The sequence below is a fragment of the Orcinus orca genome, chromosome 6 (genome assembly GCF_937001465.1).
Source record: "Orcinus orca chromosome 6, mOrcOrc1.1, whole genome shotgun sequence".
Lineage (NCBI taxonomy): Eukaryota > Metazoa > Chordata > Mammalia > Artiodactyla > Delphinidae > Orcinus > Orcinus orca.
In genome coordinates this window covers 96734978-97022614 of record NC_064564.1, presented here as the reverse complement: position 1 = coordinate 97022614, position 287637 = coordinate 96734978, and the positions used below count along the sequence as shown (strand labels likewise).

General features: G+C 45.5%; 4 protein-coding genes across 20 annotated transcripts in view; all 4 read left to right on the top strand.

Annotated features, from left to right (window-relative positions):
• The window catches only part of PTPN3 (protein tyrosine phosphatase non-receptor type 3), a 143957-nt gene extending 82892 nt beyond the window's left edge, over positions 1 to 61065 (top strand). For 11 of the 14 annotated variants that reach the window (XM_033427511.2, XM_033427509.2, XM_033427519.2 and 8 more), the window contains 22 exons: positions 107 to 151; positions 3222 to 3274; positions 8633 to 8753; positions 9899 to 9986; positions 12842 to 12930; positions 14085 to 14148; positions 15509 to 15681; positions 18715 to 18849; positions 21475 to 21651; positions 27305 to 27400; positions 29951 to 30134; positions 30301 to 30375; positions 31636 to 31692; positions 32965 to 33121; positions 35747 to 35907; positions 47166 to 47256; positions 47538 to 47599; positions 49684 to 49830; positions 55983 to 56111; positions 57010 to 57155; positions 57858 to 57993; positions 59646 to 61065. In XM_033427511.2, coding sequence (XP_033283402.1) covers positions 107 to 151; positions 3222 to 3274; positions 8633 to 8753; positions 9899 to 9986; positions 12842 to 12930; positions 14085 to 14148; positions 15509 to 15681; positions 18715 to 18849; positions 21475 to 21651; positions 27305 to 27400; positions 29951 to 30134; positions 30301 to 30375; positions 31636 to 31692; positions 32965 to 33121; positions 35747 to 35907; positions 47166 to 47256; positions 47538 to 47599; positions 49684 to 49830; positions 55983 to 56111; positions 57010 to 57155; positions 57858 to 57993; positions 59646 to 59723 — 2464 coding nt within the window. In that variant the 3' untranslated portion in view covers positions 59724 to 61065. The remainder of the gene's footprint in view (positions 1 to 106; positions 152 to 3221; positions 3275 to 8632; positions 8754 to 9898; positions 9987 to 12841; positions 12931 to 14084; positions 14149 to 15508; positions 15682 to 18714; positions 18850 to 21474; positions 21652 to 27304; positions 27401 to 29950; positions 30135 to 30300; positions 30376 to 31635; positions 31693 to 32964; positions 33122 to 35746; positions 35908 to 47165; positions 47257 to 47537; positions 47600 to 49683; positions 49831 to 55982; positions 56112 to 57009; positions 57156 to 57857; positions 57994 to 59645) is intronic. The other 3 variants (XM_033427510.2, XM_004269357.4, XM_033427512.2) reach the window with 2 other exon arrangements.
• A 48148-nt stretch (positions 61066 to 109213) lies between these two features.
• EPB41L4B (erythrocyte membrane protein band 4.1 like 4B) lies at positions 109214 to 254308 on the top strand. 3 transcript variants are annotated; one of them, XM_004269360.4, is made up of 26 exons: positions 109214 to 110085; positions 148253 to 148357; positions 162185 to 162227; positions 163293 to 163371; positions 165360 to 165404; positions 167237 to 167289; positions 172472 to 172592; positions 173700 to 173787; positions 173946 to 174034; positions 174331 to 174400; positions 174497 to 174666; positions 176668 to 176777; positions 178803 to 178833; positions 181897 to 181930; positions 187943 to 188007; positions 212212 to 212426; positions 214753 to 214865; positions 220132 to 220257; positions 221082 to 221149; positions 223645 to 223743; positions 232866 to 233046; positions 234910 to 234987; positions 240858 to 240974; positions 243227 to 243295; positions 249507 to 249652; positions 250901 to 254308. In XM_004269360.4, the coding sequence occupies exons 1-26, from the start codon at positions 109783 to 109785 to the stop codon at positions 250968 to 250970; spliced, it is 2688 nt and encodes an 895-aa protein (XP_004269408.1). In that variant the 5' UTR covers positions 109214 to 109782; the 3' UTR covers positions 250971 to 254308. The 3 variants fall into 3 exon arrangements, with proteins under 3 accessions (XP_004269408.1, XP_033283361.1, XP_004269409.1); XM_033427470.2 differs by lacking the exon at positions 240858 to 240974 and having other exon boundaries at positions 232857 to 233046; XM_004269361.3 differs by lacking the exons at positions 212212 to 212426; positions 214753 to 214865; positions 220132 to 220257; ... (6 more) ...; positions 249507 to 249652; positions 250901 to 254308 and adding an exon at positions 189869 to 191916.
• Positions 227764 to 232844, top strand: LOC125964649 (DNA endonuclease RBBP8-like). The gene is given in 5 exon segments (XM_049711010.1): positions 227764 to 229408; positions 229410 to 229709; positions 229711 to 230319; positions 230321 to 231147; positions 231348 to 232844. Coding segments are annotated over 5 exon segments (2679 nt in total). The 5' UTR covers positions 227764 to 229034; the 3' UTR covers positions 231917 to 232844.
• Positions 254309 to 257369: 3061 nt separating the features above from the next.
• On the top strand, positions 257370 to 282672 carry FRRS1L (ferric chelate reductase 1 like). 2 transcript variants are annotated; one of them, XM_004286885.4, is made up of 5 exons: positions 257370 to 257770; positions 268809 to 268893; positions 270972 to 271110; positions 274105 to 274351; positions 276298 to 282672. In XM_004286885.4, exons 1-5 carry the CDS (start codon positions 257533 to 257535, stop codon positions 276468 to 276470), a joined length of 882 nt encoding a protein of 293 aa, XP_004286933.2. In that variant the 5' UTR covers positions 257370 to 257532; the 3' UTR covers positions 276471 to 282672. The 2 variants fall into 2 exon arrangements, with proteins under 2 accessions (XP_004286933.2, XP_033283362.1); XM_033427471.2 differs by having other exon boundaries at positions 257474 to 257770; positions 276916 to 282672.
• Positions 282673 to 287637: the final 4965 nt, after the last annotated feature.

Here is a 287637-nt window from a genome sequence, read left to right as displayed (position 1 = left end):
GTGTGTTTTGTTTTTCACATGTGCAGGTCTTGTCCTTGACTCATCAGTTTTTTTTTTTTTGGCTTATTTTGAGTATTGTGAATTAATGAAAACAATTATTTCATAGGCATTTGTATTTCTTACAACTGAAGATGGATATTTGTGAAGGAAGGTAATGAGACTTTCGCATTCTTCTTTTCCTGTCAGTCGCCCCAGACTACTGAAATTCCTGGGTTTAATCTAATGAGCGTACATTTCTGGTAACAAATTAAATGTAAACAAAGAATGGATGTTGAAAGCAGCATCCTGCTTGGGAGATCTGTTTCTAGCTTGGTCTGGATCGGGAGAAGTTGAGGATTGACAAACCTCATTTCATGTTGTTTCAATTTTAATACAGAAGGTACAGTTATCTTTCTGGTAAAGACCTGAGAAACTTTAAAGGGAGGGAAGGAGAGATCCCGAATGTAAAATGGGCGTCATGCAGGAAAGCAGATCAAGCCCAATTTAGGTCCCTTCTGAGCCCCTTAGTACCCGGAGGTGACTCGTTTTCTCTCTGGGGAACTTGGCTGGAAGACAGGAGCACCGTCCGTGCTTCAGCACTTCTTGTGCATCAGGACCGTCTCTGTGGCTGCAGAGTATCTGAGAGGCTCAGGAAGGGAGGAGAAATTCCAAGTCAGTGGTCCCTGAGCCACCTTCTCCAAATCCAGAGTCTTTTCTTGACTTACAGGAGACACTGCAGCAGGTAAACGGGTGGCAACAGCCACGTCTTACTCTCATCCCCCCCACCCCCTCTTTCCTTTTACTGAGGAGGGTCTTCAGAAGCCTCCACTGTGCTTCCATGAGGGACCTGGCAGCCTGGTTGGGGAAATGAGACAGAAGCTCGTGAAGCAATTGGGACCAATATGGGCGGTGGAGACCACAGCCGTCATAGGTTTTAGGAGAAGGAGATGCCGGTGTGAGCTTTGTGAAGAGTGTGGATTGCTGTGATGAGTTGGGGTTGGTGGAGAAGTGAGGAGTTAAATCTCACTGGGCAGAGAGGACATCGCCTCCCCCCGCACAGTCCCAGTTGGAGACCACATGCTGGGGGCCTACAGCAGAACAGAGAGAGAGAGGGCTCTTCCTGTCAAACAGAGACCTGCGTCTTGGATCCACCAGGCAGAGGAGCGCTGTTGAGGGTTTTAAGCAGGAGGGATTTGGCAGGAACAGAATCTATAAAAAAGGCTAGAAGAGGATGAGGGGCTTTCCTGAGGCAGCCTTCTTATATTTCAGGGTAACTCTAGGTTGAAATTACCCACCCCTGTCCTGGGTCCAGGCTGCCTTCTGTGGTGATAGAACTAGTTGTGTCTTTCTTTTCTACACACTGACTTGTTTTCCCCACACGTATTTTGCAAATAGCACGTGTTACGAGATGGGCACTGACTGTGCTGGTCCAGTGAGGCTGGGCCCACTACCCCTACCTCGGGAGCTTCCAGTCTAGCTCTCCAAGTATTAGAAATTGGTCGTCTTCATTTTTTCTTATGCCCCTTGTTTTGTGTGAATCAGTAGAAACCTGTTGAAGGCCACGTCCTGGCTTAGATCCCTGACATCCTTGTCAGGCCTGCAGGTGGCCCTCATCTCTCTGGGGGTGGTGGGCTGTCAGGGTGGCATCCAGCCCTTAGTAGCCGTGGATCTCTTGACAGATTCAGTGGATCTAGTTAGCGTTTCTCCCGGGTTTGAAAGGTCTTGTTCATCCCCTCCTCCCTGAAGAGATAGGTGATCTTGTCTGACAGATGGAGACCCTAAAGCCTGGAGAGTAAGGAAGAAATCTGTCAAAGAACATGGTGTTCTTTAGTTTTTTATTTACACGATTCTTTGGAAATGTTGTTCTTCCTGACTTACTCATAGGATTGTTTCTTCCGTCTAGACTGAACCCCCTTAGCCACTCTCCTAAGCTTTTCCCTGAATCCCATTCACCTGCTCTTCCTGTAGCAAGGACACCAGCTTAGATTTCATTGAAGCCCATCTTGGTAGGAAAGTGAATGCTGATGTTTGCTCTTCCTTTGGGCTCTCTGGGTCTCCAGATGATCGAATATATAGCAAGCATCCCTAGACATATCTGCATTTAGAAGTTCTAGCAAGAACACATGGTTACTTGAAAGATGGGGCCCCTCAGATAGGGAAGGCTACCTTCATATTTATATGCAGCTTCAGGACCAGCACACAGCACAGCTGACCAGAAGGGAAACGCTGGTGAGCCAACCAGATTAGTCAGAGAGCTGGGGGTGACTCATATCTTGGGAACTTCATGGGCTGCCATGGAAACTGCATGTTTTCTCCACTTTCCACAAGGTTGCTGGGAAGAATGCTTTTAAAATCTGGGTCCCCCCCCAACCCTGCAAGCCCTCACTCCTGCTTCTGTTCATGTGTTCCTCCACCTGGCAGTGATTCCTGCCCCAGATCTGCTGGCTGAGCTCCTAGGCAGACCGTGAAATCTGTAGCTGAATGGAGAGAAGGGAGCAACCAGGATGATTTGGACTATGACAGAGATGGCGTCATTGGCTGAAACAGGGTGTTTGGGAGGGCAGTGAGCTTAAGAGGAAAGAAGGAAAACAAGTCCAACCTTGGGTTCATGGATTTCTAGTGGATGGCAGGAAAACTGAGGGGTAGCAGACCATTCCCTCTAGATGGGAAGTTTCAGGAGGGTGAATAGATTTAGGAATCTTAAGTCACTGTAACTAATTAAGTAATTCAAAGCTCACAGGAGTTTTAAAATTCAGAATACTTTTCTGTTTTTCCCTTCTAAGAGGATGTCATCCTTCTAGAAAGCAGGTAATCAGGAATCAGAGTCAGCAGAACTCAGGAATTCAGTTAGCCCTATGAGAAGTCTCACGTCTTTACCAGAAAGAGACAAAGGCTGGCTGCCCATTGATCTAAGAGTACACTTTTCTCACTTTTTCTCTTAGTGATATGAGCCTGACCTTTCTTGACCAGCCAAACCCTGGCCAACATTAAACCTTTAGCCTCCTGGTATTTGTATTAATATATATTATTTTAAACATGGAAAAATTCTCTTTTAATTTCAAAGACTCTTTAGTGTGTTGCTTTTATCTTTTTGAGATTGAGTATCCTAAAATTCTTTGTTATTATTCATGATTTTTTTTAATGGTTAATCCAAGAAAAAGACATGTATTACCCATAATCCATAAGTGTTTTGGGCTGTTGTGGGTTCTGGTGACTTTCCTAATATGTTTTTCTTCTGACAGGTTAACCTGCCCTCTTAACTCAGCGGTGGTTCTAGCATCCTATGCAGTACAGTGTAAGTCACAAAGGAGCATTTCGCAGATGGACAGCTTGTTCTGACTGGTATATTAAGAAACTCACTGGCCTATCCTGTTTGACCGAGTCCCTTCCCCAGGAATCCTGTTGGGCAGCATATCTCTGGCTGTCCAGATATTTCCACTTTCAACCTGACTTAGGCTCTCCTCCAGCTCAGGGATGTTGGATTAGGGAGAGTGGGGTTTCCTCCCAGAGGAGCCCAGAAAACAGAAGATACCTATCGCACGTTACATTTTCCAGAGCCTTCACTCACAATTGGATTTAACTCTATAACAAAATCCCGGTGGGGCAGATACTTCTACCAGTCACTTCTTATAGGTGTGGAAACTAAGACCCGGACAGGTTCAGGAATTTGCTGGAGGTCACTCCTGCTACTGGCTTGGTGCTCCTCTGAAACACTGCTGGGATCCTAGAAGTTTATTTTTAGTTTCAGTAGAGCGACGGCTTATATATTGGCCTGGAGCAGCAGTGCCCAATAGAAATACAATGGGAGCTTCATGTGTAACTTTAAGCTTTCTGGTAGCCATGTTAAAGTAAAATGAAATACGTTGTATTAATATATCTAAAATATTATTTTAATATGTAAAAATTTTGATATTTTACATTTTTTTCATACTGAGTCTTTGAAAACCAGTCCAGATTTTACACTTCAGCACATCTCAACTTGGACTAGCCACATTTCAAGTGCTCAGTAGCTCTGTGTGGCTAGTGGCTGCCATGTGGGATGGAAAGTCCAGATGGAATTTTCCATCAAGGCCTGTTTATGCTGAAGTAAGAATCCACTTCTTCAGTCACCAAAATATTATTAGAATATGTTCCACGTGAGGCCCCGTGGTAGGTGCCGGATGTGTCCGAGGACAGGGTGCATAGCCAGATGGAAGGTAAAATATCAATTTATAGTTAACTAGCTGCGTGAGGCCAGTGCAGTAACCACCTAGAACTCGTGCAGAGCTGCTCGAGACTTCCTGTGAGCCCCACGCCACCTGGGCTCGTTCCCCTCTTGGCCGACTGCATGGTGGGGAGTTAAGAGAGCTCGGTGGACTGGTCTTGGCAGGCACTGGCTGAACTCCTCCCTCTGCTTTGGTCTCAGAAGAGGCAAAATAGCAAGAGAATGCTGACAGGGATTCCTGATGTGGCCTTAAGCCTGCCTGTTCCCCAGGAGCAAAGAACAGACATGGGAGGGGTGAAGGGCAAGGTGGCTGCATGATACCAGGAAGTAGAAGAGAGACCTTTAGCAGTGGCCCTGCTCACTAGTAAGACAAGACCCAGTGTTCATCTCCCTGTATAACCTACATCTCCTTCTCCCCAATGGGAGACTCAGGAGAGATGGCACAGTGACGAGCTTGGGTGGATCTGAAAGTTCCCCTCTCCCTATAATACATCTGGAACAGGCCTGGCCATGTCACATCCACATAGGAAATGGCACGGTCACCAGTCAGCTGTATTCTTAGTAGTCACTAGACCCAGTGGACTCCATCGCTGCCGGGCTGATCAGCGGAGGAGAGTGAGTTTTCCTACATCTCAGAGCAAGTTTGGTGCTCACATCTAAAGCTTCAGGTTTGAAGGCCAGGAACACTAGAAAGGACATAGCTTTGGATGCAAACTCCATTTAAATCTGGCTCTCCTTCTGCTTCTAACATGGTGTTACCTCTCTGAATCTCAGTTTTTTCACATGTAAGATGGAGGTGATGCTGGCGATTATGACAACTCGGAATATGACTGCTTGGTTCAAGTATCACCTCTGAAGGTGATAAGTAGAAACCCTCTAGTGGACCATCGCTGTTGACTGAGTCAGTGAGAGCACAGGCTGAAGCCACAGTACCTGGGTCTTGTCTCTTCCACTTACACCTACCTGACCTTGAGCCTCTTCAGGCCTCAGCTTCATCGGTCAAGTGGAGGTGATAATAATATCTAATCATAGGTTTGAGTGAAGATGAAATATACTTAAAGCTCTTAGAATATGCCTGGCTCGTGGCAAGTGTTGTTTAACTCGTGCTATAATTTGTGCCCAGAAGAAAGCTGTCTAAAGAACGGCCTGTTGTAAACAAACTATTCAGAGTACCAAATAAAATTCCTAAGCTTCAATAGTCAGGTTTCCCTCTGCAAAGGACTGATAGAATGGGGGCTAAAGGAAGTTATGAGCACCTAAAAAGTCCAGGCTAGCTGCAGTAGAAACATTAGTGTGACTATCATGCTAATAATATCGTAGGTTGTCAGGCGAGCAGTTTTAAGTAGAAATTTCTTATTCCTCCACCCTCAAACATATACCTACACACACTTTTCCATACTTCTGTGCATATATTTCTATAAGATTAATTCTTGGATATGAAATAGCTGGATCAAAGATTAAGCCTAGGGACTTACCTGGCGGTCCAGTGGTTAAGACGCCGTGCTTCCAATGCAGGGGGCGGTGGTTTGATCCATGGTTAGGGAACTAAGAGCCCACATGCCACAGGGCGTGGCCAAAAAGTAAAAAACAAGAAAAATAAGAGTAAGCCTAAATTTTATCTGATACGGTTTGCCACATTGTCCCAGAGGGACATCTGATATGAAGACAAGCCTACCAGTAGCCAGTGAAGCCAAAACAAAGCACATTTTCTTACCAGATAAAAAGTAAAGTGATCTGTGAGTAAAGAACCTGAAAGCACTTGATGGTGGAAGATTGCTGGTGACCTGTCAAGGTCTATGAGGGTCAAAGAATGAAGGGTTTTTTTTAAAATAAATTTATTTATTTATTAGTTATTTTTGGCTGTGTTGAGTCTTCATTGCTGCGTGTGGGCTTTCTCTAGTTGCGGCGAGCGGGCGCTACTCTTCGTTGCGGTGTGCAGGCTTCTCATTGCGGTGGCTTCTCTTTGTTGCGGAGCACGGGCTCTAGGCACGTGGGCTTCAGTAGTTGTAGCGCGCAGGCTTAGTTGCTCCGCGGCATGTAGGATCTTCCCAGACCAGGAATCGAACCCGTGTCCCCTGCATTGGCAGGCGGATTCTTAACCACTGCGCCATCAGGGAAGTCCCGAGAGTGAAGTTGTTTTTATTTTTTTTTGGCTGCACTGGGTCTTTTGTTGCTGCACGTGGGCTTTCTCCAGTTGTGGCGAGTGGGCGCTACTCTTCGTTGAGGTGCGCGGGCTTTTTATCGAGGTGGCTTCTCTTTGTCGCGGAGCACGGGCTCTAGGCGTGTGGGCTTCAGTAGTTGTGGTGCAGGCTCAGTAGTTGTGGCGCACGGACTTAGTTGCTCCGCAGCATGTGGGATCTTCCCAGACGAGGGATCAAACCCGTGTCCCCTGCATTTGCAGGCAGATTCTTAACCACTGCGCCACCAGGGAAGTCCCCAGGAATGAAGTTTTTGAAAATACATATTTGTTCTATAATGGCCTCTGAGCGTCTGCCACGTGTGGATTCTGCAGTAGCCTCAGGTGGCACAGATAGAGCACAGCTGCTCTCTGCAAAGGTCCTGCAGCCTGGTGGGCAGGCAGATATGGACCAACTGATGCTGGCAGTGAGGATGAGCACAGAGGATGCACTTTGTTCTCCTTGGAGGGGGAAGGAGGGTGCAGGGGGAGGTAGTGTAGAAAAGCTTCCTAGTGATGACCCCTTAAGAAGAGCCTCCAAGATCAAGATGGAGTTAGATGAATAGCAAATAAGGGCTTTCCCAACAGAACAGCTTGATGTGCCATACATTTGAGTACCTGAGACATACACTCTGTCCTGCAAAATATAAAATATTAGCCAGAAGAATGTATGGGACTTAAAAGACAAGGTATTTCCCACATAAGTGTTTATTTCCTTTTCTTTCTGCTATAATTAGCTTTCTCATGCGTTGCTTCCCCACAAACAGAAAAGTGTGTTACTCTGGAGTTCAGGGCATGTTGTATGGTAAGTAGATAAAGAAGATGAACTGTGATCAGGGTCTAGGCTCCACGTTACCAGCCTGAGCAGCAGTGGGCAGGTTCCTTCCTTGAGTCTCCATTTCCTTATCTGTTTAATGGGGATAAAAGTAAGGCCTGTCGCTAGGTTATCAAGAGCATCTAGTGGGATAATGTCATTGTTCATTGAATACAAGGTGGAAACCACCCTGTGCTTTGCAGATGGTTTCCAAAGACTATTTAACTTTGTTTCCCCCTAGTGGTTAACACAGCTCATTGCAGAGTAGCCGACTTAAAGATTTCCAGGGACAACCACACTACAGGGAGGTTCACTTGGTGGTCTTGTGTTAAGTTCAGACATTTGTCAGTGACTTGACTAAAAAGAGAACCTTGCTGTTCATGTTTGCAGAAAGGCACAGGGGTTAGGACTGTTTGTTAATATGATGGATGACCAAGTCAAGATCCAAGAAGATCTCCATGAGCTGATGCAACCAACAGTGTAAAATTTAACAGGACTCTGCCTTGAGGCTCAAGAAGGTCATTTGCAGCATTTGGTTGTCGTCTGGGGACATGACCACTGTCATCCGCAAATGGCCAGCAGTAGCCCACAGGCGTGGCAGGCAGGCTGGTAGAATGGTGGGAGCGCTAGCCAGGTTCTGGTCTTGACTGCTGAAAAATAGCTGTGTGATAGGGGTAGGTCCCTTCTCATCTCTGGACCTCACGTTCTCCTTCAACATGCAGAGTTTGGATGAGGTGATTCTAAGGCTTTCTTGGGCTTTCTTCATCGGGGACCCAGCGTCGGGGCATCTAAATTACTTCCTGTAAATGCATTGTCGTACACTTCACCATGCACAAACTCACCTGTACGCCACACTTGTGCTTACCTCATACGGCCTCGACACTCCTGTTCGCAGCTTAGCCACATTTGGCTGGCCTTCATGGCCTGTGGTCCACCGATGACCAAGTCTGTATGTGTAGGTCACTTGGCTTTCTGCCCTTTTCCCCTTCCAAAACTGAACTTTGCAGTAGCCTCTCTGCAGGTGAGTTCCAAACACCCGAGCAGCTACTATGTGCCGTGCCTGGGCACAAGGCCCGAAAGATGAGTCTGACCCACTCCCAGCCCTCAAGGAACAGTGTAAGGAGGACACAGATCCCTTCATTACAGCGCAGATCTCAAAGAGCAGCCCTTGTGTGTGGTGGCAGTTGAGGAGGGTGAGCCCCAGGCTGAGTAGATGTAAAGAAAGATACCCTTGCATCTGACTTTTCAACTTTGGGATGAAATTCACCTAAGCAACTACCTCACTCCTCTCCTTCCCTCCTGAGACTGACTATGAAGCATGACCAAAGATTTCCCCAACCCCTGCCCTTGAGACAGAGAAGGAGTCATTTGATTGAGAAATCTTCTCTGTTGATGCTACAGGTGCTTGTAAATACAGACCACGTTGAAAAGGTGCTTTCCCCTCGTTCTGTCTTGATAGCTCATTTTGGAGACCATGATTCTTCCATTCATCCTCCGGGCTATCTTTCTGATAGTCAGTTCATACCGGATCAGAATGAGGACTTTTTAGCGAAGGTGGAGGCGCTCCATGAGCAGCACAGGTGAGAGGAGGGGCGGGTGACCTACTTTGGGAGCTCAGGTCGGGCACTGTCAGACCTCGTGTCCCCTTTTGGGTTTGATGTTGTCTTCTCTTGCTTTTGCTTATGAATCCTTTCAAGATGTCGGGGGTTTGTGAACCTTTGAGCTCTTACGATGGCAAATATATCTGGCATTACTAGCATTTCTGTAAAGTGTGAAATCCTATGAGAGTTCAGGATAATTTGCTGCGTTCTTTTTCAGGATGTCATTGAAATCCGTTAGTTCCTGGAGGAAATGCCCATTTTGAATCTGACTGCCCCACAGATTGACCCTACCAGGCAAACCTTTTAACAGGTTCCCATATTTAATGACATGAGCCGTTCCTTCAGGTGGTTTTGAATAGACAGGCAGACAGACATAGGCGCTGACAGGCTGGGTGAATCCCCGTCCTCTCTGGGTTCAGTTGGGAAAACCACCTTCCTTCCAGAAGGGAGCACCACCCTTCCGCAGCTGCCTTGGGCCAAGCCTCCGCTCCAGCAGATTCGCCCGATTCTGGCCTCCTCTTCCCTTGCCTCCTTTCACTTAAAGCTGCAGTGGCTCCATTCAGTCCAGGTCAAATAAGGGCCACCCTGACCGAGAAGGCCAGGTCTCAAGGGACCTTACATTCTCAGGAAGGCCATAGAAACAAAGGCCTAAGCAACCAGTGTCCCTTCAAAAAGGCACTGCCAATCCTCTCCCAGAATTGCTGTCCAGGCAGGAGCCAGCATCCTAAAATAGTACAGTGACGTTTGGAAGTTTGAGGCTGCTGCTAAAAGGATAGATAAAGGCAGAAAGACCTAAAGAGCACGTACTACTTTAGGGACCTGGAAAAGGTAGGGTGGGAATTCCAGAAGGTGACAGTCTTTATCTCTGAATATTGAGAACCTACTAAAAGTGAGGTAGTTTTTAATAGAGGAACGAGAGGGCTAGATGAAGTCATATTCAGTGGACAAGAAGAAAAACGTGGTTTGCTAGCATTTGGGGTTTGATTGTTTAAGATGAATAACATAAGGCATTTAATAACCTTATAGCAATGGTATCAATATTTTTAGATTTTTACTAATTTTAAAAATCGGGGTTAAGATTCTGTGTACTGGGGGAACTCTGCATCTTCTGTCTGCCTTTGCAGTGGGCTGAAGCAGTCAGAAGCGGAATCTTGCTTTATCAACATAGCCCGGACCCTCGACTTCTATGGAGTGGAGCTGCACAGTGGTAGGGTAGGTACCCTCAGCATGGCGCAGTTCCAAAGTGATTTTTACTTTAATTTCTGAACATCTGAAAGCTTCTTTGAAACTATCTCTTTTCCAGTATAATAAAAAGACCTTTTTTTTTTTTTTTTTTAATGATACCTGAAAGGTTTATAAAGTAATACTGAGTTTTGCTGGTTCTTTATCCACTTGGATTTTTTCGTGTTTGCTGTCCTACCTGAAGACTTTTTACTTTTGCGGGGGTCACGGGGGTTAGAAACAAGTAATTTTTGTAAGACCATCTCATGGTTAAAGAGGTGAAAAATGTATAGAGTTCTGTTTTCCAAGTGGCTCTTTAATGAGCCAGGGTTTCTACTAGTTAATCTCAGTGCTGCTCAAATTAGAGCTAATTATGTGCTCAGATATGATAGTTTTCTGTTATGATGGCATGTTTATGAAAATCAAGTATTTTGAATTGGTTGTGACTTTTTAAGTAAAACTGATGAATATCTATCATCTGCTGAGCCGTTTCTAACTGCCAGACACAGTCCCTATTTATTTCCCACTGTAATGCCATGAGGTAAGTGTTGTCATTTCCTCCATTTTACAGATGGAGAAACTGATACTCAGGGACTTATCAAAGGTCAGGTAGCACATAAGTAATGGCTTCAGTGTGTGACCCCAGCACTGTCTAATTGGCATCTGACCTTTACATTTTCTACCTGTAATTGGGCCACATCATATCCAGAGGAAGCAAATATTGGTTGAACACGTAGTCCATACTAGCCATTGTTCCAGATGCTTTCATATGTGACCATAAGGTCTCATTTAAAGATTATAGCAGCCTTGGGAAATGTGTTCTAATCACCCCATTTTACAGGTGAGAAAACTGAGGCTCAGGGAAGTTGAGTAAATTACCAAAGTTTACATTTAAATAATATTTTTGCAATTCATAGAAACACTTTCATTTCTTTTCTCTTACTTCAATCCCCTAACTGTGCAGTGTACAGGATATAACATAGGTAATAAAGTAGGAAAAAGACACGGATCTTACAAAACATCAACTTTGGGACTTGACTTCATTTTTATTCCACTTGCAAATACTGTTTTGTCTGGTAGAACGTTGTGGAGCCCTTTCTTCAATGGTGAAGTGGGTTTTACATCTGCCTGAGTTGATCTGTGCGCCCCCCACCCCAGGGTCTCATGAAGGTCCTGACGCCAGTTGATTACCTGTCTGCCTGACACCCCCGTGGTATCAGAGGGAGTTGGGTTACCCTTGGCTGTGCTGCATCAACCAAAGCCCCCTGAAAATCAGTAACTTGATATCACAGAGCTTATTTCTCAGTAGTTCAAAGGCTGTATGGGTCCCGGTGGCTCTCCAGGGCAGCACTCCTCCGTGCAGTGATTCAGCAGCCTAGGCTGCTTCCGTCTGGTGGCTTCACCATCTTCACATGTGGCCTCATGCTTGTCCCAAGGGAGGGGAAGTTGGAGGGCTGCACACCAGCTCTTAAATGATTCGGCCCGGAGGGGACTCATCACTTCTGCTCGTTGTTCATCAGCCAATGAACTGTTGAGCAAAGCTGTTCATCAGCTAATCATACAGTCCTGCTCCGCAAGCTGGGAGGTTTGGAGATGGGCACGGGAACTGAGCGAACAGTGACTATCCATGCTACCGTGGTGACCACAGAACCAGGAGATTTGAGACCCACGTCACTGGCCCACACAAAGCATTCACTTATTTCCTCATTCTGCACTTGATTTTTATTTTGTTTGCTAATTTTCTGTCCCACCTGCTTAATATTTCCCTATATTCTGATCCCAAGTATCACGTTTAATGCAACCCTGGTTTTCAACTTGCCAGTTTGGTTTTGCTTTAAGCGTGTGATTTCAGTTGGGTGCCCAACAGTGATGACTCTCTGGACTTTCCACAACGGGTAAGCAGTGTTTGCTTTGGCCAGTTTCTCCAACCCCCCGTGTTCACATCACTGTTCATAAATGATTTGTCCCACTATCTCTTGAGAGGTGAAGGGGATGAACGTTTTTTATACCTACTGCATACCAATACGTTCTTATATTCTCTAAGTTCAGCTTGATAAAACTCTTTGAGGTGGGTTCGACAATCCTTATTGTACAAAAGGAAAAACTGAGGCCAGTAGCCCAGACCAACACAGCTAGTAGGTGGCAAACCTAAGGTTCACATCCAATGGTAACTCTGCCCCTTCTTTAAAATTACGAGTATCTGATTGGGTAAGTAGGGATATAGATGACTCAAGGGAAGGCACTGTTTATTTTAAAATTTTCATTCTCAAATGGATTTAATGGACTACGTCTTGTAGTCGCTGTATCTTCCTTTTATTACCTTCATTATCTATGGCAATGCCTAGCACATGGGCTCTTAATAAATGTTGACTGTATTGGACTTATAAGCCATATTTTATTTTTCATTGGGTTTAGAATCAGCAGTTCTACACTTCATATTAATAGCTAAAGCCTTCTCAGTGATGGGAGTTGAGATTTGTTTAAAGCTGTGCGGGGGACGAGGCTTTTCTGATTTCAATATGGTGTCTGATACTAATCGTTGAAGATGTAAAGGCAAATGTTCATTTCTGTGATTCTGTGGAATGAGTGAGGTTGCCTGGTGGTAACTTTGTAAACTGGCAGAACCCAGGTGTTGCTGTCAGGCAATGTATTTTCACCTTAGAAGAATTTGGTGCTAAGTACTTGGATCTTAAGTATCTGTTAAGAGGAGATTTTTGCCTGTTTTCTGTAGTTTTCCTTTTGGAGCTTACATGTAGTGCTATTTATAAAAGCGTGGGTGCTTAAGTTACCGGAGGGCATAAGCATGACAGTAACACGCTGTGAATCTGAGATCTTCCTTTTTACAGGATCTGCACAGTTTAGATCTAATGATTGGAATTGCTTCTGTGGGCATCGCTGTGTACCGAAAATATATTTGCACAAGTTTCTATCCTTGGTAAGTGCAAACCGGTTCTAATTATTTTCTGAATCGTGCTTTAAAAATGTGCTGAACAAAAGTAATGGTACCTCTAATTTTAAACTTTTCTTTCTAAAGAAGGGACAGAGACTTTCTCCCAAGCTTTTACCTCTGACCTGTACAATTAATCCAGATTCAGTACTTGGGAAAATTAGTTTGGTTTTTATCAGCATCCCCTTCTTCCCCAGTCACCCTATGGTTTGGGATACCGTGTGAAACCTGGATAAAACAACACAAGGCAGGTTTTGGAGTTAAGGAATCCTTCCTGGGCGGCACATTAGCCAGGATTCAGAGGACTTCCTCTGGGCAGGAGCTGTATTTTCAGGGCAGTTCCTTAGTTACTAATTGAAGTTTTATCAAGTGCCCAGTTCTGGTCTAAAAACTCAGGGGGTCCAGCAGACTTGAATCCTGACAAATCTGAGCAAGGCAGTGCTGTCCCCACTGTTCAGAAGGGCTCCGTGGTGGAGGACTTACGAGCACAAGCTCAGATCCTGGCTCCAAGCATTCCTGGCTTGAATGATCTTGAGCACTTAAGCGCTGTCTCCCAGCCTCAGTTTCCTCATCTGAAAGCTGGGTATAATGATACGTACTTTTCAGGAGTATTGCAGGTCTTAGTAGAGGTGCTGCTTGTAAAGCTTTAAGTATAAAGAAGGCTGTTAATGGTGACTATCATTGTGTTACTGTGCAAACAATAGAGAGGCTACTTGACACACGGCTATTAAGCGGCTGTTAAGTTTGCGAAGCAGCTGGGATGCGGACGCAGGTCTGTCTGTCCTCCTCCTGCTGCTCCACACTGCCCTCAGCTGTCTTCCCCAGGTACACACCAGCCCTAGCAGAGCTGCAGTATCACAAGAGCAGCTGACAGCAGAGAGCGCATTGCCCATGGTCCTTGGTATTTAAGAGCTACATCATAAACCAGGGGCCCCGATGTGCCGCTCAGCTTCGGTCAGCTACTTAGTGTTTGGCCGAGGTGATGGGGCCGCCATCCTTCCTGCGCTGAAGCAAAGTCTAGGGAGCCGAGAGCCCCCAGCCATCACGATCGTGGACTAGAGAACACACGCCGAGAGGCTCCAGCTGCAACCTGGCTGCTCCCTGATGTGCTTCTTTTGTGTTGTGTTTTACTTTTTTTGCAGGGTGAACATTCTAAAAATTTCTTTCAAAAGGAAGAAATTCTTTATACATCAGCGACAAAAACAGGTGAGTTGTACCTATGCTTGCTTTGGTTCTTGTGCTTCTAGCCAGTTCAGCCCTTAGTCCTTCAGCAGGTGAAGGAATTTGTCGTACAAACAGGGAAGAAAGAGCATTGCAAACGGTGGAAAGAAAGTGGGCATCAGGGTCCGGTGGGCCCCGCAGTCTTCTGTGTAATTCACTCTGCTTATCTGGCTGAGGAAGTCACTTGCTTTGCAGTCAGAGACATTGGGTTCAGGTCCTAGCTCTTCCACTCACCAGTTGGGCGGATTACTTAACCTCCTGTAGTCTGAGTTACAGGAATGCAACAATGCCCAGTTCTCAGGGAATCATCAGATTTAGATAGAAGTGCCATTGGTCACAGCACCTGGCCGAGCCCACTGCAGAGTAGCAACAAAAGTCAGCAAGGTCAGTTCCTTCCCTTGATGTGTTTAAAATGCACGGCGGCCTTGCGTATATGTTTCATAGGAGGAGTCTGCAGCTCTCCAGATAACTCAGTTTGGTTTTCCACACGGAGAAGAGCAACTTAGAGGTGAGAGAACCCACAGCTAGTGAAGTGGAGGAGCTGGAATTTGAACCGGTCGTTATGCATCTGAGATGCCCGCTCTTCCCACGACACCGCACTCTGTCTTGTCAGGCTGCATATTTTTCACTTACTGTCACTACGTCATTTCCCAATTTTCCAAAGATAACATGTACCTAAAATGGCTCCACATCACAATAAACTCTTAGGACTGAGAGCACGAAAGCTCAGAGAAAACTAGGACTAGAATCTGGGTCTCCCGAGCCCCAGATGCAAAATTCAAGGTGCCGTAAAAATGCACAGGATGGTAATTTAACATAAGAACAGAAAACCTGAACTCAGGTAGAATGGAGGTAGAGCAAATGATCAAAATGATTATTATAAGCGAGCACTAGATCTGACTCTCTTTGTGGAAAGCAAATAGAGAGACCCAAAGCATTATAAGATTCCTGTCGTTTGATAGGTGAAAGATGATTTCTTCAGGGGAGAGATTTTTCCCAGAGCTAAATTTTGAAAGGAATGTATCAGACAGCCCTTATCTGGTTGCTCCAAATATATCCGACCTAGAAATGTAGGCAGGTGTGAAATGAAAGCGTTCATGAAAGACCACAGATGATGATGAAGAGTAGACTCTGGTCGTCTTTATTACCACGTTCATAAAGATGGTTAACAAATCCTGCTGCTGAATATTCTTAGAACCCTGTTTTTGTGGCCTAAGGAATTTTGAAACCAGTTTTCTGCTGTCCATTGTCTCTTACTTGATAACCACCGATGTGGGCATAAAATGCTTGAGACCCTGCTCCTACATCTGTGTAGATGAAATCTCTACTGTGTTTTTCCTCCCAGACTGAATCCAGGGAACACATAGTGGCCTTCAACATGTTAAATTACCGATCTTGCAAAAACTTATGGAAATCCTGTGTCGAGCACCATACATTCTTTCAGGCAAAGAAGCTACTACCTCAGGAAAAGAATGTTCTGTCTCAGTACTGGACTCTGGGCTCTAGGAACCCCAAAAAGTGAGTATATGCTTTAGGGACAGTCTCCACGCTAGGCTGAGAAATAAACATGTCCTGGTCACCCCTGGGGAGTAAACATCCTCAGGGGGAGGGACGTCTTTGCCCAGGGGCCCCGGCCCTGAGGCCAGAGCTGCTGGTGGGTCTAGAACCATGGGTGAAAGTCTGCTGGGGCCGCAGTGTGTCTTTCCACACACGCAGGCGCTTCTCCTGTTCCTGTCACTTGCTTCTGCCTGCTCAACTCTGTAACACTCAGAGCCCCCAAGCAGCCAGCATTGGAACAGCTCCGTCATGTCACGCCAAGGGAAGCACAAGGCTGTGACTAAGGGTCATCTTGGTGCCATTAAGACAGCCTCTCCCACTGAACAGTAATTCCATAAGGCGCTCTATAATAACGAATGAGCAGAAATAAAGATTTCCAGAGTCAGGTGACTTTTTGGCATATACTACATCCAGCAATCACAAGATAGTAACAGTAATAATTACAGTTGACGACTACTGAGTGCTTACCTTGTTCCGTGCACATACTTCATTATGCTTCATTCTTTTTTTTTATATGTTTAATCCTTACAGCAATTCCATGTGTGCTATTATCCGTAGGAATGATATTTAAAATACTTAATGACTAGTAAATAAATCTATACATTTTAAACTTTTAGACTACAGTGTGTTCTCATGCAGTTTATATTTTTGTATATGTTTTCATTCTAAGATGTAGGATACAAGATGTATTATAAATACTTGCCTTCTAAATATAAGATGTAGCAGAAATTCCATATCAAATTATTTTCTAAATTGGTTGGGAAAGTTATTTTTGTGATTTTTATTTTAATTGATGTGGCTGTTACTAAAAATGGTGCCCCTGTCTGAGCCATTATCTGATACGTGGGACTGTACCAGACTATTCCAGTGGCTTTCCTATTACATGGTAATCAGTTGATAGCTTTCTCAATTGAATAAGTAGTAAATGTCTGTTAGTATCAGTGATAGTATTGATATTTATGGTGCTAAATGCTCTGAGCTTCTGATGAACCAAGAGCAAATATATTTTCCAAGATGTTGTGTTCTAATACCGTCCAGTATTTTTACACATTCGGTAGCTCTATTTCTGAACGTGCCGTAAACATAACTTGCTGGAATGTAGCATTTACTTTAGTTGGACTTAATCCTCTCGGTGAGCTGAGAAGTGGCATTGAGAGCAACTAAAAGCTTGGACTGTCTTACAGAAGGCTGGGTTAAAATCTGACCTACATCAGTTTTAATTTAATTTGCTTCTTCAATTTCTTCATCTGTAAAATGCAACCAACACGGAGGATTTTTTTTTTGGTTCTCCATTGTGGCAGGAAAAACTACCCCTGTTTTTGTGGCTTAAAGCAGTAACCATTATATTGTATCTCAAGATCTTGTGGGTCAGGCGTTCGGGAAGGATGTGGCCAGATGATCCTTCCTCTCCGTGCAGTATGTAGACTAGGGTTTCTCAGTGAGATGCAGCTGGTGGCCGGGCCGGGCTGAGGGTCCGGGACCACTTCTCTCCCACACCGGGTGCCTTTGATGGAATGATCAGAAGGCTGGACCCGTCTGGACCCCCACCCTCTCTGTGTGTTCTCAGGGCCTCTCACAGGGTAGTTGGATTTCTTACACAGAGGCTCGGGACTGCAAGAGCCGAAGGCAGAGGTGGCCGGTCGTCTTAAAGGCTAGGCCCATACCTGGCACAGCTACTCGTGGTCAAAGCAGTCCCAGGCCAGCCTGGGTTCAAGAGTCAGAGAACTTGCAGCCGTTTTTAATCTGCCACTAGCGGTCACTTGGGACACGGTGGGTGGCTCAGTGGCCACAGGTCAGCAGTTCTTGACCACCAATACCAGCTTCAGCATACTGGCAAATCTCATCCCTCATTCTCTCCATTTCATAGATGGAGAAACTGAGGCTTAGGTTACGTGATTTGCCCAACCCCTAGAGATACCGCTATACATTTGCATATTGGGCCCTCTGAAACTTATTCGGTATTTTCCAAGCTTATGGGGCAGTGGAACACTTCTTTTTCCAAAGAGTACCTATTAATAACCTGTGACGCATACTTTGGGGAGCTGCTACGTTAAACCTTTGAGTCAACCAGCTTGCTCCCCTCATTCCGATGATGTGCTCTCAATCAACGGTAATTTGGTTTCTGATGTAGATTCTCATGGTGATGCTTCTGTGAGCATTTTGATCAGGGTGACAACCGTACTTCCCATTGAAAATTAGTACATTGATATTCTAGAGGGTGTGCTTCGTGTTACCTATGTTCTTGTGGTTTTTCTGTCCTGTTTTTTGTTGGGTTGATGGTTTAGGCTGCAAGGAATTGCGTGGAATGTTTTATGAGACATTAAAACATTGTTTAAAATTTAGAAATGCCAGAACTGAGTTTCCCCGAAACTGGCTTCAAACTCCATCCTCTCAAATAATTCATTCTCTGAAGGGTCTAGAGAGCTGAGATTTAAATTCTCTAGGTATAAATAAAATTTGAAAGTAACCTTCAGGGTGGCACATTCAGAGAACATGGCCTGAAACTCTGCTGTCTAAGCATATTTTCGCAGGTCTGCTCTTAAAGAGTTCTGAGTGATTTACAGTGACGGTCTCTGCCAGCTAGGATGACAAAGAACACTGGGAAGCATGGTTAATGTTTGTACTCACGCCAGTGTGAGTAAAGTGAGCATTCCTTGAAGTTACTTGAACTGTATTTCAGTGTTAATCCTGAAATTCCTTCTATCTGGTAAGGCTTGGTTATATTCTGAAAGCAGTTTTGTTGCTTGAAATAGTAAGGGCAAGAAAATATTTTTTCACCCGAAGAGAAGACATCACATAAGGAAAAGCTAGGACAGAAAGGAATCCCTTCTGACCCGTGTACCTCCACTCCTGGTAACCTCTGCTGGGGTCATCAAGGTGTTAATCAGTCATCCGTCAGGGAGGGAGCGTGTGTAGACATGTTTCGCTTACGCTGTCACTTCTTTCTCGTCGAATATGTCAGTGTAGAAAGTGAACCTACATCTGGTTTTTCAGGTCTGTAAATAACCAGTATTGCAAAAAAGTGATCGGAGGGATGGTCTGGAACCCGGCCATGCAGAGATCTTTATCCGTGGAACATTTAGAAACCAAGAGTCTACCGTCTCGGTCTCCTCCTATTACTCCCAACTGGTATGTCTTCCTTTTTTGGTATTACCTACCGGTAAACACTTTACTTCTTTTAAAAACTCAATACAAATAAAAACATAACTACAGGTGGCCTATGGTCAGAGTTTACATTTGCATGTTTGTTGCAGAAGTAACTATTTTTGTGAAATGCACAAGTCTAGCTAAACATTTTCTTTAGTGTATGACGCTGGGATGTTCTTTTTTAAAATGTTATTTGGTCTAAATAAATTTGAGCACTGCAGCTTACTGAAATGCTGCTCTTGAAATTAGCATATTCAGGTTTTGAGAAGTCCTGTGATAAAGAAGCATGTTTAACTTTATTTAATCTCACATTTCCCATTAATGTCAAACAAAATAAACTTTGAGAAAACATAGTAAAGGCATGTAATACAACTGATGTAAGGACGTGTGACCCTCAGCAATAGTAGCAAATGCACATAGGAAAGTAGCCTGCCAACTTTTAAGATGATGGACTCAGCTTAAAAAGAAGGAAGTGGCAGGGCTTCCCCGGTGGTGCAGTGGTTGAGAGTCCGCCTGCCGATGCAGGAGACACGGGTTCATGCCCCGGTCCGGGAAGATCCCACAAGCTGCGGAGCGGCTGGACCCGTGAGCCATGGCCACTGAGCCTGCGCATCCAGAGCCTGTGCTCCTCAACGGGAGAGGCCACAACAGTGAGAGGCCCGCGTACCGCAAAAAAAAAAAAAAAAAAGAAGAAGGAAGTGGCAGTTTGGCAAAGTGGGAAGGGCACTGGGTTTGTAACTGGAAGACCCGGACTCAGATTTTGACTCTCCTGTTCGTTAACAAGTTTGTTTACCTCTCTGGTCTCAGTCTTTCCATCTGTAAAGGGATTGAATGACATAATGTACAAGTGCTTTGTAAGCTATACAAAAAGGATCAGGTAGAATTATTATTGTTGTTTTTGTTATTGTTGTTATTGTTATTTTATTATAATGTTCCTCAAAGACATCAGGCCATTTTGTGAATGCCTTCAAAAGAGCCAGGCATCATCAGAAGGCGAATCCAAGCCAGGAACATTGCCCCAGCCCCACCCTGAAATAAGGGTATGGCTTTCTGTTCATTGCATGATAGGGTGCACCTGTAAATTCTCAAAGAGTGAGCTACCAGGACTAAGGGGCATTCTAACATGCAGGCCAAAAAAGGAGCTGTTGTGCCGGGCCGCTGGGTAAGGGCCCTTCACTGGGGCCTAATGCTCTGGGCAGGGATGGTGATGGTGTTTAGTGTCGGAAATCATAACATGACTGAATAGATTGGTTCTTGGTTTCCTAGATTTAGGCACTCATCCTACAGTAGTAAACTTATGCTATAACGTGGCAGCTTAATTTGTCTGAAAGTCTCTTAGGCAGCAGTGCCAGGGCCCCAGAACAGAGGCCAGGACAGCGTCCAGGAGAGCAGCTGGAGTGGACGTTGCCACGCCAGTGGACTGTAGCTCTTACTGCTATTTATAGGTCCTCTTCTGAGGAATCACAGACCTTTCCACTCTGCTTTGGACACAGTGTTATTGATTATCGGGGCCCAAGGGGATTGCAAATAGTGGAGGCTCTGACAGTCCCCAGGAGAAATGGCTAACAAAGGAGCGGAAGATGCAAAAACAGGGAAAATGAAATTTAGAAAGCTCAGCAGCCTGGGATCACCCACTGCAGGAGCCGATGCCCAGGTGCTGCCCCAGGTGTCACCCCAGGCATCCTGGGGACATTGCTTCATTTGATTCATTTTCAGGAGCCAGGTAGGTACAACTGAGGCTCAGAGAGGTGGTGTGACTTGCCTCATGTCACACAGCTACTGCTGCTATTGGAGGGACAGGGCGGTGCTGGGGCTATGCCCATCTAATACCACATAAGATATAGATGTATATATATACATATATATATACACATATATATATGTATATATATATATATTTTTATTTTATTTTTTTTTTTTTGCGGTACACGGGCCCCTCACTGTTGTGGCCTCTCCCGTTCCGGAGCACAGGCTCTGGACGCGCAGGCTCAGCAGCCGTGGCTCACGGGCCCAGCCGCTCCGCGGCACGTGGGATCTTCCCAGACCGGGGCACGAACCCGTGTCCCCTGCATCGGCAGGCGGACTCTCAACCACTGCGCCACCAGGGAAGCCCCATAAGAGATACATTTTAAAAAGCAAACATTTCTTCTTGGATCAAGTGAGATTCGCAGGAAGGGATGTAGTTGAAATAAGTCTGCCGAAAAACTTACTTTAGCTTCTAAACCCTTACTTATACCATACAAATGAATCAGAAAAATTGTCTGATGAGCAGTCAATAAAGCCTGTTTACACATGGCGAGCTTGAGTCCTCCTGGAAGAATAACTCCCCCTAAATCAACACTCAATAACTTCCCAGAGAGCAAAAACCAGTCTCATCTGCCCTGTTTATAAAGCTGAGGAGCTGAACCGCTGGGCTAAGAATATCTGGGACCACGTGGCCCTTGGTAGATTCTAGTGTAGTAATGGGTTAACTGGCTCTTAAGTTCCAACAGCATCAGCAAAGGCATCCTTCGAAAGGTCAGAGCACAAAGTTAGGTCACTGGTGTCTGATAAAATTCCTAAGTAGAATCTGCTTTCAGCGCTTCACACTGAACCTTTCCCCACCAGGCGAAGTCCTCGACTCCGGCACGAAATCCGAAAGCCACGACACTCTTCCGCAGACAACCTTGTGAACGAAATGACGTACATCACTGAAACGGAAGACGTGTTTTACACCTACAAGGGCTCCATGTCCCCTAAAGACAGCGATTCTGAGATTTCTCAGAACCGAAGCCCACACCGAGAGTAAGAAACTTGTGTTCCTCTCTTTCTTTGTGTCTGCTTGTTTGAGCTGTTGAGGAATTTGCTCAGGCCCAATGGCCGTTTAAGAGGAGGCAAGGGCTGGAGCCTGCAGCCAGCTCCCCGGGGTGCTGTCTGCCAGGCCAAGAACATCATCACGCTCTCCCTTCCCCGGCAGGAAGACAGGCTGTGTGCCTGGGGTCAAGAGCTTGCCCTGCTTTTTGTCAACAACAGTGACATACTGTCCACACGCTTGTTAGCTCTCCTGAATAGTGTTCTCGCCAGTTCACGAGCAAAGCCCAGTTTAAGCCATTTCATGCTCCAGAGGTTGTAGACATGTTAACTATAGTAGTATTTCTCTCGATTGTCAGAGTTTGACCACTGCAGGATTCCCTGTCGCTGGAGATGTGCTTATTTTCTAGCTGTCCACAGAAAGCCTTCTCAGAACCACATTATGTCCTCGGGTTTTTGTTCTTTTTGTTTTTAATGGTCAGTATAAAGAAAAAACATTCGGAGAACATCTCTGATTTTCTTTGTTAAATTTTTGTCAAGGACAGTGTGCATCAAATTCTTTTATGTCCCCACTTTCCTTTTTTAACGCCCTTCACATTTCAAGGTCAGGAGAAAATATGTCTCTCCTAAAATACTGGCTTGAGTCCTTTTATTATTCAGTAAGATAATATCTAATTCAGTAGTTCCCTGTTTGACTTGATTACCAGGGAGCTCAGAGCTGCATGTCAGGCTCAATTGCATTAGCTTCCCATAGCTCAGGTTCCTGATCTAGTCCCTACTCTTCCTTCCTTGCTTTATTAATGGGTCTGATTTTTTCTCTTGTTTTAATGAATTCACTGTTCTACCATATCTGCACATTTTAGAGTAAGCGATCTCAAATCATTTTTTTGAAGTGGACAAGACATAGATCGTAAATGAAATGACATAAAGTATTATAGGAATGGATCATCTATTAGGAAGTCAACCATGATCCTTGAGTATCCATTCAGTTAAGTCCCATGCTGTGCCCAAAATATAGAAACATATAATGCTTCCCCTAATAGCAAAGGATTAGCAAGAAGGCACTTCAGTTAATCTGTAAATTTTTACCACTCTAGCTACTAGGATTAAAGCATTAAACGCATCCCGATTGTACTGTAGGCATCACAGGTGAATAACAGATCTCACTTCGCACTTAAGTGCGAAGTTGCTACTTCTCTGCTGTCCCTGACCACAGCAAACATAGTTTCCAGCTTTTGTGTTCTTAACACCTCTGATTAAATAATCCTCTGGTCATTATTTCCTTGTGACCTGAGCTTGGATGATGCTTTTGTTGAAACGATCACTATCTCTTGCTCCAACTTGCAGCCTCGCTGAGGTTAGAGTGGAAGGGTGTAAGTTCCTTTGCGTGACACTGGTTTTGCAGTTCTAGGTCTACAAGGGCAGGAGTGCAGGCACGCATGACTTGAGCCAGTTTGAGTCTGTCAGGGGCTGTGTTGCTTTGGTAAAAGGAGAAGGAGGGTTTAGGGAACTGACCGAGGGCTCTGGGATGCCCAGTCACACCCTTCCTGTCAGATCCTCCTGCTGTGGTTTGCAAATCCATCATGGAATTGTGGAGCTTCTGGACCTTCCCTGTCCAGTACAGTAGCCACTAGTCATGTGTGGCTATTCAGATTGAAATTATTTAAAATAAAATAAAATTTAAGTTCAGTTCCTCAGTCACACAAGCCTCATCTCAAGTGCTAAAGAACCACATGAGCAGTGGCTACCATATGGGACAGCACAGATGCAGTACATGTCCAGGTGCTGGCTGGAGGAGAGATGAATTCTGTCCAGTGGTATATGGACATCTTAGAGGGCTACGCTCATGGCCGAGTCCTGCAGCACACTTTGTACACCCTTTGCTGCTCATTGACGGAATGTGAAGGTGAATTAGACAAGCCTTTGCTTTCAGGGACCTCCAGGCCAGCTGGGCAAATAGCACATTATCAGCCTTCATCGTCACACTGTGGGGCTCTGTCGCTTTGGTGAAAGGAGAACAGAGTTTGGGCAAATGCGGGTTCTGAGAAGCCCGATTACAGGTCCCAGGTCCGATCTTCCTTCTGTGGTCTGTAATTCCATCTTCCTTCCCCACCATGGAATTAGAGCATCTAGAGCTTCACAGGCCAATACAGCCACACACAGATGGCTATTTAAGTTTATTAAAACTCAGCTGAGAATTCACTTCCTCAGGCCCGGTTCGATTTAAGTAATTTCTAGCCCTACTCACCCCTAGGCATTGCACATCGGTTCTTCCTGAAACTCCTCCGTGAGACATAAAAAGATGTATCACCCTGGGGCACTTTTTATTTTGCAGTGAAATGTTAAAAGTAGCAAATAATGGTGATGCAAACGCAGCCTTCCTTGCCATGTCTTTGCCAGGTGAGCCAACAGTAGATGGCTCACAGAATCGAGTTAGCGGCTGTGCTTTGCAAGTGGGGCGAACAGTTGAAAAAGTTCAGCCCCTAGCACCTCGCTTAAGTAGGGGACCCCTTCCTGCTGGCAGGAAGCCACCTTCTGCTGGGTTTTCAGAGGCAGCTGGCCTCCCTGAGAGTCTGGTGGCCCTCCATTGCCCAAGGCAAGAAGGGAAGGTTAGTCTGTACTTGGAGAAAAAACTGCGGTGGTGTCTTCAGTGAGTACAGTCATCCCTCGGTACCCAAGGGGGATTGGTTCTAGGACCCTCACAGATACCAGAATCCATGTAAAATGGCTAAGTATGGTTGGCCCTTCGTATCCCCGGATTTAATTCGATCTGTGCTTGGTTGTATCCACAGATACCCAGGGTGGGCTACAGTATTTTCAAAATGTTTAAGAAACATTGCACATGCTTTATACAACACATTAGTGTGTTAAGAGGCAAAAGGAAGTATCCTGTCAGAAATCAGATGAATAACATCACAGACAGCAAGGAGAGTTCCTTTTAGAAAGAAGAATGAAGTGTAATGTTCTGTACCCATGTAAACAAGAGGAAGAAAGAGAGAAAGGAAGAAACAGAGCGGTTCGACTTTGGCTCTAAACCTGAGTGGTGCAGTTCAGACTCTGGACATCATCCTAGTGGATAAGTCACCTTGGTTTGTTCCGTATTTATAGCAGCGCAGCAAAGTTTATGGTTAGTTACGAGTCCTTGGCAGTTTGCTTTATGCCCGAGTAGGCTGTCCTCTTGTTACTCTCGCAGAGATTCTGTGTTCCTTTCCTTGTTTCAGAGCCAAGGCCAAGATCTGCAGAGAAGGAAGTTTCCAAAAACAAAAACAACCCACCACCCAGGAAAATGGGAGGGGGTGTTTCCCAAGGGAAAAAAATGACTTTGCAGAGCAGAAGCTGGAGGAAAACAAATTTGAGGGCGGATGAGGGTTGTGTTTGAAGAACTTCTCCTCAGTGAATGGGGCTTGGTGCCTTTGCTATTTGCCTACTTCCTTCTTTAGAGCCTGCCTTGTTCCAAGGACAGGGGACAGCTGTCGGCTTTTATTTCCAAACTTCTGTACACACAACAATGTGAATATACTTAAATGCTACTGAACTGTAAACTTGAAAATGGTTAAGATGGTAAATTTTATATTATGTGTATTTCACCACTATTTTAAGAAATGTTTTTAAATGGCTTCTCTGCATTGGAAGGAACTTTGGGAATCCCCTTCTTCAGCTGCATCACCAGTGTAGGAATTCCCTCTGCCCTGTCACCTGGTCACCCTGCCGGTGATGGGCAGCTCTCCTGCCGTGTGGCAGCCTGTTCTCTAGTTGGACAACCCAGTTGTCCAAGCTGTGTCTCCCCACAGGAGACCAGCCAGCGACAGGGTTTCATTAGGAGTTTTGTGTCCACTTGCCCTGCACCTTGCCTGCACTTCACTTGGTCTTGGGCCACTTACATGTGGACAGCTGACGAATACCTTAAACCCAGCCTGGCCTGATCTCAGCTCATCATCTTCTGTCCAGCCTATGGCTCCTCCTGTCTTGGTGAGTGGGGCCACATTTCAGAACCACCCAGTGGGCCCCGATGGGAACTTCAGGCATCCTCGACAACTCCTTCTCTTCCGCCTGCATCATCTAGTTTCTCACCTGTTGGTTCTCCCTCGTGAACATCCCTTGACCTGGACCCCTCCGCCGTCCACCCCGCACTGCCCCTGTGTAGCCGCCATTGTCTCTCGAAGGGACAGTTGCAATAGTGCCCTAAGTGTCCTCCTGTCTCTAGTCTCTCCTCCTTCCAGACCATCCTTAAAAAGGGTAACAGGCTCATTTCCCTGAAATTTATGCCCAAGCATGTCACTCCCCCGCTTAAATGCCTTTTCTGTGCTTTTTCAAAATTTCATGCCTCTGCAAATACCACTGAAGTTTTTTTATTACGAGAGTTTTGCCTAAAATGTAGGGCTGGCCAAAAAGTTTGTTCGGGCTCTTCCATAAGATCTTATGGAAAATCCCAAAGGAACTTTTTGGCCCACCCAACACTTTCTTCTTCCCTCTTGACTACCTGTTTAAACTTCTACTGGTTTATCTTTCAGACTCAAGCGCCCCCTCCTCTGTGAAGCCTCTCCTGGCCTCCCACTGTATGCTAGACATCTGAGCATCTCCATTACAGCATGATGATAATATTTGATTCCTTTTCTATCTTAAACTAGACAGCGAGCTCTTTGAGGGCAGGGATAGAGCCCTGTTCACCTCTCCTTCCCCCAGACCTGGCGTGGTGCCTGACACTTCATGATATTCCGTGACTACTCTGATGGATGGACAGGTGAATGGGGAGACGGTCACATGAAGCAGGATGTGGCCCTTGGCTAAAGTACAAACAAGCTCCCAAGTTTTTACAGTGGGTACCCCCTCTGCCACTTCCACGGCAGGCCCCCATATCACACAGCGTCTAATCTGCACGCCAAGGACTCAGATTTCCTGTAACGGGTCTGGGTTACCTGTCTTCTGTGAGCAGGTCCCCATGGTAGGTGCTGCTGCAGGCTCTGTGTCAATGAGAAATTCTCATCAAAGAGTTCAAGCATGAATTGACGGAAATTCAACAAGTGCTTTCTTGCCCTTAAGTTATCGCAACGTCTGAGTGGGCAGCCTGGGGACAGGTGCATGACCCTTGATTCCATGAGTGATGAGACGTAGAGCTCAGACAGCGGCATCTCTGACCCACATTCCCTCAGCCACCTCCGCAGCTTCTTGAGTGAAGTTTCGATCTCAGGCCCTTGGCATGTATCGCAGAGATAAAAGAGTATCACCTGAAGAACGTCTCCATGTCGTAACACCCCTACCACGAGGACATGCTTTCTATTACTCGGTGATCCTTATGTCGGGATCCATGTGAGATATCTGGCTTTGTGTTAAGTACACCAGGAGAGGACTAGGCAGAGGACTAGGGTCTCTCCTGACCTCGAGAAGCTCATAGACTCGAGAGAGAAATGCCACGTGGAATGGCCCCTATTCTATCACCACCATAGCCAGTGCCTCCTTGCGGGCGCCCAGTGAGAGCTGTGAAACCCTCAGTGGGAGCACAGCTTTGCTTGGCTAACAGGTGTGTGCGGGGGTGGGGGGGGAACGCAGGGGCCTTTGTCATTTTCTAGGGTGTAGAAAAGAATGGTATGAAAAGCCTCACCCAGGAAATCCTGCCATTTTAACTGTCTCTAACCTTGCTTCCCTTCAGAGAAATGAACTCTGTCCTGGCTTTTGTTTCCGATGACTACCGCATTTACAGTTCTGAAGCGTCGGCTTCTGAGGGCGAGCACCCGTTTGTCTGCCGGTCAGTCTGTCTGTCTGTCTGTCTCTGCCCCTTTCACCCCAGGGAGCTGGGGTGGCCAGTCCCTCCCTGGCCACTCTGGCTCCCCCACGGCAGTGACGGTCTCCCTTCCGGCCTCAGGAGCAAATCAGTTGCTTCAGCTCCCTCCTGCTACCCCTTTCTTTGCCCCTTTCACAGCTACCCACTGAAACCCCAGGGGTTCCCCTCTTCTCTCCGTCCTCACCCACTGGGCTCTCCCCTGGGTTGCACCTCACGTCCTGCCCTGGTAGGGAGGAAGGCCACTTGGTGTGGCGTCTTCACTCCTGGCATCCCTGTGCTGCGTCCAGCTGCCACCTTCTTGTTGCTTCCTGTCATCACATGTCCTCCTCGCCATCTGTCTGTCCATCCTCCACACTGAGCGGAGCATTACTGCAGCCTACAGGGAACGTCTGTACGTGGTTGATCAGCCAGAAAAATATTGTCATGTTTAATAAATTACCATCTGAGAGTAAGCTCTCCACCCCTACTTAGAAAATGGGATTGGACACATAATGACATTGAATACGTTATTTTTAGTACTATGGGCTGTTTGGGATCGACCATTACATTTTCTACTGAAAAAGAAAAATACTTTAAAACCTTATAAGATGTCATCTAAATTCTATATAATGTAATTCGAAATTCAGAATTTAGAAATTAAATAAATATAAGGAATACAGAAATACAGTTTACTGAAAAGTCTGTTGTCTTCTGCTTTGTCACCTTGCTCTTCTGTTTAAATGTCATCACCCTTTCCATCGCTCTCATCTCCAGATTCTTCCAAATGTTTGAAGTATGAATGCTATTTGCGGCTTCACAGTAAAGGTTCAGGTCCACCCCTAGAGCTGGAAATGGCTTTTCCTAAACCTCTTTGGCTTTATCTTAGCAACTTCCAAGTTTCCCTTTCTGCCACTAGGAGGTGCTCTTATAAACATCAAAACTTAGAAAAGTTGCCCAACTTCGGGAGAATTTTTTTTTTTAGCTTCCTTTTAAGTAAATTAAAGTCTCATTTATTTTCAGTCTGAAAACATACCACTAGTACATAACAAAATATCCTCTCTCTGAAATGCCTTCCCATCCAACTTGAAAACCTTAAGGCCAAACTCTTCTCTTGCAAATAGCTCTACTTCTGTACTACTCTGTCACTGAATTTTTTTATTCAAATGAATTGAGATTGTGAATCATTTTGTGTGACTATGATACAGATTTTATATTTAAAGTAAGCTAATTTGAACTTGCTAGGAAACAGAAGCACTACATTAATGAAAACTTCACGGATAAGGACCTGAAATAAAGAGGCAGCAGCAGCTGTCTTTTGTCTGTTTGTTTCACTGAATGTCTGTCTTTGCTCACCTTTCCCATCACTAACCTGGAATGAGATTAGAATATGGACGAGTCTGTGGAACATGAGGACAACCCCATATTCTGTTGGCTTTTAAAGGCATCTTTTGCTAGGACTGTGGCTCTGGAAGGGGTCTAGTGTGGGTGTGCATGATGCAGAGAAGTTGCGTGTCCTACACCGTGTTCATCCCTGTGGCCCTGAGAGGTTAGAGAGGAGGGTCTTAGGAGCAGACCTGGTGTGAGGAGAGGAGAGGGGAGAGGTGCTGGGGGAGTCATGTTCATGAGACTTCTGTCTGTCAGTTGAGGGGAAAGCTGTGTGACCTTGGGCAAGTCACTTAGCGCCTCTTGACCTGTTTCTTCATCTGTGAAATGGGCGTTGAACCAGATGACCACAGAGGTCTGTTCAGTTGTAATAGTCTGTAATTCTCGAAGATAACGCCATCCAGTAGAATTTCCTGTGATGATGGAAATGTCCTGTAACTGCGCTGTCCAGTGCAGGAGCCTCTAGCCACGTGTGGCTGTTGAGCATTTTTGAAATGTGACTGGTACAACTGAGGAACTTTCTAATCTTAATTTACTTAAATTTAAATAGCCACAAGTGACTAGTGACTGCCATATTGGGCCGCGCAGCTCCAAGATACAAAAGGACTTATATTAGAGAAAAATAAAATGTATAATCTCAGTGGAGGCATTAATGGATGTCACAGGTGAATAATGTAAACTAGGATTCATATAAATTGTCCTGAATATGCCACGTTAGTCCCATTTCCTTTGGGTAGCGAACTGTCCTGTGAAGCAGAGCTATGAGTGGGAGTGAGACGGAAGGGAAAAGCTTTCAAAAGGGATGGAGACGCATGCATCTGGGTGAGCTTCAGTAATTAAGCACCAGAGTAGCTGGGCATATTTCCCTATCACCCTTCCAAAGCAGCTGAGTTTTCAGCAGTTCCTGGTACTACCCTGCCCTCCTTCCCCTTTTCCCCAAAACTAAAGGCGATGACCTTTAGGCCAGTTGGGGACATGGGCAGCCAGTGGACTCTGGATGTGCCTGAGCCCTGGGCTTGACCTTTGGAGCTCTTCTAAGGTTCCAAGGATTGGTGACAGCCACGAGATGCCAGGCCCCAACAGTCAGTAATGTTTGCTCTGATAAAATATTAATCCAGTTATTAAAATATCTCCTCCTTCCCCACGATGAAGGAGTATATCCGAGAACAACCCAGCACAAAGCTGCCTGACCCAGAAGTCATCCAGTTCTGTGTCTCCATCTTCAAATGCTCCAGGCTCCTGTTCCCCAGATGGCGTCGATCAGCAGTTCTTAGAGGACTTCCACAGGGTGACCAAAGGGGGCTCCGAGGACTCCAGCCAGTACTACTGTGACAAGGTGCGTGACCCCAGGTGCTGCGGCTGAAGTGGCAGCCGACCCAGCCAGGCCTCCCGTGCAGGGCTGCCTTACGGGCGATTAGGTGGTTATGACTCAAAGAAAATAGCATATCACCGACCACTGGAGAAAGAAGTGAGATAACTGATGATTTTCTGACGTTCTCCAGAATGATGGTGACGGCTACTTAGTCTTGATCCGCATCACACCAGATGAAGATGGAAAATTTGGATTTAATCTAAAGGTATGTTGTGTGTAATTTATAAGGACATCTGATGCTCTGAAGCAGTCTTTAGATGACTTTTTAACTTCCATTAGAAATGTGCCACGTACCCAAGGCTGCATAAGAAAATTGGCTCGGCCTTCAGAATTGGGAGCTTTTTTTTGTGGCCATAGTAGCTGCCTCACACCGAGTGCCTGCTCTGTGTACTTATTTATATCACCTTATTGAGTTCTTCTATTAAGTGGTGAAATTGGAATTTTAACCCCCTTTTTTTTTTTTTTCTTGCGGTACACGGGCCTCTCACTGTTGTGGCCTCTCCCGTTGCGGAGCACAGGCTCCGGACGCACAGGCTCAGCGGCCATGGCTCACGGGCCCAGCCGCTCCGTGGCATGTGGGATCCTCCTGGACCGGGGCACCAACCTATGTCCCCTGCATCGGCAGGCAGACTCTCAACTACTGCGCCACCAGGGAAGCCCTTAAAACCCATTTTATAGATGCACACTAAGGCTCAGAGAGATGGGAACCCCTCAGCATTGCTAAGAGAGAACAGTGGTTCAAGTGCAGGGCCATCACCCTCCTCTGCCTCCCTCTAGGCAGGCTCTGCAAGCTATGACCTGCAGGCCAAATCCCATCTGTTTTTATAAATAAAGTTTTATTGGAACGCAGACACCTCATTCATTTACAAATGGTTTGTGGCTCCTTTGGCACTACGGTGGCAGAGTGGAGAAGTTGCAACAGAGCCCTCTGTCCCACAAAGCCAAGATAGGTGATATCTGGCCCTGTACAGAAAAGGTTTACTCTAGAGCAAAGTGAGGGCAGGTGGTCTTTGCTGCCCACCCCGCAGCTGCCATCACGCACTCCTTTCCAATACCCGCAGCCCTGCTGACAGCCTGTTCTCAGAGGTCAAAAGCCCTCACGACATGGGACCTTTCTACAGCTCCTCTCCTCCACTGAAAACCCCCTGTCCATCAGCAGTTAGGGGCTGTGCTTCTTGAGTCCTTCTCCAGGGGATGTTTGCGTTTTTTGAAAGGAGGCTGCTTCCTCTAAGTGCATCTTTGGTCTGTGGAAGGTGGGGATGGCAGTGGGAGGCTTCTGAGCAGCCTTCTTTCTGGTTGGCCCACTAGACCCAGGGACCCAGGAACCTTGTCATTCCGAAAGGTGCCAACGCCTGCAATTAGAATAAGTTCAAGGGAAGTTTGAGCCCTCCCTTGTGTCAGAGATATCTGCATGTCTTTGTTGCTGTGAACGACTCAAGTGGTTTTTTAATCTACATGTTTACAGGGAGGAGTGGATCAAAAGATGCCTCTTGTGGTATCAAGGATAAACCCAGAGTCACCTGTAAGTAAACATATTCTGTTATTTCCCAAGTTTGCTTTCCCCTACATGTAACAGATTTCTGTTTCTGTGTCCTGTTTCTTTGTTACTGGCAGCAGAGAGTGTGTGTACATGCATATGCACATAGATAGAAGGAAAGAATGGAGGCCGTTTTCCAGAGCCTAGTTGCTCGTTGTGGTCCCCGAAGCTGCAGCACCAGCATCACCTGGGAGCTCACTGGAAATGCAGACTCTTGGGCCCCACCCAGACCTCCTGAACCAGAATCTGCATTTTAACCAGATCCCCGGATGACTGGTGTGCGCGTTGAAATGTAGAAGCCCTGCCCGAAAGAAGGAAACTGGGGCTTAGAGTTTGCTGTTCTGCTCGCTCCGAGTGGGCTCACGGCCCCTGTGTCCCTCCCCCTCCCCACCCTCAGCCCTCTGTCTGGGGCTCTAGGCATCTAGGAGGTGATTTGCTTTTGTATAACAGTGAGCACCAAAGGGTCCCTGTGCCTCCTAAGAAGGTGCCTGTTTGGGAGTTTTACTCTTAAGCTTGTGGTTTACCTTTTCTTACTGCTTGTGGCCTCTGTGAGTTAAGAAGCCTTTCATTCCCACACTGTTCAATGCATGGCTTCTCTCCATAATGGCTTCTGCCTTTGGGGTTATGTTTGCAAAGGCTTTCTCCATCACAAGATAGATAAATACTCGCTTTTAGCTGACGAATCATTTTCTTTTTTTTTTTTTTTTTTTACTGGTATACGAGCCTCTCACCGTTGTGGTCTCTCCCGTTGCGGAGCACAGGCTCCGGACGCGCAGGCTCAGCGGCCATGGCTCACGGGCCCAGCCGCTCCGCGGCATGTGGGATCTTCCCGGACCAGGGCACGAACCTGTGTCCCCTGCATCGGCAGACGGACTCTCAACCACTGCGCCACCAGGGAAGCCCTGACGAATCATTTTCTAACCACACATCTAGACAACAAAAGATAGAGGCATTGAAGTCATTATGACATTACAGTAATAAGTGAAGCCTGGCTACCATAGAGAAATAGCCTCAGTAGTTTTCTTAGCTTTACTCCAAAATGTTTCATAACGTAGGTTCTGAGCAGGACTCCTTTAAAATCCCACTGCCAGCTACCATGTCAACATTGCAGTGGAGGCAAAAATAAAGACAGTAATGCCTGAGGGAGAAGAAGAGAACTTGGTCATGGTCTCAAGTGTCGGGGCTCAGAAAACATCAGGTTCTTCCCTTGAGGATTGTGTTATGATAACAGAAGAAACTCGCTCTTCCCCCATGCAGGCGGACACCTGCATTCCTAAGCTGAACGAAGGGGATCAAATCGTGCTAATCAACGGCCGGGACATCTCAGAACACACCCATGACCAAGTGGTGATGTTCATCAAAGCCAGCCGGGAGTCGCACACACGGGAGCTGGCCCTGGTGATCAGGAGGAAAGGTAACAGCCACCTGCGAGGGAGGAGCCTTAGCAAAGAGGGCCTTCCACAGCCTGTTCCATGGTTTTGCGATGTTGCACTTGTAGCCAACATGGGAAAATCAAGGGCTTTCCCGTGACCACCTGATGGCCGACTTCTCCCTTGAAAAATATGGAGATCTGCCTCCACAGGGCCCCACCCCTCATGGCCAGTCCTCTGCAGGTAGGCAGCACCCTCCACCCCTTTTTATACTAGGTGTGGCCCTCCCCTCCCCCATTCCTCCCAGGCCCAGCTCAGCCTACTTCACACACCCCTCTTAGCTGCCTGGCCCTGCCTGCATTTGCATATTCAACCCTTCCTCAAAGGACCAGGTTATATTTTATTCATGTGCATTTGGTTTTTGTTGCAGAGGCGGTAAGCAGAGTGGGGCAGGAGCCTGGCTGCCTTGGGGCTCTTCGAACTCTGCCTCCTACTGGGTTCAGGGACCTTGAGCAAGTTTCTCACCCAATCTGTGTTTCCGTTTCCTCTAATGTAAAATGAGGATGACGTAGTCGCTACCTGCAAGGGTCCCTCGGAAGAGTAAATGATACTCATACTGGAAGGCATCAAAGATGCTGCCCAGTACTTGGTGGGCATTTGAAAGGCAGCCTCTGTTGAATACAGCTACTATTATCGTTGTTGTCGTTGTTGTCATAAAGCAACAAGCCGAGTCCTCGCGTCCTTCTTCCCAGCTCTCAAATACTGCAGGTGGATGAAGTACGCGACTCAAGCCCCGGCCCCGCGTCTCCGTTCCGGCCTCACAGTGGTCGGCACAGCCCACGCCCCCTCATGCCTGCCTTCTCTGTTCCCACCGAAACTCCCAGTGCCAGCTCTCATCCCACCTCCTCCGTGAGGCCCTGCCAGATCTCTCCAGACCCCTACCCACCTCCTCCCACCACCCATCCCCACCAAACCCAGCTCCGTGCTCGGCACACAGTAGGGGTCACTAGTGACAGTAGCTGATGTCTCTGCAGCACCAGCGAAGTGCCTGCACTGTGTTAATTGCTTTGCGTAATTATCCTCTTCAACTCTTACAATGTTCTCGTGAGGTTGGTATTCCTACCCCCAAATGAGGAAGCACAGAGAGGTTAAGTAAGTTGCCGTGTGTCTCGTAAGGCCACGTGATAATAGAGAAGGAAGGAATCCAGCGATCGGGAGCAGGCCTCTCCACATGAAGTGCCGTGTGACGTGCTGGCCAGTACGAGGGGCTGGAACGAGAGCATTCCGGCCGGGCCGGGGGGGAGGGGGTCCTCCACCAACCCATGGCAAGGGGCTGGCGCCTGTGTGAGGTGAGGGAAACAGATGTTTGTAGACGATTAGAGCTTAAAGAGTAGTGCCACTGATTTTCTATCACTGTAATGGTAAGTTCATTTTTCAAAGAAACATTCAAGTAAGAAATGAGTTGATTAAAAGAAAAATAGTAACATAGGGAATAGCAGATAGGACAGAAATCATGAAAATAAGCAGAAGATCTGAGCTTCTGTGGTCAGTGGGAAGAATGTGGTCTTTAGCGTCAGACATGTGGACTGAATTCCCGTGTCCCACCCTGACAGGCTGGGTCACTTTGGACAGCTCTTTTGCCCTGTGAATCAGTGTCCTCATCTGTAAAATGGGAATAAAGACCGCTGGTTCAGAGTTGTGAGGATTCAGTTCAACTATGTGGAAAACACAAGAGTGGTCCCTTTCTTTCTCCTTTCCTGTCATCTTGAAGGCAGTGGGGAGTCATTGAAGGCTCTTGGGTAAGGGAAGTGACTTCTCTTCCTGGGTAGAAAGGGAACATTCAGAGATGATCCCAAAGTTTGAAGTGACTAGACAGAAAGAGGCACGTGAGGCTGGGAAGTATTGTGCATGGTTGGGGAGAGGGGGTCCTCTGTTTGTTTTTACCTGTATTGAGTCTGATGTGAAGGGAGATTTCCAAAGAGGAAGCACAGAGGAGACTAGAGATGTTTACTTGGGAGCCTCCCACCTAACAATGGCCTCGAGTTAGAGACTAACTGACTGAGCTCTGCGGGGCGGTGGTGGTGTGGAGAGAGGGTCAGACCCCGCACCAGTTCCCTGCGAAAATGCCTGTTTTAAGGGAGCAAATGAAAGGGACCGGAGAAGGAAGAGCAGGGGTAGAAGAATAACCAGGTCACAGAGAGCAAAGGGAGAAAATCTGTTTTCTTTAAAAACGTCCTTTCCCTTTCTCTTATCTTTGGCAAAAGCCTCTTGCGTACTAAACACAGTCATTTAAAACTAACCAGCGGGCTTCCCTGGTGGCCCAGTGGTTGAGAGCCCGCCTGCCAATGCAGGGGACACAGGTTCGTGCCCCGATCTGGGAAGATCCCACGTGCCACGGAGCGGCTGGGCCCGTGAGCCATGGCCGCTGAGCCTGCGCGTCTGGAGTCTGTGCTCCGCAACGGGAGAGGCATTTTGTATAATTAGTACATATTGAATCATTCAACGAGAAGTTGTATCTTTGGTGAAAATGATTACTGTGTGCTTAATCATTTAATAAGATGTTTTAAACCATCTGCATTCAGGTGTCGTAAGTCTAATTTGGGGGGAGGAATCCCATCACCCAGCACGTGGCTGCACAAGCCAGACAAGCTCTTTCTTGTCCGCTACAGCTGTCCACTCGTTTGCTGATATCAAATCTGAAGATGAACTGAACCAGCTTTTCCCAGAGGCCATTTTTCCCGTGTGTCCGGAGGGTGGAGGCACGCTGGAGGGATCCATGGAACAGCTAAAGAAGGGCCTCGAAAGCGGGACGGTGCTGATCCAGTTTGAGGTAAGAGACCCCCAGTGCCTCGGTGGGCTGCTCAGCTGCTGCCAGGTCATCTAAGTCACCAGGCAGCTGTGCTCATGGAGGGACCACAGAGGGACTCATGACCTCAGGGAGAAAGCGGGCTGGGGACCATGGCCCATCGCTTGCCCCCCGTTCTAGTAACGATCAGGAGTCATGGAGAAACGTCAGAAATCAAGGAGGTGGGACTCTGAGCACATTTAGCTGCCAACACAAAAGCTCAGAACACTCGGCAGTCGAAGGTAGTGGAGAGGCGGCGTGGATGGGTGCAGAGGGATGATGGGGGAGCTGGGCCCCGTGAGGGCACAGGGGCTGGGCTTCCCAAGGCCCCCAGAACCGTGTGGACACGAAACCAAAGTCAGACCACGTCTTCCCTCCCCAGGAGCGACCTCTGCTCATGGGATTGAGACCGTTGACAAAGGCACATGCAGAGACTTCACAAAACAAAGTAGGACCCAAGGAGACTTGTGTTCAAGTCAGCTTTACTGATCACTAACAGAATGAAAACACAGTATGTTTGTCTTCCACATTTTTAAAAAGTTGTAGAAAACCGAGTAGTACGTGCAGTAAAAAGGTAACAGAAGAGCACAGAGAAGCATAAAGTAGGCCAGTGAAAGAAAACTGATCATGATTAATGACAACATACACAGTCTGCATCCCTAAATTAGAAGAGAGTCTCAGGTCAGATTCAAAAGCGGAAATCTGCACTGCAGAGTTTATTGGAAAGTTGTATAAAGGAAAAAGTCACAGAAGCAAAACTAGGAACTTTATCAAATATATGTGACTGCATATTGATTCAGGAAGGCATGAGTAATGTGAGTATCAAACAGGAAGGAAGCAAAGCAGAGAGTCTTGAGTGAGAGAAAAGTTTATTCTATAATGGTGTAAGGAATAGAATGTAAATAAAATACATTATTAAAGCAATGTGTATTGAACAATAGTAAAAAGTAAAACCCACAAGGGAAAGGTGAATTGGCCCCACCAAAAACAATCAATAGGGAATTTTGAACTTGACAACCTTGACAGATAATATAGACAAAAAATAAGCTGGAATCAGGATGAGAGGGTAGGAATAATATAGTTACTTGGATAGAATTGCTAGACATATACTGAACATCTACAAAGAGAGAGAGCTCTTCTTTCCAGTTGCCTGCAGGAGGCTAGGTAGGCTTAAGATTTTAAAAGAAGATTTTAAAAGAAGGCTTAAGATTTTAGAAGTTGTATTCTCTGGCTTTTCATTGCAAAAAAGCTCAAAATTGAGACATACTTTTTTAAATATTTTATTTTATTTTATTTATTTTTGGCTGCATTGGGTCTTCATTGCTGCGCGCGGGTTTTCTCTAGTTGCAGTGAGTGGGGACTACTCTTCGTTGCGGTGCGTGGGCCTCTCATTGCGGTGGCTTCTCTTGCTGCGGAGCATGGGCTCTAGGTGCAAGGGCTTCAGTAGTTGTGGCTCACGGGCTCTAGAGCGCAGGCTTAGTAGGTGTGGCACACAGGCTTAGTTGCTTCGCAGCATGTGGGATCTTCCTGGACCAAGGCTCGAACCCGTGTTCCTTGCATTGGCAAGCGGATTCTTAACCACTGCGCCACCAGGGAAGCCCCGAGACAAACATTTTAAACACTAAAACTCAATTATATTTAAACACTCTCCAAAATAATTGAAACAAGGAGCACTTAAAAGCCAGAATATATCAGTTTTATTCTTTTTGGAGGGAGTTGGAAAGGAAAGTCAGAGGGGAACGGCACTGTGGAGTCATTTGTTCTTTCATTCAACGAGTATTAGGTATTCACCATGTGCCAAATGCTACATCAGGAGCACAGTGAGGGAAGGAGAAGGGGGATTTCTGACCCCAAGGAGCTTACGGTCTAATTTTGGTATATTTGTGGGAATGTATCACGAGTCCCAGAAACAGCTAAAGACCAAGATAGGGTGAGATTTCATTCCACAGACTGTATGTTCTGTAGGGACTGGAGGTGAGAGGATTCCAGGAGGTCCTCTGGGGTGAGATGTAATGTAATAGAGGGTGGATGGGATTAAGTGTGGGGGGGAGGGTATTCCAGGAGGGTCACAGCCTCCTGGACCCTAATGCAGACTAAGCTCAGAGGGTGTCAGGTAGGGAAACAGGCCTCCCGGGGGTGAGCAGCGCTCAAGGAGTCCTGGGAGATGTCGCCAGGTGATGGAAGCCCTTCACCCAAGACGAACCGGGTCTCTTTGATAAGATTGTCCACAAGGAGGCGCTGTGGGCTCTTGGTGAGGAAAAAGACGGTGCCTGGTCTTAACCGATGCTGCAGAAAATCCCCTGCACTTTCATGTTTTACATATAGGAATCCCCTATCAGGTTTTCCTTGAACAATGTTCATTGAGATTCATTAGGAAGATAAAAAATGCTTTAGAAAGAAGTACCCACTTGTCCCCCTGTGTTTTTAAGTAGTATTTCTCAAAGGGTGACACCCTGACCATCTGTACGGATATCACCTGAGGAGCTTGTTTAAACGGGCCCAGCCCTTAACTACTGAATCAGCCACACTGGGAGGGGGCCTGGATATTGCTTCTTAACAAGATCACCAGGAGGTTTTAATGCATGAGCTGATCCTGTGGATGGGAGAGTAAAGATTGTACCAGAACCATTGTCCCGCTGCTGCCCACCCTAAGTCCTGCCTTTAGAGCTTATGGTTGGACTAGAGAAGAAATAAGATATGGAGAACATAGATTTTTTAGGGTTAAATTTTAGTACGTACACATTTCCTTCATTTAGTTTAAACATTTCCGAGAAATTAAGTCGAAAAACCTTCTTTTTAAATAAGTAAATTTGAATTCCAAAATACAGAACAGATAACAGCAGATCTGCTCTGTGATGGAGCTGGTGGGATCCGTGGAGCCCTGCCTGTCCGTCTACACACTGCCCCCCAAGGACCCCTAGACTGTGGAACACAATTTAACAACCACTGCTAGAGGCGGGAGAAGTTGTCTCACATAGCTGCTAGAGGAGGGGAATCCTAAAGGAAGACAAAGGGAAACCTTTAATGCGCACTTACTGTGTGCCAAGGGCTTTACAGGCGTGTCTCACAGCATTCTCACAGCAGCCTGCTGTAGGGCTGGATCAGAGCCTTGGAGAGGTTATCTCACAGTAAACGGCACAGCCTGACTGGAAACCAGGCAGGCTTAACTCATGGAGCGTGTTCTCTTAACAGCTGTAGACCCTTTGTGTAATTGTATAGGTAACAACAACGTGCTGTTTCTATGTGAGAGTTGTTAGAAGAGCATGACATCAGAGCTAGAAAAGATCTGAGATGCTGTCTAGCCACGTGGAGCCAAGCAGCCTTCAAATCCTGACTCTACCACTCATTTCCTGTGTGACCTCAGGCACATCCCTTAACCTCTGTAGCCTCTACTTCCCCATCTGTAAATTGGGTATTTTGTGAGCTGGTTGTAAGAGTTAGATGAGATAAATACTTCATGTGTTGTCTGACGCACAGTCAGGGTACAAAAAGCAACAACTGTTATCATTCATAAATAGAGGAGCCTAAAGAACCTGCCAGTCCACACAAGAGGTGGAACCCAGCGCCGCCTGACTCCCAGAGTCTCGGCTATTCTGGTTCCCCACCTGCTTCTCCTCCAGTGCCGTCAGCAGGTGGGCGGCTTGGCTGTCGGAGGCTGTGCTCTGAACGGGAGCAGGAAGTGGGCGCTGGTTCCTAGCAGGTGCCCATGCCACCCACTCCGCAGCACAAAGGGCCTGTCCTGGGGTAGCTGGGCAGTGGATGGAATCCCTTTTGCAATGACAAGCTGGTTTTCAGCAAAGCTTGCTTTGAAGCATTTTCTTCATTAATGGAATTCCCCTGTCCCTCCCATGGTTTTCAGAAACAATTACAAATGTGTTCCAGAAAGCGTTGGGTCCCAGCTATAATAAAATCATGCTTAATAATTAGCATTTCTATAGCACTTCGGAGTCTACCAAGTGTGTCTCACATATGTTGTCTCAGTTGACTCTCACAGCAATTCCGTGAGACAGATATGGCCAGAATTATTTGGATCACTCCTTTATAAGTGGAGAGAACAAGGCTCAGAGGCTATGGAACTTGCCCAGTGTCACCCAGCTGGTCAGAGACAGAGCTGGGATTAGAATCTATGTTGAAAAGTCCATTGTCAGAACTCACCCGGTATGACCCAGTTCTTCACTCAACCTCTGATATGAGCCCTTCCCTCCAGGAGCTACACAGTGTGAGCTACTCAATGTGGGCAGTTTGCCAGCATTTGTGACCAGCCTCGAACTGCCTAAATACTGTGTTCAGGCAAGGTAGGGCGTCCCTCTGTCTCTCGTGTAAAGGCGCCCAGACTTGGGGTTCACAGGGCTCCAAGTCCATTGCCACCTCCAGGATGCTCTCCTCCTCTAAAGAACTCATTGCCTCAGCCCCAGGGTCATTCCTTCCTGAGAGTAATTTGTGGCTCATTTCATGCTTTTTCCGAGTTGAGCTTTCTGTTTAGGCAAGGGAAAGGGTGTGCATTTGGTATAGACAGTGCTGGATAAAAGCTAAGTGATGATGTTAACTGTCCTTTGAGAACTGGTTTCCCAGCAAGCAAAGGCCCCTTGTGCTCAGCCTCATCCAATGGCCTTGCAAGCTCTTTGGAGACTTGTGGAATGCAGTTGATAGAAAATGAGAAACATTTATCCTCCCGCCTCTCAGGACTGACGAGTTAGAGCAGTGGCTACAAGGCTCCACCAGAGGTCGAGTCAAACTCGGATACCCCCGCCCCTCCCACCTCAGCATCTTCCCTCTTTGCCAAAACCAGAAGCCGTCTTTTTCTCTCTTCTGACCACTGTTTCTCCCGAACCCACTCCTACATCATCCACTGTAAGAAACATCCATTCCTGTCAAAACAGGTGACTTACTGGTCGCTGTGATCATTATAAAAGTTGATTTGGAAGGACAAAGGCAGCTGAAGACTTACACATGTAGGTGTACCTTCAAGATCAGAGCTCATACTAAAAGTTTTTTTTTAATTTTTCAAATTTTTTTTTTCTTTTAAGAAAGGCAGACATTATCAAGTATAACACTTGGAATACAGGGAGCGAACTGCGGGCTTTGGAATGACCACGCGAGTGGCCTTTACATTTCAAGTGCCGGGGACCAATATAAAGGAATTGCCACCCCACCTCACTGTCAAGTATTTATCTGTGAAAGGGACGCTGCAAGAATACTTGAGTACGCCAGCACTGGGATCTGCATTTGGTACTGTGATTTAAAGTAGCACTGTTAAAAATAATAATAAAGTAGCACTATTTGAAAGTCCCCAGATTGCCAGCAACAATGTCAGTTCATTTCAGCAAACCTTTACAGGAAGGTAGAGAGAAACTCTGAGTACCCCGTCAGCAGTGTCCTTGCTCCCTGACTGGGTCTGTCAGGTACAAGGGAAAGTGGAAGTCCCCAGTGTGGACGAGCTGTCCGTGAGCAGTAAGTTGTTCTTATGTCTGCAAAGTGGAGGACAGCCTCTCGAGGCCTTCATGAAAAACGGGCTACCCTTAGCTTAGTTACATGCCTCCATGCCACCTCTCGTCCTGCTTTACTCAAGTGCTTTGTCCCCTTTGTCCAAAGCAGCAGATCCCGTTATTCCTCGACTCTAAACATTTTATTTAGCACCTACTATGTACCAGGCACAATGCTGGCCTAGGGTTTGTGGTGGTGAACAGAACAAACAAGACACCTGCCTTCATGGAGACCACAGTTTGGTGCTTGATACAGAAAGCACAGTAAATAGCTGTTTTGAAAGTCGTTGCCCTGTGCTAGACTCTGGGTTATTGCCAAGGGCATGAGAGGGAGTCCGTTTCTACTATTTGCTCTCCTTACTCATTGTCCCTTCCAGTCCCTCCATTTTCTTTTTTCTTTTTTTTGTCTTTTCCTTTTTTCTTCCCCCTTCTTGGGTTCTCAGTCTTCAAGAACTCCAGTGAGAATTCCCCCTTCATCTGGTTGTGCAGTTGATGGGGTGCTTGCTTCCACTGTGCCAGCCCTTGCCAGCATCCACTGGGTGGAGCCAATTGGGTGTCCAGAGCCTTTATCTGAGCGATGTGAGCAGGGTTCCCATCTTTGGTTGGGCCAAAAGTCTGAGGAGATCAGAGTCATCTCCTGATGCCCTCTCTCTACTTTTAGATGATTTTTTCAAAGGAGGAATGTTTAAACTGGAAAACTGTATGTCTTATCCATCCCCGAACTGTGCTGGTCAACTCCAGCTCCCACTGTTCAGTTTTCGTCTTTGGAGGCCAGAGCCGGTGATATTGATGCTGCAATTTAAATATGGTTGTTCCATAGCAAACCCTCTCAGCTGATCTTCTTATAATTCACCCTTACGCTCACAGCTGCTTAGAACTACACTCTGATATGATGAGAACAAAGTATATGAGGACATAAGAATTAAGATTTTAATAAAACTAAGTGATCTTATAACCCTCTGTCCCTGTGACCTTCTCCAGCCTCCGGATTGCTCTCATTCTAGGGCAGAATTTAAGGGACCTTAAAGACTAGGAGCTCTTGCCTGCTTCACATACCTTTAGCCCAAGAATGAACAAAGCAAACTGTGTCATTCCAATGAGCAGTTCTTGAAAGAGCCTTTTCTCAATTTCTGGCTAATATAATAGTCTTCATAATAGCTCATTACCTCCCATCCCTGATCCTTCCAGAAAGATATACCTGTGTTTCCAGCACATCACCGTCTACTCCGGACCACCCTTCTCTGGGCAGTGATTTCACACCCAGCCTGCCATGCGGCTCACAAGGTCTGGAGAAGAGTCCATAAATTGAAAGAACTTGAAAACCAACTGCTAACACCTTCAGAAACTAAGTGTGTGAATAGCACTGAAGCAGTTCAGTGGGAATAGGGTTCAGTGTTAGCCTTGGCAAGGCAAGGATAAAAATGAGTGTGTTGTCAACCCTTCTAAAGGCAAAAAAAAAAAAAAAAATCTTAGCTTTATTCACCCAACTTTTTGTAAAAAATTTTTAATTATATATATATATATTTCTTTTGTTGTAGTTCTTTTTTTTTATTATTTTTGCGGTACGCGGGCCTCTCACCGTTGCGGCCTCTCCCATTGCGGAGCGCAGGCTCAGCAGTCATGGCTCACGGGCCTAGCCGCTCCGCGGCATGTGGGATCTTCCCGGACCGGGGCACAAACCCATGTCCCCTGCATCGGCAGGCGGACTCTGTAGTTCTTTTTCTCACTTCAGTCATTTGAATTTTTTATATAAATTTATTTATTTGTTTATTTATTTTTGGCTGCGTTCAGTCTTCATTGCTGTTGTTGTGGTGCATGGGCTTCACATTGCGGTGGCTTCTCTTGTTGCAGAGCACAGGCTCTAGGCACACGGGCTTCAGTAGTTGCAGCATGCAGGCTCGGTAGTTGTGGCACACGGGCTTAGTTGCTCTGCGGCATGTGGGATCTTCCCAGACCAGGGCTGGAACCCGTGTCCCCTGCATTGGCAGGTGGATTCTTAACCACTGTGCCACCAGGGAAGTCCCCAGTCATTTGAATTTTTAAAAATTCATGTTGTAATAATTCAAGTAATTCAGTAATAGCCAAAGTAAAATTAATTGTTTTCTGACCCCCGTCTCCTTTAGCTTCTCTCTCTGTTGTAGTTTACAGATAATAATTTGGTGTGTATCCTGGCATACTTGTTCCAGTGATCTTGCAAATATATTTTATACACACATACATAAGTGCACACACATATGTTATATACACATTGTGCGTATGCTGTTATGTGTAGAAATGGGATCACCACTGTATTATTCTGTGACTTGCATTTTTCACTTAAATAGATGAGTGGAATCTGTACTTTTAGTCTATCTTATTCTATTACTTGCACATAATTTTGTGGTATAACTATATCAGAATTTAAGTCAACACTTTTCCCTGTTGGGAAATATTCAGGCTGTTTCCAGTTTTCTGCCAAAGAAAATATTTTGCCACCAATAAATTTCTTTGATATGTATCTTTGTGCATTTCTGTCAGATAAAGCCCAGGGTGTGCATATTTAAAATTTTGAAGACAGTGCTATAGTACTTTATTTTGTATTTTATTTTTAATACTTTACAATCCTATCAACAGATCATTACTGCTGAGATACATTCATATCCTTGTTGTGATTAAAGCCTTTTGCTAGATCTATGCTCTTCCGCTAGACCATCTCAAGTTGATTACATTTACACTTTTGGTGTTTTTTTTTTTTTTTGGTGCGTTGGGTCTTTGTTGCGGTGTGCAGGCTCTCATTGCGGTGGCTTCTCTTGTTGCGGAGCTCAGGCTCTAGGCGTTCGGGCTTCAATAGTTGCAGCACATGGGCTCAGTAGTTGTGGCTCCTGGGCTCTAGAGTGCAGGCTCAGTTGTTGTGGCTCGAGGGCCTAGTTGCTCTGCGGCATGTGGGGTCTTCTGAGACAAGGGCTCGAACTTGTGGCCCCTACATTGGCAGGCAGATTCTCAACCACTGCAGCACCAGGGAGGCCCCTACGCTTTTGTTATTTGGAAAAGAAAAACTTTTTACCTCCAGGTTAGCTTTACTGGTTATATTCACTCAATTGGATTTCACTTCTATGCAGTTAGTCAGTTAGAACCAAATTTTCATTTAGGGGAATTTGACTCAGATATTCTCCTCCTCCCAGAATCAAACCAAAACTTCTAATAAATCTTGAATTTATTTTAAGAAGGAGCCCAGAGAGTTCATTAAAGCTCCCAGACCTTTAAGAAGTTGCTTAGTGGCTACTTGATTGTTATGAACTGGAATTGTAAAGATGATTAATAGTTGAGCCTAGGGAAAGATTGGAAATTCTGAACATTTGGAAAATGCATGAGACATAACGTAATTATCATTACCAAAAATGTCTATGCTAATTCTCTCCTGGTGATTTCTGTGCAATTTGTTTAATAAAAGAACTAATAAGAGAAAAAACAGACCAACAGAGGCTGGTTTATAAAGCCAGAAATACAATTTGCAAAAGCATACAGGGAAAGACATTGTTCCACCTCCCTATTCAAATTGTAAACACATTTTAGTTGATGATACTGGCTGCAAGTCGGTGGACTAACCATTCTCATACACCCCTGGAGGGCAACTCCATTTTGTGTGTGTGTGTGTGTGTGTGTGTGTGTGTGTGTGTGTGTGTGTGTGTATCAAAGTCCTCAAAAATATGCTTTAATGCAGTAATTCTGTTCCTGGGAGTTTATAGTAGCAAAAAATTGAAAACAGTCTAATCAAGAAGTAGAATAAAAGTTAAACTATGAAAACCTTATAGATTATTGAGCCAGTAAAAATCATGTGTATAGAGAATACTTCCAAGTATTTAAATGACACAGAGAACTAGACACTATATAATAAGTGGGGAAAACAGCCTTCAAAATTATAGTGGTATTTCCCAGGACATGTCTTGTGAGACGTGAGATCCTCCATGGCCAAATTAGCTTGAGAAATGCTTAGCTAATCAGAATTTAATAAGGTTATGCACTACAGGACTTGTCGTCTTAGAGATTCATAGAACATAAGGTGACTTGTAGTATTTCCCAAATTTCCTTGACCTTGAAACTTTTTCTAAGCAATACCTAGTAGCTTCTTTCAGAATACTTGGGTTCTATAGAACATAATATGGAAAGTGCTAATAAATGTTCAGTCTCATTTTTTGTTTTTAAAAACATAGTGATATCTGTATATTTTATGTGTTTACATATATAATTACATATGTTTGTATACATGTGTGTGTGAAAAAAAAAGCTGGAGAAGATAGCTGAAGAAGGTCATCTCAGGACTTCCCTGGTGGCGCAGTGGTTAAGGATCCGCCTGCCAATGCAGGGGACACGGCTTTTAGCCCTGGTCTTGAAAGATCTGACATGCCGTGGAACAACTAAGCCCATGCACCACAACTGCTGAGCCCACGTGCCGCAACTACTGAAGCCCGTGCGCCTAGGGCCCATGCTCCGCAACAAGAGAAGCCACAGCAATAAGAAGCCCGCTCACTGCAACAAAGAGTAGCCCCCGCTCGCCGCAACTAGAGAAAGCCCGCCCGCAGCAACGAAGACCCAATGCAGTCAAAATAAATAAATAAAATTTTTTAAAAAACAGGTCATCTCAGGGTTGTGAAATTACCGGTAACTTTTTTCTTTATATTAGTCTGAATTTCTTAAATTTTCTGCAAAAAAAAAAAATCACTTCCAACACTGAAAAAAAAGTTGTTTTTAAATTCCCATAAAGTTAACTAAAATCCACTGGTGAATAGTGTTTCACACTCTAGTTTGAAGTGGAGGGACACAGTTGTATAGAAAAGAAAACTCAAAAGGGCAAGGGGAAACCTTGAGAGGGGATGGATGTATCTTACGCCTTTATAGTGGTGATGGTTTTATGGGCGTATACTTATCCCCAAACTCATCGAGTTGTACGTTAACTATATACCACTTTTTACATGTCAGTCATACCTCAATAAAATGTCACTTCAAAGAAAAAAACTCAAGCATTGGTGTCAGATCTGGGTTCAGCCTCTGGTTTTAATCTTGAGCAAAGCATTTAATCTCTGCCTCTCACTTAAAAAATAAGAATACTATTAATACCTCTCACAGAGCTGTTGTCAGCAGCACATCAGGTACAGTACGAATGTGTCTAACACATGCTTGTAAATATGCAAAGATGGTTTTAACTGAATTATTCACTAATGATTGCATGTATAGGGAAATACCTCTTTAAATGAATGTTTAAATGAAGTTTACTATGTATTGGAATAAATGTTTTTACTGTGGGAGTATACTTCTGAAATGAATGAAATGAAATGCTCTTGTTCTTAGCAAAGAGTATGGTTCACTCTATTAAATTGGAGGGAAGTGTTTTTAGACTAATGTAAATGATTTCCATTTAATTTTTAGTCAGAATTCTTTCTTTTTCTCTACTTGCTTTTAGCTCTTGTCAAATAATTGTCATAAAGATGAGGTTTTACTTACTGTGATCCATTATCTGTGACTCACACCCCTTCTTATGACTTTTCCTCAAAGATCATCATGTTAAAAAAAACATTATTGAAGAATTTAGTCAGTTTCTCAGGGGATTGTAGAATTTCTTATTGGGAAGATTTTTCTCTTAATATATAAAATCACTGTTAAATGTTAAGATTTTGGTGCTGTGACTGGTAAACTTTACTGATGAAGTATATTTTCACACTCTCTCCATAGCTGTTTTTTGCAATGTTTTTTTTCTTTTTTTTTACTTCTCTATTTGTCATTTAGCAACTCTACAGAAAGAAGCCCGGTTTGGCCATCACATTTGCAAAGCTGCCTCAAAATTTGGACAAAAACCGATATAAAGATGTATTGCCTTGTGAGTATCCGGCGTGAATACCTCCTCCCCGCTACCACACACACACTGAGATGATGTTTCCCTTTTTAAAACAGATTGTCTGGTATTCTGGAACGATTTTCAGTGTGTCTGTAAACACCACCGTCTTTACTGCAGCCATTTCAAACTCTGAACAGTTGGGGAATAGTGTTTATGCTAATGAGGCGAGAGCTGCAGATGGGGCTGGGAACTGAACTCTTGTTTACTCGGTGCGATAAAAATAACACTAGGAATAATCAGTAAGTGTCTTGCTCTCCCCACAGATGACACCACCCGGGTATTATTGCAGAGAAACGAAGATTATATTAATGCGAGTTACGTGAACGTAAGTTAAAAATCTGGATCGTGAGAAAAAGCACATTAATCACTGCAACAAGCGTGACAGTGGTGTGTGAGGTGCTTTGCAGTTGGCGAAGTGCTTTCCCGTTCACTCCCTCATTTCATCACCACAGCAGCCGTTGAGGGAAGGCAAAATAGTCTCATTTTACAGAGGATGAAACTAAGGTTCAGAGACATTTAATAATTTGAAAAGTCACAAAGCTAACGGAAGGTGAGACCAAAACTCAGATTCTGTGTCTCTGACTCCATCATCCACATGCCTTCTGTCCTCAACTGCAGACATTTAGGTGTTCTGTTGTTTTGGCCATTGGTATGTTTGTAACTTTCTGTGTTTTTCCCCCATGTCGTTACATCCTGCCTAAAAATAAGAAAAATAAGACCACCTCTGGGCATATAACCCAAAAACAAAAGGTAAAAGATTTCACATGTTGTGGGGAAAACATTCATTTCACTCTGAAAATGCATGTTGGGCAACTTAGCCTCTCTGAACCTCAGTTTCTTTATCTAAACCAGGGGTCAGCACACTTCTTCTGTAGAGGGCCAGATAATAAATACTTTGGTCTCTGCAAGCCAAGAGACAAAATTGAGGATATTAATTAGGTACTTATATAGCCGTTTAAAATGCAACCATGTGAAGGCTTCCCTGGTGACGCAGTGGTTAGGAGTCAGCCTGCTGATGCGGGGGACACGGGTTCGTGCCCCGGTCCGGGAGAGGCCACAACAGTGAGAGGCCCGCGTACCGCAAAAAAAAAAAAAGAAAAAAATGCAACCATGTGAAAACACAAAAAAACACCTTAGGCTTGCAAAGTGGCAGTTAAATTTGGCCTTCAGCCCATAGCTTACCAACCTCTGATCTAAATGAACAGATGACTTTTCAAGTTCTCAGGTTATAGCATGATATCAAGAACAACCAGCAAGAATGGATCTGATCAGTGATTCTACTTATTCAAAAGCATCTGTGGGATTCATTGACCCTCACTTCAATATTCCTGGTGTCCTGCAAGCAGAGCATCAGAAATGGTGGGGCTGCTAAGACCATGCAGTCCTGGGGTGGGGACTGGCTGAGACCAGGGCTGAGGAAGCCCTTAACCCAAGCACCAACCAAACCATGAGTTGGGCACCTCCATTTACCTTTCCCATCTAAGAATGAGTGAATCACAGTGCCGCTCCAAAGCTCAGCCAGTTCTGAGTGTTCTTTCATAGAAAAGACTTAGTTTAGAAGCAAAAGGAGAGCAGAGTGGGAGAGGGACACTGAGGACAGTTGAAAACATTTTGACATCTAGCATTAATCAACTCAGATGGTAACCTTGTGAGGTGATGTGTTCATGAACTCGACTCTAGGAATCATTTCACAGTGTATACATATATCAGACCATCATGTTGTACACCTTAAATATATACAGTTTTTATTTGTCAGTTATACCTCAGTAAAGCTGGGGCTGGGAGGGAGACTGATCGACTCAGTGGCACAAACATTGGCAGCCGTGCAGAAAGCAAAGTGGAACAGCAGTTGGTGGGATAAGCCTGTATGGCTTATGCTTCAAAGAAAATAAATATTTTGATAGAAAACCCTGCATAGGGAAAGATGTAAGCATGAGGATTGGCATGTGTTGCTGAAAATGCAGTTACCCAATATTGACTATATTTAGGATACAGCGGTGAAGGTCATTTAAACTCTTTTCCATCTCGTAGGTCCACTTCTGATTATCGCCTATTGACTATCATATAGTTTTATCTTAAATATCTAATGCTAGTATTACTGTTAAATACTAGCATTTGAAGCTTTTTTTTTTTTGGCCGCATGGCTTGTGGGATCTTAGTTCCCAGACCAGGGATTGCACCTGCGCCCCCTGCAGTGGTAGCCTGAAGTCTTAACCACTGGACCGCCAGGGAAGTCCCTTTGAAGCATTTCTGAGAGTAGCTTTTTCTTTGATTATTCTTATTGGCCAAAAATTGATAGAGATGTTATTCTGGTGTGATGACAGTCACTAAGTGAAAGAATGTAAGATCCAGTTCCCTGTCCACCTTGTGGCAGTAACGGATTCTAATGCCTTAACAATCTCTTGCCAGATGGAAATTCCTGCTGCTAACCTTGTGAACAAGTACATTGCTGCTCAGGGACCCCTGCCACATACCTGTGCACAATTTTGGCAGGTAGTCTGGGATCAGAAGTTGTCACTCATCGTCATGTTGACCACTCTCACAGAGCGAGGGCGGGTAAGTGGCTTGATCTCCAATTCAGAAGTGTGCATGTCACACTGTGCTCTGCAGAACGTGAATTTCAGAGCTGGAAAAGGTCTTAATGAAATGTCACCCGGTCCAGCCCCTATGTGACCCATAAATCTCCTGTACAGAGCTACTGATGGATACCTCCAGTGACTGGAAGCTCAGCACTTTTCCTGCCCACTCCCTGGCCTTTCCAAGCTAAGGAGTGATCAGACAGCCCCTTCCATTCCTGCCTCCGATCCATTATAACAAGCAGGAAGGCTCTTCACCTTGCCTTACCTGTCCAAGAACCCCTGTTTTAGCCGTGGCCTTACCCACCCAGGACAAGTGCTGGTCCTGAGAAGAGCAGTGTGAGTGCCAGGTTCACAATGGCCATAAAAAGTAGAAGAAATGACCTCTGTCAACCTCTGCTTGTGTTGCAGCAAAACCTGATACAAAAAAGAGGTGAGAAGGGCTTAATTAGGAGAGTGATGGGCACCCTGCTGTGCTCAGCCTGATGTGCATTTTCCATAGGAACAGATCGCTGATGATATAACAGAAGTCAGTGTGCAAGGGATACTGTGCAGCATGAGTTCTCTAACTTCTGCCTGCATCTGGGTATCTTCATTATGAAATGTTTATCCAGAAACACATTCCAAAATCAAATATAAAGCAATTTTGAACCACCTATTTTGAATGATCTTTGTGCCACTTCCTCCCAGGCCTCTCTTTGGTAAGTAGCTCAGAATTGAGCTGTGCTGAAAGTCAGAATACAGGATTGGAATGGATAGTATGTTTGAGGAGATCAGGCTACCCTCTCACCCAAAACAGCAAAATAAGTATTCCTACTAGTTCTAGAGAGACCCGTGGATTGCAGAGGGCTTTCACACAGGTTGTCCCAGGCAGATGGCTCCCCGCCTTGGCTAAAACACTTCCAGGGTCCATCCATGAGTACTCGGCTCTGATTTTTTTAAAAATCCCTCTTTACGACACGCTGAAATCCACGTCACTTTGAACCACCACCCCACCTGCTTCTCTTACCTGGAAGACTCAGTAATAAGTTACCCTTCTCTTCTATGCAATGCCCTTTCAGATATGTGAAAATAACCCTCGACTTCCATTAAGGTGGCGGTCAGCAAAAATTGTCTGGTCTTTGTCTCAGTGGTGCTGTTAGCCAGTTTCCCCATTTTGTACTCAAGCATTTGACTCTGGAAACCTACATGCAGCACGCTGGTGGGGCTCTGGAGCCAGACGATCTGGGTTCAGAATACGTTCTTCTCGAGCAAGTTATTTAACCTCTCTGACCCTCAGCTTCCCTGAATATAAACTGCAGATACTAGTGCCGCCTTGGAGGGTTTGTGAAGACTAAGACGATATATGTGAAAAGCCTAGAGAGCTGCCTGTCGCAGGTGTCCAGCAGACATTAGCTACTGTGTGTCTGTGTGGCCATGATTATCATCCCTGGGAGGATGAGCCGTCGGATCTGGCCTTCCGCGTGCGCTTGGGCTCCTCGGGCTTTCCATCTGTCATTCTCTGTGTTGGCTCTCACCCTTAGCTTCTTGTCACTCACGGTCTCGATCAGAATCTCTTCTCTTCACATAAGTCACCATTTAAAAAATGTAAAGGCCCTCAAGAAGCAGTAGAAATGTCCTTCTAGAATACTGTGAGTCAGAGGCGTTGAGGGCACTCTTCGGGGAGCAGGTGCTCGTTCTCTTAGCTCTGCTTCCAGCCCTGGCCGTCTCTCCATCTTGTCTACCTGGTTACCGTGAGAACTCTCAGAAGCTTTGCTGAAACCACCAGGCAGCAGGTCTATGGCATCACCTCATCTCCTTGTCTGGAAATCTTGTTTTTGCCTATTTTTAATTTTTGTTTATATTCCGGTTTTGTATGCATGTGTGATTTTCTAATCTTGTTTTGGAAAGGCAGTGAAACTACTGGGACCTGTTTTGAACTTAGGGAACTCCAGCTGGCTCACAGTCCTATCCTGTCCTCTCTCTTTTTCTGGAGCGCCTGCACCCATCTTGTTCCGTGGTGTCCTGGGTAAGAGGGCAGATGCTAGGGCCGTGCTTCCTGAATTCGAATCCCTGCTCGGTCCCTTCCTACCTGTGTGGCTTAGGAAACCTGCAGAACCTCTACGTAAAATGGAATAATAATGACACCGATCGTCGATTAGTGGAGTAACTGAATGAGTTAATACAGGCAGCTTTCTTGGAACAGTGCTTGGCACACAGTAAATATTATACAGATGCTAGCTAGCAGTAATAGTAGTTTGAGTACACCTTAGTTGTTGCCAGGGCTGTACTATTACTGTAGTATTATTTATTATGATTCTTCAAATTGGCTCACCTTTTTTTGCTTTAAAAAATTTCCTTTGGGGCTTCCCTGGTGGCGCAGTGGTTGAGAGTCCGCCTGCCGATGCAGGGGACATGGGTTTGTGCCCTGGTCTGGGAAGATCCCACGTGCCGCGGAGCGGCTGGGCCTGTGAGCCATGGCCGCTGGGCCTGCGCGTCCGGAGCCTGTGCTCCGCAACGGGAGAGGCCACAACAGTGAGAGGCCCACGTATCACAAAAAAAAAAAAATTTCCTTTGAAATATATATCTGAAATGGAAGCTCAGTATCACTTGCCATAAAAAGAAGGTATGTGTAAAAATGCAAAAACCACAAGACAATGTTTTTAAAGTCTAAATAAATATTCTTGCCTTCCAGGCTGTGAACCCAAGGCGTGCTTGCCCACACACTCATGTGCTGTCTCCTAAAAAGAGAGTTAAAGTACTAGGAAGATAATGTTAAAGCTATCCTGGACCCCAACTGAGAAACTCTCTATGGCATACGTGGAAAAACCCACTTTCCCACCGTGTGGTTCTATGCCGTTTAGTACAGAGCCCCATCTCCTCCTAGCCTCCTACCAAATCCCACACTTTGCAGGCCTTGATCTGGGCCATTGTGGTATGTTATAGATGACAAGACATCGGCCTTGTTGTCTGCAGAATCTCCCCATATGAAACTGTGCCACGTTTGCCTGCCTGTTCTGTGACTCTGGGGAACGTGGATACTCCAGGTTTTCTCAGAAACTGCCCATGGAGGTGCTACTCTCAGAGCTCATGAGGTCTTTCAGTGGTGCTGCAACTCCTGCGAGCCAACACCTGAACCCATGGGGCAGCCAGGAGCTCTCCTCACCTGTGTTGGGCTGCTCCTTCCCCTTCAAAGTTGGCTCGGCCCTTCCCAGCTGCAAGATCATTGCTCTCCTTGGAGAAAAGAGAGCGCCAGCAGGCGTGGTTAGTGACAGACACCTGCCCCTATGGCAGTCCCTTCTTCCCCTCATTCTGCCTGTTCCAGCTCAGGAGAAAAGACCCTTTCTTCCATCCAGGAGGCCTCACTTCCACCGGCTGCCCTTGTAGGTCCTGCCCCTCCTGTTTTGTCCTGATTGGAGTCCGCTCTGAACCTGAGCTCCTCCAAGGTCTCCATGTAACCTGGTGGGTTGGTTGGTTTCCCAGCCCTTTCTTCCTAATGGAACCCCTTCCGGCTGGTTCCATCGGGTTAGAGATTCCCATCTCCCACGAGTCAGAGCATTCCCTTCGTAAGCTCTGGCCCTGGGAACTTACCTCTGTTGTTTTATCAATGGTTGGAAACCTGTTCTCAAATCCAGGCTACCCGTTTCCTCCCTTTCCTGTTACAAACGCTCAGGTGACCTGAGCCCTTTATCCTGAGGTCCCTTATCTGGTCCTCACCACCCCCCTGAGTTCCTCCTGATTAGGAGTCAGTCACTCCAGGCCAGCAGCTCTGTCCCCTACTTCTTCCGAGAGATGAAGCTCTTGGCATGTCCCGGTTGCTTTCTCCCATATTCTGCATTTTGCGGGGTGAGCCTCCCCACAGGCGAATTGCTGGCGGGGTCCCCGTCGCCGCTCTGTGCTGCGCTCACGTCTGTAGATGCTGGAAGCCTTGCCCAGAGGCCAGTGGTCAGTGAGGCGCTCCTGCCACAGAATAGCTTTCATTTCTCCCTCTTTTCATTCCGACCTAAAATGTTTTCCATTGTGTTCTCCCTTCAGGTCCATGGGTTTCCTCCAAGAGGAAACAGAGGTATAGAGGTATATAGTCTTTCCATTGAAAGGGTCTTCTCCTTCCCCTCCCATCAAGGATGTTTCTTCTGGGGGAAAAATTATTTTTTGCATCTATATATTATAGATATATAATGTATAATATATATAATATATAATATGGATATATATATTATATCCATTTCCTATATGTAGGATCTGACACAAGTGGATTCACTCTCTGAGCCTCAGTTTACTCTTATGCAAAACAGAGACAATGACGGTATCTACCTCATAAGATTGTTTGGAGACCCAGATAAAATAATGTCCATAAAAAGCACCATTTAGTGCTTAGCATATACTGATCAAGATAGTAGGCATTAGGGAATCCCCTGGCAGTCCAGTGGTTAGGACTCCGAGCTTCCACTGCAGGGGTCCTGGGTTCGATCCCTGGTCAGGGAACTAAGATCCTGCCAGCCGCACAGTACGGCCAAAACTGAGGTTCAGAGAAGCGAAGTACCTTGCCCAGGATTGCAAGTTAGTGGAACTTATCAACCAGGAGGGAAACTCAGGATGTGCACAAACTTCTTGTTCTTTCTGCTACACCCCCAGTGCTTAGAGATCCAAATAGACCTAAAATCTAAATTTGATCAAGGAGTAAAGAGAGTCCAGTTCTGATCAGATTCACTGGGAGTCTCTGGAAATAGAGGTATTTGTGGCTCAGCCCTGCACGGGCTCGTCGCTTCAGAGCGAAGCTTGCCATCAGCTGTCCTGTGGGTAGGACCCTTGGGAGCCTGCAGCAGACAGCTACACTCCCACAGATAAGGAAGCAGATGCAGGCCTGCTGGGTGTTGGCTCTGCCTCGGGTTCTGTGGACAGCAGTCCTTCGTGTCTTGGAGAAGCTGGGAAGTGGCCACTAACCAAAATACCCAGGTGTAAGGTTTACAAGTAAACTCTTAACGCCACCTTTTCAGCAGCATGCTTTAATTTCACATATTCACTGTGACGTTTGAAAATAAGAATAGAAAAGCTCTTTTAAATTACGTGCATCTGTTGGTTTATACCCCCTCTCAGCTGTAAGTAAATGTAATTTTTACCCAAGTTGATGCAGCTGTAGGCTTGGAGAGAACATTTGTTTTGAATGCGTCAGAATTTGACTTGATGGATCTATGATGGGATAGGCAGCTTGGCCCTGAGCTTTGCTTCGAGGCCAGAGGCAGGAGTGAGACTGCTGGGAACACGTTTCAGGATTTGGAAGGGGGAAGAGAAAACGGGAGAGGCCGTGGGGAGCCACAGCAGCCCTGGACCTGGGGCAGCCCACTTAATCCTGCTGAGCCCGGGTTTCCCCCTCTGCTGTCTGGCACGCGTCAGCTCCGTAGGAGTCGTATACGAAAGCACTGGTGGGGCCTGCGGCAGCAGGGATGATAATGGCCACCGTCACCGCTGACCTGCCCCCACCCCGCAGTGAGCCTGGCACTGCACACCATTCTCTCCAGCCTCTGTCACCATCTGGGAAGCAGGTGCTGGCCTGTCTTTCAGGTGAAGAATGTGAAAGTCAGAGAGCTTAAGCAGTAGCAGGTTCAAGGTCACAGGGCTCACCGTGGAGGAGAAAGTGATCGTAGCAGACGTCGGTCTGGCTCCCAGAGGTGTGCTCTTAGCGGCTGTGCCGTGAGGAGTGGACGCCGAAGGAGGGATGAGGTGGAAAGGGGTGTTGAGAGCAGAGAAGGGGCCGAGGGATGGGGGTGTCGGGTAGAGATCGCTCCTAAGTCGAGGCCCCACGTCAGAGGCTCTCCTGTTTCTCCAGCAGTTGGACCCTGGTGATGAAGGAGGAAAGTCTGTGTGCTCAAATTCCAGCTCCAGCTGGAGTGAGAGCTGTGGCCTGGCCCCTGGCGGGTTGACCTCCCCCCCACTCCCCAGCTGCCCAGGGGAGGAAGGGAGATTCCCCGCCCACCCTCAGAAAACAGACGCAGCACAAAAGTGGCCTCGCCTGCGTCTCTCTTCTCCCAGCAGCTCTGAGTACCTGGTGCGAGTGAGAGGGCTCTGGCCAAACATCCAACCCGTCTGCCCAGTAACCGCCACGAGGACCGCCGCACAGCCGAGCCTAACCCCTACCCGCTGGTTCCCTTGCAGACCAAATGCCACCAGTACTGGCCCTATCCTCCCGAGGTCATGGAACACGGCAGCTTTCACATCCGCTGTCAGTCGGAGGACTGCACCATCGCTTATGTGTTCCGCGAAATGCTGGTCACGAACACCGAGGTGAGCACTGCATGGGCGGCGAGTGGTCCAGGGGAGGGCACGGGTTAGAGGCAGGCGCTGAATCAGCATCCACCGTGGGCCCGGGTAGCGCTCTACTTCTAGGTCAGTCTGTGTTTTCACCTGGTGGGCATTTCAGTAGATGTACAGACGGCCTGGAAAAGAGCCAGCACCCGTGTCCACAGCAGCATATTTCACAATAGCCGACAGGTGGAAACAGCCCAAGTGTCCACTGACAAATAAATGGATAAACAGAATGTGGTGTATTCATATAATGGAATCCTAGTCCCCCTTTACAGAGAAGGAAGTTCTGACACATGCTACTGCATGGTTGAACCTCGAAGACATTATGCTGAGTGGAAGGAGCCAGACCCCAAAGGTCAAATACTGTGAGGTACCTGGAGTAGTCAGTTCACAGAGACGGAAAGGAGGACGGTGGTCGCCAGGGCTGCGTGGCTGGGGAATGAAGTTAGTGTTTAACGGGCACGGTGTTTCAGTTTGGGAAGATGAAAAGGCTCTGGAAGGAATTGTACATAATGTTTAACATGGTAAACTTCTTGTTATGTGTCTTTTGACCATAAAAAAAAAAAAGAGCCAACGTGGGTGGCCCTAATCGTAAGTACCACAGGAGCAAACGGGAAGAGTCCACTGTGGGCAGAAGTGGTGGAGGAGACATCGGGCAGGAGGTGGTCCCATCGGAACCCTCGAGAGTGGGTGTTTGGGAGTGTATGGAAGGCGGGTGGGCAGGAGTTGGCAGTGGCAGTGGCAGGGTGGTACCCAGTGGCAGAAGAGTGTCCGGAGACAGGAGCTCCCTGGCTGGAGGCCGGAGCGGGGCCAGGGTCCTCCTGTCCACCTGCCCACCGTCCAGGTAACTCAGCGAGGCCACTCTGTCTCTTCGCAGACCGGAGAGGAGCACACCGTGACGCATCTCCAGTACGTGGCATGGCCAGACCACGGCGTTCCCGATGACTCCTCAGACTTTCTGGAATTTGTGAACTATGTGAGGTCCCTGAGAGTGGAAGGGGAACCCGTCCTAGTTCACTGCAGGTACTGTGGCTTGTTGGCTCTATTTTTTTAATACTCATACTCCTTGGGAAAGGCCTGGAGAAAGTTGGCAGGCATCAAGCCCACCTAAATCCCACAAGACTAGATATGCTTTTTACAACGCTCTCTTTGCTTTCTTTCTTCACAATGTCAAAAGATCCGGACAGACTTGTGATTGCTGCACAGAACTGGAGAACAAACTCCCTCCCTCATCTTTCCCTCCGTTCCCAGCTGACTGACCTCACAGCAGATGCGCATAAGATGGGGGGTGGAGTTTGCACGGAAGGGTGGGTTTCTTCCCGTTGATTTTTTTTTTTTTTTTTTTTTTTGTGGTACGCGGGCCTCTCACTGCTGTGGCCTCTCCCGTTGTGGAGCACAGGCTCCGGACACGCAGGCTCAGCGGCCATGGCTCACGGGCCCAGCCGCTCCACGGCATGTGGGATCCTCCCGGACCGGGGCACGAACCCGTGTCCCCTGCACCAGCAGGCGGACTCCCAACCACTGCACCACCAGGGAAGCCCTCTTCCCGTTGATTTTTAAGCCCCCGGTCTGTTCAAGAGCACACCTTGAGCGCGTGTTTTGTGTTCTTTGAAGGTCAGAGGAGGAAAGCTCCCTCTGAGTAAGCGTGGGAACTGGCGAGGAGCTGAGCTGGGCTGTGCAGAAATGCTGTCTGAGCAAATCCCGTCTCTGCTCCTTTCCCCCCAGTGCTGGGATAGGTCGAACCGGTGTGTTGGTCACCATGGAAACATCCATGTGCCTGATCGAGAGGAACCTGCCCGTTTACCCACTGGATATTGTTCGGAAAATGCGAGACCAGCGCGCCATGATGGTGCAGACATCAGTGAGTAGAAATCCAGTAATAAAAATACTAACGATGGCCAGGCCTGCACGAAGGGCTTTTGCAGGTCGAGAGACCAAGGCCCCAAGGGACTGAGTCACTTGCCCACGGTCACAGAGCTTGTCAGGGGCTGAGCAGATCCAACACCCACCCCGTCCAAGTTCTGCCTCTCGCTACCCACCACTTCTGCTGCCTCACAGTTTGTTTCCTGCCAGCCGCTTGGCCAGGGAGCAGCCCCGGTTGCCCTCTGCATTGTCAAGCCACTGACCCGTCGTGTGTCTGTCCATCGGAAGTAAGCAAGGTCACCTGAGGGTTTCACCCCACCCGCCTGCTCCTGGGTGAGCCTTTTGACTCAGCAGATGTCTCACACGGCCCTACTCTCTCCTCTTCTGGGCTCTCTCCCACGTACGTCACGCCTGGGTACCTGGCACTGCAAGTGTCCACAAGAGGAAATATTGTGGCTTCCCCCCAGAGCTACAACAGGGGCAGTGGGGTGGCACGGAAAGTTCATGATTCACCCTCCCCCACATACTGGGCAACCTCTGAAGAGTGCCTTAACCTCTCTCTAAGCCTCAGTTTCCCCATCTGCAAAATAAGGACTATCCCGTATTCATTCATTCATCCGTTCGACAGATAATTGCACAAGCAGGAGAGACCTGAGCTTGTATCTAGTAGAACTGGATCAGTTGACTGTAGATCTCAGCAGCAGTGGGAGAGGTCCAAAGGGAGTCTAAGAGCTCGAGAAGAGTATCGAAAGCTGACTTCGGAAAGTCAGGGCTTTCTGGAGGAACGGCCTCCGAGGCCATACCCCCCGATGGATGAGGAGAAGTTAGCAAAGAAGGGACTGGGACTTGCCCTGAGCTCTGTGTCCTCACGGACTCATGGACCAAGCTCATAAGATTTCTCTAACGATGGTGAGCTCATGTTTTAAATTCACGTGCACCCAGGAAACCTGGTTAAGAAAAAAAAAAAATCAGGTTCTCTGCCCTGTTTTGTGGTATGGAAGACCTCCTTGCTAGTTAAAGAATGTCTAAAGTGCATCTTCTGGGCACATTTTCCTAGCTGGTGCAGCTCAGTCTGAATGCTTTCTTGTCACCCAGGACACATCCGTCAAACAAGTCTCTTAGGTGTTTGTTAATATAAAGAACCTTACCCTGTAGAGCGGCTTTCAGTGGCTTTCCTTTGGAAGACAAAATCCAGACTCTTTATCTCAGTGCAAGGCCTTCTGCAGGCAGGTCCCAGTCCACCCGTGCCACCCTCCTACCAGCCCCGCTACCGACAGCTGTCCTGGGCCAGGACCGTGAGCCCTGGCTGTGTTCCTCTGAACGGGCCGCCCTTTCATTTCCACGTACACTGGTGTGTACATTGGAACGGCCACCCTGCAGCAACCTGTGTCCCTCCCTGACTCCCTGAGGCTGCCGGTGCCTCCCTCTGCCGTGTTTCCATGCCACGGTTGCCCAACCCTCATCACATAGTGAGCTCACAGGTAGGTGTGTCTTCTCCACACCGGGTCCCTGATGTAGCCCAGGGCCTGGCTCGGCCGGAGCTGGAGCTCAGGGTGTTGATGAGTGAGGTGAAAGAATACCTGTGTCTGTGGTCTGATGCAGCATTTGTGGAACTGCTGGCCAGCTTGACGGCTTTCTGTTCCTTTCCAGAGCCAGTACAAGTTTGTGTGTGAAGCGATCCTTCGTGTTTATGAAGAAGGCTTAGTCCAAATGCTGGATCCCAGTTAAGATGACTGTGAAGACGTTCATTCCTCTTTCCCAAGGGCGTCCTCCTTCTCTCTGGAAACAGCAAGAGGAAGTTGTAGGCTGTGGGAAAGGAATGAGCATATTTGAACCCAAGCACTTTAAATTTCTATTAAAAGAAAAAGGTATCGTGTACATAGGAACTGTGTAGATAACGCATGCGGTTATAGCATCATTTAGGCCCGCACCTCCTCCGGAGAGATAAGCAGAAGGGGATCTCAGTTTGGGGCCTGTCCTAATGCCTCCCTCCTTCTCCGTCTCCATATTCCTGTAAACCATCCTTGGGCAATTGAGAGGGGACGCCAGCAACCCTGTTGACCTCCCAGAAACGAGATGGTGTGGCTGTTCAGAGTTGCTTGGATGAGTTGTGTGTATATGTGTATAGGACTAAGGGCTGAGCTTTCCGTGCGTCTGGGCGGAGCTGGAACAGTCAGCGTTCACCTGCCCTGATGCTAACGAGAAACCCCATGAATGTACTGAACGGCAGGGGGTGGGGTGTCAGGCCTAGGGGCAAGCGGTGCCTTTTCTGCCCTCCCTTCCTTGGTCCCATCTCCCTGCCACTTCCAATATTCACGTTTCTGAGACTCGTGTCCAAATGCCCTGCCTTCTCCCTGCATCAGTGACCCTCCTCAGGTTCACACCAGCGCCTGAACCGGGCAGTGCAGGTTTCGGGTGAGTTTTCAGTTGAGACTCTGAGAACAAGGACTCCCAGTGTTGTCCCACGTGTTCGTTTTTGGAGCAGGTGCCTGTTGCCTCTGCTTTCCTCTTGCTGTACCCTCAGCACCCAGGACTGGAACCATCCACTACTGAATCTAAGACATGGATTGCTGCTACTTCGAGCTATTACACTTGAAACGTTACAATTTTCCTGAGGGGAGATGGGATGTCACCTAAATATTCAGAATCTTTGGCCCTTCTGAGAAAAGATCTAGTCGTTGAGCCATGGGAAACCCAACTTCTAGAGGGTTGCCTGTGGAGGTGTGTGTGTGTCTGTGTGTTGTGTGTGCTCCCACGGGTGAGTGTTTCTTGGGATTCCTAACTTGATTCAAATTACAGTTGAGTTTATATAAAGAATGAGTCTCTGTATAGAAGAACAAATGTGTGCATTCACTCTTAGTTACAATGGTCTTCGTTTCATTTCAAAGGAGAGGATCAGACTATCTGAATATAAACACAATTTGATGTTAATTTATTCTAAGTACACCATGATTTTGATTGTCCTAAAGAATTCTGCCTTTGTTAATACTATGTTAATTTTTTTTTAAATTTGTGACAGGATTGTAGCAAATTATTATTTAAGGAAAATAAATTACGTAAACATTCTAAAGTGGTATTTTGAAATAGTGGTTTTATGTATCCAGAAGAAACAGCTAAGTATCCAATTTCTTAACGGGATTTATAGAAAAAGGATGGTTTCATGTTATAGTGCACTGAAATGAGGCCGTTTTGATGTTTAGCAAACTGGGCTAGTTGAGTAGTTTCCTGGTCACAAACTGGGTAAAAGACCTTTACTGTAGGGGCCAGGTTTCTAAAGGTTGTCTCCAGACCGAGCATATTTACCGCATTCTTTACATCTTTTCCCCACCGATGTTTTACTGTTAAATGGCCAGGGTGGAGCAAGGTGTTGTGCCGTGTCATGAGCCATACTGTGCGACAGGAGACACCGAAGCCCCATCCTTGTCAGCGTAATGCCAGGCTAGCAGAGTGTAGCAGTAGAGTCTGGGGCTAAGGGGTACGGGATTTGGTTTCTGATTCCACTCAACAGCTAGCCCTAGGCCTAGCCACTTATGCGCTTTACCTCCATCTTCTCATCTGTAAAATAGGAGAAATAAATAATACTGAGGACTTTGGGTCGGCTATGAGGATTGAATAAGATGATGCTATAAAAATTTTCATCAGCTGGAATCTGACACTGCTCTGGATGAATTACTTTGAAAAGTTAACTTATCAGTGACTAGCCCCCAAATCCATGAAACAGAAGTAGAAGCAGCTGGGTTTTTGTAAGAGAAAATCGCTTTTCTTCTCAAGAGCACCAAGGGCACAAAGGAGTATCATACAAGTACTTCTGGACTCAGAAAATTTGATCAGCCAGGCACCAAAAAAGAGGGAAAGCTGAAGTGAATTTAAATGCCGTCAGGATACTGAGCAAATCGTGGCCATTTGATAAAAAGGCATCCTCACCCTGTGTGTAAAAAGCTTGTGAAGTCTAAATGAGTTTGGAGATTTATGTTTTATTCTTTTTTTAAGAAACAAATTTTTTCGTATGGTTGAGGAAGTGCTGCCGTTCTTTTACATCAATTTCCAAAAAGTTTACCGAAGGTTGCAACCAGCCTTTTTCTGCCACTGTGCGGGCCAGTAGTTCAGACTCAGCAGATGTTACCAGGAACAAAATCCATGAAATCCTGGGGAAGAACAAGACAAGAGAGTTATCGAAAGGAGTAAAATATGCAAGTGGATACTACGGATGCTACCAATTAATTTATGGAGTTCAAGATTCCTGCTTCATCACCTTACACACTTAAGCAGTTATACCTGAGAAGCCCGTTTTAGCCCAAAGTGAAGAATGTCATCAAAATCAGGAAAAACATTTTGCCTGGGAAATTGGGGTATGAACGGAGAAGACATTTACATCCTGTGTTCTGGCACTCTCGGAAGATCTAATTAGACTCGTCGATGTGCAGACATAAAATGGGAAATCCCTCCTGGTGTCACTCCATAGAACCTGCACTAGGTGTTTTGATTTTCCAGAACGAGAGATCCAACTCAGTTTGGTTGGGGGAGAAGCGGGGAGGGTTGGATCACAAACTTGGGCTGGTCTTTAGTTCCTACCACAGTAACTTATACTTCAGTTTGCTTTGAGATTAGCATAGATGCTGTCGCTGCCAAGTTGCTGGTTGATGTTTCTTGTTCCTCGTAGAAGTTATCGTAGAACCGGAGGAAACGAAGAGGCAGCATCAATGGGAAAGGGTGGGCAGAGGCAGGATGTGGGTCTAGGTTAGACTTAGACAAGATGTGTCGCCCTCAGCCCTCACTTTCCTTCTAAGTAAAAGGGGGAGTTTGGGCTCGAGGGGATGAGCTCTGGTCTTTTTCGACATCTGCCGTTCTGGTAGTCTATTCCAGAGAGTCAAGGTTAATCCTAAACCAAAACCTCCAGTAAGCTACTGGAGAGAGATGTATCACGTTTCTGGAACTTGTCTCCAAGAGCTGGTCCCTCAGACCTTGGCAAAGACTCTGACCTCAGCCTGGGAAGCCAAGCAGGGAGGGAGTCCAATGGCCGGGCTGTCCGGCATCTCTATAACTCACGTTCCCTCTAGAGCAACCAAGGGATTTGTGTTGTCATGTAGTTTTGAAAAGTATCTTAATTGATGAGCAATATTTTGTCTGTAAAGTTGGAGTGTTTTTCATTCTGACCTGTTCTTTCAGTGACTCTACTGAAAAACAATTTGATCAATATAAAAACATTCAAGCTATGCAACACTGTTACTGTGTGTTGACATTTTTATTCTGATGTCTTGATTTCTGGAAATGTTTTCTCATTTTGTTTGCTTTTTTTTTTTTTTTAAGTAAGTGTTAACTCTCTTGGAGGAGAGTCCTCTCTGCCATCTCCACCTTCCCTTGGTGAAGGATGACCATGGACAGCCTTGACCTTGTGTGGCAAGTTCTAGATCAGAAATAGATTCAGCTGTCATGACAACAGTAGCTTACACAAAGTAGAAGTTTCTTTACCCTCTCCCATGCAGGGCTGCCAGGTGGCTGCATGATCCCTAGGGTCTCGGGTTCCTTCTGACTTGTTACTTGGCCATTCCCAGTATGCAGCTTGTACATTGAGGTCCGCGATGGCAGCTCCAGTCGTGTTCACATTCTAGCAGGCAGAATGGAGGAGGGAGGAGGAGAAAAGCAAGACCCTTCCCTCAGGGCGTGTCATGTGAATGTGTGCGTCTCATCAATCCGAACTTACAGGGCCATACCTACCACAAGGGAACCTGGGAAAGATAGTTTTTATTCCAAGAAGCCATGTGCCTAACTAAAAGTCAGGAGTTCTGGGAATCCCCTGGTGGTCCAGTGCTTAGAACTCAACGCTTTCATTGCCGAGGGCCTGGATTTGATCCCTGGTTGGGGAACTAAGATCCCACAAGCTGCATGGTGTGGTCAAAAAAAAAAAAAAGAGCTCTAAAAAAATAAAATAAAAATTCAGGAGTTCTGTTTCTGAGAAACAAGGAAAGAATGGGTTTGAGGGACAATTAGTGGTCGCTGCCATGGCTCAACCCTTTGGTGTCACCTTTCTTGTCTCACGTTGTCCCTGAGGTAGACAGCTCAAACCCCAGCCAGGTATGGCATGGATCTAAAGCCAGAATCACATTTGAGTGACCTGTGGTCCTCTCTGTCAGCTCTGGGTGGCTTCTTGTGGTCTAATGACCTATAAACTCACTCAAGTTATTTTCTCCCAACATAGCCCATAAACAGTCGTGAAGTAGAAACAGGAAAACGGCCACTGAAAACTCATTCATAAGAGGAGAGAACAGGAAACACTGCTGCAAGGGGTTGCCCAAGCCCACTGCAGGAATAATGAAGACGCCTCTGGCCGGCCATCGAGTCCCTTGGATGGTCACCTGACAGCCCAGTCCCACTCTGGGAGGGACTCCTTGTCCACTGACCTCCCTGGCCACATCCAAGGTGGGGCTACAGAGCTTTTGTAGCCCTGCTTACTCCTGGGGCAGTTTGGGAGGTGCCCAGGGTTGTGATTTCTCTGCCAATAGAATTCCACCAAGTACCCACAGCCGGAGATCTGGTCTAGACCGGTGTTCTGTGCTCTGCCTGTGTTTCTTCTCAACTTGAAGGTAGCGACTTTGGGGCCACCTGACCAAGAAGTTTGGGTGGGAAGGCAACACCCACAGTCTGATTTTTGGAGCTACTGGTTTGCATTTTCCGGCAGAGAAGTCTTGAAAATGGCTTGCTGCCCCAGCCTGTCTCCTGCTAAGGCTGCCACTTCAAGGCCACTGCTCTTAATAGCTGCAGTTTGGAGAACAGAGGCTGTTGGCATTTTCTATGCTTCAAGATTTTAATCAATTTTGATTACAGGCTAGAGACCGTGCGTCCCTTGGTAAAGCAGGATTGCCTTCCATCTCTGCTGCAGGCTGTCTGGCTCTAGCCCCAGTTCATCTCACTTTTATATGACTTTGTGAAAAGCAACAAGGAGCAGCATTCACACTTTAATCACTCTCCCACCATTTCCTCTATTGCCGTGACCTCTGTCAGCATGTGGTCCATCCAGTTTCATCAAATGTTTAGCCATTATATAAAAGACAATATTCTTGACATCCACTGCCTACCAATTCCACTAAGCCAGTGCTACGTTTTAGATGTTACTTGCAGCATCCCATTATCAGTTATCAAATTCTGAATCCAAAAGCCAAAATAAAGGTGGTTGGAGCAAAGTACAAGTTTTATTTCTCACATAAACACAGGAGTCCAGAGCTGGTACAGTGGCTCCATGATCATTGGGACCTACACCCCTCCAATCTTCAACGTACACCTTCACCTCATAGTCCAGAATGGCTGATCCAGCTCCAGCCATCACATCCATGTTTCAGCCAGAAGAAAAGAGGAAAAGGGACAAAAAAAAGAATGCCCCTTCCCTTTAAAGATAATTCCTGAAAGATCCATAGACTACTTGATTAACACATAGTTAACGAGAACTTGATCATAGGGGTGCATCTAGCTGCAAAGGGGTGAAGAAATGCAGTCTTTACTCTGGATGGCACTCTACCCAACCAAAATTCAGGAGTTTTGTTATTGAAGGAAGGGAAATGATTATTAGGGCACAATTAGCAGCCTCCCCTACAGATCCCTTGACTTCAGATCTACTGAAGGGCTGACATATGAGGAGTTAACACTGCTCAAGACCCAGCACACAAGAACAAGTGCAATTATGTCACTTAAGCAAAACTGACCCACCATCCTGAAGAACAGCACTGACAGCTCCTAACATCATCAGCGCTCATCCATTACATACACGAATCATTTGAATAAGAATAGACTGATGGGCTTCCCTGGTGGCGCAGTGGTTGAGAGTCCGCCTGCCGATGCAGGGGACGTGGGTTCGTGCCCCAGTCCGGGAGGATCCCACATGCCGCGGAGCGGCTCGGCCCGTGAGCCATGGCTGCTGAGCCTGCGCGTCCGGAGCCTGTGATCCACAACGGGAGAGGCCACAGCAGTGAGAGGCCCGCGTACAGCAAAAAAAAAAAAAGAATACAGGTCATTCTTCTTCTATGGCCACCCTTGTATCCTTTGCTAGTTAATCCCTATGCCTCTAGATTCCTCTCGTGGTTGAGGAAGCCACCAGAATTTCTCCTTAGGCTACCCCAGGGCTTCCAACATCATTGTCCGAAACAGAGGAAGAGCCAGAAAAGAAGACTTGTTGGGACGCAGTGGCAGAGGTCCGGGGAGGAATGGTGGCAGTGAAAACAAGGTAGGTGGTCGTAGTCCAGACATATTTAAGAGAAAGGGGTATGGCTTGATAACTGGTGGGTGTACCAAGGGAGGAGCCAAGGATGGGGCCAGTTTCAAGGTTGGGCAACTGGGTGGGTGTGGGAGCTGCAAACAAGGAGAACTAGGTGTGGGGAAGATGAAGAGGTTGTTCTCTGAGTCTGAGGTCTGACATTAGGGACACATGTAAACCAGTCAGAGGAGTCTCACACAGCTATATCTGAACGTGAAAGTTTACTCTTAAAAATGGTGTAGGCATTTCTGGGTCCTGAGCACTGCAAACAGCCACAGTAGATGTCTTCTGTGCCACTCTTGTTTGAATGTTAGTCCATTCAATTGACTTCTGTAATCAAATCCAGTTATTAAAATAGCCCATCTGGGGTGAATATGCAATTGTCATAGTCTCCTCAGGCTGCAGTAACAAAATACCATCAACTGGGTGGCTTAAACAGCAGACATTTATTTCTCACAATTCTGGATCCCAGGAAGTCCAAGATCAAGGTGCCCGCAGATTCGGTTCCTGGTGAGAGTTCTCTTCTTCCTGGCTTGCAAACAGCCGCCTTCTTGCGGTGTCCTCACGTGATAGAGCGAGCCCTGATGTCTCTTCTTTTTATAAGGGCACTAATCCCATCATGGGGGCCCCTCATGACCTCATCTAAACCTAAATATCTTCCAAAGATCCCATCTCCTGATACCATCACACTGGGGGTTAGAGCTTCAACATAGGAATTTGGGGGAGGACACAATCCAGTCCATAGCAGCGAATTCATATATTTGATCATAATTGTAACCAGAGGTCCAAGTTCTGAACTTCCCCACCCCTCCTCTGCCTGCCTGAACTCTCAGAGACCTCACTCTCCCCTAGAGCCCCACAAGCAAGACAGACCAAGAGGGCAGCACACTGGGGCTAAGGAGAGATCCCCAACCTCGGTCTGGACGTCAGCCTCTGCTGGTCGGTGGTCTCAGCACAGGTGTTATGCATAATTTTCTTTAGTAGTGTTCAGCGTTACCCTGGCCCCCTCCAGCCTGAGGGAACAACACTTCTCCTTCCTGAGAGGGTGGGGTAGTGGGATGGGGCAGGAGCAAGGGAATACCCTCTTTCAGCCCCCATCAGCAGTACCCACCCCAATGCATTTCCAGAGTTATGCATCCCACCCCTCAGCCAGGTGGCTCCTGGGCAACCTCACATTTTTGGCATCTCTGTTCCTCCATTGATGACGATATGAATCAAATTGTGCCCAGCAGCAGCTGCAACCATGCTTCCTCACACTGACCAAGGGAACCATTCGGTCATCTGTCCTGCCCTGGAGCCCCAAAGAAAACCCCTCAGAGCTTGATGGGTTTCTGGCCTAGGCTGAAACACTCTACCCCACCTGGAACTCCATCCACGTCTCACTTGCACTTTGAGAAATGGGTCCATCGTTCCTGTTGTCTTTCAGAACTGCTCATTTACCACCCAGTGCCAAGCCTGAGGTTCCAATTGAACATTTTCTGAAAATAAGCCTCATGCCTCAGAGGCTTTAACTTCCATCCCATCATTTAATGCCAAGCAGACAATTGTGAATAAAGGGAGGAAAGGTCTCTCCCCTGCCCTCTTCCTGCTACGCGCGCGCGCGCGCACACACACGGAATACCCCAGGCAGGAAGGGGAAGGGTGGTAAGTGGTGCTCTAAAGTCGTATGGCCAGTATCAATGTCAAGATCAGATCTCGGAACTGGTCCCTGTGGACTCCACTGCGTGAACTGCTGACACCACAACACCACTGAACCCCATCCTGCTTTGGACACTGGATGAGCTGCCCCTGCAGCTGCCACCCTCAGAGAATGAACCCACACAGTCCCTGCCGCCTGTCGTCTCTGAGTCCTGGGACAGATGCTTCTCACTGGCAGAACCTAGCTTATGAGCCCAGACCTAGCTGCAAGGGAGGCTGGAATGCAAACATGTGGCCTTTTCAGGGTCTGTAATGGGAGATGCAGAAGGGGATCTCTGCCTTATGTGGTAGAAGTGTTTCCAAATTTAGAAGTTGGATGACCAAAACCAAATGTCCACTATAATCCACTCCTACTGCCTTCTAATACCCTTCCCATACTTCTAAAACGTAACAGTGTGCCTGCCTGACATGGAACGACCATCCCTTATACAACTGAAAATCTGCTCACCCTTCCCCAAGAGGGGTCAACCAGGACGCTTATCAATTACAGCAGCAGCAATTCCTTTTCTCCTAGGTCATGATCTATCTCAATTTCCTATACTATATGGACTAAATTGTATATGACAGCTATCAGCATACCCTATAAAAAGTACAGGAAAAAGAAAAGGGGAGAAGAAAAATTAGATTAAATATTTTAAAATATACACGACACAGCCAGGAAAAAATACAACAGAACTACATTATGTGTAAAGGCATTGCCCACAGAGGAGACCTGTCTGGACTCTGTCCAGAGTGTGAGGTCAGAGTGACCTTCAGGGCCCTGGCCAGGAACTTAGCTCTTAGATTTCACCTTAGACACCAGGTGCATGGTTTTGGTTGCAGTGAGAGACCTACCTGGCAAAGGCAGAGGTGTGTAAATGAGAACAGGCTTGATAGTAATCAAGGCCAGTAAGCCAAGTTTCTAAACAAAAGGTATGCATGCTATTTATAAACTAACCATAAAAACTCAGAAACCTGAAACAAAAACAACTGAGAGATGCCTAGAAAAATACATTCTAAAATAAAAAATGTTAGAGTCCTTCAGCAGTTCCTTGTTTCTCGTATTAAATCTGGGTCGTCCTCAATAACAAAGAGCTTGTAGGAATTCTAATTTTGGCTTATGTAGGCATTGTCCAAAAGCACAGGGAGAGCTGATCCCTTCCCCACAGATGCCTCCACCTCCAAACGCCTTTATTTCTCTATTTTACTACTTAAATAAATTGGTGAGCCCTCCCCCACAAATTCTTCTATCATCTTCTTTCTGCCTCATCTCAGGAAAAGCTCTCCTCTCTCTTTTCTTCATAACATCGAGAACTAAATAAAGAAATTCATAACGGGATTCTTCATAAAGGATTAAAGGTGGAAACCACCCAAATGTCCATCAGCTGTTAGATGGATACACAAAATGTGGTCTAGCCATACAGTGGAACATTATTTGGCCATAAAAAGGAAAAAAGTTCTGATACATGCTACAACATGGATGAACCTTGAGAACACACTAAGTGAACAAAACCAGACCCAAAAGGTCACATATTGTATGGTTGCATTAATTTGTGTTGTTCAGAAAAGGCAAATTCATAGAGACAGAAAGTAGATCAGAAGTTGCCGGGGGCTGGGAAGAAGGGGGATGAGGAATAACCGCTAATGAGTATCGAGTTTCTTTGGGGGGATGATGAAAATGTTCTGAAATCAGAGAATGGTGTTGGTTGTACAATGTGAATAAATTAAAAACCATTAAATTGCCCACTTTGAAATGGTGACTTTTATGTTAAGTGAATTTCATCTCAATTTTTTAATTGTTAAAAAAAACAAGCTAAACTAAAAAACAGTGTCATCAGTCCCCTAAGTTGTTCTGAGAAGTAGGTGGTTGCAGATGTCAAAACGATAAAACCATTTGCAAACCCACCAACCCAGTAACTCCACTTCTGGGAACCTGACCTAAGGGAATAATTTAAAGGTTTTGCTTATGACGTCAAGACAGTTTTTAAATGTGTCCTTGCAGTGAGATGTTTTTATAATAGTGAAAACTTGGAAACAATCTCAATGCTCATCAGCCTGAGTCTGGTTCAATAAAGTTTGGTGCATTTTTGTTATGGGATACTGGGTAGCTCTGAAAGTCGATATAGATATCCACACACAGAAAGAATCTTGTGATATCTTGATAACTAAGTAACTCGGGATGCAGAATAGTATTACTGTGTGATTCTAACTATAGATAAAGTCGGTATATTGTGGTGGCCAAAAATATAGATTGGGGAGCAAAACAACCTAGATTCAAATCCCAGGTCCTCACCATTTGCCAGTTTTAAGTCCTGGGGTTAGATAGCTAAGCCTGTGTTTTCTAACCTTTCTGTGTTTCACCTGTGTTTTCTAACCTCTGTGAGCCTGTGTTTTCTAACCTTTCTGTGCTTTTCTAAGCTTCAGTTTTCTCATCTATAAACTGGGGGTAATAATACCTATGTCATAGGGTTGTTGTGAAGAGTGAGTTATTATGTGGAAAATTAGACCATTCGTGGTGCATAATACAGATCAAAGATAAATAGATACATACATAGATAAATAGATACACAGATGGTAGCAAAAAGTCAGAGAGGGGGTGGGGAATCCCAATATGTTAAGAGTGGCTGTCTCTAGGGATAGGGTAGTGGCTGGATTTCCTTTTCTTTTTGCTTATCGGTATAGTCTAAGTCTCTGCAATGGACATGCATTACTCTAAAAGTTACTATATAATTTTTAAAAAGCTGGAATATTGCTACTGATGCACATATACTAAAAAATGAAAAACGTTGAACTTTGCAGTGAAATTAAATGTAAGAATCAGACTTTAACTCTTCCTTGTGTCAGACAGGATTCTTCTGATTGAAAGTGACAGGAAGCCAACTCAAATTAGCTTAAACCAAAAAGGAGGACTCCTAGGCAGGACACTAGGGCAGTGTCAGAAGGGAAGGAAGACTTCAGGAAGTAGGACAGCTCAGTGGAGGGATTGGATTCTTAAATCCTTTTGTTTCTGCTTCTCTCAGTCTTCATTATCTTGATGCCTTCAAACGGCCTGGCTGATGGCTGATCCCCATAGCTCCAAAACCAGAAAGGAACGAGCGTTCTCTCCACGCCCATTCAGGGCTTCTCAGGGGAGCATTCTGATTCAGGTTAAGGGCTCACCCCTTGGACCAATCACTGCGACCCTGGGGTTGGTCATTGAGTCACAGCCCCATCCCCACACAACTCGACTGGACTCAAGAGAGGGAACAGCTCCCCAGAAAAAGAAAGAGTTATTCTGAGTAAAGGCGAAAGGGCCCTGACAATTAGGTCAGGCCCTGTAATGAACCTGTCACTGGCCAAAGCATTTGATATGCTGGCCTCATTGCATAAATGCCTGGAGAGTGTCCAGAGGCCTCCTCCAGAGTCCCAAAAGTTACAAATTCCTGCCTCATCTTATTCCAGTTTAAACTGTATTACGTCAAGGACACGTCTTCAAGAAAGATCTTTCAATCTGTTTCTACTTTGATTGACATCACTCTCGAACAGTATTCTACTGGTTAATGTTGCAAATATGATGTTGATTAAATGGATAGGTCAATTTGGAATTCCAAACCTTCATCAGAAGATGACCTGTTCTTTTTTTCTTTTTTAAGATGTTTTTTGATGTGGACCATTTTTTAAAGTCTTTTTTGAATCTGCTACAATATTGCTGCTCTTTATGTGTTTTGGTTATTTGGCCATGAGGTGTGTGGGATCTTAGCTCCCCGACTGGGGATCGAACCTGCACCTCCTGCATTGGAAGGCAAAGCCTTAACCACTGCACCACCAGGGAAGTCCCAGGTGATGACCTGTTTTAACACACCTCTTCCTTGGCGAGCTCGAGACGGCCTGTATTTGTCCACTACTCTAAGGAGGAGGGTCTGTTTGCCTAGGACTCCCAACACTGTCTTCTTGCCCCCACCCCTCACCAACCCGGCAGGAATGTGACAACTTCTACCCTTAGCAATTCCCGCAGTTAGTTCTATCTTTTCTTTTCCTCATATCCACATGCCACACGCCTTCCCAGTCGTCCAGGTCCACCTCAAATGCCCTCTCCTCCAGGAAGCCTTCCTTGCCTGCCCCTTCCTGAACTAGAGCCATGTTTCCTCCTCTGTGATGGCTTGGAATATGATGCCTCTCGAGTCACTGGTCATGCTCATCTTATCTCCCTACTGGAGAGAGAATCATGCTTGGTTCATCTCTGTGCCCCTAAGGACACACACATAGTGATAAGCAGTTACCAGTAATGCCTGTTGAATGGATGCAGGCCAATACTCTTTACATGGCTGACCTCAACTAGGATCCTGTGCTCCCTAACACTGTTCCTCTTCTATGTTACTTTATACCCTGTCACCCTTATCCCCATGGCAACAAGTTTTTAGAGGGGATAGGGGAGATGGAAGAAAAAGATTTCTAGATCTGATCACATAAAAATTCAGAATATCATAAACACAATAAAAAGGCAGTCAAGAAACTGCAAGGGCTTCTCTGGTGGCACAGTGGTTAAGAACCCACCTGCCATGCAGGGGACATGGGTTGGAGCTCTGGTCTGGAAAGATCCCACATGCTGTGGAGCAACTAAGCCAGTGAGCCACAACTACTGAGCCCACATGCCACAACTACTGAAGCCCGCACGCCTAGAGCCCATGCTCCGCAACAAGAGAAGTCACCGCAATGAGAAGCCCCTGCACCACAACGAAGAGTATCCCCTGCTTGCCGCAACTAGTGAAAGCCTGCGCGCATCAACGAAGGCCCAACGCAGTCAAAAATAAAATAAATTAAAAAAAAAAGAAACTGAGAAAAATATTTGCAACAAATTCAAATAAGAGATGCCATTTTTAGCTTAAACTTGGCAAAAATAAAAGTTGTGGTTTTGAAGCATATTTAATGACAATTTTATCGAAAATATTTGAACAGAGAAAAACCTAGAACGTCAACACCATTTTAATAGTGATTAGATCAAATTTTTGTGATTATGGGTTGTTCTAAGTTTTTCTCTTTTCCAATTGTTTATAATAATTAATAAGCATTACATATATAATCATAAGAACAAAGAAACAGATGCCACCTTTTGCTGAATTCCCTATAAGATAAAACTCCATGGTGCCAAGGAAGTGGTGAGATGAGGATGTTGGAGTATAAATGGGTACAACCAGGAGGACAGGATATATTAAGTACATACTAACAGTATATGTTAAGAACTTTAAAAATGTTGATATTCTTTAGCTTAACTTCTATATCTAACTACTGACTTAATGACTGGAATAAAACATGACTAGGAAAAACTACTTTTAGTCATTGATTCTAATGATTAGAATAGCAAGTGACCAGGAAATCAGACAGATGGAAACAATGATTTACATACAGCAATATTCATTGCAGAGCTTCCTAAAATATGAAAAAATTGGAAACAACTAAATGTCCAATATCAAGGATATGGGTTAAGTAAATTATGGTCCTATAATGGAATAGTATGCAATCATGAAATGCCAGTTGTAAAGAATATTTAAATAAGATAAAAAATAGTTATGATATAATGTTCAGTGTAAAAACTCAAAAAAAACTAGATAAATAGTGCGATCTCCAAGGTATGTACATGTGTATGTGCATACACATGAAAAGGGACTCAGAAGATTGTACCAACGTGTTAACAGTGAATATCTCTGGATTTATGAATTATGGGTGATTTAAGTTTTTTTCATAATTACCATGTATTTTTTATAATCAGAAAAAAATAATTTTTATAAGGTCCCCATGATTTTTAACTAGTCACAGGTTTAACGAGTCACAACCTAGCTTCACAAATGCACATTACTTTGACCTAGCAACTCAAACTTTAGGAACAGATTCCTCATGTATATTCAGTTATTCACAACAGCACGGTAATGGCCAAAGATTGGAGACAACTTGAATGCCCAGCATAGAGGTCTAGTGAAGTTAATTATAATACAGAGTTATAATGGAGTCTTCTGCAGTCATAAACAAGAATGAGGAAGACTTCCCTGGTGGCGCACTGGTTAAGAATCTGCCTGCCAATGCAGGGGACACAGGTACGAGCTCTGATCCAGGAAGACCCCACCTGCCGCGGAGCAACTAAGCCCGTGTGCCACAACTACTGAGCCTGTGCTCTAGAGCCCACAAGCTGCAACTACTGAAGCCCGTGCGCTTGGAGCCCATGCTCCGCCGCAAAGACAAGCCACCGCAGTGTGAAGCTTGCGCACCACAACCAGAGGAAGCCCGCGTGCAGCAACGAAGGCCCAACACAGCCAAAATTAAATAAATAAATTTATTTTAAAAAAAGAATGAGGACGCCCCTTATTGCTTTGTCATTATTATTATTCTATACTTGTATATTGTTCTATAATATTAATCATGGTAAATATTCTATACTATTATTGTATTGTTATTATTATATACTAATACAGAATGCACTCCAAAATAAAGTGTTAAATGAAAACAGCAAGACAACAACAAGGTATAGAGGAAACTTCCAATTGTGTAGAAAGGGAGAAACGAATATGCATGTATACAGATAGATAGGCTTGTCTATAACTATATCTATAGACAGTTGCTCCTAAAGGCACAAAGTAAGTCTGGAAGGTACACAAGAAACTGGGAACACTGGATGCCTCTGAGGGGGGCACAGAGGTAGGAGAGAGATGTTTTACTATAGACCCTTTGGTACATTTTGAATCAGGAACTGTATTGCCTAGTCAACATTAAGTAATGCATAAAACTAGAATCGAAATGAACAACCACTGTTTCCTTAGCATCATTGTTAAGAGCTTGGATGGTGGATTCAAATTGCCTCAATTTAAATCCCAACTGCATTGCTTGATAACTGTGTAAACATTAGGGAAATTTCTTAATGGCTGTAAGCTCGTCTCCTAAACCACATAATAGAGGGTGATAATAACTCCTGCCTAGAGGGATTGCTGTGAGGATTAATGAGATTATTAAATGAGGGCTAAATGAGATAATCCATGTAAAGTGATTTATTTTATACATAACATTTTATTTTTATTCCTTGACTGACTTGGGGATGGCCCATCCACAGGTCAATCAGAATATTCCCTGCCTCCCCAGAATGGGACCTACTGCATGAGCTTGTGCAGATCGAATGAGTTAATATAGTTGAAACCCCTGAAACAGTGCCTAGTTCATAGGGAAGTTTAACAACTGTTTTTCACAGAAACATCCTTTAAAAGGACAGTCCCATTTCCCCCTGACATCTCTGAATTCACGGGCTCCCTTTACTTCAATAATTTATTATATCTTTCCTAGAATTTCTATGTAGACACTTTTTAAGCCCATGTATTCTTTTCTCATGCTATTCTGTTCTGGCTTTAGGCTTAAAGTATCTGTTCCTTCCTTTCTTTATCTCTTCAAACATTTTAAACCTGCTTGTTTTAAAGTTTCTTTCAGGTTGTTTTATTATCTTTAATTCTTGGGGTGCAAAATCTTGTGTGAGTTGCAGCTGCTGACTGCTTGGGGCTCTCACGTGGGTTATACGTGGATCACAAGCCCATCTTCATGGGGTTTCTGTGAGCACCCCGGACTCCTAACTGTGGAAGTGTCCCTATCCTGGAACTTCATGGAACCTGAGATCCCCCAAGTTTTACCAGTTCTGGACAAGTTTTAACTTGTTCACTTGGAATCCACTTGGAAACCTCATACCATACAAGTGATGGGAACTCAGACTCCACGTCGGCACGTTGCCCGGAGGCAGGAGGTAAGGTTTTCTCGTTCTGCTCCCACGGTGAGGCAGCCTTGGTGACTTCTCGCTTCTTTAAGTCAGGTAACTCATTTTCATCTCCCTGAGAGCACAGAGCCAGTGGCTGGACTCCCCTCACAGGCAGGTATGAACTCTCCAGCCCCGAGCCCTCAGCTTTAATATACTATTAGCGCCTGACTTGAGCTCTGCCTGATCAAGGTTGTGGCATGCTTGCTTCGTGGAGGGGAATATATCTATGAATCCATGATTATGCCGATATCCAAAGAGAGAAGTGGGGCCTAGAAGCTTCAAGATGAGGCTGGGAGAAAGAAGCAGAAAGCTTCTGGCCTAAGTACCTTCCTGGAAAATCAATTTTCAAAAACAAAAGACACAACCCTGTGGAAAACCTCAAACACCTCTGTATTGAAAAGGGATTGGGAGGAAACATCCCCAAATGTTACCTGACCTGGTTTTAGTGTTAGAAAAATGAATAAATTTTCTTTCTACTCTTCTATATTTTATCCCTTTTCTATTCCCCCTTACCTTGGAGAACAGAAATCATAAGCCATTTTTTTAAATAGTTGATTTATTTTTGCCTGCATTGGGTCTTCGTTGCTGTGCGCGGGCTTTCTCTAGTTGTGGCAAGCGGGGGCTACTCTTCGTTGTGGTGCACGGGCTTCTCATTGCGGTGGCCTCTCTTGTTGCGGAGCGTGGGCTCTAGGTGCACGGGCTTCAGTAGTTGTGGTACATGGGCTACGGAAGCCCATAAGCCATTTTTTTAAAGTGTTTTTTCGTAGTGATCACGTTGTAATGTATAGAAATTTTGAATCACTATGGTGTCCATCTAGAACTAACATAGAATTGTAGGTTAGTTATACTTCAATTTAAAAATAAGAACACGTAATCACAGTTTTCTAATAGGTTCTGCAGTGAACAATGCTTATGTTGTTCAAACTAGTGATGCAAACACTAATTATTGATATAATTAAAAGTAGGATCAGGGCTTCCCTGGTGGTGCAATGGTTAAGAATCTGCCTGGCAATGCAGGGGACACAGGTTCGAGCCCTGGTCCGGGAAGATCCCACATGTCACGGAGCAACAAAGCCCGTGAGCCACAACTACTGAGCCTGCGCTCTAGAGCCTGCGAGCTACAACTACTGAGCCCACGTGCCACAACTACTGAAGCCCACGCGCCTAGAGCCCGTGCTCCGCAACAAGAGAAGCCACCGTGATGAGAAGCCCGTGTACCACGACGAAGAGTAGCCCTTGCTTACCGCAACTAGAGAAAGCCCGCGCACAGCAGTGAAGACCCAACGCAGGCAAAAAATAAATAAAATAAAATAAAATAATTTTTAAAAAGTCTTTAAAAAAAAGTAGGATAAAATTTGGGGGAGGGGATGAGGAAAGAGAGGTGGAGTTATTAAATCTTCATCCCTTGTAACATTTACCGTTTAAAAATTGCTTTTTCTCTTTTCTTATTATTGTATCTATATGAAATGATAGGTGTTAACAAAACCTATTGTGGTAATCATTGTACAACATATGTAAATCAAACCATCATGCTGTACCCCTTAAACTTACACAGTGATGAATACCAATTATTTCTCAATAAAACTGGAAAAAAATAAGGTGATTTTCCAATCAGCTACAGCAGGTTGCTAAGGTGACAGCATCGAACCACTTCCTCCTGTCAGAGGTTGGTGAAAATCAGGGAGGGGCTGAACAAGGCCTGTGCTTGGAAGTGGAAGGACTACGTTGGAGTCCCAGCTCTGTCACGTATTCTCTGGACCAACCATGAAAGTAACACCTCTTGGAGTCTTCTTCTCTCCTATGCAAGTGGAGGTCTGTTCATCAATTCATTCATTCCACAGCTGCTTATTGAGCATGTGATTTGTGCTCAGCGCTGATGCAGGAACCAGGATGACCGTAAAGAACCAGACGGATGCACACTGGAAGCTCATGTTCTAAGGCAGCACGGTCCCACAGAACTTTCTAGCATGATGGAACTGTTCTCTGTCTCCACTGTCCAGTATGGTAGCCACTAGACACACAGGGTTACTGAGCACAGAAATGTGAGCAGTGTGACCGAGGGACAGAATTTTGATATCTTATTTAAGTGTAATTAAATTTAAGAAGACACAGGCCTGCTGTATTTAAAATAGATAACCAACAAAGACCTACTGTATCACACAGGGAATTCTGCTCAATATTCTGTAATAACCTAAGTGGGAAAAGAACTTGAAAAAAGAATAGATACATTTATATGGATAACTGAATCACTGTCCTGTACACCTGAAACTAACAAAACATTGTTAATCAACTATACTCCAATATAAACTAAAAATTAAAAAAAAAGCCACAGGAGGCTAGGGGCTACCGAACTGGACAGCATCATAAAAGGCAAACAATGCCTCTTGTCCTATCTCCTACAGTTTGTGAAAGGGTCAAAGCAATGTAAAAATGTAGCTGTGGGCATCCTCAGACGTGAAGTTGTACCGTGCCTCCCTCAGATGGAGCCGGAGGAAGCTGAGGTGTGGGGACTTTTGAGACCCAGAGGCTGTTATGAAGGGCACAGGAGATGGAAGAAAACACTCAAAGTGCTGGGCACGTGGTCTGGGAGCACCTGCCCCACGGGCAAGCTGAGGTGTCCCCATGGAGCACAGCATGTACTGAGGGAACAAAAGGTAACTAAACCGGTCCCAGGGACACCTGACTGCTTGCCGTCTCCCTTCTCTCTCCTGCTCTTGGCCCCAGGTCCCTGCTTTCTACCTGTGGTCCGATGTCTGGGGTTCAACTTCCCTTGAAAACGGGATGAGCCAACCCATGTGGCTTCATTCCACACATACCCACTCTTCCCTCTGCTTCCTTTAACCCTTCTTTCCAAATCAAGCTGGTTTTCTCCTTAGCCAAGAACACGGGGGCAGCAGCCCTGCCTCCTTGCTTGACACAGTGTTCTGATTCTTGCCTTTTCCTTTCACCTGGGTTTTCAGGGCTTCCTTTGCACTGAGACCACCCTTTATAAATATACTGGAGTCCTTACTCACAAAGCCGACCCATCCCCCCACTAGCCCTGCTGAAGGGGAGGCCCTAAAGCCACGAGCCTTCCCCACCCCCTATGCCAACAACCACAGCTGACTGAACTGGAGGTGGGTCCCTGACCCAAAGTCAGCCAATCTCAAGGTTTGTTGGCAGCCTATGAGGTGGCTTGTCTTGAAAAGGTGAGCTGGGCCAATCAAACGCTCTCTTGTAGGAACTGGTACAGAAATACTCAGAGAATGAGCAAGTTAGCGGTGGAAGATGAAGTTGGAAAGATGTTTTGAGATGGCATCAGGACCACCAGAGGTCATGGAAAGCCTGGCTTGTCAGGAAGCAGTCATGCAGAGAAGATGCAGGGGAGTGAGGAAAGAGACGAGAACAGCTGTCCTGATGACTCTAGTTCCAGCCTTTGTGACCGAAGACACCTGAGAAATCTCCTGTGCGGTAACTTTTCGTGTATCATAGATTGGCTTTCCTGGAAGTGGGCTCTGAGAAGGAGGGTTGCATGCAGAGGAGTGACTGAGGGATGTTTTCAAGAGATACTCCCATAAGAAAGTGAGGAGAGGGGCTTCCCTGGTGGCACAGTGGTTGAGGATCCGCCTGCCGATGCGGGGGACACGGGTTGCTGCCCCGATCCGGGAAGATCCCACGTGCTGCGGAGCGGCTGGGCCCGTGAGCCATGGCCGCTGGGCCTGCGCGTCCGGAGCCTGTGCTCTGCAGCGGGAGAGGCCGCGGCAGTGAGAGGCCCGCGTACCGCAAAAAAAAAAAAAAAAAAAAAAAAGAAAGTGAGGAGAGAAGGACTGGATTGGGGAAGAAAGGTGAAATGCAGGTGTAACTGAGCCTCAGGTGATCCTCTGGGGACTTCTGGAGCCCTTCAGATTTGCCCCAAAATTGAAGCAAAGGGGCTTGGCTTTTTACCATGCATTAGCCAATCATTGGCCATGGACCACCCCTAGGAGGGAGCGGAACCTGGAGGCAGGCAATTCTCTACAGCTGAAGGCAATTCCCACTGAGGTGTGTGGCTGATAGCCATCAGTAGCCCCTCTTTCTAGCACCTGGGGTACAGGTTCGAGGGTACCAAAAAGGGGATCTGGGTGGAGCAGCACAGTACCTGTGTGACACATCTCAACCCCACACACACACACACACACTCACACACTCATGGTTCCTTGAGGGCAGAGATTATGTCCTGTTTTGTTTCTCACTTCTAGCCTGGCACCTGGTATAGGGTACTGTTAGATTTAGATTCAACAGGTATACATTGAGCATCTATACCTTGCCAGGCACTATGCTAGGCATACTATATGGATTATCTCACAGAATTCTCAAAATGGTTTGTAAAATGCAAATCTTTATAAAGTACAAATTTTTAGCAAAAGTAAAATTTGAATCCAGGATTTGACCCAGGGCTCTTGTCAAGACACCATGTATGGCCAAGAGAGCTAATTGCCTACCCAATACCCATTCTCTTCTTTTTCCTTACTGATGGAATCCTGATTTTTATTGGGGGATGACTTGCCCCCAGCTAAAAGACTACATTTCCCCACTCTCCTTGTGCTTAAAGGGTGGCCAGTGAGACATAAATAGACATCATTAGATGAGCCTTCCAGGAAATTCTTGGAGAGGAGGCATTGACTCAACTTGAAGACTCACCCTTTTCCCTTCCCACTTTTTTCCCCCTCCCTGAAAGTGGACATGATGTCTGAAGTTGCAGCAACCATCTTGGTGTGAAGATGGAAGCCACACTCTCGAGATGGCAGAGCAGAAAGATAAAGGGAGCCTGAGGCATCACAGTTTCCCCATCAGTCTTAGAAGGTCCATTTCCATCTGTTTAAGATCCTTGTTAGTTTAGAATCTATAGTTCCTTATGGATATATTAGATTAGAGTTTATTATTCTGTTATTTTGTAGATATAACCCAACATAGCATTTGGATACCATGGTCCATGGAATGAAAATACACTGTTGCCACAGTTGGAAATTCTAATAGACAAATAAGTAGGTTTTTAAAAAGTATTGGCATGCTTAGTTCCCATGCTAACATATGACATATTTCAGATTGAAGTAATAATAGTAACATCCTACTTTTATTTAGCTCCTGTGGAATGTGCACCATCTAATTTGGTCTTCATAATTTGGTCCCTGTGTGAAATAGGGAAAGGCTACTTTTGCAATTTATTAATTAAAGAAACAAATTCAGAGAATCTTCAAATCTTGGGCCAATAAAGGATCTTAAACAGTGTGATCATGTCAATCTCATACTCAGTGTCTTTCAGTTTCCTTCTTCCATACAGAATAGAATCCGACCTTCTTAGATGGTATTTAAGGACTTTAAAAACAGGATCCCAGCCTATTTCTTCTAGTTTATCTTCTCCCAACATGAATCTGCATCAGATAGTATTGCTCCCAGCTAAAGGAGAAGAAGGTGGGATTGACAATTGAAACTTAGCCTGAGTTCCCTCCAAAAATGGAGACTGAGACAAGGACTTGAGTGCAGATAGTTTATTTGGGAGTTGACCCCAGAAGAGTGAGGTACAAGAGAAAGTGAAACAGGGAAAGAGGAAAAGCCAGTTTAAAGAGTATGTTATTATGTTGGTCACCACTGGGGCCATTGGGCCTCAAGCCTGCCAGGGCCGCCTGAGGAGCACACAGAACTCTTCTTGGAATTGCGTGCTCTACAGTCAACAAGAAGTATTTCTCCATTGACTCCCATCCCCCACTCTTTGATGGTTGCCCCAGAAGGCCTTAACTCTCCCATCTTTCTGGTCCTCACATGTGTGAATGCCAACCATCCCATGTGGTAGAAAAATGAAAGGCATGTATGTGGCTTGTCCCTGAGGTGAGATGCTGTCAGGCCAAAGTGAATTAAAAACCCACACAGAAGTCTTTTTCCAGTTCTAACTAAATAAGATTCTACTGGACAAATTAACCCTCAGACAACAGCTGTGAAATCTGGGCATGATAAAAGTAGCAGCTCCAGGGCTTCCCTGGTGGCGCAGTGGTTGAGGGTCCGCCTGCCTATGCAGGGGACACGGGTTCGTGCCCCGGTCCGGGAAGATCCCACATGCCGTGGAGTGGCTGGGCCCGTGAGCCATGGCCACTGAGCCTGCGCGTCCGGAGCCTGTGCTCCGCAACGGGAGAGGCCACAACAGTGAGAGGCCCGCGTACCGCAAAAAAAAAAAAAAAAAAAAAAAAGCAGCTCCCTGGAAACACTAGAAGGGGAACAGAAACAGGTAGGTTCTGGTTCAGGGTACACTTGCAAAGGTGGGAAGTTGTACACAGTGCTTTCCTATTTTCACAACGTCCACTTTACAATGTAAAATAACCCAATGTGTGAAGGACCAGGAAAATGCAACACATTCTCAAGAGAAAAGAAAATCAACTGAAAACAGCTCCAAGATAATCAAGAAGTTAGATGAGAAGGATTTTTTAAATGGCTATTATAGAGCTATTCTCAAAGAAATAAAACAAAATATACTTTCAGGGAATGAACAGATAGAAAATCTCAACAGAGAATGAAAAATCAAAATGATTTTTTAGGTGAAATGGATATTCTAGAAATGAAAAACACAGTATTTAAATTTTAAGTGTAATGGATGGATTTAAGAGCCAAATGGAAATAACAGGAAAGAGAAGTGAACTTGACCATAGAGCAATAGAAATTATGTAATATGAAGAACACAGAGAAAAAAATGTTCTTTTAAAAAAAGAACAGAAAGTCAGTCTAACATATCAAATGGCCTACCATATACATCATTGGAGTTCCAGAAGAAGAGGAGAGAAAGAGAATGGAGTAGAAAAACATGTGAGGAACGGCTGAAATTTTCCCAAATTTGATTAAAAACATACACTTACAGATTCAAGATGCTCAGCGAACATGAAGCAGAATAAACATGAAGGCGGCCACGCTGAGCCACATTATAGTCAGCTGTTTAAAGCCAAAGATAAGGAATAAATCCTGACAGCGGTAAAGGGATAACAACAGATTGCATATAGGAAAAACGGACTTTCTTTGTAGACATCATGACTGTGTACACAGAAAATCCTAAGGAATATACAAAAAAAGAAAAAAGCTATAGAATTGTACGTGAATCCAGAAAGACTGAAGGATTTAAGGTCAATATACAAAAATCAATTGCATTTCTATGCACTGAAATGAACAATTAGAAAGTGAAATTTAAAAATCAACTCCAGGGACTTATCTGGTGGTGCAGTGGTTAAGAATCTGCCTGCCAATGCAGGGGACATGGGTTCAAGCCCTGGTCCGGGAAGATCCCACATGCCGCAGAGCAACTAAGCCCATGCACCACAACTACTGAGCCTGTGCTCTAGAGCCCGCCAGCCACAACTACTGATGCCCGCATGCCTGGAGCCCATGCTCCGCAATAAGAGAGGCCACCACAGTGAGAGTCCTGTGTGCCGCAATGAGGAGTAGTCCCTGCTCTCCGCAACTGGAGAGAACCTGAATGCAGCGGCAAGGACCCAACACAACCAAAAATAAATAAATTAATTAATTTTAAGAAAATAAAAATAAAAATCAACTCCACTTACAATACACGATAATGCTACTATAATCAAGTCAGTGATGTACTCACGTAAAGGTTAATGGACACAAAAATCAATGGAACAAAAACAATCAATGGAACAAAATAGAGATTTCAGAAATAGATCCATTCTAATGTGGTCAATTGATTTTGGCAAAGACGCCAAGATATTCAAAATGGGGGAGGGATGGGCTTGTCAACAATGGTACTGGAACAACTGGATATCGATAAGGATATCTCATCTATCAAACCATACAAAAAAAGTAACTCAAAAGAATTCCTAGGCCTGGGAATTCCCTGGTGGTCCAGTGGTTAGGACTCAGCGCTTTCACTGCCATGGCCTGGGTTCAACCCCTGGCTGGGGAACTAAGATCCCGCAAGCCTTACGGTGCAGCCAAAAAAATTGAGGATCTGTTAACAAGGGAGAAGAAGATGGGAGACTGTATATTGGGTAGTCAACTTACAGTGTCTGTCACTTCACCCTAAACTCTATCCATAAAGAATACTTTTATTTCCAAACACATTCCAAGCTCTGCTATACATCCAGTTCTTAGCTCTAAACATCTGCTGCCTGGAATGATCTTGTACTTTGTCTTCACCTAAGAAACTCCTTCTTCACATTCAAAACTCAGGACAATTTTACCACAATTAAATACACACACACACACACACACACACATATTTAAAAACTCAGGGCAGACATCATCTCCTTTGGAATGCCCATCCTCCTTCCCTCCCTCTCTCCTTAATGTGGATTAAATATTCCTCATCGTGAATACCTGAACTGCCCGAAAAGCCCACCTAATGGATTGTCTATGAAACTTAAAAGCCAGCTACTTCCTTTTTTTCTCACAGTGGTACCAAGTCAAGAGACATGTCTCAGTGCCTTTGCATTTCCTGATTCTAATCCCTGCTGGACGCTTAGTTTTATTTCTGCCGTTTGATTGTTGAAGACACCCCAAAATCCTTTAAATTCTTACGATAAATTTTCTTTTTTGTTTATGCTAACTCAAGCTGGTTTGTTACCTGAACCCAAAGAGTCATAATTAATACATGATCCCTTGTTCGCTGGTATCATAGAATTCCTATGGGGGCAGAGAAATGTTAGTACTCACCAAGTATCTATGAGCTCCCCAGCATTACTCAGCTTCCATGGAAGTTAGCTTAGGGGTGGCCATGTGGCCAGTTCTGGCCAATGGCCTATGAGTGGAAGTGATGTGTTACTCATGGGCCAAGGCAGTTAAGAGCCAATGTACCTCCTCCATCTTCTTTACCCCACTGTGACAATAATGTGTCCCATATGGTGTGACTATAAGAAGGAAGAGGGCATCCTAACCTACACTGGACTTTGCATGAACAAAAAAACAAATTTTTTTCATGATAAGCTACTGAGATATGGCTGGCAGGGGAAGGGGGGTGTTAGTTGCAGGAGCTACCATGAATTACACCATTATATCCATTCAATTATAGCTCTGTGCTACTGGAGAGTATGATCTCTTTGAGGTCAGTAGCAGGTTTTCATCTTATAACTCCAGCACCAGCCCCTACAGGGCCTGGGACCTAACATGTGCTCATTAAATGTGTGTTGAATGAATTACAAGTGAATGAATCATTCCACCTGATGTTTCAAAGCCTCAAATGAACACTTACTAGTAACCCGAGGAGTCTAGAAACTTCTAGAGCTGGAACTTGAGCCTAGAAACTTCTAACTCCAAGCTGAGAGCTTTTTGTGGATCACCGTCATCGTTGTGGATGGATGATGGGGACTGTGAATTAACTCCCAAAGTGTGGCAGCTCAGCACACAGGCTGTCTGTGTGCAGCTTTCTAGGACAATCATTCTGGTAAGTCATTTCTGGGAAAGGGCCCAAGAATGTACACACAGCAGAGGAGAAAGACGTCTTTAAACACTGCTTCTGTTGCTCTGGTCGTGACACTCTGAAAACAACACAAGTCAGAAGCCTCCTAGGGGACAGAGGAGCATCTGTCCTTGCCAGAATGTCAACATTCCTGTTAAACAATTTCTCTGGAATTAACAAACGGGAAAGTGAGCAGGGAAATTCTTAAAATCCCACAATTAGAGTCAGTGCAAGTTCAGGGTGGGGAAACAAATTTTGTGACAGTTTGTGTCTAAGTGTCTGAACTAACCACAAACTCAGTAATAATGAAGATAAAATTTGCTTTGCTACTGCCAATGGGATGAGTCTACTGTGTGTCAAGTACTGAACTGGATTTTAGATACACGATTCTTTCTTAGTCCTTACAGTAAAGTGGCGAGGTACCTAATGCCCTTCCCATGTTAAAGGTGAAGAAAATGGGTTCAGAGTAGTTATGAGACTTGCTGAATGTCACAAAGCTAGTAAATGGTTAATATAGGATTCAAATCCAGGCTTTCTGAACTCCAAAGTACATGCTCTAGATTCTCAGATGTGGTCACTCTGATACTTTTATTTGAAAGTCTCAGAAACCTGTTGTGAATTAGTTTAGACAAGGGACTTCATCGGTTCACAGAATCCAAGAGGATTAAATGACACTCCACTGGAAGGACAGGGCTAGCCCTGAGCTTCCACATGCCTGAATGCAGCTAGCACCCCTCACCCTCCACCTCTCTGCTCCTCTTGGGTTCCCTTCATTTTCTCTCTTACACAACCTCTTTCTGCCACACGTGGCCCATACCTCCCATCCCTCAGCTCCTACCAGCAGAGAGGATCTGACTTGCCTCAGTTCCAGTTTGAAAAATCCCAGGGCAGGAATCTAACTGGCCACCTTAGGTCAAGGACCTCCTCTGCACCAGTCTGTTCTGGCCATGGAGGTGGGTCATCTAAAGAACAGGGCAGCTCCTTGTTTGGAGGAGGATAAAGTGTCTGAAAAACCAAAATGGTCAAAGGAAATAGAAGAGCTTAGCTTGAAGCACTTCGGGAGGTGGGGAGATTCCTGTTACCTTCAAACATCTGAAGGATGGTCATGAGGAAGATGGAGGAAGTGATCTGGTTACTATGAGACCAATGGATACAAGTTTACAGGAGACAGATTTCAGGTGCAGATTCATCATCCACTGAGTGCTTCCCATGTGCCAGCTAGTATGTGAAGTTCCTTCCTATATATTAGGTCTTAATCTTCACAACAACTCTGTCAGATAAATTTCATTTCTTGTATTTTACATGTGAGAAAACAGACCAAGCTAAATAAAGTAAATCGTCCAAGTGGCAGGGATTTGAATCCAGGTGTTCTGTCTCTGCCGTTTCCACTGCACCATTCTGCTTTTTCACAGAGTTGTCCTCTGTGCTCTGCGTTATATATGTTTTGTTTCTTTTTAATTAATTAATTAATTAATTTATTTTTGGCTGTGTTGGGTCTTCATTTCTGTGCGAGGGCGTTCTCTAGTTGCGGTGAGCGGGGGCCACTCTTCATCGCGGTGTGCAGGCCTCTCACTGTCGCGGCCTCTCTTGTTGCGGAGCACGGGCTGCAGACGCGCAGGCTCAGTAGTTGTGGCTCACAGGCCTAGTTGCTCCGTGGCATCTTCCCAGACCAGGGCTCGAACCCGTGTCCCCTGCATTGGCAGGCAGACTCCCAACCACTGCGCCACCAGGGAAGCCCTATGTATGTTTTTTACACTGTTTATATCTCAATGTACGATATATATAATTTTATTAACATGACTGTATCATGAGCATTTCCTCGTGTCATTAAAAAGTCTTTCACAAACATCATAATTCTAAGTTATTATACCACAACGTAGCATGATGATTTTTTCCACTTCCCTAATTAGGTTATTTATATTTGTTGATATCATAAATGTCACTGTTATAATTATCATAGTTCTTAAGTCTTAGTCCAAATTTCTCATTATTTCCTTAGGTCCTTCAAAATTTTTGACACTCAAGTGATGCCCAATAAGCCGTACACACTAGAGGGAGCTTGAGAGTTCTCGGAAACAATCGTTTTCTGTGCCCCGGTGAAGAATGAAAATAACCTGCCAAGACTGGCAGAAATATTAAAAGCATTTGAGGGCTTCCCTTCCCCACTGGGAAAGCTATGCCTGATCTCATGATGAAACAATGTGGGCATTTTCTTCCCAGGCTTCGTCCCATCTTGGGTCAGGAGCAGAGCTCGGTATTTTGACCGATGACAAGTGTGGTCATGAGTCTTCAGGACTGTGGGTGACCCGCGGGTGACCGCAAAGGCCACACTCAGTCTGTGAAGCAAGGCGATGCCCGTGGGCTCTGCAAGGAGGCCCACCCCCACCAACCCGGCCCCGGGGAGCCACAGTGCCCGGAGAGCTCCCAGAGCCACAGGCCAGACCTGGCATGGAGCCCACTGTACAGCTTCTCTGCTGCTGTCGTGGCTGCACTTGAGACACTGTAGTGGGTAACTGTCCTTAACCAGGGACCAGGGTGACCAGTAAATGTGTGGGTGACAAGCCGTGTGACCAGGGCTCCTGGACTGACCGGGAGGAGGTGGGGGCGGGGGCCTAGCTCTCCAACCTTTGAGCCTCTTCTGTGGCCCCTCCCACCTTTCTAGATGGTTCTTATAGCAGAAGATTCTGACACAGGGCGAGCCCTCCAGAGGCCCTGCAGTTAACAGCGGCTGGGCAAATGCAGCTGAGAAGAGAAGGAAGAGTGGCCTGAGACTGTGGGGAACTTCTGTGTCAACCCTACATCCCCCAGGGGTTAAGATGGTGACATCTGTTGCCCTGGGACCCTGGGACCTAGGACTTTGCCTATTCTTCGCCCCCAGCTCCATCTTCCCAGGGGTTGGCCCCTCCTGCCTCACCGTACTTGCTCATTTGTGCAGGAGATAAGCTTTCTTTCCTTGAAACTATAAACATAGGAAGAATTTTGACTGTATGCCAGGGTGCTCACGGGACCTGGGAAGGCAGGATTTTCATAGCTGTCAGACGTGGTAAGCTTTGGGAAAGGTGGCTCTAGCCAGGTTCAGGGACCTGTACTTTCAAATGCTAAAGGCAACACAGGTAGAGTTAAGATAGGACTTTCCCTTAAAAACCACAGTTCTCAATCTTAACTGCATAAAATCGCCTAGAGAGTTTTACGAAATCCCCACTCCCAGAGCAAGCACATCAAAATCTCTGGGGTTGGGACCCATTCATCAGTGGTTCTTAAGCTTCCAGGTGAGTCCGGTGTGTAGCCAAGGTTGAGAACCAATGGCCTTGAAAGGGTAATGAAAGAAGGCCAAGGCTTTAATGAATTGATGGACATATAAATTTAATGGCCATGTTTCCAGTCTATACTTAGGTGTTTTGTTTCTTTAAGTCTTGCCTTATAATGCATCCTAACCTTCATGGGCAAAGCAAATTAGAGGATCTGTAAACAACCTATCATTTTAATAGTTAAATTTAATGAGGAAAAAACACCTTGTGTCACTGTGCTCGGTGAGTTACCCCTGTCTGAAGAAAGCTTCATTAGCTGGCGCCTGCAAGGTCACCTTCTTCCACTGAGCAGGCAGATGGCTTGGAAAAATGGAGGAAAGGTCATCAAAGTGAAAACTTAAAGATAGCAGGTTGCAGGTTGAGAAGCTGGGGGAACCTCAGATAAGCACCCAAGGGAAGGATTCTGCATTTTCAGGGCATTAGTAGAGCCTTTTGGGGCCAGAGGGTGGCACAGGGTTGGGAGCTTACTGGGGTGGCATACCGGCATTCAGGAACCCTTGGGACTGGATTCTGGTTGGCATGACAGGCAGGAAAGCCAAGATTCATCCAATCCTAGAGCCTCAAAATTCAGCCCTCTGTTTTCTGCACCCTCTTTCCTCTTCAACCCCACCACCCTCCTCTTTGGTCTTTCAAGTAGTAGCGTGGGGTCCAGAAAGAGCAGGGATCTTGGGGTCAGACCGACATGAGTTCACAGCCTAAGTCCATCACTTACTAGCCCATGGATTAAGGTAGGATCTTCTGCTGCCCTTGGATTAAGGACTTTGCCTCTTCCACCCGGGTTCATCTTCCCAGGGATTAGCCCCTCCGGCCAGCCGTATTTGACTTGTTTATTTCTGCAGGAGATAAAGTCAGTAAAATCTTTAGGCTCAGGCAAGAGGGGCCCCTACCCTGGTCCCCCCCTATCTATAGCGTCCTGTTCTGGTGTTCCTTTGCCTGTACTTCTCCCTGTTGGGTGAGGGATTCATGGGGCCAAAGCCCCTTGGAACCCTGCTCCCCATCTAGGCCATATTACAAGGGCTGGGACCCTGAAATTCCCTGTCCAAATGGGCCTGAACCCACTTCAGGTTCTATGGGGGCTGGTCCCCAGATCCATTCTCTGGATGTACTACACTGCCTGCCTGAGGCCTGATGGAGGCCAAGGGCAGCTGCTAGGGAGGGGGTGATAGGGATGGAGGTGGACAGAGCAGGGACATCTGGTTTCCTCACAGGCGTGTCCTCCTCGTGGCTTAGGACAGAGTCAGTCCTGAGAAGAGAAGAGGCAGTTCTCCTGGCCTCGCCACCCTTCAGCTCAGAACTCTGATGAGCCTCAGAATTCTAAATTCGAACTTGGCCTCCTGGTCCGTTACAAAGATATATGTCAGTTTATGAGGTTAGCACATACTTCATTTAACAGCTTCTTCGCTTAATTTTTAACTCTAAACCATTGACGCATATGGCATGTGGTATGTGGACCTCCATTTGTGCTCTTTTCCTGCAAATGTTACAGGCAGGCCCTGGGGGGAAACAGTACTATTATCATTTAGGTTGTGAGGATTAAATGTGAAAAATTATATGAGGGCATAGTAGGTACTCAGTAAGGATGATTCTCTTTTACCTTCCAGCTCATCAATGTTACTAAAAAAATGCAGTTGTAGAAGAGAATCCTTCCCTAGGTAGGGCCACCACCTTCCTTCTTTTCAGTTCCAGGCTGCAGCTTCGTGCTGTGTTGACTTACTGGAGCTTTCATGCCCTCAGGCCTTTTCACCGAGAGGCGGATCCACGTTTGAGAGCTGAGCTCCAATCCCTCAGTTAACTCTGGCCCCAAAATGACTCTTATGCCAACCAGGAAGCCTGCGGCCCTTTCTGCAGTGGCTCTGGGGTGAGGCAGCCTCAGGGCCGGTGGGGCCTCTGGAACCCGGGCCTTCACAGGTGTCTGGTGATCTGTAGAGACCTGTGGAGGGAGATTACTGGGTTGGGAAGCAGGGAGGGAACACCAAGGGCTCTCTGCAGAGGTTTTCTAGGTACATTGGCCTGAGCTCAGGAATGGTACCTAGAAAACCAGCAGTGCTTCCTGAAAGGCCAGGGAAGTGGGGAGGGGGGAACAGGAGCTGACAGACCTGGGCCTCAGCAGTTCAGGACTCAGGGAAACCAGGCTGCACTGGAACCAGCAGAACTGGTGCACTCTGCTATGTTCCTCAACTCGCTGTGGTGTATCTACCTTATACTTCAAGTACCTATTTATTGTCCACATTTTAAACAGCAAGTAGGAGTATGCTCAGTCATCAGAAAATGGCACTGCAGACTTCCCTGGCGGTCCAGTGGTTAAGACTCCGCCTTCCAATGCAGGGGACGTGGGTTCGATCCCTTGTCGGGGAACTAAGATCCCACATACCACGCAGTGCGGCCAAAAAGAGAAGAAAATGGTGCTGGGCGAAGGAGGACGTGCAGGCAGAGGGAACAGAATGTGCAAAGAGCTGGAAGCATAGAGGATGTGCTATGTCAAAGGGCAGTTAAAGATGAAACTGACATTGGAAGGGGGTTGGAAGCAGAGGAGTTTGCAAAGATAATCTGGTCGTATTGAAATGGCCTTGAAGCATTCTGATCCTGCCTCACGAATCACAGAGAAAAATGCCGTTAAGACTCTATAATATGATTTCCTCCTCATTAGAAAACTCTCATTTCCTATAAACTTTAGGAAACTTTTCCATATTGGTTACTGCATGTCAAGGAATGTTTAATCCATATATCGGTTGGACCTCATGCTGGTTGAATTTTGAATCTGTCTATCATTATCTATCTGTATATATTTTTAATCACCAGAAATAGAAATGTATTTAGAAACAAAGAAAATTTATTTTTTAATCACAGGGAAGTTCATCTGATAAGTTTGGTGTCACATTAAGTTCTAGGAAACAGATCCTTGAAAACCACTATTAAAAAAAAAAAAGAATTCCTGTAGCCTCAAGATGTCAAAAACAAATTTTACAAATATTTTCAACATATTCAAATGCTAAAGAGGGCTGTAACTCTCAGAAACGGGATCTATTTGGTCATCCAGGATAGTGTTCCGCTCCCTTAAGATGAAGACATGTGGGCCCACATGGAGGCAAAGTATAAAAGCCTTTAGACTGGTACTCTGCCAGATTGTATCTGAAGGGCCTGGGGGTTAGGGATGCAGCAAGTTCACCTCCATACCTATCCTGCACCCACCTCCCATGCCTGCTTGCTTTTAACTCTCTATCACCCCTCATGTTAAACCCAGGTTGGGTACTTTTGATGATAAACACTGGTTCTTTATACCTATTGTTGGTATAAATGCAACATTGTTTATTTGCCAGATCCCTGAGAGGCAAAGATCTAATTAATCTATTACAGCTTCTCTTGGCAAAAAGTCAAACCTTTCAAATGGGAAACGTGGGTCGATATCATCCGTGTGTTTTGCAGCAGAGTTGGCGGGATTGCTCCAGACAAATCAGCCAGACTCCGCTCAGCATGTTCTGAGGTTCAGGCAAGCTGGGAAGTAGCAGGCTGGGGAGGCAGGAGAGGGAGCAGTCCTGTTTGGGTATGTTAAGCAGGAGAGGCCAGAAGCATCCACCAGGCCAGTGTCCAGTGCCCTCCGCAGTGGAACAGCTGTGCCTGTGTGTCCCAGACTGGAAGAGGGAAGATGTGGCTGCGAGTGGGGCCTCAGACACCCCCCAGCATGTCCCTGTAATCTTCCAAACAGCGTACGTGAGGGTAGGGGCTCAGCTCTGCTGAGCGAAACTCTCTCCTGAGGCTTGTTCTTAGGGGCATGGCCACTCATGGTAAGGGGGTTAACCAGATCCCCCAATAAGGCCTCCCAGGGATGCCTGGTACTGGCGTCGGCCTGGTGGGAGTGGGAAGTTTGGTTTAGTTTATTTTTAAGCTGTAATCTTTCACGTTTTCCCCAAACCTTAATGGCATTTGAACCCTGAACTGGTTGCCCTTTTCAAGGCTTCTCTCTCTTATAGGGACACAAAACAAATCACCAGTTCATTGAAATGACAACTATGGCTGCATTGCTGGAAAAGAAGGAGAAAGATGAACCCATGAACTCTCGCTCTCCGCAAAGTGAGAGAAAACCTCAAAGTTCTCCATCCAAGAAACCTGCGAGTGGTGACTTAGAGTGATGCAACCGTCCTCAGAAGACCTTTATTACATGATTTTGGCTCTTTAGATCTCCAGGCACAAACGCTAAACCAGCAAGAGATTTCCAAACTGGCTCTATGACATCTGTCCCCACAGGGTGGGCACAGTGTGGCCAACGTTTGGCAGGAGGGTAGAGGGAAAGGGACATGGCTTTCTCTACAGCCCTATCCAAGCAAACTTGCTGCAGTAATGGAAATGGTCTACAGCTGCTCTAGTACCATATCCGCTAGACACCTGTGACTACTGAGTGCTTGAATGTGGCTAGTGCCACTAGGCAACTGAATTTTTCATTGTGTTTCATTGAAATTAATATAAGGGAATTCCCTGGCGGTCCAGTGGTTAGGACTCCACACTTTCACTTTCCAAGGGCACAGGTTCAATCCCTGGTCGGGGAGCTGAGATCCCACAAGCCCTGAGGTGTGGCCAAAAAAAAAAAAAAAAAATTAAACTTAAATGGCCACACATGGCCAGTGGCTCTCGTATTAGCACAGTTAGAAGTTGTCTGATCTTGAGCTGCTAAGAGAGGGCAGGCAGCTTCAGTTCCTCCGGGTCTCCTCTTTTGTCTTACTTCCCTGGATATTCAGCTTCTCCTTTTTCATCCATCTCTGGCAGCTTCGTCACCAAGGCTTCTCCTCAGTTAACCCTACCGCATTGGCCAAACTTCAGCAAGAAGCAACATTACATTATCTGCTTTGAAAAGACCAAGTATGGCTTTCTCCGAGCAGGATGAGGTTGGCAAGGATTGCTGAAGCTGAGTGTGATATACCAAACTGCTAATTTGCTAAAATAATTGGGGAAAGTGCTACTTTCAAACCCCGACATGACTGAAAGCCGCATTTCTGAAATTGATGGGAGGCCAGAGTCCATGCTACTGGAGGTTATGTTTGCTAATCGTCTCGGTGGTCATTTATTAAATGGCTATGGAATATTGATTCCTCTCTGTCAGAGCACTTGGCCCAGAAAGGCAGGCTAGTTCACTGAGATTTTCTACTGTGCCCCAATCCAAAGATTCAGCCTGATTTCTTGTCAACTGGAAATTTGGACTCACATAATCTGCCTTTTCCTCCAAGGATCCACAGGATGTTTTCATGATTGCCTTTGCAACCCAGGTGACCTGTCCCCTGCAAAAGTACTGATGAGAAGAGGGAGGCGGGTGGGCCTAGGGGACTGTGTTTTGTACTATTCTGCTCAACCATCTACAGCCAGTTGGATCAGGGCTGGGCATTAACCTCAGAGCTGCCAATTTCACAGGCTGGCCAGTGACCTATGACTTGGCACAAAAGAATGTCCTCCAACCAGAGTTCCTCTATCTCGACTGGAAGCAGAGAGACTCTGACGCTAGAAATTGCAGGTGGGGGATGAGAAGGCAGGAGCCTAGCGGCTTAGGCGGAGACTGGTTTTTGCACAAATGGGGTAGAGCCTTGGAATCTGCTTTTAAAATCCCTCAGGTGATTGAAACACACCGATAACCATTTTGTTTTAATTCCATATGTACTTAGTCACCTCCAAGAGGACGCTTCTACCTCACCTTACACCTTCCATTTGCAACTTTAACATAGGATACAGCCAGTATTCTGCTCTTGTTGGTAGTACTTCAGTGTAAGGCTTTCTATTTAATATTTCTTGAGAAGAGATTGCTAGTAGTGGGATTCCTAGTCTAAGAGATACTTATCTTTATGGTTCTTGCTACATAGTGCCCTCTGATGGGTTGTGTGAATTTACAGCATCATTGGATAACTGGGTATGTCAGTTTCACCACAGCCTTTGCCAGCATTGGGAATAACACCATGTTGCATTTCCCTCCTGATTCTCCATATTTTTTCAGTAAATGTCAGAAAGTGCCTCAAGTCTGCTTTCATTTGCATTATCTTTGACTATAATTAAGATAATCGTTAAGATAAGGTTTCCCATAGGTGTGTTTCCTCGTCACCATTTCCAGAAGTAATACCGCCTTCTCCTGCTACTAAACCTTTCCCCCAATATTTTCAAAAACACGACATAGCATTCAACATTTCCAGTGGCAGCATCGTAAAACCCCACCGGTCAGAAGAGCAGCCTTTTGCCATGTTAGTTAAACCTCTACGGGAGTGTTGTACTGGAGGGTTGTCCAGCAGTGTTCTGCACACAATGACTGACACACGCGCTTATCAAGGAGCTGTAACCCTCTGGTTATGTGGCCACGCTGTACAGTGGTCCTATAAAGATAAGACAACTGGATTAAACAAAATTAAACCAATTCCGTAGCTGCAGGACTGCTTAGAACCTGCAACACTCCTTTAACGAATGCTTGGTGAACATATAAAGAGGAACATGCATGAGGTCCATTTCCCAAATCTATTTTGCCTGCCGTAGAATCCTTATACGCTGAAGCATACTGACCAATGGTGTCCCGAAGAGGGTACTTTGAGAAACCCTCTCTGGCCAAGAGGTCACGTCCACAGTGTGTGGACAGAAGCTGGAAAAATTCTGGCATCTCTCAGTGACTCCATGTCAGACACTGATACACAGTGACAAAATACACACCTATCTCAAGAAATACTTTAAATAATATATTTGAAAAGTCAACAAGGATGTCAGGAAGATATTTTGTGGTGTGAAAAGGAAAGCTACAACATGGCATGTGGAAAAGGATCCCATTTTTGCTTAGAAAAAAAGGTATGTCTTATTGATTACTTCTTGTCCCCTCCAATCCCCCCATCACTAGAATATGTTTCCAACAACAAAAATGTCCAATCACACAGACCATTCTGAGTTTGTTTAAAATTTTAGGGTGTGGTTATATTGATAGACTATTGTGTTTGCTGATTGCACTGTCCTGTTTTATGCTTTATATTTTATGCTTTATATTTTATTTTAAGATGTGTTTATATTATATCAATATTTTCTTGTTTTACCAGCAGAATGCTGTTTACTTAATAATAAAGTTATTATAACAAATGCTGGAGAGGGTGTGGAGAAAAGGGAACCCTCCTACACTGTTGGTGGGAATATAAGTTGGTGCAGCCACTATGGAAAACAGTATGGAGGTTCCTCAAAAAACTAAAAATAGAGTTGCCAACTGACCCTGCAATCCCACTCCTGGGCACATATCCAGACAAAACTATAATTCAGAAAGATACATGCACCCCTATGTTCATAGCAGCACTATTTACAATAGCCGGGGCATGGAAACAACTTAAATGTCCATCAACAGATGAATGGATAAAGAAAGATGTGGTACATATATACAATGGAATACTACTCAGCCATAAAAAGGAATGGAATAATGCCATTTGCAGCAACATGGATGGACCTAGAGATTATCATACTAAGTGAAATAAGCCATAAAAGAAAGACAAATACCATATGATATCACTTATATGTGGAATCTAAAATATGACAGAAATGAACTTATCTATGAAACAGAAACAGACTTACAGACATAGAGAACAGACATTTGGTTGCCAAGGGGGAATGGAAGTGGGGGAGGGATGGATTGGGAGTTCAGGATTAGCAGATACAAACTAGTATTTATAGAATGGATAAATAACAAGGTCCTACTGTAAAGCACAGGAAACTATATTCAATATCCTGTGATAAACCGTAATGGAAAGACTATTAAAAAATATATATATATATATATATGTAAAATGGAATCACTTTTCTGTACAGCAGAAACTAACATTAGTTGAAATTAAATCAACTATATTTCAATAAAAAATAAAGTTATTAAATAAACTTTATTAAACTTTTAAAAAGTTATTACTAAATTAAATTTATTATGAAACTTGTTTCTCTCTATTACATATTGTCTGAGAAGAATGTTTTCCCAAAGAGTGTGTGTTCGTTTTATAACCAAAGGGAAAAATAAAGCTATTTTTATTTGGGGGTAAAAAGAGGCAATAGCAAAAGTAACATTGGAACATCTACTGTGCCCAGGCACAGCAATTATCTGATATCATTTAATCCTTCCAATTATTATGCCCATTTACAGATAAGGGAACTGAGGCACAAAGCAGTTAACTGACTTGCCCAAGATCATACTGTATATGGTGGAGCAGGAGTTTTTTAAAATTGTGATAAAATATATAAAACATAAAATTGATCATTTTCACCATTTTTAAGTGAAAACATTATGTTTTCAAAGTTTACTCATGTTATAGTGTGTATCAGTACTTCATTCCTTTTTATAGCCGAATAATATTCTATTGTATTGGTATACTACATTTTGTTTATCCATTCATCTGTTGATGAACATTTGTCTTGTTTCCTTTTAGCGAATGTGAATAATGCTACTATAAACATTAGTATACAAGCATCTGTTTGAATCCCTGCTTTCAATTAGTTTGGGTATGTAGACCTATGAGTGGAGTTGCTGGAACATAAAGTAATTCTATGCTTAAATTTTGAGGAATCATCAAGCTATATTTCATATCTGCACCATTTCCCATTACCTACCAGCAATGCACAAAGTTTCCATATCCTCATCAACATATATTTTCTGTTTTGTCTTGTTTTATAATAGCAATCCTATAAGTGTGAAGTGGTGTCTCATTGTGGTTCTGATTTGCATTTCCCTAATGATTAGTGACGTTAAACATCTTGCCACGTGTTTACTGGCCATCTGTATATCTTCTTGGTAGAAATGGCTTTTCAAAGCCTTTGCCTATTTTTGAATTGGGTTGTTTTGTTGAATTTCAGGTGGCCTTTATATATTCTGGTTACTACTCCCTTATCAGACACATGATTTGTAAATATTTTCTCCCAATCTGTGGGTTGTCTTTTCACTCTCTTAATAGTGTCCTTCGATGCACAAAAGTTTTCATTTTGATGAAGTCCAGTTTATCTATTTGTTTTCTTTTTTGGCTTGTGCTCTTGGTGTCATAGCCAAGAAATCACTGCTAAATCCAGTATCATGAAGACTTTGTCCTATGTTTTCTTCTAGGAGATGTCAAATGACAAAAATAATACAATTTTGTAGTGAATTTGATGTCCTTTAGTAAAAGGAAAACAATCAATGGACGCGAGTACAGTGCCTTCAGGCAGTGGGACACACTTCCTGAGAAATTTTGGGCAAGAGCGAGTTTTTTTTTTTTTTCTTTATTTTTTATTTTTGGCTGTGTTGGGTCTTCATTGCTGCACACGGGCTTTCCCTAGTTGCTGTGAGCGGGGGCTACTCTTCATTGCGGTGCGCGGGCTTCTCCTTGTGGTGGCTTCTCTTGTTGCAGAGCATGGGCTCTAGGCACACAGGCTTCAGTAGTTGTGGCTTGTGGGCTCCAGAGTTGTGGCTCGCGGGCTCTAGAGGGCAGGCTAAGTAGTTGTGGCACACGGGCTTCATTGCTCCGTGGCATGTAGGATCTTCCTGGACCAGGGCTCGAACCTGTGTCCCCTGCATTGGGAGGTGGATTCTTTTTTTTTTTTTTTTTTGCGGTACGCAGGCCTCTCACTGTTGTGGCCCCTCCCGTTGTGGAGCACAGGCTCCGGACGCGCAGGCTCAGCAGCCATGGCTCACGGGCCCAGCCGCTCCGCGGCATGTGGGCTCTTCCCGCACTGGGGCACGAACCCGTGTCCCCTGCATCGGCAGGCAGACTCTCAACCACTGTGCCACCAGGGAAGTCCCAAGAGCGAGTTTTATAGAGTATCAACAGAGGCAACTCGGAAACAGGACGTGATTGGCTGGGAGGTCGGGAAGTTTCTTATGAGGCCTGCAGGTCCTATTTTCTAGGTAACATAGCTAAACAAAGCTGAGTTGGAAGATGGTGATTGGTATATGTGAGGTTTCCTTGACGGAGAGGCAGTTCCCATAAGTGTAGGCTGGCTTGGGTTTAGATTTGTGATGCAGGCCAGGCCCCTGAGGAGGCCACCATTTTGTGGGTCCTGATATACCAACTACCTTTATCAGAGTTTCATAGTTTGGTTTTTACGTTTAGGTCTTTTGTCCATTTGGAGTTAATGTTCGTATATGGTGTGACGTTAAGGGTCCGGGTCCAAGTTCACTCTCTTGCATGAGGATATCCAGTTTTCCCAGCACCATTTATTGAAAACACTGTCCTTTCCTACTTGAATGGTCTTGGCACCCTTGTTGAAGCAGAGTTTGGAATCCCACTCTGTTGGACTTCATGTGTTACACTTTTTTGTAGTGGAGTGTGTGCCCCAGTTTTCTCTAAAGCAGTCTCTGTTTCTCAGACCCAGAAGGACTGTCACAGGCCAGGCCTAGAGAGCTCCTGACACGCCTCCCAGGTAGGGTGAGAAGACCTCAGACATCGCCCAAGGCTGCTCCCTGAGGCTGCCGCGCCAGCTGACCCAGCCTGGCTCAGGGACTGCCCAGACCAGTTTGCAGGGTTTCTATTCGCTGGGAGCTGGTTCCCTGGCCACAATGGTGGCGTTTTTTTCTTTCTCTCTTTCTGGCTGTATTTCTTCTCAAATTCCCTCTCTCTCCCTCTCCCTCTTCCTCTCCCTCTCTTTCTCTCTCTTCTCTCTTCCCTCTCAGTCCCTGCATGGTCCCTGCCAACCCCCAGGCCAAAGGCCCTGGGCCCCCGACTTCACTTCCACACCCATGCCCGAGGCTGGGGGCCCCTTTCCTGCCCTGGGCCCCCTGCCAAACCAGCCAGGCTCTGACCCAGAAGTTTCTATTTTTTTAATGGACATAAAATTATCAATAATTACATGCCCAGAAATGCTAACAATAACAGTTCACATTTATTGGGTACTTCCCAGACATAGTTGACATACTGTGTCATTTATTCCTCACAACAGACCTGTGAGGCCAATACTATTATTACGTCCCATTAACAGATGAGAACTAAGGTGTGAGGGCTCAAATTCTGTGCCCAAGGTCACTCAGCAAGTAAGTGGCACAGCCAGGATTCAAACACCACCTCCCAAAAATGCTTCTGAGCTGGACTGTCTGATGCCCACTCTTGGTTGGTGACCATGGCCATTTAATGAACATCTATGTGTGCCAGCCATTGTGGGGGGGGTGTGTGTGTGTGTGTGTGTTTGTGTGTGTGTGTGTAAGAGAGAGCAGTGGTGAGGGAGAGAGAGAGAAAGAAAAAGAGACTATTCTCAGGACATGAAGCCCCAGAGAAGAAATGACCTTCCTAAGGCCAAGGGATAGTAGGCAGGGGTAGAATTAGGTCTCAAAGTTAGTTTTCAAACTCCAGACTTTCTTGTAACCAATGGCCATTGGCCCTCTTACCGAGGTAGGGGAGCAGATTAGGGACAGAAAGCCAACAACTGAGGTAACTTATGAAAGTTCTTGAACACTTACCAGGACCCCTCACTGGGACCCCTCCCCCTTCCTCAGGCCTGGCTCTGTTCTCTGGCTCTGTCTTCCCAGCACCTCCTGGCTGGACTCACTGATACTGCTTTTCTAGCAGGCTCAGGCCTGCCCCCATTCTGAAGAAGTTCCACCAGCCAGGCCTGCACAGGGCAGGGGATGAAGAGGTAAACAAGACATGTTTCCACCTTCAAGGAATTATCAGTCTGGGAGGGAAGGGGACTCATCAGCCAGAGACCTAGGAGTCAATCCCCCAACACCTGCTTCTTTTGCCCTACAGCATACCCATCGCCACATCGTACTGGGTTTACCTCCTTCTTGCCTCTCAGTTCTGTCCACTTTCTCCTCTCTAATCCAAGCGGTCATGATCTGCAAATGCTAGCTCTTAGCAGAGGGAGATGTGTGTGCACATGGCATTGTAAGATGACAGGAAAGGGAACCCACCAGATCTATCTAAAGAGGATCAGAAAGGGCTTTACTGAGGGGGCGATCTGGGTTCTGAAGGGTGAATAAGAGTTTGCAGGTGGGAAGGTGGGAAAACCTATTTGAGGGGCATCAGATTCCAGTATAAAATCTTTTTTTCAAAAATTTTTATTAGAGTATAGTTAATTTACAATGTTGTGTTAGTTTCTGCTGTATAGCAAAGTGTATCAGTTATACATATACCTATATCCACTCTTTTTTAGATTATTTTCCCCCGTATGGATCATTACAGAGTATTGAGAAGAGTTCCCTGTGCTACACAGTAGGTTCTTTGCGCATCAAGTCTTGAAGGGCCCCTTAGGGTGTCTGAAGAATGGCAATAATTTAGAATTCATGATGGGGTGGTGAAGTGACAGTGGGGCTGCATCAGCAGGCAGGGCAGATTAAGCCTTTTCCCTGTAGACCATGAGGAACCACGGAAAGACAAAGTCTCCAAGGGGGAGGTGGGGGAGGGAGCTCTGGTTGAAACTATGTTGTCTCCCCAGCAAATAAACATAGGCTGGCTAAAGATTTCTACATGGAGTTTGTCCAGATATGAAATATAGATAGCCCTGGGCCCATGTCCAGGCTCCTGGAACTCTGTCATTTTCACCACTGTCCCTTGTCTTCAGCCCTGCTGAAAGATTATAAATAGGGGAATGACTCAGCCCATTTCCTTTTCAGAATGGTCGCTCTGGGGGCTGAGTAAGGGGTGGATTGGAGAGGGAGAGACTGCAGGGGACGCTGCGCAATGGCCTGGGGGATCAGGTAGTGGTGGTGGAAATTTGGGGATGGGGGTATAGATGTTGAGGAATAAGGGAGAATGAGGTAAGTTTCTAGCTTAGATGGATTGGCAGAGAAAGGCCTTACCCAGCTCCCCACACAAGGAAAGTCTCCTTGCCACTTCTTCTCTGCTCTCCACCTTAAGAAGATAGAACACTGATCTGATTGGTCAAATTCCACGGTGATGGTGAGGTCAGGTTTACTTGTGCGTGGTGGGGTCACTGAGCATCAAAAAAAGACACACAGGAGGGTGACTCTCTTCCCTTCATCCATACCTGAGTTCACTGCCTTTGCTTCTCTAGGCAGCAAAGGAGGAAACGCGCCCAAAACAAACAAGGGCTGGGGGGGAGGGAAAGGTCCTCTTTCAGCCTGGGCCCTGGGCTCCACCCCAGCTTTATCAGAGAGCCCTGGGCACTGGGCAGGTGCAGAAAAACAAAGCACACCTTGTATCTCCCGCCGTTGCCCTTGGTGCCTGTTTCCCTTGGGGAATCTCTGGGCCAGAGAGGGGAGTGGCTGGCAGTCTTCACGTCCTCAAAACCCCTGCCTTTATTCTAACAGCTCAGTCCAGAGGGAGGGAAGGGCTAGGGGAGGGGGAGATGAAGGGATGAAAGAGAGGGTGGAGTCTTGAAGGTCAGAAACTGGCTCTAGGGAGTAAAGAGGAACCGTGGGGGTGGGGGTGGGGGGGCCTCCCAGTGAGTCAGTGAGGGTGGGAACTGTGGGCAAGGGCCAGGTTTCAGTCTGGAGAGCACGCCGAGGGAGGGACAGAGGCCCAGCCAAGCAGCCCTGGGATCAGGGCTCCAATCCCAGTGCGGCGGCTGCGTACCAGCTACTCACCGCAGGCGAGTCCCACACTTCTCCAGGCCCCAGGTTCCTCGGCTACGAACTGGGGGCAAAAAAAAAAATGTCATGAAGAACCTAGGGGTAAGACAGGAATAAAGACACAGACCTACTAGAGAATGGACTTGAGGATATGGGAAGGGGGAAGGGTAGGCTGTGACAAAACGAGAGAGTGGCATGGATATATATACACTACGAAACGTAAAGTAGATAGCTAATGGGAAGCAGCCGCATAGCACAGGGAGATCAGCTCCGTGCTTTGTGACCACCTAGAGGGGTGGGATAGGGAGGGTGGGAGGGAGGGAGACGCAAGAGGGAGGAGATATGGGGACATATGTATATGTATAACTGATTCACTGTGTTATACAGCAGAAACTAACACACCACTGTAAAGCAATTATACTCCAATAAAGATGTAAAATAAAATAAAATAAAATGAGCAAAGAACACCTCACGGCCAGGGTTGTCTGGCAGAGTCATCAAATGCGGTCACATCTGTGATAGCGCTTAATAAACCATAAACCTCTGCACGGCATAAAGACGTGTCATTCTTCTCACTCTTCCCTTGGGAATAAAAAGCAGGTGCCTCTGATAAACATCTGGCGATTCTCAGCTCCACCCAGCTTCTCTCCAATCAGCCTTCCCTCCAGCTTCAAAACAATGCCATTTATTCCTTCCCCCCAAACACTCTCTATATGTTTGTTCTCTGATCCTTAGCCCTTTGGTCTTTCCCTCCCCACGGGCTTCTTCCTTTTTTCCTACTAATATGTATTGGTCTCCCCGGTATTAAAATAAGAACTATACCCCCCACACACTTCTGCTTAGTCCTCTTGCCCCTTCTAGCGACTACCCTATCCCCTCCTTCTCCCAGACTTATACTTTTACAGGCTTTTGCAGTTTATAAAGTTTTTTTTCCTTTTTTTGCACCCATTATCTGTTTTGTCATATCATTAAGGTCAGAATAAAACTTTGAGGTCAATAGTGCTCGCCCAGTTTTGCAGATGAGAAAGTGAGTATCAGACTAGGGTCCAGCAGAATCCTAGCTCTCTCTTTGATACCTCACTGCCTCCCTTTGATGCTAAGCTTTTTAAATGAGAGGCCTGGATCTGCCATCTCCATTTCCCTGCCTCCAACTTCTCGTAACCCCATATAATCCATTCACTGCTTCAACCGCTGGACCGCTGGACTCTCTTCAAGGTCACCAGGGCCAATAGCTCCTCGCCAGCTGGCCCACTTCAGAGGCTGCTCGCAGACCTTACTCCTCTTAAACCTTCACTGGCATGCATCTGAGCCTACCCACTGCCTTCTCTTTCTTCAAATTCTCTCTTTCCTTGGCTTGAACTAGAGCTTGACATCCACCACAGAGAAGGAGGTGATGGAGAGAGTTCCTTTTGTGTCTGTGGTTCCTGTAACTTGGTTGTGTGATGTTAACCCAGGTGCATCATGGAACCCTCACTTTGGAAATCTGCCTCCACAGGGTGCTCTGAGCGGTGGCAGGATTTCAAAAGTCCATCCCACCAGCAGCAGCAGCCCAGTTGCCAAGGGCTTTCCCCGAAAGAACAAGTTACCTTGGTTTTGACCAACTTGGCAGAAGATGGGTTTTTGATTTGATGGCAAATAGGCTCAGAGCTGTCATATCTTATGACTTGGCTGGGCCTGGGAAGGTTAATGTCAGAAGTCTGGGACAGAGAAAAAGGGTCACTACTTGGACGTAGACTCTCCCAATAGGAGTGGAACAGGGACCGGGGAGACAAACCCAGCTGTAGGTGATGGGGTAGGGGTGATATCTAGTTCTGCATTGTCCAATATGGTAACCACTAATCAGATTGATATTTAAATTAAAATGAGGACTTTCCTGGTGGCACAGTGGTTAAGAATCCATTTGCTAATGCAGGGGACACGGGTTCGATCCTTGGTCTGGGAAGATCCCACATGCCGCAGAGCAACTAAGCCCATGCGCCACAACTACTGAGCTTATGCTCTAGAGCCCGCAAGCCACAACTCCTGAGCCCGCGATCCACAAATACTAAAGCCCACGTGCCTAGAGCCTGTGCTCTGCAACAAGAGAAGCCACCGCAATGAGAAGCCCGCACACTGCAACAAAGTGTAGCCCCCGCTCACCATAACTAGAGAAAGCCCGCATGCAGCAACGAAGACCCAACGCAGCCAAAAATAAAAAATTAAATAAATAATAAATTAAAATGAAATAAAATTAAATATTTAATACCTTAATCTTACTAGCCTCCTTGCAAGTGTTCAATAGTCACATGTGGCTAGTGGTTGCCATATTAGACAGCACAGATGTAGAATGTTTCCATCATTGCAGAAAGTTCTGTTGGACAGCACTGATTTTAGACCATTGGAAACAGAACCAAAGGTAAGCAGTTGGCTATGAGAGAGTAAGAGATAGGTGAGCACATCAAGCATGTCAGGTAAGAGGGGGCTACACCTTGGGCTTCCCTGGTGGTGCAGTGGTTGGGAGTCCGCCTGCCGATGCAGGGGACACGGGTTCGTGCCCCGGTCCGGGAGGATCCCACATGCCGCGGAGCGGCTGGGCCCGTGGGCCGTGGCCGCTGGGCTTGCACGTCCGGAGCCTGTGCTCCGCGACGGGAGAGGCCCGCATACTGCAAAAAAAAAAAAAAAGAGGGGGCTACACCTAAGATGAAGGCAGGGAGGCAGCAAGGTGGGCAGGCACTATAGAAATGCCCCCCTTCCCTTCTCTGTGGTCATCGGCAGCATGAATGTTAGGGCTATCGCATCAGAGCCACGTGTGTTTCCCCAAAGCGGGATGCACATCCTTCAGGGAAGAAATGGGTCCTCAGATAGGATACACATGCTAGGGTGGGCATCAGCAAAGTGGGGCACACTCCTCTTTCTCTCCGGATGTTGATCTCTGTGTCTAGACACAGGGCTGGGTTAGTAGATGTTTGGATTGGAGACCTAGGGATTAGATGTTGAGGGAGTCAGAAATTTGGGACTCAGTTGCAGTTGCCAAAAAGTCACTTTTGTCACTGCCACTTCTGAATCTAAAAGTTTAGATGACTTATGAACTCTTCATTTATTTCTGTAAATTCAGTGATGAGAATTGCTTTGCTAATGATTTGCTTAGAGATGAGTCCTTTAAAGAATGAACAAAGTGAGTCCCTATTCGAAATAATTCTTATGTTCTGTGTTCAGGAAGGAGAACAAGTGAAGCCAGCGAAAGATCTGGGACCTGGAAAATCTTTATTCTAATCTGATTCACTCCTTAAACTGTAAATCCCAAGGGGTAGCTTCAGGCATGGCTGAAGCAGCAGGCTTAACACTGCTGGTTCCCAATAATTTCAACAAGAGTTCCAGGGCTGACCTTCATTCGCCTGACATGGGTTACTGCCCAGTTTTGAACCAATAACGGGTCACTGAGAAATGTAATGCTCTGATTAGCCAGCTCTGATCATGTGCCATACCTGAGGCAGGAGGTGGGGTCAGCTTCACCTAGACCACTAGGCCTCTGAGTGGAGGTGAAGTAATTCTGCAAAGCAACCCAAACTCTGTAACCCAGAGAAGGAAAACGGGTGCTAGGCTGGCCATAGCTGCCCACCACACAGTCTTTAATCCATGATAGCTTTTATTATTGTAAAACCATAGCAGAAAGTTTAAGCCGACATTTACTAAACACTTGGAAGGGTAGGGAGGGCTTTGTGGGACATCGTAAGGTCTTCATAAGTGTTTATGGAAGGAAAAATGTGTGAAAAAACAGAAGCATACATTCAAAGGTAATCTTGTTCTATGGGAAAAGAAAAGGCATCGGAGGGAACAAGGGCGCAATTTGACTGAGTCTAGGAAACAAGCCAGGAGACAAAGGATAGGGATAAATGGTACATTTCTGAGGGAGCTCCTTAGAGACAGGGCTAAGGGCTGTTTAATTAACATGTAAAACTGCTCTGGAGGAAGGGCATATATAAGGAACTCTCAGGGTTTACTGATGACAGAACTCTGGGAGTAGGGATGGGGAGGAAGACGGGAAGTTCTCATGAACCTGAGGAGGTGGGTAAGGAAGTGGCGGCTGAGCTTTAACGAGGGGAAGGCAAGAAGTGACTCTAGGGGTCAGCTTCTAACTACTGCTCATGAAGTTGAGGAACTCAAGCTACTGCTCATGGCCAAGGAAAGGACCTGGAATTTAGTGTAGACGGTTTCTTGAGAACTTCAGCTCAAGACAGTTCCTGCTTCTAGACAGGAACACAGGTGAAACACTAAATAATCGTTTGAGGACCAAGAGGCCCATTAAAGAATGTTGTGTTGGCACACAGGATACATGCACAGTTCTGGCCCATTTTCATTGAACATAGAGGAGGTCTGAGAAACGGCAATTAAAATTTCTGAAGGGCTGGTACAGAGCTTGGATAACAGGGACAGGAAACTTTTAGGGTCCAAAAGGCAAAGATTAAGACAGAGCAATCACTGAAATATGTAACACTGAGCAGACGAAATGCAAACTTACTCATCAAATGTGGAAATTCTGGGGAGGAAACTTGGGTGACAGGAAATTTAATCAAAGGAAGGCCTGAGCCTCTGTTTTTCCTCTGTGTGGTGGAGAAAATAGTGCTTAAATCACTATTGTGATGAGGACTGAATGAGATCAGTTAGGTGACGGTGCCTGGCACAGAGGAGGTGCAGGTAAAATTAAAGCAATCTGGAGTCCCCATGGGATTCTCAGTGACATGGTATTGTCGGCAGCACATGGGAGCTTGAGTCAGGAGACGTGAGTGTGAGTCTGGGCTCCAATCCAGTCTTCATTTTCTCCATCTCTAAAAGGCAAAAGCAATACCTACCCCACGGGGCTATTACGACAATGAAATGTGATCCTGCATTCATTCAATGAGTGTTTATTGAACGCAGACTACTTGCCAGATGGCAGGCTAGGTGCTGGGTGGGGATACAATGATGAATAAGGAAAAGTCTTGTCTTCATGGAGCTCAGCATTTAGTAGGAGGGAAGGACAGAGGATAATTGCAAATTGAATGACACTTACTTTGAGGGGGATGGCACTATGACAGTGCCAAGAGGCTTTGAAAACGGTAGTGCACCAAACTAATATGATTCACCACTGCACTTGTATGCATTTCCTATCACTGCTGGAATAAATCACCACAAACTTAGTGGTTTAAAACAACACAAGGGGACTTCCCTGGTGGCGCAGTGGTTGAGAGTCTGCCTGCCGATGCAGGGGACGCGGGTTCGTGCCCCGGTCCGGGAAGATCCCACATGCCGCGGAGCGGCTGGGCCCGTGAGCCATGGCCGCTGAGCCTGTGCGTCCGGAGCCTGTGCTCTGCAACGGGAGAGGCCACAACAGTGAGAGGCCCGCGTACCGCAGAAAAAAAAAAAAAAACCACAAATGTATTATCTTATAATTCTGGAGCTCAGAAGTCAGAGATGGATTTTACAGTCTGCGTTAAAAACAAAGGCTACGTTCCTTCTGGAATATCTAGGGAATAACCTGTTCTTTGCCTTTTCCAGCTTCTAGCAGCTGCCTGCATTCCTTGGCTCCTGAATGCTTCACTCTGACTTCTGCTGCCATTGTCACATCACCTTCTCTGTCTCTGACCCTCCTGCCTCCTTCTTATAAGGACCCTTGTGATTATATTGGTCCCACCTAGATGATAACCCAGGATAATCTCCCCACCTCAAACTCCTTAATTCAGTCACATCTGCAAGGTCCCTTATGCCATGTTCGGGAACATATTCACAGGTTCTGGGGATTGAGATGTGGACATCTTTGGGGGGCCATTATTCAGTCTACCACAGCACTCCTGGGCTATAAAGTGTGAAATGGGCTACCCTTAGAAACCAGTAAGCACACTGGCTACCTTTGAACACCAGCTTGCTGGGTATTCTATTAAGTCAAGTCTTGAGGGAGGGGAGCAGAGTGGGTATTGGAAGGCTGATTGCAGGTGCCCCCTCAGAATACACTGTCACCCGGTAGATCCCTGTAGAGTCATAAAGGAAACACTAGGCAACAAGTGAAGGTCCTGGCTACTGCCATTCAGGAGCTCTGAGACCTCGGGCAAGGATATTACTTCTCTAAGAAGTCCCAAACTCCACCTAAGTCAATGGGGACAAATAGAACTACCTGGAAGGGTTGGAGTGAGGATAATGAAAATATCATCCATGAATTCACCTAAGACAGTGCCTGATCCTCAGTAAATGGCAATTTTGGAATGCCTCCTGAATTCACCCCTCCCTTTCTCTTGCCCCTTTGCTGTGGCCACTGCCTCCGTCCAGGACTCTCAGAAACCATCATCGCTTGCCAATCATGTCACATGCCTCAGCTTGGCCGTAGTTAGGAGCAACAGTTTTAAACCCCAGCAAACGAGCCCCTATTAACCATGAAATCTGGAGCAAGTCTCTTAAGCTCTCTAAGCTTCAATTTCCTCCTCCGTACAATGGGGACAAAACCGACTATGGAACCAGGCTGTGCCGAGGATTTAGTGAGATGATGAATGGGAAGGGCTTAGCATAGTGTCAGGCACACACACACACACACACACACACACACACACACACACACACAAATCAGTGTTATTCTTCTCAAGAGGCCTGGCCTCCTTTCAGCCACACTGAAACTCATTTCTCCCTGAACCAGGCCTTGAACATGTATACCTGAGGGGCACCGTTTATAAACCCTTCCCTCCGCCTCCGATATTCTGTGTGTCCTATACTATCCTCCTCATGCCTCAGTTCTACTCTGCTTCTCAGTAACTTGTGCAAGCTTTACTAGCCTTCTCAGTTATGGCTATTTATGCAGGCCTCTGCCTCGATACTGGACACGAATTCCCTGAGGAAAGGTGTTCTTCAGTGTAGTAGGTTGGAAAAGTACACCCCTCCTTGCCTGGCCTCAATTTCCTTATTTGGAATGAGCGCATTGGACTGTGACGGCAGAAAGGGCCCTTCCAGCTCTGAGATCTTAAACTGACAGAACTTTAAGTAGCAGGGACCTGGTAGATTACCTACTTCACCCCTATCCTTTTCCAGAAGGGGAAAGTGAGGGCCTGGTAGGGCCTTCGCTTAATGCGCTTCTCTCTCGGGCCTCCCAGGCAAGGCTCCCCCGAGGGCATGCAGCGCGTTTTCCTAACTAGGCAAGGGGAGACTCTCCGGCGTCTTCAGGGCTCGCGGCGCCGGAAACACGTGTGTGCTCACCTACGTGTACACACGTGAGCACACCTACAGCAGCAGGGGGCGCTCTGGCCGGCAGGGGGCAGCACAGACCCGGTTTGCAAATACCCGGCGCAGCCCCGAGGGAGGAGGGCGTGCTGCAGTCCCGGCGGTGGTAGCGGCGGTGGCGGCGGTGGTGGCGGAGGCGGCGGCTATAGGTGCAGCCTCCCAGGTGGGAGGCGGGGGCTGCGGGCGCAGGAACAGGCGCCTGGGGAGCGGGCGTTCGGCTGGGCCTCCTCGGGCCTGGGCGCGGCGAGTGGGAGCGAGCGCGCCAGGAGCACGCAGGCGCCCTGCTCCGGCTGGCCCTCGGCCGGCGCGCGGCGCGGGAGCAGCCCGCAGCCCGCCCCCGCGCCCCCCGCGCCCCCCCAGTCCTCGGGCCGCCCGCGGCCGGCAGTCGGGAGCGGCCCCTTGGCGGCGAGCGCAGGCCGCCGGCCCGCCAGGGCGCGTGGCGGCGGAGGCGGCGGCGGGACGGCTCCTGGGCCGCCCCGAGCGCGCCCTCCCGCCCGCGGCCACTCGCAGCCGGCGCTGGCTGGGCCGGCGCGCCCCGCGGGCAGCCGAAGCGCGGCCTCGTCCTCGGCGGGAGCGAGCCCCGGTCCGCAGCCGGCGGGAGGCGGCGCGGGCGGCCGCCTGCACTGACGGCGTCGCGGGGCGCTCCTGGGCGGCGGCGCAGCGGCGGCGGCGCAGGGGGCGGAGGCAGGGGACGCCCCCAGCCAGGATGCTGCGGTTCCTGCGCCGGACCTTTGGCCGCCGCTCCATGCAGCGCTACGCGCGGGGCGCGGCAGGGCGCGGGACCGCCGGCCTGGGGGACGAGCGCGACGGGGGTCCGCGGGGGGGCCCGGCCGCCGCAGCCGTGTCCACGCTGCCCGCCGCGCCCGGGGGCAGTGTGTTCCCGGCCGGCGGCGGGCCCCTGCTCATGGGCTGCGCGGCCGTGCACATCTCCGCCGCCGGGGCCTCCAAGACCACCCTCTACTGCCGCGTCTTCCTGCTCGACGGGACCGAAGTGAGCGTGGACCTGCCGGTGAGTGACGGGGCCGGTCCGGGACACTGGCACCCCGCGGCCCTTGGGGCAGCTCCCTTCCCCCGATGCTTCCCTCTGGGGCGCTCCCCTTGTACCTCTCCGGGATCCCCTCCCCCTTCTGCAAGCACTCCTAGTCTGGTTCCCTCTCGGGCCACCCCGTCCTGCTCTCTTCCGGGGCCCCATCCCTGGCCCGCGCCCCCGAGTCCCAAGTCCCCGCCCCCTGGCGCGGGTGACTGGTGTTCCCCTTCTATCCCCCAGGTTCCTGCATCGGCCTTCTCGGTGCTGGATTATTGGTTAGAAAATCTCCAAGCAATGCGGGGCTGCCATGGGGTGGCCCGCTTGCCCCGACAAACTCGCCACCAGGCCTTGGTGGGACGTCAAGGCGGAGAATCCCTCTCGCCTGCTGGCCGGCAGGTGCCCCAAGTTTGGGAGCGAGTCGGGGGACCACTTCTCTCTTCTGTTCCCATCTTGGTGTACCACTCCGCCCCACCCCCCAACCCGGTCCCATCCTAAAGAGCCCCTCTGGCTCGCTGCCTCACAGGCGGCCGGGCGACTTGGGAGCTAACTCTAGAATGGATCCTCGCGGACCAGGCCAACTTTGCACCGGCAGAGCCCCTGCTGGGGCGCTGGGAGTCGGCCCTGGGGTGCTCCCGGGCCTGGGGCGCCGGACTTTCCCCGGGGTCTGTGCGTGGAGCCGCGGAGGCACTCCAGGGCAGCTGCGCCGCGGCCTGAGCCCCGGTCACCCGCCCACAGGTGGTTGCACCCCGCCGCCTCCGGCAGAGAGCTAGGCTGGCGCTGCTGTCCCCGCCTGGGCGTCTGGCTACCAATGTGTCTTTCTAGCCGAAGGGGCCAGATCTGATCAAATCAAATCCGCACATTAGTGGGGCGCCTGCTGTGCACCCGGCGCTGCGGCAGACGGTGCCTTTGGGAATCTTTGGGTGTGACCGAGGACACAGCCACGATTGAGCTTTAGATGAATGTTACAGAGCATCTCGAGGGTTTCAAGGGAAAAAAAATAACATACCGGGACTTCGAAAGAAAGCATTTAGGCCTCCTCGGGTGGGGGAAATTGGACGTCATGAGAGAACTGGGAATATTGTAAGGGTTTTAGATGGGAAAATGAGAGCCTGCCTGGCTTGGGGTTTAACGTTTCTTTGTGTAGGTTTAATTTTGAGACAGTGTCAGTTTATGGCGATTTTATTTTTGTAGTTCCTGGTGCTCTCCATAGGATATCATTTTGTTATGATAATACCCTTTGGGGGCCTTTTTATTCATGGAAAAGGAGCCAACATTCCAGTGCTTAGAGCAGTTGTCTTTACAGTAGTATTAAAATGTTACTGCTTCCCCAAGACGGGTCTCTCCAGCTTTTATTCAGCTGGGAGAGGAGGCCTGAAGGGGCCGGGAGGGGCGGTCGGGGGGGCAGCCAGTGGTGAGGTGAGTGTGTTGCTTCTGGAGCAGGCAGCTGGTGTGTGGAGAGGATGTGGCGTATTCTGCATCTCGGATCTGGGAAAGGAATGCTCTGGTTTGGAACTTTGACAACGCTCATTGCTGATGGTTTTCTTGTCTGTTCCCCGGGGATGATTGGTTTATAAAATGTAATGCTTCTGTCAGGTTTGTGCGACAGGCTTAAGCTGTGTTTCTGGGATGAAAAATGCAAACCCAGTAAGATGCATGCGTAGTGAATAGACCCAAACAGGTACCCAAATGAACAGGTTGGGACGGGAATGCTGACTTAACCACAGCTGGTGGAACCCTGGCCCAGTGTGAGGGGAGGGGGATTTTGCATCCTAAGAGGTTTCTTCACTTTATTAAAGGCTACTTGACAAAAGAATTCACCAGGTTTTCTTATAATGGCAGATTTTTTGATGCTTTAAGATGTTATTTAGTGAACTCCCAATTTTATTTATACAGACACGCATATGTATATATACCCCGTCCAAAGGCAAATCCAGAGCAAATGCTGGCTTTTGTCATGTGAGCCCTTGCCTGGGGAGGAAGGATGGAGAAGAATAAACAGTGAGCACGGCTCATCGATTTAAAGATTTATTAGGCATTAGAACTGCATCGCACAGCCTCCTGTGCTCATCTTCCCAGATCCGAGTCTTAGTTCCTGTATTTAATTCTCAGAGTTACAAGGTGAGCTCCAGGCGGCCAGCTCCCCATGAATCTGTAGCATGCGTGTGCCTTCTCAGCCCGTTTCACCAAGCTCACTTTTTATGCTGTCCTTTTTGGCATTTAGTCCCACTGGTCATTATTCTCCTCTCCTGCGTTCCTGGATTTTTAGCGCTTCCTGGGCCCCGGGGTTGCTTTGCTGCATGGCGCACAGGATCTACCTTTGACTGCCATCTCCCTAAGCTGGATTGTCTGTCTCCAGTCACTCGCACGGGCACAAAGCACACTTGCCAGGCTAACGATAACTCTTTTGTAATTAAAACCCTCTGGTAGTGGTAGCGTCCAGAATTCGTCGCTCAGTATACTAACAGTGGTTATACATTGTCATAAGCCGCTTCATTCGCTCTAGTCAGGATGCCTGTGTTCCAGAATTGCCTCGAACACAACACCCTCACTGTGATCATGCTGGGGCACCTCGGTTTTCAGTTGTCACCATTTATTGGGCGTCTCTGTGTACCAGATGCTGGGCTGTGGACCCAAAGGTGAATGAGAGGTGGCCTTGAGGCTCTTGGGAAACACGTGTAGCAGAGCGTCTTTTTATTGTTAAGTGATGCTGAGTGATAACGACAGGTTCACCGGACAGGGTGCTGGTGGATGAATTGGGAGGACTTCCCAGAGACTTTGACACTTGAGGCTCTAGGATGTCAAATCCAGTGTCCCTTGTGCATTCAAAAAAAATTTTTTTTTTTTAATTTAGTTTTTGGCCACACTGAGTGGCTTGTAGGATCTTAGTTCCCCGACCAGGGATCGAACCCGGGTTCGAACCCGGGTCCACGGCAGTGAAAGCCCGAGTCCTAACCGTTGGACCACCAGGGAATTCCCCATTTTTAGATTACCTGTTGTGTCAGGGCCACTTCTCGGTCAAGCCACGACCCAGCTGTTATATATAACAAAGGAGGAAGCAAATGACAGGGCCTGGGGCCCCTCCCCCAGGTGGTGGCCTTGTCCCCTGACATGCCTGAGTGTTCTTAACCTTTGCTGTGGATAGACAGGATCTTTTTTAAAAAAAAAATCCATCGGTAATGTGCAGTCTGGAGTGGGCTTGCTGTCCAAACCCAGCTTCCACCCTACAGACCAGAGTGCCACCCTGAGCCACGCCTCTTCAGAAACCCTGGCGCTGCCTTGGAAGGTGCCTCTGTGTCCGTAGCCCAGCCCTGCCCTGCCCTCAGGTGTGGTCAGGTCAGAGCAGGCAGGACTCCCTCGGCCTGCCTGAGACTCTCCCCTTCTATTAATGCAGCTGAAGATCCCATCAGTGTGCTTGGCAGCGGTACCCGCTGTTGACTCATATTAGTTCTCTGTTGACTAAAGCCCTGGCATCGCTTTTGCTCGCGCGGCTGTTGCTCAGCCCCGTCGCCCCCCTCCCCTGCATGCACAGTCTTCCAGCAGCTCTGTGTGGAAAGCCGGGAGGGCGTGTGGCTGGCTGGTCAGCACGCCCCGCCCCCATGCCTTGGAGGGCACGGTCCATTGGCCGGTATTGCATTTGCTGCAGTTGCTTTCACTGTCCCTGGAGCTCCGCAGTGACTTGTATGGTACAGGGCAAGCACCGAGAGTTTCAGGGCAGGAAGATGCATGTTTCAGTCTTGGCAGCTGGGCTGTGCAGCCCTGGGCTACTTGAATCTCGATTTTCTGGTCTTTAAAATGGGATGATTACATTGACAAAAAGGGTATGAAAAGCCTCAGGAAACAGCAGGGTGCTGAAGGGTTGCTAGTAGATTGTAATTTTACACACATCTCAGTGCCTCCTCTTTGGCCTGTGAAAAGTGATTGGGAAGTTTTCTAGAAATGAACATTAAAGGAAAAAAAACCAAAGGCTGGGAATTCCCTGGTGGTCCAGTGGTTAGGACTCCGTGTTTTTACTGCCAAGGGCCCGGGTTCGATCTCTGGTCGGGGAGCTGAGATCCCACAGCATGTGCGGTGTGCCACGCCCCCCCGCAAAAGGAAAGCGGTGCCAGGAAGCCTAAACAGAGCCCAGTGCCGTGTGGCGGGGCTGGGGGTGGGGCTTGATTGAATGTGGGGGGACTGAGTAGTGGACTCTACCTTGGAGGGCAGGGTATCTTCACTCTCAATGGTGGGAAGAAATGGGGAACTACATAAGGCCCTAGGAAATAGGAGAAGGCAGCTTCTCATTTCCATCCTCTCCCAGGGTTCTGGCTGCCATGGACACCCTGCCTTATCCCAGACCTCTGGGTGGCTTGCTTTTTCCTGCTCCTGAGGGAAGGTATGGGCTCAAGGTGGCTCTCCAGGGCTTACCCTGCCCCCCCGCCCCCCCCCCCGCCCCAGACCGTGAATGAGACCATGGGGAGCTTTGGGTAACTGTGTGCATCATGGGGTTGTGTATTTCTTTAAAAAATACCTTTGTTTTAAAAGGAGGGCTGCTGGCGAAGGAGGGGAGTGGGCAAGAGAGGTGGGTGGTGAACATCCTTCCCAAGTGGGATAGAGATGCGATCTCTAACTCTGGTTCCCCACTTGCTGGGTTGTTGGTGTTAATATGCAGGGAGGGGGAGTCTGCCAGCCTCTCCAGTGCCAGTAACATGACCCTGCGCTGGGCCAGGACTGAACAAATATTAACTTGCTAAGCACTTTCACGTGCATAATCTCATTGAATTCTGTTGCTAGTGCACTGTTGTGGATGAAGGTACAGGGCTGTTTAATTCTGAAATAGCAAAAGGTTGGGGGCGCGGGCATGGGGAGGTAGAACTTTCCCTTACATTCTTGCATAGGAACTTAGAAAAAAATCCACTCCTTCACCACAGAAATCCTCCGCCCACAGTTTGTCCTCAAAACACGTGTCCCGTCCTTCTCCGCTGCCTGACTCCTGTTGCCAGCCTCCTCCACGGTGCCTGGAGCGTTTCTCCTGCAGGAATCTGGTTCTTTGCACTTGGGTTTCCCCCTCGGGCCCGTGGCAGCTGCCTGCGGGCAGGGTCAGCTGCTGATTCATTTTGGTGTTTCTCTGCAGGTTGGCATGTGCTTTCCTCCCCCACTTGCATTTCACAGGAGAACATGTTGGCAGCAGAAAGATCAGAAAATATAGAGAAGCAAGGGAAGTTAAAAGATCTAAAATCTCATCAGAGATAATAACCACTTTTAAAATGGTGGTGTGTGTGTCCATCTGTACTTTTCTCTTTGTTTTTAGATATGAATGTTATTTTAAGTGACAACTTTATGTGGGTTGGTGAAAGTAAAGTCTCTTTCCCCACCCCTTCAGCACAAATGAATCGGGACCCAGACCCCAAGTTTGTGTCTCTTGAGGGTGGGACCCTTTTCCCCCCCTTTACAGTCCCTGGGACCTTAGCTGGGGCGGGGAGCCCCCTGTGGCCGTCTGAGCTGTGTGCCACCTACTGCCTGCCTAAGAAGAGGGCTCCCCATCCTTGGAGCCCTTCCCCACCAATCACATCTGCTCTCTGGCAGGTTAATGTCCTGTTGATGGGGCCACAAAGTCCCCTTGCATCTGAGGGCTTGTGTTCTGAACACCTGCTTTGGGGTGGTGACCACTCTCGCCTGCCCAGGGATGCCCAGGCTCTCTTACCAGCTGGGGCTCATCTGGCAGCATCCCAGGTGTGCCCCCTCTGCCCTAGGGCCCCTTCATCTCCTTCTGCAGCCTCTTTGGCTTCTCTCGGCAGCTGGATGTATCTCACTAGTCCCACTTGATTTTAATTTCTGGTTTATTTTTGTTTTCGAAAATGTTTTTGTTTGCCCTCTTGTTTTCTTCAGTCAGCATAGACTTGTTGAGCACTTACCCTGCAGGAAGCGTTCGGGAGGGATACAGGAGGGATGAGAGAGTCCCAGTCTAGAAGGGGAGACAGTGTAAATATACTAAATAACTCGGAACCCCACATGAGGTAGTACGGGCATGAGCGATTGAGCTGTGGAGTGGATTTGGGGAAGATTTGATGCCCAAAGTGACATCGAGTTGTCCCGAAGGTTGCCTGGGAGTTCAGCTGTTAGATTTGGTCAGAGGCGTTGGGGCAGGTGCAGACGCATGGAGGATGGGAGCCAGAAAACCCCACTTGCTGGACTTGGGGCTCCTTGGGGTCGGGGAGGATTATGAGCTCCAGCTATGTCCCTGAGTCTTGAAGGAGTAAGTGAGGAACCTGTGAAGCACAGAGGAGGGTCTCAGGCTAGTAAGAGCCAGGGGCCACTGTGTGTCAGTCCTGTGCTAATTGCCTAAGTGACTGATTTGTTGGACCCTCACAGAACCTCTTTTGGTGGTTACTGTTGTTAGCCCTGATTTGTGAGGGGGAGAATCAGGGCTTAGCAGGCTGGATAAGAAACTTGCCCGTGTCACACAGCAAAGGCAGACTCTAGTTTCGAGCTCAGATAGTCTGCCGGGAGAAGGTTTGTGTCCTCTGACCCAGGACTGGGCATGTGAGGGGTGGGAGCGGCGGGGTTCTGAGCCTGCCCCAGAGGCCCCGAGGTGGGTGGGGACCCTGAGCCTCAGAAGGGTGTCCTCCTTTCCAGGCCACTTGGGGTTTCCAGACATCGGATTCACATCTGTACTCATATTCAGTGAGTGTAGTTTCGCCCAGAGTGCATTCTGGTTTGAGGCCCATAGTTCTTCAACACTGAGGTTGGAAGTAGGCTACATTTTTTAAAAGTGTTTAATAGAACAACACTAAAATTATCACAAAGAAAAGCATTTTACATATTCCCATCCTGCTGCATAGCAACTGGTTGGTTTCGCTGCTCCCTTCAATCTTTGTGCTTTTGCATACGTGTTTATAAACATGGTGTGCATCCTTGTGTATCCTTTTTTAATTGTTTAAAATTGTCTTCCTCCTATCCGAGCCTTCCAGTGTGTGTGTGTGTGTGTGTGTGTGTGTGTGTGTAGTAATACCTGTCTCTACCTGTCTCTTGGGGTTGAAGGTTGATATGCAAAGCACCTGATATCTTACCTGTTAGGCATGCCTACTCCCTCAGGCTCGCAGAGTCTGTGTTACTTCTCTTAATTGCCACCATCCGGGAAGATGTTACTATCCCCTTTACTCACGGTCTCAGGGAGCAGTTGGTCCTGGGCCAGCTATAAGTGTGGTGAATTGAATCTAGGTTTCCTGACTCGTCCTCCAGTGCTCTTCCCCCAGCCCATGCGGTGCACACCTGGCCTTTCTGTTTGAAAGGTATGCCCCTTGGAACTCCTGGGGAAGGTCAGAATCCTTTGTAATTTGATGGGTCAGAATTTCATGCCATCAACCGCCCTGTCTTTCCTGAAACTTTCTGCTTTTCAGCATCTCTGGCATTTGGGTTCTGTCTGCCACTTCTCAGCAATTTTTGCAGGTTCTTTCCCCCAAAGTCATCGTTGGCTGAGTGCCCAGAACTTCCTTCTTGAAGTTGAGACCTGGAGGGTTACCTCCCCGGGGCCCTGTGCCACCGGTGGCATCATCCGGAGCATCTTTGGTTCCCAGCACTGAGCCTGGTCCCAGGGCTGGAACTGCCCAGGCAGCTGGCCCGGCTGGGAGGATGTGGACTGGCAGGCTCCCCGGGCGCCTGCGGGGTCGGCATCCCTCGGCCCTGTGGTGTCTCTTCCATGCCCGTTTCCCGTCCAGATGCTGTTGCTATCCGTGTCCTGCCTCACGTGCGCTCAGGGGCGTTGAGGTGGGCCCAGTGGCACCTCTCCTTTATCCTACCGGTTTGCTTGCTCAGCTGCACCTTCCCTGAGTTACGGATTTTTAAAAATTGTGGTAACACCTAAGTAGCATAAAATTTACCATTGTAACCATTTTTCGGTGTACAGTTCAGTGGCATTGAGTACATGGACACTGTTGTGCGACCATCACCACTCTCCATCTCCAGAATGTTTTCATCATCCCAAATTAAAACTCAGTGCCCACTAAACACGAAGTCCCCATTCCTCTTTCCCCGTAGCCCCTGGTGACCTCTAGTCTGCTTTCTGTCCCTATGAATTTGACTACTCTTAGTACCTCCTATGAGTGGAATCATACAGTACTTGTTTCTTTGTGTCTGGCTTTCACTTAGCATAATGTCTTCAAGGTCCATCCATGTCGTCACATGTATCAGAATTTCCTTCCTCTATAAGGCTGAATAGTATTCCGATGTATGGATAGGCCACATTTTGTTGACCCGTTCATCCAAGTTTCAGACTTCGCTGCACATCCGGGCCTTGCCCGTTCACCAGTGGCACTGCCGTCAGAGACTTGGATGTCCCCAGCCCTCTCCTTGGGGATTTTGTTCTTGGCATTCTGGCATCCGCTCACCTGGGACTCATTTTATTTTATTTATTTTGGCTGTGCCAGGCCTTAGTTGCAGCGCTCGGGATCTTCGTTGCAGCGTGCGACTCTTAGTTGCGGCATGCGTGCAGGATCTAGTTTCCCAACCAGGGATCGAACCTGGGCCCCTTGCATTGGGAACGCAGAGTCTTAGCCGCTGGACCACCAGGGAAGTCCCTGGACTCATCCTCCCAGTTGTCTGGTCTTTTGTCTGAGGTGCTCAGTGTTGGCAAGTCCTCTGTCCAGTCATTCTTTACATCTTTTAATGATGAAATACAAATACAAAAGAGTGTCTGTAACATGACTAGTTTTAAAGAAAAATAATACGGTGAACATCCGGGTACCCACCACCCAGCTTAAGAACAAAGAGCATCACCAGTGCTGTTAATGGCCCCCCCCCATGCTCCTCCCCAATGACCTTTCCCTCCCTCCTGCTCTCCTGAAGTTTGTCTCTCATCCCTTTTTTGATGAGTTTGCCTCATATGTGTGTTTCCCTAAATGATTATTGTTAGTCCTGCATGTTAGCGAACTTTATAGTAAATGGATTTTTCACTCAATACTGTGTCTGTGAGAGATTCATCCATATTGATGAGGTAACTGTAGTTCTTGCTGCGCTGCATGAATATACCGGAATATAGTTATCCTTTGTCGGTGGACATTTGGGATGTTTTCAGTTTGGAGCTGTTAGGAAAAAAATGCTGCTTTGAAGAACCTTCTGGAATTGGTCTTCCTGGTGCACATATGCTAGCAAGCGTCTCTCCTGGGTATGTACCAGTGGCTGGGAGGGTGGTGGGCAGGGCCTTTTAAGATCATGCGAAATTGTTTTCTCCAGAGTCCCAGCAACACATAAAAGCGTCTGCTAACCCGTTCTTCAGCCCTTGGCGTTGGACAGCTTTTCTGTTTTTGTCTCGTGGGAGTTAGTGGGAACTCACTGTGGTCTTCACTTTTCCCCAGTTGTTCATGGGGTGGAGTATCTTTGCCTGTGTTATGAAACATGAACGTATCTCCTCCTGGTATGCCTTGTTCTATGATGTTTGCCTGTTTTTTAGTTGCGTTGTATTTTTCTCGTCGCATTCAGCTCACTGCCTGCTGGCTTTGATGAGATTGTCTCCTATACCCACTTCCTCTTCTCAGTGGAACAAAGAACACCTCTCTGTAAGTCCCCCTTGCGGGCCTTTCCTCACTAAGCAGGAATTAACGTTTTGTTTTCCATTTCGCTGTGAATGAGCTGAAGTCTGTTGCTGCTGGTGGCTTTTGGTGAGCAGTTGCAGGATCTATGGTATTCATTCAATTCTGCCTACTTTTTTCCCCCAGTTTTTATTAATTGAAATTTTAAATGCAGTCAAAAGCACAGAGAACCCCAAGTACCCATCATATAATGAACATAATCCGAGTACCCATTGTTAAGCTTCATCTTTTATTTAATGTGGCCCCTCTCTTTTCATCTATATCTTCACCTCTGTTACTTCCCAATTCTTTTAAAACAAATTCCAAAACAAAGTCCCAATTATCTAAAAGATAAGGGCTGTGTTTTTTTAAATAGTCACAATATTATTAAAACACCTAGAGAGGGCAGACAGCAGAAGCAAGAAGAAGTACAGTCCTGCAGCCTGTGGAACAAAAACCACATTCACAGAAAGATAGACAAGATGAAAAGGCAGAGAGCTCTGTACCAGATGAAGGAACAAGATTAAACCCCAGAAAAACAACTGAATGAAGTAGAGATAGGCAACCTTCCAGAAAAAGAATTCAGAATAATGAGAGTGAAGATGATCCAGGACCTCGGAAAAAGAATGGAGGCAAAGATCGAGAAGATGCAAGAAATGTTTAACAAAGACCTAGAAGAGTGAAAGAACAAACACCTAGAAGAATTAAAGAGCAAACAGATGAACAATACAATAACTGAAATTAAAAATACACTAGAAGGAATCAATAGCAGAATAACTGAGGCAGAAGAACGGATAAGTGACCTGGAAGACAGAAGGGTGGAATTCACTGCTGCGGAACAGAATAAAGATAAAAGAATGAAAAGAAATGAAGACAGCCTAAGAGACCTCTGGGACAACATTAAATGCAGCAACATTCACATTATAGGGGTCCCAGAAGGAGAAGAGAGAGAGAAAGGACCAGAGAAAGTATTTGAAGAGATAATAGTCGAAAACTTCCCTAACATGGGAAAGGAAATAGCCACCCAAGTCCAGGAAGCACAGCAAGTCCCATACGGGATAAATCCAAGGAGAAACACGCTAAGACACATAGTAATCAAATTGGCAAAAATTAAAGACAAAGAAAAATTATTGAAAGCAGCAAGGGAAAAACGACAAATAACATACAAGGGAACTCCCATAAGGTTAACAGCTGATTTCTCAGCAGAAACTCTACAAGCCAGAAGGGAGTGGCATGATATACTTAAAGTGATGAAAGGGAAGAACCTACAACCAAGATTACTCTACCTGGCAAGGATCTCATTCAGATTCAATGGAGAAATCAAACACTTTACAGACAAGCAAAAGCTTAGAGAATTCAGCACCACCAAACCAGCTCTACAACAAGTGCTAAAGGAACTTCTCTAAGTGGGAAACACAAGAGAAGAAAAAGACCTACAGAAACAAACCCAAGGTGGGGCTTCCCTGGTGGCGCAGTGGTTGAGAGTCGGCCTGCCAATGCAGGGGACACGGGTTCGTGCCCTGGTCCGGGAAGATCCCACATGCCACGGAGTGGCTAGGCCCGTGAGCCATGGCCGCTGGGCCTGCGCATCCGGAGCCTGTGCTCCGCAATGGGAGAGGCCACAACAGTGAGAGGCCTGCGTACTGCAAAAAAAAAAAACCCAAAACAATTAAGAAAATGCTAATAGGAACATACATATCGATAATTACCTTAAATATGAATGGATTAAATGCTCCAACCAAAAAACACAGGCTTGCTGAATGGATACAAAAACAAGACCCATATATATGCTGTCTACAGGAGGCCCACTTCAGACCTAGGGACACATACAGACTGAAAGTGAGGGGATGGAAAAAGATATTCCATGCAAATGGAAATCAAAAGAAAGCTGGAGTAGCAATACTCTTATCAGATAAAATAGACTTTAAAATAAAGAATGTTACAAGAGACAAGGAAGGACACTACATAATGATCAAGGGATCAATCCAAGAAGAAGATATAACAATTATATATGCACCCAACATGGGAGCACCTCAATACATAAGGCAACTACTAACAGCTATAAAAGAGGAAATCGACAGTAACACAATAATATGGGGGACTTTAACACCTCACTTACACCAATGGACAGATCATCCAAAATGAAAATAGGGCTTCCCTGGTGGCGCAGTGGTTGAGAGTCCGCCTGCGGATGCAGTGGACGCGGGTTCGTGTCCCGGTCCGGGAAGATCCCACATGCCGCGGAGCAGCTGAGCTTGCGCGTCCAGAGCCTATGCTCCACAGCGGGAGAGGCCGCAACAGTGAGAGGCCCGCGTACCGCAAAAAAAAAAGAAAGAAAATAAATAAGGAAACAGAAGTTTTAAATGACACAATAGACCAGATAGATTTAATTGATATTTATAGGACATTCCATCCAAAAACAGCAGATTACACTTTCTTCTCAAGTGCGCATGGAACATTCTCCAGGATAGATCACATCTTGGGTCACAAATCAAGCCTCAGTAAATTTAAGAAAATTGAAATCATATCAAGCATCTTTTCTGACCACACTGCTATGAGATTAGAAATGAATTACAGGGAAGAAAACGTAAAAAACACAAACACATGGAGGCTAAACAATACGTTACTAGATAACCAAGAGATCACTGAAGAAATCAAAGAGGAAATAAAAAATACCTAGAGACAAATGATAATGAAAACATGGCGATCCAAAACCTATGGGATGCAGCATAATCAGTTCTAACAGGGAAGTTTATAGCTATACAAGCCTACCTCAAGAAACAAGAAAAATCTCAAATAAACAATCTAACTGTACACCTAAAGGAACTAGAGAAAGAATAAACAAAATCCAAAGTTAACAGAAGGAAAGAAATTATAAAGATCAGAGCAGAAATAAATGAAATAGAAACAAAGAAAACAATAGCAAAGATCAAGAAAACTAAAAGCTGGTTCTTTGAGAAGATAAACAAAATTGATAAACCATTAGCCAGACTCATCAAGAAAAAGAGGGAGAGGACTTAAATCAATAAAATTAGAAATGAAAAAGGAGAAGTTACAACACACACCACAGAAATACAAAGCATCCTAAGAGACTACTACAAGCAACTCTATGCCAATAAAATGGACAAGCTGGAAGAAATGCACACATTCTTAGGAAGGTATAACCTTCCAAGACTGAACCAGGAAGAAATAGAAAATATGAACAGACCAATCACAAGGAATGAAATTGAAACTGTGATTAAAAATCTTCCAACAAACAAAAGTCCAGGACAAGATGGCTTCACAGGTGAATTCTATCAAACATTTAGAGTACAGCTAACACCCATCCTTCTCAAACTCTTCCAAAAAATTGCAGAGGAAGGAACACTCCCAAACTCATTCTATGAGGCCACCATCACCCTGATACCAAACCCAGACAAAGATACTACAAAAAAAGAAAATTACAGACCAATATCACTGATGAATATAGATGTAAAAATCCTCAACAAAATACTAGCAAACAGAATCCAACAACACATTAAAAGGATCATACACCATGATCAAGTGGGATTTATCCCAGGGATGCAAGGATTCTTCAATGTATGCAAATCAATCAATGTGATACACCATATTATCAAATTGATGAATAAAAACCATAAAAGAAACACCTAAAAATAATTAACAATTGTTTTTTAGTCTCAGATATATAGTCAGTGTTCAGATTTTCTTATTTGGTTGTCACAAGGTCCTTTCATTGTATTTGGTTGATATTCTATCTAAAGCTCTTTAAGAACTTTTTTAAATGTTATTTTTCCTTGCTCTTTTGAGGCATAATTGACAAATAAAAATGGTATATATTGGAGGCGTAAAGCATGGTGATTTGATATACGTTTGCATTGCGAAATGGTTACTGTGCATCGAGCTAATTAACATATCTGTCACCTCGCCAGTCACCATTTCTTCATATGTGTATCTTAGCAGATTTCAAGGATACTCCACATTATAATGAACTGTCGTCATCATGCTGTTATTTAGATTCCCCAGAACTTATCTTAAAACTGAAAGTTTGTGTCCTTTGACCAACGTTATCTCGTTTTTCCCTGTCCCACAATTTCTCTAAAGCTCTTAGTCTAGAGTTTTCCCTTCTCCCCTCCTTTTTCCCCATTTATTTGTTGAAGAAGCTGGACCTTCTGTCCTAGAGTTTCCCCCTTTCTGGATTTCCTTGATGGCATCCTCAACATTTGGTTACCTTGGGGTGCAGTTGGTACAGGCATTATTTAAAGCATCTGACTCAGGGCACACAGAGAACAATAAGATAGGTTCCTTGCCCTCGAGAAGCTTGAGAGGAGACAGGTCATTACACCTGGTGTGAAAAGTGTCCTAGGGAGTTTTAAATAAGCTTAAAGGAAAGGCTAAGGTGGGAGGACTGGGAGGGGAAAATGGTTAACCAGAATATTTCAGAGAGAAAGCTTTGAGTTCTGAGGACAAGTGGAGAACAGCTTTCCTGGTGGCCAGGTCAGCACATGCAAAGGCACTGAGGCTGGAAATAATACTTCCAAGAGTCCCGCTCCTTGTTCAGCCTCTGCCTGTGAGCCTTGTTATCCTCCTATCTTTCATTGGATGTTGCTTATTTGAAAAGGTCCAGATTCCTCATCGTTGGAATGTTTTCAGTAGATTTGATTAAAAGAGTGTCTTTTCTTTTTCTTCTGTTTCTTCATCAGCTCCATAACTGTAGTTTTGAATGTCTCCCTTGACCTTGAGATTCTCTTTTTCGGTAGCTTACTCCCGTTTGGGTTCCTTTACATTCTCCCGTAGGCCCCTGGTGAGCCCTTTCCATCCATCTCCTGGCCAGAGGTGCCAGCAGACATTTTAAGGAGCAGAGTCAATGAACACTGCAGAGAGAAGGGAGACGGGGCAGACGGCAGGGCAGCGGGAACCACTGAGTTTTACCCCTAAAGGAGCGCTTGAAAGCCTCATGGTCCAGAGCCTCATTCTGGGATGGCAGGTCTTTCCTACCTGCCTGGGAACATGCAGCCAGCTGCTGCTCATCTGAGGCAAATGAGCAGTAATTAGCATGTAATAAGCGCAGTTTCCTGCACACAGCCCTCCTGGCCCCTGCGCTCAGTGGCCCAGTGACAGCAGCAGGCCTGTTCGCCTCTCCGAGGCCCCCCTCCCTCCTCCGAAAGCAAGCCGTGGTTCTCCCCTGGCCCAGAAGCTGCATTGCCTGCCGGTGAAATGGCCATGGGCTTCACCCAGGGAAGCCCAATACACTGTAAAGGCTCCTGCGGGTTAGTTATTAACCCGCGGTGCACTCTGAGAGCCCCTTCCACAGCATTTCTCTGGCTGTAGTCCTTTGATTGCTCCTGTTTGCTGGGGCCGAAGTCACCTGCCCAGTGAGTTGCAGTCTGTATTAGGTGGCAGTGACAGTGGCCGGTCAGAGTCCAGGGAGGGGCCCAGGCTGGCTTGGGACTGGCCCCAGTTCTCGCACACAGGCTGGCAGTGGCAGATCCCGTGGGTATTCGAGGGAGAGAGTGAGAAGAGGGGATCTGGATGTGGGATGTTCCAGTGGGAGAGCGGGGAATCCAAGGTCGAAAGTGTTTGTTCAGGATGCTTCAGTATTCTACATAGGATGTCTTTTGCTTTGAAGTCCAGAAGCTTTTAGCTTTGTTCTAAAAGCTGTGACAGATAGTTCCTCTTCATTAAAGACTCTCCTGAAGAAAAATGCAAAAATTACGTGCTGTCTTCTGAAAGGAAAAGAAGAATTACCTGTACTTGGGTTACTGTAACATGTCATTTATCTTATTAACTCACTTCAGGGGATGAGCACTTCCACATAGATGAGTTTTCCAGAGAGCAGCAGTTCTTTCTGTTTACTGACAAGACCTGTTTTATAACAGCTATTTCATTTATTCATTAAAAACAACAAAAAATGATGCAAATGAACTTATTTACAAAACAGAAACAGACTCAGACTTAGAAAACAAACTTATGGTTACCAGAGGGGGAAGGGGGGGAGGGATAAATTAGGAGGTTGGGATTAACATATTCGCACTACTATATATAAAATAGATCATCAACAAGGACCTACTGTGTAGCACAAGGAACTCTACTCAATACTCTGTAATAACCTACGTGGGAAGTAGAATCTGAAAAAGAACAGATCTATGTATAACTAAATCACTTTGCTGTACACCTGAAACTAACACAACATTGTAAATCAACTGTACTCCAATATAAAGTAAACATTTTAAAACAACACAAAACGAAAACACAGCAGAATGCAAGATCAAACTACAGAAACAGAGAGATCATCTAGTGCGTGTAAGGCACCATGCGAGGAATATGAAATGATCAAAAATGTGGGCCCTGCGTCTAAGGAGCTCATTTGCTGTGGGGTGTGGGATTGTCCTTGAATCGTCCTGCACGTCTCCTGGCCCCCAGCTTTGCCTTGGTAGCCCAGGGTCAGCGTGCTGAGGATGTCAAGGTTAAAAGACCCCCCCACCCCCACCCCGCCATGGTTCCAGGCCTCCCCATCGTCCGGATACTCAGGTGGGCTGTGTATCCCGTTCCAGCCTTCACCTTGTCGTTGCTTTACTTCCTGGCTCTGCCGGCACATACCTGCGACTCTACACCAGGATCACTGGGCGTGGGGGGAGGGTCCCCGTCATCAGAATGTGGTGCCACGTGCAGCTGAGTTGGAGAACCAGGGCTCTGCAGGGTCACGTGCTTTACGTGTGTGTAGTGTTTTAGGTTGAGACGGAGCTTTCGCCTTTCGTGGCTTAATGTAATCCCACTCGTAGCACCTCTTTGAGAGAATTGTGGGCGTTCCAGTTTTATCGCAAGTTCAGCAGCAGGGTTTCTGCCCAGCTAGTAAATGTGGGTTTCTTCCCACAGCTGGTAAATGACAGGACCACACCTTAAGCCCTTTTCGGGCTCTAAGTTCACTTCTCCCCAGTTCTTCCCCAGGGCTGTCACCCTAGTGGTGCTCGAGCTGCCGCACCCTCACTCCTCACACTTCACTTCTTGCCTGGGTACCTTTGCTGTGTATTCCCTTTCTTCTTTATCTCATAAGAGTCCAGTCGTCTTTGAGGACCCATGTCAGATGTGACCATGTTTGTGAAGCTTGTCCTGAGCCCCCGCCCCTCCCACCCACCCTGCTCCTCCTGTGTCGTATTCCCTCTCCTGCCTGGGAAGCTGCAGGGCGTTGTGCCTTGCCTGGGACCTAGTACATTTCGTGTCATAGTAGTTATTCATGTAGTAATTTGAGTAATAACTAACATTGCTGACTTCTTGTTTTGCAAATGTTTTTCTTTTTATTTTGGTGAAATACAAATAACAACAAAGTTTAACCATTTCGTACGTTCACAGTGTTAGGCAACCGTCATTACTATCTAGCTCCAGAGCGTTTTCGTGACCCCTGGATGCATTAAGCAGTCATTCTCCATTCTCCCCTCTTCCCAGCCTCTGGCAACCACTAATCTGTTTTCTGTCTCTGGATTTGCCAACTCGAGATATTTCAGGTAAGTGGAATCATATAGAATGTGTGGCCTTTTGTGCCTGGTTTTCACGCAGCATAATGTTTTCAAAATATATTGACCATTTACATTATGATTTAAGCACTTTACTGGCTTAACTCATTGACTCCTCACAACCCTATGCGTTAGATAGTTCCTATTAACATCCTCATCATACAGATAAAGAGATTGGGGCACAGAGAGGGTAAGCAACATGCTAGAGCACACACAGCACTTAAATGCTCTTGGTCCCTCCGCTGTCCTGCTGGTGTCTGCTCTTCCTGCTCTTGACCTTGATCTTTAGAGATTAGAGGTATAAGCTCAACCTATGAAGTTGAATTTGAAGGACAAAAAACAAAATTCAAGACAGAATTAATCTACAGCAAAAGAACAAACTATGATGCAGCTTCAGGAGCAGAAACCTCCAGAGGTGCCCCACAAGGACTGCAGAACAGAATTAGTGGGGGAGGGGGTGGATTCTACAGTGAAAGTTCTTGGCTTAGTTGGAGTGGTCAGTTTTGTTACAGATTTCTCACGAGTGTCAGAGGTCCAGTAGGGATTATATGTCTAGTATCGGAAGCCTGCTAATGTTCCAGGATCATAGACATGTTGAGGAATGAGTCTTAAGAACTCCTGAAAGGTAGAGGGGATCCCAACTAGAAGATTTCTTACAAAAGTGGAGCTTACTATGTGCCAGACATAGTTCTGAGCGCTTCTCGTATACTTAAACTCAGTTAATTCTCACAAAAAGTTTACAAGGTAGCCACTGCCCTGTTGCACAGATGAGGAAACAGGTGCAGGACAGTTTAATGTCCCCTCCATGGCCTTGCCACTAGAATGTGGTGGACCCGGGAAGTGTGGTTCCAGCATCCATGGTCTTCATCTTTGTTTTTTTACTCTTCATTTTCTGGTTTTGATTATAACATACCTTTCCTGGAGCAGTGAGAACAGAGCAGCCTAGTTGCTTGAATAGGAAGGAAAAAAGGGGAAAACAATGAGAAAAATATTGGTTTTATAAAAAAGAAATGTTACGCTGTCATTAGTAGTTCTGTACTTTTTAAAATTTTTATTTATTGTTTTGAATTTATTTATCTTTGGCTGCATTGGATCTTTGTTGCTGTGCGTGGGCTTTCTCCAGTTGCAGCGAACAGGGGCTACTCTTGGTTGCTGTGTGTGGGCTTCTCATTGCGGTGGCTTCTCTTGTTGCGGAGCACGGACTCTGGGCGCACAGGCTTCAGTAGTCGTGGCTCGCGGGCTTTAGAGAGCAGGCTCAGTAGTTGTGGCGCACAGGCTTAGTTGCTCAGTGGCCTGTGGGATCTTCCCAGACCAGGGCTCGAACCCGTGTCCCCTGCATTGACAGGCAGATTCTTAACCACTGTGCCACCAGGGAAGCCCTGTACTTTTTAAAAAAATTAAAGCATACCTCTTTATTTTAGAATTTTTAGGAATTGTCGATTAAAACGTACAAAATAAAAATCATATAATACCTCCAGTAAGACATCACCACCTCATAACACTTTGGTGGTGTCCCTACCACCTTTTTGCTGAGGATGGCTAAAGAAGTTTCTTTCAACAAAAATTCGATCGTGCTCTGTATGCTTTTTTTTTTTTTAATTGTGGTAAAACGTGTTCTTAATCTTTACACTCTACTACCTCTTATATTTGAAGAAAAGCTTGGGGCAATCTGGACCTTGCCGGGGGAAGGAGAAATCTTATCCTTGCAGCCTAGGGAGCAGCTGCTCCCTGGTATAGGAGCGTCTGAAATGGCTGTGGTGTGAGAAGGCCCGTTACTGGGAACTTATGGCTCATGCCGAACCAAGGTTGGCCACAGGTTTTGATATCCTGCTGAGAATGTGGGGCCTTCACGTGCGTTCTTAGTCTTCATCTCACTTGACCCTTGCCGTGGTCCTCACTGCTCAGCAGTGCCGTGCCTCATCCCCATCTGGCTGGGAAGGTGGCTGAGCCCAGACAGGTGTATTTGCTCTTTTGACCCTTGGGAGCTCTGCCGCCTCGTTTTGCTTCTCAGATCGCCTTAATCGCAGGCAGAATGGCTTGGGCACCATCAGAGCCGGACAGCTGAAGCCTTGCGGGGGTTGGCTGGAGGGAGAGCTGGATTTCCATTGGGGAGGGCTTCAGGGGAGGTGTCTGCGGGGTTGATTTTGACATTGAGTGATGGGGGATTGGCAGTCCAGGTGGAAGAACGGCGTGACCAGCCTTACTGAGGAGGGTACAAGGAAGATGTGTCTGGGAAACAGAATGCAGCTCAGGGGATGCTGAAGCGGGGGAGATGGGAAGGGAGGCTAGGACCACTGGACGCTTGGAGTTTGGCTCGGGGGTGGTTGAAGGTAGAGTCAGACTAAGGCTGTTAGCTGCATTGCGGGTCTGAACTAGGGTGGTGCTGGCCATGGACAGAGGGGCGGATGCAATGGAGTCTGAGGACATGGAATCCGATGGATTTGGTGGCTGGATTTAGCAGTGGGATAGATGGGAAGCCAAGCCGTGATCCCCCCATTTTGTGCATGGCAGGTTGGTGGGGTTGAGAACCTGGGGGTGGAGGGGCAGTGGGAAGGGGCCCTAGTACTGGGCTTGCTGGGTCCTTGGTTTTTTTCAAGTTTGCAAATGTAAGGTTTTTTTTTTTTGCATTTTGTTTCTTTAAGAGGACCGCCAAATGGTATAAATTCAAGGTGCCATAAAGCCTGGATTTACTCCTGGTTGTATTTTAGTTGAGGCCAGTGTGAGGGCCCAGTGGGTCAGACACTTGGAGATGAGTGTGGTAAGAGTTTCAGTGCAAGTCACACCCATGGGGCCAGCTATGAGGCCAAGACGGAGAGGAACAGATGCTGCCAGCCATAGACTTGTAGAAGCTTGTTCTCGGCCAGGCTTTGGGCTGGGTCATCCCACACAGTCCCCGAGCACAGGTGCTAGGGTTCCTGTCACCATTGTATACGTGAGCAAAGGAAGGCAGCCTGAGCTCTTGCCCCTCTGCTCTATTGCCTCCCAAACCTGGTTGGCCTTGATATCTTCAAGAAAGAGTGAATAACAAGAAACACGGGCATTTATTGAGGGCCTCCTATTGGCACAGAACCACGCTAGGGGCCAGGTGGATACAAGACTGAGTCAAGGATGCATCTCTTTCCTCAGGTAACTGCTATTTAGTGAGAAGATGTGTCTTTTGCATTGGCAGAGAAAGCTGCGGGTTTTACTTGCTTTTACCCACTTTTACCCAGTTTTCTCACTTAAGGAGGAAGAGCCAGGGCAAGAGACAGGAAAAAAATCCCCCAGTGGTCCACCCTGCTTCTCAGAGGACACTGCAGTCCAGAGCTCTGGGATGACTGTGGCTGCACATTTTAGGTGCAGAAACTGGTATCTGGAACATGGGACCCAGGGAGGAAAGCAGGGTTTGAGTAATTCATTGAAAACCATGGCTCTGAATCCCAGTGCAGGTTATTTTTATCTCAAACGTTTGTCTCAAAGCTTTATAGTTTATCCACAGAAGATGGCATGAGAAGGGTGTTGAAGACATGTCTATACTGTGTGGCCCAAGGTGAATTTTAAAACCCGTCTTTCTGTATTCACAGGCATTATGCCTAGTGAAATAAGCCTTACACAAAAGAGTACCTTTCTGGATGATTCCATTTCTGTGCAGTTTCAGAACTGGCAAAACTAATCTGGGGAAGAAACAATTCAGAATAGGTGTTGCTTCTGAGGGAGTGGGGACGGCCAGGGATTGACTGGGAAGGGGCACCCAGGATCTGGGGCGAGAGGAATGTGCTGAACGGTACAGGGGTGTGGGTTACACAAATGTTGCCATCTGTCAGAAGGGAACAGCTCAGATTTGCACATTTAGATGTAAGTGAATGTACCACCATCCCCGCAAAAGAAGTGTGAGAAAATTAATGGAGGGCGGGGGAAGGAAGGAGTAGAGGAAAAGATGACATAGAATGTTGATCATTGTTAAGGCTGAGTGACAGGTGTTTACTATACTATTATGTTTACTTCGCATTTATTGAAATTGACCCTGAAAAAGGGTTTTAAAAGCAAGAGCGCACTAGGTTATCTTTGTTGATTTCGCCTCCTGCCAGGAATTCAGCCTGTTTGGTGTCCTCTGGGGAAAATGCCGTCTCGGTGGGCAGTGCGGCTGGTCCCAGTTGCCCCCGGCTGTGGGCTCTCCAGACATGCTTACTTTTTGCCTTGTCTGTGGCTCTGAACTTTGGCTTCCTCCCCGGGCACCTGCCACCTCCCCTGTCCTTTTGTCCTCTGTCCTTTTGCTTCGGGAATAGACCCTCCCCTTTTGTGACTTTGACCGTCCCACGCCACCCACACCTGGTGCTTCTCATGGAGTCCTCCTCTGCTGAGTCCAGGTCTTTGTCAGCTGTGAGTGAATCCACAAAGGCGCATTCACTTGGGCCTCATTTCCCAGCCACTTAGGGCTGTGAAGTGCTGCTTGCGTGCCTTTGTTCAGCCATCGAGATCTGTGGAGTGGAGGGACGCCAGCCCCACGTCCCACCTGGCAGTAAAAGAGTACATGCTCCATTTACATATAGAACTTCAAGACAGGCGCAGCCAATCTGTAGCCCCTTAGGGAGGGCGGGAGGGAGGGAAATTGGGAAGAGGCACACAGGGCTTCCAGGAGGCTGGGAACTTTCTGTGTTTTGACCTGGGTGGTGGTTGCATAGCTATGGTCACTTCTGATAATTCCTAGAGTTGTACACGTGGGACCTGTGCAGTTTTGTCTGTGTATGTCATGTTCCATTTAGAAAGTAGACTAGAGGTCCGTACAAGGCTTTAAAAAATTCCCGCATTTCACATAAAGAAATTCGAATTTTGTAGCTTTCTTGAAAAACTGGAAGTCTGATAGCACAGTCTGAATTCCAAGTCGTTGACTAGATCTGTGTGGTGACTGACCCCCATTCACTTGTGTATACCATCCTGCAGGAACCCCCTGGAATGGGTGGCACCTGCATAACCCCATACAGAGTTTCCTCCTACTTTTACATTCCCTAGGTCCCTGAGAAGGTGTGGGGGTTGGGGTTCAATGCCTGGATTAGAGTCAGTCTTGTAGGAATACCTTTTGACATGGATTTGAAGTCCTTGGGTGCTGAGGTCCCCTCTTGTGTGTGAAGCCATCACAGGCGAGTTAGTTCTGCTTGAACTGGGGGAAGTTGGGGTTCGCTTACGACCAATCCATAGCAGTTAGAAATGTTGAGGAGTTACTGCCTTTGTACCTAGGTGTTTAGTTCTGTAAATTATTTCCTATTTGTGTCTTCTACTTTAAAGTAACATTCCATAATACTAGTTAATGCTTTTACCTTGCTTGGTATTCAGCTGTTGCTTTTTTTTTAAAATAAATTTATTTATTTATTTATTTATTTATTTTGGCTGCATTGGGTGTTCGTTGCTGCGCGCAGACTTTCTCTAGTTGCGGCGAGCGGGGGCTGCTCTTCGTCGCAGTGAGCGGGCTTCTCATTGCGGTGGCTTCTCTTGTTGCAGAGCACAGGCTCTAGGCGCACGGGCTTCAGTAGTTGTGGCACGTGGGCTCGGTAGTTGTGGCTCGCGGGCTCTAGAGCACAGGCTCAGTAGTTGTGGTGCACGGGCTTAGTTGCTCTGCGGCATGTGGGATCTTCCCTTCCCTGACCAGGGCTCTAACCCGTGTCTCCTGCATTGGCAGGCGGATTCTTAACCACTGTGCCACCAGGGAAGTCCTCAGCTGTTGCTTTTGAAAATGCATATATGATTGGAACATTTTCTCTTTAGTTCACGAGTAAGGAACGGCTCACATTCTGTGTGGTGAACTTGCAGTCGAGATTCTTCTCACTGTAGCTCACACGAACCACAAACCACATACCTCAGGGAGATAATCTTGACAGTGCTGTCTCTACAGATCCAAACCTATGGAGAGGCTGTAGGCATCACACCCTCCTTTCTTCTTCTGAATGGGTTATTCTCTGCCTTCTTCTGGCAGGAGACTTTTTTAAGACTACTGACTCACTAAAGGAAAAAGAGAGAAAAGAATGAAAAAATCAAAGGCCACCTATAAAAAGACAGCTTTGTTTGTATACCCCTCCATCAGGTGCGTGGACGGTGGTGCCTCAGTTATAGTTTTATGACCCTAACAGCCAAGCTCACCAGAGACAAGGTTAAAAGTTTTATGTGCTTTTCCACTCATTAACCTTTTTTGAAAATCTTCTATGCACAGAGCCAAGTAAATTAAGCCCTGAAATTCTGTGCCTTAGCAGTTGGTGTGATCACTAAAAGTGCTAAAATGCAGGCTAATTTGCTAGCTGTGTTCATTGTTCATCCTTATGGAATCCCAGCCAGGGGTGGGACTTGAGGAATTTGGGATCTAAGACTGGGCTGTGGCTAGAGGAGTATCCAGGCTGTTGGGGACATGTCTCACCATCAGCTCCCGGGGAGTGCCGTGCAGAGTGTCTACGGGCCGCCACCCAGCACAGGCTCTGGATCCCTAGAGGGACATGGTGGGAAGTTCCCAGGGCTTGGTCCAAGGTCCTAGGCACAGCCGTGACCATGCTGGATGGGGTCCTCTGTGTATATTTTCATCCCACCCTCACCGTTGCTTGGTGGGATGCGTGCTGTGGTTATGTCCATTTCACAGGCCAGAAACAGGCTTGGAAAGGTTAACAGGCTTGGGAAGTTTAAGGGGCTTAGTGGGGGTCATGCTGACTCTGAGTGGTGGAGCCCAGATTCAAAACTGGTCCTAACTTGAAGCTGTGTCCCTCCCGGTACTAGTCAGATCAGGATGCCGTAACAGAGGACCATGGTCTACGTGGCTTCAACGACAGAAATTGGTCTTCTCACAGTTCTGGAGGCTGGAATTTCAAGATCAGGGTGCTGGCAGAGTCAGTGTTCTCTGAGGCCTCTCTCCTTGGCTTGTAGATGGCCGCTCTCTTGCTGCCCCTCCTCCCTCTGTCTTCAGATGTTCTTTTCTGTGTGCATTCTTGTCTGTGTGTGTGACCTAATCTCTCTCTTTATAAGGACACCAGTCATAGGATAGGGTCCGCTCCAATGAACTCATTTTAACTTAATTACCTGTTTAATTACCTCTGTCTCCAATTATAGCCACATTTGGAAGCATTGGGGGGTTAGGTCTTGAACATACGAATTTTGGGGGGACACAGTTCATCTCATAACACTCCCCGGTCACTCCACCTCTGTAAAGCTCATCTTCTGGGAGTGATATGCTACCTAGAATGAGGCCATCTGCATCCACGGACCTGCCCTATGGGTGAACCCTGGGGCCAAGCCCTGTTAAATTCATCATTTCATTTCGTGTAATCCTCAGACATCCCTACCAGGTAAGATGTTTCCTGACGCCAATCTCGGCCTAAGCTGGGTACCAGAGCTGGGACTCAGATCCCTGCCACGCTGATCCCAGAGTCCATGCCTTCAGCCACTGCATCATGGGGTGTGTTGTGACACCCAGAAATTTCAGAGCTGTAAAGGGCTCCACAGAGAAAAAGGGAATGGTCATTATAGGACCTAGTAATTTAGGGAAGTATGTGAGGTAGCACTGACCTGCCTTACTTTGCAAATTTAGTCGTGTTCCTAAGTTGCAGGATGGGTGGGGGCAGTCGTCCACCCGAAATTAGTTCTTTCTGTTCATGTTTCTTGGCTGGGTTTCCTGGGAATTCGTTGCATATTTATTTATATGGAGTTATTTCCTTTCAGAATTACACGGAGGGGGAATCTGCAATCTGGCAGCAAAAAGTAATTTGGTAGTTTATTTTCAGGGCTGCCCTTCTTCCAGCAGCTTGTTTCAAACTCAGCTTCTGGCACAAAGGCATCCATCATTTTAATTGCATGTTACTGTTTAGCCAGGCACAAATTTGTTTCATTTTCTTTTTCCTTTCTCCTGTGGGTTTTTTTTTCTTTCTTTCTTTCTTTTTTTTTTTTTTTCCTTTTCCGATCCCCCATTTTAAAAAGCCAAAAATATTTGCTCAAACCAAGCACTTTTTATAGTCAAGGAGTTTTTAACACTGAAATTTTTCATATTGCCTATTTGGTTCTTAACCATTTCATAGCAGAAATGCTAGGCTGGTCTTTTTCTTTCCTATTCAAGTAACATAATGCATTTGTCGCAAGATAGTCCTAAGAAAGAAAATTGTATTGGTCTCAGGGTCAGAAGGCTGGTGTTCTATTCCTGGCCTTGTATTGGTTGCCTGACCTGCCTCTGGCCTCGTTTTTCCCCATCTGTAAAATGAGGGACTTGAATGAGCCGATTTCTGGACCATCCCTGTGTTCTTCTTTGGTAACTCGGATGCCGAGAAGGGTTCTGTATGGGACCCTTGTCACCATGGCTGTCTGGAGTTTGGCCGAGGAGCTTGTCCTGTCCCATATCACATGTTTGTGTTCTGCTGGGCCGCAGATGGTGGTACTTTAGTTCAAGATTAAGAATCAACCCTAGGGACTTCCCTGGTGGCAAAGTGGTTAAGAATCCACCTGCCAATGCAGGGGACACGGCTTTGAACCCTGGTCCGGGAAGATCCCACATGCTGCAGAGCAACTAGGCCTGTGAGCCACAACTACTGAGCCCATACGCCACAACTACTGAAGCCCGCGTGCCTAGAGGCCATGCTTTGCAACAAGAGAAACCACCGCAATGAGAAGCCTGCGCACTGCAACGAAGAGTAGCCCCCACTCGCCACAACTAGAGGAAGCCTGCGCCCAGCAACAAAGACCCAGTGCAGCCAAAAATAAATAAATAAATTAGAAAAGAGAAAAAGAATCAACGCTGTATCCCTCAGAAACGTTCTAAGGGATGAAAATCATTGTTTCCTTGAAATTAGGTAGAATGTGAACCTTGGTGTCCAAAGCTTAAAAAATTAGCTTTTACTGCTGCTCATACTTTTTTTCTTGCTGTAAAAATATGTTATTTGTGTCTGCAAAATTGGGCACAAAGTACAGCAGTGCAGCCCCTTTGTAAGCCGCACCGAAGACTGGGGGTGGGGATGAAATGTGACTTAAGGTCCATAGTAGGTATTGAGTTGAATCTGGACGGACGTCCGTATATTGTATTTTGTTTTAGTGACATGGCAGAAAATTAGCTGTTACTGGCTTGGAGTCATCTTCTGCATCGCATAGCACCATCACCTTCCCTGCGGACAAAGGTTTCTCTTCCCAGCCACTGGCTTGGATGCTCGAAGGCAAGGCTCAGGCCAGACCGTGCTGACACCCTCCAACCTTCAACTCCTTTGTAGTTTGTGAGGTTTTCATTAAGTTTTATGGAAAATTTCAAATACACAAGTTGAGACAACTTGTATGACTCATCATACAACAGTAGGATGAAACTGTCATGTACACAACACCCATATATTATTTTTTTCTCTGGAGTATTTTAAAGCAACTCCCAAACAACTTATCATTTCACCTGTTAACACCTAAACGGGTAGCACTCTCTCTCTCTCTATATATATATCTATTCACCACCCCGTTATCACACTCAGCAAAATGAACAAGGATTCCTTAATGTCGTCTGATACAAAGTCCTTGTTCACCTTTCCCTCGCCATCCCCAAAATCTTTTTGTGGACGGTGGTTGGCTTGTTTGAATCAGGAGCCAACTGCAGACAACACGCTGCATTTGGTCAATAATGTCTTTTAAGTGTCTTTGAATCCGTAATAGTCCTTTCCCTCCTTTTCAGTGCAATGTATTGAGTTCTGAATATGCAGCTGGTAAATGTAGAGCAAGGCAGCCTCAGACATTTCAGCCCTTGATTTTAATGTCTTTCTCCTGAGCAGAGTTTGTGGCCTCTGAAGAACAGTGTTTTGGTTTGTCGATCCTTTTTTTTTAAGAATTAATATATGTATTATTCTAATTCCTCGTCTCCAAGCAGATGATACCTAAGTTAGCATCACTCTAAGCAACGTTTTTTAAAGTTATGAAAAACTTTTACATACTAAATCTTTTATAAAGTGGGCACACATGCCACGCACATGTGTTATATATGTGTATCTATATGGTTTTCATTCTGGTTATCTATTGAATAACAAATTCCCCCAGTGCTTAGTGGCTTAAAACAACAATCATTTATCGTAGTTCATGGGTTCTGTTGATCAAGAACCCATTGAGGGGCCAAGATGGGAATAAAGACACAGACCTACTAGAGAATGGACTTGAGGATATGGGGAGGGGGAAGGGTAAGCTGGGATGAAGTGAGAGCGTGGCATGGACATATATACACTACCAAACGTAAAATAGATAGCTAGTGGGAAGCAGCCGCATAGCACAGGGAGATCAGCTCTGTGCTTTGTGACCACCTAGAGGGGTGGGATAGGGAGGGTGGGAGGGAGGGAGACACAAGAGGGAAGAGATGTGGGGACATATGTATATGTATAACTGATTCACTTTGTTATAAAGCAGAAACTAACACACCATTGTAATGCAATTATACTTCAATAAAGATGTTTAAAAAAAAAAAACCCGTTGAGGTGGGGCTCAGCTAGGATTTTCTTTTGCTTTTCATGGCGTCAAGCAGGATCACCCAGGAGTACTTAGTTGCAAGATTAGCTGGTGTAGAGGGTCCATGATGGCTGCACTCACATCTGGCACCTTGACAGGGATGGCTGGAGGCTGGGCTCGGCTGGGACAGTTGAGAGGAACACCTGCTCATGGCCTCTTCAGCATGGTAGTCTTAGGGTAGTTGGATTTTTCACATGGTGGCTGGCTCTTCCCACAGAGCAAGCATCCCAAGAGAACTGTCACTCACCTTGGAAATCACAGAATATCACTAATGCCATATTCTGTTTGGTTGAAGCAGCGCCAGCCTCTTCCATATGCAAGGGAAAAAGAAAAAGACCTTGCAGCCATTTTTGCAGTTTAAAAGATTAACACAAAAATTAACCCTGTAGGTACTTGCCACCAGGGACCTTTTAAGTCCCCATGTACTTGCTTCTCTTTTGATGTAAGGTGGAGGGCACTGGGATGGAAAGCCCCTGCCTTAGAGGTCATTCAGGGCAGTCTCCTGCCCCCATCCCATTCTCTAGGGCTTCGAGTGGACTCAGTTGGGCAGAGAGTACTGTGACTGGTTCATGACTCACCTAGCTTAATAATAAAGGTGAGGAGAGGCTCGCAATCCAGAATTCTAAGAGTCATTTGTCCAGTGGACCTTTGTGTTAGGGAGGTTGTCTGATATTTTTGTCCTGGTTCTATAGGGATCGCATATGAAAATGTGCCTGATACTAGCTACCCCGAAATTAAAGAGTATTCAACATGTGCTGTTTTAGTGTTTCTTATTGAGAGTGGGAGGTATAATATTTGAAGTGTTGGGTGAAACCAGTTTTCAGGGCTGGTTCTCCAGGATCAAGTAGCTTTAGTATCCAGACTTCATTCAGCATCTTGAGGATTGAAAGGGAACCCCTCCCTTCAACTAACCGCTGAGTCACATGTGTTAGGCATGCTTGGAAGGAGCTATAGGGAGACAGAAACTGAAGTCATTAGGAGGTGTTAGGTATTCCACATGGATTGAAAGAAGGTTCATAGGCTCATGGCCTTTGGGACCATTTAATTCTCACAGCAGAAACAAATGAGAGCTTTGACTCTTTGCTGAGATATAAATACAGTTTGGCCTGAAGATGGTTTATCAGCCTGGAACAGGGGCTGATCAGTAGTTAATTAATAATGCAACACGAAGTCTCAGTGTTTTAGATTGGTCTCTCCATCAGTTGAAGCCAGTGTGGTGCTCTGTTCTGGACCCCTTAAGCCTACAACCTCATGTTGCACGTGGAGAGCCCCACGCCCCTGGTTGAAAGCAAACCCTGGTCGTCACTGCCTCCTTTCACTGACTCACATACCAAGATGACTTTCTTCTAAGATTGTTCTCACTTCCTTGTTGATCAAAATCAAGGGAAGTTGTTTCTGTAAATTTTCTTTTTAATTAATTTATTTTATTTTTGGCTGCGTTGGTTCTTTGTTGCTGCACGTGGGCTTTTTCTCTAGTTGCGGCAAGCGGGGGCTACTCTTCGTTGCGGTGCGTGGGCTTCTCATTGCGGTGGCTTCTCTTGTTGCAGAGCACGGGCTCTAGGCATGCGGGCTTCAGTAGTTGTGGTGCCCGGGCTCAGTAGTTGTGGCTCACGGGCTCTAGAGCTCAGGCTCGGTAGTTGCGGCACACGGGCTAGGTTGCTCCGCAGCATGTGGGATCTTCCCGGACCAGGGCTCGAACCCATGTCCCCTGCAGATTCTTAACCACTGCGCCACCAGGGAAGTCCCCAAGGGCAATTGTTTTTGCTGCGTCCTCTGAGTTCTAAGAGGTTGTTAGCCAGGCAAATCAGGAAATTAATCACATGTGCCCTGTTTTAACCAGAATTGAATTTCCAGGAGCTACCCAGCCTGTGGATGTCCCCCACGCACCGTGTCTTGACTTCTGTGTCAGTATGTGAGCAAATCAACTACTTTGCGTTCTGCCACAGCTTCCCTGCCCTCCAGACAAAACTGGAATTGCCCCCACCCCACCCCACCATAAGATCTATTTGTGTCGGACCATGTGGCCCTGTATCCCAGCTGTAGCCGAGGCCACATGTGAAGTAGGCTCTCAGCAGCCATGTGTTGAATTGGGCTTAAGAAACATTTCTTGTTTGCTGGACGTGGCTCATGTGTTTGGAGCCAAAGAGGTGAATGAGCTGACCGGAGATGCAGCGGGATGAGGTTGAAAGAACTCCACCTGTCTAAGAATCCGGAAGGTGGGGTCCTGATTCTAGGTCTGCTACTTGTAAGCAATATGAACTTGGTCACGTAATCTCTCTGAGGGTCAGGCTCCTTCTCTGTAAAATGGGGTCGTGGAACCTTTGTAAACATGGAGATCCTCTTCAACTGGGAGGTGGAATTTATAAGCTGGAGAGCCTGGCCTTCAGTCCAGCAGAGTAGGGATACTTCTGCACAGTCTTTGCATCAGTAGATTCCAGTTTTGAGTCACCAGGTCTTGCCGATGGCTGAGATGCTATTTCTCACTCATGATGACGTTTCAAGGTAACTTTATTGGGTAAGTTCAGATATTTGTCTTTACGACGTCCTGGTGTAAACAGTTTATATTTCTTTGTGATGACTTAGTAGTGATGGCAATGGGGACAGAGACCCCTGGGCCGCTTTGTGTGCGTGTGCGTGTAACAGAGAGCTAGTTTCCTGCTAAGGCTCAGAGAAAACTAGCAAGTTATCAAGCTGCGGGGTGGGGTTAGGAACTAGTAACTCACCATGAATTAGAACTTCCTAGAAACAGTTGAAAGATACCTTGAGGTAGGTGCCTTCTGGGAACCGCTGGCCAGGAAGCCCACCAATGAGAACAGGTAGAGTTCCCAGAGCTGTTTAAACAGGGGTGTTTACGAACTTGGAAAGGAAGGAGTTGATCTCCAGGGACCAACAGGGATTTACCAAAAATACCAAAGCCTCGTTAGCCTCAGTGTTTCTTTAAATGGCATTACTAGATCACAGACTTCCTGTATCTCAGTTTTTGTTCAGCATTTGGCAAAAAGTATATCGTGTTATTCCTGTGGACAGCGAGAGAAATAAGGTTCGGACGAAAGTGATAATAATTCCTTTGTGTGTATAGGACACCGCAGTTTACAGTGCACGCTCATTTGCTTTCTTGCTTTTTTATTAACATAATGACTTAGCAAGGTGGATGGGGCAGAGGAGAGTACCCCATTTTTCAGATGGAGAGGCTGAGTCTCAGGGTGGGGCTTGCCTAGGGTCACCGTCATATTGCTAGAAAAGAAATAGAGCTGGTTTTCCAACCCAACATTTTTTTAAAAATAAATTTATTTTTATTTATTTACTTTTGGCTGCATTGGGTCTTTGTCGTTGCGCGCGGGCTTTCTCTATTTGCAGCGAGCGGGGGCTACTCTGCCTTGCAGTGCACGGGCTTCTCGTTGCGGTGGCTTCTCTTGTTGTGGATCGTGGGCTCTAGGCGTGCGGGCTTCAGTAGTTGTGGCGTGCGGGCTCAGTGGTTGTGGCTCACGGGCTTAGTTGCTCCCGGCATGTGGGATCTTCCCAGACCAGGGCTCGAACCCAATTCCCCTGCATGGGCAGATGGATTCTTAACCACTGCGCCACCAGGGAAGCCCCCAACCCAACATTTTTGCCTCTGAGAGTTCCAGGGCATGGCCCCCCCGTGGTAAAACTGTGTGTATTTATAACCAGGCTGTGGCCACCATCAGATGGGTGCCTTACTACTGTAGAAATAAAGACACTGCCCCTCCCCCACCCCTTACCCTCCACCCCTCACCCCTTCCTGATTATCAGAGTTCCCATATGTTGCAAAACTAAGATCAGTAAGTGGTATATGGGATAACAAGCAAGGGGGTTAACCTTTTAATAATGTTCTTAAAAGGATAGATTGTGGGCCAGTTTAAATAAGATGACATTTAATTGGAGCAAATGCAAAAGTCTGCACTTAGGTTTCAAACCATCGCCACACTTATTTTGGTTATTTTTTAACCCATGTATAAAAATCCAGAACTTGATAATCTTTCGTAGAAGGCATAGCATTTTCGTCAGCCAAAAGGGCAGGCCACAGTGTGGTATGGTTTTCAAAACACCAGTATTCTAGACTGCTTTAGAACAGACAGGCAGTCGGGAGCGGGAGATGGTAGTACCAGGGTTCTCCATCCAGGTCCCAGCTGGCTGTAGAGAATTCCCAATGAAGATGAACCAGGAAGATCAGACTTGTGCAAAGTGGGTTGTTTGAAGACTGTCTTGGGAGCTGAGGATTCTCCTAAACCCGCATCAGCAGTTATGTTTTCGAGCTTTAGAATGTCGAATGATAAAGAAGCAAAGATGAACAGGACAGGGTGCCGCCAACAGGAAGTTTAGTGATGATGATTGTCACTTGAAAGTGGCCATGGGGATTGGCTCGTTGCAGGTGGGGATAGCAATGGGGATGTAGGGGAGGAGGACGCCTAGGCAAAGGAATGACACAGGCAACACTGTAGGGGTGGGACCTGCTGTCTGTGGTGAGTGGGCGGCGTGGTTGGAGAACACGTTTGCCTGGAGCATGTGAGGCCTGTGGGAGGGAGAAGGAGTATTGGGTTGGGCAGCATAGATTATGCAGAATCCCTAGCACCAGGCCAAGAAGCCTGCGCTTCATCCTCTGGTGGATGTTTCTGTGCAGAAAAGTGACTGAGATGAGGGCTGTGTTGTATGAGGACCATTCCGGCAAACACGAGGAAGATGGCCTTTAGGAGGGAGACACTAGAGGTAGTTGGACCACTCGGGGGCTGTTGCTGAGGTCCGTATATGAGGTGATGTGGCCTGAGCCACAACGGAGAGGAAAGAGAGAGCCTTCTGAAGATGGATGCAGAGGGGCGTGCCATCTGATGGATGCGGAACTGGTGGATGGAAGAGAGCCTCGTGTGCCTGCAAGGCTCCTGAAATCCTTTCTCTGCCCAGATGTCATGCTTTCCACCAACTAGGATGTGTATGCTTGACTAGCACTTGCACACACAGCTTATTTCCTCCTTTCAAACCTACCTGGGATGCACGGCATCTTATGCTATTGAGACTAATGAGATTTGGACGGATTGGCTTCTATCTTCTCTGTTCTTCCAGGACCACAGTCGACCTATTACATTGCAAGTGGGTCAGGTTACAGTAAGACGTTGCCAGTTGCATCTGTCTAAGAGGGTCAGGCTGGTTCATTTATTTGGGGGACAGTTAAGACATCCGCTGTCCAGCAGTCTTCCTTATCGGGACCGTGTCTGGGAACCAGTAAATAGGCAAAATCAGAACCTCTGACTGGCTAACAAAGATCTCACGATGTCCATACCTTTCCCTGCTGGCTGGCTGCCTGACCCAGTCTTTAACCGGCAACTCTGTACTCTTACTTTACACATGATTTTCATGCACGTGGTTATTTTTAGCTCCTCTCAGATCAGAAGGAGCTGCTCTAGAGAGACATACTGTCTCCAAACCACTGGTTGCTGGTCCCTGTAAAAAGTGATGTGCTGAGACGGGAGGAAGAAAAACTAGGCAACGTGGCTGTAAGAACTCGAGGGTAGAGCTCTCTAGATCCTGCTGTGTTTGGGGACAGCTCTCCATACGTGTCTTGTAGTTGGTAGACTTCAGGATGGTGATGGGGACTTTGTAAGGTTTTACAATGAGTATATTCTGTTTGGGAAGGCAGGGAGGTAAGTGGTGTTGCTACTTATGGGCTTGGGTCTTAAGCTGTTTAGGACGACGTTGCTCCGCAAAAGGACTTGTTCTTCTGTAGCTTCCTGTAGCTGCTCCCTTCCAGACTTTGGGACCCCAGCATACCCCAATGCCTAGAGGGTGGCGGGCATTTGATGAGCAGTTGGTAAATATCTGTTGAATGAATGAATGAGTGGATTCATCACAGAGGGGGAGACCCAGTTAATGATGAGGCAACAAGGAGCAGCTTCCATTCTTGTCACATTAACAGATGTCCTGGTGTAATCACTAGACAGCACTTCACGTAATAGCCGCGAAATTGTGTTTAGGTAAATGGCCTTGGAAGTAGAGCACAGTTCCCTAGATGCTTGTTCATGGAAAACTTGATTTGAAAAGATTTTAGTGAGTGTATTCTCATTTTTAGCCCTGCCGCCTGTGAAATATCAGTCTGTTTTTCGTGCTTCGGCATGGCCCATCCAGAAGATTTGTTTCCTGGCCCCATCCATCCCCCAGGCACATATCCGCATCCATCCACACATCCGTCCATCCATCCATCCATCCATCCATCCAGCCAGCCAGCCAGCCAGCCAGCAAACACATTTGTGGAGTGCCTGCGTTTTGGGGATGGAGGGAAGAGAGAATGGTATCCAGGTGAACACAGCTGGTCTCTGCCCTTGGGAGTGCTCAGTCTGAAGCAGGAATAAGACAGGAACATGGGCAGCTATGGTGCAGTGGGATAAGTGTGTATGTAATAAAGGCATGGGCCTGCTTGTGGGAACCCAGAAGAGGGGCACTTACTGCCCTGGAGCGGACGGAGAGAGTAGAGCTGGGGAAGCTGCCGAAGGAGGGAATGTTTGGGCCAGTAAGCCCGAGATGACAGCTTGTGGGCTGCTAGGGGCTGCCCCGAGTCAGATGTCCTGGCTGGCAGTGCAGACGAGTTATCTGGAACATTCTCAGTTTTGAGAATGGACACTCTGTGGGCTGGGAGGAGTGAAAGATGGTTGATTCATGGGCTGTGGTCTTGACCCTCCTATCTTCAACCTGCCTTTAACTCCCTGGGACCTCTGTTTCAAGGACCCTTCTGTTCATTCCAGCCCTCATAATTTCACCAGATTCTTTTTAGAGCAGGAAAGGACCATTGGGAATTCTCTTTTCCAGCAGAAAAGACCAAAGAGCATACTTGGAGGGAGGAAGGTGAGTGGGGGGAAGTGTTTATAGGTGAGTAAAAATAGTGTCTCCTATCCACCAGACCCTGCTGTATGCCACCCCCAAGTCCAGCTGAGTGAGGGTCTGTCAGCAGAGGAGCCAGTCTGGCATTGGCAGAAGGGACTCACTGCCCCTAGAAAGGTTCTTTTCCTAACCGCCACCTTGAGCTCATTCTAAATTAAGAGCCACTTTAGAAAGACATCAGAAAAGTAAAATTTGGAATGACCTAGACAGAAACTTGGGCTAACCTCCCTCATTTTACATGTGGGGAACTGTGCTTTTTCAGTTCATACTCTGAGAGTGTTAAAATTACATACCTGGATGGTAAGCCCTGAACCAAAATAGACCCAGGTGGGGAGCAGGTTGGATTTGGGGTCATTTGAGTTTTGTTGGCCCTGTATATTCAGGGCGCCATGGCCACGTCTGATTTGCAGCTGCAGGGGAAGTCCAGGATGACTGTATGGTTTGGGGGAAATTATGAATTGCTTAAGGTTGGAGTTAATGGTGTATCTGGGACTAGAGCACAGGTCTCTTGCTTTCTCCCAGCGCAGTTCTTTCTGCCACATCCTGCTGCTAAAGCTTTACTCTAACTATTTTTTTCCCACTAGGAAACCCACTAATGAAGCATTGGCACCGTGATAATAGGTGTTGCATGGGGCCAATAGCACTGGATAGTAATTGGAAGAAATACATCCAGAAGATGGATTGTTATGGGCAAGGAGGAAGAGTGCCAGAATTGTGATTTTTTTTTTTTTTTTTGAAATTGTATTTGCTGCCTAACAACTGCCAAAAGACCAGTGTTAAAAAAAAACTTGGGAAGAAAACCATCTATAGTTTCTCCATGCTAACACAGCTGTTTTAGTTTTTGCCAATTTCCTGTTTTTATCAAGTAGTCCATGTACAGTGCATACGTATTTTTATGTAGTTGGGATCACAGCTTTCTATTAACAGAGTTAAGTACTGTGTTTACTTAACGTTTCTCATAAGAATTTTCCATATTTCGGTCTCATCTTCCTAATTCTTTTTGGTTATGGCCGAATAGTATTCTGGAGTGCTGGTGGGCCCCAGTGCTGTGTTCTGTGATTGGAGTTTCAGTTGTTCTTCTTTTTGCCCTCCCGTGATCCTGCCTATTTCTCCAGTAGATTAATTTATAGAGAACACCACTGCACGTCAAGTCTTCTGCTTCTGTTGAATTGATACCTTCAGAGGAGTATTTCCAGGAAGGAAAGAGACTGTAATTCATTGATGTAGTTTTGATTTTTTTTTGTTATTGTTGTTTATTTGTATAACGTAAGTACAGATGTACACATAAAACAAAGGTACAGTTTAATGAACTACTAGAAGGTAGACAGACACCCTTGTACCACTACCCACGTCAAAAGCTGGAACCCTGCCAGCCAGCCAGAAGTCCACCGTTGCTCCCTCCCTGTGCCCCCTCCAAGCCCCAAGAGCAACGACTGCTCTGACTTTATTACAGTCACTTCTTTACTATCTTTCCAAGTTTGCTCACCCAAGTGTGCATCCCTAGATATTTCAAGTTAAGTTATCCTTTTTTAAAAAAATGTCTTTTAAACCTCTTTTAATCTGTAGGTGTTCCCTCCATCTCTTCTCTTCCCTATAGTCTGTTGGTTGAAGAAACTAGGTCATTTGTCCTGAGGAGTTTCTAGAATTTTCCACAGGCTGGATCTCGCCAATTGCAGTCCCATGTAGTTTAGAACATTCCTCTGCATTTCCTACAGTTGGCAGTTGGATCTAGTGGTTGAATCAGTCCCAGGGTTGATTTTTTTTTTTTTCCTGTGGAAAGAGAGGTGTGGGGAGCAAGATTATATCTTGGGTGGTGGGACGTTCTTCATGGCGAGGTACATAATGGTTGTCTGTCTGTCTCCTATTGAGATGTTAGTAGTCACTGGCATCCAATGCTTAGAGCCTGCCATTCATTAGAAGTTGCAGAATTGTGATATTGCAGTTCTGTTGTTCCTTCTTCATTTATTTGCTGGAATACTACTATAAAGAAAAACTTGGCCTCTCTACTATTTTTAATTGTTTATTTATAGAGATTCACATACCATACAATTCACCTATCTGAAGCCTGCAATTTAGTGGTCTTTAGTATTTTCGTAGAGTTGTGCATCAGTCACCACAATTAATTTTAGAACACTTCATTAACCTCCAAAAAATCCTACTCATCTTCACTGTCACCCCGCAAACCTGGCAGCCCTAAGCAATTACTAATCTAATTTCTGTCTGTAGATTTACTGTTCTGGACATTTCAAATAATATGTGGTCATTTGTAACCAAGTTCTTTCACTTAGTATAATGTTTTCAATATCCATTGATGTTGTAGCATGTATCAGAACTTTATTCCTTTTTATGGCCAAATAATATTCCATTGTATGGATGTACTGCGTTTTGTTTATCCATTCATCAGTTGATAGACATTTGGGTTGCTTCCACTTTTTGGCTATTAGGAATAATGCTGCTGTGAACATTTTTGTACCAGTTTCTGTGTGAGCTTAATGTTTTCATTTTTCTTGGATACTTACCTGGAAGTGTCATTGCTGGGTCAAATGGTAACTCTAGGTTTAACCATTTAAGAAACTGCCAGGCTGTTTCCTAAATCAGCTACACAATTTGACATTCCTGTCAGCAGTATAAGAGGGTTCCAGTTTCTCCAACATTGATTATCTGTCTTTTTTATTATAGCCCTCCTAGTGGGTGTGAAGTGTCTGATTGTGGTTTTTTTTTTTTTTTTTTTTTTTGCTGTACGCCGGCCTCTCACTGCTGTGGCCTCTCCCGTTGCGGAGCATAGGCTCCAGACACGCAGGCTCAGCGGCCATGGCCCACGGGCCCAGCCGCTCCGCGGCATGTGGGATCTTCCCGGACCGGGGCACGAACCCGTGTCCCCTGCATTGGCAGGCAGACTCTCAACCACTGCGCCACCAGGGAAGCCCTGATTGTGGTTTTGATTTGCATTTCCCTGATGAGTAATGATGTTGAGCATCTTTTCATATGCTTATTGGCTGTTTTTCTATCTTTGGAGAACCATGTATCTATCTATCTATCTATCTCTATTTCCTTGACCTAATTTTTAATTGAATATATGTCTTTTTATTATTGAGTTGTAATAATTCTTTGTATGTTCTAGATAGAAGTCCCTTGTCAGAAGTATGATTTGTAAAATTTTCTCCCATTCAGGGTTGTCTTTGTACTTTCTTGATATCTTGGTGTTCTTTGAAGCATAAAAGTTTTACATTTTTGATGATGTCCAGCTTGTTTTTTCTTTTGTTGCTTGCACTTTTGGTGTTTTATCTAGGAAACTGTTGCCTAATCCAAGGTCATGAAGATTTGTGTGTGTGTTTTATTCTGAGTTTTGTAGTCTTAACTCTTACATTTAGGTCTTTGATTCATTTTGAGTTAATTTTTGTATATGTTGTCTTCCGCTCTTTGGTTACCCAGTGCTACAACTAAAGGCAGGATCAATGCTTGATTTTTTTTCCCATTTATTTACCATTTATCATAATAAGTCATTGGTTCCCTAATCATCCTATGAAGTTGTGGTTTGGTGGGGTTTTCTTGTCATTATGTATGTATGCTTAGATTTCATCATGAGTTTGTATTATAATACAAATAATTACATTTAAAAAAATTTGTGTACTGTGACACATGTATGCAATAGAGAGAGAAAAGTGATTTTATGGTTTGTTTTTTTCTTTTTTTAATCTTGTTTCTTATCTAGTTGTCACATCCTAAATTTTCATCTACCCAATTGTCTTCCAGAAACATGCCAAAGGCCAGGATTTGTTTGATCAGATTGTGTACCACTTGGACCTGGTGGAAACAGATTACTTTGGCCTCCAGTTCCTTGACTCTGCCCAGGCTGCGGTATGTATGCCTTTGATTCCTTACAGGATGGATTGGCTTTTCATGCTAATCACAGATCCACAGTTGCTAGAAATTGGTAGAGAAAAACAGGAGTAAAACTGTGATATTGTTGCAGTAAGGAGCATTGGGATGGAGGTGCTGGCACCCATGTGAGATGATGCATCTGTGGTGCCCCACCCTGGAGATGGCCAGTACCTGCGAAAGGAAGAGGAAGATGTGTTCCTGTTACACATGGGATGCACTAGGGGAACCTTTCCAAGCATAGGGATGCAGTGTGGGCACATCTCTAGAGTAGGTAGAGAGAAGAAATATCATTATAGAAATTCTTTTAAGGATGCTGCTTGTATTTAACCAGCAGAAGAGGCTGTGCTACCCTCCTCTCCTGGACTCTTGGCAGGTGTAGCAAGCAGGTGCTGTGAGCACAGCTGAATTGCAGCCGGGCTTAGTGGGCTCAGGGGCTGGGCAGTCGGAGCGGATCTTGGCATTGCTCAAGAACCGTCTTGCAGGCTCCAGCAGGTTGCGTTAGGTCAGCAAAGACTTCCCCTGCTTTGCCTGAGACAGAACTGTGTGCAGTGGAGGTGCTCAAGTACGTGAACTCGACACAGCTCAGAACCACTCTTTCATTTATTTTAATTTCTTTATTTATTTTATAACTGACCTACAGTACTATGTTAGTTCCTGTTACACAATGTAGTAATTCAGTATTTCTGTACATTTCTAAATGATCACCCTGAAAGCCTATTTACTACCCGTCACTGTACAGAGATATTACCTTATTACTGACTGTATTCTCCACACTGTACATTTCATACCTGTGACTCACTTATTTTGCAACTACTAGATGTTTGTATGTCTTAATCTCCCTCACCTATTTCTATCTCCCTCCTTCCCCCCGGCAACCACCTGTTTGTTCTCTGTATCTGTAACTCTGTTTCTGTTTTGTAATGTTTGTTCATTTGTTCTGTTTCTTAGATTCCACATATAAGTGATATCATACCATGTTTGTCTTTCACTATCTGACTTATTTCACTTAGCATAATACCCTCTAGGTCCCTCCATGTTGTCACAAATGGCAAGATTTCATTATTTTTTTATGCATGAGTAATATTCCATTGCGTATGTATTATAGATACCACATCATCTTTATCCATTCATCTATTGATGGGCACTTGGGTTGCTTCCATATCTTGGCTATTGTAAATAACAGTGCAACGAACATAGGGGTGCATATATCTTTTCTAATTAGTGTTTTTTTCCTTTGGATAAATATCTAGGAGTGGAAGTGCTGGATCGTATAGTAGTTCTATTTTTAATTTTTTGAGGAACCTCCATACTGTTTTCCATAGTGGCTGCATCAATTTACATTCCTACCAACAGTGCATGAGGGTTTCCTTTTCTCCACATCCTCGCCAATACTTGTTATTTGTTGTGTTTTTGATAATAGCCATTCTGACAGGTGTGAGGTGATAGATACCTCGTTGTGGTTTAGATTTGCATTTTCCTGATGGTTAGTGATATTGAGCATCTTCTCATGTTTCTGTTGGCCATCTGTATGTCTTCTTTGGGAAAGTGTCTATTCAGATCCTCTGCCCATTTTTAAATAGGATTGTTTGGGTTTTTTGATGTTGAGTTGTATGAGGTCTTTGTATATTTTGGATATTAACCCCTTATCAGATGTATCGTTTGCAAAGATTTTCTCCTGGTCAGTAGGTGGCATTTTCATTTTGCTGATAGTTGTCTTCACTGTGCAAAAGCTTTTTAGTTTGGTGTAGTCCCATTTGTTTATTTTTGCTTTTGTTTCCCTTGCCTGAGGAGACATATACAAAAAATATTACTAAGACCACTGTCAAAGAGCATACTGCCTATGTTTTCTTCTAGAAGTTTTATGGTTTCAGGTCTTACATTTAGGTCTTTTATCTATTTTGAATTTATTTTTGTGCATAGTGTGAGATAGAAGTCCAATTTGATTCTTCTGCATGTAGCTGTCCAGATCTCCCAACACCGTTTATTGAAGAGACTGTCTTTGCCACATTGTATATTCTTGCCTCCTTTGTCATTGATTAATTGATCATATAAATGTGGGTTCATTTCTGGGCTCTCTATTCTGTTCCATTGACCTATGTGTCTGTTTTTGTGTCTGCACCATACTGTTTAGATTACTGTAGCTTTGTAGTATAGCTTGAAATCAGGGAATGTGGTACCTCCAGCTTTGTTCTTTTAAAAAGCAGGAAAGACTTCAGGGTCTCCCTTCCCAACAAAATCTAGCTTTGGGTTTCAAAGAGAATTTATTCAGGAACCTAAAAGTATTTATTAAGTGCCTGTTATGCACTGGGTCCTGTTCCAAGCAGTGGATAATGCAGTGGATGTATGTAATACCTATGTAACATGACTGGTGGTAATAAGTGTTAAGAAAAATAAAGCAGAGTGAGGTGTTAGACAAAGTAAAGGGAGGGTGAGGGAATAGACAGAGTAAGGGGCAGTGCTATCTTAGACAGAGTATGAAAGGGTGAGTTCCCTGGTAGGAGATGTTTGAGCTGAGACCTGGAGCTCCTCATCTGTGGCTAAGCCTTTCTACCTGAAAGAAACCTTTTAGTGACTTCCGGGGGGCTACCCATGATGGTTGTAAGGAGATGCTCAAAGTCGATGCCTGGAAATTGGATCTGCCTGAGATGGTTACTGTGATGCTCAGTCTGCAGTGATAGCGGTGGAGCCAGGACTTAAGTGCGCCCGGGCTACCGTGCCTGCTGGGCAGAAGCTCCCCTCTGCTCCCACTGGGTGCCCCCTCTACACCACTGACTTCCTCTCCACCTTCAGGACCTCCTGTCTGCTGACAGCCCACTACCCCACCCCCCTGACTGTTGCCACGAACACCCCAGCTGCCTCCTTGAGTTCGTGGTCCTGATTCCTTCCTGTGAGCCGGAGACTCTCACTCTGGCCACTGTGGCCCTGGGGAGGGCAGACCAGCTTTTCCCTGTCCCCTCCCCCGTGCAGTTCTGCTTCCTTTGAGGTTGGACTGCCCAGTGCTGTGCCCTCTGACCTCAGCGCTCTCCTTCCCATCCTTCAAGGCCTCTGGTGCCTGTTTTTCTCTTCCCTGGGCAACCTCAGAACTCAAATTGCTGACCCCTCTAAACATTCCAGACATGGTTTCCTCTCACTGAAGCTTCAGTTGAGCAAACCTCACACAGATGCACTTCTGGTCCTGTCACCACCCCAATCACTCCAAGATCCGGAATTCTGTCATTTCTCATCCCATGACAACGTCCCGTGATTGCGTCCTTCCAGTTCTACATGTGGCCTTGGCCCACGACAACTCCTCCTACTCTGTCCTTCCTCCCGGCCTGGCAAAGCTCAGCTGTCTCACCTGGGTCCCCTCTTGCCCTTTGATTCTCCTGCTCCCCTGACTGTCCCCTGGCCTCCCTTTGACACACACGCACGCCCATATGCTTCCTCTGCTGCTTCTCCCGGGCTGCCAGGCGTTGCTGGAGAGCCACGGGCTGTGCGTTTTGGCACCAGCACAAATCACAGATCACAGGTTCAGCAGAGTCCAAGCCCCCGAGCTGTTCTTGGAGCCTCATTATCCCCCAGTGGGCTCTGGGGGTTAATCCCAACTCTGGAATGCCCCAGGGTTCCCCTCTGACTCTGGATCACAGACCCGTAATCCAGTTCCCACAAAGACTGGTCTCATGGTTGGCCTTGCCACCTACTGAGAAGACCGGGTCATTTAGCTGAAACGCCTTGAGTTTTCTTCCCTGCATCTCAAAGTTTCTCTTTTCTCTCTGTCCATCCTTTTTACTACTTTGTCTTAAGGGAGTTTGCCTGTTTCTCCAGCATTTACTCACTACACCTGCGTCAGAGTTCCATTTCCGGTTGCTTCCTGGGTGCTGAGTTTAGAGTCCTTGCTGTCCCCAGCATCTGACTCTTGCCAGCCCTCCTCATCCCGGAAACTCTTCTCTATTCTGCCTTCTCCTGTTGTCCTAACGTGTGGTATCTTTGGCTTCAGATTGTTTATGGCCCTGGACTGAGTCAGACCTGGACCTTACTCTTGGTTCTGCCCCAACTCATTTGATGGGCTTTAGATAAGCCACCTTTTCTCCCTTGGGCTCAGTTTCCTCATCTGTAAAATGAGGTTCTTTTATTTATTTACTTATTTTTAGCTGTGTTGTTTCTTCATTGCTGCGCGGGCTTTCTCTAGTTGTGGCGAGTGGGGGCTACTCTTCGTTGCAGTGCACGGGCTTCTCATTGCGGTGTCTTCTCTTGAAGAGCACGGGCTCTAGGCCTGCGGGCTTCAGTAGTTGTGGCTCGCAGGCTCTAGAGCGCAGGCTTAGTAGTTGTGGTGCACAGGCTTAGTTGCTCCGCGGCACGTGGGATCTTCCCGGACCAGGGATTGAACCTGTGTCCCCTGCATTGACAGGTGGATTCTTAACCACTGCGCCAGCAGGGAAGCGCCTGTTTTTTTTTCTTTTGACCACCCCAGGCAGCATGTGTAATCTTAGTTCCCCGACCAAGGATCAAACCCGCGCCCCCTGCAGTGGAAGCGTGGAGTCTTAACCACTGGACTGCCAGGAAAATCCCTAAAATGGGGTTCTTGGACCTGTTCTCCCAAGAGCTCTTCTAGTTCTAATGTCCAGTGATTCTGAGTCTAAAGAAGAGGCAGGTGTGTCTGCCCCACAAATCTTCTCTAGTCAGGGAGAAGGTACCTGTTATTTCTGCCATTAGAGCCAAGTACCTGTTGTTCTGGTGGCGTGTCCTCATCCCCAGGCGACTGCTTTCCAGCCACACGGGTTCCCAGAAAGCCGAGGATGTGACTCCACTATGAAAGGCTCTGCTGTGAGCCTCTGCTCACTTGGCTGCCGGGCTTTCCCGTCCGCTGGTGCCCTGGCCCTGTGCAGCGGGAGGGATGTTCACGGTGAGATCCAGGCGTCCTTCCCAGGCCATACACCTGCAGACGCTCAGATTCTGCAGGTGCTAAAGCCTTTCAAGCATGCAGCTCTGTGAATATGATGCGCTTTTCTTCCCCACAAGAGCAGGCGTAGGGTCCTCGTCTGCCGAACTCTGAGGATCCTGGAGATGTGGGGCAGCGACAGCTCCCAGGCCTCTTCTGCTCATTGGTTTGACATCTAAGCTGGCTCATGGTAGGCTGGGTCTGGTACTGCCCGCGCCTTGCTTGTGCTGGTTCCCCTCCCGGGATACCCTTTCTCATCCCGTTTAAACTTCTGGCCATCGTTCAAGACCACCTCTGATGACAGCCCTTCGTGCAGCGTGTCCTCAACCCCCAAAATGTTTTTCCTCCTCTGTGTAAACCTGAGCTTATTTTACCCTCCCTGGCAGTTTGCTCATGTGGCCTCAGGGTCATTCTTTGTGTATATGAACAAACCTTTCTGATTAGATCCTAAGACTTAGGTCCTCCTCTTCTTAGCTTGGTGACTATTGGTGACAAAGGCATACAACCTAGAACTTTCGTCCTTAGCCCCGGAAGGGACCTTAGGAGCCATTTGTCAAATTTCTCCATCTCTGGTGGTGAAACCAAAGTCCTTAGACCTTGGCAAGTCACTTAGCGAGTAGCGCAGCTTGTGGGCGAACCCAGGTTTTCCGATTTCGGGTTTTAAGTGTTCTTTTTGGTACACCGTACTCTGGAACCTCAGTTTTCCTAACACCAAGGTGAATGTAGTAACATCCATTTCAGAGGGAAATTGAAGGACTGAGTTAATGGAAGAGAAAGGGTTTTGTAATCCAGCATGGGTGTGGGTCTCACTTCTTCCCGACCAGACGTCATCACGGGCCCCAGAGCTGATGCCCTGAGGTTAGCTGGAACCTCAAGCCTGCCCTGTCCGTGGGAGAGACCTTAGCGATTTAGATGAGACTTCTGGGAAAGTTCGCTGAGCCAATGATTTTTCCCAGAGTCCTGGGACAAAGCATCTGGTGGCAGGTGTGATAGATGGGGGCTCAGAAGGGAACGGTCCACTTGGCCATTGGCTTATTGCCCCATAATTGAGGCTCCTGCAAGGAATGACGTCCCCACCCAGCCCCTAATATGCAAATCAGAGGGCTGGGGGTTCCAGGGCTCTTGGCTGTCTGCATCCCCAGCTTATATTCCCAGCTTGCTGCAGAAAGCCAAGCCTGGTTTCCATAGTGCACAGCCCAGCCCTGAAGCAGGGTCAAAGTCTATTGGCTTCGCCTATTTTTAGCAGTTGGGGCTGGGGACCTCCTCTTTCCCTTTTCTATATCAAAGCAGGAAAGCCACCCAGGAACCCACTCTGTAGCTCTCACTTTGGCACAGCTCAAAGCAGGGGCAGGGGTTCTATTTGTACATATCAAAGCTTTCTTCCGAGAGCCCAGGGCTCTGGCCTGCACCCACCCAGCTTTCTTAGACTGTTCTGGTAGGTGCTGTTTACTGAGTTTCTACTCTGATGAGCTCTGAGGCAGGTATCAAACTAAAGGCATTATATAACTCTTGTTTAACATTCAGCGTTGATCTGTGAAGCTGGCCATAAAGCAGACCCATTTCACAGATGAAGAAGCTGAGGCTCACTAGAAACCTTGTAAAGGTTAAAGTAAGGGACAGAGCCGGGATTCAGAACCTGGTCTCTCATTCCAAAGGCCAGCACTTTCCACTGGGTTATACTGACTCCATTACACAAGGGAACATCACACCCACCCACACACAGCCACACCCGTGGAAAGAAAACATTCAGTCAGTAGCCATTCAGCAAACTTTGACTTGGAGCTTACTCAGTGGCAAGCTCTGTGGTGCAGAGGTAGGCTGGACAGTGTCCCCACCTGCCACATTCTGGTGAGGGAGACAGACAAGTGGTCCCTTGGAAAACTGGGGGCTCAGTTTTTTTTTTTATGATAAATATAAAATTACCCAATAAAATATCCACCACAGTTAGTGTACTTAAAGTATCTTAGGACTCGGAGTCTTGGAGCAAAAAACCAATCCCAGAATTTCAGTGTTAAGATCCTGAAACCTGGAAAGTTAAGTCTCAGACTATACCGTTCACGGTTATAGACCGTACTGTTCACTGCCCTCCTGTCTGTGAGCCCGGAGGCTGAGTGTTGCTGATGAGGTGATCAGGGTATCAGAGGGGAAGGGCGAACATGGGGTGGGCCGCAGCCACAGAGGATGAGAGGACTTTGCCAGGCAGAGGAGCGGCAGGGATTTGGGGCAGGGGTAACCGTAGCCCCACCAAGCAGAAGTCTCCGTCCCCATCTCGGGGTGGGCGTTCTACAGGGTAGGTGTAGCCATCCTCAGTCCCTTCCAAAGCCCCTCCGAGCGTGAAAAGGGAGCATTTCATGGTGGTCCGTTTTGCAGCAAGGAATCCGGAAAAGGTGGTTTGGGGCCTTTGTCTCAGACTTGTGAGGTGTTTTTCATCTGGTTTTTGCAGCACGGAATCGGGTAGATGGGTGATTAGAGGCCCAGGGCTGTGAGGGGAGGTTGACACACAGACATGGTGACTGCTGGAAGGACTCTGTGGACGCCAGAGGGACTGTTGTGGCTTCACCCTGATGGGTGCCTGGAATGTCATCACATTTGCCACTTGTGTGGACACTGCCGGCGCTCCTACCATTTCAGATGTATGTGGGGTTAGGGTTGGAGAGTATAAACACTAGTAGTGGTAGGGAGGGAGACGCAAGAGGGAAGGGATATGGGAACATATGTATATATATAACTGATTCATTTTGTTGTAAAGCAGAAACTAACACACCATTGTAAAGCAATTATACTCCAATAAAGATGTTAAAAACAAACAAACAAAAAAACACTAGTAGTGGGACATGTTACTGTCAGAGAAAGCATCTTAAACCCTTCCTTTCATTTGAACAGTTCATTACAGTTGCCGTGGACACTGAGTTGATTCTTGTGTTAGGGGACCGCTCAGTGCACAGATGAGGAAGCTGAGGGGATGGGGCAGGGGGCTTGCCCCTGGCCACATGCCAGGCAAGTGGCAGGGCTGGGACTTGAACTCTGATCTCCTGCCTCCTTCTCAAAGACGTGTGCAACAGCTCAAGAAATGCCTCAGGCCTCCCAGCAGCCTGCTTCTGAATGTTAGCAGAGCGAGTGTTTTCCTGTTCATGTGCAGGTATTGGCGCTGAATGGGAAGCTACTGATAAAGGGAAGGGGTCTCTGCAATTGATTTAAATGAATCCCCAAGGAAAGCTCGAGTAGCTGGCATGAATGGGTTGACAGGGCTTCATGCTGAATGAGGACGAGGAGAGATCCCTCCGGTAGGCAGAGAAGGTGTGTCCTGCTGGGGTGTGGTGTGGAGACCCAGAGCACCGGATGCTGACACAGCCTGAGTTAGAATCCTGCCTCATTAGCGCTGTGATCCAGGGTACCTTGAGCCCTCTCCACGGCCACCTTCCTCTGCTCGAAGCCTGAGAAAGGGATGGATGTGACATAATGTAAGGGGTGTTTTTTCCAACACTACAAGCAATGGATTCTGACACTGTCTGCCTGAAGACAGTGTCGGATTAAGGGCTCGCTCCCTCAGACTCCCCACCAACCCCCGCGCCGCACATACACACACACTTCAGGTGCTAATCCCAAGTCCACGTTGTCACCTGTGCTTCTGACCTACTGGCTATAGGTAGGAGTTTCCCATGACCCGCTCCGTGGGTTTAATTTGCTGGAGCCAATCGCAGAAATCAGGGGGACAGTTTACTTACTAGGTTACCAGTTTACTGTAAAAGGATGTAACTCGGGAACAGCCAGTTGAAACAGATGCATAGGGCAAGGTATAGGGGGTGGGGAGGTGTGGAGCTTTCATGCCGTCTCTGAACACGCCGCTCCTCCCAAATCTCCGTGTGTTCACCAACCCAGAAGGTCTATGAACCTTGTCCTTTTGGGGTTTTACGGAGGCTGCATTACATAGACATGATGGATTAAATCATCGGCCATTGGTGATTGATCCAACCTCCAGCCCCTCTCCCCTTCCCAGAGGTTGGGGAGGTGGCGGGCGACTGAAAGTTCTAACCCTGTAATCAATCATGTGTTTGGTTTCCCTGGCAACAAGCCCCATCCTTAGGTGCTTTCCCAAAGTCACCTCATTCACGTAAACTCAGGTACCATTGAGAGGGTTTCATTATGAATGTTAAGACACTTTTACTGCTGTTACCACTTAGGAAATTACAAGGGTTTTAGGAGCTTTGTGCCAGAAACCGACAAAGACCGAATATATACATTTCTTATTATGAGTCACAACATCACACACAATAAGCTCCAAAAGTGTTCATTCTCTTCTTTCTCTTTACATCCTTTGGATATGATTATCTCTCAGATTCCTTCCAGCGCTAATTTAAATGCAAACTTTTTACAAGACACTTTTTACAAGCCAAGAAAATCTAGAGGTACTAGAAAGCCACTTATGAGTTCCATCACTCAAACGTGATGGCCCAGGGTTGTACAGGCAGAGTTTTTAGACCCTCTTCAACCCCTGAGCTTCTCCTGGCCATTGTGATTCAAGTGCTTCTGTGTAGATTTTAGACAATTAACTTCTATAACCAGCCTTATGTATGTTCTAATTCTAGAGCTGATGTACTATCAGAACAGATGGGCTTTGCCGGATCATCTCACATCTCGATTTATGGGAAGGGTTTTGCCAGATGGACTCGGATGAGAAATTCAGATCAGAAACCACCTAATACCTGTTAGAGTGTTTGAGTTAAATGTCTTGCCCTTTGAACTCAGCAAGGCACCTGTCTGTTTCCGGTGACTGGTTTAATGGTCTGTTAAGAGGGCTGGAGCCATTTGCCTTGGCCTCTGCCGACAGGCGGCCTGGCTGTACTTAGCCGAATGCAGGTGAACATCCAAGACAGGTCCTGCTGCTGCTGAATAGGGCTTCAAGCCAAGTATAGGATATAATTTATTAAATGCCACATTGGGCCTGAGTGCCCCCAGCGTCTTCAAGTCCCAGGGTGGTCTTATGGGATTAAGCATGAGTGATCCGAGTCTGGTCAGCTCCTACAGCTAAGAAGAAAAGTCGGGTCATTTTGAGCTGGTTGGATACAAGATAGATTTTATCATCTCTTATTTTAGGCTTGTGACTGGATTTCTTAGCACCTCTGATGCAGATGAGCAAACCTGATCTGAACACCACAGGGTCAAGGAGCTCTTTAAATGGAGCCGTTTCTGATTCTTTTCCCGGCTTTGTGAGCCCCAGACTTTTCACAGGCCTCAATCCTGGCGGGGTCCTGCTCTGTGCAGGGCTCTGTGGCTGGTGGCTAGGCGGGAAGGATGGAGGCCAGCACTCATGGATAAGGGGGCTTCTTTGTTTTTAGATTTTTTTTTTTTTGATGCGGACCATTTTTAAAGTCTTCATTGAATTTGTTACAATATTGCTTATGTTTTGGGGTTGTTTTGGCCGCAAGGCACGTGGGATCTTATCTCCCCGACCAGGGATCGAACCCACACCCCTGCATTGGAAGGTGAAGTCTTAAAGGTGAAGTCTTAACCACTGGACCGCCAGGGAAGTCCCTGATAGGGGGGCTTCTTTAGCAGTGTGGTCAGAGGGAAAGGCGTCTGCTGTCCAGGAGGAGCATCTAGCCATGATCTGCCTGTCAGTTAACACGGGTTGTAGACATCTGGCTAATAAACCCTGAAATTGCTTGAGATTTCAGACAGCAGTTTTCAGAAGGGGTCGTGGATATTTCAAGATCCCCAGGCTCATTATTAGGACATATTCTTGGGTAGGAGAGGATGCAGGAAAACTTCAACACTAAATATTTAATGGGACCCTGGGGCCTTTAAAAAACACTAACGATCTGAGATTCTGTTTAATGATCTTGGGTGGGACCTGGGCATTTGTGATTGAAACACACAGCCAGGGTTGAAAACCACAGCTGAGGAAACGACACAGGTTGGGCCTGGATCAAGATTAGAGTTTGACAGTAGAGGGAGAGGAACAGTGGGCTGAAGTTTGTTCCATTCCAAATACAATAAGGAGACTTGAGAAGGGAAAGAGATGGGACAAGCTCCTTTAATCTCTGAGCCTCTGGGGCTAATAAGATTAGAAGGCTGGTTGCAGGGAGAACTTTCCTTGCCTGCTAAGAATAAATTGATTTGAAAGTGAGGCGAAGAACAGGTTTAGCCAAGCCATTAGCATGATACTTACTTTGGCAGGAAGGTAAATATTATGTCTGTATCAAGTCTTTATCTGTCCTCCCAGGGGCTAAGTTCCAGCATTTCCAGCTTCCTTGAGGGCAGCAGTGAGACTGAATTCTAATGATACAAATTGATCATCAGAAACTGCCCGATAGGCAAGTGATGAATGAATGATGGAAGTTGGCAACCCAGCCCACCTCCCCGCACCGTGAAAATAATATTCCCGTTCAAAGGAAAAAAACTATGCAGAAAATTAAAAAAGAAAAACAGTAGACGTCATTCCCAGTCCTGCATTCAGAAATAACCTCTATAAATTCTTCTAGACATGTTGATAGGAAATAATAATTTTCTATAAAGGGATCCCACCTGCCTTTTTTTTTCCATCTCACATTGTGCCGTGGATCTCTTGCCACGTCAATAAATATAGGCCTAAATAGTTTTAAAGGCTGAATAGTATTTCATTATATGGAGGAGCCATTGTTTTAATCCATCTTTGTTGATGGACATTTAGGTCATTTTCCATTCAAAGCTATGAACAGTGAGATAAAGCATCCTGTCCACGAGCCTTTGAGATAGGCGTCCGGCTATGGGGATCCGGTGCTTTGATCACACGGTTGCCTAGCTGGGGAGTGGGGTTGACAGAGCCCACGGTCTCCCATTGCACTGCTCCCAGCTTATGGTATTATAATTCATCTCTTATTTGCTTCTGTGTTTCCTTATCCCCCTCCTCCCACACGGTCAGAGTGGGCTCTTTGGTGAGTGGTAGAGTGCACTGTACTCACTTAGTCCCACCCTTTCTCATTATTAGAATGTGCAGAGTTTAGATTGGTTCTGAAAGTATCTTGACGGTCAGCAGAATGGCCTCGGATTTTGAACAGCTAGTGAGAAACCTGCTGCGGGCTGTGTTGTTCCAACATCCTAACAGCGATGTTCCACGTGCATGGAACATCCCTAAAGGGATGGGAAGGTCTCTATTTGCCTCATTTAAAAAATTATGTTGAACATTTATTTCTCAAGCATCTGATAAGGGCCTGCTGGGCGCCAGGCTCTGTGTTTGGCACAGGAAACTCAGAGATGATTGAGTGTGTGGTCCCTGCCCTTCGAGGCTCGTGTTCACCTGGAGGGGCTCGCAGTTTCATGTTCCTAAATGTTGCTTTCCATGGAAGTCAAGCTCTTGAGGCTCCTCAGGACTGTAGTGTCCACAACTTGGATGTTATAGAGGAACGTTTATATGAGGGAAATGGTTTTGCAGTTTCCTCGGATGGATAAGACTGAAGTGGTGTTTCTGGTGAAAGCTAGAGGACGTTGAAATGCCTTCATGGACCAGAGCAGAATTCTCTCAGGCAAATCCCCTCCTGTCTTTCCATCTTCAGTGCGGCTCATTTAAAGGGTCATGAATTTTGGTTTTAAATTTTAGAGTTTAGGGCGACAGAATGCCAAGACCTGTGTATGAGCAGAGATTTTCGACGGCGGGGCTTGTAGTCATTACTAGATTAACGGAGACTTGGTTGTAACTTGAGAAAACTCAGAAGGAAAAGGCAGTTGGTGGCTCCGCTGACTAGAAGGGACTTTATAGATCAATGAGGTAAAGGGTGTTAGGTTATTTTAGGCACCTCTTTGGAAAGCTAACTCTCCCCAGGAGAAGTGCTCTTAATGTGCATAAGCACAGATAATTTTTCTTTTTTTTCATTGAAGTATAGTTTATTTATAATGTTGTGTTAGTTTCAGGTGTACAGCAAAGTGATTCAGTTATATATATATATTTTTTCAGATTATTTTCCATTATAGGTTGTTACAAAATATTGAATATGGTTCCCTGTGCTATACAGTAAATCTTTGTTGCTTATCTAGTTTATGTATAGTAGTTTGCATCTGTAGTTTAATCCCAAACTCCTAATTTATCCCTCTCCCCTTCCCCCTTTGGTAACCATAAGTTTGTTTTCTATTTCTGTGAGTCTGTTTCCATTTTGTATATAGATTCATTTGTATTATTTTTTAGAGTCCACATATAAGTGATATCATGTAATATTTGTCTTTCTGTGACTTACTTCACTTAGTATGATAATCTCTAGGTCCATCCGTGCTGCTGCAAATGGCAATATTTCATTCTTTTTTATGGCTGAATAATAGTCTGTTATACACACACACACATACACACGCACACACACATATCTTCTTAAACCAGTCATCTGCTGATGGGCACTTGGCTTGGCTATTATAAATAGTGCTGCTATGAACATCGAGGTGTGTGTATCTTTTCGACTTAATGTTTTCAGTTTTTTTGGATATATACCCAGGAGTAGAATTGCTGGATCAAATGGTTCTATTTTTCATTTTTTAAGGGACCTCCGTATTGTTCTCCATAGTGGCTGCTCCAATTTACATTCCCACCAGCAGTGTATGAGGGTTCACTTTTCCCTTATCCTCTCCAGCATTTATTATTTGTAGACTTTTTGTTGATGCCCATTCTGACCCATGTGAGGTGATAGCTTGTTGTGGTTTTGATTTGTATTTGTCTCATAATTAGTGATGTTGAGCATCTTTTCATGTAGCACGGGTATTTTTATACCATTCCAAGCTGTTTGCAGATCCCCAGCCTAAGAGCTCGTGATCTGGTACAATCCCTGGTTTTAATTACTAAGAGTTGTAGGGCAGAGTAACTCCAAGGGACTGTGTAATCTTACTGATGAACTATTCCTAAGAAAAACTTTTTTTCTTTCTTTCAGCACTGGCTGGATCATTCCAAACCCATAAAAAAGCAGATGAAAAGTAAGTAAGCAGAATTTAGTTTACTACCTTCTTTTATCAGAGAGTAAACTCCTTTGCCAATGTTTTGAGGTATTACATTTTCATTAGAACTTGGGAGCATTTTCAAATGGATTCAATTTTAAGGATGAATTTTAATTTCCTAAGGCTGGCTAAATATTAGAGTTTAAAATTTGAATAAGAGTTTTTAGTAGATGTTAAAAAACAGACGAAGCCCTCATTTGAAATCAGACACTTCTCCCAATGAGGACTGATAAATATGCTGTTCAGAAACATGACTTTATACCTGTGACATTCATTTTCTCGTGAGTTATGAAGTAGATTCAGAGAATGGGAGAGCAGGAAGGATCTTTGACAGTCTGGTCCAGCTCTCTGATTTTATAGTTGTGGTAACCAGATTTCTTCAGTGTGGTTTATGTATGAGTAATTTTTTTTAATTTAATACTTTTAAGGTTTTTTTACCGTAGGTTTTTTTTTTGTGTGTGGTACGCGGGCCTCTCACTGTTGTGGCCTCTCCCGTTGCGGAGCACAGGCTCCCGACGCGCAGGCTCAGCGGCCATGGCTCACGGGCCCAGCCGCTCTGCGGCATGTGGGATCTTCCCGGACCGGGGCACGAACCCGTGTCCCCTGCATCGGCACGCGGACTCTCAACCACTGCGCCACCAGGGAAGCCCTACCGTAGTATTTTTAGATTACAGAACACTTGACTGTTTATGTGTCACTTTCCTTTAGCCCACTTAGTATTTTGTTAAAAGTTAGTATCACTTTGGAGTATCTTGGCAATCAGGGGTGAAAGTAAAAGGTTAGCTCTTAGTAATTCATCTAGATGGTGAGGTTTTTTTTCCAGAATGAGATTACTAGCTAAACTATCTTTTGTCAAAACCGAAGTCCATTTTAGTTTTCCAAACTAGTATTGGAAAGAACTTACTAGCTTTGTATGTTCCGTTGTTACCTCCCAGAGTCCGTGGTGGATATGTTAATAGATTTAACATGTTTTTCCTTTTGTCCATTCTGTGATCTTCAAAATTGGGGAAAAACATCTTCAACCTTCCATCTCCAAATGCTTAGTTGGACCTGCTTATGCTTTGCACTTTCGAGTTAAATATTATTCTTCAGAACCGAACAACCTTCGTGAAGAGTTTACAAGGTAGGACAAGATGCAAAACAAGATCCTCCTACCCACCCACACCCCGTAGCACCTGCCTTACTTACAATCCACGGGTCTTCTAAACTGTGGGTTTGCCGCCTCTTTCATCTGCTGTCTTTATATTCCGAGCAGCTGTTATTAGCACTTTGTGTGTGCTTATCTCTGTATTCTGTTGAAAATCCACACTTTGCTTGACTGGACCTTTTTCATAGTGAATCAGAATTTTAAAATTTATTTTCTTGTCACGTTCCTATTTTGTTGGACCTTGGGTAGATTGGCTAGTTGGTCTACGGCACTTTAATTTTGTCTCAGATACAAAAAGAGAAGGCAGATATTAGAAGAGCATCTCTGCCTCCAAAATTGCCACCTTATTTTTTTAAGCAACTGCAAAATATTCCCTTGATGGTTATAATATCAAAGTTGTTAGAATTCCGTCACGGTATCTTTCCGCCCCACCGAATTTATTTTATAGTGCGCCTGCCCTTGCCTGTCTCTTAGACTTCAGAAATAGCGTCAAAGCAAAAGAGGCTTAAAGAACATTTTACGTGTGGACTTTCCCTCCAGCCACCCTTCTATCAGTGAGATTCTCTACTCAGCCTTCTGCTGCTTTTGATGTCCCCAGAATCTCCTTGTCATTGTCTGTGATGGACAGTTGTGGTGACATGTAAGCTTCTGGGTGATCCATGGTGGTGGCCGCTGGCTTGGAGGTGACCCCCTAAGTAATACTTTAAAGACCGACTTTATCGCCATGCCCCCCATGGGAGCGGCCTGGGGGTTTCTGTGGTTAGGTTTTCCTATAGGAATTGGAAGTTCTGGCCACGTCAGCGTTGTGTCCTCCTTGATGTGAGTACTCAGTTTAATGGTGGTTGAGCACTTCTCAGAAGTAGTAACATTCTGGAATGTACTAGAACCTTCACCACCACCCACATGTCTGCGTCACCCACATTGTCCTATATCCATTCCACAGAGAGTGACCGTGTGCATTGTTTTCAAAGTTCAAACAAATTACATTATCCTAGTGTTTCTCTTTAGAGCCTTTATGAAGTGTGCTGCTTCTAGCTGTCATCAGAGCCAGTGATTCTTAACCAGGGTTTGTGAATCAGAAACACCTGGGAGGCTTTTGAACAAATCAGATTCCTGGGGACCACTCTTGTGTGTAAGCTTCTCATTCTGTAGGTATGGAGTGGAGCGTGGGCAGCTTTGGTTTTTACAAAGCACTGTAAGTGGTTCTGATGCCCACGTCTTCCTGGTAAAAAGAACACTTACTTAATCTTTTACTTCAGTGAACTGCACTTGTGTTATTTGCTGCCTTCCTCCCCATTTTCCGTTACCCCTGTGACCAGCTGCCATCCAATTCCAGGACTTTTGTTTCGTGTGTGTGTGTGTGTGTGTGTGTGTGTGTGTGTGTGTGTGTGTGTGTGTGTGTGCGCGCGCGTGCGCATGCACACGTGTACTTTGTTTTTTCAAAGGCAGAGTCTGCAGTTAAACTGCATCAGAAAAAAAGCCTCCAGTGGTTGCTAACTACAGTCAGCTGTAAATTTTTTGATACAATCAGCTGCAGCCTTTCTGGAATCTGCTGGTGGGCAGGCTGAGGGCCCAATGCAGTGGCTCTACCCTGCCTGTTGGATTGGACACGTTGCATGCTGCGTGTGAGCCCTGCGTGCGTGTGCATGTGTGTGTGTGTCTCTCTCTCTCTCCTGGAGCCCCAAGGGTGTGTGGAGGTGTCATTGGACTGTGCAGTGCTCCATGTTCCATCCTCCAAGTATCTTGCGAATTCCTCCATGCACTCACCTTCCTAGCTAGATTCTGGGCTGCCTTCCTGGAGACAGGAGGAGATGCTTCCACCCAAGTTCTCATTTGATTTGGACTCCCTTTTTACAATGCAGAATTCCGGGCTGTGTGTGGGGTGGGATTTGTGATGGGAAGTTGGGGACTGGAAGCGGCTGGGGAAGAGTTACCCTCTTTTGACTTTTGTATATGTTTGTCAGGTACCTGTTTGTTTTACAACTCAGGCATGACATTCTTTCAGGAAAGTAAGTATGTTTTTGTTCTAACTCTTAACTCAGGATAGATCATAGTATATTTTCTAAATAGTTCACCGTGTGTGTTTTTTTTTAACTCTTTACGCTTGTTCCCTTTTCAAAATTCAAAAAAAGTACACCAGGCATTGTAAAGTGAGTCTAATACTTGGATCACAGTCATCATCATCTTATTTCACGTGATTACTATATGGCTTGAAGCATTTCCAAGAGCATTTAATATCTTAAGTGATGTGTATCTGGGAATAATTCTCTCCCTGATCACATCACTGCCCCATTCATAACGGCTTTTGTCGTATTTGTAAGCAAGATACGTTATTAGTATGTATACACTGACAAGTTTTTGGACCATCCAAAAGTCTCACTCATCACCATCTGCATTTAAGTCATGTAAAGAGGTTATGTTCTGATTCTAGTAGAAAGAGGTTTAGACATCTCATCTCATTTCCTTTTCCTCTCTTAAAAACGGTCTTTAAACACTAGGCCTCTGGCTATACAACGATTGTTGAGCACAAGAACCACTGGCACTGAAATGGTTGGTTTCACAGGCAGTATGTATTTTAAGGATATGAAATTTCAGCAGTCATAACTTTTACAGTTGTGTCATAGTTTCACCAGCCATATTGACTATTTTCCGTTACATGAAAAACTAAGATATACTGAATCTAAAAAGCAATACCTGCTATTACTGACAGGAATACATTTTGATTTTGAATATAATCTGAAGGAGATTCAAAATGTGATTTCCGAATTTGGAAGCTCTCTGTAGAACATGTGCTATGAGAATCCTAGTGGAATGTACACTATAGAACAAGTAGATTGTACAGTGTATACATTTGCCTTATTCAGCCATGCAATACGGATCTTTGATTGTGTGTGTATTTCTCTCTCTCTCTCTCCATACTGTGCTTCTCATACTAAGAGCCTCTTAACTGGTGATTGTCTTTGGTCTGGAAAAACATTAATGGCGATGCCTCGCGTTTGTACAGTACTTTGCAGTTTACGTGCACGTCAGCCTGGTTTACTGCATTCCTAGCAGAATGGTGTTCTGGCGGCCCCAGCGTTGCCTCTACCAGCTGGCCGTCTGTGGCCAGGACACTTGAACACTCAGTTCCTCATTTCTGAGGTGGGAATGGGGAGCACAGGCAACCCCCATCCTAGGGGGTTGACACACTTGATGCATTGACCAAATTGGATAATGTACATATATGAAAAGGCTTTGAAAACTATGAAGTGCTAGGCCAATGTGTGTCATTATTATTTTTCTAACTAAATTTGTAATAGTAAATATGAATGAGATCACTGGATTTGTAGTAATACACCTCTGTGGCGGTGCCTCAGTTATTCGATTGCTTGAGTGTATCCAGCTGTCCTGGCCATCTTAGATATAGTTTCTGTTTATTTGTAACACTATGACCTCGTTTCAAGAAAGAGTGAAGGCAGCTTCAAAAGATGCGTGTACTAGACCAAGATAAAGTAAGTTTAAAAATAATAAGGCAAAGGGAAGGCTTTTCATTCAGTTTCCCAAACTTCCCAGTTCTTGCCAGATTCAGTAAAATTGCCCACTCTACTTAGAGGTGAGAGGAGCTATACCTAGATGGGGTTATTTCACCATATGATGAGAGCTGACTTTGGGAAACAGGGAGTGTAAGTCAGCTTGTTTGCAGTTTTTAATGTAGACAGCAAAAATAGAAACCACCGAGAACAAAAATCATTATCTGAATATCACTACCTCCTGAGAAATGATGTTACTGACATTTTGTATAGTTATGAATATTAAAGTTCGTATTTACAGTTAATTTCTCTTCTTTTTTTTCCCTTCCAAGGTTGAAATGCCCATATGAAACAGCTGTGGAGTTAGCCGCTCTCTGCCTACAAGGTACATTATTCCTCAGTGGTAATTAGCATTTTAAAGTTGTTGCTTTTCATTTCAACAAATGAGGGTCTCCTGTGTACCAGGCACAGTGCTCTGGTTTGGTCTCCGTCCCCAAGTAGCTTTCAGTCCCATGAGGGGCTCGTGGCCGGATCACATACTCCGTGTGTACGTACAGAGTACACCGTGGTTCCTTCAGGAAGAGAGCCCTGCAGGAGGCTTGGAAGGTGGAGGCCTGTCGGGGGAAGGGTAGATGGAGATGAACAGAGGAACCAAGGCACAAAGTAGAAAAGTGTGGAGAGGCACTAGCAGTTGATTGGTGTCAGAGGGCCAAGTTCAAAAACCTGGAGCGGCGGGTGACCTCGACCCCATTTAAAGTGCATGAACTTTATGCTGTCAACACGGCGTCTTCGAAGGCTCTTGAGCGGGAGGCAGGCCTGGTCAGACGTGCATTTTAGAAAGGCCACAGTGACTGTGATGGGGAGAAGGGATGGGGGCAAGACCAAGACTGGGGCTGGGGGTGAAGTGAGGAGGTGTAGCTGTAACAAAACGAAACTAAGGCTGGGGGTTAAACACACACCCCAAAGTAGCATCAGCGGTACAAGGAGAAGGACCTGGTCATTAGGCTCATGTTGAGAGAGGAGACAGAGATGACTCGTAGGCTGCTACCAAGGATGGGAGATGGTGACAGTGAATGGTTAGAAGAAGAGTTGGGCTCCAGTGGGGGGACATCTGTGTAGGGTCTCTTGGCCGAGAGGGGCCAGTGGGGCCTCTGGGAGCTTCTTGAGTCTGTAGAGATCTGGCTCCACCAGACAGGTCAGGCTGGAAGCACTGACAGGGGAGAGTCATCAGCATGTGGGTGGGAATTGGACGGTAAGAGGGTTGCCTGCGTCTCAACGTTGACTGTTCCATCTGTCTGATGCACTGGTGGATTTTTAGTTTAACATGCGCAAGAAACACTTGTTCAAGTTGCCAGCACTAATTAAAAGGATACTAATGTGTAACTGCATATAAGGAATTTCATCAGCGCGTCGGATAGACATATATTGCGGACTCGTTTATCAGGGCTTCTATGGGATAATGAATTATGATGTATTATTCATTTATAACTACTAACTATTTTTGAGTGCCATAGTAAGACTTGGCTTCTGACTTTTGTACTTACCAAGTTTTAAAAGTTGATCTAAGTCTTTTCAAATTATAAAATCAGTACAGGCTTATTATAGAATATCAGGACAGCAGTCAGACAAGTAGAAGGAAGAAAGTAACCTACGGTCCTACCCACAGACGAGCAGAGTTTCTATCTATGAGTTTGAGTTTTAAAAATGTAGTTCTGATCAGACTCATACACAAATTTTTTTGTATGATTTTCTACTTGGTAATTTTAGTACATATATTCTTTCTGTCATGTTTGTACTTATAAAGAAGGTTTTTAGTGACCAGGTTACTCCCATTCCCTGATACTTCCATTCCTTAGTCACCTTTACTGACTTTGTTTCATTTATATATATATATATTTTTTCATTTATTTTATTTATTTATTTTTTTTTATTTATATATATTTTTTCATTTATATATATATATATTTACATCTTTATTGGAGTATAATTGCTTTACGTTGTTTTGTTAGTTGCTGCTGTATAACAAAGTGAATCAGCTATATGTATACGTATATCCCCATATCCCCTCCCTCTTGCGTCTCCCTCCCACCCTCCCTATCCCACCCCTCTAGGTGGTCACAGAGCACCGAGCTGATCTCCCTGTGCGATGCAGCTGCTTCCCACTAGCTATCTATTTTACATTTGGTAGTGTGTATATGTCCATGCTATTCTTTCACTTCGTCCCAGCTTACCCTTCCACCCCCAACCCCGCCCCATGTCCTCAAGTCCATTCTCTACGTCTGCATCTTTATTCCTGTCCTGCCCCTAGGTTCTTCAGAACCATTTTTTTTTTTTTTTAGATTCCATATATATGCGTTAGCATGCTGGATTTGTTTTTCTCTTTCTGACTTACTTCACTGTGTATGACAGACTCTAGGTCCATCTACCACTTTAGTGCTTATTATCTAGTGGGGGCTTGGCATATAATAGGTGCTCAGTAAGTGCAGAATGAAATTGAAGAGCCCCCCCCCCCCCCCGCCAATGGACTTTGGCTGAAGGGCAGTCTGCCCATGTGGTCTGAAGGTACTTGTGTTGGAGGTAACCGTCTGTGCTAAATACAATGCTAAGTGCTTCACATCCATATTTTCCTGATACAGTGGTCCTTATGGTCCTTATGGCTTTGGGGAACTTGGAAATGGACTGTCCACTTTGACCAATCTGTATTTCACCAGCTTGCCAAGTTGCGTCCACCCTAGAGTTTCTGAGCTGCCAGGAGGTCATACTGTCAGGCTTGGTGGCCCAGCAGTAGATGGCAGGGTGCAGTTAATGGGATGAAAGCATCCATGTCAGACCTGGGGCCGTCAGTCCACCTGAGAGGTTCTTCCTAAGGCCATTGGCACACGTCCTAAATGATTAGACGACGATGAGACACAGATGTCACCACCCTGCCTGCCCCCAAGTGGTGAAGGCATCACCCAGCTCTAGGAGAACCATTTGCCTTGCCCTGCCACCGAGGCAGACAAGAATACCAGCTGTCATTTGAACCCTTCTTGGAGAAATTACCTGTCTGAGTTGGAACCACAACATTAGTGTAATTTAAGATGCAGTCATTATGTCAGGTACAAAGACAAACTGAAGATGTGGACACAGAAATGGGGAAGTTTTTGTCACATTGTCTCTCCATATCCCCTCCTCCCCCCAGCCCATCAGTAAATGCTTCTAGTTCAGCCGCAAAGAAGCCGGTTTGCCTTGGACTATGATCGCTAAGAGCCTCTGTGGGTTTGCACAGTGAAAGCTTGTGTACTTCTTCCCGTGCTTGAGCCTTGAATACGTGTCTTGCTGCAGTTGTCCTTGAATTGATGCCTCATGAGTTGTGATGCAGTGGCCCTGCTTGGAGGCTCTGCTCTTTGAGAACTAATTTTATGGTTGCTTTGGAAATTATTTCAGGCACAAAGAAGAAGAAGGGAGGAGAAGAATGGGATAGTCATTTGTTGTGTGTCCATGATCTTGTTTCATCTTTGTCAGTTTCCCTTTTGTGGATAAGGCATCAGAGACCCAGGACAGTGAAGTGACTTGCCCAGGTCACACAGGTAGTATATGTTCAAGTTGGTAGTCAAACTCTCCTGCCTCTGAGCTGTTTCCACCACGCCCCACACCCTTCACAGCTGGGACTCTGGCTGCAGAGTTCAAAGACTGAGCAAAGTGTCCTCTTGCTGGCAGGTTCTTGGAAGGCAGGCAGCAAAGTGTCCCCTTTGCCTGGTCTCGGGGGAACCTCGTCATTGGCTTCTCCCTCCTGTGCTTGATGATGTCAGATGCACAGTTAATCCAGTCTTGTGCAGACACACCAGTAAACACAGGGCTCACTTTGGCCCATGGGTGCAGTGTGGTTCACATCAAGGAGATCTCTTCCCAGACTGCCCTTCTAGCTTTGCTAGGTCCCTAGCTTCAGGGTGACATCTTGGTCAGAGGTCAGTCGTGGCCCCCAGCCTTGGGAGCCCAGCCCTCACCTTTTCTGGGCAATTATGTCACCATCTTCATCTGTGACTTTGCCCAAGACACCAAGCAGCTGCACATCCTGACCCAGACCACCTGGTGGTATTAGGGGTGCCGTCCAGTTGAGAGCTGCAGATGAGGGGCTGCAGTCAGGTGAGGGGACAGTCACTAGGTCCCCACCCTGTGTCAGACACCGTCTCCCGCAGTCCTCCCACCACCCCTCCGAGTATGGTATTGCCGCTTCCTCTGTGTGGACAGGAACATTTTAACCTCTTCTCCTGCGAGCCAACTGGAGTCCCTTTCCTGAAAGGTGGGCTCTGGGATTGGGGCTCAGAAGCCACTGGAAAGGGCTGCTGGGTCCATAGTGAGTTGCTGTCACTGGGGGTGTTTGGTCATTTGCTGGCTGGTCGGTGGGATGTTGTGTTAAGCAGTGATTCTCAGAGTGTGTTCCCTGGGAACATACTGCATCGGCTGCGTCAGCATCCCCTGGGAACTTGTTAGAAATGCAAGTTTTCAGGCCTTATTCCAGACCTATGGATTTAGAACCTCCGGGGATGGGGGCCAGCAACGTGTGTTCGAACGAGCCCTCCAGGCAATTCTGGCGCATTCGAAAACCAGTGCTTTTCAAAGTAACGTGTGCACCACCCTCCTGGGGACGTGGTGGGTTTGCTCCAGCAGATCCAGGGTGGGGCCTGCGATTGTGCATGGTGAGCGGGCCCACGCTGCTGGTCTGCGGACCACACTTTGTGCAGCAAGGTATCAGAGGTAATTAGAGTTCATAGCAAACAAGGTATAGAGGAACCCCTGGAGGATTCCTTTTCCTTCTGAGGTCTGCCTCCTGCACTGCCAGGGTGGGGCGAGTGGAGAGAGTGAGCTTTCTCATTCATGTCCTGGAGGAATGGGCCCCCTGTGTCCTCGGGCCCTGCATTCCCAGGGGCACTGGGCAAGAGCCAGGACCAAGCGGCGGCTTCGGGCTTTTTGCTGGGATCGCCCGCGTGGCCGCTGCTCCTTTCTGCACAGCCGGCTCCCTCCCAGCTTCTGCCTGAGTTGCCGCAGTTGCTCCTGGGGCCTTCTCACCCCCTCCTCCCTCACTCCTCACTCCTTCCTTCTCCCTCCTGCCTGATTTTTTCTCCCTGATTTCTGCCTGTACCGAATTCTTGATTGGTCCTCTCCAGCACTGCAGACTCTGGAGTGCTGTTCAGACCTACCCTTAACGAGAGCCTTGTTACATGGATGTTTCTGGGTGGGTCCCCATTGCCTGCAGTTGCCTTTTATTGCAAATTCAGGCACTACCATTTTGTGGGGGAAATGTAATCAGGGCCTCCCTGGGCCAGAGAAATAGTCGGGAGAGGGACAGTCATAACTGAGATGATGGTGTATGGCCCAGTGGGGAGCGCATTGGAGTGATTCATGGGAACTCTGAACGTACATGTGGGGACCGAGTGGGAGTTAAGTCCTCCTGAAAGCGGGGAGTTGGTTATACAGGAGGGGGTACCTGTGCTGTTTACAGTCAGGCAAAGTGCCTTTGGACCTGGTGCTGCAATAACCAAAAGCATTCACTGTCTCCTGTTTTCTCCCTTTTATGAAACCTGCAGCCGAGCTTGGGGAGTGCGAGCTTCCAGAACATACACCAGAGCTTGTGTCTGAGTTTCGGTTCATTCCAAATCAGACAGAAGCGATGGAATTTGATATCTTCCAGAGATGGAAAGAGTGCAGGTACCTTGATGCTACCATCTAACATTCTGATGTATGCATTTGGTCGTTTGTAAGCATTTGTCAGACTCTCTTATCTCACGGCAGAGTGGCTCTGTTGATGACTATAAAATCGCAGCTCCAGCTCTTCACTTCTTTCCCTCCCGTGCTTCAGTCCAGTTTTTGAAAGGCCCACAGGACATCTCTCTTTCCAGAGATGTACAGTAAAAACCAAGCCACACTCCTGTTTCTTCCTCTGAAGTACAGGGCCTGGTCCCGACTTGCTCGTCGCATAGCCAGGGACACCATGGCCATCCCGGCCTCCTAACCAAGGCAGAGGGGTGCTGCCTTGACCCACCCGGTCCCACACACCTGGGGCTCTGTCCGTGGCCTGGACTGCTAGGGCAAACCCTTTAGAAATGTGTCCTGGGGTTCCTTACAGGGACACTCATGTTTGAGACCATGTGTTGTACAGAGTTGTATTTCAGGACACGTGGTCACCACAGCTAAATCCAGCCCTGCCACTTCTCTCTTGCTTTGTCCTCTTTCCTCCCTTAGTCACCCTAGTCTAGCAGTTTTATGCCTGGATAACAGGGCCACCGCCTCTCCTCCCGCCCGGCCCATCTTCCCCAAACGCTGCCTGTGTCCAGTCACTCTTGACTCAGAAACCGAGCATGGTTTCCCGTGGTCCCGCAGCCATTCTGGCTCCTTTGCAGGTGGAAGGTGACAGTAGCACATTCTCGTATCCCATTGAAACAACAACGTAGAAACGGGCGGGTGGGCGTAGAGTCTCGCCCCAGTCCCTGTCACACCCCACCCACGCTCCCTCCTGCACGAAGCCGCCTTGAGCAGCCAGCTGTGTATCCTTCCAGCCTTTCTCCTTCGCGCACGCATGCACGAATCTACACACACAGAGGCGTCTCCCTAAGCATTCCTATTAGAAGCCCTGTTCTGTCCTCTTTCCGCTCAGTGAACAGTCTGTTCTTGGAGGTCGTGTCATGTTGATGTAAATCGGTAGCCCTCATCCCTTTAATTGCCCCAAGCACCCCTTCATGTGGCCGTGCCCTTCAGGCTTGTGTGGGTGTACGCGTTGCAGTTCACATTCACATGTGTCTCGTTGGTTTTTCTAAGGGGAAAGAGCCCTGCCCAGGCGGAACTCTCCTATCTGAATAAAGCGAAGTGGCTGGAAATGTATGGGGTAGACATGCACGTTGTCAGGGTAAGAACCGTGTGCGTTTAAGTAATTGGTTTTCCCGGTGACTGAAAAACGTGTAAACAATGTGCAAACTAAGTAACGCGGTGAGGAAACTGTTTTGCATTCTGCTCTGTGACGACCTGTTAGAACCCTCTACCGACTGTGCCTTCGTTTATTTGTAGGGAAGAGATGGCTGTGAATATTCTCTTGGACTGACCCCGACAGGCATTTTAATCTTTGAAGGAGCTAACAAAATAGGCTTATTCTTTTGGTAATTTAGTTTTGTCCTATATTAAAAATGTCTTTTCCTATTTTGTGGTGGAATTATATGTGATGGGTGATTATCGAGGGATATTTGCAACACCCAGATTCATTTTTAAAACACACGTACTCTTGCATTTGTGGGTGTCTGACAAATGGCAGTGGCGCTTCTGGATAATCACACTTAACGTGAATGAGTGATTCCTTGAGCAAATCTGAGCTTAAACGGTAGAAAGGAAACGGCGGTGTGATGGGTAGACAGCGCTGCTGCAGACTGTGCTTTGAAAATGCTTTCTCTCTGGCCAGGCCCAAAATTACCAAAATGGATTTTAAAAAGAGCAAATTGACGCTGGTGGTGGTGGAGGACGATGACCAGGTAAGCCTTGCCTCCGTCCCTCCGACTTGCTGTGAGTCATCCTGAGTCAGTGTTACAAATCCCTGCTCACCGGGACCCCCGTGCTTCACCTCCGAGGGCCGGGAACAGGAGCACACGTTCGTGTTCCGCCTGGACAGCGCCCGGACCTGCAAGCATCTGTGGAAGTGCGCCGTGGAGCACCATGCCTTCTTCCGGCTGCGGACGCCGGGAAACAGCAAGTCCAACAGATCGGACTTTATCAGACTGGGCTCTCGCTTCAGGTTCAGGTAGGCACCGTCTTTACAACACGGTCACGTGTCTTGAAGGAGGGGAGCCGTGATGTTTTGGTGAAAGGAGCAGTGGACCTGCATCTGGAGGCTTGGGTTGGACGTCCTGCCCCTGCTTCTTTCTTAGCATCTGACCTTTCGGGGAGTCGCCGGAGCTCTTCTAGCCTCCGCATCCTCACGGATAAGATGAAGCTAATAATCACAAAATTATTAACAGCTGACATTTAGCTGGAACTGTGCTGTCTCATACAGTAGGTGCGAGCTACATGTGGCTATCTAAATTAATTCATGTTCAGTACATTTAAAAATGTGGCTCCTTGGTCTGACTAACCACGCTTCAGGTGCCCGGTACAAGTGAGATGGGTGGCTGCCACATTGGGCCGTGCCGATGTAGAACGTGAGCGTCGTTTTGGAAAGCTCTGTTGACCACACTGCCCTAGGGCTTTTCATGTACCAACTCGTAATCCTCCCCATGGCCTTAATGAGATGGGCCCTCAGATTATACCCATTGTACAAATAAGGGAACTAGGTCCGGGGGCGGGTATATAATCTGTCCAAAGTCACAGCCAGTCAGTGGTAGAGCTGAGATTCAACCCCAGGCTGTCTGGGTCTTATGTCTTATATTTCAACCACTACTCTATCGCCTGTCACACGCCAACATCAAGAAATTTGGTGACAATTAAGAATGAGAGCGGATGTCACTGTGTGTGTGAGTGACCCAGGCTGGGCTCAGGAATATTTGAATCTGAAAAGACCCTGAAGAAAGAGAGGTTTATTCCGATATATTTCTACTTACGTTTCTAAGACCATGTCTCTCAAAGTGCACGAGAACTCCCTGGGTGTTTTTTTAAAATGAGGATTTAGGACCTACATCTCAGGCCTTTGTAATCAGAATCTATGGGGGCTCACGTGTGGCTGTATGAATAAGGCCTGGGCATGTGCATTTTAAATGCACTCCCAGGGTCGATTCCTGAGGCGTGTTTACAGATCTGAGAATTGCTGTTACAAGATCTAAAACTTCACGTGGTTTCATAACCTCTTCTCACACATGGCACGTCCTTGAACTCTGTTTAAGATGCCAAACGATTTGTTCATTTCACATTTTTCTGCTGTGCACGGAAATGTCTGTGCACTTGTGTTTAAAGAATCGCTTGGTTTGAATGTATTTTTAAATGCTGCAGAGGGGAGTGGGGGGGGACCAAGTCCTTTCTGAGAGAGAATCGACTCATGGGTCCTGCGAAGGAAGGACGGAAGGAAGATGTCATAACTGCGAAGCCTGGCAGAGACGTTGCACGGTGTGCTGACGTCTGCTGTGCTCCAAGTGAGCAGGACCGCACTGTTGAGGTTGCCCAGGCAGGGTTTCCCGTGGGACTTGGTCCAGCCCAGGGTGAGAAGGAAGGGAGTTTGGAGATGAGTTTGCCCCTTGGAGGCAGTCAAAGCAGGTAGCAAGTGGCTCCTTCCATGTGATAAATCATAAGCTGAGGGTGGCTGGAATGAGGCAGTGATAGATCAGACAAAGACAGCATTGCCTCCTGGAAGCTGTAGCTGGACGTTGGGTTGATGGAGAGCCTTGGTGAAAGCAGCAGTGTTTTTCTTGGCATAGCAGGGAAAGCCAAGGTTTAGTTAAGTGGTCATTGATAACAGCCTTTTAAAAGAGTTAAATGCCTACCTAATACGTTTTAGGAAAGGTATTTTATGTGTGAATCAGTGTTCTTAGTCAAATATTCCAAGTACTCAGACCTGCTTGCTTTGTGCAGTCAAGTGGCTGGTACCTAAATTGCAGGTTTTGTCCTTTGGCGGAAATATAATACAGCCTGGATTTGGCAACAGTGATTTTATTTTCAAGCGGAAGGCTAAATTTAGTGTGTGTCTTTGCCAAGCGAGTTTGAGATAAGTTGAAATTTACATTGGAGCTCTTGGAAATAAAAGTTCACTTCCAAATACGTATAATGTACTGACATTCTGATATTGGTAGCATGCAGTGAAATGTTTGCTTTCCAGTGGCCGGACGGAATACCAGGCTACACATGGCGCCAGGTTACGGAGAACCAGCACCTTCGAGAGGAAGCCTAGTAAACGCTATCCGTCGCGGAGACATTCGACATTCAAAGGTGGTGTGCTTTTCGTTCTGTCTTGGAATTTTACATCACGGTTAAGTTGGTTAATAAGCCCCAAGGAGTTTGGTGAAGCAGTTTGTGAAGGAACTGTCTGCTGTTCTCTGTCATTCTGAAGCTTTTGACAAAACCCCAGTGGGCTTCTCTTGGTGGGAATCAGGCTACTCTCACCATCCAGCTGTCTTTAGTCTTTCCCATTGGATGTGTTCATTTCCTTCTCCCCCTTTTCCATATTTCTTTTCTTGTACCTCTTTGCTTCTGTTGGGCCTGGGACCTTAGGGATATCATAGGTAAACATGTTTCTTGCCCGTGGAAGATGATGACATGTCTCGAAGGGAAGAACAGTCCCTTCTCCCCTCCATCTTCCAGTTTCAACTGGGGACATCAGTCTTGAGCTAACCAGAATTCTGACCACTTAAGAGCAGAACCAGAACTAATTAAAGACTGGACTCGGGGCCCAGAGTCAATCCAAGCACACCGTGTCCTTGAATTTAGCCAGGCCCCAGGATGCTTGCCCTCCCCACCCCACCCCTTTCCCGAGCTCCCCGAGCTTCGTCTGTCATTTACTACTGTGGCCTCACACCTGCATGAGGCCTGGTACCCAGTTACCGGTTCAGTCAGCAGATGAGCAAGCCGGGCTCGTTTCTGTTTAAACTCGGCCTCCAGATCCCATCTCCTAGCTCTCCTTTGTCCACACTTGATTGCTCCTCCATTCAGGACTATCTTGTTCTTTTATAGCAGGACCTCTGCACCTCCCCACCCCACTCTTGTTCCCTCCCATATATCATTGCACTGGCCATTTCATATGTTTTTCTTGTATAACTCAGGACTTAGTGGGCCTTTGTGGGACCTGGCACCTGTGCTTTCCCATCTAGAATCTTTAACCTTGTGTTCCCCACTGTTTCCTTCCTTTTTGAACCAACGGTACAATAGCGTGGCAGCCAGAAACTCTCCAAAGCCATTCTTGGCTGCTTTCGTGGGGAAAAAATTGCCCAGAGCCCAAGGAATGTGGCCTCACTTTCAAGAAAGACCAGAGGTTGAGAGGGTGGGGCTGGGTCCAGGGAGGGTGACAGGTCCGTGAAGGGTGATTGGTTGCAGGAACTGGGAGTGATGAGTGATGGGGCGGGGCCGGGGTGTGGGGGGATGAGAAAGCTCCCTGTCCCAAGGGCTGTGTTCACCTCCCTGGTGAGCATTATTATGCTTGTGCACGTAGCCATTTGGGTCAAAGTTGCCCAGAAACACCCCAGTCGAAGGAAGAACTTGCTGGTGGGGCCGTCCAAAGATAGTGCCCCCTCTTGACAGAGTGAGCGCCCAGTCCTTGGAGGTGTACAGGCGCCAAGGGAAAGGCGCCGCGGTATGGCTTCTGCCTAGGGGAGGGTGCTTGATGCCCCGAGGTGACCTTAGAGCTCTTCCAGACTCCAGGTTCCGTGCTTCTCCTCCACTTCCCTTCCTGGTCTTCATCCTCTTTCCCTCCTTTATTTTACTGACATTTTCTCCAGCCAGAGTTCCAGCATCTTTGTGAAACCATTAATGATTTTCCATGCTCCATTTTTCAAAAAACGAAACGGTGTCTAGGTACACAAGCTCTACCTCTGTCCATGGCCCCTTCCGCAGACTCACACCCCGAACCCAGTCGGAGGTGTCTGCCCCGAGCTCCCCTGCACAGGTTACTGCTTGTATTTCAGCCTGTCTTCGATCTTTCACGCCTCTGTCTCTGTCTGTGTCAAGACTGTGAGCTCCTTGAGAGCAGGGACTGTCTGTCTCTGCCTCCTAGGACTCCTGGCCCTGGGAACTAGCTCAGTGACCATGTTCTGAGTGAATTGGAGGGTGGGGCACAGCGGGAGGTGATTTACTTTTCCTCCAGAAAGGAGAGGTAGCCAAGATGAAGATTCTGCCTCCTGGGGTTGGGACTGCTCTGAGATCACAGGAACCTCTTCCCTGAGCATTGGTAACAAGTGGTAAAAATGGTAAAAAGTGGTAAAGCTCTCTAAGGTGTCATACTTTTCTGTTTTTCCCTTAAAGCAAGCAACCCGATGATAGCAGCTCAGTTCTGGTAAGCGCCCCCAGAGTCCGGGTATGGCTCTGCTCTCGAATTACTGTATTTGTTTGCAATGTTGACTTTTTCCTTAATACAGTTAAATCACAGAGTGAAGCACCTGATGGTTTCCTCTCCACCCCCTTTTTCTGCTGCCTGGCTATACCGTCCGCCTGGCTTTCAATAAGTACACAGTAGAATGTTCCAAGACAGTTTGTTTTTTTGGAAAACACAGATGCTTTGTTTGAGTGGCTTTGTGCTTTGTGTATTGTAACAGTGGGTGATAAAGGTGATAGGAATGTGTGTGGCACAGTGTGCTAACGGCACTGCAGGCAGTGATGGGAAAGAAAGGCCGTGCTCTTGAGCAAAAGCTCCCCGAGAACAAAAACTGGATCCGCTCAGTGACGTGCGGGTTTCATGTCATACAACGTAGAAGACCTTTATCAACACCCAGTGAAATTCCTGTAGGAAGAGAACTTGTCACAAGACTGAAACTCTAGCACCGGTGTCAACAAACTTTTTCTGTGAAGTGCCTGGTCGTAAATATTTTAGACATCGCAGGCTCTGCTGTCTCTCTCAGGACCATTCCACTCTGCCCCCGGAGCATGAAAGCAGCATAGACAGTATGTAAATGAACGCCTCCTGGCGTGTTCTGATTAAACTTTACTCACAAAAGCAGGTGGGCCAGGTTCGGCCCATGGGGCGTGGTTGGCCACCCCCTTCTCCAGCACAGGTGGCCTTGATCTTTCCTGGACATTGGAATCACCTGTTGAGCTTTGAAACCCTCAGCCAGGCCACACCCCAGGCTAATCGAATCAGTCTCCAGGTGAGGACCTGGGCATCTGTGGTTTTAAAGCTCCCAGGTGAGTCTCATGTGCTGCCCAAGAGGACACTGTCCCACCTGGTGTGTACTTCTCTTTCTCTCCCTGAAACAGTTGTTTTCTTATGTGAGTTTCGACCTCAGTGGACAGCTGTCATGCTAGAGAATCCCAGACTATGTAATTGTTTCGGCCCTTGTGTCCAAGCTGCAGCCACTGGTAGCCCCATCTGGTTAGTCTCTGGTCATCCCAGGCACAGGTCTCAGGCTACCGGGGAGGGTGGTGTTTGAGGTCAGCCTGTCTTGGTGCGCTGTACGCCCTGGGCAGTTGGTAGAGTGAGGCGTGTGGAGGAGTGGGTTAGTGGTGAGGCATCAGGAGGCCTCCCGCCCAGCCCTGGCATTTCTCTTAACTCAGCTCTGGGGCGGCCTTTTTCTCATCTGAAAACAAAGAGGTTGGGCTAGATCAAGTGTTTTTCGAAATTTTGTAGCTTTTAATTTTGGCCCACTAGGAGAAACCTGCCATGGAAGCCCAGTACAGAGAACAGACCAAAGCGGGACTGCTCTGGGTGACACCGAGCAGGGACGGCAGGGCTGCCGCCTGCTGCTCACCCACCCCCCGCATCCCACAGGCAGCCCCAAGACACCTCCAAGGACCCCGAGGTTCTGGAGAACGTAGCTGGCCGTTGTATCACGGCTGGAAGCTCAGCCTGGCCCTCTGATGGCAGACGCTGCTTGCAGTGCCATTCGCTGGGCGTCAGATGTCTGGCTCTTCCATCTGGGTTGCTGAAAGTATGCCTGTCAGCATGTCTTGTTTTTAATTCTCAGGGGCTTGTGAGTTAACGTTTCTTTCCTTTGCTCTCTAAGGAAGTGATTGTTTTGCTTGTTTGTTTTCCCCTAATAAAATTACATTTTCCTCTTAGCATCTAGGAGAGATTATATATATTGAGAACCAAAATAAACTAAAACAACAAACCTCCACCACACCCACAAAAAACCACCCAGTAAATATACCCTTTAGGAACAAATGAGCTAATAACCACTGTTCACAGCTGTTCAGTTGCTCTTCATAGCCTGTGGGGTCCTGGGGGTGGGGAGGGTTTCTATGGGAGCCGGGGACGAAACTGTGCTCTGGGCGCAGAGGTGATGCCAGGAAAATAGCACCTTGCAGAACACTTCGCCCTCCTGGTGAAATGCAGCCGGGGGTGAATCTGGCCCAGAACCTGGCTCTGTGCACTGGCCCTCTATGAAAACTGGAACACAGGGTTATTTAGACCCTAAGCAAGGCTCATAACCATGAAATGTTTTCCTCTCATTTCTGGAGGAGCAGTAAACCTTGGTTTTGAACACGCCACCCTAGCTGCTGAGCCCGATGATGGTGCTGGGTTGGTCTGTGGTCTTTCTGGCAGATGCCGAGCTTGCATATTAAATAAATTGTGTTTTGCACCAACCGTCTCCACCCATACTTTTGACCAGAGTAGTTATACTTCAGATTCCATCAAAATAGGATCATGCATGAGGAGCCTGGAACCTTTCTGCAGGTTCTCAGAGAGCCAGCGTGGCTTGGCGGAAAGGATACTGGCCTAGGGGTTTTGCAAATGTCAATTCCGGTCACGGTGCAGCCATGGACTAGCTAGCGAGTATCCTAACTTCTCTGTTAGGCAACCGTTCCTTTATCTATAAAATGAGGTGGTAACATTTATTGACCTCATAGCCTTGTTGTGTGGATTAAATAATAACAGATGTGAAGTTCCCAGTACAGAGCCTTATGTGGAATGAACATTCCAGAATGGTGGCCACGTCATGGCAGCATTGTTGAGAGCGGTGGGACCCACAGTGGTGTATGCTCAGAAGTGGCTGGTGGCCCTCCCTTGAGCTGGAGAAAGCCCTGGGCATCACTGGAGCTGCCCGGTACCATGGGCCACCCAGCAATGCCAGGGCAGGCCTGGAATGGGAGCTAAAATTATTTAGTTTGCCCAACTGAAAGGACCTCCTTTTTGCCACCAAAATATAACATTATAAGCACGGGTCTGGAATATTACCTACATGTTTCTATTTGCGAACTCTAAAGTGATGAATGAGGGCTGCTGTTTGGTTTCCCCAGTTATATGTTCATTTAAGCTGCTAGTAACCAAAAAGAAATAGTATTTGTAAAAGTTGCTAACAGAGTAGCTAGCACCTAGGGTTACTTTACAACTGTTAAATAAATCAGTAATAATGCCGCTTTACAATCTGTTACATTACAATTTTTCTTTTCTTTTTTTTAGCTCTAAAACAAATCCTGAAGTCCATAATTACCAGGTGAGCTATTGCTTTTAAAGGTTTTCATGTCATACTTCTTAAAGTGTCTAAATTTTCCACACTGAGCAGTCATTGCACTTATAATCAGGTTTGGAAGAAATAACAGCAGTACATGTTTTTTTGAGAAAACAGTAAGAGGAGAGCCTTCTCCCCTGACCCCTGCTTCCTCTTGGTCATCCGAGCTGCCTGTTTTTCTTAACCTTGTACACTGGCAAGCGGCAGGGATATATGTTCTAAGTTTCTGGGTGGTCAAACACAGCCTCTCGGGGGCACTCAAGTGAGGCCATTTTTTGTCCAAGTGTGTTCTAGGCCCAGGGAACATGAGTCCCTGGAGGTGTGCCCCCAGGAAAAGGATGTCTTGGTCACATGTTTGGGAAATGCTGCGTCCTTCATTCCCTTCTTGGATCTTATGGTGCCCACTGGGATGCCAAAAGTGCTGAAAAATCCTTCAAGGAAGACACATGTTTTATTTTTTTAAATCCAGTGTTTCCGCAAATCATTTGACTGTTGGACAACCTTCCCACCATAAGAAAAGCTGGTTCCCCCACCACTTCTGTTGGTGGTGTGTTCATTTCCATCAGTGGAATAGTGGTTTCTAGAACCTGCTTTGTAAAGCACTGTGCTAAGGCCTGTTGGCTGCAGAAGGAGTGGAGGTGGGTTTCCATGGCTGGTGTTCTGCTCTTTCACAGGATGACCATCAAGGCCCGACCCCCCTGCCTGCCCACCAGCCCCTGCTGTGGGTAGCTCTCGCTGGCTGCTCGCAGCCTTCTGTAACCTGGGTCCAGCTTAACTTTTCTACGTTTATTGTCCCTGCTCCTTAGCATACATCATGTGTTCAGTTCTTAGAGAATCACATCATTTTTTTAAAAACATCTTTATTGGAGTTTAATTGCTTTACATTGTTGTGTTAGTTTCTGCTGTATAACAAAGTGAATCAGCTATAGGTATACATATATCCCCATATCCCCTCCCTCTTGCGTGTCCCTCCCACCTTCCCTATCCCATCCCTCTAGGTGGTCACAAAGCACTGAGCTGATCTCCCTGTGCTATGCGGCTGCTTCCCACTAGCTATCTGTTTTACATTTGGTAGTGTATATATGTCCATGCCACTCTCTCAGTTTGTCCCAGCTTACCCTTCCCCCTCCCCGTATCCTCAAGTCCATTTTCTAGTAGGTCTGTGTCTTTATTCCCGTCTTGCCCCTAGGTTCTTCATGACCATTTTTTTTAGATTCCATATATATGTGTTAGCATATGGTATTTGTTTTTCTCTTTCTGACTTACTTCACTCTGTCTGACAGACTCTAGGTCCATCCACCTCACTACAAATAACTCAATTTTGTTTCTTTCTATGGCTGAGTAATATTCCATTGTATACATGTGCCACATCTTCTTTATCCATCCGTCTGTTGATGGACACTTAGGTTGCTTCCATGTCCTGGCTATTGTAAATAGAGCTGCAGTGAACATTGTGGTACATGACTCTTTTTTTTTTTTTTTTTTGCGGTACGTGGGCCTCTCACTGTTGTGCCCTCTCCCATTGCTGAGCACAGGCTCCGGACGTGCAGGCCCAGCGGCCATGGCTCACGGGCCCAGCCGCTCCACGGCATGTGGGATCTTCCCGGACCGGGGCACGAACCCATGTCCCCTGCATCGGCAGGCGGACTCCCAACCACTGCGCCACCAGGGAAGCCCTATGATTCTTTTTGAATTACGGTTTTCTCAGAGTGTATGCCCAGTAGTGGGATTGCTAGGTCATATGGTAGTTCTATTTTTAGTTTTTTAAGGAACCTCCATACCATTCTCCATAGTGGCTGTATCAATTTACATTCCCACCAACAGTGTAGGAGGGTTCCCTTTTCTCCACACCCTCTCCAGCATTTATTGTTTGTAGATTTTTTGATGATGGCCATTCTGACCGGTGTGAAGTGATACCTCATTGTAGTTTTGATTTGCATTTCTTTAATGATTAATGATGTTGAGCATCCTTTCTTGTGTTTGTTGGCAATCTGTATATCTTCTTTGCAGAAATGTCTATTTAGGTCTTCTGCCTATTTTTGGATTGGGTTGTTTGTTCTTTTTGATATTGAGCTGCATGAGCTGCTTGCATATTTTGGAGATTAATCCTTTGTCAGTTGCTTCATTTGCAAATATTTTCTCCTATTCTGAGGGTTGTCTTTTTGTCTTGTTTATGGTTTCCTTTGCTGTGCAAAAGCTTTGAAGTTTCATTAGGTCCCATTTGTTTATTTTTGTTTTTATTTCCATTTCTCTGGGAGGTGGGTCAAAAAGGATCTTGCTGTGATTTATGTCATAGAGTGTTCTGCCTATGTTTTCCTCTACGAGTTTTATAGTGTCTGGCCTTACATTTAGGTCTTTAATCCATTTTGATTTTATTTTTGTGTAGGGTGTTAGGGAGTTTTCATTCTTTTACATGTAGCTGTCCAGTTTTCCCAGCACCACTTATTGAAGAGGCTGTCTTTTCTCCACTGTGTACTCTTGCCTCCTTTATCAAAAATAAGGTGACCATATGTACGTGGGTTTATCTCTGGGCTTTCTGTCCTGTTCCATTGATCTATATTTCTGTTTTTGTGCCAATACCATACTGTCTTGATTACTGTAGCTTTGTAGTATAGTCTGAAGTCAGGGAGCCTGATTCCTCCAGCTCCATTTTTCTCTCTCAGGATTGCTTTGGCTATTCGGGGTCTTTTGTGTTTCCATACAAATTGTGAAAATTTTTGTTCTACTTCTGTGAAAAATGCCATTGGTAGTTTGATAGGGATTGCACTGAATCTGTAGATTGCTTTGGGTAGTATAGTCATTTTCACAATGTTGATTCTTCCAACCCAAGAACATGGTATATCTCTCCATCTATTTGTATCCTCTTTAATTTCTTTCATCAGTGTCTTATAGTTTTCTGCATACAGGTCTTTTGTCTCCTTAAGTAGGTTTATTCCTAGATATTTTATTCTTTTTGTTGCAGTGGTAAATGGGAGTGTTTCCTTAATTTCTGTTCCACATTTTTCATCATTAGGTATATAGGAATGCAAGAGATTTCTGTGCATTAATTTTGTATCCTGCTACTTTACCAAATTCATTGATTAGCTCTAGTAGTTTTCTGGTAGCATCTTTAGGGAGAATCACATCACTGTTGCCCCATAATTTTTTCCCACTGTTCCTTGGCCCACACTTGTCTGCTGGGAAGCTGTCACCTCCACAAAGCCTTCTCTCAGCCCCTTGATTAGAAATCACCAGCACCAGTGGTTCTCAGCCCTGCTGCATGTTAGAACCATCTGGCAAGCTTTAAAAAAATAATTGGTGCTTGGGCCTCAGCCTGGACTGGTTGAATCAGAAACTCTAGGGGGGGTGGGATCTGGGTATTGGCAAGCTGCGGTGCCTCTCTAAGGTGGTTCTGATGAGTGGCCAGGTGGGGGCCCTGAGCTAATGATGTGTCCCTGGCTTCCCGGGTTATCGTGTGCTGAGAGGCAGCACCCATGTCTGATGACCCCCTAACATGGTGGCCAGCTTTCTTGTCCTGGGTGGGTGTGAATGTCCAAGGGACACTCCTCCCCTGAGTTTCTCTGCCCTCTCGCCAGTCTGGTTTTGAATGTCACAATAAAACTACTCCATGATGAGTTAGTTCACTTTGGAGCCTTATTCTAATCCGTCTCTTTCTGGATCTAATCAGTCTCATTACTGTAGATATTAACTCCTTAGTTGGGGGCAGAGTGTACATTATCTTTATGAGACCTCCAAATTATGTTTCCGAAGAATTTTGTGATATCGTCTTCTGTACATGAAATCTTATTCCCAATGCGCAGAACCTGGACGTGACTTCCGAGTTGTAGGGAATGAGTGTAAAAAGTGCTTTGCACCTGGAAGGGGAAAGGCCAGCTTTCCTGATCTCCTTGCTGCTGCCTTTGGGTTCTTGAATCTTCTTAGTCAGAGTTTTTTTTTTTTTTTTTTTTTGGTCGGACTTTCAGGTGTGAGTGGCTAGAATGTTGTTGATGGGTGATTAGTGCTTGAAGGGGAGAAAATAAAATAAAATAAACAAAGCAAAGCATTCCCAGCTCAGCGCTGCCCTTGCCCCAGCAGCCTCGCAGGTAGAGGGAACGTCGAGGCGATTGTTCGTTGAAATCAAATCCATGACAGCTGTTACCTGGATGTTGTTCTTCTCTTAACATCTTTGGCAACCAGTGGCCCTCTGCTCCTTGCCAGCCTTTAGAGGTGCCATGATGGGAGTAAATTGACCAGGAAGAGAACATCCTGATAGGTGGCCTGGTAAGCATCTGAGCGCTGAGAAAGGTTTCCAGGAAGGTGGTATTGCATCCTTGGTGTTACTGTGAGCTCAGCAAGCTTAACCGAATGCAAAGGACGGATTGCTGTGTCCTTGATGGGAGCACTATTGGCATTTGGAGAGGGGCAGTTCTTCATTGCTTGCGACTGTCCTTAGAGTTACAGGAGGTTTAGCTTCCCTCTTCTCTGCCCAAGAGTTACAGGTAACCCTCCAGTCATTGTGACTAGCAAAACTGCACATACTCATTTCCAGTTGTCCCCAGGGAGATGTAACGGTCCTGGTTGAGAACCATGTGGGTTAACATTAAAAAATACTCCTTGACAGCTTTAGAGGGTGTATAAATTACCAAAGGAGACCAGGGAAGGTTCTGGAATATCCTCCTTCCAAGTCTCTATGGATAAGGTGCCCACCTCTCTCCAATGCATCTGATTTGGTTGTGTTTGAAGACAAGGTATATAGAATAGAAGGTCCACTTCTATGCTAGATTACTCTCTTTTGTTCAAGAGCCAGTTGGTGGAGCCTCTTTTGGGGCCTTGGCTGTATGGCCAAAACGCCTGAAACGGTTCAGCTTTGGGCAAATCATCTATCACCTCTGGGTTTCTGTATCCCCTAAGAGAGAGAAATATGAAGCGACTATTTCCAGGAGATTCTAAAGCCCTAGTCAGCTTTCAGATTCTGCCACTGAAATGTTTTCTCCAGGTTCCTCTTTCCAGTAGGATGTCCTTTGGGGGCTGCGGAATTGCCGACAGGCATCCTTGAAGGAGAGGGGCCACTGGAATACAGAAGAGTCAGTGAGGGCATCTCAGGTCCATGAAAATGGAATGAACAGAATTGCTGAGAATTTTTCATAATAGAGAATGGACTTCTGCTTCTTAACCAGAACAGCAGGGAAGAAGAAGAAGGGGAAGAAATAATTAAAAGAATAATGGTGGCAAGCCTGTGGTGACTTAAATGTCAGGAGAACCTAATTTGCCCCATAGAAAATTTAGCCTTGAAGAGCCCCAGGGCTTCTGACACAGTCTGGGACCGCTGCCCTCTGCAGGCCAGAAGTGGACTGGCAGGCAGCCTGCCACCCACCCAGGCCAGCCTTATATCTTCACCCCGGGCCGTTTTGTGAGTCATCAGTCTGGATCCATTTTCTCATGTTAAAATGGGCAAACTACTTCTTTCCTTCTGTTTTATCAGGATAATGGTGCCCTGGATGGTTTGGGGTTTTGTTTGTTTGTTTCCGGGGCCGGGCGGGGATGTGGGGGGTGTGGGGGGTGTGTTTTGTTTTGGATCACATTTTAGAAAAATTTTTTTTAACAAGAGAGAAAGAGTTCGCCCAGAGTCCTGCTGCCTTGGCATCCTCTGTTCAGTCCTTGTCTGTTGGCAGATGTAACTGTTTACACACAGTTGTTGTCATTTTCAGCAACGACAGAAATTGTTTCTAAGGAATAAATTACCGTCATTCTCTCCGTCTCTCTGGCCCCTTCCGTGGGTTCCCTTGGGAGAGATGAATATTGCCTTGCCTGGGCGCCCTAGGGCACCCTTTCAAGGCAGATGCCTTCCGCTTTCTTCTTGGAGGGCAGCCCCCAGCCTTTGTCATGGGGGAAACGTGATATCCTGGGAAACGTGCGCTCCCCCAGCCAGGGTTCAGTAAGAGCCTCTCCATTCACAGCCGGTGAAGACCATTGAAAGCAAAGGGCATCTAATAATCGAGTTTGGTGTTTTATTTCTAGCCTCAGTATCACCCCAATCTTCACCCCAGCCAGCCTCGGTGGCACCCGCACTCTCCAAACATCAGGTAAGTACCTGAGCTCACAGAGCCGTCCTTTCCCAAGCTCTCCTTTTCTACTTAGTTATGAATTGAAATTCTGTGTCAGAAACAACTGTTAAAGAGTTGTCTTGTCCCGGAAGAGATGAATAACTTGCAAAGCAAAATAAGCCGGTGACGGGTCTGGATTTACTAAAGTTATGCTTGACGAAATAAAAATGAACTGGGTGGGGTTTTTTGTTTTGTTTTGTTTTAGTCACTCTAACCTCAGATATTTTGGGTTTGGTTTTATGTTTGAAATGTTACTTAAAATTTCGAAGTAACGTTTTCCTGTCCTGAGAATTCATTTACTAAAAATAAGACTAAGGCTCAGGGACTTTTGTTGTGGGATTATTTTTTTTTTTGGTTGTGGGATTTTTTTTTTTTTTTTTGGTTGTGGGATTTTTTTTTTTTTTTTTTTGGTTGTGGGATTTTTTTTTTTTTCAGGGATGGGGTGGAGGGTTGCTTTTTGTGGTGACGGATCTTTTTCTAAACCTAGGGGTCGGTAAACTTTCTGTAAAGGGCCAGATAGTCAATATTTTCAGCTTTGTGGTCTCTGTCACAGCTACTCAACTCTGCCATGGTAGCTTGAAAGCAGCCACAGGCGATACAGAAGTGAATGGGCCTGATTGTGTTCCCATAAAGCTTATTTATGAAAATAGACAGTGTGGGATTTAGGCTGAGGGCCGTGTTTACCCACCTCTGCCCTAACCTACCACAGTCCTTCCTAAGTAAACTGGCACCTGCCTTGTTGCATTTACGGTTAAGCTTGAGATTTTTTTTAATGCCAGCTTTGTAAAGGCAAACGTTCCTTTCATGATTTGAATTTCAGATCAGTCTTAATTGGTGTTTATGTGTGAAGCTCTTTCAGAAACATAGTTGGTGAATTCAGTTTGCAGAAAGTTATTTCTTAGCGAGATTGCTAGCCTTGCTCCTCGAGAAAGTGCGGCGAATGGAGTGATGGGAATAAATCCATTGAGAACAGGGCAAATGAGAGCAGTTAGTTCTTGATAGTTCCTACCAAGTTTGCTGGGGATCCTGTAGGACAACAGTGCAGTTTGATCATAAGCACTTGATATTCAGGTAACATTTAAAAGCAAGTAAAACTAGTGAAGTAATACTTCTAAATGTTTCTGTGTTGCAAAGGCCGTTTCTTTTCCAGACATGAGACACAGAGAGATCTATAGAAATGCTTTTCAATTTAACCTTGTGTTTACAAAATTGAACACTTATTTTTGCCTGTTTTACCATATTGGTTTCCTTGTGAGGCAGACCTGGCTGGGAATGCTAGGGAGGCTGGACCGGTGCTGCTCGCAGGTGGCCCTGCTGCCTGGCAGTATCAGTGTCACCTGCAAACTTGTTCATGCAGAGTCCCAGCCCCACCCCAGACCTGCTGCATCAGAATCTCTGGGGGTGGTTCCCAGCATATTGTGCTTTATCAGACTCTCCAGGAAAGGAGAATTATTTGGTCCAGCACTTTTGGAAAATGCTGCTTGAGGCGTTCGCAGTGTCCGTTCACATGGCAACAGTTCTTGAGAATTCCCGTAGAAAAGGAACCTTTTTCACCACCGCCTCGCTTTCCCCAGACCGACTTGATCATCAGACACCCTTTGAGGGATGATGGTACAGCCAAGGGCAGAGCTGTTCTCAACTTGGAAGTTGATAGAGCACCCACATGTGAATTTTTTAAATACTTGAAAGTAGGAAACCCATTCATTTCCATCTGAAAGCCATCCCCATTTATGTGGTTCATGGTTTTTCTTGTCCGTTTCCTTTGTGCTTGTGTTGTTTCACTCACCTCTCTGCATTGTCTTCATACCCCCACTGACCACTCACTCTGCGAACAAAACAGGCCATCCTTTCAGGATGACAGGCCGCATTGGAAAGCATCGGCCAGTGGAGATGACAGCCATTTCGATTATGTCCACGACCAGAACCAGAAGAACTTAGGAGGAATGCAAAGTATGATGTATCGAGATAAACTCATGACTGCACTTTGAGAGACTGAAGCGTCTTACTTCCATTCACCATCATAGTTTCGTTACATCCCATGGAAAGTGTCTTGGCATCCCGTGGACGTGTTTGTAGAAATGTCTTCTAGGAATAGTTCTGAAAGGTGTTTTCCGTGTCTGTGTAAATATTTGAAAATAACCCCAGTAGGTAGCCCTAACTTACTGACTGCATTCTCAAAAAATGAAGGTAGTTAAAGGCTCAGGAATCGTTCTGATATTGTGATTTTAAAATTGGAGTATAAGTCTGTGTTTATCGTATTGCTGTGTACCTGTTGTTTCTTTGTTATTTAATGAATGGGACCAAAGAAAACCAGAAAAACTTGGGAAGATCGCTCCGTAGAGAGTACCATATAGTACAGTGGTGGGAATTGAGGTCACTGGGGGCCCAGCCTCTGCCATTGTGTGATCTTGGACAGACCATCTCCCCTCTGTTGGCCTCATTTTCCCCGTCTGAAAAGAGCAAGTTGGACTAAACGATCACAAGGTCCTCTCTAGCTCTACAGTTCTGTGATCTATCAACGTTTCATATTCTTAGGCTGAGGACATAACATTCACACCTTCTTTAACAGAGGATTACCTCTTTCAAAAGCTGAATAAAGTATATAACATGTTAAAGGTTATATCAATACAGGGAGATTTTGAATTTCCTATCTTAAAGCAGTTTAGTCATTTTGAATTCTCGCAGGTTTATTAATCAGAAATCACATAGCCTTTATTTTTATAGAAGTTGCTGCTCAAGTACAAGAATAATTTTTTAATGTCTTAACGATTGGTGCTGCTAACTTGCGTGCTTTCAGAAGACATAATTATGAATGCACACTGTCAATATATAGAGTTCAAGGGTTGGTTTTTATCCGAGGCTTCATTCTTTTAAGAAGCAACATGCAATATGAGATGCATTTATGGCTCAAATTGAAGCGTGTAAAATTTTAGTGAAGTTGTGCCAAAGCATCCCGTGCAAGAGGATAGGAGGGTGTTGCACAGTCTTTCTGTAGAACCAGAAATCAATACGTTGCCTTTTAGGGTAGAACTCGTACCAAACTCTTTATTTCCCGCCCCCGTTTCAAGCCCCCGAGTAAGACCTTTTTTTCCTCCTGTTAGGTAGGCCTGAGATACTTTCCTTAGTATTTTTGTGAAATCAATTCTTGTGCCATTTTTTATATATATAATTGTAATTTGGCCCTTTTAAGCCTTTTTAAAAAAAAAATGTGTTTCCCTCCCTTGAGATAGTTTATTGCCAAAATCTGATCATTTTTTTTTTTGGTTACCACAAAAATCTATCCAGAAGGAGGGAATCAGCTGCACACCGTGCACAGTGGAGTTGATCACCTATAAACGCTCCCTAAGATACATGTTTACAGGTGTATTTCCTTTTAGCAGATGTTTTGGTCCTCAGTTTATGTGCTGCCTACAGATAATTGTGTTCTGAATCTTTTGATTTCATTGATACATTTTTACAAATGTGTTTGTGAGGAATAAAGATTGTTCTTGCTTTTTTTTTTTTTTTTTGACTCCATCTTCCTTTTATGCTGCACAAGAGGTATCATTTGTGGATGAAGTAGGTGATGGGACTTTGGAAGTCTGAAGGTGAACATTCAGTTAGGTGGCATGGAGCAAACTCATCCTGGAATGAGGTTGCTCTTAGGAAGGGTGGCCCTTTTTGTAGACTCCGTGGCTGAGGTGTTTATTCATCTGGGGCAGCTTCGGTGAAGGTTCTGATCACAGGTGGCAGTGGGGCTTCCGCTGTAACAGTCCTGTGGTGAGGGTGGGTGTTTGCCCTGGTGATTGCTGCTGTCCCGGGAGAGAGACCTCCAAACCTGTGTCTGTGGCCTCCTGGAGATTGTGTATGCTTATCTAATAACCTCTAATAAATACCTTTCTGCCTGAAGTACCTTGAGTGGATTCAATTGTCTGCAACCAAGAGGTCTAACCAGTGTGCATACATGTTAATTGTTAAAGGAAGCGTACGGTTTTCATCCTTCAACTTGGCGGACCTTTCTCTACTGCATTTGACAGCGGTGACCACTCACTCACAGCTTCTTGAAACTAATCTCTTGATTTCTGTGATCTCTGCTTCTCTAGCCCTTGGACTTTTTCTTCTGTCTTTGTCACAGCCTCTTCTGTCTTCCTGTTAAACATTGGTGTTCTCCCAGGGTTCTTCCTCTGCCCACTGCTTTTCTCCCTGATCACAGTCTACCTGCCCTTCTCATCTTGTCAAGATTTTATAAGTGCTGTTGACTCTGAAGCTATTATCTCTAATGCAAACTACTCTGCGAGTTTTTATACTGACATTTCAACCTCTATATCCTTGTACACCTCAGACGTCACATGGCAAAACTTAAATTCATCCCCTTCTACTGAAAAAAACAAAACACAATAACTTCACTTGAATTCTCTTCTTTCTCACCAGGGTAAGCATTTATACATCATCCACAGCTCCGCTCCCTTTTGCCGCCCATGTCCAGGCAGTCCTCAGGTCTGTTCAGCTTGCCTCCTTAGTATTTGTATGTAGCCCTTCCTCCCTCCTTATCAACACTGATCTTGGAGTAGCATCTTCTGTCTGGCACTGATCTCTCTGACTCCAGTCTCCCGATGAGCTCATTCTCCTCGCAATCACTGGAGTGATCTTTCTAGAACACCGTCTGATTGCGTCCTTGCAGTGCTTGATATCTGCCGGGGTTCTCCATGACCCACAAGATGAAGTCCAAGGCCTTCTCTGGAATTCCCCCGCTATCTGCTCCTGTCCTGTTGCTCTAGCTAGCGTATTTTTCCCCCATTTCTCACCCTCCTGTTTAAACTCCTACAACACCAAACTGCTTGTAGTTCCTGGCATTCACCATACCCTGCTGTTACTCCCATCTGTGCCTTTGCAAATACTGTTCCTTCTGCTGAAAATGCTGTCACTCCCATCCTCTTTACCCAACTCCTGCTCATCCCTTAAGCCTCTGCTCAGACGCTGGCTCTCTTCTCCCAGGGACTCTGACTGCCTCCACCCGCCTCTGCAAATTGGGCTAGTTCCTGTGCTCTGCTCCTCTACTTCCCCCAGCCCCCGTGTATATCTATGATGTATTCACTATTTTGTGTTAAAACTGCCTTTCTTATTCATCTCATCTTGGAGGCTGTACGTTCCTTAAGTGTAAGCTTTGTGTCACACCCTCCTTTGTTCCCCGGTACCTGATGAGTAGCAGGTGCTCAATGAATGTCTGCTCAGCAGATGAATTATTCTGCATTCATTCTAAAGGAAACATCTAACCAGATGACAGGCAGGAACACATCACTTCTGAGCTGGTCTGAAGGTATCTGAACAACTGTATCCAGCTGGGAGCATCATCTTTTGAGCAGGACTTTGCCCACCACGTGCGTTCTGGATTCATCTGCTAAACGTGAATATTATTCACTGTGCCCACGGCGTTCTCATGGGAGGCTTCGCTATAATTTTGAGTGGGGCAAACGACGGTCCAGCCATGTGACACTGGAAACGCCGGTAGGTTGACACTGATCCACAGAAACGTACAGGGGCCAGTAGCCAGATGTGCGCTTCAAACTCTGCATGTGTCACTTCACTTGATCTTCCCAACTGCTCTGTGAGGTGGGTGATATTCTTTTCACACGTGGGGAAGTTCAGGCTTAGGGTCTAACCAAGCAGCTTGCCCATGGTCGCTCAGAATTCTGACTTCAAAGTCTGTGTTCTCCGCTCCTGTGCTTTAAGGCCTCTCACCGCTAATTATTCCACCATTTGGGACCCTGTCCATCCACATCTCCAGGAGACTGTTACTAGATGATGTTGAAGAGTTCACTCCACTGAAATCCAGAACTACCAGAAAGCCACCTTCCGCCACTATCAGTATAGTGACTGTCTGTCTCTCCTCCCCACCAGTGGTCTGTAACCTTGCTCATCACCATCACCAGTGAGCTAGCAACCCTTCCCAATACCCCGCCCGTCCCCTCACCCCTCCTCCAGCAGTCTAGTCACCCTGTCCATGCAGGCATTCGTGTACCAACAGCCCCCTTTTCAAAGGAGCGGAGATTGAGCATTATTTTCTTAGTGAGCCACTCATTTGATATGATCCCCTTCTTCCTTCCCGAGAGCTCACAAACTGGTCATTTCTTCTGGAATATTACCTGCCAGTAAAACCAAACTCAGTATTCCATAAACTAACGGGATTAGGTCTTTGCATTTTTGAAACTCAGTTACTTACTGGTCTTGATCATCCACTGTTTTTCTGTGATCCCTGAGAATATCTAACAGTGAATTGACAGTATCGTCACATTGATGTAATTCACGTGGACTGGAAGTGTTGAAATCATGTCAGGTAATTACCTTGGCCTTCAAAACCCTCTTGCTTGTTCCATTTCTTGGTCTACCACTTCCACTGAAAATGGTCCTCCTTAACAGTGAAGATGAAGGAGTAAGGACAGTACAGGAGTCCTTTGTTTTTCATGCCTGTTAATATCCCACCATGCTTCCAGGTCAGTGACTCCAGCCTCCTGGGCCCTGCTCTGAGCACAACAAATGATAGATCCTTTTTGTTGCCCTTAATTTTTCCAGCTTTTAACTAGTCTTTTAAGATCTGAGCTCATCAAAGAGTTCCTTCAGCAGCCGCATTGATCCATTTGGATGAGTATTTCCCACCCGGCTCTAAGTGAATTCCCTGACTGACTGAATCTTCCAAAAGTACCAGGTAAATACCCTAAATAGCCCTAGAATGATTTGCTTCCACCATTTTGCTCTGGGAGGCAACAAATGTCTAGGCAAGGTATAAGGGGGCAGAGATAGAGAAAAAGCAAACTGCAGCTAAAGAAAGGAAAGTCCCTTCGCACATGAAAGGTGGCACGGTTTAAGAAGCCCCAGCATTATCTAAAAGGTGAAATAGAGGTGAAATTGACATTCAGCTGAGACTCCACTAAAGAAGCAATCCTCAACAATTCTGCAAAAAGGCCCATTTCCCCCCAAATTAGGAAGCCAAATAATCGCTTGGACAGCTTGTTAAAAATGGAGATTGTGAGGCTCTATTTAGGGGGTCAGGGTGAGACCTAAGAACCTTCCTTTTAGTGGTCACTCCAAGGAGAGTCTGAGGTGGGCAGGCGCAGGACCACACTTTGGAAAAGCACAGCTTCCTGTCTTGTTATGTTTGCCCTTGTTTTAGTGGCTCCATTTTTAACTAATTAGAGACCAACTCTTTCTTTTTTTTTTTTTTAACATCTTTATTGGAGTATAATTGCTTTACAATGGTGTGTTAGTTTCTGCTTTCTAACAAAGTGAATCAGTTATACATGTACATATTCTTTTTCTTAAAGAGGCATGATGTTCAAAAGTAAATGGACGGGGACTTCCCTGGTGGCGCAGTGGTTAAGAATCCGCCTGTTGATGCAGGGGACACGGGTTCGAGCCCTGGTCCGGGAAGATCCCACATGCCGCAGAGCAACTAAGCCCGTGCACCACAACTACTGAGCCTGCGCTCTAGAGCCCGTGAGCCACAACTACTGAGCCCGTGCGCCACAACTACTGAAGCCTGCGCGCCGAGAGCTCATGCTCCACAACAAGAGAAGCCTCCACAATGAGAAGCCTGTGCACTGCAACGAAGAGTAGCCCCGGCTCGCAGCAACTAGAGAAAGCCTACGCACAGCAACGAAGACCCAACGCAGCCAAAAATAAATTTAAAAAAAAGTAAACAGACGGATACATCATAATCAGCTACATCTGTCTCCTCAGCATAGCTTTGCACTTCCTTGGGCTCATGGTGAAGCAGAAGAATGTAAGAATTCTAGTGGTTCTTTATATGGCTTTAATTTCATCACAACCTCCCTCCCCCAAAATCTGTCAAACCAAGACTTAGGTCATTGTTGGGCCCTCCTGCTGAAGTGAGAGGCCAGTGAATTCCAACCACTCGAGGAGGAGAGGGCATAGCACACCCCAATCTAAGGACCCGTGCCAAGATTAGAGCCCACGGTGGGGTAACAGGTGGAAGTTTACGGAAGCAAAATGGCAGGATGTTGCAGGCTCATGAGAGAAGACTGCAGAATCCAGTGTGGAGTGGTGATTTTGTTGGAGCACTTTGGACACGCTTTGGAATCTCAGGTAGTTTGAATCCCAGCTTTGCCCCTCACTAGCCGTGTGACCTTTGGCCTGTTTCTTATCTTCTCTATGCCTCATTTTCCTCATCCCAAAATGGAATTTAACAATGTCTCACTGTTATGAGAATTAAATGGCACTGTATGTGTAAGGTGCTTTGCACAATGTTTGATGCTAGCTGGTAGCAATTTTTAGCAGTTTTTGAGATTTAAGGCCTTAGCAGTCCATGTAGTGAGAAGCAGGACAAGGGGATTCAAAGTCTAGCTCAAGGAATGGTGTATCTCCTAGGTTGATGGGTTAAGATGTATGGTCTAAGTTTAGCAACAGAAAGGGGTGCTTCATTCCAAAGGAAAGGTCACATGGAAGAGAGTTCACACAATAGGTAAAGACACAGCTCTGAAACTCTAACAAGTGAAAAGCAGAAACAGCATGGGGATGTTTTCAGAGGAGATAAAAGGAAATAGAAATGATATTTCTGTCTGAGAATACCAAGAAATAACTGTCCAGGCAGAATGTGGGCAATGCTTTCCGACCTGCAAGTGGGAGAATGGCCCTAGGGAAGGAATTGGTGAGACCACAGAGAATCCATTCTGCTGGGACATTTGGGACTCAGAAGTTGAGAGAATTGAAACAGATCTGCTCAGTTCCCAGCCTGTCCCAACTTGAGATTTCATCTTACACAAAGCAGAGGAAGCTTTTAACTATTTGGAGACTAAGTAGAAAGTAATAAAGAGAACTGCTGTGCTATTCAACCTTTTTTAGGAAGTAATACAGACAGTGGTAAAAATTCAAAACTATCCAAAAGTTACTTTTCCTTTCCACCCTCTTATTCCCTAGTTTTCCCCAGAGACAAACATTGTTAGCATTTCTTGTCAATCTAGAGCTATTCTGTGTTTAAACAGGCACATATTTATTTAACCAATCAATACTGATGGACATTTAGGCTGCCCTGCATCTCTAAAATGACAGCTTTGCCGCCATCCTTATACACGTCGTGCACTTGAGCAAATCCATCGGCAGAATAAATTCCTTACAAGTAGAGATGCTGGTCCAAAAGGAATGCACGTATTTAATTTAGATATTGCCTAATGAAGTTTCCCTCCAAAGATATCCTACCTGATTACGCCTCTCGACACTATACACACAACAGCTATTTGACAGGGCCTCTGTGATCCCACAGGAGACATGCGCCTAGCCTTCGCTAACTTTTTTAAAACCCTGCTAGTCTGATGGGTAAAAATCAGAATTTCTGTTTCAGTTGTATTTCTCTGTAAGCAAGGTGGCACACCTTTTTATCACTTTGAATGCCATTTGTTCCTTGTTTACTGTGGAACATCTGGAGGCCCTAATCTTGAGTCATACCCTTTAATAAAGATCAGACTGATGAAGTAAAATCCGTCACCTTAGCCTTTTTATAGTGAAGAAAGGGAAGCCTGGGAAGAGTTGATCTTTACCAGACATTCTGTGAAAGCAGCTTTCCAGAAGTTCAGGTAACAGTCAGCATGATACCTGCATGCCCTGGAGGTCTGAAAAAGGAAAAGGGGCAGCATGATAATAGCCAGGATGAAGGAATTGATTTCTAATATCCATGTTTCCTTTCCCTTTTGGGAGTTGATTAAGAACTGCACACTCAGACACTGTGAATTTCCCTGGTGTATTTGATCAGGGAAGGACGGGTTTACATTTTATTACAATTAACATTCTAATATATGGAATCTAAAATCACAGCCATATCGCAGGACTCGCCAGTGGTTTTATTGGGGAAAGGCTGCAGCATTTAAAATACCAAACGGCTTAGTCTAGGCAATCCACTAAAAAGGGTTAGAATAATTAGAGGAACATCCCCGTAGGCTCATGTTACAAGAAACCTGCAGAAACCTACCTAATCCTCCCCTACTGAATAGGGAATGGTTTAAACATCCACTCTGTACCGCTGAGACCTCAAAAGCAAGAGGTGTTGCTGTGCTAACGGCTCCACTAGCCAGTTGCATTCCGTGGCTGGATAAAGACGCTGTAACTATATTTAAGGCAATTTTAAAAGCCCTTAAAATTAGGCCCAGTGTATGGCTTCGGAGGCTAACTAGGGGAGTTTGTAATAGAAGCTTCTGAAGAACCTACAAGAATTGGGGAACAGCGAGAGGACCATTTGAAGAGATTTTTAAGCACGAATGAAAACCAAAATAGATTAATCCTCATCTGTATCCCCTCAGGACCTCGTACCCCACATTCAGCTCCTGCTCACACTTGGTCTTGTGCAATTAGAATGTCCAGGACCTGCCCTGAACAGAGTCTGCATTTTATTCATCCAACTTGAACTTCTTTCTGGAATGAATCATCATTTCATTCATTTGGGTGAGTTGGATGGTGTCTGCCGAGTGGAAAAATAACACTCGCAGCTCATGCCCGATTCTGCCATAACTCTTGCAGAGTGCAAAGGGTGATAAAGAACGGGCTCTTTCGACATTATTTTACACACTAGCAGCTGTGCTTCCATGGCAACGATAATTTTGTCTTACTGTTCCTTGAGGGCTCCCGTGTGATGCTACTGGGGTATGCATTTAAAGCAGTGGCTAGGGGCAAGTCCGTGAATGCTGTTCCCCACCTGAAGAAAGAAAGAAAAGAAGAGGAATCTTCTTTTAAGGCAGAGAGTGAGCACTGATATGCAGAAATGAGAGGCAAAAAGAAAATCTGTAAGAAACCAAGGGAAAACAGTGTTGGGTTTGTTAGAAGTGAATGCTGTGAAGGAAAACAGCAATATTTATGTCAGTATTTTTTTCCTTAAGGCAGGAAAAAGATTGAGTACATTCTTAGTCATGAGCCTCTGTGCAAAAGTGAACTCATGAAATATTTATTCTTTGGACTCAGATCCTGAAATTTATCTGGAATTGCTAAAGTCCTAGATCTTACCGCAAAGTTACAGAGCCCTTCCTCACAGCTTCTTGCTGTCTCCTACACAGACAATTAGAATAAGACATCGTAAAACTTAGCAAGAACAATATCAAGGTAAAATGGATTTTCTGGCAGAAAATGTTCAAGGCCTGCTTGTCTGCTTACAGCCATTCATCGACACCAATGGATACCAGTTTCACCAAAGGAAAACTCCAGACTCAGAGATGGAGGTACACATCCCGTAGCTCACACGGGACAGAGACCCCGTTACCACTGAACAAATCGTAAAGGCTCTCATCATTCCTTGAGATGTGGAATGTTTTACTCTGCAGTTTTGCCGAGACCATCATGTATTGTTAAGAACAACTGGGGAATTCGTGACCAGAGTGAAGCTTTTATGAACTGACACTTGATAAATTACCTAGGGAGAGTTCAATTTTAATGCACTAGACCATTCATCCAACAAATATTTACTCCGCTGCCTCACTGTGCCAGGTACTGTATAGATGCTGGGAATTGCTATTGAGGAAGACACCGTCTTTGGCTCCAGGCACCTAGTAAACTAATGAAAACAAGAGCTCCCAGTCTACTGTGGATTCAGATAGCACCTGTGCTAACACTAACTGGACAGTTCCGAGTTGATTGCCTGGAAAATGTTGAAAGAAATACAAATTGGGAAAAAAAAATTTCTGCCAGTTAGTAATCCATATAAAAGAGTAAATAATGCCAAAAAAACGTAATTTTGACCTTTTCAGACAAGAGAAAAATGAGGTAGGGGCATCGTTTCTCTCTAGTCGCTTTTAAAAAAATAAAACCACTAAGTTAGTGTAAGAAATCATCCCAAATTAATAGACCTAACATTCGTAATGTGTCACATTTCTAAGTTGTTGGTGCAGTTTTCTTCTCAAACCCATTATGAAAAAGGTACAGTTTTTCAATTATACTCTTACTGTCAGATAGTATGTTTGCGCTAAATTCAATAAGAACTTGTAGCAACATGTTGGTGTAATGCCTACTCTGTTTAGTCTCTGCTAAATTAAAATGGAAATGAGTGACAGGTATCCTGGAAACCAGGATGGGTAAATGCACCTTCTCCTGTCTCTCATCCGGACATGGCAGAGATCAAATTATTTCATTGATCTGTAGTTCCTGAGGTATAAATGCTTAATAAATGACTGTCTGAAAATGCGGTGTCTGGGCAGATAAGTGAAATCAGTTACCTAAGGTCATAGCTAAGGGGCAGCACAACCAAAGCTAAGTGCCAACCAGCATTCTTTTTTTTTTTTTTTTTTAACATCTTTATTGGAGTATAATTGCTTTACAATGGTATGTTAGTTTCAGCTTCACAACAAAATGAATCAGTTATATATACACATATATTCCCATATCTCTTCCCGCTTGCGTCTCCCTCCCTCCCACCCTCCCTATCCCACCCCTCCAGGCGGTCACAAAGCACCGAGCTGATCTCCCTGTGCTATGCGGCTGCTTCCCACTAGCTAACTGCCTTACGTTTGGTAGTGTATATATGTCCATGCCTCTTTATTGCTTTGTCACCGTTTACCCTTCCCCCTCCCCATAGCCTCAAGTCCATTCTCTAGTAAGTCTGTGTCTTTATTCCTGTTTCACCCCTAGGTTTTTCATGACATTTTTTTTTTTTTAAATTCCATATATATGTGTTAGCATACGGTATTTGTCTCTCTCTTTCTGACTTACTTCACTCTGTATGACAGACTCTAGGTCTATCCACCTCATTACAAATAGCTCAATTTCGTCTCTTTTTATGGCTGAGTAATATTCCATTGTATATATGTGCCACATCTTCTTTATCCATTCATCCGATGATGGACACTTAGGTTGTTTCCATCTCTGGGCTATTGTAAATAGAGCTGCAATGAACATTTTGGTACATGACTCTTTTTGAGTTATGGTTTTCTCAGGGTATATGCCCAGTAGTGGGATTGCTGCCAACCAGCATTCTTTTAATGTCATTATACTGCTGCTTTCACCATCCACGTGGCAAAGCAGTGTCTCTTGGCACTGAAGAGAGCACAGGGCTCTATAGTCAGGTTGCCTGGGTTCAAATTCCAGCTCTGCCATTTACTGGTTGTGTGTCTTTGGGAAAGTTAATTAGTCTCTCTGTTCCTGTTTCCTTATCTGTAAAGTAAGGAGAGTAATAATTGTTCCTTCTTCAAATGTTGGAAGATTAAGTAAATTCATAGATGGCATAGTGCTGGGCAGTCAGAAGTGTTAGCACTTTTTTTTTCTCCTCTGAGGGCATTAATGCACTAGTGTTCAGTCAGGAGGTATGATTCTGGCTGACACCATCTGCTGTGATAACATCGTACTTGAGGGGATTCTGCTAAGAGAGTCCCAATCAAGAGTCACAGTTCCAGGCTAATGGGCTTAATTATGAACTAGTAATGATGCTTCCCAGCTTTATTTTTTTAAATTAATTAATTAATTTGTTTTTTGGCTGTGTTGGGTCATCATTGCTGTGCACGGGCTTTCTCTAGTTGTGGTGAGCAGGGGCTACTCTTTGTTGCAGTGTGCGGGCTTCTCATTGCGGTGGCTTCTTTTGTTGCGGAGCATGGGCTCTAGGCACGCAGGCTTCAGTAGTTGGGGCACATGGGCTCAGTAGTTGTGGCGCATGGGCTCTAGAGCACAGGCTCAGTAGTTGTGGCACATGGGCTCAGTAGTTGTGGCTTGCAGGCTCTTGAACACAGGCTCAGTAGTTGTGGTGCGCGGGCTTAGTTGCTCCGCGACATGTGGGATCTTCCCAGGCCAGGGCTCGAACCCATGTCCCTTGCATTGGCAGGCAGATTCTTAACCACTGTGCCACCAGGGAAGCCCCTGCTTCCCAGCTTTTTCTTGTCCTTGGCACCCATAGGAAATGTGTTGTTGTATAGCACGCTGGGGTAAGCAGACAAGGGTGCTTGAGGCTCCCGGCGCCCCTGGTCCTGTCCCCTTGCTCCAACAACTGAGAGAATGAACGGTTCATCCCACTTGCCACCTTCTGAGGCCTATCAGTTGGGAAGCTTTACTGTGTGTCAGCAACTCCCTGATGCTTTAGTTCTGATTCGGAACATGGAGGTGTCCCCACTTAGGCTAAAAGTAAATTAGGTGCCAGTTTGCCCCAACCAGGCTCTTCTGGAAGGTGTTTAGAGAACTTATGTGCTGCTGTGTGGGCTGCACAGAAGCTCTTCTTGCCTCCAGGAAGCCTGCTATGAAGTTGAGACATGTGCCAGGATAGGTAAAAGAGTAACTGAGTACAGGCAGCACCTAAGGGTGAACTGAGCAATCCAGAGAAGATGCCAGACGACTTTGGACAGAGAGGATGTTCCCTGTGTCCTCCTAAGAGACTTCAAGCTGGCACATCACATATGGGGGACTTCTTGGCCATCCAGACAGTGGAGTTCCGTTAAAAGCAGAGCATCTGTTGAGGCCTTGGCCTTTCTAGCTGATGATTTGGTTGTTTGGAAGGTAGAAGAAACACTGCCCTGCCGGTCAGCAAGGAAGACTGGGTTGGAAGTGTATAAGTGACAAGACCCTTGGAAGAAAATGACCCTGGTGTCTTAGAATCATTAATATGAAATGAGTGGAATTCAGGGTTTAATCTTCCATGTATTCTAATCTTTAGAAGATCAGATTTCAAAAATATTAAACAAGGGTAGATCTAAAAGGGAATATTTTTCACATGGACTATGAATATATCAGATAGTCTGAAAGATGAAGGCATTCAGAGCCCACAATTTAAAACAGTATTTTAAAGAGAAGGAAGGTAGAACATATGACCAAAAACAAAGGGGCAGAGACCTTTTTTTTTTTTTTTTCCTGCGGTACGCGGGCCTCTCACTGTTGTGGCCTCTCCCGTTGCGGAGCACAGGCTCCGGATGCGCAGGCTCCGGACGTGCAGGCTCAGCGGCCATGGCTTACAGGCCCAGCCACTCTGCGGCATGTGGGATCTTCCCGGACCGGGGCACGAACCCGCATCCCCTGCATCGGCAGGCGGACTCTCAACCACTGCACCACCAGGGAAGCCCAGAGACCTTTTTTTTTAAAAGGACTTCTGTAGGTGCATATTTTGGTCAGAGCAAAATGATGAACAATTTAATAGCAGAGCCATCTTGAGGATGGTATGTGAGATTAACAGGACAGAAGAAGAGCCGCTCAATTTCTGTTTTGTTTTTCTCTTTTTCAACAAGGAAGCCAGTCAGTATACTAACTGCAGAAAGGTGAAAAGAACAAAGAGAATGAAACTGAAGTCCAAGATAAGAGAGAGAGTAGTCAGGAAATATTTTGATGCTTTACAGTCAGTCTTCAGGTTGAGAAAAATGGCCTTGAAGAAAATTTGCATATGTCATTGCTGAGCCAGCACCAGCACACTTTGAAAAACTATGGAGTCTTGGGGAAATGCCAGAAGAATAGACAGGGAAATGTCATACAGATTCTTGAAAAATGAATTCTAAAACCTGGAATGATAAGCTTGATGGTAATACCAAGAAAAGTTTGAGAACAGATTTTTTTTTAAGCACTTAGTAAAGTAGTGTTCACTTAGGAACAGAATGGATTTGTTCAGAGTAAGTCATGCTAATCTTTCAAGATTCTTCGTAGGCTAACAGTAGAAGGACTGTCTCTAACCTAATAAGTAGAATTTGTCACAAATCAACATTTAATTTAGATTGTAGATTTAAGATAATCTACATACTTCAGAAATAAGACAAAGATGATTGCTAATATTCAATATCATTCTAGAGGCCTTACCAATGCAATAAGCCAGGAAAACAAAATAAAGAGTAAATGCTGGGAAGGAAGAAACAAAATTCATGTGATTATCCTAAAATACAAGTGAATTCCAATTAATAAGAGTTCAGCAAGGTGACCAGAGGTAGAAATACCTTAAAGTCAGTAGTTTCATGTATCTAGTAGTAAAAAAAATTAGAGAAAATGTAATAATTCGTGAGATCCCATTTTCAATTGTGACAAAACTGATATATGGATAGGAATAAAGTTAATAAGATATGTTCCATAACTTTATGGAAAAGTTAAAAATTCTGACTGAAGGACATTTAAGAAGATCTAAATAGTGAGAAATACCTTATGAATACATTCTCCCAAATTAATCCATTATATTTAATGCTGCAAATCATAATTCCAATGGGATTTTTTTGGTAGTAGCTTGAATTGTAAAGTAATCTGGAAGACTGAGTGCATGATAATAGCCAAGAAAAAACAAAAGAAAAAGAAAAACGATGTGTGAAAGGAAACAGGATTTGTACTATCAGATATTAAAAAGCCCAAATATTAGCACAAAAGTAATTAAGACAGTCTGGTGCTGGTTTAGCAATAAATAAATAGTTCAATAAAAATATGAAGAATCCAGGGCTTCTCTGGTGGCGCAGTGGTTAAGAATCCACCTGCCAATGCAGCGGACATGGGTTCGAGCCCTGGTCCGGGAAGATCCCACATGCCGCAGAGTAGGTAAGCCTGTGCGCCACACTACTGAGCTTATGCTCTAGAGCCCACGAGCCACAACTGCTGAGCCCATGTGCCTAGAGCCCATGCTCTGCAACAAAAGAAGCCACTGCAATGAGAAGACCGCGCACCGCAACGAACAGTAGCCCCTGTTCACCACCAACTAGAGAAAGCCTGCGTGCAGCAACGAAGACCCAACGCAGCCAAAAATAAATAAATAAAAAATAAAAAATTTTAAAAATCATTAAAAAAAATATGAAGAATCCAGAAATAGATACAGGTAGATAATTGTGTATCAGTCATGGACAATCAGAACTGAAACCACTCTTGGCAGGTTTCTTACAGAGGGAATTTGATACAGGGAATTGATTGCATAAGGGATGAAGAACTAAGTAGCTAAAGTGACCAGTGAGGCAACCCAGAAATTAGCAACAGTAGAACCTGCTTATCACTCCTAGAGCTGGAGAGACAAAGAGACAAAGAAATATGGCAGTATTCCAGAGCCCAGGAGCTGGAGCCACAGGGAGTCAGTCTAGTGAAAGCTGAAGCCCTAGGGGACTCAACTACTGCCGAAAACATCCCCTGAGGTAGAAAGAGATGAGGGAGAAATACTTAGCTCCTTTTCCTACCCTCCAGTCTCTGTCAGTGCCTCCCATTGGTCAAACCTACATAGAAACCCAAGGGCAGGGAAACTGGGAAATGCATTTCCTTGGAAATACAGCAGGTCAGGGGCACTCAGGGAGGGTAAGGTAAAGGTAAGGAGAGAGGTGTCCAACCCAGCCTGGGGAGGAGCCAATAAAGAAGAATTTATTTAGGTATTGTGGGCAAAGGTCTCTTTTTTCCTGAAATGAAGAATCAGTTGTCTTAACATCACCCAAGGACATGAAAACATGTGATATGACAGTCTCTATCATTGGGAAGACAAGATGTGTACACAAAGATGTCTGAGGCAGTGGGGTTCTAAGGAGGTCTTGGGATTTTCCTGATGAGTGCATTTGCTGCCTTAAATAGAAGCCGAGGCAGATGGGAAGATGTAGCAGATGGACGGCACTTGGGGCACTTGGCAAGCAGAGAGGTGCGAGTCCTGGATTGTGTCCCAGACTCAGCCAGTTACCCACTGTGTGACCTGGTCACCTCATCCCCCCAGTGGGTCCCCGTTTCCCCATATGCAAAGTGAGAAGGAGGTTGGACTAGGGCCTTGTGTCTCAGCCCTGGCTGCACATTGGATTTAGAGATAGATGATGTAATTAGCCAGGGTAAGGGTTGTACACTGATAGTATACAAAATCTCCCTTGGTTGATTTTTTAATCAGCTTTATTAAGATATAAATTAGATACCATGCAATTCACCAATTCAAATTGTACAATTTAATAGTTTTAGCATTTTCACAAAGCAGTACAGTCACTACAGTCTAATCTTAGAGTATTTTAACTTCTCCTAAAAGAGACCCCAAAGCCATTAGCGGTCACTTCCTATTTCTCCCCATCCTCCCCAGTCCTAGTTAACCACTAATCTACTTTCTATCTCTATGCATTTACCTATTCTGGTAAATCCTATTCCATTCCATACCAATTCCATTCTATAAATGGAATTATGTTTTCAAGGTTTATTCATGTCATAGCATGGATCAATATTTCATTCCATTTTATAACTGAATAATATTCTGTTGTATGGCTATACCAGATTTTATTTATCTGTTCATCAGTTGGTGGACATTTGGGTTGTTTCTACCTTTTGGCTCTTGTGAATAATGCTGCTGGGAATATTCATGTGCAAGTCTTTGTATGGACATGTTTTTATTTCTCTTGGGTATATACCTGGGAATGGACTTTCTGGGGCGTATGGTAACTCTATGCTTAACCTTTCTGAGAAACTGCCAGGCTGATTTCCAAAGCAATTGTGCCATTTTACGTTCCCACCAGCAGTGCAGAGGGTTTCCTCTGGTGCTTTTCATATTCATCCAGAATTTAAAACCACCTAACTGGATGATATCTGAGTGGCCCTGTTTCTACAATGCTATGATTTTTTTTTTAAATACAAGATTAGATCCCCAGGGCTGCCCACAGAAGCCCACGTCTGCCCACAGAAGCCCACGTCTGCCCACAGAAGCCCACGTCACCCAGAACTTGGCTGAGCTGTAGTGTATGATTGGTTCCTCAGAGCACCCTGATAACTCCCAGCCTTAGTTTTAAGAGAAAGCCGTGCAAGTTCTGTGTTCCAGCTCAGGACCCTCCCCCATCCCTGCCCTGCGCAGGTCATAGTTCTGGCGATGGATTCGGGAGGATTATTCTGAATAATCATACTGTTATTATACTAAATACTGTAACTATTATAATATAATAATTAATATAACAATGGTATAATCATATTATAATTATTATAATGTTATAATATTATAAACCTCAATAATTATCCCATTTTTCAGTATGCAACGCATTTTGATTGAGTACCACGTGTCTGGCCTGCTGGGATCCCAGAGTCAGGCAGGGGAGAGGCTCTGGTGGGATTAGGCAGGGCTGTAAAAGTCCCCCAGCCATGCATCTGCAGAGCCGTGTCCACCCCTAATGCAGTCAAGGACATCCCATAGGACACAGTCCCCCCGAGTAGGAACACTAACTTTTCTAGAGTTGGCAGTAGAATGGGAGTAGGGGCTTCCCCCAAGAGAAGGGAGGAGAAGAAACTAGATCTGGTTCAACTTCTCACTTCACATCTACTAACAGGGCACATTACTCACCTTCACTAAGTCCCACTGTAAGAGGAGGTGGCAGCAGCTTCCTTGCAGGGTAACTGTAAAAGAAAAGCATTAAAGCGCCTAGCACGTGCTAGGCACATAGCAGCCCCCTTCTTCCACACCAGATCCTTTCAACTGCCACCTCATGGAAGCAGGGGCTGATGTGTACATACCCCTCGTCCATCACCCTCTGAAAACCAGGACTTGTGACCTCCTTTCCAGAATGCCAGAAGCCTGGTGAATCTCAGTCTCTATTGATGGTGAGCACAGAGCTGGCCTCATCTCCTAAACCTTAGCCACTGGGCCCCGAGGCTTGTGGGCTGCTGAGTGCTGCCGGACCCTCTGGGTGGGCTTTTCTCTGAGGTCCCTGTGGACAGGACAGCTGCACAACCCCAGTGGATGCCATTTACATCATAGTTGATGTGAATATCACCTCCTAGAGTTCTGCAGGGAACAGTCCACGAGGCCAGGAACAGTGATTTCCTTAACAGACTCATAACCCCACACAGTGCCATAAGTTAGGATCTCCAGGATGGTCCTCCGTGTGTATGAGCTGAGAAAACACCCAGGTCATACCACGCCTGCTTATGAATCTTTACTCTTCTAGAAACTTACTCTCAGAGATCCAGGCAGCTTCTCTGACCCTCTATTTCTCTTCCCATTTGTCTCTTTCTCAGTCTTCCCCAAAAGTCATGGTAAAGTGAAAATCACATGTTATTAAATACAATTTATCACTCTCTGCACATATATTTATTTCCCTGTTTAACTTTTCACTCTGGGTTTCCTGGAAATAAAACACGCACGCACACGCACACACACACACACACACACACACACACTTTTAACTTGGAAAGACAGGAAGGTACGTGAGACTACAGCTTCATTCCAGGTCTGCGGCAGACATCGCTCATCAGTCACAGCACTCTTTCCTCCTGAGCTGGCACAACCTCAGAATCCTTTTTCGCCTTACATTCCAAGCAGAGAGTGAGCATCAGTTGGAGATGGCATGGGAGATGATGTCTGTTTACCAGTCCTCAGAAATTCTTGCTCAGAACTTTGCACCACTACGTACAGCCCTGAATGTACCCCAGATCTCTACTATAGGACATCTTGTTCCTTGGGTGTTCATTCTCACATTCAGTGAAACCCGTTTGAAGCTCAATCATAGTTTTCCCTCCTCCAAGCAGCCTTCACTCCCAGCATCCTTTTTTCAATTAATGGCATGCCATTTGCCTGGTCCTCCAGGCTAAAAAATTCAAAAATTTCTGACCCCTCCATGTCTCTGTGTTCTCCCCTTCTCAAATCCTGCCAATACCCCCCATCCTGTCACTCTCTTCCTTTCAGTGTTTCTCTGGTTTGTCTCTGCTGCCTAGACCATTATAGTCCCCATTCAGACCTTTAATAGGCTGGCTGCAGTGTGGAAGGAGGGCAGGGTGGAAGATGAGCCTTGAGGTGTAAAGTGTCCCAGGCTGTAGGGAATTTTCTCTGTTCTGAGCTCCCAGTCTCTGTGCCTCCTTAGGACAGATATTATTTTCAACATATTTGAGACACAGGAAAATAATGCCCATGGGATTTGCAGTTCACACCTTTGTCATCATATCCCAGCTCCACAGCTTCCATTCATCCTTCCTCCCTCTCTCGCTGCTTATTTCCTTTTCGCCCTCCTGCCTTCCATTCCTTCCTTTCATCATATATTTATGGAGCACCAATTATGTGCTAGTCAAAGTCTCTACATGTATACAATGGGATATTTAATGTAAAATAGCTAGCCCAGTGCCTGGGATAGAGCACGTACTGGATAAATAGGTGGGGGAAAGGCTGATTCTCAGACCTGGAAGTGCACCAGAAATCACCTGACCCTGTCACGTCACAGAGGAGGAAACTGAGGCCCAGAGCAGCTGTCCGAGGTTCCTGCACAAAGGTGGGCAGAACTAAGACAAGAAGCCAGGCGTCTCGATGACAACTTGGTGCACGTTTTGCTGCCACCATTACTGCCTCCACGAGGGGGGTGGATACCCTTGGTTATGTTTCAGGTTGGAGAGGTGAAACTGGACTCTGAACCCAGAAGCCAAAGTCACGCCTTCTTCCACATTCTTACGCACGCGCACACGCACACGCGCGTGCAAACACACACACACACACACACACACACGATGTGAGACTGTCCTGAGCCAAGTCTCCAGAAGGCAGCCAGGGTGGACCAAAGACCCAGCTCACGGGACAACGTGGGGACAATGGTGCTGTTTCTTCCGGAAAGCATCCTGCATCTGCAGCAGAGGCCTCCTCTGTACCTCCTTCCCGCAGCGCCCACATGCCAGGCCTGCAAGCCCTGCCTGCCCTGCTTCAGAAACAGCTCAGAGGGCTACTCTTCCATCCAGTGAGTTTGTCTAGCCCCACCCCGTCACAGTCTCCTAATGAACAGACTGGGGTGTCTGTCCTCCACGCAGCCCTCAGCACGAACTTTCTAAAATGGAACTCCAGTCATGTCTTGCCTTTGCTTAAACCCTTTCCACTCCTCACTTCCGCTCCAGCCATCCTGCGCTTTCAACCATCATTCCTTTGCTCAGACTGTTCCTTAGGCCTGTAATAGCCATTTCTACCTTTTCACTTGAAAGACATTCCACAAAACAAATAAACGAAAAACAGTAACAAGGGAACACACCTTCACTGCTTTAGAGCATGTGAGTTATAAATGAGAGAAAATCAACCACATCAAACAAAAATAAATAAATAGAATTTATTGGACCTTGTAATTAAAAAGGTCAGTGGTAGAACCAGCCTCAGGCAGGGCTGGAACCAGGGGTTCAGATGATACCATTGGGGTGTTTTCTTTCTTTCCATCTAGCTTTACCCTCTGCTCGTCTTGTCTTCCTTTGTACATTGGCCACTTCCCACAGATACTCCTTTGTGTCCAGGGAATATGGTCATAAAGTAGCCTCAACTTATATCATCCTCATAGCCAGATCTGACTTATCTGTGTGTCACAGTAGATGCAGTGCCTTGGGCTCACAATACTTTTAGGGGCCCACAAAAATGGTTTCATTTCTTTGAAGTCAGAAGAAAAAAAACGAACTTTTAGTTGAGGAAAATGGTTTAATATCCGATAATATATTCATTTTTATACAAATGCAGTCATAAAATATAATTTTAAATTTTTTATGGAGAAGAGGTGAAAGCCAAAGTGCTTAGGACCCACAAAAGTCACAATAAGGCCCTGTTTGACTCTAAAAAGGAAGAGAGACACTTTCTCTCCATTTCCATGTGTTAAACCTATAGGAAACTCTGTCCCTGATTGGATCATATCCCAGAAAAAGTCACTCTACCTGGAAGGAGGGAAAAGTCTGATTGGCCCACTCTGAGGGGAAATATCAACCTCATACAAACACAAGAAGTGTGGTTTTCTGTAAGAAGAAGGATTCTGTTTCAAGAATGTCTACCAAAATTTGACTCTCTCCCAGTTGATCCCATCCTTATGATTCCTTTCCCAACACCTTCACCAGCCCCAGAAAAACTAGTTGCCTTGACCTCTATGCTCACTTAGCGGCTTGTTCTAGGGTGGTTGTAACTGATTGAATGACAGAATTTCCTACGCTGAGGTGTGAGCTCCTTGAAGACAGAGTGAAGGAGTGGGCAGTAGAAATCTGGTCTATGGGAATGAGCAGAAAGAGGGGTTAGCTCTGCTTAGGGGTGTGAGGAGGAGACCTTTGATCTGGGTCTTAAAGGCTGGAAGTCTTCCTGGAGGAAGGGGTGTTTTAGCTGGGTTTAGGGATGAGGAAGGACTCCAGGGGACAGAAAGAGGTGAAAGGCACAAGGATGGGAAGGACTAGGGTGTAGAGAAGAATACAGCAGGAGATGAGCTGAAAAGAGAATGGGACAAGATCACAGGGGGGCCGTGAGTAAAGGAATTTGGATATTTTCCACGGAACATCTACAGAGGGCTGAAATTGAGTGTAAAATGTTGCATCTTGGTGCCTTTTTCTGCAGAGAAGTTCTGTAGTTTTCTAGATTTCCAAAGGGTTCTCTATCTTAAAATGGTTAGGAATCACTAGTAACAGAGAGGTATTCCAGCTCCTGGAGTGAGGAGTGCCACACTCTAGAATGTAATCAGAACAGCTCTCTGGCTAGTGCTCTGTGGAGGATGGGCTGAAGGAGGAGTAGAGGCTGGGAGAGCTTTGGGAATCTGTTTCAAGAGCCTTAGGGCAGTAATAACCGGAGGAGCAGTTGGAATTAGAAGATGTCATAGCAATACCATTAATAGGTGCTTTCTGCCTGGTGGGGGTGATGGAGAGGAGGAGAAAGTGATTCCAAGACTTCCAGTTTCTATCATGATCTTGTCGTAGGATGCTTAACAAATTAGTTTTTAATTTGATGATTGCCTTTGACTTCCTCCTCCCACTTAGACGATGTCTTTTTTTTTTTTTTTTTTTGGCTGCTTTGGGTCTTCATTGCTGCACACGAGCTTTCTCTAGTTGCAGCAAGTGGGGGCTACTCTTTGTTGCGGTGCGTGGGCTTCTCATTGCGGTGGCTTCTTTTGTTGTGGAGCACGGGCTCTAGGCACGCGGGCTTCAGCAGTTGTGGCACGTGGGCTCAGTAGTTGTGGCTCATGGGTTCTAGAGTGCAGGCTCAGTCGTTGTGGCGCACAGGCTTAGTTGCTCCGCGACATGTGGGATCTTCCTTGACCAGGGCTCGAACCCGTGTCCCCTGCATTGGCAGGCGGATTCTCCACCACTGCGCCACCAGGGAAGTCCCATGATGTCTTTTTTAAAATAGAAATTATTTCATTTGAAACTTAAGGATTTTTTTAAGGGTTAACATCTCTGATATATACAAATTTCCACTTTCTGCTTTTCCTTTGAGTGCAGTGTTGCCTTTGTGTCCTGTTCTACAATAACCCTGTGGATCTGTTTGTTGAACCTATTTCTCCTGGTTTTCAATGCTTGAAGAACATCTTTTAAAGTACGGACAGGAATATCAAGACTCTCTGCTTTTCTAAATCCTGACTTTTACACCCTCTGCAGCTACCCGCTCCCTTCCCCAGGGCTCAGCAGCGCGGACCGGCTGCCTTTTGGCCTCGAGGAGAATGGGGGCACACCGTTTGCCACCAAAGCTTCGGGAAGGCACCACCATCACCACCACCAGCACCAGCACCACACTAACTATGGCCTCTCGCTGACCCTGGAGAACAAGGAGGGGCCTTTGAGGTCCCCAAACTCCAGCAGTAAATCACTTACAAGTGAGTAGGAGTATAGGGGGCAGGGTGGGGGAGTGATGCTGCAGGGTGTGTGCGGCTTTCCTAGATGCTCAAGCCAGCCCCTTGCAGTGCAGCTCGGAACAGTGGTAATGTCTGTGCTGGGTTACCAGGTCTGGGCAAGAGCTGACAAGAGCCTTGTGCATTAGGCAGGGGCCACTTAAAAATTATGATTTACCAGCAAACTGATTTCGTTACAAGAGAGCAAATGTCTCTCCACCTCATTTCATGCCGGTTCTCTGCTTCTGCCGTATGCAGCACTGGCTCAAGCAATGGAACAGGGACACATGGAAGTGAGGTGGCTGGAATCTCTCATTCCCAACCCCAAGAAAGCCCATTCGGTCCCATTTCTGGCATCCCACTTTTCTGAGAGCAAGGTGTCAAGTAGATCTAGTGCATACTGTTAAAGGTCCCAGCTAGAGAAATTACGGAAATGGAGAGTAAGCAAATTAGAAACGTTTCTAGCAACTTGCCAGAGCAATTTTATATGTGTTAAAACTAATTAAAAATGTGGGCTTAGATTTTGTATGACTGTTCTTTTCTTTTTCTAGAAAATCACTTTTATTATATTTTACTAAAGAATCGGTCTGTGATAGGAGGTGGGGGAAGAACTTGTTCTTTATCACATATGGTTTGAAAAAGTGCCAAGGTAGAGGCAAGAGTCAAGAGGCTTCGATTCTAGTTCTCACGGTTGAGCCAAGTCCCCACTTGGATCCTTGGTTTCCTCGTCTATGGAATGTGGTGGAGGGTATTGAGAAGATGACCAAGGAGTCTTCCAGGTCTGATATTTCATAAGTCTGTGGGCTGGTGAAGAGGATGAGCCATTGAGCCTTTACCTGTAGATCACAGGTAGCAATTCTGGGTTGGCGGAGCTAGAAATGGGAACTCATCATCCACTTGGTGTTGAAAAATCAGTCCCTCATCACTATCCGCACTGCCCTGGCCCTGGGCCAGGCCTCATCCTTTTGTATCTGGACAGCTATAACAGGCCTCTACGGGCACCTCCTCCAGTGGAGTCTCCAAATTATAGCTGCTAAAGCGAGAGCACTCACCAAATAGCTCTGACCAAATGCCTTACGACCTTTCCATGGTACTTCACTGTCCTGGGATAAAGCCAACACTTCTGAGCATGGCCACACACAGACCTTCACAGCCTGGCCCCTGCCAAGGTCTCCAGCCTTCCCCCACACTCCTCACTACACTCTAGCTATGTGGAACTCCTCTCCTCTCATGAAACACTGTGCCACGTCCCAGCTCTGTCATTTGCACCTGCTGTTCCCTCTGCCTGCTTTTCTCCACCCTAATGAACTCCTACACATCTTTCAGGAACCAGCTCAAAGGTTGTCAGTGCAACTTTCTCTTTACACCCCTCCCCAATTCCTGGCTTTGGAGTGCCCTCCCTCTTGCTCTATATAATTAAATAAATCTTTGGTCGCTCTTATTGGGGGTATCTGCACAGGCATCTGTCTCCCCCACTGGGCTAGAATTGTATCTCATTCATCTCTTTATTCTAGCTTCCCAGATCCCAATTGCTATGAGTACTTGGCACAAACTTTAATACATAATGAATATTGAATATTTAATGTATTAATGGATAAAAACAAGCTAGTGGGAGGAGTGGTAGTGAACTAATCCAACTTTCAGAAATCAAAATCAGTGAATTTGATTTTAGAAGCATAACATGGTTTTTTTGTTGTTGTTGTTGTTGTTGTTTTGTGGTACGCGGGCCTCTCACTGTTGTGGCCTCTCCCGTTGCGGAGCAACAGGCTCCGGACTCGCAGGCTCAGCGGCCATGGCTCACGGGCACAGCCGCTCTGCGGCATGTGGGATCTTCCTGGACCGGGGCACGAACCCGTGTCCCCTGCATTGGCAGGCGGACTCTCAACCACTGCGCCACCAGGGAAGCCCATAGCATGGTTTTTAAGGGCACATTCATCTGTCTGTTAGCCTGAACACTAATCTTTCCCATTTGCATAGTGCTTTTCCATTAATAAAGCATTGGCACATGAATTACCTCACTTAATATTCACAGCAGCCCTGCAAGGTAAGTAATTTTATTTTCATTTGAAAATGGCTGAGAGGCTCAGAGAGGTAAAGTAACCTGCCCAGGGCCACTGCTCATATTTGGGAGAGTTAGGCCTTGACACCTCGCCCTTAAATGTTCTCACATCCCATCTGCTAGTGCATTCCCGAGAGATTCAAGCTGCCAGAGGAGAAGCCAGACAGAAAGGCACTGGGAGTCGGGCTCTGGCAAGCATCTTTTATCACCTATATCTCTCTGCCCTTTCAACCTTTCCTTATTCACTTGCAGAACCAGGAACACCTGCCCTGTTCAGCGAAGCCGCTGCCCATCTAAAGAAGCTGGAACTGGAAACTGTGAAGGCTGCTGGACCCTGGCCTGCTCTGCACATCAACATAAATAAGGTGCCAAGGACTGGAGCTGGGCAATGAGCATGGACCTGGGGTTCACTCATACCTCTCATTATTACCCTGCCTGCCTCCTAAACTATGTGCCTTTGTCTTGGAGGGATTTCTACTCAATCTTTTTCTGCTCAGCATGTCTCTTAGGAGCAGAAATTCACTTACATTCTTTTGGGGTGGATTACAGCACTAGGGGCTGCCCCCAGTGCTGAGGCCCAACAGGCTGGATCTGTTAGTGGTCTCTCCATCCTTCTAACTGAAAGTTCCATGAGAGAAGCATCCACATTTACCTCTTTCCGTTTTTTACCCCTTTGTATTAGTCTGCATTGGCTACTATAACAAATTACCATAGACCCGGTGGCTGAAACAACAGATATTTATTTCTCACTGATCTGGAGGCTGGGAAGTCTAAGATCAAGGTGCCAGATGACTTGGTTCCCTGGTGAGAGCTCTCCTCCTGTCTTGGAGCTGGTCCCCTTCTCACTGTGTTTTCACTTGCCAGAAGAGAGGGATCTTTCTTTCTTCCTCTTCGTAGAAAGCCACTAATCCCATCATGAGGGCCCCACCCTCATGACTTCATCTAAATCTAATTACTTCTCAAAGGCCCCGTGCCAAATACCATCACAATGGTGGTTAGGGTTTCGACATATAAATTTGGAGAGAACACAGTTCAGTCCATAGCACCCTCTATCTCACTCAGACAGTACCTGGCACATCGTAGATGTTCAGTAACTGTTTGCTAATGGAAGGAAGGGAGGGATGAAAGTAGGGAGGGCAGGTGGAGGAAGGGACAGGGCAGAAACCAAGCTCTCTTTTGGCTAGACCTGTTCTTATATCCAATGGGTAGCCTTATAAAAGCCAAGTTTTATCTTAGAACTGTAGAAAGCTGGTGCTGAATTCAATCTGTCATTTAGTTCAGCCTTTTCAACGTCTGAGACCAGAGGAAAGGTAATGGCTTTCCCAAGGTCACAGAGCAGTGGTGAAGCCTTGGGCTCCCGACTCCTGGTCCAGTGCCCTTTGCACTCCAACATGCTTCTTCATTTTCTACACCAGGATTTCTCAGCATAGGCCCTAGTGGCATATTGGCCTGATAATGTTGTGTGGGGGGCTTACCTGTGCATTGTAGGATGTTTTACAGCACCCCTGGCCTCTCCCCACTCGATGCTAGTAGAACCCCCATCCAGGTGTGACAACTAAAATTGTCTCCAGACATTGCCAAATGTCCCCTGAAGGGCAGAATTGCCCCTGGTCGAGATCCACTGTTGCACACATATTTTAATTTTTAAAATCCCCATAGGAATAGTATTCTTTACTCATGGGTCATTTTTTTCCACCCTAATGCTTAGCTTTGCCCCTTTATAAGAGGGAATAGGAGGAATTTGGGAGATCTGGCCTGGAAAGCTCCCCCTCCTTACCTGCACTGGTGAACGTGGGAAGGTTATACCTCCTATCGGGGCTGTTCCTCCACCCCAGACATCCCTCTAGCCTGCACTACACTTCCAGCATTTCTCAGAAGACCCTCCACTCCCTTGCAATCCCACACCCCAGCGGGGCAGCCTAAAGTCCCTCTGATCACTAAAGGGCCCCAACTTCAGGACACCCTGTTCACCCACTTTTTCTTTGATACTACCCTCCCTGATAGCCAGCTGGAAAAAAATTCCTCCTGCAGGATGGCACTTATATTCTTTCAGTCAATAAATCTTTATTGAGCAGGCCTCTGCCAGGTGTTGGGAGTCAGCCTGATGGATTGTGTGCCCCTGGATTTGTCTTCTCTCTCTTAGTATCCTGACTGTCAACTTTTCTTCTGCAGCCCACACAATAAATTGTTTTAACAAGAACTTACCTGGAGTTTGGCAAAATCCAAAAATATTTTGCAGGGAAGTATAGCATACAGTAGCAGAGAACTCACAAGCTCCAGGTAATTAGTAGTTGCACGAATATTGGTGGGACATCACCAATAATGGCTTGCTCTGGGTTAAGATGTAGCTGAGACAGCTGTGAGTTACTGAGCATTTCCCTGGCGCTCAAGCAACAATACCCCTCTTTTCTCCTCCACTTGAAGAAATGCATCAGTGAGCAAGTAGGCTAGAGTGATGTCAGATAACCTTGACTTTGTCCTAATGCATAAGCAAAGTATATTACTTCATACTATGATTCTTTTTTTTTTTTTTTTTGTGGTGTGCGGGCCTCTCACTGTTGTGGCCTCTCCCGTTGCGGAGCACAGGCTCCGGACGCGCAGGCTCAGCGGCCATGGCTCACGGGCCCAGCCGCTCCGCGGCATGTGGGATCCTCCCGGACCGGGGCACGAACCTGTGTTCCCTGCATCAGCAGGCGGACTCTCAACCACTGCGCCACCAGGGAAGCCCCATACTATGATTCTTTATCATTAATAAAACAATCCTCACAACTTATCATGATACCACAATTGGGAACCAATGGTTTTGATGGCTTTTAAGGTTTTTTGCGGTCTGAAGAATCCTCTGATTTGTCTAAGGTTTGGATATGTTAATGGTGAGAAGACGTTTGGTTGCCCAATTCCAAAAGCATACCCAAAATTATCACAGGAATTTAAATCTCATCAGATTTCAAATGTGTAAACAGTTTGTATCAACAAGTGAAAACTGCATCTGATCATTTCTTTATCCCCAAATGACATCCTCAAACAGAAGACCATTTCCAATTATAATAGTATCAAAGCCCAATTATCATTCATTTGTATGTTTTGAAATCTGTTTTTCCATATTGAACGATAAAGCCTCTTCCTCAATTCAAATTGAATGTAAAATACAAAATATGGCCATGCAAAAGAGAGAAAGCACAGCATTCTGGGTGCCATCCTCCAGGCTGTAATTATGGTCTTGTTGTAATTCACATGTTTATCCCTCATAGAGATGCCTTTGATGCAAACATATTCATGTAATAACACTCAGATTTTCCAAAATTTATATTGGTCTTCACCTGAGTCAAGTTATAGAGCTGAAAGGTAGCTCCTTCTTTTCAGAACAAGCCAGCTTGAATTTTATATCCAAAAAGCAGTTTAGAATTAATAAATTCAAGGGGAAAATCAATGCTAAATTCTCACTCTTATTTTAGCAGCATTCAATTTTTTTTTTTTAAAGTAGGTCTTCGGTCATTACTGTCAGTATGACTATATCCCCTGAAGCAATTGTCAAAAATCTCAAATGGGCTTTAGAACCAGTTCAATTCTTGTATTCCGGCATATCATTCCAAAAAATTAGATCTAATTAAAAAATTAACTCATCATACACCAGTGAAAACACCCATGCTAGTATTATCTTTTATATATCTTTTCAACAATTATTTTAATGTAACAGGATTTACATGTACAAGATAAATTATACTAAAACTATACTGTAACTAATAAATAAGTTACTGTTTTGTTTTGTTTTAGAGAACGCTAAGTCTCTTAGGATCCTGACTCCATTCAAAACAGTCTATTGTCTTTATACTCAGCTTGATCTTAGGATCATTAGTGTCCTCATATCCGATGCTCTCTTTGTAGTTATGTATTGTTTTCTAACCAAAGATTCTAATGTGAGAGTGCCATTCATATCCTTTTTTCCCATGTGATTGTCATGATAATCTTATGAAGAAAGAAACAGCCTCAGAGAGGTTAAGGGGTGCCAGTGTGGCTGGTGGGCAGGGGCTCTAGCTTCGGAGTCACCCAGTCTGGGTGTGAATCTTGGCTCTTCTGTGTACTTCCTGTGTGACCTTGGGCAAGTGACTTGCCATCTCTCTGCTTTGTTTTTCTCATCTATAAAATGGGGATGGTGATAGCATCTACCTTCAAATGGGATGGTTAAATGAGAGGATTCAATGAGATGTGCATATGAAATCCGCACCCCCCGCCCGCCCCTTACCCTCCTTGTCCTTCATCTCCATCACCACCACCATCAACATCATCTTGTTTATGGTGCTAGTAAGGGAAAGAGCGGAGATTCAAATCCAGGTCTTCTGTCTCTGCTTATCTTACTGTTTTGTGAAATTGCTGGGTTCAGCTTGTTCTACCATATTCCCTCCATATGTTTGGAGGTCCTCCTGGGAAACTGCTTTCTCGGCCCTCTTTTCTTTATTCAATGATGTCAACCAGCCAGTTGCCCTATGCTTCCTCTGGAGCTTTCATAAAACCCCTACTATGTGTATCAAGGTGCTCAATAGGACTTTTGAATTAGTGAATTAGATTAATTTTGGAAATTGCAGAATTGGAGGCCTTTAGAACATTTTGTTCTTGCCCTGGTACATCGTGGCTAATGTGCTGTATTAAGTCACTAAATTGACTTTTAGAAATCATATGGTCTTGTATCTTTCTTATTAAACACATATCTTCCAATAATCACTATGTATTATTATAATCTTCTTCAGTAGACATGTATTAGGCACCTACTGTGTGCCGAGCACCATATTAGCACTGGGATAGACAATGGCCACAATAGGCATGCTTAACAATATGACATTATTTCCCAGAGTGTGAGGTGTGTACCCTCAAAGACAATTTCAGGTTCTATACATGGATGAGTATTTTTTAATAGTTACATAATTATCATAATTTATGTCATAATAAATATAACAGCCACCAAGTCTATGATGTCAAAGATACTATTGCTTAGGACACACTTAAAATTGGTGGTCCCAGGGTAATCCACCTTAACCGGATTGTACGAATTATAGGTACATGTTTAGTTAATACATGAGAAATGGCAAAAATAGCAAAGGTGGCACCAGATTATTGAAATCTGAGACACTCTAAAATGAGGCAACATAGATACAAATTTCTCATTGAGAATCACAATTTTCAGCAAGATTATTGTAAAAATACCAATTAGTATTTTGTACTCTTTCCCTTAACCCAACAAGTCACAGAATTGGGTCTTTATATGTAAGAAGTAGCAGTTATGGGGGAAATAGCACTGCAGCTGGGTGTAGGAAACTCGGAGCTTGAGTCCTGGCTTTACCTGCATGAATACTGGAAGAGTCTCTTCTCTTTGGACCTTCCCCATCTTCTGGCTCATGGGCTTCCTAATACAACCTCTCCCTGCTTCACGTGAGAATGAGAGGATTGAGAGGATGTGCTTGTGAATCCTTTGCAAATAGTAAAAGCACTGGTACAAACATAAGGAGTTAGTGACACACTTTTCTGTATGTTTATGTCTTTGGGTTATTTGCAGTGGTGATTGATGGGAAAGATTAATGTATGTGTTTTCTTAGTTCTTTGTTTACAGTCTGTTGCGTGTATTTTGGTTCATCTCAGGCTGAAGAAAAAAAGGTTTCTGAGAAGACTCTTCAGACCCCACTTTTGCCTTCCCCCGTGGCTGATCACGTTAAGTGTAACATTTTAAAAGCCCAGCTGGAGAATGCTTCCCGAGCGAGCGCCCAGGTGCGTGCCATGCATGCAAGCCTTTGATTTCACGTTGCGGGATTTCCTCTGTGCCACGTAGAAGAAAGAGGCATTCTAGGACTGAGATGCTGTGTCAGTCAGGGTGCAGCCAGGAGATAGGAACCACACCTGTTATGTGCACAGAGCTTTTAATATAAAGAGTTATTAACTGGTATAGCTATAACTGGGTAAGTGAAAGGGCCAGCTCTGTACGCTGTGGTGGGTCTGAGGACCACAAGCTGCTGCATCTCCTGTTGACCTCCAGTGTGTGTTCAGCTGGCCTGGCTGGCTGAGTGGGTGTCCTTTTCTTCCCCACCATTCTTTATGGGACTCGCCAGAGGGAAGAGGACAAGGCTTCTATCAAAATCCTATGACATAATTCCTCCCAGGCTCGGTCCACTGATGTGAAAGGACAGCTTCTAAACTCTTTTGTCAGCTGTAAGTGCTGTGTGAGCATAGAGCTGCTTATTATTCCTGATCTAAAATGTGAAGTGGGGGATTAAACTGTGGGTTTGGCTTTTCTCACACCATCCTCTTCTCATTCCATCAGGAGCTGGCACGTAGCAGGTGCTCAATATGAGTGTGAATGCAAGCATTGATTTTATTTGAATGATTACGTGTTAATCCCTGCGATGGGGAATGACTCAAGAAAACATTTTTTGTTAAATAAACACCGGAAAATTTTGTTATTGACTGAGTACTTGATGATCTACCTCTTTGATACACCTTCACATTTCTGTAATCCTTTGAATGTAGGAGACTTGGAAACATTTTTGCATGCCAAGATGTCCAGTTTTGACGAACCTTCCTGTTTTCTTTAACAGGTTGGAAAAGAGGAATCAACGTTTGTAAATATCAATAAGAAATCCAGTCTTCAGGACGCTAACGTAAGGTCTGTTGCTTCTTGTTTGAATGGGGAAACAATAGTACCTTCAGCATTATCCTCAAAACATTACTCATGAGGGCATTTGCTAATAAAATAAAGAGGAAAAAGAAAACTGAGAGAATGTGAGCCTGAGGCAAGAGAAAAGGACTGTCATAAACAACTTCCTTTATGCCTCAAAAATGCCACTTATTCTGTTTTAATATTTCTACCTGATGTACCAAAAAAGAAATCACTTTTGAGATGCTTCTCAGGCATGTAGATCTGACCTTGTCATTCCCCTGCTTAAAGTCACGGTGGAGTCCGGACTCCTTAACAGAGCATAGGGTGACCTTTATGACCTGGCTTCTGCTCCCTGTCCCAGCTCAGTTCATCCCTCTTCCCGTGGTCCATTCACACGCTCCTTATCTGAGCTCCTTGAAGTACTAGAACCACAAATGTTCTTTAAAGCCTCCAGGCTACCACCAACCCAAACCCAGAGGAAAACCTCCCTTTCCTGATCTCATAGAAAGCAGACACTCTTCCCCTCCCAGCCCAAGTGAGTAACAGCCTGTAGATCATGGCAGCCCCACTGACGCCTTGGCAGCCTGCTAACATTGGTGGGGGTCTCCCTAGGATAGAGTTTCCTAAAATGGGTCCAAGGAGCACTGCAACCATATTTTGTTAAAACCAAAGACTCAGGTCCTACTCCAGACCCTTCAGATCCTTTGGTGGAAGACGGGGTGGGTGTTGTTGGGGGGGAGGGGGGAGGGGGGGAAGGGAGTGTGGTTGTGGTAGGGGAGGCCAGGAATAAAAATTTCAAAAACACCCAAGGTGACATAGGAACCACTACCCTGGGGAATACTTGATGCTAAAAATAAAGACTAATATTTCTCTATGTCATCTCATGATGCCTGGCCCATGTTCTTGGTATAAATTTGTCTTCCTCCAGAGACCCATACCCAGCTGCCTCTTGGACTTTTCAAAACCTTAATTCATCTCTTCCCACCCTACCCTACTGTCCCTTCACCGGTTTTCCTATCTTGGTCAGTGGCATCATTACCTACCTGTGATCCAGACCTGAGGCCGGGGAGTCCTTGACCGTTACCTACCTCATGCCCTCATCTAATTAGTCCCCAAGTCCTGCCAATTTGACTTTCATATTATCACCCACATCCATCCTCTCCTCTTCAGGACCCTCTTCCCGGCCTACCCCCGGGCCTCACCATTTCTCATCCTGGAGAACCACTACTGCAGTCTTCTAAGATGCTCCCGACTGGCCTGCTCTCACCAGCATCCTTTGATGCTCTAAGGGCCTTTCTAAAATGCAAGTCTGACCTTGCCACTCCTTGCCTAAAACCTTCAGTGACTGCCTTTGCCTTCAGCGTAAACAGCTCACCCTGAGGTGCCTCAGGCCCTGGCCCCTGCTTTCCCCTCTAGTCACAATCCCCTGCTCTTCCAATGGGACCTTACCCATCAGCAGTTCTGGGTCTCCACTCTGTCTCCCACCTTGGAAGTCTTACCTCCATCTGGTTGAGTGTAAATCCCTCCTTGAAGCTTTCCAGACACCAACTATTTCACCCAAGCAAAGTTATGTGCTCCCCTATGTGTTCTTCCGGAGACCACGTTCCGTTGACTCTGGGGTCCCAACTTGAGGAAATCATGAACCTAAAGTATGTTGACTCCAATTTCGTATTTGCTCATTCACATGTTTCTTTAACAAACATTTCCTGGGCACTGGCCACCTACCTATCGCCATATTAGGCATTGAATAGAAGGGAAGATGGAGGTCCAGAAGTGTTAACTGACTTGCTAGAGGTCCCTTGCTGAGAACCTCAATTTGTTTTGATGCCTGTTGGTCCCCGAAGGTAATTTCTGGTGTTTTAAGTGAAATCAGTCACGTACAAAAATGTGTAAAAGCTTTACCTTAAAATCACTGGTTTTGAGTAAGCCCATTGGTTATCTGGCATATTTTCTTGAGGAAATATAAAAATGAAACTTAATTTTTAACATTTTCACCTAGACATAGAATTAAAATGTTTCAGAGTAAGTCTTAAAGGTCTTCTGATTATGCATTTTCACATGAAACACTCTAATCATTATTTATCTCTCTTTTTAAAAAATATATTCTGTGCTACGTTTAAAATCACATAGCTACCAGATTACTTGGAAGTAAAAACGGGTTATCCACAGGTTTCTCTTTACTCATTTTACTGGCAAAACCTGGTTATGAACCAAAACCTAAAATTAGGAGTGGGTGTTTTTGGCAGGGAAATTTTATGTGGTACCCCAATTATGTTCAGTTCCTGCTTGCTGTATTTTCTTCCCTATGATTTTTTTGGTTTTGGCTTTTCTGTGGTATTTTTAAATAATTTTATGTAATAAGTAAAGAGGAGGAAAAAAAAGGATATCTTGACTGTCAATATTATTAAGGTATAAATTAACTGAGAAAGCAGTCCCTATAGCCAAAATCAGACCATAAACCTTTTTATTGGTGGTGTTCTGCTTTTCTGGTGTGTCTCTAGAAGTCCTATTCCTATACGTGTGGAAACTACCCAACCAGCTGTGGAAAAGCCGGAAATCAAGCCTCCCCGAGTGCGGAAGTTAACGAGACAATACAGCTTGTGAGTTCTATGCTGCAGGTTTTTCAATTATAACAACAAAGGTGATGCTAAATGTCCAGTTGTAAATGCTTCTTAGCCCTTCACACCATTCCCAAAGAGCTATCCCCAAAATAGAGTCTGTTTCCAATTTAAGTCGTAGTGGGACTGGATCTTTCTCCCTGAAAACATGACATGATTGGCATATGTATTCATCATTGATTGCTGCGTAACAAATTACTCCAAGATTTAGTGGCTTAAAACAATCCACATTTATTACCTCACAGTTTCTGTGGGTTGGGAATCCAGGCATGGCTTAGCTGGGTCTTCTGGATTAGAGTGTCCCTTAAGGCTGCCTTCAAGGTGTTGGCAAGGGCTGCAGTCTCATCTGAAGTCTCATTCATGCCGTGTGGGACAGGATTCAGTTCCTTGAGGGCTGCTGGACTGAGGGCATCATTCGTTGCTGACTATTGGCTGGAGGTTGCCCTTAGTTCCTAGTCATGTGGACCTCTGCCGCTTTCTCCAAAGGAGAAAACACACAAGAAGAGCCAGAGAGAGCGCTAAGAAGGTCACAGTTTTCTATAACCTTATCTCGGAAATGACATCCCATCACTTTTGCCCTATTCTGTTCATTTGAAGCAAGTCCCTAGATCCAGCCCACACTCAAGGAGACAGGCTTCTTCAGGGGCACAAGTAGCAGAAGGGGATCGGGGGAGCCATATCGGATACTGCCTCCATGGTGCCGTAGTGAAACGGTAGCATTTTCTGTCCACAGAGCCAAAGCTGATCCCTGAGCTATAGGAAGGAAGAGCCATAGTCCTGTAGGAAGAGCCATAGTCCAAAGTGTCCCAGAACCGCCAGGACCTGTCCAGTTCTGTTCAGCTTAACAAAAGTTGTTTTGGCTACCATGTGCACAGGGATATTCTAGGCACTGTGGGGGAAGAACAAAGTGACTTTGACAATTCCCATGCAAGGACTCATAATTTATTAGAGGGAGAGACAGATTTCCCTCTAATAAATTATAATTATAATCCAAAGAAGACAGGCAAATGCTACAGTAAGGGTGGTGATATATTAGCATAATCACAATGGTAGTTAGAATTTCTTGACCTTGGCTATGGCCCAGGTATCGTGCCTGGATGTATAATTGGTCAGAGAGCTGCAGGGGGATCTTTGGGTGCAGTGGAAAGCGTGGGGCTCTGGAGTTAGAAAGGCTTCTAGTTTACTGTTACAAGCTCTTGGGAAAATTACTCTTTGAACGTCTCCTTCGTCTGTAAAATGGGTAAGGATTTTGTGAGGGTAAACATGAGATAATGTGGGTAAAGCCCTAGCTTTCAGCCTAGCCCTGGCTGAAAGATTAGTTCCCCTTCCTTTTTCTTATGGACCTGAAGCCTCTGAAGAGGTCAAGTTTAGGAGGTACTGAGAGTACAGAGTATAGGACAAGGAGTGTAACTCCAGATGCAGTTCTCAAACAGCCAGCTCAGGCCTGCCACTTGCACCTTGTGAAAAGGAGAAGAAAGGGGAGTGCAGTTTCAGGGCAGACACATCCCACCTCATTAGTGTTAATAGAAGTTTCTTGACAGTATAGCAGCTGTATTTCCTAGGGAAGCCAAAATGAGTAAGATTCAAATAATTAGCAGTCCTAATGATCTCTGGGGGACAAATTAAACCATGAAAAATCTGCTCCCCTGAGGATAAAGCTGGCAGGATTAACCTTTCACATTTCAGAACTCAAAATGTTATTATCACCCATTCGGGATATGTAATCACTTTGGAAGCAATGACTAACACATGACCTGGAAGGAAAGAAAATTTAGCTAACTCACCAAATTGCCTCTTTTAAGGAAGCCACTGTCAAACCTCTAACTTCATGTGTATTTCTTAAGATACCCCAAAGTATTCTGCTTTGAAAATCAAAGAATGGCAGCATTTTTCCCATTAGTAGTAAATAGCGAAATTGATGGATGAGATTTTCCCAGTTTTAAGTTTTCATCCCATAAATAGTAATGGTACTGTTGACACTCGTTACCACTTCTTTACTCGTCTCTTCCACTCATAGATATTGATAAAGTTAATAAACACTTGGTTGGGGATACAGATTGGAAAACCTCAGATTTCCCATTTCCTAAAAAGTAATTCTGCATCATTAGTTTTGAGATGCAGGGATGTGTGTGCCCTTTTTAGCTGTTACAGTATTCCTAGTTCCTAGGCCAGAATTATGTGTGCTTGTTTGGGTTTTAGGGTACTCCATCAAAGCATCATGATATTCAGGTGCTCTGAAAAAGTTTTCAAACTGCTGCTTTTTAGGATATACACAAAAATCTCAGCTGTGTTCTTTTCTTGAAATACGGCATAGGGAGGAAAGGTGTGGCTGCTGTGTGCAGAGTGAAAGGAGAAGCAAACTCTGCAAACAGTTGAAGGCAGGTCAAAGCATCATCTTTATATTGATGTCAGCTGGTATGTTTAGAAAATGATGAGCTGCTTAATTTTTACCCAGATATATAACTTAACTATGTATTTAAACATAGTGTAAAAATCTAAAGGTATTCAGGCAAGACAGAAAAGTCCAAAGAGAAAAGTAACTAATTCCCTAGAATCACACCGTCAAAAATAACCAATGTTCACATTTATGACTATTACTCTAGACATTTTTCTATGCATATATTGTTAAAATAGAAATCATTTCAAAGAAAAGACTCATACTACTACATAAAATTTTACTTATTAAAATGTTTCATGAATTTACCTTAGACACCAGGTGTTCGTCATAAATCACATTGATAGCATAAGCTATCTGGCATAGCTCAAGGTCTTAGGTGTGCAAAGACACACTTATCCAGCAGGATATTCCAAGGGTCCAGAGGTTCTCTCAGGAGCTTGTCAGTGGCCAATGGTTCCTTTGGAATGTACAGGGTTTGAGCATCTGGGGCCTGCTGAGTTAGCCCTTTCCTGTGCAGGCAGCAATCTGGCTGGCAGCAGGGGAGAGGGAACTTGTCTATTTCTATAAATTTGAGAAAATACTGTCCATGCTAAGGGTGGGGGATTGATGGTGCTGCTCTGTGCTGGGATGATCAGATCAGAAGAGCTTCCAGCCTTGACGTACCTTGTGGGAAGTCAGGCCTTCCCAACAAAGCCAAGTCCTGGATATAAGCCCCAGCTGCCGTGAGGGAGACTTCTCCCACATGGTGACTTCCTGTCTAGTGTCCTTTCCATCCTGGCTCATCCCACTCGATCAGAGAGGGTCGAAGACCAGAGCTGCTTGGCCCCAGAACAATTGTGTGCAACTCCTTCTCTATAATCAGTTTATCACACCGAAGAGACAGTTGCTGTTAGGCCACGAAAGGAGTCATTACACCCTTCGCTCAGAACAGGAGGTTCCTACAAGTCTTATGCTTACCCTCCTAAGGAAGGCTCCTCAGAATAACATCCCTTGGTTTGGTGGTTCCTCAAAACATTAAACATAGAACTACCATACAACTCAGCAATTCCACTCCTATGTGGAATTTCAGTTCAAAAGAGTTGAAAGCAGAGACTCAAACAAATGTTTGAACACCAGTGTTCATAACGGCACTATTCACAATAGCTAAAAGGTGGAAACAACCCAATTGTCCATCAACAGATGAAGGGATAAACAAAATAGTCTGTCCATACAATGGAATGTTACTCAGCCATAAAAAGGAATGACATTTTGACTTATGTGATGACATGGATGGACCTTGAAAACATTATGTTCAAACAAGCCTGATACAGAAGAACATTTGCTGTATGATTCCACTTATACGAGGTACCTAGAGTAGTCAAATTCATCCGGACAGAAAACATCGTGGGGGAGGGGTGTGGAATTTCCCCTTTACCCTTTTTGAGTTCTTGTGGCTGGACTAATAATAAACTGAAAAGGTTAAAAAGAAAGAAATTTTAATTCATGCACATGGAGGTCTCATAGAAATGGAACCTAAGAAGTGCCCAAAGCAGGCAGCTTTTCTACTTTTTAGACAAAGAAACAAAGTTGTGAGGAATTGACAGGACAAAGAAACTTAGGTTTTGGGTGCTCATTTAGCGAAGAATCTAGACAGAGTTTGGGCTCGGGGTAGCAACTTAAAGAAGTCACAGGGTTTGTTTATACAGGCCTCTAGGCCCAAATCCCCTGACTCTGATGATAAAGGGGTCCTTCTATCTTCAGGTGCAGGGAGTACACCTTTCACACGAGAGATTTATTTCCTGCTTTCAGGGAGACAGAAAGGAGGGTCAGAGTGTTGGCCATTTCTTAAGTAACTTTAATTCAAAATAATCAATATGACAGGCCTTTACACCACGTAACAAGCAGAAAGGAGAAAGTCTGTCAGAAATTAAGGAGTAACTGGGGCTTCCCTGGTGGCACAGCAGTTAAGAATCTGCCTGCCAATTCAGGGGACACAGGTTCGAGCCCTGGTCCGGGAAGATCCCACATGCCGCGGAGCAGCTAAGCCCGTGGGCTACGACTACTGAGCCTGCGCTCTAGAGCCCGTGAGCCACAACTACCGAGCCCACATGCCACAACTCCTGAAGCCCGCACGCCTAGAGCCCATGCTCTGCAACAAGAGAAGCCACTGCACTGAGAAGCCCGTGCACCGCAACAAAGAGTAGTCCCTGCTCGCCGCAACTAGAGAAAGCCTGCGTGCAGCAACGAAGCCCCAACACAGCCAAAAATAAATAAATAAAATAAATAAATTTATTTTAAAAAAAAGAAATTAAGGAATAACTTTTTACAACATTTTAGGTTACAATTTAACATCATGAAGAGGAGAAGAAAACTTGAGGCCCTAAACAAAGTTTCAATATTCTCTTGGAAACCAGTACAAACTATATTGATAAATATTTATTTCTAATTTAAATGCCAAAAGTAATTACTTTTTCTTACTAACTACCACAGGAAAAAATTACCCTAAGTTGTTTTTAAAATGCAAATTTTCATAACTAGGATATTACATCTCATAGTTAATACATACTTTGCTTAATAGTAAAACTATCTCTTACCGGATTAATTTAAAAATCCTGGGCCCTCGGGCCGTCCCCCAGCCCTGGAAGACACTGGCTGCCCCAAGGGGGCAGCTTGGCTGCTGGCGGTGTGGCAGATTAGGGAGGGAACGAGGAGAAAAGCAAACGGCCGTCTCTTCCCCGCTCCAGAGCGTGCTCGCGTTCCTGCTGGGGCTTTCGAGAATCTCGAGGCAATCTTGCAAGCCGTATTTGAACTGGCCAAAGACAACTTCAGACCTGTATAATGTAACAGAAAAGGTCAGAAAACATTAGGCAGTAGAAGTGTGAGCATATTAAGTAAGATGAACGTCTCGGGAAGCAGTTGCGGAGGCCCCAGTTCTGCAGATGTATCTAATGACTTTAAGGATCTTTGGACAAAACTAAAGGAGTATCATGATAAAGAAGTACAAGGTCTACAAGTAAAAGTAACCAAACTGAAAAAGGAACGAAGTTTAGATGCACAGAGACTAGAAGAATTCTTCACCAAAAATCAACAGCTGAGCGAGCCACGGAAAGTCCTTCATGAAACCATTCAAGTTTTAGAAGATCGATTCAGAGCAGGATTATGTGGTCGCTGTGTGGTAACTGAAGAACACATGCGGAAGAAACAGCAAGAGTTTGAAAATATTCGACAGCAGAATCTTAAACTTATCACAGAGCTTATGAATGAAAAGAATGCAGGAAGAAAATAAAAATCTTTCTGAACAGCTGCAGCAGAAAATTGAACATGATCAACCACGTCAAGCACCCGGTCTTGAATCTGAGGAAGATGTTATTCCAGATTCACCAATAACAACCGTTTCATTTTCTGGCGCTAACCGATTACGAAGGAAGGAGAACCTCCACGTCCGACACGTCGAACCAACACATACTAAACTGGAGCACTCTGGGTGTGCACGTGAATGGAGAAAAGTACCACAGTCTTCAACTCATTCACAACATAAACATAATGAACGTGAAATTCTAGTGGCTGACACGTGATCAGAGTCAAGCTCCAGTGGCCAACACACATGGAAAAAGCAGTTGTCCTCCTGATGATTTAGCCGCAGTTGTTGCTGAAACACTTGGACTTAGTGTTCAAGACGAGTCTGAATCTCGAGGTCCTATGAGCCTTCTTGGTGATGAGCTCTACCACTGTCTGGAAGGAGATCACAAAAAACCTTTTGAGGAATCTAGAAGAAATAGTGAAGATAGTTTAAGATTTTCAGATTCGAATTCAAAGACTCCTCCTCAAGAAGAATTGACTACTTGGGTATCATCTCCTGTATTTGGAGCTACCTCTAACGTGAAAAGTAGTTTCGGTTTGAATACAAGTTTGTCCCCTTCTCTTTTAGAGACTGGGAAGAAAAACCATCTGTAAACAACGCCTTTCAGCAACACTTCTAATTCTAGACCAGAGAAACCTAGATCAAAATCTGAAGATGGTGCCCTTTTCACACATCATAATATTGGGGCTGAAGTGAAGAAGATCACTAACCACTCATCTTCTAATAAGCAGGTGCTTATAAATAAAAATACAAGTGAACAGGATAGTATTGATCACATTAAAGATACTGTTACTGTTAAAGATACTGTTACTGATAAACATGAAATCACTGGGAGGCCGAATCAAAAGGAAGAAAATCGAGGAAGAAAGTGAAGATGAAGTAAGCTGCCCCCAAGCCTCCTTTGATAAAGAAAATGCTTTTCCTTTTCCACCGGATAGTCATTCTTACATGAATGGAGACTATGTGATGGATAAACCTCTGGATCTGTCTGATCGATTTTCAGCTATTCAGCGTCAAGAGAAAAGCCAAGGAAGTGAGAACTCTAAAGTCGGGTTTAGGCAAGTGACTCTCTCTGAGGTTTTGAAGCCTGTTCCAAAGGGCTCTTCCTCAAGCCGTAAGGCCTTGAGTGGGAGCTGTGGGTTAACCAAAGATTCCCCAGAAGAGCCCAGCAGTTTACAGGAGTCCCTCCTCCAGTCCTTGAGTAAATCTCCAGATAATAAAACACTGTTACAAATAAAGGAAGAAAATTCTATCTTTAAAATTCCTCTACATCCACGTGAAAGTTTGGAGACAGAGAATCTTTTTGATGACACGAAGGGTGCTGGTTCTCGTGAGCCTCTAAAAATAAAAACCAGGTCAGTCCATGGAGCATGTGAACTTGCATCAGTTCTTCAGTTAAATCCATGTAGAATTGCTAAAACAAAGTCTCTACAAAACAACCAAGATGTATCCTTTGAAAACATCCAGGGGAGTATAGATCCAGGAGCAGACCTTTCTCAGTATAAAATGGATATCACTGTAGTAGATACAAAGGATGGCAGTCAGTCAAGATTAGCAGGAGGAGAGACAGTGGACATGGACTGTACATTGGTTAGTGAAAGTATGCTTTTAAAAATGAAGAATCAAGGGCTTCCCTGGTGGCGCAGCGGTTGAGAGTCCGCCTGCCGATGCAGGAGATGCGGGTTCGTGCCCCGGTCCGGGAAGATCCCACGTGCCGCGGAGCGGCTGGGCCCGTGAGCCATGGCCGCTGAGCCTGCGCGTCCGGAGCCTGTGCTCCGCAGCGGGAGAGGCCACAACAGTGAGAGGCCCGTGTGCCGCAAAAAAAAAAAAAAAAGAAGAAGAATCAAGAGCAGAAGGGAGAAAAAAGTCCAAATGGAGAAAGAAAACTGAATGATAGCTTGGAAGATATGTTTGATCGGACTACACATGAAGAATATGAATCCTGTTTGGTGGATAGCTTCCCCCAACTAGCAGATGAAGAGTTGTCAACTGCTACAAAGAAACCAAACTCTCCTGGTGATAAACAAGATAAAGTCAAACAGAAAGCATTTGTGGAGCCATATTTTAAAGATGATGAAAGGGAGACTAGCTTACAAAATTTTCCTCATATTGAGGTGGTCCGGAAAAAAGAAGAAAGAAGAAAATTGCTTGGACACACGTGTAAGTAAGGTGAAATTTTTTATGCAGATTTTCCAGCAGAAGAAAGAGAAAAGAAGTTGGTTTCCTGCTCAAGCCACCGATTTCGCTACATTCCACCCAACACACCAGAGAATTTCTGGGAAGTTGGTTTTCCTTCCACTCAGACTTGTATGGAAAGAGGTTACATTGAAGAAGATCTTGATCCTTCTCCTCGTCCAAAAAGACGGCAGCCTTACCATGCAATATTTTCTCTGAAAGGCAAAGAGCAGAAGACATAAATGTTGAAGCAAAAACAGGAGAGATGACAATATTCTTTTTATTTATAGTTAAGGTTGGTATTAAACGTTGATTTTTTTGATCTTCTGAAAACTGATTTATAAATCATTTTTCTATTGAAAATGTTTTTAAATGGCATTTACCCATCACACGGACGACTATTTAAAAATGGATAAGTTTATGTCGTATTTTCTTGCTTTTGCACCTTTGAAATAACAAGGTGCTTTCATTTTGCACTCTGAGTTAAAAGTTGTTTATTACTTTATTTGGTGATACCTAATTACAATTTTGAAAATACGAAAAAATAGAATCCTGCAGATGTTTCCAGGAATAAACTTTCGATGATGATGGTAATTCAATCTTTCCTTCAGGGTCTTCAAAAAAATGCTATATAAAAAACATATTAAGCTTTTTCTCCATGTAATTTTATTAAAATAAAAACAACTCTATCCTAATAAAAAAGAATCAATATGCCATTGTGGCATATTTGGGGGTGGCCCACCCTGAGCCTCAACAGCAGAGCAAATGTTACCAGGGTCCGCGGAGAGGGGGCCACGAGGAGCTGTCGTTCAGTGAGTGCAGAGTTGCTGTTGGGATGATAAAAAAGTTTGGCGTATAGATAAAGTCCTTGTTATACAGCATTGTGAATGTGTTTGAGCCCCTGGATTGTAAACTGACAAATGGATAAAATGATAAATATTACGTTATACATATTTTCTCATAATAAAACATTGTTTTAATCCCTGGGCAAGTGACAGAAAATCCAGCCCAGACTTGCTTTAGCTGAAGGTCAATATATCGGCCCCTGTAAGCTGGACATCTGGTAGACATCTGTTTGGGAAGCCCCCAATCCCCACCCTAGCCGTCCTGGCCCTCCCCACCTCCCTCCACTCCCCTCAGCCTGTTTATTATTGTAATGAGCAGAGCTTCATGTGCTTCTAGTAACCGCAGTGATGAAGACGACCTCCCTCCAGACCTGGCCGAGGCAGCGGGAGCGACCACAACTCCAGCCATGGCCACCACCATGGCCACCACCACACAAGTCTCAGTGCCGCTGGCATCCCCCAAGGTCCACAAACTCAGCTCGCCTCAGAATTCAGAAGGCAAGGGCCAGCTGTCCCCAGGGGCCAAGGTACGGCGGAAAAGCCCTGAGGAGTAGCTATACTTGCCGAGAACTCTGCATAAATTGTGTGTGGCATCTGTATGCATTTAAACTTTGCATCATCAAGTCTGTGCACTCGTAAAGCTACAGTAATAACCACCAAAGCATGTGTTTTATATAACCTGTCCCTGAAAGATAACCACGTATGAGAGACAAATGGTATAATATAAAAGCATGTACTTTGTACTTGAAGGGAAATTTAAGAGATTTTTGAGGGCAATTTTAGTTTTAGAATATCATCCCTGCAAAAGCTGTTACTCTACTGGGAAGACAGAAAGCAAGAAATGGGTTTTTATCCCCCATAATGGAAAAGTTGGAGGAGTAAAAACATAGAGGTGTCCCTATCCCATTCCTTTTATGGGATAGCCTGTGTTAACGGTTTGAAAGCGGGAAATATTCTATTTGTCACTCTGAAATTTCAGGAAGTTGCCAATGATGTGAATGGGCTGTGACTAAGGCACAAGACATTTCTCTTGGTTTCCCTTGAGTGACGCTTAGCTGTGGTCACTCTTCAGCAATTGGTCCCAAGGCGGTCACGTGTCTTGCTCTCCAAGCAGATGCTGAGTCAAAGGTTGCTTGGTCTGTGGACCCCGCTGAGGAACACTGTGTGCATGAGGTGGGGCCCTTAATGCAAGGGTGGAACCTTAGAGTCTTGGGGGCCAAGACTTGGGGCCCAACTGCCCCTTTCAAACACCTGTGGCTGCTTGAAACAAGTAGTCACTCCGCAGCCCTTGTTTCTCCGAGCCTCAGTTTCCTCTTCCCAAAAAAGAGAATAAGATCTGCTACGATGCCCAGCTCATGGGTCCAGCAGAGATTAAAGTGCTTGTGCAAACAGGATGCCCGAGGCTTCTGTAGTCCAGGGATCATGATTCCTGGTAACATCTAAGTAACAATAGTCCAGGCCGCATCGTGTATGACTGAGGCCAGTCTTTCACAGGGTCCCTTCCTGGGGTTTCTGGGAATACCTCTGTGTCCAGCAGGATCCGGCTGGATCCCTCAGCCAGTGACTGGCCCAGACTGAGGCTCCCCACTTTTCTGTAGATCACCTCCTGGGAACTGGAGTTGGGTTCCCCTCCACTGTGCTGAGTCCCTAGCGCTGCTTTGTCCCAAGTGTGGACACAGGCTCCTCTGTATATCCCAGGCCATGGTTAAAACCACGCAAAAACATTTACAAAACAGAAGGGAATTCAGTGGAGATGCAGGCAACATCGTACCAGAAGCCACAAGGCTCCCTCTTCTGGCCATCTCTCTCCTTAGGGCCCTGCTTGCACCAAGTAAATGCGACTTATTTTTTTCCACAGAGGGTTTCAAGGCCCCCCATGCTGCTGAGATACCCCCAAGGCAAGGCGAAAAAAAAATTTTCCCAAAAAATGAACGTGATTTTCAGAGGTACCATCTGAAAATCACTCTCCTACCATAAAGCTCTTCCTCGTTACTGTGCAGATGAGTTCAGCTCCTTGAGGTCTTGATCCAGGATGAGGTCTTTACTCTCTGTTTATATATTCAAAGCACTCTTTGAAGTGTTTTCCCCCCAAAGGCCAGTCAAAGAGCAGTCAAAGCATTTAAGAAAAATTGTTTGCAGCTTCAAAAAAGACAGTTCTCCACCCTATACCCTACTTCTACCCATTAAGATTTCAGAAAAACTCAGGGTTTGGTGTCAACATTTTGTACACTACTGAGTTAACAGAACTCTGGTGGGGGTTGGCATGATAACGGGTTCAGTGTTAGAAAAGGGGAAGAGGAGAGAGGTCAGGACCGTCTGTATCTTCTGTTGAAATTCCACTGTCAGTCCAGAGCCGGCGCTAACTGGGATATTTTTGTCTGCCTTTGTAGAGCCCCTCTGACCGAGGAGGTGCCTTTACCTTGGAGCCAGGTGATCTGCTGATGGATTTCACAGAAGCCACTCCTCTGGTAAACTTCCCATTTTGCTAAAACCAGAAAAGCCACAGACCATAGAAACACCTTGGCAGTGGGACGGATGGACAGAGGTGGGCATCGCTGCTGGGAAGGCTCTTCCTCTTGTCCTGCGCACAGCCTGGAGGCTCAGGGATCAGCTTTCTTCCAGGGTTCAGGCATCACGGGTCCTTCCACCTCACAGAGCCCCCAAGGGAGGGCCGCGCTCCCTGTCCTCTGAGGGTGGCTGCAGGGGCCCCACCCTGCCTGTCTGCTGCTCCTCCGTGCTTCAGTCTCGGCTTCTTGGCTTCCTGGGCTGCATGCCCGCCACGCATGCCCACCCTGGGACATCTCTTGCTGTCTCCTGCAACAACATGCTCCGGCCTAGAGTACCAGCTCAAGGCCTCACCTAGGTTTCTAGGCCCCTCGTGCCTCCCTACCATCCTCCATCTTCTGCATAGAGGTCTCTCCTTCAGGATGGGATGCCTGCAGGTGGGAAGCCCTTTCAGGGAAGGGAGCACTGAGCCAGGAGTCATGCAGGCCAGACCTGGCTCCACTCTCCGCTCTTCACCTTAAGAGCCTTGTCATTGGATAGTTGCTGCCCCATCTTCTGTCAGATGAGGATGTCGTTGTTTGCCCTGTCTGCCTAAGAGTATTGTAAGGATCACATGAGAGAGAGAGCCCCACATGTAAAGCACCATAAATGTGTATAAGATATTATAAACGTGATTAGATGACACAGGCAAAATTGGATGTATCTTAGGCTGGGCTCAGCCTAATACCCAAGTATACTGGGGCATAAATCATGGTGCACGAATTTGGCATGTGAGTCAAAACGTGAGCCAAGTCAAAAACTGTCTCCTGAGAACTTACTCTGCGCCTGGCTGCGTACGAGGCTCTGGGAATGGATAGGGCAGCTAGAGGCTGGAGGGGGCTCAGGTTGGTAAAGGGTCAGGATCAACAGGAGAGACGTGTGGAAGATGCTTGGGGAGAAGCCAGAAGTGGGAGTCATTCAGGACTGGCTCCCTGGACAAGGGTGTGGTGGATGGGAAGGATTTCTGGAAGGCTTTCAAGAGGGGACAAATGAGGCAAAATGCTGTCCAGGCTTTAGGAATGATCACTGCTCCTGCCTCAGCTAGCACAAGGAAATCATCTGTGATTTATGCAACTATACTTCTCTTCTGGAGAGCTGGTACGGTCTGAGAGCTTAGAGTCAGCGCCTTCAGATAAACTGCTTGAGAACTGACAGTGGGCAACACCCAGCTCGGGGACCTGCAGAGTTACTTCCTTCCCATGCTCAAGTAAATGGAGCTGGGTATTCATGGCCTTTTTGTTAGACAGATTGCCAAGATAGGGTAACCCGGAAACACCTCATCGCCCCTTTGCCCAGATTGGGAAACTGAGTCCCAGAGTGGGGTAATCACCCAGGGACCAAGCTGGAGCTGGAGCCCAGATGTTCTGGCTCTTTCTCTGGTGCCCTTTGCATCTAATTGAACTAAATCTGGACTCCTCTTTAGGGAACTTACCATTTTGGAGAAGAGCAATGCCTGGAAGAAGGGCTGTGTTTCAAACACTCTAAGAGAGTCTGTATAAACTGCTACTGCTGTGGGACCCTGTGCCTAACCCTGTCTGGGGGCACTAGGAAAAAGAAGGCTTCATGTTGCTAGGGTTTTAAGGTATGAGTAGGAGTTTGCCAGATGGAGGAAGTGGACCAAAGCATTCTACGCAGAAGGTACAGCATGAGCAAAATAATGATTATTTATTATTATTTAAAAGGTCTGGTAGATCTGAGAACTAGGGTTAGTTTACAAAAAAATACATCATGGCTTTGACAGGAGTGATGGGATTCCCTTAAAAACCATTGTGTTGCAGATCCAGCTTGTGGATTTAACTGCCTCACCTTTTCTGTGTTTGGCATAACAGACTGAGATTAGAAAGGAAGCAGCATCTGGAAGGGACCCACAGGTCCCCTGATCTCAGGTGCCAATGCCTACCAAGTTACTGTCCAGTCTCTGCTTGCACCCCTCCAACAGCAGGGAGCTTATTCCGTGTCCCCAGCACACTTTGCTTGTGTCTCTGGGCAGCTCTGACCGAGCTCTGAAACAGGGTCCAGGTGCTGCACTGCCCAGCCACGGGACAGCTGAGGTTTTTGTACAAGACACAGCTGCCCACTTCACAGCTGAAGTTTGCAGTGAATACCTTTTTTCAAGATGAAGCATCCTTCTTCTTATTTGTGAGGATTTGAGGCACAAGTGCATGTTCACAGAGCACATGCACACAGAAGGTATGCTGGAGGGCTAGTATTTCGGGCTTTCCTTGGCATCATTGGCTTTGACCTTACTTCACTCCAGAGACCTATCTCCATGAGTGCCGAAGCGTCCTAGAGGGGAAGAGGGACTCCAGCAGCCTGCTTCTCCCTTTGTCTGGTCCTCTTACCTCCATCTCCTCCATTTGTTCTTCCCAGCATCAAAGAAATGCGAGCTGCAGCCCTTTCTGCCCTTGATGTTAGGGTGATGGGGAGCATGACATCTGTGTCTCTAAAGACAGCCAAGGAAGGCTAGACTTAGGGTCTGGGGCTGGAAGAAAGTCTTAAAGCTGTGTCCCTGCCCTGGTGCCTCAGGCCAGAGCTAGAAGGACAGGGAGCTGGAGAGAGAGGAGTGGGACAGATTTTCTTGCCTTCATTAAACCAAGACACTATTGGAGCTAGTTTAACCCTTAATGTCTCTTTACCCTTATGATCCAGTCTCTGCATGGAACGAAACATGGTCCAAACAGCCAAGAATGATAAGAAAGATTCAGTCTTTAACTGGCATCTCTTAAAATAATGAAAGAAGATTAAATGAACACCTCCTGGTAACAGTTCTTGAATCTGATTTTGCTTCTCTCTTAATTCTTTTGCACCTTGCACTTCCCCGAGGACTTACATCCCCAAACTCTCCACAAAAACATTCTTTCTAGCTTCACTCTTGTAGCATCCCCTGCTTTTTCCCAACTCTTTTCTTCTGTAATCCCCAACTCTGTTATTATGTAGCTCAATGTAGCAATCCAAGTCCTACAACCTCTGCAGCTCTGCTGTCTGCCCGTTCCTGGAATCTGCATCGTAGACTCTTCAAGATCAGATAAGAGTTTCTGCCTGGGAGGGAAGCAGGTGTGAGGATGGGAAGGGAAGAAGGCAAGTGAGTGAAGACAGCACGCACTCTCCCTCTGGTGTTCTCATTTGGTGTGCAGGGGGGTGTGGGTGTCGGTAGAGTGTGGGGTGTTAGAAGGTGGGCACATGGACACATCAATCATGTTGACCTTGGGATGCAGAGTCCCACCCTCTACTCCAGGTCAGTCATGCCAGCTTCCTTCCCCAGGTAACACAGACCGTGAACACCCATACCTTCTGTGTCTCTGATGCTCTCTCTTTGGGGCGTGTCCCTCCCTGATCCCTGTACTGTAAGAACCACTCACCCAGCTGCAGAGCATCATAATCCAGGTCTCGTCTGGGTCAGGGGACATTAGTCAGGAGTTCATGTGTCAGGGAGGAGATGGCCTGGCCAAAGGAAGGTTGTGTAGGGCCCAGAATGGGCCCTGGGTTGGATGTCAGAAGAACTGAGTTTCCATTTGCCTCAATAACTTAGTTTTTATTTTGAACCTCATTCTAGCAGGAGAGCTGAAGCTTAAGCTCAAGTCAAATCAGGTGCCTCTTCAGTCTTCCTGGGGTTTCATCCGTGTTCTTCAGGGCATGGGGAGAGGGACGGAAGTCTCTTTAGTTCGTGAAGTCACCTATTTGCTGATACATCTGGGACACCCGCTGCTTCACTTATGCCCCTTTTGGGTGGGTGGAGATCGCGGTGCCGCTGGGATGTGAATCCCTATCTGCTGGACACAACCACACAGCCATTCTGCTCTGCTCTCCCATCTCTACCTGAGTAGAGGGGTGCAGGTCCCCACTGCTCTTTAATCCCTGTCCCCCAGCCTCTGCCTATGAACGGGGGGCCCAGAGACCCTTTGTGCAGCACTCACTAATGTCTACCCGTTCTCCCTTTCCTTCTGACTTCTCTCGCTTATCCTCAAGCTGGCAATCTCTTTTCTTATCTGGATGAAGGCTTACACATTTTCACCATCATTTATCTATGCCAAAACCTTTCTGTTCCCCAGAGAGTCAGATTTTGGAACTCAAAAGCCATATAGAACCTAGGTGCCTAAATGTAGAAAAGGCCCAAGGAGGGAAGGAAATACCAGGAGAAAACATAAATGGTATTTCAAAATAGTATCCTATTGCATGTGAAATCCTGTTCATTTACTACAAGTCAGAAGTGTGGGAGCCCCAGGGATGTTCTTTTGTTTAAATCCGCTCAGATGCATTTAGAAATCTGAGTTTCAAATCTGAGATCTAAATCTCCCTTTAGAAAGGTCAGAGATGCTTGTGGGATGGACCAACATTTCTTTACCATAAAAGTCCAATGCTGGGCAAAGCTTTAAGTCATCCATTATAATCTTCAGTACAGACACTGGTGGCCAGTACACATTTTGGCCTCAAGGCAGAATGTCCTTGTTTCTTGGTGATTTATGCCTTAGTAGCATCTTATAGAGCATAACATTTATCCTGAGGACCAGAGCCGGAGGGGGAGTTTAAGTAGGGTGGGAAAACTTAACTGCACATTAGGGGACTAATGTGGACTCCCTTGTTTCTGAAGAATGGATTTAGAAACAGTCAACAAGAGGGTCTAGACCCATGGATTTAGACTTTGCAAATGCAATTTCTGCATCTCCCACGTCTGAATAGTAAAACAAGGCCATTATGGAGACCATCGTAAATGATGGTTGTAAAAGCCCCTTGGAGATCATCTAGGACTGCACGATAGTAAAAAGGATGGAGTTAGGTCAATTTGGAGATGGAGAAGAAGGCAACAACTTTCCTGATAATTTTTCAATGAAACTTTCCCAGAGGCTCTACTGGATTCATTATGGCAGGATCATACCAACTACTTCAGAAAACGCTCATGAGCTAAAAGATGCATGTATTTGTTCCCTGGAGTAATGGTTCTTTCCTGAGACCCAAACTGACCCTGTCAGTGGCTCCCTCCCCTGACATCAGAGCATTCTTCCCTCACCATTCTCATCCTCACCAGTACAAGCTATTGGATCTCTGCTGGGTGCATGGCACTGTTTAGGGCTGGGGCCAGGGAACCTGGTATCCCAAATGACATGGCATTTTCTCACAATGCTTGATATCGCCTAGGTAAGCGGCAAGCCCCCTCACCCCCCAGTGCCAATATGAGATGCCAAGGCCTGGGTCCATAGATGTGGGAGGAGGGTCACGGCCAATATATTTTCTGAACACAGATAAAGAGCCATGGCAGATTCAATGTTAAACTCTGTGTTCCTCCTCACTGATGTACCTCTTTCTTGTAGCTCTCTGTTGGGCATCTACTCACTTAGCCACCTATAATGTGGGCCCTTACTTAGCAGAGTGCAGGAGGCCATGGGGCATGGAAGGCAAAGACTCTCCAGTATGTGGCCATTGCTCATTTTGCCCCCATGGCTGGCTTCACGGATTCATCTGAGCTCTTTCTGGCTTGGCCTGGGCGATGCTTCAGAATCCTCAACAGCACCCTGGTCCTGTGCACTTGGCACAGGACAGGGCCCCTACCTGCCAGACCCAGCAATGGGTTTTGATCTGCCGTTCTGCTCAGATAGTGGAGAAGACAGAGGAGGGCCAGAGAGGAGGAGAGAAGGTGGAGAGAGGAGGGAAGAGGGAGGGACCAGAAGCCAGGTGGCCAGAGGCTGGAAGGAGGCTGCGGGTGAGGCTGGCTTGAGAGCTGTCTGGAGTCCACAGATCCATCTTGCACTGTGCTGTCTTTCTCTCCTTCCCCTCCCTTCTCTCCTCTCCTCGTGAGCAGGCAGAGCCCGCCAGCGCCCCCCACTGTGCCCACTCTCGCTGTTCTCCTCCACTCTCTCTCCCCATGAAGGAAGAGACCACTGGAGTTTGCATGCATCCTCCAATCAAAACGAGGCTGGTAGGTACCCTGGCAGGGAGAGGGGCCCGGCCAGGAGAGGTGAGGCGGGCAGGAGCCGCCAGGAGGCAGCCCGTGGGTGTGCACGAGCACCAGACCTCCGGATGAGCCTGGGGCCGCAGGGGCTCTCACTCCAGGATGATTGCAGAGTTTGGAGTCCAGCCGTCCCTGGTCAAACTGGGACCCACGGCTGTGATCCTGCCCCTTCGTCTCTAGGTCTCAAGAACCGTGAAGAGTTTGTTCTCCTCGAGCCGTGCTGAGGATAGATGCTTTCCGCAGAGAGAAAAATTCTTAGTTGCATTTCTATTAAAACAAAAGCTTTTAACTTGTGTTTTCCTGCTATTTATCAAGATGACAATATGAGAATTATATAATGACTTGAAGGGAATCACCCATAATCCCAACCTAGCACAACTTTTTTTCATTTTGCATGTTTCCTTCTAATATTTATTTGTATTCATTCATAATTTTACATAGTTAAATCAGAGTATCCACATCATCTCCTGTTTTCCTCTTTTTGCTTAATGTTTTGTTGTTTCTAGCGTGTTCTTGGTACCACATACTGTATATTCCATCAAGTGAATGGCCCGCCATCTACCTAACGAACTCTTTACTGCAGGACGCGTGCTTTGTTTCCAGTTTGTCACTATTCGAGGGAACACATATAGCTTGTGTGTCAGGTATTGTATTTTCTCAGGCCAGACCCTGCTGGGTTCAATATTGCACCTTTGGCTTTGCTAAAGTCATTCTAAAGTGGTGTGATACCAATGACCATCAGCGCCATCATCAGAAGAGTGAATGTGCTTTGCCAGAGCCCAGCAACCCAGAGTGTAACTGTTGGAATGTCTTTTTCTTCTTTAGAGCAGGTATAAAATAATTCTTTGAAGTTGCCCACTTTCACATTCCTTTAATAGCGATAATAATCCTCTTTTCCCCTTTTATTTCATGATGGTCTGAGTCTTATCTGTATGTTACTTTCACTTTGCTTTTGGTCTCAGAACACCACGTTAGGCCCTGTAAGGAGAAAGGCTGCCCCCAGTCCTTCTCTTGCTATGCTGCAGGCAGTCACTACCAGCAACCCGAGTTGGCACCTGAGTCCCTGGGAATTTTGAGATATTTAAAGAGACTAAGGAGAGTTTGAGGAAGGGGAGCAGGCTTGGGCTGGACATCTCAGTGCCCACTGCAAGGACATTGTCATTTCTAGATCAGCTGAGTTGAGACCTACTCAACTCATTCAGAACCCTCAGAAGATTTGGGTCTGGTCTGATGTGTTCCTGACCCTCCCTACCTTACCCTCCATTAGAATGACTCAAGGCCATCAGGTAGCTACTCCAGGGTCCATAGGCAAGACTCTGAGAGACACTAAGGCGGTGGCGCATAGGGAGTGGTGGCCTCGACGTCTTGGCTGCAGCCCTCTGGTGGCGGGTGGCGCAATGTGCATTCACCAGCAGGCAGTTTCTGTGCCCCTGTGGGTTGCAGACAAAGCTAGTGCCACAGTCATCAGGACCCTGGGCCTGCTGGCAGTCCTCTAGGCCAGCTTAAAGAAATACACACACCCCCGCCCCCCATCCTCCAAGGCCTCCAGGAGGCCAAAGATGAAATGACCCAAGAGAAAGAAATGGAAGCAAAGGCTCTTTCTGGCCACTTAGCCCTACCTGATCATGCCGGGGCGTCCACCCTCTTTCAGACCCCAGCACGGGGCATTTCTGATCACCATGCCTTCTGTTCCCAAGGCCACGGTGGTGGGATTCTCCCATGCTTACATGGGTTTCCCTGAGGATTCCCTCTGTGGCCCAGAGTTTACAGGGAGCCCAGCAACTAAAGTGAACGGACAGGGAATCCTCCTGGCCTGATTAGTCCAGGCCTCCTGGTACTCTGTCCACTCTGATATACTGTGTTCCCAGATGTGCCCTCTCAGCGGCCTCTAGTCCATTCTCCCGAGCTGCAGGGGAGCCGTCAGCAGGCCCCCAGGGAGCCCTCACCTGCCTCATTATATGCCCTGGTCGTGGTCAGGGCGAGGAAGACTCCAGCCTGTCTTCCTTGCAGCGGCCTGGCCCTATAGCACAACAGTGGGCACAGTTACGAGTGCTGGGCAACACTCCTAGTGACCCTTGGTGTATTTCTTCAACAAGTAATGAAGGCTCGGTGTGTGTCCCCCTGAAACCTTCAGTTCCGTTTAAAAATGCACTGCCAAAGATTTCAAAACTTTGTTTTCTAATCTGAAAGTAACACTCTTCTCTGTCTCTTTTTTGAAGATAAAAACATTCCCGGCTGATACAGTGACCCCTTTTCCTGATCCTTTCATAACAGGGCCACAGTTTACCGTAAGTAGATCCGGAAAACAGATCTGTGTTTCGAGATATTGTTCCCAGGTGGCGTGCTTTCCTGTGATTCACCAGCCAGCAGTGCCAACAGCTTCTTTTTTTGTGTGTGTGTGTTACGCGGGCCTCTCACTGTTGTGGCCTCTCCCGTTGTGGAGCACAGGCTCCGGATGCGCAGGCTCAGCAGCCATGGCTCACGGGCCCAGCCGCTCCGCGACTTGTGGGATCCTCCCGGACCGGGGCACGAACCCGCGTCCCCTGCATCGGCAGGCGGACTCTCAACCACTGCGCCATCAGGGAAGCCCCCAATAGCTTCTTTGGATCACTGTGAACTCTGTGAGGCTGGGAAGGAGCTGGGGCTTGGGGGTCTGCATCTTCTAGTTTTGTTTTATTGAGGTGAGCTTCATGTAACATAGAATTAACCATTTTAAAGTGACAATTCAGTGACATTTAGTACATTCAGGGTCATGCAGCTACCACCTCTATCTAATTCTAAAACCCTTTCATCACCCCCAAAGGAAACCTCATACCCATCAAACAGTCACTTCCCATTTTCCCCTTCCCTCCGGCCCCTGTCAACCACCATTCTGTCTTTTTGGATTTGCCCAGTTTGGATATTCCATAAAAATGGAATCATATACTGTGTGACCTATTGTGTCTGGCTTCTGTCAGCATAATGTTTGTAAGGCTCATGCACACTGTAAGATATATCAGTACTTCATTTCTTCTCATGGAGGAATAATATTCCATTGTACTTATATACCGTAACTTGTTGATCCATTCATTCATCGATGGGCGTTGATGGGTTGTCTCTACCTTTTGGCTAATGTGAATAATGCTGCTGTGAACATGCAGGTACCTATATTTGTCTGAGTCCCTGTTTTCAATTCTTTGGGGTTGGATCTGCATCTTGATAATGGTAAGATTTTAGGTTAAGTTATTTTACCACTCTGAGCACCAGTCTCGTCTTATTTAAAGTGGAAATAGTAATAAGAACATCCTCCTCCTTCTATCTGGTTGAGGCAAGGATCAAAAGGGATCAAGAACTTGAAAGTACTTTACCGACCACAGACCACCCCCACAAATGTCAAGTACGACGTTTCTCAATGCTGGAGAGGCAGGTGGTGTGCTTAACAAGAGCAGGTAGTCATGACAACTGGCTTTCCCGTTACCATGGCTCTCCGTGTCGCCGAGCAGCTTATTTAAACTCTTTGCAAACTGTTGAAATGTGTTTAAACATTTAAATGTAGTTTCCTCATCTGCAAAATGAAAGAGTTCGATGATTTTCAGGATTCTTTTCAGCTGCTCAGCTTTTTTTCCTTAACTAAAAGCTTCTGCAGAAGCTCACCATCTACTGAGCAGAAGTGGGGAGGCTCAAATGGGGGTGGGCAGAAGAGGCTCCCTCCTCTTTCCCCTCGCCCTCTCCTCCTCCCAGGGATCCGAGTATGCGATTCCTGGAACCAAGAACCAAGTGGTCCCTGAGGCTCCTTCCAACGGCCAATCTAGAGGACCTGTGAGGTGGCCTAGGGGTAGCTTGAAGTGCAGTCTCATGGGTTAGGTGATGGTCGCTACCTGAGGTGGCCGGCCGCATGAATAGGGAGGGTGTGAGCAGCGGCTGATTCATGTTTCGGAGGATGAACAGAACTGGGAAGGTGTTCAGCAGTCCATGCAGAGATAAAAGCATGTTTCTAGAACAATCCATGCTAGGGTCATGATCTGCTTCCAGAACCTGCCTTTTAAGAGCCAGAGAGCAGAGACACACGGGCTGGGCCGGGCTGTTCAGTGCTGCTGCCGCAACATTCATCTGGCCCCTGCAGTTGGGCTAGGCACAGCTCCCCAGCTGGAAGCTCCGGCTCTACTTCCTCTGCTGGCCGTGGCGGGCACTCTGGCCTGCTCCCCAGCCTTGGCAGTGCTGTGAGACACCCAGGGAAGCCCTTCCTGAAAAGCTGGGGGCCAAGATGGAGCAGGAAGCCAATGTCAGAAACCATGCTGGGACTTTTAAGAACTGGGCAAGAGGGCTTTGAGGCGGCTGGAGCAGGCGGGGGGAACAGCATGAACCGGAGTCCTTCGGCGGAGGAGTCATCCCACATTCAGGGGAATGAAATGAAGGCCAGTGGGCCTAGAAGGCAGAGAGCAAGGGTGTGAGGCATGAGAGGAGGAAGGGGAGGAAAGCAGGGACAAACCCCATAGGGCAAAACCATGCTTGGCTTTGTAGGCCAAAGGAGGGGCCCTGATCTGGATCCTACGAGCAATGGGAAGCCTTTGAAGGACTTTGAGCAGGGTAGTAACAGGGCAGCTGCATTTGGAAATGAGCCCTGTGATGGCAGTGGGAGCAGAGCTGGGTTCAGGCAGAGCGGACTCAGGGAAGTAGCCTAGAAATCTAGGACAATAGTTCAAGGGAGAGAAGGCAGAGAGTGTGATCCAGAGAGGTGTTGATGGTGGAGGTGGAGAGGTGTGCACAGGTCAGGGGGATATTTAAGAGGCTGGTAAGGGGGACTTCCCTGGCATTTCAGTGGTTAAGACTTCACCTTGCAGTGCAAGGGGGTGTTGGTTCAATCCCTGGTCGGGGAGCTAAGATCCCACATGGCTGGTGGCCAAAAACCCAAAACATAAAACAGAAGCAATATTGTAACAAATTTAATAAAGACTTTAAAAATGGTCCACATCAAAAAAAAAATCTTAAAAAAAAAATTCTTAAAAAAAAAAAAAGAGGCTGGTAAGGAATTGGATTGGATGAGGGAGAGGGAGGGCCAAAAAGGGCTCCCAGATTTCTGACTTGCAGAATGTGGATGGAGAGTGGGTCCATTCACTAAGATAAGGAAATCTTAGGGAAGAGTGGATTGGGAGGGATAATGCGTTTGCCTTTGGCCATGATGTGTTAGAAATGCCTTGGAAACATCTGAATGGAAACAGTGAATGGGCAGCTGGATATCCAAGTCTGTATCAGGAGACAGGACTAGACTGGAGATTATAATTAGGGAGTTACTAACAGCTGGATGGTAACAGAAGCCAAATTCATGAGCTTCAGCTTCCTAATTTTCTTACCCCCCTGTGTCATATTATCTTTTCCTCCCCTCCAAGGTCAAGACACTTGACCTTGCTACAGGGTTGCCCTCTCCACAGGCCTCCACACCTATCCTGACCACAGTCATGGGGGAGCTCAGCAGCTCCAGGGAACTCCACACAAAGTTTTTCTGGCCGTTGATCCAGCATTGACCTTGGGTCTGGTTTCAACAACCAGGCTCCTTGCTTAATCCTGAGACCAGTTTCTGTCTTGTATTTGAGCCTGTTAACTCTACGTGATACTCAGCCCAGGGCCTTGGTCTGTCTAAGATGAGGGCCCCTGCCTGGCTCTGGTCAGATTTCTGTCCCATGTTCTTCTGCCTAACCTGGTCTGTCCCTGTGTTACCTGCTTTGTTCCAGCAGAAGTCTGTTCATTCATTTCTTCATTCAACAAATAGGAAGGCAAGTTCTCAGGGTTGAGATTTAATAATAGTAATTTTCACTGCTCCCTAAGATCATTCTTATTTATTTATTTATTTATTTTTGGCTGCGTTGGTCTTCATTGCCGCGAGTCGACTTTCTCTAGCTGCGGCGAGCGGGGGCTACTCTTCCTTGCGGTGCGCGGGCTTCTCATTGCAGTGGCTTCTCTTGTTGTGGAGCACAGACTCTAGGTGCACAGGCTTCAGTAGTTGCAGCACGCGGGCTAGGTAGTTGTGGCTCACGGGCTCTAGAGCGTAGGCTCAGTAGTTGTGGTACACAGGCTCAGTAGTTGTGGCTCATGGGCTCTAGAGCGCGGACTCAGTAGTTGTGGCACACGGGCTTAGTTGCTCCGCAGCATGTGGGATCTTCCCGGACCAGGGCTCGAACCCGTGTCTCCTGCATTGGCAGGTGGATTCTTAACCACTGCACCACCAGGGAAGTCCCCCTAAGGTCATTCTTAAGTGAAGCTGGCTCTTTCTTTTTCTACTTTGAGTGCATGGCAGTAAAGAATATAATGACTATTAATAAAGTCTGGTGCCACTGCCCTGATTCATGCTAAGGCCCTGGTACTTTTACCCACTTTTGCCTTTGTATGTAAGTGTAAATTTCCCTCTTTTTTCCGGAAAGGATCAAAATTGGCATCAAAAGCCCAACCTCCACCCACTTCACTGAAACAACAAAATAACTTCTTACCCCAGCTCCTGTATCAGGAAGGCTGGGCTAAGTCATGCTTTAAAATGACAAATTGAATTTCCTACTCCCGCTGCATGTCTGTCAGGGGTGGGCTATGCACTGTGCTCTGTGTTGCTCTGTGTCTGGGACCCAGGCTAATGGAGCAGCTGCCGTCTGAAACAGTGCTAGTCACAGTGGCAGAGGTGAAAAAAAAAGAGGTGACAAATCACACACTAGCATGGAAATAAAACATGGCAGCACATTTCTTTGGCCAAAACAAGGCACGTGGTCATGCCTAACTTCAAAGTGGGGTGGGGAAGTGTAATCCTACCATGGAAATCAATGAGCCAGGATTATCTGGTAAACCACACAAGTGACCACTACAGCCCAAAGTTTGTGAAAGCTCCCTGTGGCAAACATCACATGCTAGCCACTCTACGATGCTCCTGTTCTCGTGGTCAATTCTTTGGCGTTGCTCCAGCCCAGGCCAGGTCAGTTCTCTCTCTAGAGGCACTTGTAAAACAAACAAGGGCTTGTATTTCTCAGTAGTAGTCTTTCAGGACCTCTCAAAGATAAGATTCTCCCCATTGCTCAAGCCAGATATACCCTTACAGAACTACAACTACACCTGGTATTTTTGTGGTTTTCCATGTTTCCCTAGGAGGGACAGCTCATCATCTGTCTAATCACTAGAAATATATTGCTCATTTGATGATCAAAACCTCTTCTTTAGAAAGCCACGTGAAAAATTTCTCCAAGTTTAGGGCCAGGAACTAGCATGAAAACTCAAGTTATAAAATATATAGCTGGTACTACTGAAAGGTTATAAAACAAACAAAAAAGTATGCATAGAAAAAACGCTATGAGGAAATACACTGACAGTGATAGTAAGGGATTATGGAATTACTTCATTTCTTTACTTTTATATATCTTCTGAGTTTCCTATGTGAAGTAATAAGCATATCTTGCTTTGTAATGAAAACAACAATAAATTGTCCTCTCCAAATGAGGCAGTGTACTCTAGACCAGTAGTTCTCAAACTCTACCATATATCAGAATCATCTGAAGGTCTCGTAAAAACACAGATTGCTGGACTTTGTCCCCAAACATTCTGGTTCCAAAGGTCTTAGTTGGGGCCTGAGACTTTGCATTTTCACCAAGTTTCAAGATGGTACTGATGCTGCTAGTCTGGGGCCCATACTTTGGGAACCACTGTTATAATGGTAAAAAACACCAATTTTGAAGTCAGCCAACCCTGGTTCTAAATACTGGTTCTTAATACTTACTAACTGTGTGACCTTGGGAAGATTACTTAACCTCTCTGAGCCTCACTTTCCTTTTCCATAAAATCAGTTCCAAGATGTGCGTTTTTCCACCTTCTAACATCTCTGAAATCAGAATGTTTATTACAATAGTGTACATGACAGAGTTCGAATGGTTACTTTTTCTTTCTCTGTGGCATGGGCAAAAATGGTGCATCTTACAAATGATGGTGTCTAACATGTGATGAAACATGACCTCTACCTTTAAGATTGTCCAGAGGTAATGAATGTCAAGTGCTTAGCATAGCGGCTAGCACTAAGCAATATCATTTAATAAATGGTAGTTGATTGACTATTATTAAAAAATAACAGGGACTGGGCTTCCCTGGTGGCGCAGTGGTTAAGAATACGCCTGCCAATGCAGGGGACACGAGTTCGAGCCCTGGTCTGGGAAGATCCCACATGCCGCCCACAAGCAACTAAGCCCGTGCGCCACAACTACTGAGCCCGCGTGCCACAACTACTGAAGTCCATGCGCATGGAACCCATGCTCCACAACAAGAGAAGCCACTGCAATGAGAAGCCCACGCACCGCAATGAAGAGTAGCCCCCGCTCGCTGCAACTAGAGAAAGCTCGTGTGCAGCAATGAGGACCCAACGCAGCCATAAATAAATAAATAAAATTTCTTAAATAAATAAAATAACAGGGACTGTGTGGTAAGTCTTAGGGAGCAGCTGACAGTGTGAAAATGGAACCCAAACTGAGATTGATTTCCTCTTTTCTGTTTCCTCTCCAGGCAGACTTTAGAGACAGTAAATTACAGTGCTGTCCTGGCCAGTCTTCCCCACTGATTCCAGCAGCAACCCTGAGGCCTTTGACAGAGACCGTCTCCACAGTGCAGACCATCTACACCATTCGGAAGCCTGTTTCTCCAGTGGCCAGGTGAGTCAGATCAGCAGGTACCAAGAGATAACTCTGATGACAGGAAACCAGGCACAGGCTCTAGGTGCACTGTGTTTGTGACATCTACCACTCTCTTATTCATTCTTTTATTCATTTATTCTCTGAATATTCTCTGAATATTGGTGTTTATTGAAATGTCGTCAAAGGCTAGGCACTATTCTAGGTGCTAGGACTGCAGAGTGAACAAAACAGATGAAAGTGCTACCTTTCCGGAGTTTACAATTTAGTGTTGGGGGAGGGGAGAGAGACAGTGAATGAGTGTGTGTATGTGTGTGTGAGATAGTGACAAGTGCTAGGGAGAAACATAAATCCATGAGCATGCTGGGATGGTCTCACCCAGGTGGCATTTAAGCAGAGAGCTGAAGGTGGTGAGGGGAGCAAGCTGCAGGTATTTGAGAAAGGAGTATAGTAGTCAGAGGGAACAGCTGGTGCTAAGGCTTCTGAGGTGGAGTGAGCCTGGCATGGTTAAGAAAGAGTTAAGGGGGCTGGTGCAGCCACAGAGGTAGTGCAGGACAGGAGAGGAAACCCGTGAAACTGGGGCCAGATTGTGTAAAGCCTCCTTGGCCATAGTAGAAACATTGCTTTCTACTCTGAATGAAATTATTTAAAAAATTGATTGTGCCTTTCAAGACGTGTACTTCCTGGGGTGTGTGTGTGTGTGTGTGTGTGTGTGTGTGTGTGTGTGTGCACCTAAACAGTGGAGATAAATTCCATAGATAGGCAACTGGGCTCGAGGGCCAAGAACTCAGCAGCAACCTCTTAAAGCAGCCAATTTTACTTCAATTTTATGTATTCAATTCAATTTTATTTATTAAAACATTGGAGGTAATTCTGGGAGAAAGTGCACATGAAACCAATTGAGAACATGATTTAAAGAAATCTAACCCCTGGACATTTTCCCATTCATTTAAATGACCTTTACTGAGAGGCTGCTATATGCCAGATCCTGTGCTAGGCTCCAGGGTTTCAGAGAGGAATGGCATATCTAACAGTCAGTCCCCTGCGGAGCGGTGCTTTCAGAAGCTCTCCGTCCGGTGGGGGAAACCTATAGGAAGCCTATTTCAGGTCACTGTAATGCTAGCAAGTGTAGGGGGTCCTTAAGGATCCTGAAAGAGAAAGTCAAGAACTCAGACTGGGAAAGAATCTGGGAGACGACATTTAAACTGAGACTGCTCTTACCGTTTTTGAGCGTGTATCTCACCATTTTGTCACCTTATTGTTTTTCAGTGCAGAGACGCTCCGGCAGGAACTGGAGAGAGAGAAAATGATGAAAAGACTGTTGATGACCGAACTGTGAAATTCTCCGCTTGGTGCCTGGAGGATGGCATGGTGCCTTCTGTCCGTTTTCTTTCTTCGGGCTTTGTGTGATCACTCTAGCACGACATACAAATGTGTGCTCTGTTGGCCCAGGTCTCTGTGGTTAGTCAAAGCCAACTTCTGGCTTGACTTCTATCGGAAAAGATATTTTATGTCTCCTGAGTATTAGAGTTTTTCTGCTACTCAGTGTAGTTGAGACAGGATTTGGTAAGCCTAGAAGAAAGGTGGGAAAACCAGGATTCCTTTTCAGAAGTACCTGTGTGTATATATTAATAACCACAGGGGTTAATATGGCACGGAATCCTTTGCTGTCAATCTCAACCATGTGATTTTGTATGATTGACACTTGCACCAAGCTTTGACTGTTTGTTAGAGTCATTTTTAATGAGAGAATAATTCTTTACTGCTGGTTTTTCATTTACACTGGTAAATACACAGATCTTATAAAGTCTTTAACATTCATTTTTATTCAGACACAAGTAGGTGAACTAAAAAAGGAAAGTTGCAGTCACCAGAGCTGAAGGTACTTCAGCTTAATCTGAAATACAATTTAACTTGTGAACTTATGGTATATGATATTATTGGGGATATATAAAATTTATTATTGAACCCAAAGTAAGACATTATAGTTTAAATTGTCTAAAAATCCTTACAAAGTGACTTGATATCAGGATTCATTTGGGTGTTCCATAAAGGAAAATTATTTCTAAAGTTGATCAACTCATGTCCTGTTGATAGAAACTTGACCAGAAGAAACTTTGCTCTCTTTTTATATAGTTTCAAGAAATGTGTTTTTAAATTTTTATTATGTACTTGAACAACTTTGCAGGAATAATTAAGAACCCCCTAACCACAGACTAGCCCTCTGAAATGTTTCCCATGCTTTCTCAATGAATATGCACACATTTTTACATCAGTATGGTCAGTGTGTACATGGTCTTTGAGTACTTCCATCTAACACACAGCTCCTCTTTTCAACACTGATCCTGCTCTCACCAATTTTGATTTCTTTGTATCCATGTAACATGATTAACCTCACTTCTTGCCATTACTAGATATTTGAGTTATATCTAACTTTTCACTCTTATAAATAGTGCTGCTATGAATGTCTTTGTAAAAAATGTTCCTTCTTTTGGATTCTCCCCTTGGGAATATCTCCAAAGAGAGATTACAAGGTCAAAGAGCATGAGGTATTTTATAGCTCTTGTTTCATATTGCCAGATTGCTTTCTAGAAAGATCCAGTCTCTGGGTTGAAAAGACCTTAAAGGTCATCAAGTTCAACCCCCCATCCTCTCTGAATGCTTGAATCCCCTCTACAATTTATGATGCCACCAGCAATGTATAAGCATTTCTATTTACCAATAGTTCTGCCAGTATTGGGTTGTGCCATTTTTATTTATTTTTCCTAGTTTAATAAGTGCGTATAGTTGTTTCTTGAAAGGTGGTTTTATTTCATTAATTGCTAGCAAGGCTGAGCACTTTTCCATGTGGTGACTTACTAGCTGTATTTCCTTGTGTGTAAAATGTCCATCCATTTCTTATGACCACTTAAGTGGAATTGATCTCGTATATTTGTATCAGAACTGTATTTTTATGTTGTATAATTTGCTCTCCTGTCCCTATCCTTAAACCTGAATGGTGCCAATAATTTGATACTAATGATTATAAAAAAAAAAGTAATGCCTCATTGACTAGCATCGTTGTAAAATGAGGTAATGTACGCAAATATTCAGATAACAGAGGATTAACCCTTTAAGTGCTGAATCTATACAATTTTAATATTTTTTTGAGGGAAATCTTTCTAAAATATATTACACACTTCCCTGCCTTAGTAAACAGAGTATACTGGAGAGTATTTAACCTTTTCTTGATGAGTCATGGTCATCATTACAAACATCAGCCCCTTTTGTACCTTGGTGTGGTGCAGTGATGTCATCAAGCGCTATCCAGATGTGCAGGGCTTGGCTTGCCTTTCACAGACTAACGCTTTTCTCATTGATGGTTTGCACTGCTGTCTGCTCTATTGGTGAAGCTGTCTGGGGGCAATTGTGGTATTTGGGAACTTTTACCCCCCACCCCAATACTACATGACCCCGGCCGTACTCTTAAAACAGCTTTAGCCGTTCTTTATGTTGTGTACACGATACAAAATGTGTTCCTGTACAGTACGGGGGAAATATCTGTTTCTGGGGTTGTCACCTCTTGCCAATCCCTCCTCTTCTAACCTGCTTTCTCAGTCTTCTGCTCTTCACTTCCGGCTCTCTGATGGAAACCTCCAGGGCAAAACTGAAGTTTTCTTGAGGAAGCCGGGAAACTCAGTGTTACATACGTGTCAGGTTGGCTTTGCTTCCGAGGAGGGATGCATGGGCTTTTTGGCCATTGTTCTCAGGAGGCTCTGAGCCTGCTGCTTCTTCCCCATGTCCCCCTGGGTTCACAGATGTTTCAGAAGGTTGATGTCACTGGAAGTCTGATCACAAACAAGTTGGCTGTTACTGTATATGAAAACCCAGTACCTTTGGCAGCTCAACCCTAACCAGTAAAATCAAGAGGATTCCATTGTTTCAGCAGTTGTCCTGGTTATTTGCCTACGTACATGTATGTTGGGTGCTTGGCATTGTGACCTGAGAAGATGACATTGTGTTGGGTGGATTCATAGGGATAAAAGTGAATTGGTACAATCACTTCGCCTTTTTTTTATATACTTAAAACCAAAACAACAGTACCATACGGTCACACAACACATCTTATGTCCGGGGAGAAAAATCAGCTTGCTGACATAATCATTCCGGAGCAAGTGTTCCAGACTGTGAGCCACAGACTCCTGGTGGGTATGGGGGTGAGGGTTAATGCAAGTGGCCTGGGAATCCTGCAACCCCAGGTTTGTGGATTGTAGATTGCATAGGAGATCCTTATGTTTAAAGAGTTTAAAAATGAGGTCCTAGAGCATTCAGAAGATCCCACCTGAATGTGCCCCAAGAATACACTCCCAGAATAGCACAAGAATATTCTGTTACCATCTTTATCTTTCTTTCATCATCTCAAAGATCACAGCTTTTAAAAAACTTGAAACTCACCCTGTTAACCATTTTAATGTATATAATTCAGTATTTTTTAGCATATTCATAATGTCATACAAATATCACAACTATCTAATTACAGAACATTTCCATGATTCCAGAAAGAAACTCCATATCTGTAGTCACTACCAATTCTCCCCTCCCCCTATCTTTTAGCAACCACTAATTTACTTTCTGTCTTTGGATTTCTGTCTATGGATTTGCCAATTCTGGACATTTCATATAAATGGAATAACACAATATGTGGTCTTTTGTGACTGGCTTCTTTCACTTAACGCAATGTTTGCACGTTTCATCCATGTTGTAGCATGTATTAGTACTTCGTTCCTTTTTAATGGCTATATAATATTCCATTGTAAGGATATGCCACATTTTGTTTATCCATTCATCAATTAATAGACATTTGGCTTGCTTCCACTTTTTGACTCTTATGAATAATATGAACATTTGTGAACATATGTTTTCAGTTCTCTTGGGTATATAACTGAGATGGGAATAGCTGCGTCATACAGCAACTCTATGTTGAACTTTTTGAGGAACTGCCAAGATCACAACTTTTATTTCATAAACAATCAAAAGTGAAAAAAATCACATATATTACTAGACAGACAGAAGCATGGGCAAATCTGTTGTTAAACTGGTCAGATACCGAGATGCAGCACTGATTTGTGGGGGGTGAAGTTTATAACAGAAAAAAAATTGTTTTAGAGAAATGGCTTTGAGAAGATAAAATAAAGGTGCTATCTTTTTTTAAAAATGCAAATGAAATTAAACTCAGGTTCATCTCTAAGTTCTTGTTTGAATTCCCAACTCTTGTTCAGGCAGCGGTCTCAGCATGTTCAGGAAACGTTCTTCCTTGAAAAATACGTACAAAAGCGGAAACCACAGTATTGTGGGTTCACATCATTGGGGAGCAGAGGCTTTATGCAAACCCTGGGATGTAACAAAGTAGGGAATATGTGCTGAGGGTGAGAACAGGTCTCCCTCCAGGGCTGAAATCTTGTAAGAAAACAAAAAGAATAAGAAAATCCCAAAAGCAATTTAAGTGGATGAGAGAGAACCTCGTGAAAGGAAGCAGCCAAGCCTGTAAGGAATTGGAAACCAGAGTAGGTTCTAAGGCCCTGGGGTGGCGTGCAGACTTTTAAGTGACCCATGAAGATTATGGGTATTCTCCCTAGAAAAAGCTATACGTCACACATCATTCCAGACTTTCATTGGATCCTCACACCACCCCTGAAACCCATCTATGTCCGCCTTTGAGTCCATGGACCCCAGGTCCTTGATCATGGGTAGCTCACTGAAATCTGCAGTTTACCTACAAGCTTCATTTTAAGCTGTGGGTGCAAACCATCCTCCAACACCAGCACCCGACATCCCCTGCCCCCCCCCCCCAAAATAGCCCACCTGGTTTTACCAGACCAGTTTACCAGAAGAATGACCTGGTTTTAATCTGCCTTATATCTGGCACCATCACTGTTAATTGTATTAATTAAAATGAAGGGAATACAAAATAAAGTAATAGATAACAGCTTGGATTCCCAAACCAGTGAATCAACACCAGAATCGGAAGTCCAATGCTTGTTTTTTTTTTTGCTAAACATTGGTCCATTTAAAATTGGCCATATCCTTCCTAATAAACAGGAAGATGAAAAGAAAGACATTTCAATTTTTAACAATAAAATTTTATTTTTGGATTTTTTTGTTCTTTTAGGGATACTCTAACAGATTTTCAATTGATTGGATTTCTTGTATTTTAGAATTTTATCCTCTGAAAGCTATGTTTTGGGGAAAGAAATGTCTTTGTTTTGATTTTTAAAGTAATTATAGTTCATCTTACCTTTTTCAAGCAGTAAATCTGACATATTTCTTACAACGACTGGGATATTGGGAGACCTAGTGAAGCCCAGGGTTTCCATGAATTATACCTGACTCACCTGTCAGGATAAACACGTTTAAACTCCAATTGGACAACCCACCATCAGTGTTAACTGTTACCTAAAAGCAAATATTTGACCTCTGGGTCGCACAAAACTTCTCACTTCTCACAGCAGTCCCCTGTCTCCCATCTCTCCTGGGCCAAAAAAGGTTGTAATCACTAGTTTCTTTTGAATTTTTGTATTTCAGAACCATAGGCATATTCATTCGTTCATTGTCATAGGGTTTAATACTGTAGGTATTCATTCAATACCACTGATCCTTACCTCTATCATCTTACCTAATCTCCAGTGCATCATGGAGGTTACTGATCACCACGTGGCACTGCCTGACTTCTGGGCCTACGTTTGAAACCTCCATGCTTTTCTGCCTCCATAATTATTTTGTTTGTTTATGCAATAAAATAAAATTTAAAAGCAAGCTAGAATGCTGGATCTGCAATACTAGCATAAAAAGAATTGTATCCATGTTTTCTAGCGGAAAACAGCTTAGCAGTTTGAATGTGTTATCACTCCAAAACCATCATTTGGAAAGGCCTGGCATGTAGTTAAGTGCTTGGTGTGAATGAATGAATGAATGAATGGCTGAGTAAATAACCGGAAGTGAACTGCAAGCGGCAGGAATGGATTTGGGAAAGTCGGGAATTCCACGGTCTGGGCCTGCCAAGGCCTGTACGTGCTCGCTGTGGGGAAACCAGTAAACCAGTTGCCTGGTGTTGAAGGGGGCACGTTACGCAAGGGCACCGGCAGCCTCTGCTGACTGCACACGCCAAAAATCTATGTGAATCCAGCCCAAAGAGCTGGGTTCTAGTTTCCCTCGGGAAACTAGACCTTAAGGACCTCGGACCTCGGTTTACCTATGTTTAAAGTGGCCCTAAGGACCTCGGTTTACCTATCTATAAAGTGCGGATCTTGCAATTTCAACTTTTTCAGTGATGCTCCCAAGAAGTAATGGATATAGTAAGTGCTTTATATAAACCAAAAAGTGCTGGAACAAGGTGGGGGAAGCAGTGACTCTGACAAGGTGTGTTCAAGGTGAACCCTCCGGGGAGCACTTTTTAAATGTGAACGTATACTGGGGTCTCCCGGGGATATTGGTAAAGTGCATCCTGAGTCACGGGTCTGCCGTGGGGCCCGAGATTAGTGATGCTAACATGCTGGCCTCTGGGGATGCTGCTGCTGCTGCTCCGTGGACCACTTTCTGAGTAGTAGCAAGAGGGTAGAAGGGCCAAATCTGTGTCTGTGAGAGACTCGTGGAGGGAGGGAGGAGAAATGGGAGAAAGAACAGAGGCAGAGAAAGAGAGTTCGGGCGAGGAGGAGAGGATGCTAGGAAGAAGGGGAGGCTTCTGGCGCAAGCGAGGATGCGCAGACCGAGGCTGGGAGGCGGCGGGTGCGGGCGGCTCCGCGGCTGCGCGGGCTGCGGGAGGGGGCGGACGCGTGCTGGCGGCGGCGGCCGCGCAGTACCGACCCTGCGCCCGCGGCGTCCCTGCTGCGGCCCGAGCGGCCTGGCTGCGGGATCGGTGGATAGCGATGGCGCGGCCGCGCCGGCAGTGCCCGAGGGCCTGGGCGCCGCTGCTCTTGCTGCTGCTGGCCGGGCCCGTCGCCTGTGCCGCCAGCCCCGCGGACGACGGCGCGGGCGCCGGGGGCCGGGGGCCCCGGGGCCGCGCGCGGGGAGACTCGGGCTCCGACGAGGCGGTGCCGCGCCACGACTCCTCCTACGGCACCTTCGCGGGGGAGTTCTACGACCTACGCTACCTGTCCGAGGAGGGTGAGGCTGCGGGAGGATGAGGGGCTGCGGGAGCGGAGACCCGGGACGGGGACCGGAGGCGGCAGGAGCGGGGGCGGGGGCGGGCAATTGGTTAGGATGCGAATGGAGGCAGCGCCGGCACGGCCGAGGCCCGGACGGGGAGCGCGTGGCTCCCACTACCCATCCGCCAGGACAAGTGGTCTCAAGAGCTGTCAGCGCCTTCCACCCGCTGCTGGCTTTACAGGTGGGGAGACTGAGGCCGGGAGAGGCAGGTGGTCAGCCAAGTCCTGCGAAGCTGCGGACAGGTGGGGCTGAGTCTAGGCTCCCCCAGTTTTCAGCATCTGGCCTCCACTCTCTGTCTCTGTCAGGGATTGGGGTAGAGGGTGGTAAGGGAGGAGACTGCCATCTGGCCTAGGGTGTGTGAGATAAGAGCAGCTGGTGGGAAGCAGAAATCCCAATTTAAAGAGAGATGTTGCCTTAGTTCCTCCCTGTCTGTATGGACCTAAATTTGCAGTGGCTAGTGTCCCAAGCTCAGCGTTCTGTTCGTGCTCACTGCCCTGCCCATGAGAGCCGGGTCACATCTCTTTCCCCACTTCCATCCCACTTCTTTACTGTCTTCCCACATGTCATGCATCCCTAGTGTGAGCCACCATTGTTGGGGCCTGGTGGGCCCAGAGACAGGGTGTTTGTCCCTCAATGACCTCCCTGTAGAGGCAGTGTTTCAGTGAGCACAAAAGCCAAGCTGATTTTCTTCAGAAGGAATGGAAACTGGCTTCTTACTTCTGCAATTTGGAAAGTGATTTTCCTTTTCTTCTGCTAAGAGGAATATCCAAGAATCAAGTTGGGCTTTGAAATGTTGTGTGTCCCAGCAGATGATATGACGCTGGATGTATCTGTTACTTAAGATTAGGTTTAGTTACCTACAACAAACAAACATTAATAGCTTAAATAAGATAGAAGTTCCTCTGTCACGTAAAGAAATCTAGAAGTAGGCAGTCGAAGGTCACTGACTACTTTATAAGGAGATTGCTCAGAAGGCCCACGTATTCTACTTACACTTCATTAGCCACAAGCTAGTCATATGGTCACACATAGGTGCAGAGGACGCTGGGAAATGTAGCCTTTATCTGGGAAGTAATATGCCCAATTCAAAAGCTGGACTTACTGTATTATATGGAGAAATGGATTTGGGGAAATACATTAGTTGGGTAGATGCTTAACTGCTGAAACAGGGACCCCAACATACAGTGGCTTAAATAAGATAGTTTATTTTTCTTTCACTTGAGTCTGGCTGGTCTGGGCAGGTGGTCCAGCTCTGTTCCACAAGGTCATTCAAGGACCTAGGTTCTTTCCCTGATGTTGTTCCCCCACCCTCTAAGGCTTTGTCCTCATCTGTGTGGAAGTCAGGTTGCTTGCACGTCTTTGTTCAAGCTTAAGGAAAGGAGAAAGAGAGGAAGTTCAGGACAAACAATTACCTTTTAGGCTGGTTGCACAAATCACTGCGGTTCACATTTCTTTGGCAAGAACCTAATTACATGACCTAGCTGCAAGGGAGGCTGAAAAGTAGAGTGTTCTAGCTGGGTAGCCATGTGGTCAGGGAGAAGGAAAGAATGCAGGGGCAGAGTAGGGGAACAACAAGCAGAAGTAGAATCTGTCACTCTATGAAAGAATAAATAGTACAAAATCCATCTCTTTTTGAAAGCATGTAATACGTAGTTATTCTGTTCATAGTCAGCCTAGCACACTGCTAGGTGACTCAAAGGTGGCACATGAGAAATTATATTCTCATTGGGCACATGCATCTAACAAATGGAGAACAAGGTCAGATTCTATGTCAGTTTGTATATATAGAGAGAACGAAGTTAGTTGTATAGTCCAGGCACTTTTATGAACATGGACATCAGGTGGGCTGCAGCCCAAAGGAAAGCTTTATAGAGTTGAACCAGGAAGTGTGAGAGACTTTGGTGAGATAAAAGGGGGAGGGCACTTAGGTGAGGTGACCCTACAGGGGTAGCAGGGCCTGTGATGTGTACAAATCTCTAGTTTGTCTGCTTGGCACTCTCACCTATTCTGCACATACAACCTGAAGCCTGGCTCTAACCCTCAAAAATCTGCAATGGTTCCAACCTACTCCCTGGAGGAAGCTTCAACTCCTTTATCTGGAATTTTCTGTCTGACCCAACTTTCATTTACAACCATCTCTCACTCCTTCCTTTCCCTCACTCTGAGCTTTCACTGCCCATTCTACCCTTCTCTCTGATCCTTTCACTTATCTTCAAAGGCTGATCCTACAACCATCTGGTGGGTGCTAGTGGGGATGTTTGTGGGGTGAGCCTCCCAGGGGAAGCACGTCTACTAGATTACCCTAGGCCTAGGCTTTAGCCTTGTGGGTCCTGAGTAGAGACTTTCCCAAGATCCTTAGAAATAATCCATGACACTGCCTTAAAAGGGTACTGCCAGAGATGGAGAAGCAGAACGAGGAAATGTCCCAGAATGGTTTCCCACCCAGGAGACGAAGGAAAAAGGCATCAGGAAGAGTGTCCCATGCCATGGGGAGGCCCAGTGAAGAGTTAAAATAGTTGATGGATTCAGGAAATGAGAGGTAATGGGTGGATTTTCCTGGGATGAGTTCAGTGGAGAAGGAAGGAGGGAGACCAGTTGATTTTGGAGGAAGTGGCAAATGAAGAGGTAGAAATAGTACCTTTAAACAATTCTATCTTTCTATCAGTACAAGTGGGGTTGTCTTTTTCTAGTGACTGGGCTGTTTTCTCTATGCAGGGTACCCCCTTCTCAGGTTCAAAGTTGCCGACAAACTGAATTTTTAATGAAAAAGTAGCCCAGTAGTATGGAATCAGAAAAAGGGAATTAGAATAATGGGGTGGGCATGGAGAATTCCCTGAAACTCTGGTTGAGCCCAGTGACCATTACCCACCTTGTCCAGAGACCATTTCTCCAGTGTCCAGGTTGCCCAAGACCCCCAGGCCACAGACTGAACACTGGCTGATTTGATGTTTCTCATCACCCCCTAACATGTTCATTTTTTTAAATTTAAATTATATTTTGGTTTAATGATGCTAGTTTTCAGAATTCTCGGGCTAAGACATTCTCATTTCGAATGTCTTAGCCTGTACTACTCAGCCTTACAATCCCAGCTCAGTTGCTGCCTCTTTCAGAGGGCTTCTCTGCTTTCCTCCTCCCATTCCCTGCCACTAGGCAAGATATTCTCCCAGAGTACACTGTCTAACCGTGCTGTGACCCTTTGTGCTCTCTGTGGTTAACAGTTTGGATAGGTTCTTGGTGCTTGACTCCTATCACTCATACCCTCTTACCCTTGAGGTTCTCAAAGCCAGAATCTGTATATTCAGAACAACAGTAGAAATATAAAACAGATCACCACATGATTATGGGCAAACCTCCTATTCTGAGGTTTCTCTGAAAAAATGGAGTTGGGTGTTGGCTTAGGGTTAAGTCCTAAGTGAAGCCTGCTGCTCCCTTTTCCTTGCTGCTAAGATTTACAGACCAGGTCTGAGGAGCAAACCCTGAGACTCATCAGCCAGCCACTTGGATGATGGTAGCTGGCTTGCCCTTGGGCCATATCCTACCTTGGAAGGAAACAAGGAACACCATTCAAGGTTGCTTATCTTTAAGGCATAGTAGTCTGACCACTTGTAAAACATGGCCCAGTCAATCAATGAGTTTCTGACCATTGAGTTCTGACCACAATTTTTCCCATCTTGGGAAAGAGCTAGTAAGGCAGTAGAGAGAAGAACAGAGCTTGGGGGGAAGGGCAGGAGTTCCTTCATCTGCCTATATTCTTCCTGCGTCTACTGTGTATTGTATGTGGATACATAACTCATCCCCATACATATAAACATTTGGGATGCTTTTCCCCTTGTGGTGCATATATACGTACTGAGAATAAAAAGACCCCCCCCCCCACTCACACACAGAGGCACATGCACACGTACTTTTTTCATTTATAGTATTTCATTTATAGTATTTATAGTACGTTGGTTTGAACAAAGATAGTGTCACCTTTTTCAGTGACAAAGTAGAAACAGCATATATATATATATATATATATATATACATATATATAGTTTTGGGGCAGGAGAATAAAACCAAAACAAATCACAGAAAAGGTAAATAATTTAAAGGTAAATAATCTACATCTAGTTCATATCCATGAATCTAACCCAATAATAACACTAACTGGAGCTGACTTTTATTAAGTGCCTACTGTGTGCCAGTCACTGTCCTAAGTACCTTACCCATATTAACTTTAATCTTTATAGCAACACTGACTTAGATACTACTGCTATTCCCACTTTGGAGTTAAGGAAACTGACCCCCAGAAAGTTTAAATATTGTAGCTAAAGTCACACAGCTAGAAAGTAGCAGAGAACCGGGTGGGTTTGTTGTTGATTGACTTTATGGATAAGGTGGTGTGAGGTGTCCAGCATGTTTAGAAGAGAAGGCCCTCATGGACCTCTCTTCTAAACACATGTGCTAGGAAATGCAGTGGAACAGGCGGGATGGGGCATTTTTATGGGCAAACTTGAAAAGAGGGGCTTGGAATTGATGGGGTAGTCAGTTGGGAACTGCAGGTTCCTGAGTGGTGGAGTGCCATGATGAAAGCTTTGCTAAACGGGCTCCACGTGGGTGGAATGTTCCATTTTACAAAGTCCCTTGACATTTTTGCTTCATTATATGGTTCTGATAAGCAGAAATGATTCAGGCAGTCCAGAAAGAGAAATAGGCTGATGCAGTAGCTCTCAGAGATTTGAACAGATAATTTCTGGTTAAAACTTCAAGGAATTGAGTACCAAATTAATACCTGAGGGCTGTGATCCAAGCAGTTAATTAGAAGCAATAAATAGCAAACGAGAAGCCATTATCCACCTAGTGGAGTATGGCAAAATAGGCTCAAGGGATTGCAAAAGAGGAACAGATAGTGGCTGCGTGTTAGACAAGAATGGAAACAACTGAGGCATGTTGAGAACCTGGAGAAATGAACCAAGACAATAAGTGCCTCTTGAAGGGAGATAAAAATGTCTTTCATCCTCCACGACAGAACAGTTAATTGGAGGGGTTTACAGGGCACATGTGAGAAGAAGGAAAGGGAAGGAGAATAGAAAGGTTTTTTTGCCTCAAACCAATATTATTTGGTCTTCGTCCACATTTTAATTTTCGATAAAGAGAAAGAAAGCACTAAAACGGAAAGTGGAGGGAAAGGAACAAACAAACAAAACCACCAAAAACCAGTAATAAAAAGGTGGGAGCAACAACATTCTAAATCAACTTATACTTCAATAGAAGAAAAAAGTGGGAGCATGGATAAAGCTAAGGGGAAAAGCAGAAGCTGGCATGGCTGGGGGTCTGACGCATACATCTCAGGACTAAGGAAGACGAGTGAGTGTAGGAGAGATAGGAGAGGGTGGGGAGAGGCCAGTAAAGGTCTTCAAATGGCGTTGTGACAAGATCTGATTTCTGTTTTAGAAACCTGGCGCTGGTGGAAGAATTAGAAGGGAAGTGGGGGAATCAGATAGGAGGTGGTACAATAGCCAAGAGGCAGGCTCATGTTTCAGGGTGGGAATGAAAGGAATGGTGATGCAGGAAATGTTCCAGGTGGAGGAATCTGGGGTTTCAGGGTTGGGAGACTGGGGGTGGGTGGTGGGATTCTTCACTAAGATAGAAAACATAGGAGGAAGGGCATTTGGGAGGTGGAGAAGCTCAGTGTTGGGCGTCTGGACTTGTTTTGCTTGTGGAATGTCCAGGCAGAAACCCCTGGAGGGAGTTGATTGTTGGGCTTAAACGTTGATAGAAGAAAAGGAGAAGTGCCAAAGAACTGTGAAGTTAGAGAAAGGAAAACTCTGAGGAAAGTAGGAGGAAAGAAATAACGAAGTAGCAGAATTTAATGAAATAGAAACCAAATAGTCAGTAAAGAGGATGAAAAAGCCAGAAGTGATTCTTTGAAAATATGAATGAAGTAGATACGTGTATTAGTCAGTGTTATCCAGAGAGACACAACCAATAGGATGTGTATGTATATATAGATGAGAGACAGAGAGAGAGAAGTTTATTTTAAGGAGTTGGCTCACACAGTTTTGGAGGTTGGCAAGTCCAGAATCTGCAGGGTGGGCTGGCAGGCTGGAGACCCAGGAGAGAGCCGATGTTATAGTTCAAGTCTGAAGGCCACCTGCCACAGAATTCACTCTTGCCTGGGGAAGGTCAGTCTTTTTGTTCTGTCCAGCTGGGGTTGAGGCCCACCTACATTATGGAGGGCAATCTGCTTTACTCAGAGTCCACTGATACAAAATGTTAAATGTTTATCTCATCCAAAAACACTCTCACAGAAACATCCAGAATAATGTTTGACCACATATCTGGGCACCTGGCCTAGCCAAGTTGGCACATAAAATTAACTCTCACAATAGGATTCTGGCAAGATTGATAAGGAGAAAAAGAGAGAAGACAAATAATATTAGGAATGAGAAAAGGGAGAAATAACCCTAGACATAGCAGAGAGTAAAAAGCTAATATAGGGCTTCCCTGGTGGCGCAGCGGTTGAGAGTCTGCCTGCCGATGCAGAGGACACAGGTTCGTGCCCTGGTCCGGGAAGATCCCACATGCCGCGGAGCGGCTGGGCCCGTGAGCCATGGCCGCTGGGCCTGCGCGTCCGGAGCCTGTGCTCTGCAGCGGGAGAGGCCACGACAGTGAGAGGCCTGCGTACCGGGGAAAAAAAAAAAAAAAAAAGCTAATACATTACAACTCAATAATAAAAAGACAGCCTACCCTATTAAAACATGGAGAAAGGCTCTAAATAGACATTTCTCCAAAGAAGATATACAAATAGCCAATAAGCACATGAAAAGATACTCAGCATCATTAGTCATTAAGAAAATGTAAATCAAAATCATAATGAGATACCACTTAACACCCACTAGGATGGCTATAAAAAAAAAAAAGAAAAAAAGGACCTTCCCCCAACCCCCCCACAGTACATTGCTGGTAAGAATGTAAAACAGTGCGGCTACTTTGGAAAATAATTTGATAGTTCCTCACGAAGTTAAACGTAGAGTTAACATATGACACAGCAATTCTATTCCAAGAGAACTGAAAACATATGTTCACACAAAGACTTGTACACAGATGTTCATGGCAGCATTATTCATAATAGCCCCAAAGTAGAAACAACCCAAATGTCTGTCAGCCCCTGAATGGATAAAAAAATGTTGTAATCCATACAACGGAGTGTTCCATAAATCAAGAAATATCGTTAATTCTGTGCACCTAGGGTATTTAAAAATTAAAATTCTACAATAAACATAATTTTCCAATAAAATTGTACAGTGCATGTAAAACAGATCCAATTGAATATCTTTATTCTCTAGGCTTCAAGATGATAACTGCTAATAAGATATGGTTTTTCACAAACATTTACATTGTATTGCTATTCAAGGATTAATACACTTACTCTCTACCCATCAAGGTTTAGTCAGAAAGACAGAAACCAATTTTTTAAGCTTTTTAAAACAGGATAATCAGCCCAGGGAGCTGTCTGAAAAGGTATTGAGGGGACTGCAGAAGCAAAAAGGGAGCTCAGAGAAAGTCACTTTGGGAAGCGGCTGCCGGCCCTGGGGCTGAGAGAGCAGAGAGAAGCGCTTGAGGTTGTGAGAGCCAAGAGCTCAGACAAGGGACCTCCCACTCCCACCCCCACCCCAGAGGTGCAGCCCATCCTCTGAGAATGGGCTGTCTGCCCAGCTGATGCTGGTTCCTTTGAAGAGGCTAGTCCTGGGAGTCTAGAAAAAAGCTGTAAACTCAAACCAACTGCCAATGCAAGGATGAAGTAGAGTTGCTGAGGACTTGCATATTGGACAGCAATCAAACAGGAACAAATGGTCCTTCCCTCCTCCTGCCTCCCAACCTCCCTTTAATGTTTTCTTTTGGCAGAACCTAGCCAGCTGGCAAAGGAGAGATGTGGTTTGCAGAGTACTAGCCCATCCTACAGCTGGCTGTAGAGGCTGGGTTGTAGCTGAGATACAGGAGCTTAAATATTGGCACGTGGTCCAAACTTATTTTATTCCAAATAGTAGATCATTTAATTTCAGGAAAAAAAATAGAATATTGCTTTGCTTATATTCTGATACCAACCCCACAGTTGGTGTCTTGAAATTCAGTTCTGGCACTAATGACCCCACAGGTTAAAGGGCATGGTCCACAACAAGACTAGCCTCACTTCAGACCAACTGGCTACCAATCCAGGGGCCACTCACAACCCCCCTTGGGTTCTGTAATTCACTACAATGTCTCAAAGGATTCAGGAATGGGCTGTACACACAATAACAGTTTTAGTATCAAGGATACAGCTCAGGAACAGCCAATGAAGACACACACAGGACAGAGTCTGGGGGGCTCATGAATGCAGTTTCCATGTCCTGTCCTGGAAGGAGAGGATTCCTCTCCATGGAATCATGACTTGTCACCCTCCCGTTATATCAGTGTGTTCACCACCAGGAAGCTGCACTGAGCTTCAGTGTCCAGTGTTTCTATTGGGGTTTCATTACCTAGGCATGGTTGATTTAATCATTAGCTACAGAATTGAACTCAATCTCCAGCCCCTCACCCCCTCCCTGGAGGCAGGGCTAGCTCAAAGCCCCAAACCTCTAATCACGTGGTTCGTCTTTCTAGTGACCAGTCCCCATTCTGAGTCATCTTATCTCTTAGCATAAACTCAGGTGTGAACCCAAGGGGCTCAGGAATAAGAAAGACCCATTGGGAAATTCCAAGGATTTAGAGTCTCCTTCCCAGGAACCAGGGACAAAAACCAATCAAATTCTTTATTACAAAACATCTTACAGGGACTTCCCTGGTGGCGCAGTGGTTAAGAATCCGCCTGCCAGTGCAGGGGACATGGGTTCGAGCCCTGGTCCGGGAAGATCCCACATGCCACGGAGCAACTAAGCCCGTGCGCCTCAGCTACTGAGCTTGCGCTCTAGAGCCTGCGAGCCACAACTACTGAGCCCGTGTGCCTAGAGCCCATGCTCTGCAACAAGAGAAGCCATCGCAATGAGAAGCCCGCGCACCGCAATGAAGAGTAGCTCCCGCTCGCCACAACTAGAGAAAGCCTGCGTGCAACAATGAAGACCGAGTGCAGTGAAAAATAAATAAATAAATTTATACTTAAAAAAACAAAACATCTTACAAAATGAGAAGAAAATGTGATATTATTAAATGATGCCCAAATTCATTTGACAAAAAAAGTTCTCATTCCAAGATTTAGAAGCATATAAAATAGGAAATCAGTGCTAGAAAAGCCCTGAGAAATAAGCCATTTACCAACATTAATAAGCTAGTTCAATACATTTATAAGTGAGCTTTGTTCCAGAACTTGCTCTTATTTGGAGCTTAGAAACCCATTCTTCTTCTAGAGACGATCTTACCCAATGGTTAGTTTAAAAATTTAATAGTAATAATAATCCAATAGTAATAATTACTGGCATTTATTGAGCTGGAAATTTGCTATATGCTGATGTATTATTCTAGATGCTAGGAAGTAGTAAGGATGATGGAAGGAAATGGTGAACCTGTGTCAGAAGCAACATTACAAGAGATTGTCTTTTTCAGACACCTATAGAACCTTAAAAACATAAGTAGTCATTGCATTCCTGGATAAATACTCTGAGAAAAAATAGCCACAGTATTGTAGTGAGAAATAAGAGGAAGAACATATAGAATGATGCTTAACATAGTAGCATCGAACTACATAAATAGTAAGAGAAAAACAAAAAACTCATTCAAGGTGGGACTCAGTCTATAGTACTTAAGTGGATTTACGACTTAGCATAAAATAAGCATGAAAATAGAAAAAGTAATGCATCTGGCCCAAGTACTTAAAGATGGTGAAAAGGTAGGGCTATACTTTAGTATGTGATCAAGATCCAGGGTAGTAGAGATGAACTGTCCATAGAGCACAGATATGAACCAGGAAAATGTGGCCTGGTGACTTTTTTTTTTATTGAAGTGTAGTTGATTTACAATGTCGTGCTAATCTCTGCTGTACAGCAAAGTGACTCAGTTATACACATATAGACATTCTTTTTTTAGATTCTTTTCCATTGTGGTTTATCACAGGATATTGAATATAGTTTCCTGTGCTATACATTAGGACCTTCTTATTTATCCATTCTAAATGTAATAGTTTGCATCTGCTGTTGGCTTTTTTTTAAAGTATAATTTAATGAAACAAACAAAACCTCATTTAAAAAAATTACAAATCACAAAGAAAGGACTTCAGAATAGTGAGAAAAGAAAAACTAATACAATAATTTTTTAAGTGTATTCGCACTGCCTAATATCTATGGGTGATTTTATTTATTCATTTGACAGTCATTCAATGTCCAGTGTCAAGCACTGTGCTGGGCAGAGAATACAAGATGAATCACACATGGTGCAGGGAGTGGACAGCCTAGAAGAAAAATATTTGTGTCACAGACTGGAAGCATAATGCAGGCTTTCCTTTGATGTGTGGTTGAATGCATTATGATGTTAAGAAAGATGCATGAAATGATTTGTTTAAAGAATTAGTGAGATAAAATGTTCTATACAGCTTAATTGAAAATGGAAGTTCAGAGAAACAGAAAAATCATTATAACATATAGATATAAATGGAAAACCTCTGCTATCAAATATAGAAATGTTTCATTTATTTTTTCTCTTAGAACATGTGTATTGTATAAAAGTGTGATTTTCACACTCTCAGGGGACAGTGGTGAGCCAGTGGGTATGATATTATGTCCTCTTTCAGTGCCTCAGGCTCCTTACCTGTAAATGAGGAAAAAGCCCTTTCTCAGTTAACACGCAAGGCTGGGTTCAAAGATGTGTGCCCCTACCTGCCCCTCATGAGAAGGGTGATTAGGCTTCAACAAAGCTCTTTTCTGAGGCCTTCACCATTTCTAGACGCGTGCGCTAGAGAATAGTCAACCTACTAAAAAGAAGCATTTCTCATTGGAAACGTTGTTCCTGGATTTTCTAACCATTATTTATTCTCACTGGCCAGGTTACCCTTTCCCTACTGCTCCTCCTGTGGATCCATTTGCCAAAATCAAAGTGGATGACTGTGGAAAAACTAAGGGCTGCTTTAGGTTGGTAGATCTGCGAGTTGGATAACTTTAAAGCCAAGACTTTGATTTTACTTCTCAAGGTAGTATTTAAATTGCATGCAGTTCACTCTAACCAGGGACCTGTACCCCTCATAACTTCAGCAGAGATGCGGCTTGTTTCTGATGGCCACCCCAGGTTTCAGTCTTCCAAGCCTTGAGCTGTAGCATGCCCGTTGGCCCTAGAACGTTCTTCTCTAGGTCTTCATTTATGACTGTACGCCATTGGCTCAGGTGTCTAACCAGTTGGCTGTAGGAAAAAGAATCACATAACACAGATGTCTCTGCTTATTCAGCAGGGGTGTGGATGGGACAGGCAATAATAGATGTGCCTGAGACCCAGTTCCTTTTCAAATCAATAGTCATGACTTATGGGTAGCTGTATGATACTAACTAGTCATTACGCATTGATTATTGTGTCTAGCTAGTTGTCTCAGATCTAGTGAGTTCCTGCCTGATTATTCGTAGTATGCTGTCAAGACGTGATGGGCTGGAGCTAGAAAACAGTAGTGTAGACAGTGGGCCTCCCGTCTAGACAGCTGTGCTTTGTTGGGAAAGCCTCCTTTTCTTTGAATCCTTTATTTCCTAAAACAAATTGTCCTTGAGTAAAGATTTTGATGGCCACTGCACTGAATGTTTTGGTTTTTTTTTTTTTTTTTGGTTCAGTGCTCAAGGAGAAACAATTGAACATGGGGTTTTTGAGTTTTCTTTGATTACAAGTGTATTTCTAAGGAATTTTTAAAAATCCAGTGATACGATTATTGGGGAAGATAGCCAGCAAAAAATACTTCTGGTGATTAGGGGATATTTTTGAGAAACGAAGGCATTTTAGTGCCCTGCTGGCTTCAGGGAGACTTCCTTTCTGGCCCATTCACCCCTCTTTTAGCTTTCCTCACCCTTTTCAGGTTTTTCAGCCCAGTTCCTGTGGTCTTGAGCTTACACCTCCTGCCAGCTTCTCAGGGTATCTGCCAGCAGAGCTGCATGTTCCTTGTCTCCCTCCTCCGTCAATACTTGGCAGCCTTGCATCCTGTACTTTTAGATACCTTCCATCTGAGCTTAGATTATCCCACCCGTTGCTACAATTTTCTGTCGTTTCTGAAAATGGTGTAAAGCAGTGTTCCTGAAACTAGGGCTTGCTGATCCTTAAAGGATCCGCAAGTCCTCTGGAAGAAAATTTAAATTCATGTTTTCATTTCAGTGGTGCTCCTTAAACAGATTAACAAACGCATAATCTGGTTATCTGGATCACCACCTTACAGTGCTCTATACTTTAGTGTCTGAATTGTATTAGCACCAAGTAGCCCGATAGAGCAAAAGCAAATTTTATGAAGAAATGATGCATTCGCGCCCAGTGAATACCAGATGAGGCATTTGTTTGGTGCCTTGTATGTATAAGTGTTGTGGAGCAATTCAGACAGATAAAAGTGGAGGGGAGTGGAGTCATGTCTAGTAGTAAGAACATGCTCAAAATAAAGACCCTGCAGAGTCCACTCAGACACACTACATGCAGGTAAGCAGAAAGTCGCTTTCAGTGAAATGACCTCATTTGTCACGTGAATGCTGTGAATTTAAAAGTTCCTTGTTTTGTAGTTTAATCTATATTTAATTTGCCCATTTTTGTTAGTTTAATTTTGTAGTTTAATTGAAAATTTGTAAGTGAAAAGAACTGGTAATTTAAATTATTTAAATTATTAACTCAGAGAATTTTTTTTCTCTAAAAGGGATGCAGAAATAATTCAGTAATAATTAATATTTGAGAAATTCTAATAACACGTAGAGAACCCTGGCTAGGCCTGGAGGCCCAGGTTCAGTCCTGTTCCAGCTTGATTCACTCGGTAAGTTCCTTCCCATCTCTGGACCTCAGTTTGCAGGTAGATAAAGAGGAGCATTCCGTCTCCATGGTCTCTCCTGAGTGAAACTGGGGTTTTGAGATCCCAGGTAGCAAAGATCTAATTTATTTATTAATATTGCTTAGCGTCCTGCCTGACACACAGATGTTCTGTTGATGTATTTTGAGTAAGTGGCTGAGGAAGCAGTAATATCTGTTTTGATATATCCTATAGATATGGCAAACCGGGCTGTAATGCAGAGACCTGTGACTACTTCCTTAGCTACCGGATGATAGGGGCTGATGTGGAATTTGAGCTGAGTGCAGACACAGATGGTTGGGTAGCAGTTGGATTCTCTTCAGACAAGAAAATGGTAAGACACAAAGCATGATAGAAGCTAATTTTTCTCTTTAGTTTGCTGTGCTACTTTAGACTTTAGAGAATGAGCACGGTTGTGTTTCCCTAGGTTATGACGCCACTTTTAAATGGGAGAAGCCGATTTCTGGCATTTAATTTTCTTTTTCAAAGTAAAGCAAGTAAATTGATCAAATCCTTATAACAATTATAATAGTTACAGCTCTCTGATTACAAGTTAAAAAAAATTTCAAGCTAGCTTAAACGGAGATGGAAGGGTTGGTTATGAGAATACAAGGTGTCTCGTGGTACCTGTGTTCATTAGTTATTTCCACAGTACTGCTGCAAGAGAGCCCCCAAAACTACACGGCTGATAACAGGAAGCATTTCTTTCTTGCTCACATGTGTGTGGATTGGCTGGGACTCAGCTGGGCTTGGCTCCAGGCCATGGCCCGGATTCAGGTATTCTCTAATCATTCTGGAACCAGTAGCTACCCAGGCGTGTTTTTCTCATGGCAGAGGCAGAAGCACAAGAGCCATCCAAGCTTATTTCAAACCTGTGTTCACATCACATCTGCTGATAATATTGCATTGCCTGAAGTAATTCACACAGCCAAGCCCAGAATGAAGGGGCAGGGAAATACACTCCCTCTAGCAAGAAGCCTTGTGAAGGTGTATGTACCTAATATAACAGCGGGGGAGTGAAGAATTCTGTCCAACGATTCAGTCTTCCACAGTGTGCATGGGCAGGAACACATCTGGTCCTCAGAAAGGACTGTGAACGGGAACAGGCAGGAACCCAGGTAGCTGACCATCCCTCACCTCTGCTTCTGTCTGTGCCTCTGCTGCATTCTCTTTCCTCTGGGGCGTCATCATTTGCCATTCACTGTGCCAAGGTGCTTCCCAAGTAGCCAGACTTTCTTAGGCCTTTGAACCTTTGCGTGTGCTGCTGCTTCTTCTCTTCACATGGTCTGTTTTGAGGTTCTTCCAATGAGAGGAGGGCAGCTCAGACCAGGGTTATGGCAGCAGGCGTGGTGGGAAGGGCTCAGATTTCAGATATGTTTTGAAGGTAGCGCTGACAGTCTTTGCTGGTGGATTGGACATAGGTTGTATGTGGGCGGTAAGAAGAGACTGGGGGATCAGGCTAAGCAATCAGAGCTCCAGTGAGTTCGTTCTTGGAGAGTCACTAGAAGAATGCACTTCTCAGTCCAGGCTGTAAGACAGTGGGTCCACCTGGTAAGACGGCATGGACACTAATTTATATCACTTGTCTCCTACTTTAGGGTCAATAGGAGAAACAGCAGGTGTGTGTGTCATCCCAGAAGCTGGCTTGCAGTGCAATTGACCATTTCTTGTCCTGGAATGCATTTGCACTCATGATGCAGCTGTTAAGATTAGGGGGCTCAGAGGAGGGAGGTCGAGTGAGGAGCGTTCAGATTTTATGTTTGACATTTTGCTATCTAGAAGCCTTTAAAGTATAGGTCTCAAAAAAAATAAAATATAGGTCTCTCTTTTCTTCTCCTATTACTCCAAGAAGCACAGATTGAAAAGTTTTCCAAACCTGATGCACAGGAAAAGCAAAATGGAACCCTTTTTTAATAACCTTTAACTTTTTTTGAAATGATGCATTACTGTTTTCTTCGTTAGATTTTATTTTTTAGAGCAGTTTTAGGTTCACAGCAAAATTGAATAGAGGGTACAGAAGATTTCCATATACCCCCCCAACACACACACGCAGAGCCTCCACCATTATCAGCATCCCTCACAGGAGGGTACATTTGTTATAACTGATGAACACCTATAACGTTTTTGGTTTGTTTTTTACGAAAATGTTAAACCTACAGACAAGCTGCAAGGATAGGATCATAAACTCCTGTATATATGTTTCACCTAGATTCACCAAATGGTAACTTTTTTAATTGTGGCAAAACGTACATAACCTAAAATTTACCATTTTAAAGTGTTCAATTCAGTGGCATCAGTTACATTCATGGTGTGGAACTGTCACCACTATCACTTTTTCTCAAACAATAACATTTGCCACATATGCTTTATGTCTCTTTACTGCTGCTGCTACTACAACAACTCTGACTGCTGCTACTACTTACTATTTTTATTATTTTCTGGAAACTTTGGAGGTTAAATTGAAGATATCATGACCCTTTAACCCTAAATATTTAAGTGGGTATCTCCTAAGATCAAAGACATTCTTTTTCATTATATAGTTTATTAAATTCAGGAAGTTTAGCCTAGATACAATAGTATTATCAAATATACTTGTCCATTTTCAAATTTGCCCTTTGTCCCAATACTGCCCTTTACAGAAATTTTTATTTTATGACTCAGGAGTCTGTCTAGGAACACCATGAGCTGTCATGTATCTTTAGTCTTACTTATTTTGAAATAGTTTCTTATCTTTTCTTTTTTCTTTTCTTTTTGGTCTTTCACGACATTGACCCTTTTGAAGATTACAGGCCAGTGTTTTGGTAGAATGACCTTCCATTCAGGTTTGTCTGATTGCTGGCTTATGATTAGGTTAGTGTCTGTGTTTTCGGCGGGACTGCTGGAGAGCTGGTGATGTATTCTTCTCTAAATGGCTCATTAGGAGGCACTCGATGTCAGCTATGGTGATACAAACTCTGGTCACTTGGTTAAAGATTTTTTTTTAAAGATTTTTTTGATGTGGATCATTTTTAAAGTCTTTATTGAATTTGTTACAGTAGTGCTTCTGTTTTATGTTTTGGTTTTTTGGCCGCAAGGCATGTGGGATCTCAGCTCCCTGACCAGGGATCGAACCCGCACCCCCTGCACTGGAAGGCAAAGTCTTAACCACTGGACCGCCAGGGAAGTCCCTGGTTAAAGATTTTTAATGGCTTTTAGAACAATTTTTGGGGGTGGGGCTTCCAATTACAGAGTTAATGGATCGTATATTTCGGAGTGAAATTTCTTTCTAGCGGAAAAGTTTGCCAAAGACACACCTTTTGACTTTTTTCTCCATCATCTTTCATGTTAGGGTGGTGATGATGTCATGGCCTGTGTCCACGACGACAACGGCAGGGTGCGCGTACAGCACTTCTATAACGTAGGCCAGTGGGCAAAGGAGATTCAGAGAAATCCTGCCAGAGATGAGGAAGGAGTTTTTGAGAATAATCGGGTCACCTGCAGATTTAAACGGCCTGTGAATGTTCCCAGAGATGAAACAATTGTTGATCTGCATTTAAGTTGGTATTATCTGTTTGCTTGGGGTCCAGCCATTCAGGGTAAGCTTACATTTTGGTATCTGAATTAAACACCAGACACTGCTGTGCTTGTAGTCCTTATTTACTGGGCGAGAGAGTGATAAGCACTTGCCTAACATAAGAGAGAAAGGCGATATGAATGTTCTGCCTTCAGAATGTTATAATGGACTTATACACATGAACACAGAAATGGACAAGTTATACACATGCATAGTTAGAGCAAGATATACAAGATAGTATATGATGAGCTCTGTGCTTAATGAAACAGATCATATGTCTGCTGTATATGATATGTGGACTCTAATTCTCACAATGGTCTCATTTACTCCTCACCACGTCCTCCAGAATTGTAGGAATTACCCTCATTTTAGAGAGATTAAGGAACTTGCTCAAGGCTATATAGCTAATTAATGGAAGAACTGAAATTCAAACCTAGATCTGTCTGACTTCAAAATCAGTGAGTACTCTTAACTCCTATGCTCTAAATAGAAAAATACTGAACAGGAAAGGGCCTCTGGCGACTTCTCTAGAGATTTGACACTCACTTTATGACTATTCTGGTGGTCATAAATCTACCAAATTATCCTATTGTTTAGCCCATTACTCCTCAAATTTTAATGTGTATGGGGATTGCCTGGCTATATTGTTAAAATGCAGTTTTCAGTAGGTCTAGTGTGGGGCCTGAGATTCTGCATTTCTAACAAGTTGGTCCACTGATGACCTCACTCTGGGCGGCAAGGCTCTTCAGCATTTCCCCAACAGTGACCCAAGCATATCATGAAGCCTTTGAGAGGCTGCTAAAATCAAGTTACACTGTGTCTACAGCGTTCCTCCTGGTTCATCAGCCTGATGGCCTGACCAAGGATGGAAGGGAGCTGTTCTCAGTCCCTGTATGAGAACTCATTCTGGGAATTACATCTTTCTCATCAACTATCCGTTGCCTAATCTGATCTTTTTTTCCTCTTCAAATTGTTCCCATTGATCGATTGGAGATTTTATACCCTTTTTTTTTGCCTGTTTCTAGTTGGGAAAACATATGGATGCCTCCAGATTTGTGACACCTTTTCCATTTGCTTATTTCCCAGGTTACCGACAGTGGACCTACAGTTATACCTTTGAGTACTTTCAGTGCCCTGGGAAATAAACTATGTCTTAGGCTGGAGAAATGAACTCATTTTAAATGATGGGATTTGGAATCTAAAACTCTGGGCTTGAGTTTGGTTCTGCCTCTTGGTAGCTGTATCTAGCCTTTCCCTCAAGAAAGGTATGAATTGGAGGTACATAGTTAAGCCTGGGAATTCACGTAGGTGACCAATGATTGAGGTTAGGGAGGAGAGGTGAATGGGACCAGTTGAGAGAAAAACTCTTGCCAGCCGGAGGAGTTTGGTTTGTGTTAACAGGAGGCAGCACGGACACTGCAGCAGGGGCTTGACATGTCCAGTTGGACACAGCTTCTCTAGCAAATAGTACCTTAAAAAACCCTCGCTCTGAGCCCTATTTCCAAGGTCTCTGCTCTAAATTCATATGCCTTAGTCTCCTAAATTTCATATGGGTTAATCCAAAGGTCAGGCCCTTCCTATCAATTTCAGCTTATTAAGCAGCCTTTGCATACAGGTCAAAAAATGTTTCCCATCCAAAGGCTTGTTTGGTATCTTAATCCTCTTACTTTCTGTACCATTCCACACCACTCTGCCAGACAGACATGCAGACATACAGACACACAGCACACCACACCCTCTCTGGTCTGGCCTGGGCAGGCTACCACTTGATATCCCATAGACTTCCATCTGCAAGGGAGTCCATGTGGTCAGGAGTGGTTAATGAGCCATACATAAAAAATATATTTGGAAAAAACAATAGTAGCTCTTGTTCTTTGAAGTTTAGTTTTTCTGTGGTTTGCATGTATCATTTTAAATCTGTACCTTTTTTCTATTGCCCCTTCCTTTTTATTTCTTTCCTCTTTAAAGGCTCCATCACCCGACACGATATAGACTCACCACCGACTTCAGAGCGTGTTGTCAGTATTTACAAGTATGAGGACATTTTTATGCCATCAGCTGCCTATCAGACCTTCTCCTCTCCATTCTGTCTGCTTCTCATTGTTGCCTTGACCTTCTACTTATTGATGGGAACCCCTTAACCACAGCTGCAAAGCCAACAGATTCAATGCATTATTAGAAAGTCTTTAGTATATTTTTAAAAAATATGCAGTATAATTTTAGCTTCTATTATGTAAAAAAAAAGACTTATATGATTCAGCTTTCTGGAAGAAAGAGCAAGTTTCTTTTCTAAGCGAAGAGGATTGTTTAATAATGACCCCATACTTTGGGAAAGTACTTAAAACTTTTCTAAGCACTCACTTTCAAATATGTTTTCTTATTTGAGCTTCCCAACGTCTCTCAGTTGGCTTGATGAACATTATTATTGCCATCGTACTGAATGGGATTTGAGACCCAGGAAGGTTCCCTTTTTATGACTCTCGTGCCATGTAGCCTTGGCTACTTGGTAAGATAACACATAGCAAGGTAGAGAAAGCTAGGCATAGAAACCATGTCTCTAAACAACCTTTACTCTTCCAACTACAGCTCAAGAGAGTTACTTGGAGTAATACTAAGGAGAACTTCACTGGATGGCCCAAGTTCACAGCCAGCCTTTTAGGCAGAAGAACTTTCAAATTTTCATAAAGCATGAAGGCATTTGGATACTTACACAGCTAATGAGGAGAATGATGGAGATAATAGTGATATGAAAATGGTTCATATTTATTTGAAGTGTCTTCTGGATTAGTAAGTAGCTAAAAGAACACATTTTTTTTTGCTGCTTGGAAAGGTTAGAAATGGAACTGTGAGTGTTCCTGAAGATGTAAAATTATATTAATGATAAAAAAAAATGGGCATTCTTAGAAGTTAGAATTTGGACTCTACTACCACTGTATTTAATAAATTAAGGTGTTCATTTGTGGTTACAGCTAATTCTGTTGTCAGTCACCATATATTGAGTATGATTAAATGTGTATTATAATAGACAAATCATCTTGAATATTCAAGGCATTTTGATAATAAATTAACATTTTTGGAGATTGTGGAGATTTGGAGTAGAAACATTTTAAAGATGACATTTTTTTTTAAATTAGCAAATGCGAAATGACCCATCAAGTGAATTTACTTAGAGTATCCATTCAAATGTTCAGACGTAAATTGGATGGGCAGTCAGCATAATTTATAATAATGTCTTGACTTAATGCATTTTCTTTTTTCAAAGGAACCCAAATGTTCCTTTATTCCAACTGACTGAGTTAACAGCCCATTTAGAGGAAGAGTCTCTGCGTATAATTATGCTGCTGAGACATTTCCACTGTAGAGTTATGGAGTCTTCTGGCTCCCCCCCAACTCCCCACCCCATTGCTTTAAAGTTGGCTTCAACTTTGTGGTTTTTGTGATTAACAACACTGGAGACTGTGATTTCTAATGCCATCCTTGGAATCCATGTCAGAAGTGAAAGGCCGCCTCTCCTTTGGGAGAAGCTTTCACATTCTTCTGGCACTGAACAAAAATAAGGAAAACAGGGCTTCCCTGGTGGCGCAGTGGTTGAGAGTCCGCCTGCCGATGCAGGGGACACGGGTTCGTGCCCCGGTCCGGGAAGATCCCACATGCCACGGAGCGGCTGGGCCCGTGAGCCATGGCCGCTGAGCCTGCGCGTCCGGAGCCTGTGCTCCACAACGGGAGAGGCCACAACAGTGAGAGGCCCGCGTACCACGCAAAAACAAAACAACAACAACAACAAAAAACATAAGGAAAACATCCAGATTCCGTGACATTTACTGCGTGCATCCAAGGGATGTAGGAGAAACAATCCTCATTGCAGGTGGGCAGAGGTGAAATGACATCAAGCGAGTGATGGATTCAAACTCAAGTCATCGGGTTCAAGTCCCTGGCTCCACCTGACTCATAACCAAGCCCTCCAGCCTTGGCTGAAGATGGCCTGTGCATCACCTTCTAAGCTACAGTGGTTGTGTAGCAGTGAGGACACTGAGTATGCAGGCACCCACGTTGTAAATAAGAAAGCAAATATTTTTATATTTCACCCTCTCATGTGTATAATATTTCCACCATAAATAGGTTAAAACTAAATCGAGACTTGAGCTAGTCTCTGTAGCAGGCAGGGAAGGAATAAATTAAGGGATTTTCCTTCTGCTTACATTTCAAGTCAAGCTAATTGTTTCGTGAATTGTTTTTCCTTGGATTACCAGTTTTGCATATCCATTAGTGTGAAATGCAAACCACTTTGCTTACCTCCAAAATCATCTTTTGTCACCACTCCTCACCTTGCTCTGTCCCAGCAAGACTGATTTGCTCTCAGTTCTTCAGACCTGCTTTCTCACCTCTCGTGACATTCCCTGTGCCCAAACATTCTCCACTTCCTGGGCTTGCTGAACTCCTATGCACCTGTCAGGTCACAGAGTAAGTATTTCTTCCTCCAGTCCCCTGGACTAAGTATCAATAGGTTCAGGTCCCTGCCAAATGCTCCCAGAGCACACTCGGCTTCCCCATTATTTTACTCATCTCACTTTCCTGTAATTGCTGGCTCGTCCTCCCTGCTAACTCCGTAATGCAGGGACCATTTCCTGTTACTCATCCTTATAACAGACACGACTGCATACAAACATTTGTTGAATGAATAAATAAATGAAACTCTACTCCCATGGCAAGTTTGGTCCAGAAAGCTTGTATTCCATATACATTGCTAGACTGGTCAACATTTTTATATTTTTCGACCTGTGATCACTCCTTTAGCAAACGCTGAACTTTTGTCCCTTGAAACATAAATCGAAAGATCTTTCGTAACAATGCTGTTTTGCCCTGTAAAACAGAGTTGACATTTTTAACAATAATCATTGTTCGGAAATGGGAATTCAACAGACCAGGGATGCAGAACAGCATTTAACCATCATCCCAGAGAATCATCAATTTATAGACATATTGAAGTTAAAACTCTGTAGACTCCAATTTTATTCGTTCTTACGTAATGTAGGAGAATCAACTTCTATTTTATCTCTGTATTCCATTTTCTAACATAGTACTTGTTACAGGGGAGAAACCCAACCAGTGTGTTTTTGTAAATGCCTAAGTAGAATAATAATGTCTGCTAAGTGTATTTAGTGCTTTTCTTAGCACTTTACAAGGATTAACTCGTTTAATCCTCACAACAACCATAGGAAGTAGATTCTATGATTAGTCCAATTTTACAGATGAAGAAACTGCGGCTAGGCATTTGGCATAAATTACCAGTGTTGGCAAGGACTTTAGACGCCATTTTATCCAATGCACTTATTTTAAAGAGGGGCAGCTGAGACCTAGGGAGGTGATGTGATTTCCATCATGCACATTCATTAAAACTTTTATTAAGTGGAACCCACTATCCACACTCAAATTAGCCAGGTGCTTTTTTTTCCCCTTTAGCAACTTACAATGAATAGAAGGACTTTTTATAGTTATATTTGGGGAAAGGGGTACATTTTACTTTCTATTGGCTTTTTCTCTTCTTAAAAACATTTTGATTGTTTATTTTACCAGTCATTTTAGTGTGTTTAGTAGTTTTAAAAAATAATACACAGATTGGACAAGACTAGAATGTATTTGTCTTAGTTAATTTTTTAAAGTGACTACCTAAAACCCAGGTCTTCTAACTTGGAGTCCAATGCCCTTTTCTTGCTCCACTGTAGTCTCAAAGGTGAATTTGCAAACATGATTTCAGACAAAATGCAAGAGCCATATTTAATTATCTTAAGTTGGCTTTTGTCATCAAGGAAATCAGAAGGTTTGGACAACTCAGGGATGGATTTCCATCCCACATATTTTTTACTACTGTTTCTGTAATTAAGTTTACAGTCTATATTCAGGATTTTGTGCTTAAGGGGTATTACCACTGAGGTTGTATATTATTCTTAGTTCTAGCCTATGGGTCAGCAAAGTTTTTCTGTAAAGGTCCGGATGATAAATATTTTAGACTTTGCAGTCTCTTAGCTGTTCAACTCTGTTGCAGACAATACGTAAACCAATGAGCATGCCTGTGTTCCAATAAAACTTGACACAAATTTGAATTTTATATAACTTTTACATGTCACAAATACTCTTCTTTAGATTAAAAAAAACTTTTTAAATGTAAAAACCATTCTTAGCTTGCAGACCATACAGAAACAGGCAGCAGGTTGGGTTTGGCCTGTGGACTGTAGTTTTCCTACCCTTGCTCTCAGCTAAGAGGCACACCCAGGTGTCATGATCAGTTGTATAGGACACTGCGAGTAATGTATTATAATGTATTACTGGTTAATTGTAAAAATATCGACATTAGTAATTTGTTTGTAAACTAAATTATAGTTGATGGATTGTAAACTAAATTATAGTTGATGGATTGTTATCTTGATAATGCAATCCCATTAGAATTTGCATTCTAATATGTTTTCCAGAGTGGATGTGAAAGAGGTGTCAGTAAAGTCAGAGCTGGGTAAGTTTTATTTTATCTAAGCTGTGCCAATCGTGAATGACTTTCACTGTGCAGTTGCTCTTCATGGTGTGGATTACAGTTGATCCTTAAACATTGCATGGGGTTAGGGGCACTGACCCTCTAGGCAGTGGAAAATCCACCTATAATTTATAGTAAGCCCTCCATAATATGGGGTTCCCATGTCCGCGGTTCCTCCTATCCATGGTCACATGGTCCAACGATGCAACCAACCTTACTACATGTAGCACTGTAGTATTTACTATTGAAAAAAATCCATGTATAAGTGGACCTGCACAGTTCAAACTTATGTTGTTCAAGGGTCAACTGTACAATGTTCAGACTAGTTTATTTTCCTCTAGACAGTTTTTAAGTATTATCTAAATCTGTTACATCCCCGGGATGGGAGTGTTTTACTCATGTGACTATGGCATCACCTTGTGTATCATAATGGAAACATGTTTGAGAACCACCACAATAGGTCAAATGCTGAGATGTAAATACTTTGCTGTATATAACTGTATTGTTTTCTAAATAGAATTGGTTATGTTTAGTGAACAGTTTGATTATTCTCAGAGTGTTTGTATATATATTTGTACATACATGATGAGGTCTGTATGTGTTTATACATAAATGCCTATTATATACACATACCATGGCCATTTGAAAGTCTTTGTCAGGATTGTTTCTGTTTCTGATCTTGTGAATACTTTAAAAACCAAGAGATAAAACATTGTATGTATTACAGGCCAAACTACCCTTGAGTTTATAGAAATTTCGTTTGCAGAAAGGGTTCCTGGATCCATTATTAAACCTTGCCTCCTCCATTCAACATTCTATGACTTGTTAAGAACATATAAAATAAAGTATCATTGTTGAGTTTGACTTTTCTATACTGTTAGTTAAGAAACTAAGCCTAGTGTGAACTGAGTCAATGGCATGTAGATGCAACCGGGTTTATCCATGTTTTATATTTAATTAGATTTCTTGTTCAATTAATCAGTTATTTAGTTTCAAGTTGTACTTGGTTGTTTTCATATTTAATAGATAAATATAAATTCCTTTTCATGAAAATAGTGGCTATTAACGTGATTTTAAATGTGACTAAAAATTTAAGTGAACCATCAAGCGCTTTGGGGTTTTTCACTTAAAGTATGCTGATATTCAACTAATGTTTTCCATTTTCCCCTGGATATTGGCTATTAGGCAAATAGCTGTTCTGTTCTATTCTTCTGGAGAGCCATGGATTCTCTAGGGTTACGGGGTGCGTGGCGGTTGTGCCATTCCCCCAGATCACTAAAGCCGTTACCATTTCATCACACAGAATGTCCTGACCACCTGGAAGAGTAAATGCACCTTCTCCACATGCCTTATTCCCCCAGATGCGCTCATATGCTGGAACAGTCTGGCTCCAGGAGTATTAATATACTTTTTTGCAACTGTCTGTAAAATACTATTTTGTAAGAACTATGCCTTTAGATGGACATTGGTGGGTTATATTTGTTTTATAATAATTGTGTACTTAATGTTCAATTGTGATTGATTTTGAGATTTATGTATATTTATAAGCCTGTCCTACGTGGATTTTTACTCTACGATGTGTGGTACCTTACTAATAAAGACATGGATTTCTATTTATGTAAAGTAATCGTAGCAGTATTCCTAGATGCTACCTAAATGATTGTTCTGCCCATCTGCCGTCACAAATACTTCTATCTTTAGAGGGCTATGTTAGAGTTAGAATATATTAACTAGATTTAAATTTTAAAATATAAATTCTCAACATGGTTTGAAATTCTTCCTGTTGATGTAATTAAAGTTTATAATTCTTTATTGATTTACTCTGGTGCATCTTTGGTTTTCTGTTTGTTTGTTTTACACCCTTTCATCAGTACAGTCTCCCTGAAGTTGTAAACCTTGGAGAAGATGACAGCCTGTCATTCTGACAAAGAAGAAAATCATGTTGCAGTAGTCAGGTAAAAATCCCTGCAGAGAAACAATTTGCAAAAGGAATCTTTATTTATAGCTTCAGCTCAGTACCTTTATCAAATAGTAAATGGAGACCTATAATCCCATGTAAAGTGTATTAATTGGCTAATAGTGCATAACTAGCTCTAAGAATTTCAATTATAGGCCTTACTGGTTAACTAAATCATATTATATGTTAAGAACAGTTGGTTTAGTTGTAAAGGCTTATGAATCATCAAGGTGGTATGGAAATTGTGGAATGCAGTAGCTGAACTGGTTGAGAAACTGGGACTAGGTTGAGAAATTCAAGGAGTGTCATGTTAAGAAAGAGTTAGTTATTACCACATTCTGCATTATAGGCTCTAATCCTCACCCCACCCCCCAAACAAGTATTTTGTTGTTTTTTGGTATCCTAGGTGTTTGCCGTGGTATTTATTTTGCAGTATTCTCAGTGGGTAGCCCAGCTGTCCGACCTGACCCTGGCTGATGTTTGACTTGGAAGTTTCTTAGGGCTCAGCCCCAGGTGCAAGGGCCAGGGTATGAGCTGTAAGAAGAGACTGATGAAGTAAAGTGGACATGAAAGTTACTTGCATCCAGGAGGTCAAGAAGCTTTAACCACTTGTTCGTTCATTCATTCATTCAATGAATACTTATCGAGGACTCTTATGTACCAGTCCTTATGCTAGAAGCTACTCATGGAGGACTCTAGGAAGAACAGCTCTTGCTTTCTGCCCCTAAGAGGCTCATAGCCTACTTGGGGAGTCAGATACCTAAATATCATGATAATACTTTTTGGTGACTGCAGTGTAAAGAAATGCTCAGGTGTGGTGCAAACCTGGAGTAGGGATCCTCACCCAGCCTGGGGCAACCAGGTGAAAGCAGGTGGTAGTACTGAGGCTGAATCTTAAAGAAGGAATAGGAGCAAAGCAGGATGTGGAGAAGCATCTCCAAGAAAGGGGAGAGCAACCCCAGAAGAAAGGCCAGCAGGATGTGTTCGGGAACCGCTGTCATTTGACAGGGTTTGTATTAGTTTCCTATTGCTGCTGTAACAAATTACCGTAAATTTAGTGGCTTAAAACAACAGAAATGTATTCCCTTGCAGTTCTGGAGGCCAGAGGTCTGAACTGAATCACATGGAGCTACAATCATGGTGTGGGCAGGGCCGGTTTCTTCTGGGAACTCCTGGGGAGAGAATCCTTCCTTGGCTTTTCCACCTTCTGGTAGCTGTGGCTATTTCTTGGCCCGTGGTCTCATGGCTCCAGTGTCTGCCTCTGTGGTCAGAGAGGTCAGATTGCTCTCCTCTTCTGTAGTCTAATCTCCCTCCCTCCCTCTGATATAGATACTTGGGATTGCATTTAGCCCCCATCCATATAACCCAGGATAATCTCCCCACATCAAAATCCTTAACTTCATCCTATCTGCAAAGTACAAGTAAGGTAACCTCCTTCACAGGTTCTAGGGATTAGGACCTGGAGATCTTTGGGGGCCACCCAGCTGCTGGAGGATAAAGGATGAGGCAGAGAGTGGGAAGAGTGAGGTAGGGTGAGCGTGGCCCCATCACAGAGGACCTTGGAGGTCATAGCAAAGAGTTTGGAACCTTCCCACAAAGTGAGGAGGCTTTGAAAGGATCAGACTGTATTTTGGAAAGATCACGCTGGCTGCGCTGTAGAGAGCGCAGCAAGAGGGCAGACACAGGGACCAGCTAGAGGCTGCAGTGACATCAGTGTGGTACCAAGAGTGTACAAACAAGTAATGCTTAGGGTTCAAACCCATCAGGACTTGATTCTCAAATGAAGAGAGTTTAGTTATACATAGAGAGTGATTCGTCTGGCTAATGTGAAATGCATCCACCATCTCCTGGTTCTCAGTCTTGCTCTGACTTGCAGCAGAAGGCTGGTTGTTTATACGCTGCATAGCCTCAGCTTTAGTTGGAGTGTGTTGTTGGGAGTAGAGCCAAGGAAGGGGTGGGCTGGGAATCCCAAATCCTGATCCCTAACTGTCACACTTCAACAGCTCCAGATAAAGCGTTCCAGACGAATCACGTCTATGAAGATGAGGAGCTACCGGGAAAGGACATTTACGGCCAGCCACTTTTTGGACAGGCAGTTCTGGCTTTTGGTAATAAGTGTTAATTACAAAATCAGCTTGCAGATGCCAGTCCCCCCTACCAAACTTCCTCCCACCCTAGAAGAGAAAGGGGGAGCTATTTTGGCTGCAGACTTTTTTTTTTTTTTTTTTTTGCGGTACGCGGGCCTCTCACTGTTGTGGCCTTTCCGGTTGCGGAGCACAGGCTCCCGACGCGCAGGCTCAGCAGCCATGGCTCATGGGCCCAGCCGCTCCGCGGCATGTAGGATCCTCCCGGACCGGGGCACGAACCCATGTCCCCTGCATCGGCAGGCGGACTCTCAACCACTGCGCCACCAGGGAAGCCCCGCAGACCTTTTTTTTAAAGGGGGATTTTGTGTGTGTGTTTTCCCCAAAAGAACTGCCCAGCTTTCTTTCACTCATCTGGTCTTTTCCTGGGTACATGGATCTCAGCTGGGTTGGTTGAATCAATTTGATAATTTTTTCACTGACCTTTTTACGAATTGGTAAAATTGTCCTTATTGACATGGTTTGGAATGTTAGCTATAGCTGAATGGTACAAACCAGAAGGACAGGAACCTAGACTGGATGAACAGGAGCCTGGAGGCAGGAAAGGCGATACTCCACTCAGTGAACTGGCAGGACCCGTGCTGTAAGTGGGGGCATGTGTCCTAGTGCAGGAATAGGAGAGAGAAGTAGGAGTAGTTAGGGAGTCAGGCAGGGCCTGATGGTATCAGACTTGTTTACATCATTTGTTCTTCAGCCATTGAGATGTAAGAAAAAAATCTCTTAGTAACTGTTCACATTCATACTAACCTTAGCTTCCCAAACTCTTTTCTTCTAAACCAGTTATTTATGTTCTTAGTCTGCCAATTTTATCTAGTTTCAGACGCTGGATGGTTAGTTAAGTGTAGAAAAGGCAAATACGTTTCCTCTTGGGTGCTTACTTTGTGGAGTTGGTAGTGGTTCCCTAGAATGCTTTGCTGAGAAGGATTTTGAGGCTGTGTCTAGGCTCAGTGAGAAAGAGTTGAGTGGTTGATTAGCAATGTCTTCTACGGGCTTAGTAAAAGAGAGCGGTAACTCAGATTTGGAATCTGAATGCACGTTGTTTGATTACATTTTCACATGGCTTCTCCTGCACTGTACATACTGCTCTATATGTGATGTACACACTCCACTGTAAGCACTGGACCTTGTTTAAAGTAAACACTCTAAGATAAACACAAAGCCCTGGAGAATCCTCTCCCCACCTGTGTTTGTTTTACCTCTGGGGCTGTTATCTTGATACCTTGGGAGTTTGTGGACATTGACTGATGTTTAAGAGATGCCTCTTGGCTTCTCTAGGACAAAACGAAGAGTTACCCTGAGAGCCACTATCAGATTTTTTACCATGTCCCAGGTACTGTGCTGCTGCTTTAGACACACTCTTCTGTTTCATTCTCACAGCAACCAGTGATGTAGATGTTATCGTTTTATCAGCCAGAAATCTTTCTGTTGCAAGAAATGTAAAACTGAACTGAAACTGGCTTAAATGGTTGGAAATTCATTGGTTCATGCAACAGGAAGGCCAAAGGCAGTGTGGTCCCAGGGTCAGCTTGATTCACTCCTCTGAATCTATTTCACCTCCACTGTATCCTGGATGCCCATGGAGGCTGTTCTTCCCTGAGGTCTTTGGAGTGAGTTGCTGTGTGGGACCAAAGAAGAAAACCCAAGTAGCCTTGCATTTTGGAGGTGATGCCTAAAAGCATATGTCCTGTGAGCTAGAGATTTGAGTAGACTGTGTGTACTTCTCTCAAATTCAGTTTGTAGGTCCTACATCCCAGTATTTTTTCTCTGCTCTCAACCATAGGAATACACAGCCGAAACATCCCTAGTGTTTCAACACTATTTCTCATAGGGAGCACAAACAAGTTTTTTTGAAAGGATAGCAAATCATCCATTCACTTGCTCAGCAAACACTGAACTTGTACTATGAATGGCCCATGCTGTGTCAGGTGCTGCGGACACAGAAATGAAGCAAACCCATGAGAATCTCTGACTTTGACTGTAGTGTAGTAAGTACAATCATAGAGGGGTGAGCAAAATCCTATAGGAACCCAGCCTTGCGTTAGGCCATATAAATGTAAGTCTAGTGAGTTTCTGGTGCTTCAGCCTTCATTTCTCTTAGTTCCAGTAGCTGCGCCTAAGAGTCTTCTGAAGAGCTTTAAAAAATATGCTAAAAGGATCCCTTGTCAGACCAATTAATTAACACAGTACGTAAGAATAGACTTAGGAGCCAGATTCTGAGTTTGAATCCTGCCTCTGCCGCTTACTAGCTGTGTACCTTGGCAAGGTACTTAACTTCTCTGTGCCTCAGTTTTCCTCTTTGTAAAGTGGGGATAATAACACCGCCTTCCTTGTAGGGTTGTTCTAAGGATCAAATGAGTTAATGGGGATGAGACATTTATAACAGGGTCTGCCATATGGTAATCGCTATTTAAAAATCCTGCCAAGCACACCAGAGCACACACTTTAAGTGTTTATTAAGTAAATCAGTAAAATAGAATCTGGTGATCGGTCTTCCATAAGTACTCCCCCACGGATTCTAATGTGCAGCCTGGGTTTTCAATCTGTTAACATCGGGCCTCTTTGGGGATTCCGCCTCCCCCAAAATTGGCATTAACCAGTGGGTGAGGCGTGTTGCTTTTTTCGTTTGTTTTGTTTTGGGTTGTTTTTAATGACAGTTCAGGGTGTTTTTCGGGAAGATTATCTGA

Coding starts and splice junctions, on each gene's coding strand:
- FRRS1L (XM_004286885.4), top strand. CDS start 257,533: ATGGCGCGGCCGCGCCGGCAGTGCCCGAGGGCCTGGGCGCCGCTGCTC. Junction 257,771..268,808: donor ACGCTACCTGTCCGAGGAGG/GTGAGGCTGCGG, acceptor CTCACTGGCCAG/GTTACCCTTTCCCTACTGCT. Junction 271,111..274,104: donor TCTCTTCAGACAAGAAAATG/GTAAGACACAAA, acceptor CTTTCATGTTAG/GGTGGTGATGATGTCATGGC.
- EPB41L4B (XM_004269360.4), top strand. CDS start 109,783: ATGCTGCGGTTCCTGCGCCGGACCTTTGGCCGCCGCTCCATGCAGCGC. Junction 163,372..165,359: donor CTTCGTGAAGAGTTTACAAG/GTAGGACAAGAT, acceptor TATGTTTGTCAG/GTACCTGTTTGTTTTACAAC. Junction 223,744..232,865: donor TTAACGAGACAATACAGCTT/GTGAGTTCTATG, acceptor TAGTAACCGCAG/TGATGAAGACGACCTCCCTC.